Source organism: Talpa occidentalis, unplaced genomic scaffold (genome assembly GCF_014898055.3).
Source record: "Talpa occidentalis isolate TD23 unplaced genomic scaffold, MPIMG_talOcc4v2.1, whole genome shotgun sequence".
Lineage (NCBI taxonomy): Eukaryota > Metazoa > Chordata > Mammalia > Eulipotyphla > Talpidae > Talpa > Talpa occidentalis.
This window is the reverse complement of record NW_026555331.1, coordinates 95,522,408-95,766,200: the sequence shown is the minus strand read 5'-3', so window position 1 is coordinate 95,766,200 and position 243,793 is coordinate 95,522,408. Positions and strand designations below refer to the sequence as shown.

Sequence of the window (243,793 nt, the reverse complement as noted above, 5' to 3'; positions counted from 1 at the left end):
TCTCTGGTGGGTCTTCTTACCTCCCCTCCCCCCCCGCACCTCTGGTCTGTACCCCAGTTCTTGTATGCATAAATAAAATAAGTCTTAAAAACAAAAAGAATTCTACTTGGGAGATTAGTCTCTTTCCCCCCATTTATCATTTTATTCAATTGTTTCTATGTATTGCATAGACTCATGGTTATTTATTTTATAGTTTAGGTATAATCCAACACAGCTTTATTTAGTATGTGGCTCAAATTGTTCCAACTTTGTTCAGTGAGTACTCAATTGCCCCCTATACTCCTCTGACATCCCTTATTAATGTGAGCAATATATTTTAGCATTTGACAAAGAATAAGCATTTAATTTAGCATAAAGCAGCTTTCACTATGTCTTAATTAAAATCCCTACTCAATTATTTATGTACCTTGTGGAATATTCACAAATGATGTAGCAAGAACTGGGAAGAAACATTTTACATATTTGGGTCCATTGGCACCAACAACTCAGGGTAAATTCAAAACACAGTATGTCTTCTCTGGGTTTGTACCCATCAGCCTTTATAGAAAACAGGCAGTAAGTGTGGCCTATGATGAGATCAAAGGTTAAGAAGGTGATGAGAATATTCTGAATACTCACTTAAAGTCCACAGGAATTTGAAGTTCTTCAAGTTTTAGTAGCTCACAGGAGAATAATTAGGATGATAATAAAAACAAAGTTTTAAAACCCATGTAATAATCATAAAAAAGGAAAACTCAGTTATTGAATGCAATAGGATTTCTGTAGCTCCTTGGTGAACAGGTGGGCTTTGGAGTGATTGCAGTCCCCAGTCTTGTCTCCAGGCTACAAAGTTGCCTCTAGGGCTCCCGAAGTGAGTGAAATTTAGAGTATGCCCATGGTTCTGACAGATAATGAACAGAGTGGCATGTGTACTCACTGCTCCTCTTTGACACCTGATGGACGCAATAGGTGTTCTGCCACCTGGACATGTATCACAGTGAAACTACATAGGGTGACATGCCCATTAGCACAAGTACCCCAGAGATGATCAGGGGGTCACATTGTAGTTCAAGTTTTTCTTGCTTCTGCCAAGGTTGCTAATAATACCTGATAGTCATGGCAATCTGAGATGGAGAATTTCTGGAACCAGAGCCTTCTCTTTGGAGCTGTGAGTAATCAAATTGCCTTTCACCCATATCTCAGACTAGGATCTTAGCGTGGTGTCCATTGTGAGTTATTGTTTAAGTGTGGGGGAGTCAGATGTCAAGTTCATAGCAGACATAGGCTCTCTTTTGCCATCTCTTAGATTTCTTTTCAGTTTAAGGGCAAATCGAACCCTACTTTAAATCATTAACAAAATCATGATAAATTGTTCTTAAACTTATTTTGGTGTGAAAGCTAAAGATTTTCTTTAAGATTTTTAATGGGATTAATAGAGTTTAGGGGCCTCGCTGGTGGTGCAAGGGGTTAAGACTCAGCTCTACGAAGCTATCTGCAGCCACTGGCGCTCGAGTTCCATCCCCAGCCAGGGAGCTACCCATATGGTGCAGCAGACAGATCTCTCCTGTCACCCGCTGCTCCCCTCAGCAGTGTATTTCAGTAGATTCACCTGTTCTGCTCCCCACTCTGTCTCTGGTGAATTCTCTCACCCCCGCACCTCTGAACTTGTATGCACCCCAGCTCTTGTATGCATAAATAAATAAATCTTCAAAAACAATAGCAGAGTTGAAAATGATTATTATCTAATGAACACTTATATAAGTGAAGAAGCATAGGTAATAGGGATTGTGTGGCTAGTCATGCAAGCTGGAATGGTGGACTGGTCAATGGATTCCTGAGAATTCATTGTTCAAGATTCTGCTTCTGTAGTGGCAGAGTAATTTCTACAAGACCAAACTTCCTATAGATAGCAAACATACAAACTCTACAAACAACTTAAGAAAAACAAAAGCTACTTAAAGGCAAAGTGAGGAAAAATCAGGGTAAACAAAGGAGGGGGAATTAACATTTAGAGAAAGAGAAGGGCTTTAGGTGAGAGTGTCTCCCCTAACTTGAAAATATAGATATCACTTTAAACCTGGCTTGTTTTGAAACAAAGATAGTGCCTCTGACCGCTCATCAAAAAAAAAAAAAAAAAAAAAAAAAAAAAAATGGAAGACTGAGTACAAGGGAACAAGATCTTTAAAGTATTGAAAGATGAAAGTTATAAACTCAGGACACTACATCCAGTGAAAACATGCTTTGATGATGAAAGCACACAAAAAAAAGACATTTTGAAATAAAAGCAACAATAGTTTCTCAGGAAATCTACACTACTGGAAATTCTAAAAGTAGGGCTTTTTGTTTTTGTTTCAGAATTAGGAGAAATGTTACCAAATGAAAACTCAGGTCTTGAGGAAGGGGAATACCAGAAATGGTAAAAAAAAAAAAAGGGACAGGCATAAAACAGTTTTTCTTTAATTAAGAAAAATTCACAGAACTGTTTAAGACAAAAAGTAATACTGTATTCTAAGGTGTCTAATGTTTATAGATGGAATATATATGGAAATTATTATATAAAAATGGAGCCAGGGGAGAGGGTAAATAGGCATATAGGGTTACATGCTGCTCATGTTTTATACACAGTATTACAATATTATCATTAACTAGACAAAGTATAAGATTATTCACTGTAATTTCTTAGAGAAATCATTGAAAAGATATATAACTGAAAACAATAGCTGAATTAAAATGGAATCCTGAAATTATGCAATTAATCCTAAAAGAAGGCAGGAAATGAGGGGCAGGCTGCATAAAAACCCAAGGAGACAAAAAGGAAAAAAAAAAGGTAGACTTAAATCCAACTACATCAATAAGAGACAAAACACACCACTTAAAAGCAGAAATTATCAGAATGGATTTTTTTTTTTTTTAGAAAGAATCAGCTATGCGCTCTTTACAGGAGTCATATGTTAAATAAAGACACAGGTTGAAAATACGTGGATGAAAAGAGATGTATCATACAAACCGTAGTTCTAAAAAGGGTGGAATGGCTGTACAATTCATATACCATACCATACTAAAAAGTGGACTTTGAGACAATGATTATTACTACAGTTAATAATAAAAAATCGGGGCCTCCTTGATGGCGCAAGGGGTTAAGCACCGCACTATGAAGCAATCTGCAGCCTCTCAGCACGAGTTCAATCCCCCACCCAGCCAGGGAGAAACCCACATAGCGCAGCAGACCTCTCCTGCCTCGCCCGCTGCTCCCCTCAGCAGTGTATTTCAGTCAGTTTGCCTGTTCTGTTCCCCACTCTGTCTCTGGTGGATCTTCTCATCCCCCGCATCTCTGGCCTGTACCCCAGCTCTTGCATGCATAACAAAATAAATCTTTAAAAAAATAATAAAAAATCGACCAATTCATGATAAAGACACGGCCCTTGTAAATATGCATAAATAAATCTTTAAAACTTTTTTTTTTAAAGATTTATTTATGCATACAAGAGCTGAGATATAGGCCAGAGGTGTCGGGGGTGAGAGGATTCACCAGAGACAGAGTGGGGAGCAGAACAGACAGATTGACCAAAGTACATTGCTGAAGGGAGCAGCGGGAGAGTCAGGAGAGGTCTGCTGTGCCTTATGCGTTGCTCCCAGGCTGGCCAGGGATCGAACTCACGCTACAGTGGCCACGGATCGCTTCATAGTTTGCATCTCAACCCCTGCACCACCAGGGAGGCCCCAGTGGAAAAACTTTTTTTTTTTTTTTTTTTTTTTATAGAGGCATGTTTATTTATTTGTTTGCTTGTTTGTTTATACATGCACTGGGTACGGTCAGAAGCGCGGGAGGGTGAGAGAGTTCACCAGAGCCAGAGCGGGGAACAGATTAACAGACTGATGAAATACACTGCTGAGGGGAGCAGCGGGCGGCAGGAGAGGTCTGCGCGCCATGTGGGACCCTCCTCCAGTGGCCGGGGAGCAGCCGGGGATCGAACCAGCACCGCAGAGGCTGCGGGCAGCTTCGCAACCCAGTGCTCAACCGCTGCGCCACCGGGGAGGCCCATGGAAAAACTTTTAACATTTGCCCCCCCATCCCATATTTCATCTGTTATGTTATCCCAGTCATTAAAACTACATAAAAATTTTAACTTTTGTTACAACCTAGCTACCTAAATAAATGTAAACCTCCTATCTAGCCTCCTATATGCATATACACATAAAATTCATCTTTCACCCCTAAGTTGCCCCATGTTCCTCTCTGTTTTCCAAAAGTTTTTCTTCACATTTGTTGAGAAGACTCATTTTCCAGATTCCACTGAATTAAGAAGAAAAGCTGCTATGTAACTTAGAGAACTGCTGTTGTGCTTGTTGCTGAACATACTGGAAAAGAGAAAAAAAAATACATTTGAATTTAGATGCTCATCCAGAAGATAAAAAATAGCAGTGGTTAGAAGATTTATTACTCTCAGAAGGTGTTCCATACTCTTAACAAGGAGCTCCTAATCAACTACCAGCTCCTTTTATAGCTTGATCTGAGTCATGTAACTACAGGGCATGAACATCTTCAATCCTCTTATATGAAGGAAAAAACTGCAGAAGAGTGCCAGTTCATCTTGCAACCACAGATGTTTCCCAGTCTCTGATTAGCCTTCCAAAAAAGTGAAATCTACTATCTCACTAATTCTTTATCCTGTACCTCTGTTCTCATTGTCCATCTCTTCAGGGATGTGTTCCAAGGATGGTCTGATACTGAAGTGGAGGTTAGGCCAGTGGTTCTTGAGCCTAAGCATCAGAGTCACTAGGAGAACTTGTTCCAGTGGATTGCCAGGTCAGTCCCAGAGGTCTTGATTTAGGAGTCTGGCCCTCATCTTGAGTATTTGCATTTCTAACTAGCTCCCTGCTGATGCTGATGGTCTGAGGTCTGCACTTTGAGGACGTTTGGATTGTCCTGTTAAAGGGGAAAGAGAATGCTAAGAAAGTACCAGGATTTTCTCAAAGCGTTTTTTTTCTGTTGTAAGAAACTTGTTAAAAATAAATCCTCAGGTCCCACCACCAGTATATTGAGAAACTCTGGGCTGTGGTCAGTAACCCATAATCCACAAACCCTCCAGGGGATTCTGATGCACACTGAAGAATGAGAACTAGTGCTCTAAGTGATATTCTAGCTTCCTAAGACCTATTCTAGGATGGGGGCACAGGGGCTCATAGTAGGTCAATATTCTGTGGTCAATACCCACAATTCGCTGTTAGAGTCCTGCTAGACAATCCTTACAAGCAAAATATTTGCTTCTTTTGGAGGCATGTAAGGTATGGTGCAGGAATCATTTTATAAACTATGGGCCCACATTTTATTGGTTCCGTTTCAAGAATGACACAATCAAAATGATGCATTCCTATTTAGTGCATGAATCCAAACTCTCAATAAGCAGCCATCAGGCTGTGGTCTCAATGATGAACTTTTTAAAGATATAGAAACACGTTAGGATGAATTTATGGTCAACCTTTGAAAAAGGTATTCTTTGTGCATATTTTCTTATTTATTTATTCGAACATTTTCAAACACTAGTTTCCTGCCAAGCTATGTTACATACCGAATGACAAACAGAGTTGAGCAAAACACAACCCACTTTCTTTACTGAAGCCATAAGGGCTGCAGAGAGTCAGCAAAAGAAGGGACCTTAGTAACCTTTGGACCACACAGTTGTATGGTCCTCAGCCAGAAGAATCAAATTTCACTGGAGAATTTGTCCTTGACCTACTGAGTCAAAAACTCAGGAACTTGTGTGGGGGCTGGGTAGGAGAGATGGCCAGCTATCAATTTTAAGTACTTTGGATGATCCCCATACATGCTGAAGTCAGAGAGACAGCAATCCAGTCTTTTTTTAGATCACAGTCTACTCTAAGAATCCAATGAAAACAGTGTTTTGCATGTAACTGTGATGTGAACTGTGAAGGATCATTTTAAGGACTGATCTTGCCAGGCCCTTATTTTACAATTAAGCAAAGTAAATACCAACAGCTAAATGATCCACTAATTAAACAGCTAATTAATGGCAGAATGGTGTATCCAGCTCAAGCCAATAAATTCTAAGTTCATCTCTCTGCTCCTCCGCTTGCACAGCAGAAGTACAATTTATGTCATAGTAACCGGATTGAATTTTTTTAAAGATTTATTTATTTATGCATACAAGAACTGGGGTACTGGCCAGAGGTGCGCGAGTGCGAGAGGATTCACCAGAGATCTGCCGCGCCAAGTGGTACCCTCTCCAGCCAGCTGGGATCCAACCGGCACTGCAGAGGCTGAGGACAGCTTCACAGCGCTGTGCTCAACCACCTGCGCCACCAGGGGAGGCCCTTTGCTCAGTTTCTATTCAAGCTGCAGACCACACATTCTCTTTATTATAAATCAATAAGTAGTTAAACACACACGTAAACAACCAAGGTGTAAAGATACTGAATATACACAAAGACAAGCTTTAAAAAGTGTTTTGCAAAGAAGAGACATTTTACTTTCATCTATAGCACAAGCAAAGGGACATAGCAATGTAGGGGATCTTCCCTTGAAGAGGCTCCTACCTTCCTCAGATGTACAGAGAGCAGAGCTGCTATCAGCTGAGAGAGTGAGGTCAGGGACCCTGACTTAGCTGAGCTGTGGACACCAACTCAAACCAGATGATTCTATAGCCATGTAGGAAACTGCCTTGTTTCCAAACTGCTGGCGCTATCTTGACTTGAAATAGGATTTTCATTACCCTCACCCCTACAATTACACAAATTGGATTTGCTTAATTCTATTACTTTAAACTTTCATCTTACTGAAAAATTACTGTGAACTATGCCCACAATGTGTGCAAAATGCATTCAAATGTATAAATGCAAATTCAGACAGACTGCATTGTAAGAATTAGTCAAATCCTTTGACCCAAATTTCTATTTTTCCTAAATCACCAAAGATTTATGTAAGAAAATTTTGAAGTTATTTTTTAAAAGCAAAAATTTACAAAATACCTCATATTGAATAATAGAGTAATAAATAATGCCCCATCCATACCAAGAACAATTGTATACATTGTAAACTCATGGTTTCGAAGACTAATTATTGATCTGGTATAATGTTAAAGAATACTATTTTAATAAAGAGTAGGATATAAAAATGATATTGAATGGATTGTAATCTTTAAAAGAATTAAGCAAAATCCTATTTGTAAAAATATAACATGAGTGCTTACCTATGACAGAATACTATATAATGCTTAGTTCCTTCCAAAAGCTTTTATATTTTCCCAAATAAACATGCATTAATTTAAAAAATTATAAGCTATTTCTAAAGAAATTCAAGTATGTTAGAAAGAGTAAAAAAAGAAAACTCTCCTCCCAGTCCTGCTCAAGGCTTAAACAGCAATAACAATTATTTACAATTAAAGACCTTACTCCAATGTATTTATAAAGCTATGTTATAGATGTATACACCTAACTTTCATTTTGGAAAAATACATTCCTTTTAACTTTCACTTCCGATCTTTTACATATTGTGAACAACTCTTTTATAATAGCATTTCCTGCCAAATTAACTCCTAGAACCATAGAAAAGGAAAACCCACTTTTTTTTTGCATCATCATTTGTTTTAGTAATTTTTCCCAACCCCATGAGTAAAACATTTTATCTAAATTTTTACACATTTTCAAATCGTAGAGTATCTTTACATGTTGATTGCTCATATGAAGTGAGTATATGCTTTGCATTCTTGAATTATTTTCCTTGTTGATTTACAGATTTTTTTTACATTATGTTGATGCTAATTCTTTATTATCTTTATCAAAAATATTTTCTCTTCATCTGTTGAGGCTCCACTGCTCCCCCGTGCATAGTGTTTACCTATGTAGCTTTTATTATTCTATTTTATTTTTTTTAATTGAAAGTCCTCTTTTTTTAAAAGATTTATTTATTTATTTTATACAAGCACTGGGTACAGTCAAAAAGCACGGGAGGGTGAGAAAATTCACTGGAGACAGAGCGGGAAACAGAACAGGCAGACTGATGAAACACACTGCTGAGGTGAGCAGCGGGCATGGCAGGAGAGGTCTGCGTGCCATGTGGGACCCTCGTCACGGCTGGGGATCGAACCATGGCTGTAGAGGCTGCGGACAGCCTCGCAGCCCAATGCTCAACTGCTGTGCCACGGGGGAGGCCCTTAAGTAGCTTTTATTAAGAAAAACATTTTAGCTTTTTATAGACAGGCCATTGAATTGGTTTTTTTTTTTTCTTTTGTTTGCTTTAGGTTTTGCGTCGTGCTTTCCCTCATGTCAAGGTTACAAGCACATTTTCTACATTTTCTTTTAGTACTTTTAATGTTTTAGTATTTGGTAAAGATTTTTAATCTATCCAGAAACAATTTTAATATTTATTTATGTGCTACTGTGGCGGCAGTTTTGAAGATGGTCCTGAGTAGTCTCTTCTCATGGTCTTCATACCTCACACAGCCCCTTCCCACACCCTATCAGTGCACAATAGCACATCAGGTCCGTGCCAATGTAATTATAATTTCAGGTTGATTTCTACTGTACTACAAAGATAACTGAAATGTATCACCTATGAGAGAAATAACAGAATTATTTCTACAAATGACAAGAAATACAACCATTCAAAATTCTTGATAGAAAAAAGGACATAAACCTGAATGCCATCTATGTAAGAAGTGATGTAAAGAAATAAAAGCTTGAGAACATAAGCCCAGATTTTTAAAAAGCCATTTATTTAAAAAAAACTGGTTTGTCAAATCACATAACGAGCAGTACACAACTACCAAAGTGGCCCTGTAATAGACACCAGTGGGGCGTTCACCACACAGTACCTGAAAAATACAGCTAAAAAAGAGGAGTCTGTTGAGTACTTAATTTCAGATTTCTATTTGACTCCTGTTGAATGGCTTTAAGTTAGCATATAGTGAGTGAGAGGTAGAGTCCCAAGTATAATAGCTGATGCCTCAGGGCTCCATATAAAAACAAAACAAAAACAAAACCATTTCCCTTCTGCACAAGGGAAGCCTATTCTATTCTTTATTTCCTTTGTGAAAACAGAAGCCAAGTTTCTCTTCTCAAATGATTCAGCATTCCAAAGTGTTGTGTGGTGACCTAGGTGTTGTGCTTCTGGCTTGAGCATCTAATTTTCCTCACCTTCTGATTCAGACTCTAGGAGAGAAAAGAAAAGTCAGGATTTTTTTTTATTCTTCTATGACTCCATCAAATAAGATGATGAAAGTGTTCCTTCCCCCACTCCAAGGACATTTTTGCCCTAGGTTTCCATTTACTACGCAAGAGAGTCAACATAGGAGGGCAAAGAAAATTTTTCCACCTTTTTGCCTTTAAATGAAATATGACTTTCTAAAACTACAAAATACTCATAAATATTATTAGAGAACACAGTTACTTTTATTCTTCTGATCATCTAAAATATACTTTTCAAGCTTAGTTGAAGTCAATCTCATTTATTATTTTTCTTTCACTTTGTGTTTCAAAGTGGTGTTTCATTACCAGTCAACTAGTAAAGATGCTATAAAAATTCATAGAATGTCACAATGTGCAATTAAATCAAATGTTTTTTTTTTTTCATTTCACATCTGGTGATTATTTGTTCCTCTTTGTCCTCCAACAGAGTGCATAATTTCAGAGGTTTGGTTTTGTTGTTTATCATATGGGAATTTTCATTGCCTATATTCCAAAAGGAAGGCTAAGATGTAGCAAAATGTTTGATGTGGAGGATACCTCAAGAATTTGAGTTTCAGGAAGGCAAGAAAAATCTGTATAAGGCAAGTTTATCTTGCATTATAATGAGGCAGTATTTGTTAACTGTTAAATGGAATCATACCTTCCTCAGCATTTTGTAACCACTCAACAAACTTCTTCATCTGGTCAAGAAAAACACTTTTGCCTTTGGCAACATGTGCTTCTTTGTACCACTTCAATATTGCTTCTTCACTTAGCACATCAGCTGAAATTTCAAACAGAAGATTACAAAGTTATTCCATAAATGTCATGTTTTAAAGCAACTTCATGTCTCATAGTTTAATGGATATCAATCATTTTAGATATCGGAAGCTTATTAGAAGACAGGAACCACACACTCATTCAATATAGAACACAGTGCCATATATCAGCAGTTAACTTAGTAAAAACTTAAATATGGTGATGATATACATCTCATCGGGCATAATATAATGCAAACCTATAAACAAGTCACTGATGGAAATTGGGAATCTCTGATAGTGCTATTTTGCTAACAGGAAATTGGGTTATTTTGTCATTTTGTAAATGAATCAGCAATTCCAGTGTTTCAGAACACTCTGTAACCTGCCAATTTCAAATGTGTCTTGATTAAACAGCAACCTTAAATGACTGTCTTTTAAGAGAAATTATCTTTTGTTAGCAAAAAAAGAAGGTAAATGAAAAAATGTACATAGGATACAATGTTAACAAGCAGATATAAAAATGAACTTCCTGGGTGTACCATGTAATCAATACACAAATAATCCAAAGTTCTACACTCACTCTATCATTGAAACACTAATTTATTTTCCTAGAGCCTAATATCTTAAATTACAAGAATAATATTTCCTTGTACTATATCCAAAGAAAAAAATATGACACTGTAGATTCCCTACAGGGTTCTAACAAAAAGTGTTATCCATTAACTATTATATAAAATTCTAAATTCCACAAATGTGCTTTGACACCCACAAATTACTATAAACTTAGAGTATTTAATAGGAAATCTAGTACAGGGAATATGAAAATAATAGCCCATGTACTCTGCCAATGTTCCAGTGGGAAGTCTTTTGGGATTTCAGAATAGGAAATGAGATGGAAAACAGATAAATAGGACCTATTATTGTCCCTACGCCTGCCCAGTACATTATAACTACTGATAAGTCACCCTATGACGTGTTTGCAGTTAAAATAATTTTGACTTATGAAAATAAAATGAGTTGGCACAGTTTTCATTTGAAACATCACTGACCTTTTTTCCTAATCAAAACCTTGTTTTTCTTCCTTTTTAAAAAATTAGTATTTGGTTCTTGGTTTCAACTAAAGAAATGGAATTAAAACATACACTGTTGGTTTTAGAAAACAGAAGGTTTAAAAATTTTATTTTTAACACTATGTTTTGTAAACAAAGGAAAATTTATTAATTTGTAAGGACTGGACATAGAAGTTATAATTAGGATTCTTTTTTTATAATTAGAATTCTTATAGAGTTACTCTTAGCTTCAATCTTTGCCATTTCTTCTTCCAGTGCCACATTTTTCCACTCAAAATTATAAAGCAACTTTACCACTCACTATCAAAGCCCAGTTTTTGCTGAGCTGAGGCCCAAGGAGTTATACAACCTGAGGAAGTGACTACAAGTCTACTTTGCAGAAAAATGCAAAAACACTAACTAAATATGGTTTTAGAAATTCCTTTTGTATAATTTTTCCTTAAGACACTTGTGATTTATAGTACTAATTTCCTACCTGTTTTGTAGTAAGACAATTCTGAGCATGTATACCCAACATATTATAGGTTTTGGCTTATAAATCATATGTATTGTACTAGAGAACTATGCTTATTACTATTAAACAAAAAGCAGAATTAAAAATATGAAAAATGTGGAAAGAAATTCTATTTTTCTCTTCAACTTAATAACATACATTAGTGGTAATATTTGTCTGAGGTATTCCTTCTGAAGGTTAAAAGCTTATTCTTGTGTTTTATTGCCCCACAGAGGCTGAAGGAGGAACTGCAACTACCGAAACTCTTGTCAGTGACCACACCTGTGAGAAGATACCTAGATGATAGGTAAAATGCATCCCATGCATTGCCTACTGAAAATCAGACACAAGTGCAAAGATAAGTTCTCAAAAGATCCTAATTTAGTAATAACTACTTGCTGCAAGATCAAGTTTCAAGTGCCAGAAAATAAATAATAAGAAGGGACCGGAACAACAGCATAGGGAAACTTTTAAAAAGTTTAAGACCTCAGGGGCCTCCCTGGTGGCGCAGTGGGTTGAGGTGCAACCTATGAAGCTGTCCGCGGCTACTGCAGCATGAGTTCAATTCCCAGCCAGCCAGGGAGCGGCCCACATGGCGCAGCGGACCTCTCCTGACTCACCCACTGCTCCCCTCAGCAGTGTTTTCAGTCCATCCGCCTGTTCTGTTCCCCACTCTGTCTCTGGTGTATCCTCTCACTCCCCACACCTCTGGCCTGTACCATAGTTCTTGTGTGCATAAATAAATAAATCTTAAAAAAAAAGTTTAAGACCTCAAATTTTGCTTGCTGACAAATCTAATCAATGAAGGAAGGAACTCCTTAAGGAACCAGAGAGGGAGAAATTTTTTTCCACTAAGGAAAAGGGAGAGGAGTTAATAAAAATTAAGAACCAATGAAGTACTTGTTGGAATTTTCTAAAAAAGCCTACTAGGTATATAGATTATCAGAAAAAGTACAGTAAGGAAGGAAAACACTCTACAATTGCACACAGACTTCCCTCAGATTAAAATATATTTTCTCATTTTTTAAAAAGTTTTATTTATTTATGCATATAAGAGCTAGGGTGCAGGCCAGAGGTGAGGGAGGTAAGAGGATTCACCAGAGACAATAGTGGGGAGCAGAACAGGTAGATTGACTGAAATACACTGATGAGAGGAACAGCAGGCAAGACAGGAGAGGTCTGCTGTGCCATGTGGGTAGCTTCCTGGCTGGCTGGGATCGAACTCGCACTGCAGTGGCTGTGGATAGCTTCATACTGCTGCTATTTAACCCCTGGCCCTATTTTTCTCATTTCTACCTGATCCACTTCCTCATCATCTCTGGTGAAACACTGGTGTCCTTTGAGAGCCTTCCCTTTCGCCTCTCCAAATTAGCTTCAGCTCTCAATCAGGTACCCTTCTGCTGTCATCCTACCCACTTCTTATCACCCTCTGAATGAAACTATTTTTTTTAAGCAATTGATATTACTGTAGTTCAGGAAGTCAAAGACTATTTTGATCATCTCATTTCCAGCACTTAACAAAAGACCTGCAATCTAGAATGCAGTCAATAAGTATATAGTGAACACATTCATTAACTTGATGAGGAAAATGAAACATATCTCAGTTTGCAGAGTAATAACAAAATTTGGGTTTGCATGAGGATCAAAGAGTCCATCTTGTAAAAGTGGTCTGATCAATACAAAGCTTTAGGTATTTAAGTTGAAAACCATGTTACTTGGAACATAGGAAATTCAGTAATTTTTACTAGGGAGGGAAGTCACATAGAGAGACAAACAAAAAATAACTTGCCTTGAGAATGCTGGACATATGATAGCTGTTCACCTTTTTATAGAATGAGAACAAGAAACTTTTTTAACCTGAGAAATTGAGACATTTCTACAAAGTAAAAACCCATGATAAAGATACTAACAGTACTTGGGACAGGTCACATTAAATTTTTTAAACATCGATGCTGAGACTATGATATTTATCTTCAGAAAGAGAAATTATTTTTGAAGTGAAAAATGTGGGCATCCCTGGTGGCGCAAGGGGTTAAGACGCAACCTAGGGAGCTGTCTGTAGCCACTGCAGCATGAGTTCGATGCCCGGCCGGGGAGCTGCCCACATGGAGCAGCAGACCTCTCCTGACTCACCCGCTGCTCCCCTCAGCAGTATGTTTTGGTGGATCTGCCTGTTCTGCACCCAAATCTGTCTCTGGTGAATCCTCTCACCCCCCCATACGTCTGGCCTGTACCCCAGTTCTCGTATGCATAAATAAATCTTTTAAAAAAAAGTGAAAATTAGTGATGGATTTGCAATTTTTCTTTCCTGCCTTAGAAATATAAAGACCTCAGTGGTTTATATATTTAAAAACTTTCAATAATGGTATTCAATTAAGTCATTAGGCTTGTCAAAGTTTTGTTTTCCTCAAATTCTGGAAATACGGGATGGTGTGGGTGTGATTAAAATGTGAAAGGTGAAACAATTTCCCTTACATTTTTAAAAACCTACTTTAGCGGCTCCTTGGCAGCGCAGGGGTTAAAGACACAGCACTATAGCCAGCCACTGCAGCACCAGTTCGATATCCATCCCCCCCCACCCGCCAGAGAGCTAACCCACATGGTGCAGCAGACCTCTCCTGACTTGCCTGCTGCTCCCCTCAATAGAGTATTTCAGTAGATCTGTCTGTTCTGTTCCTCACTCTGTCTCTGGTAAATCCTCTCATCCCCCACACTTCTGGCTTATACCCCAGTTCTTGTATGCATAAATAAATAAATCTTTAAAAATAAAAGCTACTTTAAAGCAAACTGTTCCTTATAATAAAGAAATGGTACTGTATCACTAGAAAAAAGAGCAAGATGCTTCGATATTTGTAAAATATGTAGTCTATATGGGATTAATGTTAAAGATAGCCATATATATATTTCACAGAATTTGTCACTTTTGGCATTTAATACCCTCAGACCAATGTTTTCAGACCAACAGTCACAGTATCACCTGAAAATCGGTTAAAATGTGAATTCCTGGATTCAACCGTGGTCTTAACTCAATCAGAATCCTTGGAGTTCTGTGTTTCAGCAAGTTCTCCAGGTGATTCCAATGTGTACTGAAGCTGGGAAAGGAGGGCTTTATATACTCAGTTCACCAAGTCTTTCTAGCTTACAAAGTGTAGAACAAGGGCATGCAAATCCTTATAAAGACAAATAAGGAAAGTCTCCTAGTACACAAGTGTTTGTTGATGAAATTAGGTCAAAGTAAAAGCCATAATTCAAAAAACACAAGAAAGTAAACAGTAGTTTTCCTAATAGTGGTATGGAACATTCATTTCTCAGGGGTTTCATGTTCTCAGGAGAAAATGTAATTATTTCATTCAGAAAAACAGACAACATGTACTATTTTGAAGAAAATTACAAAATTACATAGAAAATGACATTGAGTTTTAACATCTCAGTAATATATTTTAGGTTTCCATTTACAAAAAAAATGTTTCATGACTCCATGTCCAAAAATGAGTCAGAGTAAGATCGATGTTAATGCTTACCTTTCTTGGATCCCTTAGGCCTGGTCATATTTGTTGACGAAGACTTTACTAACTTAAGGGTATTTAAAAACTGATTGCTCAGTTAATTGCTGAATGAAGAGCTAATGCCTTTTTTTTTTCTTAATTTTATAATTTCAGGGAATTATTCCTTAGTATTTGGGCCTGAATAGGAAATAATTGTTGGTACCACTAAGTAGGTAAAAGGAGTATAATGGGGAAGGATGTCGGTTGACATTAATGGTAAAAATGAGAAATGTGAAGAAAGATTTTAACAGTTCATATGCTACATAGGCGCCATTACTGATAACAAAGGTTTTTATTCTTTGGTGAGTCAATTATAGTCATAAAATGCGGTGCTCCTGCAGATGAGGCGCAAACAATTATGTCTTAAAAAAGAATATGGCAAGAAACACTGGTTGGTAGGATGACAAAAAATTGTATGCTGAGGCTACTAGTCTACAAACAGTTTTCTGAAGTGGAAAATATCAATGACCCACAATAAAAATGTGGAACATGTCCGATAGGTTTTTCCTCTAGTTCATATTTGGAGGCAACTTGGACAGAATGGCTCAGTGGGGCCTGTCTCTCCTTCTTAACTGTTGGTATCATAGATGGGTTGGCAATATGTCCTGCAAGTCTGGTTCTGATGGGTCACATTGGGTGTCATTTAGTGAGCCCTACAGTTTTAGGACAATGCAATCTTATTACCACATCAAGAGGAACGAATTCAGATCTGGTCAGAGAAAAGCACCAACTACTAAACTTCAAGTAGAACTTGACAATCACTGCATTCTTTAACAGAAAGACAAACTTCTAAATAGTTTAGTGCCCAGAGAAAGTAAAATGTCCCCTAAACACTTGTGGGCAAAATGTATGTATCTGAAGAATTTGGATGGCCAATTAAAACTCTGTGAAATGCCATGAAACATTTTACAAAGTTATTAATTAATAACATAAAATTTTCACCCTCCAAATGCCCAAATTATCATTCAACAAAGACACATTTAATAACATATCAGAGAGAAAAGAAACATTAGTCTATTAATTTATACCCTGATTATGCCATTTATAATGTTGAAAATTTATAATTTCTTAAGTGCTTCTTTCCCCCTCTTAGAAAATTTTATAAATCCTAACCAAAAAATACTCAAGTATCTTTTTTTATATGAAGTTATAGAAATTGTGATCAGAGAAAACCTTAATAACATTCATTTATTAAAGGCAATGCCAGTTGTCATGGTAACCTAATCCTTACAAATATGACAAAAAGACAGTAAATGTGAAAATCTAAAAATAGCAACTTTCTTGAAAAAATAGGAGAATGGCTGTACCAAATAACTAAAATACAAAGTAAAAAGGCTACTTGTTTCTGCAATTTTAGAGTCAGCTATAAGCACCTGAAAAGGTCTGAATGTACTAATAAAGCATTTGGATAATCACTGTTATTAGAGTTAAGCCTCACAATTCAAAAGCAGACCTAATTACTTTATATAATTACATTCTTTTCACCATCCCCCTGACAAAAAAATAATAGCCAGCTCATCAAGATCTTTAGGCAACTGCCACTAATGACAAATGCCCAGGGGCCTAATCAAACTGGTTCCCAAGGCTGTGCATACAAGGTGTTGGTGTTGGCATATTCTGCATCTCCATAATATGGATGCCTCACTACAACTCGCCAGGATTAACATGAACCCATGTAATCATATGCTTCACCCTGCTCTGCCCCTTGAAGAGTTTCAACAAAACATAAAGGCATGGTAGAACAGCATAGATGGATACCTTTATAGAAGAGAACCACGATCTTCTGAAAGGCTTTCATGAAATGGATATTGTCGTAACAGTATTCCTGCACCTTCTGGAGAAGGATCAGCTCTGACTGGCCTTGGGAGCTGAACACAGCCAGTAGGGGAGCATATTGCTGGAAAAGAAGTGGGGAGGAAAACCGTCAACTTTCATGACAAATGCAGAGGCCATATCATGTCACTGGAATAATAGCAGTAGCCTGCCAGTTTGCTTAGAAACATTCACCTTTAGAATTGTCTTTTTATTATATAATATTGCAGCTAATCAAAATGAATGTTTTATTTGATTATTTTTCACTGTACCCATTGAGATACTAAATATGATTTTTTTTTTTAAAGATTTATTTATTTATGCATACTAGAACTAGGGTACAGAACAGAGGTGTGTGTGGGGGGGTGAGGATTTACCAGAGACAGACTGGGGAACAGAACAGGCAGATTGTCTGAAATACACTGCTGAGGGGAGCAGCGGGCAAGTCAGGATAGGTCTGCTGCACCATGTGGGTAGCTCCCTGGCCAGGGATAGAACTCATGCTGTAGTGGCTGTGGGTATCTTCATAGGTTGCCTCTTGACCCCTTGCGCCACCAGTGAGGACTCTAAATATGAAATTTTGACTGCATTAAAGATAACTGTTGTCAGGTTCTCTGGGACTACAGTGATGCTTCCTTTGTCAGTGGAGTATGGCTATACCATCACAAGAGAGGGGTTCTGCTTCCCCAGACATCCCAGGCCCCTTATTATGGGTCATCATTATGGTTATTTTCATATTATTCCTTTTGCTCCAAATGTCCTCGGCTTCTCATTACAGTCCCAACCTAAGATTCTAAGAGTCACTCAGTCCAACACTTAATCTCTTCCAATGAGCTTTCCCTGCATTATCTTTAACTTAGAGTCTACTTAGTTTACACTGGGTGGTCTTTGACTTCACAATTCAAGTATAAATTCTGAAGAGAGACTCTAAGTATTCCATTTATCTTAATGTAGTTTCATATGAAGATGAAAATCAACAAAAGCAAAAACATGTTTCCAGGCACAAAAATGTACAATTTGTACAACCAGCTGATTTCTCCCACCACTTACATAATTTTCAAATTCTAATGCCAATCTGCGGTTTCACTAAGAAATTTTGGTGTGTAGAAAAGAAAGAAAGCCAATAGTGAGATCACTACTTCTCTTTAACTTTTAATATTGGATACGACTATTCTGTGAATTTTCTGACATTATCTTTATCTTTTAAATCATTTATTTATTTATTTATTTATTTATTTATTTATTTATTTATTTATTTATACAAGCACTGGGTATAGTCAGAAGCACAGGAGGGTGAGAGAATTTACCAGAGCCAGGGCGGGAAACAGAACAGGCAGACTGACGAAATACACTGTTGAGGGGAGCAGCAGGCATGGCAGGAGAGGTTTGTCGCGCCATGTGGGACCCTCACCAGCGGCCGGAGATCGAACTGGCGCTGCAGAGGCTGCGGGCAGCTTCGCAGCCCACCACTTAACCGCTGCGCCACCAGGGGAGGCCCTCTGACATTATCTTTAAATAAGAACTTACCCTTGGATATTTTATAGGCTTTTACATCTGAAACATTTTAGGCAGTGACAAATTTGAAAAATAAAAATCAGGAAATATATGATTGGCCTGAGTCTGGGGAGGATTGTGGTTGGAAGTTATCTGTTACGCTGTTAAAAGTAGCAGCTGCAGGGCCACCCTGCAGGTGGTTGAGCAGGTGGTTGAGTGCTGTGCTGTGATGCTGTCTGTAGCCTCTGGGGTGCGAGTTCGACCCCAGCTGGCTGGGGAGATACCCACAAGGCACAGCAGACCTCTCCTAACTCGCCCACTGCTCCCCTCAGCAGTGTATTTCGGTCAATTTGCCTGTTCTGCTCCCTGCTCTGTCTCTGATGAATCCTCTCACCCTCCTGCACATCTGGCCTGTACCCCAGTTCTTGTATAAATAAATAAATCTCAAAAAAAAAAAAAAAAGGAGTAGCAGCTGCAGTTGACTGTGGCTGAGATTGCTCCTGGTTAAGATGCTGTACCTTCAGGTGCTTAAGAGCCTGCTCTGCAACAAGTTCTTCCTTCTTGTTCCATTCAACAGCATTCATTATACAGGTCCACAGAAGCCCAATAACTGCTGTTTCTGGAAGATCATTCCTCTTCATTTCTTCTTTAACATACAGCACCACCTAAATTTCATGGAAAAGGAAGTCAGAGAGTAACAGCATATGTGGGGTTTCCCTCTCTGTCTCAGGCACAGACACTAGTTTGGGGCATATGAAATATTCTGCTCAGTTCCCCTTTACCTGTATGGATTCTCAGATTACAAAATGAAGGAAAACACAAAGATTTCTTCTCAAAGTAGATTTATAATGTGTCTAAAAATTAAAAGGCTTGGTTGTGGCCAGGAATTGCTGAATAAGAAGAAAGAATCTCTGTTTCTTAGGAGTTACTCTTTTCCACACAACCCATTTGGGCCGGCATTGCAAGGATTACCTGTGCCATTTTGACTTTTGGGCTATGAAAAAAGCAAGAGTTTTTTTAAAGCAAGAGGGCAAGTGAATTTTTAACTCTGGCCTTCAACTTTATTATATCTCTTGAGGAATGATGTTTAACGGTTTGAACAAGTCCATTCTCAATAATTAATTTTTAAATTATTACTTCTGATGATCTTTAAGCTCCATTTCAGTGAAAGGTCAGTAAATAAACTGTAAAGGGACTGCAATTTTTCTTATTTAATACATAGCAATTCAGAAATACTCAATAAGTTACTTTCCCCTTAGAATTATGTTTAAATATGCAAATTTAACCTCAAACCTGATGGTATGGACTATAACTCTAAATTGTTGGACAATTTTTTTTAATTTTAAATTTCTTTGGGAAAATGTTTTTCCTTTTAAAATAAAATCACAAATGGAGGGTGATTAAAACCATAGGACATCTCAAATACACTATTTCATGGATAGTAAGATTCCCCCCCCCTTCCTTTCTACTTTATTGAAAATATATTGCTTTTTTTCCTGCCTCGCAGTGGTGTCAACAGTAGGTTAAGCAGCCTTTGAGAACATAAAGAGGCTTTGCAGCTGGGGATGCTGCAAAGAAGTATGTCCTTGTATCTGAAAACATCGTAATGGTTTTTGCCTTGCTTATTCCCCTATAGAAAATCATCTCAGGTTCTTGCTTGGAGAAAAGCTTTTGAATTTATTGCAGACCTTAATGCCATTAGACTTAAGGATATTTGTTGTTCTAATCGCTACCTGCTGGATAGCATCAGTCTGGAATTATCCAGTCTTAAACCAAATGTGGTGCCCTGCGGGATGTGGAGCATGAAGGGTGAGGAGGGTCAGCAATTCAATATCAGGTGGCAAAAAACTGACTGTTAATACAGTATTCACACCATGGGGTACACAGCTATTAAGTGTGGGATCAAACAAGTCACAGGTCCCCCTGTATTTTTTCTGTGATAGGAATTCAAAATCAACTTTTTCAAATTAAAGAAATAACCCTGCATATTAACACACACACAAAATACCCAGTGTTGATTTCAAATAACCACCAAATGTTTCACGGTATTATATAATCTGCAACAAGGTGGAAAAAAATATCACATAATAGGGTACACGTATAAAATGGTAAATCTATGACAGATGAAATATTTTGAGTATTGTAGCAGCCTGGTAAAGTAAATCATTTCTGTGGAAATAACCATTAATTTCTAGACTATCTTGCAGGATTCTAAATCAATATTATGGCATGGAATGAACTTAAATGGCATCAATAAGTGCATAAAGTTCACAGTAATAAAAAAAGGGAGGGTAAAGCTTATACAACACAGTCTGTGTTCTTCCTTCTTCCTCTCACTCTGCCTTTTGCAGGGATGTCAGCAGGTCATCTCTCACCTCCTTGATCGGGCATTCCTGAGAAAGACGTTCCTGCAGCTCCTTCTGCAATTCCTTCCTGGTGCCCAGGGACTGCTGGACTCGCAGGAAGTCGGACAGTTCTTTCAGACCTGCATCAGTGAAGTATTTAGCAAAATGATCCACACTCTGTCTGTTAACTGGAAAGAGTTCCTGAAATCAGAGAAAAGAAAAAGGAGACTTATGAGACAAACTTTTTAAATTTCAGCATGCGTAAAGGACAAAATTTTCATATTAAAATAGCACTTAGAATGTCTCATATTTGGAAGAACAGGGACTGATTTTCAAAAAAAAACAAAACATCTTGGGCATATTTCCTGAGTATTTGCGAAGCGCCTTCTAAAATTAGGCAGTTTTACACAAAAACTGCCTAATTTCTTTTACGAAAAACAACTAAGGAACATAGATAAATCACCATTACTCATTTTGAATGATATTTACCTTTTAAAAACTTTAATCAAATTCTAGCATGTGTAAATACCGAACAAAACTTGCTAAATTATATGCAAATAAGATAACTTTGAATGATATTTGGGTTGCTTTAAAATGACAAGAAAACACTGAAAATTATTGGAAAATCACACTGTTTCTTTAACTTCAAGTTAATATACAAAAGTCAGTTTGGATAATGCTGATATGATCTGAGATAATGATAGAAAAAACCACAGACAATTATCCTTTCAAGGACTTCCATTCACATTCTCAGAAAATGCTATTATTATTATTCTAAGTACTAGCTAAGGAACTACAGAGAATTTTGTTTTGGTTCATGACTGGGGCTCTCAATTAAGTTCATGACAACATCTAAGTCCACTCTACCAACTGTGCAGTGAATTATACAATTCTGCTGGAAATTTTAAAAAAGGGCAACACCAATATGATGGATGCTGTCATATTTTTACCTCATTTCCATTTTACTTTATACAGCTTGGCAGTCTCTGTAACACTTAGTCATGATTTAAACCTGTGAGACTTCAACACCCAACTATGAGATTAAGGCAATGTTCAAAGCTGTCATATTTTACAAACTGCTGTAGAATCTAAAAAATAGATCCAAACTTTCTTGCTTTCTTTGCATCTATGTGGTCTACGGCTATTTGGCTCCAATGAAAATCTCAGTAGAAATATCTGTAATGGGTTTGCCACCATGGAGAGGGACATGACCAAATTTGACTCAAATTTCAATATCCTCTATATATCATCAAATATATCATAAATATTACCATCCCAGAGTTTTCCTTGTTGAGTCATGAATTTCAAAATGTCAGAACAGAATTAGTGGGAGAAGCTATCAAACACATATTCATGTTAAAACAAACATTTCAGAATAAACTTTTTGAAGTTTATTTTGTGCTATGTTAAGAGGTCTTTTAAATTGGTGGTGGGGGACAGGGAACTAATTTAATTTTGAGTTTCTTTTATGAATCAAGATGTAGTAGACACTTTGCTCAGAACTGTGGAAAGTAGAACTATTTTTTTTTTTAAGATTTATTTATTTATACAAGAACCGGGGTATAGGCCAGATGCACGGGAGGGTGAGAGGATTCACCAGAGACAGAGTGGGGGACAGAACAGGCAGACTGACGAAATACACTGCTGAGGGGAGCAGTGGGCGCGACAGGAGAGGTCTGCTGCACCATGTGGGACCCTCGCCGACTGGCCGGGATCGAACTGGCGCTGCAGAGGCTGTGGACAGCTTTGCAGCGCAGTGCTCAACCGCCTGCACCAACAGGGGAGGCCCTATTTTTACTTTATTGTTATTGAAGTACCATTGTTCAAATCCTTGATAATGTTTTTTTGTTTGTTTTTTAAAGATTTACTATTTTTTGCATACAAGAGCTGGGGTACAGTCCAGAGATGTGAGGGGTGAGAGAATTCACCAGAGACACAGTAGGGGACAGAACAGGCAGACTGACTGAAATACACTGCTGAGGGGAGCAGCAGGTGAGTCAGGAGAGGTCTGCTTCGCCATGTGGTTTCTCCCTGGCTGGCCGGGGATCGAACTTGTGCTGCAGAGGCTGTGGATTGCTTGATAGTGAGATGCTTAACCCCTGGCGCCATCAAGGAGGCCCCTTGCTAATGTTTTAACAGTATAGGAATTTTCCCCTCTACTGAAGCACCCATGGTCCTCCTCCCAAGTCCATTGCGCTCTTCGACTGCATGTCCCTCACCACACTATCCTTCCTTCCCCTATTTCACCCCTCCCCCTCTGAAAGCAAAGATCCAAAGTCAGTTTTCAATGGTTGGTTTTAAAGTTTGTATTTGTCAGACCTTTTCTTTGGTTCTTCTATACTCCACATGTAAGTGTCACCATCTGGTATTTATTTTCTCTTTCTGGCTTATTTTATTTTTTTTAATTTATTTTATTTTTTAAATTTATTTTATTTATTTATACAAGCACTGGGTACAGTCAGAAGCGCGGGAGGGTGAGAGAATTCACCAGAGCCAGAGTGGGGAACAGAACAGGCAGAAGGACCAAAGTACACTCCTGAGGGGAGCAGTGGGTGGCAGGAGAGGTCTGTGCACCATGTGGGACCCTCGTCCGGCAGCCGGGGATCAAATCGGCACTGCAGAGGCTGCGGGAAGCTTCGCAAACAAGTGTTCAACCGCTGCGCCACCGGGGAGGCCCTCATTCTGGCTTATTTTACTTAGTGTCATCCCTTCCAGCTCTATCCATGTTGTACAAATGACATCAGTTTATCTTTTTTGATCTCTGAGTAATATTCCATTGTGTATTTATACCACATTTTTTGATCCACTCATCTGTTTGTGAGTACTGAGGTTGTTTCCGTGGCTTGGCTATTGTAAATAGTGCTATTTGGAAATTAGAAATTTATAAATGATAAACTGTCTTAACAATTTAAGGCAGCTTGACTCAAATTATGCAACCAGAAATATTTAAAAGTAGAGCTGTGTGGCCCCAAAGTCAATACTTACTCCATTATTCCATGCTGGCATTCAGCATTGAATTTAGGGAAAATGTAAAGTTTGATCTGAAGTCATGTTCCAAGCAGTATGTCCTCAAGCACATTATTTAGAAACTATATCCAAAGTCCTTATGAATGATTCATAATATATTAAAAACTATTCATCAAATTAAACTGAGCTGAAGTCCCTCTAAATCTTATCATGACATTTACTGGCTTGGATTGTGGTTTGCATTTGTTAGGAAATGCCTCCCTCTGGCACAAACCTCTATTATTCATCATAAGCTAAAGTCTCCCTCTTCTGTCTTTTTGTTCCTAAGTCTATTCCCAATACAACAGTCAGCGTGATCCCAGCATTGTACACAGTTCTGCAGAGAATTTCACCAAAGTTTCCCATCTTCCTTAGAATAAAAGCCATTCTCTAGACCATACAAGCCTTACTCTTACCAAATATTTTCTCTTGCTGTTCCCAACAAGTCATGCTTTAAACTCTTTGCCTGGAATATTTTCCCTATAGATGTCTACAGTGCTCAGTGCTCACTCCCTCACCTCTTAAATATCCCCACATGAATGTCGTATCATCAGTGGATAGGTCTGCCCTACCACTGAAAATTTTAACATTCATTCTGACATCCCTCAGCTATTTCCTACTTGTTTGCTTTGTAAAACTTTCACATTTTTTAAAGATTTTTTTTTTATTTATTTATGCATACAAGAATGGGGTGTAGGCTGCCAGAACTGTGTGTGGGGGTGAAAGGATTCACCAGAAACAGAGTGGGGAGCAGAACAGGTGGATTGAATGAAATATACTACTGAGGGGAGCAGCAGGTAAGACAGGAGAAGTCTGCTGCGCCATGTGGGTTAGCTCCCTGGCTGGGGATTGATCTCATGCTGTGGTGGCTGGTGATAGCTTGATAGTGCTGAGACTTTAAACCCTGTGCCACCAGGGAGGCCCAAACTTTTCATTTTTTGTATCACTATCTGAATTGCTTATTTAGTTTATTGCCTACTTTCCTGTACAATAAGGATCTGTTTGATTCCTTTCAATATCCCCAGTTCTAGAAAAGTTTCTGGCCAATATCTCTTTCATTGTTTCCTTTTCCAGCGATGAAGACATGATATCTCCCTTACCCCTTCTCCTCTCTTTCTTCTGTATTACAAAATGGGTAATTGCTAACTGCTGAGAATATGCTGTTTTTCCAAAAAATTCAGGAGAATTTTGTTGTATGCGTCATGAAATGAAAATTTTCTTACCGGCAGTGAAACTGACCCTCTAGTTCCCATTTATCTGCTGAGTCAAGTATCAGGCAGGCACAGTACCAGATGAGTCTGACTACCTTGTCTTCACAGAGCTTCCAGTGGAAACTGCCACCCATGCTTCTCATACCCTAAGTATATGCTGCTACAGAAACCTAGTAAGAACAGCTGAATGTGATTTTCCAAAAGGATATTAGTATGAAAAAAATTTATAGTGATCTAATTAAGTTAACCAGGCTTTGTTTATTGTCTTTAAGGAACCATGCTTTAAGAAATAGCAGTCTTTTGTGACAAGTTGTCTAAATTGCACCTTTGTCCTCCCAAACCATCCCTCCTTCTCTTTTAAAGGAAGATTAAGAGAGACCCCTTTCTATTTTGTCTGTCTGTAGGGGTAGAGAAGTAGACTGTGAGTGGCCTGAAATTTGGCATCCCACTGCCAGGCTTCTCAGCAACTTCTTTGGCCAATAGAAGATGAGTTTATAATGCATGGGGTGGGGGGGATTCCTTTAATCTCCTGTGTTCTGTGAGAATAGAATCATTCAGATGGAAGCTTCTCCCTCACCCTTTGTCCCAGAATGAAAAGTTAGGTAGAGCTCAGCTAGGACTTGCTAGAATACAGCTAATCCATAGCTAAGGACAAGCAATAAGTTAACTTCATAGGAACTTCCTCCCTCCTCAGCAACCTAATCACTTATCTTTTATGACTTTTGCTTCTATATACAGGATCACTCTATATCAAATTAAACTGACATCAAATTAAACTGACATCAAATTAAACTGTGTTGAAGTCCCTCTAAATCTTATCATGACATTGAAGGCAGGGAATTTTTCCATCCTGTTTTTTACTGACTGTAGCTACTAGGACCTTGCCTGACACAGAGCAGGCCCTCAATAAATACATGCTGGGTGGAAATTATTATTAGTCGCAAACTGATTAGAATCTAGAGTTCTTATTTTTCTTTTTTATCAAATTCTGAAGACTTTAAAGACATAAATTGGGCTTAAAGATAAATTTCAAGAGACAAAGGAATTTTAAGTGATTGAAAGTAGAAGTAATATAATTAAGATTATTTTCAGGTTTTCTAGCGGAAAAGAGACAGTTTGGAATTACGCCATGTAACAACATGCATACACACTGGAATATACTGGATGAGAAAAACATAAGAGACTAGCTGAAGAGACGATGGCAGAGGTATCTTATAATTTGAGATGCTGTCCTAGAATTGTAAAAACAATTTCATTTGGAGAAATCCCTGGCATCTACACAGCTGTTGACTTCTTCTAGCACAAAGAAATTGTAGGGAGCAGATAGGAATTATAAGGACAAAATATTTTTCTTCATTTTCTTTGAAAAGACAAGAATAGAAAAATAAAAAATATAATCAAGCAACGGTGATAATGACAGCTTCAAATTAACTACAATTAACTTGTTTGCTTTCTTACATAGCTAGGTATTTCTAAGGAATCTTGATATAAACAAGAAATCTTATTTAAATTCTTATTTTGTTAGCAAACTGACATGTCTTTGTGATTAGTAGTGTCCAATTCCAACTGAAGATATCACAAATGTCTAACTAGGTGGTAGAACTTTATTATATTAAAACTTTAAATTTCTATAGTTACTGGTTATAAAGAAAGTGTTAATTCTGATAAAATGCTAACATGTATTACTCTATCTATTTAAATGACAGATATTAAAATGGAATTAGTTTATCTGTCAATTATGCAGAAACAAAGGGGACCATTCTTCAATTCAACACAGACCCAGACAGTTTAGTCATGTATTTTATTATAGGCACTGCTGATGTCAATTCTACAGGTAGAACATTTTTCTTCCCTAGTAAGAAAATAACTCCTTTAAAGAGAAGATCATTAAATAGAAACATCAGAGAGCAGATTTGAAAAATGCTTATCAATTTGATGAGCAGCAATTAGAAAAGTGAGGCCTAGATCAGGACCAGCTCTCAAAGGATACTCTTCATTGTTAGTAAGCCCCATTTATGGTTAAATGATAAAGGCAACCTTTTCTACCTTTTTGCAATTTCTATACAACTTTCTCTTTTATTTATTTATTTATTTTAAAGATTTATTTATTTATGCATACAAGAGCTGGGGTACAGGCCAGAGATACGGGGGGTGAGAGGACCCACCAGAGACAGAGTGGGGAGCAGAACAGGCAGACTGACTGAAATACACTGCTGAGGGGAGGCGTGGGCAAGACAGGAGAGGTGGGTTGTTCCCTGGCTGGCCAGGGATTGAACTCGGGCTGCAGAGGCTGCAAACTGCTTCATAGTATGCTCATCATTAACTCCTTGTGCCACCAGGGAGGCCCCCACCTTTCTCTTTTAAACTAAGCTGAATCATTTCTTGAACAACTAAGCTTACTTACCAAAGCTGTGGGTCGAGAGGGGAGCAAGATAGGAGAGGGTGCAAGACTAGAACTTGGGGCGACAGTAGTGGGCAGAATTGTCTAAGATGTGGCACATTCATTTTCTTTTTTTTTCTACCTTCCTTTGACTACATATGAGCTACTTTCTTATAATTACTATGGGGATCATGTAAGTAAGGTGACAAAAAGAAGCTCTTACCAGAATAATATTTGTAAGTAAAATAAGGCACTTTCAAAATCAGCATAAAGGCAACTTTCACTTACATAACCTCTTCTCATCATGAATATGGAAATTTATTCATGTATCATGGATACTGACATCTTGACTTCACCCACTATCAATAAGAGGTATATTTTCTGATAAGGATTGAGAGGGGACAAAAGCATCACTATACAACTGGTCCAGACAACACTTACCAGCAGCCTCTTGTCTAAGTTGGCTTTTCTCAAAGAAGAGGTAACAGAGTTGGCATCTTTTTCTGCCATCCATGCTTTAAAAAGTTTTACAGCAAATGAGGCTGCAATGCCTGTTAAAAAAAAAAAAAAAGACATTGAGCTTCATTCCTTTCATAGGAATGAAACATGATGATGCAGTAGGTTTCCTGAAGTGAGTAAATGACTCAAAGATGTAATTTGCTACAAATTAGAAAGAAATGGATAGATTTGTAGGTACAATTCTGTTCTTTTCATTATTTAAAACAGAACATTTTCAAGGGAAAGGGAAAAAAAGGTGAAATATTTTTCAAAATTGGACTCCCTAATTCTAAGCTGGTATAATGGTAAATTTTTGTATTTATTTTTATCTCAGTCAAAACAGGTTCAAAGTCCAGAATTTTTAGTGTTTTTATCTCTATTTAACCCTGTTATTCACAATAATTCAGGTTTATAACAGGGATTCTGAGGTACGACAAATAAGTCATGAGACACAAAACTGAAATATCATTATGTCAACTGATTTACTGACAAATGATATGAGAAAGAATATTAACAGTGAGGTAGAAATAAAATTACAGATGAACATACAGCTGAATAAACTGAACAGTAAACATTACAAGTTATATATTTAGTATCTGCAACTGTTAATATTTAGCTGTATTTGCTTTAGCACTATGGCAATCTATTCTAATAAAATACATTCTTGATACATGTCAAAAGAAACAGCAAACATCACTTAGATTTTTAATGCAATTAGGAAAAATGCTATTTTCTATTAACATAATAAATATCTACTGTCTATATTTTACTTAGTTGTTTTAATTATAAAATAGCTAAAAATATAAATAAAATGCACTAAGTATGATGAAATCTTTTCAAGAAAGTACTTTAAAATGTCATGATATTAACAACACACTAGTCACTATTACACAGTATGAACTGTTCTAAATTTGGGGTATTTTAAGCTGAAAACGAACCCTTAAATATTACCACGTAACTCAATTTACTCTGCTCAGCTAAAAGAAAACTATAACCCATTTCACTGAAAACCTAAATAAGCTGGGACTTCACATTTGTAGGTGGAAAACGTCTAGTTCTTAGATTGCTTTATTTTATAGCCAAAGGATTATATGCATGCTTAATGAACTCAATGTCTTAAAATTTAAGTTAGATTCTAAAGCAGTTGTCTGATTTTCTTTTTAAAACTAAGAAAGTGAATAGCTTCAAAATGTGATCAAAATGAGTGTGTGATCAGTGTCTTGAGTGGTAACAGTTTAGAGCAATGGTCCTAGCCAGAGAAATAAATAACAGTTTTGGGGAGCAATGAGGAGCATGAAGGGGCATTTGTAGTTGCTCTATTAAATGCAGGTGGGTGCAGAAGCTGACATTTTCCATTTGAGGGCAAAAAGGTTAAATGTCTGACAGACCATAAAAAATCCTACACAAAGTATTTGTCCCCCAAATACCAGTGGCATCTCAGTGGAAAGAATGTTTTAGGCAAGACCATATTCAGTATATTTAATGTAGAAATTAGGTGTAACACCAAAAATTCTAGTTTTATTAGTCTTTACTTGTCTCTGTATAGGTGTGCCTAAGTTTCTTCTGACTTCCTAAAATAAATATAATTTTCCTATTGTTTGAAGACACAAACACACGCACATTCTGTTCCATGGAGGATGGGTAAGTCGTAGAGAATGCTAACAAAAGGTACTGGCATTTTCCGAGCTATCTGTGGCTTCGATTTTGTTTGACATGTAAGAAAACATGAGAGTCACTACCTTCTTTGACTAAGCTGTCGGTGAAGAGACTGGTGAGGATGGTGGCAGGAAGGGTGCCGTTGCCCAGCAGGATGCCTGAGAGCATTGCCAACTTTGTCTGCTCTGTTTCAGAAAAGGCTTTAAGGAAGAGGAGAAGCTGTGGGTCAAACAAAAGAAACCATGTCTATAAAGCAAAGGACTAACGTAGGAAAATAACAGGCTGCACACCCATGGCTAGAGGTCCATGACTAGTAAGTCATACACAAAGTATAATAATAGTCACTGAAAATACAGACATACACTCAATTATAAACTGGCAGGGATGGACAGTGACTTCGTCAGGAATAGTTCCTTTCCTCAAAGTTTATGATACATATTTATAGATAACATTCATGGGAAGGAAAAGAAACACTTGGACAACAGTGTGAATAGATTACATAATAATTTGCATTTGACTTTGCATATGACAAAGGATATTACATAATGAAAATAAAGTTTTCTGAAATACCTTATTGTCTTTCACATTTTTTCATTTCTTTGGATGTTCTCACACCTCTTCCTCCACAATACATCTACCCATTTTCTTTAGGTTTGTTACAACAAAACAAACTGGAGTCAATGATAAGCTTTGACATTCAGTATATACTTCTCTATCTTCACAGCATCCAAGACTCCTTAAAACAAGACTTTGGAGTATAAAAAGGGTTTCCTATGTTCTCATTGCTCTTTTTAAAATAGTGAGATTCAAACTTAGTATTTTTTGAATCACTCACTGTGACCATCAGCCCTGATGAGGATAATAGAGGATGAGATCAGGGAACAGCAGGATGGGGTAGAGTTAAAAAAACTTACAAAATCTGACCTTTAACTCTTATTGTAAAAATTATGTTACAAGTAAATAATAAAAAAGCCCGCAAAATAAAAATGTCAACACTACTTGTTTAAATATAGTATTATACTCTTAAAGATTATATCATTCTTTTAAAATATCCACATTGCTCACTTAAATTTATTTATTTATTTTAAAGATTGATTTATTTATGCATACAAGAACTGGGGTACAGGCCAGTTGGGGTAAGAGGTGTTGGGGGGTGAGAGGACCCACCAGAGTCAGAGCAGGGAACAGAACAGGAAGATCGAATGAAATACACTGCTGAGGGGAGCAGTGGGTAAGCCAGGAGAGGTCTGCCCTGCCATGTGGGTCAACGCCCTGGCCAGGGTTTGAACTCGTGCTGCAGCGGCTGCGGACAGTTCCATAGGTTGTGTCCCAACCCCGCCGCACCACCAGGGAGGCCCGCTCACTTAAATTTAAATAACTGGGCAACATCAAAATCAAATGATACATGTATCGCAGTTGCTTTCTTTTTAAAAATAGATATGGATATAATGTGAAAAATAAATCACTCTTGAAAGCATATTTATCACACAGATGAAACAGTTAAGGATGATTTCAAGGTTCAAATGAGCTGAGAAGTAAAAACATGAGTGATAATATTAGACAAAGTGATGTTTAACTTATCGAATGCTTTAACATCATTTGCTTTATAATATCTATTATCTATTTAATCAAGCACTTTTTTTCCTGAATACCTACCAATGTAATGGATTACATTTTTTTCCATTTAAAAATTTTCACATTATAAAAAGTAATATATGATAGTAGAAAAAAAAATCTGACAACACAAGATATTAGAAAAAAATCTCTAATCTTACTCTATAGAATAAATATTATTAATAGTTTGATGTATGTTCTTCCAGATTTTATTCTTCTTTTTAAAAATATTTATTTATTTATTTATTTATTTATGCATAGAAGAACTGGGGTGTAGGCCAGAGGTACAGGGGCTAAGAAGATTCACCAGAGATAGAGTGGGGAGCAGCAGGCAAGACAGGAGAGGTCTGCCACGCCATATGTGGGTTAGCTCCCTGGCTGGGTATTGTACTCAGGCCACCTCAGTGATAGCACTGTGACTTAACCCCTAGGCCACCAGGAAGGCCCCTCCTCCAGATTTTTAAATGCACTTAAATGTTTACACATTATAAATAACTACATGTGTATAAACCTATTGTTTTACAGAATTATACAATTAGTAATAACTAAAATTTGCTAAGTGAAGCAGATAATCTCCTGAACACTTTATTTGTAGTCACACTTAACAAAAGCCATGATCTCATTTTACAGAAAAGAAAACTGAGGTCCACAGAAATTAAATAAACTCCTTAAGGTTAAACTACCATAAAATGGTTGCTCTGCATCCTAATATTTCACTTAACAATTTATCATGAACATGAATCAATTCCGGTGGCTGTGCCTCATTCTTTAAAAGACTGCATAGTATTCCACTAGATGGCTACATCATTATTCAGTTATTCCATCTTCCACTAACATCTACTTAGATTATTTCTCTATACTCTGATGAGCAACATTATAGAGTTTTATGTACCCACGATGAATGACTGCTATAAATGGGAACGTTTGATGACGAGGAATATGAATTAAAAAAAAAATCCTATTGCCAAAATATTTATTATATATAGAATCACTTCTTTGAACGGGAGGAAAGTGAGAAAGTAAATAGCAAAGTAGATGTTATGTTGTTCATTTAGCCCTGTGATTTACAATTTAGTCAGATATCTAAAATTGGAAATAATGACAAAACAGCATATAGATATATACCATGTTGATGTACAGACTGCTTTATGAATCTACTGAAATCAAAAATTAGAAAAAGGAACATGTTGCAGTAACTGAAAAGTGAGCTTCTTTAATAAGTTGCTGTTTGCTTGGCTACTAGTTAGAGACCAGTTACTATAATAAAGACCTTATGTTACTTCATTTATTTGAAAAGAACCATAAGGTATATACTCTCATTGCAGCTATTTTACTGATGAGAAAAATCACTAAAATTTATACCTGTATACTCTAAAAAATGTGCTCTTATCCCCTTTACTAAAGTGTATCTGCTAAAATTATAAAATTTAACATGTATTAGCTGTTGTGCTATGTGCTTTCACTAATTAAATCTAATTATCTTGCATTCCTAATTATCTTGTATACTAATTATCTTGTATTCCTTCCTTGTTATATTTATTTTTACAAATTTGGACTCTCTAGCCTGAAGCTTCATGAGGTCAGAGATCATATTCTAAAAAACTGCATAAAACATACTATCGTAATTAAATATAAATTAAATAAGTTTAGACTAATCATACATTTCTTCTTTAAGCTATTAGCTAATACTCTGTCACCATTACTCATTCAATAAACATTTATTAAAAACTTGGTATGTCCATGGTATTTCAGGACTATCATTATTTATGAGAAATTTTGTCATTTTCCATCTCATCACTTTAAAAAGAGAAGGCATTACATTTGAATCTTTACCTTTTTCATTTCATCCTCAAATGCCTTTTCCAAATACTTATATCTCCTGATGAGTTTATTGAAGACCTAAACATAAAAAAAAAAAAAAATCAAATATTACATAATTTCAAAAGACAAAAAGAGTTGGAAAGACTCACCATAATTACAACATGAATCTATAGTAATAAAAATGTGTGGTAAAACACACTCATACTGATATAAGCGTTTCAAAAGTAATTATGATCTAGGAGAAAAGTAGGATCAAAATGCACATGTAGAATAAAATAAATTCAGTCAGGATATAAAAGGTGAGTAAACAAAAACTGATGAAACTAATTTTTAATCTGTGAAATGCAGAGATTAAAAATAAATGAAATGATGTGCCTCCCTGGTGGCGCAGCGGTTGAGCGCTGGGTTGCAAAGCTGCCCGCAGCCTCTGCAGCGCCGGTTCGATCCCCGTCTGCTCCCTGGCCACCGGAAGAGGGTCCCACATGGTGCTCAGACCTCTCCTGCCGCCCGCTGCTCCCCTCGGCAGTGTGCTTCGGTCCTTCTGCCTGCTCTGCTCCCTGCTCTGGCTCTGGTGAATTCTCTCACCCTCCCGCGCTTCTGACTGTACCCAGTGCTTATATGTATAAATAAAATAAAAATAAATCTTGAAAAAAAAATAAATGAAATGAAAGGGGTTACAGGTATCACATATATAACAAATATGATGGAGAGGATAGCTACAACTGGGTCAGTAAAATTTTAGGCTCTTTTCAGTGGGAAACATTTTACTATTCAGATGAATTAGATATTTCTGTTTTCCTAAGCATATTTTGAAGCCTTCACACCCAATATCACTGTTTGGAGACAGAGACTTTAGAAGATAATTCAGGTTCAATGAGATCCTCAGTGTCTGATATGACTGATTACCTTGTAAAAAGAGCCAGGAAGATAGTCTTAACCAGAAGTCAAAGTGGACAGCACTATGATCTTGAACTTCCCAGCTTCTCACACTGTGAGAAGTAAAATTCTGTTGTTTAAGCCACCCAGTCTGTGGTATTCAGGTATGGCAGCCCAAGTAAGCTAATACAATGTTCTCAAATATTATTTTAATAACTATAGAAATGCTTTTGGAACCTAGACCCTTTCTTTTGCATTCATGTGATGATATAATTTAAAACTCTAAGTGTGTTTGTTTATTCCTTAAAATAATCAAGATGTAGCCCAAGAGTAAAAATGATAGTGTTGCCCTTTATGGAAAAAGAATAATGAGCCAGGCAGGGAACTGATACAGAATAAGAAAAGACAATAACTTGTATTGAAAGCTTATACTATACATTTGATTTTTAAGGCACTCACATATTCCTCAACATGCTTATTTGCATGAGAAAGTAATCTAATCCAACAAGGATTATCTAGATCTTCACAGGTGAATGTCTATATATCAAAGCAAAAGTCATCAAATTATGAAAGTACTCTCTAAACTGATAACTTACAAAGTTATTGTCACTCAAATATTTCTTTCCACTTAATTTTTCTTTCCTTATCTATCCCATTGATCAAGTTTTTCTCTCAGTCTGTAAATAAACAATTTTTAAACTCAGAAAACAAAGTATCAAAGGATCTGTCCGTAAACATACATATGAAACATACATATGAAAAAAACATACATATGGAAAAAAAATCTGTAAAAAGAAACAATTCTATTTACAGATAATGAAGAGGCAAACTCTATATTTATCTTTTCAGGTTTATGAAAATAGTAGAGGAGTGATTTTTCTTCCAAGTCTTATTATTTTTCTTTTCTAGTTAAATACCTCTCATAAATAATATACCTGTAATTTCTCTGAGGAAGGTAAGGGAGGGATTAACATCATTATTTGGCAGATCTGGAAATTGCTACTGTGTATTAGAGCATGAATATAACTCAGAAGTCCTGATTCTCAGTGAACAAGGTCTAAATTTCCTAAAAAGTGAGTGGGACAGTTAAAACACCAGTTTTTGAGCTGGATATACATACTTCACCAAACTATTTAATTAGCACTCCTTTGATTTACATTCTTATCAGTCTTTGATAGTACTATAAACAATACAAAGACAGGAAGCATTATAAATGGAATTACTAGATCCAAGAGAATATGTAGTGTTAGTTTTGAAAGGTATTGAAAAACTTACTTTACTAAGCGTTGGAGTATTTATTGATAAATGCCCCTAGCAATTGTATGAGCATCTGGTACCCCAGTCCCTTAAAGGTGAGAGGTATTAAAAAAAAAATACTACCTTTGCAGATGCTGATTTAGTGACCATTGTTTTATAATGAATGTAACTGTATGTCTTTTCATATGTTTTAGATAATTAGCCTAGAGTTTTTTTTTTTTTTAAGATTTTATTTATTTTTGTGTAGAACTGGGGAGTAGGCCAGACGTGGGAGTGTGTGTGTGAGAGAGAGGATTCACCAAAGACAGAGCGGGGAGCAGAACAGGAGGATCTACTGAAATATACGGGTGAAACTGGAGAGGTCTTCTGTGCCATGTGGGTTAGCTCTCCGGCCAGGATCGAACTCAGGCCATCGTGGTGGGCCTTCATCTTGGTAGCACTGAGCCTTACTTAACCCCTAGGTCACCAGAGACACCCCTATAAAGTTTCTGAACCTAATGTTTCCCTTCTAAGGCAACAATCTCTCTCTGACAGGCTCTACCTGAGCATAGTTTCGGATGGTTTCATGATCTTCATTTGCTGAAAACACACAGTGGTTGGTCATCTTGGTCTTGTCACCATCATCTATGCGTGTTCCTCCAGGGGCTGAAAAGAGAAAAGTAATTACAGTTAGGACAATACTGAAATGCAGAACACATCAAGAAGAACATTAAGGAGAGACATAAAACCCAAGACCACACAAAAGTTCATAAAAAGATGGGAAGGTTTAGATGTTGTTATGTATTTTTTAATGTTTCTAATGTAGTGTAAATTGATAGCTCCATTTTATATCTCACCTTAATATGTAAGATTGTTCCATATCCTTGCCTGCACTAGATGCCATCATTATAAGTATAGTTCTTTCCAAAGAATGTGCTTAACAATGTAAGCCACAGAAAAACATTTACTCAGTAAATTTTATCTGATTATTTCTGATGCAGTTTTTGATGTTTGCCACATCAGGCATTGCTCATTTTTCACATTTCATAATACTTTGCTGGACGCCAGTTTATCAAGAGTAGGACTGTCCAGGCTGGTTTTTATAGTTGATCTTGCTGGTTTCTCCTTAAGTAGATATTAAACCTGTTTTGTTCTCCACTAACCCAATTACCCATGCAGAGTTGAGTAGGATATGCTTTGACTCCTTGCCATTTGCATTTTATTATCCAGTGGCTACACAGGCTAGGAAAATGAGTATTTTATTCTCTCAACTTTTCCCCCATAGTCTGAAAGTATTGTGGCATACATTTACCAGAACAAAAGAAAGCCTTTCTTCTATGACTTTCTTCTATGGCTTTCCACTCAAAGGCTTCTTCTGTAAGTTTCAATGGTGACCATTGCAAACATTGTTTGATTAGAAAAGCACATCAGAACTCCAGGTATTTTTGTTTTGTGATTCTACTTCATTGTATTTAGGGTAGAAGGCTAGAGCCGACCATGTTAGATTGAGATCTTTCATATATTCAACAAATATTTTTGAGTATATATTTGTACTGGTTACTGTGCTAGGCACTAAAAATACAATAGTCATCATAGGCAAATACTCTTTATTCAACTGTATGAATTTTTATTTGTCCATTTTAGTGTATGGCTAACTTGATTTAACTTGTGACTTCACATGTTTTGGTTAAAAAGCCTACATAAAGCCAACATTTTCGGTAGATATTGTCAAATAAAAATTCAGTTGAGTTATACTTTACTTATCTTATTATCTCTCTACAGGTTTTGGATTTCAGCATACAGCTTTATAAATAAACTTATTTTCACATAAGTCAGGTACCTCAGAAGTCTATTTTCATGCAGTTAATCTGTATACAAGAAGATGCTATGAAGGCATGATTTACCAAGCATACTGCCAGCCACCAGGATGTCGAAGAGTGTGTCTGCATAGCGACGATAATCTAATCTTGAGCCTGTAGAGTCTAGAAACTTGGCTACAGCTTCAAGGTCATCTCCAGCTTCATTAAGTCCCTGGACGAGTGTATCCCGGAAGACAGTGGGTTCGAATTTCTCTTTTTCATCTAAAATTTATAAATTATAAAATGATTCCTTTACTGATCCTTCATATTCCCCAATGCAATCATATATTTTCTTTATTCACTCTTCTATGATAGAATTATTATTTCAATGACAGAGTAAAATTTAAGTTTTTCTACCAAATTTCCATGTTATGAATCCCATTCTAACATTTCTTTTAGCCAATGATTGATTTCTATTTAACAGAAATCACAAATATTAACCTTATCTAAGACATAATAAAAATGACGATCACTCATCTGTGTCATTCACAGATAAGGCCAAGCAAACTAATAATCTTTGTTTAATAATAATAATCTCTAATAATTTGAGAAAAAAAACAAGGAATATAACAATCAAAGCTTAAAATTGTGTTTCACTGCCTTGAAAGCTGACTATAGATATGAGGCACCTAGGAAGGGAGGAGGGCGAGTAAAGGATGACAAGGCGTGGAAATAGCAATGGTGGAAGAGCACAAAGGAAAAGGATGATGGACTATGGGTGATTTGGTGGGGGGAGAACTATGTGACCCCATTTAATGGGAGAAATCATTTATTGTCAGAAAACAGATAATGACAGAAGAAAAAAGTACAGCATTTAAAAACTAAACAAAAATTGCTTCATTTAAAATAGAGAAAGAAAACAATTCAGGGCAAATCACATAAGAATAAAGGAGAATATATAAGGAAAGAATGAGGGGGAGAAAATAAGAAGGGAACATCTCCTTTACAATACAAATTATTCCATTATCTTTAGTAAGTGTAAAATAAAAAAAACAATTTTTTTAAAAGGAAAGAAAATTATCTAAAAATTTGAAGAAAGTTTTATAGAATTGAATTTCTTAGGTCCAAGGAACTTTCATTTTTTAAAAAAGATTTATTTTTATTTATACAAGAACTGGGGTACAGGCCAGAGGCATGGGATGGCAAGAGAATTCACCAGAGACAGAGAGGGGAGCTGAATAGGCAGATGACCAAAAACACTGCTGAGGGGAGCAGCCGGCAAGACAGGAGAGGTCTGCTGTGCCATGTGGGTATCTCCCTGTTGGCCTGCCGGAAATTGAACCTGCACTGCAGAGACTGCAGACAGCTTCACAGCACTGCACTCAACCCACTGTGCCACCAGGGAGGCCCAAGGAACTTTCATTTTTGTGGAATTTCAAAACACTGGGAATGAAGCAACTAAATTAAAGGAGCAAAAAACCCAATCACAAATAAAGTATCAATAAACAGAAAAACATTGAATTGCTCAACAGATATACTAGAAAGCAGGAGCCATTTCTTCAAAAGTCTAAGGGAAAATGATTTCTAGTCTAGAATTGAGTATTCAAGCTATTAATCAAAGATAAAAGCAAAATAAACATTTGAATCATTTAAGATCTTCAATTTTATATTTCTCTACACTCTTCTTTTTTGAAGCTTTCGAAGCTGATACTCCACCGAAACAAGAAAAAACTAGGAAAGTCTCAATCGTGAGCCCACAAAAAGAGAAAACACAGAAGAGACAGGAAAGGGCATTCTTTAGGACAGTAATGATGGGACATTTCAAGCATTTCAAGTCGACAGCTGCATAGCAACCCAACTGGTAGAGTTTTTCAATATGATAATATAATATGATATGAATATATAAGAATTCCTTGAATAGAATATCATTACTAGAATTCCCAGTGTTTATATTTAGAGATTTACATAACAATGGGGGAGGATGGAATTAACTGGTTTTAAGGCAAAGGAAACTGCAAAAAAGGATAATTATTAAATTTATTAAATCTAAAGATAAAATTATGTTAGAAATAGAAAAGCAATCAAGTAACAGTTTGAACAGTATGAATAGCATGTACAAAGTTGTAATACTATAAATGCTAAACACTGGTCTAGCTAAAATTGGGGTAATGCAAGGATAGAGAACAGGGATATGCAGGTGGGCAGAAGCACTTGTAAGGGTGAGACCCTCATCTTCCACAGTAGGAAATATATATATAACTCTATAGAAGAATCAAGAAATAGCTATGTAAGGACGTTCTTTGGCTACATGAATGTAAACATTAAATAATCTGTCTTGCAGAACTGTCTATTTAAATCATGTGCAAACACAATGTTGATAATTAAACCCTACATTTAAAAACCAGACAGCACTTGTCTGTCTTAAACACACTGGGAACTTGTAGTAGTTCAATAGAAGGAATGGGCTGAAAGAGGCATCCGGGGCCTCCCTGGTGGCGCAGCGGTTGAGTGCTGGGTTGCAAAGCTGCCCGCAGCCTCTGCAGCGCCGGTTCGATCCCCGGCTGCTCCCCGGCCACTGGAGGAGGGTCCCGCATGGTGCGCAGACCTCTCCTGCCGCCCGCTGCTCCCCTCAGCAGTGTACTTCGGTCCTTCTGCTTGCTCTGCTCCCCGCTCTGGCTCTGGTGAATTCTCTCACCCTCCCGCACTTCTGACTATACCCAGTGCTTGTATAAATAAATAAATAAATAAATAAATAAATAAATAAATAAATAAATAAATAAATAAATAAATCTTAAAAAAAAAAAAAAAAAGGTATCCGAACAGCACCACAGGAGAAGAATGGCGTTCCCAGTGCCAGTCAGAGTTGCCAGCACAAGATAACATAGAGACAGAAATTAACTTGAACACTTTCCGTCATGAACACAAGATAGAAGTCCTTTTGATGCCATAAGCAAAACATTATGTAGCCAAGAACATGCAAATATTCATTCTAGAAAAAAAAATACAATTAGGGTCTTGTTGTGTAAAGGGAGGGGTAGCAGAATGGGAAATCCACAGGAATAAGGTGATCAGGATCTAGCGAAGGGGTTGATTGTAACTGAATACACAGCAGAAAATGACAGGCAAGCAAAGGAAATTTTACCCCCTACTGAGGGTCTAGTCAAAGGGTAACTCTCCTTTCTCCTTGGATTTTTTTTTTCTCTTCTGTAATATGAAAACATAAGAAGTAAAAATACTACAAATTGTTTATTGCATTTTATGACCAGCCTCCAAGATGAATTGAGGCCATTGTCACCAAGGCACCACGAGGGATTTGGATACTGACTCAGGTGGTAAACAGCCTTGCATGATCCGAAAAGTATAAATTCGCGGCACTGGAAAATATTAGTTGATAATTAAGGTGAATCTCAGACTATGCTAAGAATTCAGGTAGAGGACTTTGTTTTCAATCTAAAGGACAACTTAAAAACTTGTTTTTACAAAAAGCCCTTTATCCTCTGGTTATACATTTCCAGCAGATTTACCAAGAAAGAGGAAAAGTCAAAGAAGGAAGATAGCTTATCACAATCAAGGCTATTTCAACAGTGAGTAATCATGCAATAGGTCAAAATGACCACTGAGAGCTTGGGAACCTGAAAAAGTCATGATGGTATGAAAGGATCAGTAACTCCTTTGTTGGATGAAAAAAAAAAACACTCCCACCTGCTAAGATCAAGAGTCTATCCAGGGGAATACAAAATCCTCATATAAGAAAACCGCAACAACACTGATGGAAGTCTGGGGACACAAGGCAACTTTTTTTATCTAAAGACTCTTTTCCATTAGAAACAATAGTATATGTAATTTGCACTTTGTTTAAGGACAGCCTAGCAGAAATCTTAACAAAATCCTGACAAAAAATATGCTATTACTTCCTTGAGTTTCCATCAGGTAGGGTAAGCTCCCCTGAAGATCGAAGTATATAATTAGGGTCTCAGATTTATACTGTGTGCATGCATCACAGTGTGACACTGAAGAGTTAGTCATAATAGCCTTTATACTGACATAAAAAACAGGCCTATTTCTGATACTCAAATATACTTGTAAATTATGTAAAATCATTGCTTTCTTTGGGAACTACGGTACTAGGCTAACAGCATTTTTTCCAATTTGTTAATTAAGTGAACAATAACAATCCACATGCCTTTCTGAAGGGTAATGTAGTAAGAAATAAGTTTTCTAACTACACACACATAAATATTTAAACATATATTTCAACAGTTAAAGATTTGAATGATTAGTTGCTAATACCACTTAATGTCAATCTAAATGTGTTTGAAAACCGGCAACACAGAATAAAGTCTCAGGAAGAAATATTGAGTATGTGGTCACTCTAGATGCTTGTAGTTTGGCCACTTTTTTCTCTCTTTTCACTAATTTTAATCCAGAAGGCAAGTTCAGTTATTAAATATTTCATGTAGCTAAACTTAACATGGCCACAGGGAGAAATTTTCATCCTTTTTAATTCCTACAAACCAGATTGGAGAACACAATTTTGAGGAAAACATATCATGAACATGCTATACATTTTTTGTGAAGGAAAAGAGTGTCTCAATGGAGTTTGGTAGGCTGTTCCTTACCATGATGTTTAATTTAAAGGTTAAGCAATAAGAAATATATTTTTATACTAACTTGGAAAGGGAGAGCATTAGCTCTGCTAGGAAATAGTTTCAAACTGAAGATAGCTCTTCAGAAGATAGCCTTTGCAAATTACCTTGGTGGATTTTTTTTTTTTTTAGTTGTACAAAACTGCAAATCATTTCTATGAAGCCAGTCCCATCATAAAAGCAAAAAAAAAAAAAAAAAAAAAGTATCAGCAGTTTGGCACAAAACAACTCAAGACTTGTTTAAATCCTCCAATGACCTGAGTTACGTAAATTCAGATCAACTGAAAAATAATATATAATATGTTTCTCAGTAGCTCTCTCTCTGAATACCCCAGCAGCAAATAGATGCAGGCACAATTTTGACCATCAGATGAATCAGAGGCAAACCAGTTCAGACTTAGAAAAAACCTTCTGCTTCAAAACTGAACACTGATTGTAAGGGCCAGTTTACTCGTTGAATCATGTCTGCTGTTGTGCAACACATTCTTGGCCCCGCTCTTGGCTTTTTGAGCTCAGATAAAGTGCATCAACGTCACACTAACAAAGCTGCTTGAGCTGGAGATCCAGGTCTGAGATTAACACGTTCCCTCGGCGGGCATGCATGGCAAACCTTTCCGCACCTTACTCTTGCCCATATTAACTATTATCACATTGCTAGGCTAAACAATACTTTAATTGTAATTAGGTTTCTGGACTATACTGTTTGTTACCGATTAAATCCTTTTGAAATCACCTACATTATTTTCCCTGCAAGATTGCTTTAAACAATGACACAATGAATGCATGCTGGTTGTAGTGCCTTGTATTCATTTCAGCTGCCAGGTTTCACCAGGGAAATGTAGGAAGAACACAATTTGCAAGAGGCCTAAATAGAGGGAGGTGGCTCAAACTATACTTGTACTTCATTTATGGGGAGGAGCCAGAGATGAAAAACAAAGAAAAAAGGAGTGCACAAGGTAGAAATACCATGCAAAACAACTATTTTCTGGTTATTCAAAAATTTTTGTTTCATTTTTTAGTGGGTACTGGAAGATTCCCAGCAGGTGCATATATAGTTAAATACAGCCTATTGCTATTTGGTGCCTTGCAAATTCTTTTAATCCAAAAGACCTATTGCATTGAGACTTACTTTTTTTGACATGACTAGACTTGTTACATACCCAACACTGCAAGAGAAAATCAGTTACAAGAGCTGCCTCTACAATGGAAATGCCAAAGATGTACGAGTATAATAATTCAATAAGCTAGCAATTGATTATTATGTGGCATTATGCTTCATAATCAGCATTGAGACCTTCAAAAAGATATCTGACTATCATCTGTCATTTATCTTTATATATGCTACTTCCTTAAATATTGTTCTGAGATTCTCCTCAGCATTACTCAAGTTAATAATTTCATATCATATTTTCTGTTTTAAAAACCTTCTCAAGTTTTGGCTCAAAACTGAGTCCAAGAGTATCCCTATTTAATTACACAAAACTAATTAAATATAAAAATATTTAGAATATTCTTTATATAATTACATAAAAAGAAATTACTCACACAAATACAAATTTTACCAATCTTCATCAAACTGGGTCAGCAGACACTATTCTACCCACAATTAAAAAATATCATGAGTTTTGAAATTGAGAACAATAAACCTAATCTCACTTCTTATATTCTGAAAAGGTAAAATTCCTTACTATCTGTCTGCCTAATTTTCTTTTAGTTTATCATCTTTGCCATCTTTCTCAAAAACAACAAGGAAACAAAATCTAAGTACAAATGTTGATTTAAAAACAATCAAGTTTATCATTTGCCTTCATAACTTACATGAGAGTAAGGCACTCTGAACATCTATCACTATCCTCATCTTGTTAATAAGGACATACAACTCAGACAAGTTAAAAGACTTGTAGGAAATCAAACACACTAAGTAAATAGCACTTCTGGGGTCTGATGGTAGGACTACAAATTCTTCATCCAGATCTCATAAAAGTAGAAGTAAATTAGGTAGAATCAAAGATCATTCTAAATTTTCTTCAACCTGAAAAACTTTGACTATAACTTTAAGCACACACCCATCTCCCACACAAACACACAAAACCTACCCCTTTTCCGAGTTTTGAACCGCTGGCCTGTTAGCACTGGCTTCTGATGCTTATTCATAAAATTTCTGAAACAAAGAAAATCAAGATTATTCATTACAAATAAGCAGTTCATATAAAAAGATATGGCTAATAGCACATATTGCACCTCAATTATAATGAATATACTTTTAAAAAGGAGATGGACTTTTAACTGCTGAACTAGCAAAACTTTTAAAGTGTGATAATACATAGTGTTGACAAAAGATACAGGGAAAACCACCACAGATATAAATTTTGGCATGGGAATAAACTCCACGCAGTATACTCTTGGGATACATTTGGTGAAGATCTGTTAACCTTGACATATGTATAACCTGTGGCCCAGCAATTTCTTTACTAGGAGTTTATTCTAGATTTGTACACATATATGTATATGCAAATGTGTGTGTAAAAGTTGTAACCTGCTGGATTCATAAAAAAATGGAGTTAAATGCCCATAAATGAGTCTGATAAAATAAGTTATGATATAGCCTGTATCATATGAAACATTGTGAAGTTTTACAAAAGAATAAATAAGATCTTAATATATAACATTTCTGGCCCTGGTTCCCTGTGTGATTGCTTTCTTTACATTCACCTCTTTCCATCACTCACTCGCTCTAGCCAGCCTGCCTTCTTCCCATTGCCAGATATGGTCACCCCTCTTCTAGGGAGGATCTTCCCCAGCCATTCATGTGGCTTACTCTCCCACTCTCATTCAAATGCCTCCTTTGCAAAGGTCTTTCTTGTTCATCTGGACTAAGGTGACTTCTTGTCACACACTCTCTCCTTACCTAACTTTATTTTTTTCCACAGTCTTTAGCAGTATCTGCCCTTTTGTTTTTATCTGTTTGCCTATGGTTTATTTCCTCCCTGAGTGTAACCTCCATGTGGGTAGGGGATTTTATAGGTTTTACTTAATACTGCTTATTGAGTACCTAAAACCATACCAAGTAAAGAAAAAGCATTTAATAAATAATTGTCAAATAAGTTGTTGCACCCATATGGAAAGATGTTCAACATATATTGTTAATGGAAAAGAAGCAAGTTGAATAAAAGAATGTAAAGTATAATTTTCTGACTAAAAGGGGGTATATAGAGTATTTCCTTTTCTATGCAAGGGAAATTTAAGAAGATACAAGAAACTTAATAGATTTCTCATTTGTTTGTTTACCTTAGGGACTAGAAAGTAGAGTAACGTATGTTCTTCTGGACTTGAGAGACAATTTAAAAACATAATAAATGGTCTCATAAAAATTATAGTCAGGAAATATGTCTAGATTGCCTAAATTATGAAGCTCAGTTAAGATAATCTGCATAATTCAAGCAAATTATTTAATTGCCTTTCAAAGATTTTTACATTGTGATTTGAAAATGTCTAAATTCTTTGTTATTTATACCACTAAGCAATCAAGAAAATTTCCAGTAGTCAAGTAGATACTTAATTACTTCTCTAAGTTTTAAGTCCTTAAGAATATGGAAAATTATTATTCAGTTTATGTAACACATTTTTCTTCCCATCCAATAGGAGAAACTTCTGTCTTCACATAAAACAATCTATCATTATATAAATCTAAACACAATTTAAAATGTGACACTAGTTGTGATTAGAACAGAGTAGAAATAAACATTAAAAAATAAAGCAATGAACACAAAAAAGCAATTCATTTCACGAACTCTTATCGATCCTATACATGAGCTTACCAAAATGAGCTTAACACATCTGCTTAACAAAGGTGACTTAGCATGTTACCATGCCCTGAAGAAACACAGAGCCTAGTGGGAGAGACAATCCCAATGTTCACAGAATAATAGGTTAAGCAACAGAAGTATAGATATAGAGCTAAGGTAGAAAGAGACAGACTGCTATGTGTTTCCAGGCAGCAGCTACAGACGGAAATAATCATAATGCAATAAACTTAATCAATGAAATTTCATTTCATTTGATAGATGCTAGAAATGAAACTTTCAATCCATTATTTATATTTGTAAAACTCATTCAGATATTTCCTTATTGGCATTTTCAATAGATTCACTCTAGATTAGCAAATACTTCATTGTGGCTTAAGGAATGAACATACATACATAAGTACATTTTTTTGGTAAATGTGTTCTCTTAAAATTTTCTTATCTCTAAAAATACAACAAATATTATATAAAATTTTTCTTGTGTTAGTAAAGAAAAATACTGGTTAAAATTTACATCTCGTAGTGAGACATAAAACCAAAATAGATGCAAAACTAAAGAAGTCTGAAACTTCACTATTAGGTGAATATGCACGAAAAGGAGTTACACGCTGCCAAAGATACTTTTGTTTTGTAATAAATTTAAATAAGATTCTAAAGTGTGAGTCCTAAGTTTTATCTTAGGATACAGAATAGAAATGTACAGAAATCCCTAATTAACTATCTGTTTCTGCTAATGGAGAATTACCACCAAACACAACCTACTTACAAGAGAATTCTATTTTAGAAATCTTCAGCTTTGTTTACATTTTCTTCAGTTCTAAACACAAAAGTCTATTTCTTCACAGTCCAGTTATATGAGCTTGTTTTTCAAACTTTCACTACATTCTAGGTGAAAAAAATAACATAATAACATGTAAATATAAAAATGTATGCAAAAATTGTGATATACAACACCACAAGTAAAAAGAAAGACTCACCTACTAGTACAGAAAGACTAAATGAAGATATTCTGTTTACCAAAAGTCTAGCTGTTACTATTTGGAGCAGAGGCCTGGCTTACCTCTAAATTTAGCTTCTCGTTCTACACTATAATCTGCTCCTGTGAGGGTCAGCCTTTATAAGGCACTCACTGAAGCCCTAGCTGAGGAGAAGCAAGGGCACTTTGAATTAGAAACTGTGCCAGTTTAACCCTCACAAAATAACAAAGACAATTCTTTTAGGCCAATGTTAAAACCTTACTTTTATTAGACTATATGACAATGTACAACTTGAAATCAACTAAAAATATGTAATTAAAAAAATCAGAGTTTAATGGATTCCTCAAAGTCAAATTTGTCTGGGGTACAACCATAATACATCATGAAGATCTGGCTACCATTCAGAAAACTATAAGCCAAACACACACACAAATGAAACAGCAACATGGGTTAGAACAGTTGAAAACATTAGGTGTAAAACGGTAAAACAAAATGAATTTAAGTATTTCACATGTCATTTAAGAGAGTACATTTCTTAAATATTCTACAAGATTAAAAAAAGACTATTAAATACCAATATGATCCAATCAAATATCAGAAATGAGGTACTCCATTAATAAACATCTTTGACTAATTTTATTTATATAAAAATAGAAAAGTTTAATTGAAAGATTTTCATGTAAAATACACTAGATGAATTTCACCCCACTTTACTTTATTAATCTTCTAACTGACCTTGTGTTGTCTGCAGAGTCCACCCTTAAGTCCCAAACAGCTCTGGACCCAAATGTGATATTGGGTCAGTATCATGGATGGGCCTCCTGGCAACTGTGTGCTAATTCTGACAGTTGCACAGCTCACTTTGAGTAGATTGACACCTTGCATATTGACTATTCTTTCTTTCAGGATATTGTTTAATTCATTCCACTTTGAAAATAATCTGATCTACCAGAGAAGAGCATACCTTTCAGTTCCCATAAAGAAAAGACTGTTCTTACCTCATAATCCATATGTTTGGCCTAATACTCTATTCTTGAACCAGACTCTTTGGGTATGGTTTATCTTTGAACTATGATAACCTGCCTTATATAACATGTTATGGTACTAATATAGGCTAGGATATAATAACTATGCTATTTAAACAGCCTCAACTTCATGAAAATGTATGTTCTGAAACAGGGATCATAATTTTTCTGTAAAGGGACAGAGAGAAAATGTCTTAGGATGGATGGGCCACATAGTCTCTGTTCCAACAACTCAAATCTGCTAGTACAACCTGAAAAAAATCATACATAGTATGTAAACAATGGTCATGTTTGTATTCTGATAAAACCTTATACGCAAAATTAGTTTTGTATATTGCTGTTTACCAACTCCTATTCTAGAATAGAGTATCCAATATAACTGTCTGTGATGATGGAAAAGTTCTAGAGCTACAATAATATGGTAGATGCTAGGCCCATGTACTGAGCCCTTGTAGTTTTCTAAATGGAAGCCCATGTGGCTTGTGTGACCGGGTAACTAAAGAATTAGTGGTTATTTATTTTGTTGGGCAAATTGGTCTAGGGTATTCCTAAGGCCAACAAACAAATATGATAAAAAAGTGAAAATGTATCTTAAAAAAGATTTTTTTAAGTTAATATTTTTCAAATAAAGTAGCTCTGAGGAACAATTATATGGCTACAGAAAGAAAAGGTACTATATACTTCTAGTGAAACTCTCTATATGCACTAATTACTGAAAGCAAGGAAAAAGACTTTTAATTTCAAGATAATAAAAATTGTAAGGCAGCAAGCTCCTCAAATTATAATGTTTTATAACAATACAGTAGCACTAGCACACAAGACTTGAGAGACAATTGAGTCACTTCACTGTAACAGTTTTTTGTAAATTTCTTTGTGTTTAGTAGCAAGTTTTAAGAATTGTTTTATTCTATATTCCAAATGAGTGAAATAATCTACCATAAAAAGAGGAAGCTAAAAATTTTCCATAACTATAAATTATTCTTCTCTCCATTAAAATACAAAGTGCAAGAACAAACATCACACAATTCTCTACAGAAAATTGTCATATCCAAAAACCACTTGGGTTGATAACACTGTAGTATCATCCTCTCAAAAGCAAGAATAATTAAATTGCTCTAAAAGTTTAAATTATTAACACTCTAAACCAATAAAACAAATATATGCCTCAATAACACCATACAAATGTTGCCCACAATCCTCTAATATCCTCATCAAGCTTTTTTTTTTTTTTAAAAAGATTTATTTATTCATGCATAGAAGAGCCAGGGTACAGGCCAGATGTGCTGGAGGGTGAGAGGAGTCACCAGAGACAGAACAGGGAACAGAACAGGCAGACTGATGAAATACACTGCTGAGGGGAGCAGCAGGCGAGACAGGAAAGGACTGCTGCGCCATGTGGGTATCTCGCAGGCTGGCTGGGATTGAACCTATGCTGCAGAGGCTGCGGACCACCTTACAGCACTGCGCTCAATCGCCTGTGCCACCAGGGGAGGCCCTCATCAAGCTTTTTTTAAAGTCTCTCCATAATCAAGATCACTTTGCCTCTACAAAAAGCTTCATTATACCCCCTAGCAAATTCTATGTAAATTTTAGTACTTATAATTGAAAAAGATTGAAACAATTTAAAATAGCTGTTTCTAAATAAAATCAAATATTCCTTTCTTTGAAATAAAAATATTACTATTTACTCATATCCCCTTCATTTTTATTTTGAATGACAGAAAGGGACAAACATATCTATCTTAAAAGGCATGAATCATTAATAATTCTCTACTCAAAAATTTACAAGTATAGTTTTCAATGAGGAACATTAATGGTGGAGTCTTAAGCTGCTAAACAGCTACCTTTTAAGGAAAAAAATCATCAAAGCTCAAAGGAATTGTGTTGAGAAAAAAGTCCTAAGCGTTAACTATATTAACCTAAATCTTTCTTAAGAAAAAGGCATGACAGGGCCTCCACGGTGGCGCAGCGGTTGAGCGCTGGGTTGTGAAGCTGCCCACGGCCTCTGCGGCGCCGGTTCGATCCCCGGCTGCTCCCCGGCCACCGGAGGAGGATCCCACATGGTGCGCAGACCTCTCCTGCCACCCGCTGCTCCCCTCAGCAGTGTACTTCAGTCCTTCTGCCTGCTCTGCTCCCCGCTCTGGCTCTGGTGAATTCTCTCACCCTCCCGCGCTTCTGACTGTACCCAGTGAATGTATAAACAAAACAAACAAACAAATATAATAAATAAATAAATAAAAACATGCCTCTATTAAAAAAAAAAAAAAAAAGAAAAAGGCATGATAAAATTTTCATAATAACATTTCTAAAACTATTTAGCATTTTAAACTTGTTATTATAGTAATCTAATTCTGAATGCTGGTTTTTCCTTTACAACCTTTTTATATAAATAAAGACAGTCATATGTTACTAATCTCAACAAAGTTATTTTAAAAAAAATTTTAAGTATAAATTAAGTCCTAAAAAAAATTTCACCCATTTATCAACTCATGCCTTCTACTTAAAGCAATCTCTAAAAAGTCTCCTTGGGCATATACATTCCCTTTTTTGCCCTTATACTTTCCCCAGATGGAATCTCTCCCACATTCTTCCTTGCCCCCACCAACTGACCAGGCTTATTCAAACTTCCAGATGGTCTAATCTTGATGTCATTTTTGTATCAACATTTTGAAAAACACAAACACACACACACTACACATATTGTAGCCTATTTTGGTTTTTAGAAAACTCATTCTTTCAAATATAAAAGAGTTTTTATAGTAAAATACCTGAAAACTTCACTCTAGATAAGTTAAGACCTTTAGAACCTTTGTGTACAAGACAACACGATTGCAGTAATGATTGTAAACATATAATTCCAGTTGTAAATTACAAAGATTTGGAGGAAATGTCCAATACTTAAATGTCTAGTTGTAGTTAAATATATTTATTAATTTATCAAGTATTCTGCAGAAAGCTTATTGTGTGTCAGCATTATACTACAGCAATGGTCACAAGGGTTATTTTGTTCCCCATCCTGCACCACCTCACCCGCATTCCAGGCCATTTGGCAATGTCTAGAGACATTTTTGTTTGTCAGGCTGCGGAGGCAAGGGGGGAGAATGAAGAAATTTTGCTACTGAATTCTACTAGGTAAAGGCTGGGATGCTGCTAAATAGTCTACAACGCACAGGAAGAAACCCCTCCCAACAAAGGATTATCTGATATAAAATTTCTGTAGTGCCAAGTTTGACAAGTACTACATGCAATGGTGGGTAGAACCAGAGATGGTCCTTGCTTTCAAGAGATGAAAACTGTGCATATAATTCTAAATATACCAGAGCAGTGAGCAGGTGGATACTTTACTGAATGACTTGATTCTATTTGCCAAACACTGATGTCAATTTAGAGAAAACAATTTATCACTGAGAGTCTTGCCATAACTAAATCAAAAGTACAATTAGTATGTACAAAATAAATACTCTTCCCAGTCTTTGATACTATTAGATGTATTGCTGTGTGGATATTTTCTGTGATATTCTGGGGGAAAGTGGAGGATGCAATAATGTGGAATTTGAGGAGGGAGGTAGGAGACAAATTTTTCCCTTTGCTTAAGACTGCAATAATGAGAATAAAAAGACAAGGAAAGGTGGAACCTTAAAATACAATGTTATTGAAAAATTAAATAGTGTAATTTTTATGACTTGTAGAAAACAATTACAGGCTAAGTAGAAACAGCAAAAACACAAATTCTGTATACATGACATAATTTTAGCTATATAAAATTCACTAATACGTAACACAGTCAACATAAGCAGTGGGTTCAAGCAGCATTTTACTCTTCCTAGCTTAAACTTATCATATTTTATATATGTATATGCATATGTTTTATATCTATATCTATATATTTATATATATAAATATCTATATAGCCAGTATAATTAGAAAATTGTATGCTTAAATGAAAAAATATTTAACCTCTTCTAGCCTTTTGGAATTAATTCCTAAGTTCAATCAAACTAAAAATAGTCACAAGAATTATTATTTGTTCATAAGAGAGACATACCACAGAAACTAAATACCACTCTCTACTCTTAATCAAATGACATAAAAATCACCTTGGAGACAATTTTGGCTGAACTTGAGATAATCTGAGCACCAAAATAATAAAAAAAAGCAACGGATAATATGCCATTGAATAAAAAACAATCTGTAGAACTATAAACATAACTTTCATTTTAGAGAAAGCAAATGTATCAGTGCACAAGGGAAAAGGGAGTAATTGGGCATAAGGGAAAGGTTTTCTTTCAGTGGAAAAATAAGGAAAGGAGTTGGAAAATCAATATTTTGCAATTATCATACCAAAAATTTGATTCTTATAAGACTTGCCAATGTGCTAAATCTTGTGTGTGTGTGTACGTGTGTACGTGTGTGTACACATGCGCATGCCCAGGTAATTGCCGGATATTAGCCTCAAAGCATCTTCACATAAATTGCACAAGGAAAATTCATAACTGCACAATGAGAAACAAGGTAACACCTTAACCAAAAGACAACCAGTACCACTAAGGACAAGATATCAAAAAAATGCATGACTTGAATCTAATCACCCAGAAACAAATGTGTATCTAGGGTACTTACCAAAACAACTGGTCTGTGTTCTTTTTTTTTTTTTTTAAAGATTGATTTATTTATAAATACAAGAGCTGGGTACAGGTCAGAGATGTGGAGGGGTGAGAGGATTCACCAGAGACAGAATGGGGAACAGAACAGGCAGATTGACTGAAGGGAGCAGCGGGTGAGTCAGGAGAGGTCAGCTGCACCATGTGGGTTGCTCCCTGGCTGGCCTGGAATTGAACTCACGCTGCAGAGGCTACAAATTGCTTCACAGTGCGGTGTTTAACCCCTTGCGTCACCTGGGAAGCCCTGGTCTGTGTTCTTTAAAAATGTCAAGGTATTAAATAAACAAAGAATAAAGAACTGTCAGATTAAAAAAAACCCAAAAGGACATTACTAAATGCAGTTTGCAATACTGGAGTGAGTTCTGTATTGGGGGAGATAATATAAAATACATTACTGGGATAATTGATGAAATTGGTGTATAGACTATAGTAGGAAGTATATAACTAAGCTAAATTCACTGAATTTTACTACTACATTGGTTCTGCATGAGAAGTATTTTATTCATAGGAAATACACACAAATCATATGGGATAAGTAATAAGAAGTAAAGAATATACAATCTACTCTCAACTGGCACAGAAATCAAAGCAAATCTCTATGTATAGGACCATGGAGCAAAGGCAAACATTGGTCTTCCTACATATTTTAGGAAATGAAGTTGGGCAAGAGGAACAACTTACGGAGGTAAAAAAGCCCACAAATCTGAACTGGGGTGGGGGGCTGAGGGTGGGGTGACTACATTTTCTGGGACTAACAGGAATAAAGCTTGCCACAAAGAAATATAAAACTTTCTATATTTTTCAGAATTTGGCCAGCTATGAAGTAGGAAATAACCTTGCTGTATTGAGCACACAATCTGGGTGGGGGAAGACTCAATTCTTGATTTGAAGATGTTTATAATACATTATTCTGGTTAATGTATTGCCTTGTGTTTGGATGTCCTGGGTACAAAATGACTTTTAATGCCCTTACTGCTACATCAGAGGAGGGGGTTCTTTATTCTTCACATTCATAAACTTCAAAAGTCCTTGGCATAAGTGAGCTATGAATTGCTTAGCCACATTCTACACTACCTACATTATTTCTGCCATGGGAATAGTCTTCTACATTACAGCCTTGATTGAAGAGAAATGCAGAAGTATGTAAAATGAGACTAAACATTACAAAAAATCACCATTATGGAAAGAATAAAGTTAACAGCTAAATTAAAAATATGTGCAGGCACACAAAATAAGACATGAGGTGTTTAAAAGTAAGTTCTAACCACTAATTTAAAACAAATACCTAAAAGAAAAAATTAAGTTCCTGAACAGAAAAGGTTTTTAATGTTTTAAAATAAGTCTTATTTTTCTATATAACCTAATTAATTAAAAATACATATTCCAGAAGTTACCCATCAAATTAATTTTTCTTCAATACAGGATAAGTATACATTAAACTAATATTGGTGTTATGCACCAAACTCCCTTTTGATTAATAAGTTTATAAACTCCTTTTAGAATTTTCTCCACTCTACAGGACATTCTTTCCATTATCTTCAGTGATGAGAAATGTAATTGTTTGGTGGAGGATTTAATTTTCGGAAACCACCAGAGGTAACTCAGTCTAATCTGCTGCAAAAAGACATTTTGAAGTTAGTCAGTATGTGTGTTTCAACATATAACATACCATAGACTCCTAATGTATGCTCTTTTTGTGCATATTTTTTAATAAAATATTGAATCCAAAATAAAAAGCTGAGTAGTAACAGTACTTTTAAAGGAGTAAGCCTGATTTTTGTGTAAAGCATTCTAAGGCGATAATGTACTTTTCAAAAAGCAACTTAAAATATTTATTGGTCAACTGAATTACCAATAGAGTAAATATATACCCTCATAAGGTGATGAATTCTAGGGTCCATACTTACCAAGTTATGGTTTTATATTATCATTGTTTATTTATCTCATTAATATGTGGTCACACAATTTATGTATTATAAAGCATACCACTTGACTATTTACTAAAGACATAAAAAATATTAATACCTGTCATAGAAAAAATGTTTTAACACAAGTCCTTAAAAATCAAAGATTATAAAACCAGTTCATTATGCACACTGTTGAAAAATTAGAGGAAAACATGGAGAAAAAGTTCCTGTATTTATGATTTTCACTAATGACCACTGAACACATATTAACATATAGTATAATCCTCCATTTTTTCTGGGGGGGGGCATACATACTTATAGAAAAAATCATCTTTTCTAAGATTACACCAATAGGCATATGTGCATTTCGAAAATGAGTTGAATATTTATGTTGAGTATCTAGTATGTGCCAGACCTCTATCAAACATTCCATGCAGCCTCACAAACATTCACTTGTAACACTGATGGAGGATGATAAAATGGGGAAAGGTATGGATATATGGGGGCAGACAGCACATGGGAAGTCTGTACTATTCTCTTAATTTTGCTGTGAACCTAAAACTGCTCTAAAAAAAAGTCTTTACAGACAGGGAATTGTGTTAAATGCTAGAAAATAAGTCAGTAATTTACTGAAGTGAGTTTTATTAGATAATACTGATGGGAGACTTTGACTACTAATTCAAATGGGAAGTTTGAAGATAAATGATTAAGGAAAGGGGCATTAAAATGTGTTCCTCTCTTCACAGTATTTTATTTTATTTTTATTTTTATTTTTTTTTGCTTGGAGCAACATCATGTCCAAACAGTAATCTATTTTCAGTTAATCAACAAAATAATCATCCAGTATTTACTGAATAACTACAAAATGCTGTGGGATGTACAATAGATCTATAAGATAAGGAGTTCAGAAACTGTCTTCACAGTACTTTAATCAAGGAGAGAAAAAAAGAATCTTCTAGGAAAAAAAACACCCTAGGTTGGCAATCAGCAGAGAACTTCGCTTTTTATCAACTATTTAAAAAACATGGTAATGGACCTTTAAGAAACAAAAGGTGGTGATGGGCAGGAGTTATAACATATCTCCTCAATGTTGAGTTCTTTCAACTAAGCTACTTCTGCCTCTATCCTCCCAGGAAGGAACCTTCTCAAGCTTATCAAGCCATGAAGTTCTATTTAAAGGTACACATACACACAGAGTTATATATGATACGCACACAGTTATGTATGATACATGTGTCTATTTCATGAGAGCCTAGGACTTATTTGGGACATTATGCTATGTGATGGAACAGTATACTATGACATGGAACTATATACTCCCCGTCACAATTCTATAGGAGTGAACCACATAAAAAGAGAAAATTAACAAAGACCACTGCAGAACTATAAACGCTCTCAATATACTTTTGAAAAAGGTTCAGCCATACAACGAATCATTCCTTTGTAGGGCCTCCCTGATGGCTCAATGGTTGAGCGCTGGGTTGTGAAGCTGCCCACAGCCTTTGTGGCGCCGGTTCGATCCCCGCTGCTCCCCGGCCACCAGAGGAGGGTCCCACATGGCGCGCAGAACTCTCCTGCCACTCGCTGCTCCCCTCAGCAGTGTACTTCGGTCCTTCTGCCTGCTCTGCTCCCCGCTCCTCAGGCTCTGGTGAATTCTCTCACCCTCCCGCACTTCTGACTGTACCCAGAGCTTGTATAAATAAATAAATAAATAAATCTTTAAAAAAAAAATCATTCATTTGTACTCACATGAATGTATCAAAGATACATCTGGAACTAGTCAATAGGAAGCAGCAGGGACCTATTAGACAAGTTGCATGATATTTACTTTCTAGCATAAGAAGCTTTGATCCACACAAAGCTGCATAAACATCTGGTATTGAGTTAAGAATTCAGTGTCCAGTATGTTAAAATACATTATATGATGCATTTGAGTTGCAGTTGTGTTTAGCAACATTTTAATAATTAAATGTGCTTTTACTTTTTAACTTATAGCTGGTATCTGTGATATCATGGAACACTTTGAAAATCACAGCTCTAAACCCAGACCCTCATCAAACACCCTGGTAAGCCTCAGAGATATCTCAACGGTTGCCTGAGGTCAAGCGTTCCATTCTCACATTGGTGATACAGCAGATATCAAAGGAGAAAAATTCCAGCCCATCTGGTAACTTACATACATGGGAAGTCAAGGCTAGAATCTGATCAACTCAGTCTTTACTGGATGTCCTTTCAACCAAAGTCACTGCATTCTGACTGCTAGCTTTTTCATTATTTGCCTCATAGATTTTATGGTTTACAATTAGAGGAAAGCATAAATATTAATTTTAAAGTCTAGTTCAGCACTTGGATAAACTGAATTAGCATATGTTATCTCCAAAATGCCAAACAGTTCTTGGAATTTTATTAAGGAAAAAAAACCCCTTAGTTAGAAGATTTAACAAAAATCCTGCCACTTAAGGACATAAATAGTAGGAAATTTATGGCACCATGGTTTCCAGTGCTACAGGAGTCTGTTGTCAAACTGTTTCCTGTGAAGGTTTAACTTGAATAAAAACACAATCTTCACACTCTTAAACACCAATGCTACATCCCTTTCCTCTAGCCAGCAGTTTCATCTGTACCATCAACTCGCGGTTCTCCTTCCTGTTTATAGTAACTTCATTCTATTATATATACCAAGAAAACATGTCATGTTCTTTTTTTCTTAGAAATGATCGTAAATCCAGCAAGCAATCGAGGTTAGTTTGAAAAAACTTAAAGTCCTTTGTGTTACTATACAAAGAAGAGGAATGCAATAGAATATCATAGTGGCTAATGATACATCCTTTAGGGTACTTGAGTTAGTATCCCTAATTATTACTCACCCCTGTGTAGTGGTTTTTTTTTGAAATTTATTTAGAAGTCCTCACAAAAAAGGACATCTAATAATTATTTTTAAAGTCCTCATCTAAGAAAAAATAATTTGAGACATGATGCAAAACCATAATTCTACATCTTACAGATTTAAATTGTTTTCCTATCAAAATACTCATATTTCTATAATTAAGAATTCAAGTCAAAGGATTATACCATCTTTAATGTTAATGTTGATTGCTATTTTTTGTATGTGTTACTGTATTTTTGTTCTTTTTTGATATAAATTAATAATAAAATCAAAGGATACACCTGACATTAAAAATTTATAAAGAATGAAAGCATTGTTATTTTGGCATTTGCCAAAAGAATGGTTCATTCAGTGAGTTTACTTAAACCTTTATTTTCAAAGTGATAGTTTGTAAGTAAGACTATCACAACATTTTTGGCTCTCTTCACTTAGCATATGCTAAATTTAGAACAGGTCAAATCATTCCACTTGGCACCCAACTGCCCTAAAGATCTTTAGCTAAGTCAAGAAACACAGAGCTTCAATACAGAAATCAGAGTGCGCTAAGAATGAAAAGCATTTTTGTACAGGCTTTGCTAATATAGGTAGATGTTTTATATATATATTTTTAATTTGGAACTTATTTTAAATTCATATTTTTTCCCTAATAGATTCAAAGGAAAAATGCTGTAGAAATGCCTAGTGACAACTACAAATCTGCATTAAAATAATACATGTAATTCTAACTATTAAATTCCTGAGGTAGATCTCTCAGGTTTGATTGTTTTAGCAGTGTCTTTATTTCAATTATCAATAAAAGTATCAAAAACACTAGAGCAGATCAATAGAAAAAAAATCAAATTGAGAGAATGATGAGTACTAAAATCCCTTTAAAATAAAATGTGGATCAGAGATTCAAAATAAATTTCACAAAGAATTTCCTACTCATTGTTGAGCTGTTTTGGATATTTATTCATATTCTAACTATACTGAATAAATAGGAAAACATTTTGTATTCAAAGACAATAAATACAAATTTTAAGTGTATTTTTTTTTTCTGATTTCTTATGTCCATTATCAACTTTCCCGCTACTACCAATACTGAAGATACTGGTTTATAATTTTTAATTTAAACATGGAGTACCACATTTTGTAAATTAGTGAGATAAAGAACACATCATCCAAGTGTATTTTAAAATATAACCTACTTTTAAGATTTTAAAAAGTTGGCATATTAAGGAAAACATACCTTAGAATGAATCAGTTTCAGTATGGTCAATACTTATTTTTCAAATATTTACAATATCTTATGATAGAGCTGTTTTCTTGAGGGTTGTTCTCACTGGGCAGCTATCCATTTTCTGGCTCAGCTGCCCATATATTCACCAATTCTTTCAGACTCATTTTCTCCACGAATCAACCTTGCCACTGAGTTCCACGCATTCTGGATCCACATTTGTGTTTGCAAGCTCTAACTGGGGACTGGAGAAGGTTTTGTGGAGAGGTCATTTGAGTTGAGAAGGATCTGAATAAAATTTGATGCAGTAAAAGATGGAAGAGGGTTTTCCAGGAGCAAGGGAGGTTGGGTGGATAACAACATTGTTTAAATAAAGCTGAATGATTGGCAACCAGACTGCAGGCTAGGAAAGTTGTGAAAGGTGCTTGCTCTGAAAGGCTGACAAGAGCAGGGTAGGGCTAGATGATTACTTTAGATCCTGTTGTTTTAGGGAATGCCCTCTTCTCCAGGAGCAGAGTATGAAACCTCAAAGACAAAGACTATGTCTTATCCTCTGCGATTCCTTGAACATAACAGATGCACACCAAGCTCTTTCTTATTTACATAAAAAACAATGCAAATCCTGAGATAAAAATTATTGGAATTATATCTTTTAGGAAAAAGTCTCTCTTTAAAAATAATTTTTATCTTCCAAAATGTAGGATGATGGCTTATGGGTACATATGCATGACTATACAATTTTCACTTTGAAATGATTTAACAAGGAAGCTTATAATTGTGTTATTCATATGCTTCCCAACTGTACAAATGTAACAGAATTGGTCCTAAAAATAATGCTTCATTTTTATATAACATTTTATAGTTCACAGGGTATCCTTAAAGATCCTCAAAATCACCCTGTAAGTTTGATTAGTATCTCTATTTTTCAAAAAATGAAGAAACTAAAAAGGCAAGGGAAATTGCCTTGAAAAATCACAGAGGCTGGAGGTTGCAACCAGGAGTCAGGTCTAGGGCCAGGCTTGGCTGTGTCTTGGGACCATCCACAATCATTATCTCCCAGATCAGAAGAGGCTGCTTAGCGGAGCAGAGCAGCTTTACTCCACAATCAACAGACCAGGAAGAGAGTTTACCCAGAGGCTGATGAGTGTAGTTTGAAGAGCAGCTTTGTCTGTTGGGTCTAACAAAATTTCACAATAGATAACAAAATGACAAGAGAGAATAATACCAATTTTCTAGCTTTGAAGTATTTATTGAGAAGGTAAATGATACCCTTTTCCTTCTGATGTAGAACTAGCTTTCTATTTTTAATTACTGGAACAGTTTTATTATACTCAGAAGCACCAACATAAAAGTTTTAAATTCCAGAGTGATATATCTAAAATAAATATGCAAACAAAACAAAAAATAAATAAAATAAATACGAGCTGAAGTTGGATATAAACTAATGTGTGCTTTGACATTATCTGGCATTGATAGTAGACTGGCTACATTGTCCTCAGACATTGTTAAGACTTGGTTTTAAAGCTTTATTACAAACTGAAAAAAAAAATAAGAAAAAAAAGAAAACTTCAAAGTCTAGAAGACATGTTGTAAATGAAACAAAAAAACTACACATTGGCCTTTGGGGAAACGTTAACATTTAATAAGTCCAAACTATATAAAATAAACAAACATAAGACATATATGTTATGAAGTTATAAGGTAAACAATTCTGAAAAGGAACCTTGCAGATACAACCTGCTACTGACTTTCCTACATTAGTGCACTTATCCTAATAATGTTGATACTATTTACAACACTTTTGGTATGCTTTTTGGAAATGACTTCTGGAATGAGGTAGTTTATGAAACATAGAAGAAAACCAGTATCTTCACTTCATTCACATCTTGATTTTCTCAGTTAAGCTAAATATATGTGCACCCCTTGTTCAGACTTGTCTACAGATTACCTTTTCAGTCTCTAAAAATGATGAAGGTTTGCTGCCAGTAAGATATTCATAAGCCTGTGACACAAGCACTGAGAAATGCCACCTACCTTTTAATTTTGTGGAGAAGATAAAATGTGATGTGAACAGTTTATGGAAGTGCATTGTTCATGAGACAATCTTTTGCAGATTTAGGCGCAACTGTTTTAACATTCAAATGAATTGCATAAACTAAATTCCAACTATAGAGAAAGATCTTTTGTATTCATGTTGATTTTCTTATATTTTGTTAAAAAAACAAGAATTTCTAAAACTGCAATACTTTCAAAATTTCCTTTTCAAAATTTCATTACAGAAAATTTCAAGCATCCAAAAGTAGAACAGAATGAAGAAATCAATGTACTTATCACCCAGTTTCAATCACTCACAACAGGCAACTTTGTCTCATTTATACTTTTACTCAGCCCCTGTCTCTCATTGTCACACATTATATTGAAGCAAATCTGATGTCATGATTATTCCCTCCTTTAATAATACATTTCTAAAGAGCAGGGATCTTTTAGAAATATAACCATAATTTTCACAGCTGAAAGGAAATATTCCTTAAAATTAAATCTCTTACTCAGGAAATGGTACTTAAGTCTAAGAAAAGACAAATATCAAGGAAAAAAAATTCCAATAGCTCTGAGTCCCCAAAATTAGCTATTCCCCTGCAATAAAAAGGAAACAGTATTCTCTTGAAGCAGAGAACTGGAGGTCAGGGGCTTTAATGGGGAATTCAGAAATGGCATTCAAATTCTGTAACATGCACAAGAGCCTTTTTTATTTTTTTGGTTGATAGCATTTATCAGAATGTGAAGCAGTTTGAGACCTAAAACATTTAAAGACCTTCTGCCCTTGGTTATGAATTTGTGTGCTTATTGTCACATCACCTCACACTGCCAGGAAGGATTAGTCAAGTAGGGAAACAAATCCACCTAAAATAATGTAGAGACCAAACTGAATTGAACTCCATCTGTACTGAGCATACCTGAGGTGCAAGGCCCTGGATTACAATCTGGAGAAACAAAGGTAAAATAGACCTAGTGAATTTATAATCTAGTCAAACTAACAAAATGAAAAAGATCTTGATTTAGATATTGTCGATTCAAAGCAAAGAAGCAATGATGCTAGTTTTGGGGAGGAGACAGTAGGCTCTTAAGGGAGGAGAGATATGGAGGATGTCCATAATTGTTCCAGCAACTCCTTGTAAATATTTTACTTATCCCCTTGCTGAGGGACATGAATAAATGAGTTTATTAGTGTCTGTGCTTCCCTCACCAGATGGGGTGGAAGAAGTAATCCTGAATGTTGGAGGGAAGAGGTTACATTTAAGCAGTATTGTGAGTGTCAAACAGTTCATCAGATCTGGGGTGGAGAAAGACTCAGTGAAGAGGGAAGGGAGGTCATTCCAGGAAGCAAAAAACAGGAACAAAGGGGTGGAAATTACTGGCAAGTTAGGGAAACAGCAGAGTGGTGCCTTAAAGCAGAGCCTGTGGGAGGGGCTGGCTGACTGGAAATGCTGGCTGGGACTAAAACTTGGAGCCTTCCAGGACCTGGGTCTCTATTCTGTAGCCAGTAGAAAGCCATTGACCTGTTGCAAGTCAATCAGTTTTGTGTTTATAGAGTATGCCTCACCCTTGCGTGGATGATAGTTGTTCAATGTTTACTGGACTGGCAATTCCTTGAGTTGGTTGGATGGTGTGAGGTGAGAGAAGCAGGCTAGTTAGGAATCCACTGCAGCAGGTCAGGAGAGGTCTAGGGTGGTGCAGCAGAAGAGAGATGAAAGGGCACAGAATTTCAGAAATTATTCTTTGAAAGAAGAAAAAAGAAACAAAAGAGACCAAAACATAACACAAATTCCATTACACAGAGGCAAAGTGTGTGTTAGGATGCTCTCATTTCTATTACAAAAACAAAGAAACAGTGGTAATATGCTTACAACACATAAAATAGTTCAGGGTGGATATGAGAGAAATAGAAGCCATGGTTTTAGGGCATGAAAAAGGGATTGGCAAAAGAAACACAAGGGAGATTTTTGTACCTCTGGCAAACTGAACCAAATGAAGTGTTATCTCTTGGCTGAGTAAAAGAATACATAATCCTCCCCTTTACTGCCAAGCACTGGGCAGAGAAAAGCAGAAAGAGAAAAACTTTTAGATACAAATCTAGGTTCCAAATTTGATAATGACTCTACCTAACTGCGGGGGCATAAGGCAAATTAAGTTCCTTTAGTTTCTTTCTTTTCATTTGCAGAAATAGGAATAACACTGGAAAATTGCTGGATCAATATAACAATTAAAATAATTCCATACAAAGCATCTAGTAGAATATCTAGCATACACTAAATACTCAATGAGTAGTGTCTATTTTATTATCTTTTTAATTTTTATTTTATTTTATTTTTTTTATAGAGGCATGTTTTATTTATTTATTTATTTATTTGTTTTGTTTATACATGCACTGGGTACAGTCAGAAGTACGGGAGGGTGAGAGAATTCACCAGAGCCAGAGCAGGGAGCAGAGCAGGCAGAAGGACCGAAGTACACTGCTGAGGGGAGCAGCGGGCGGCAGGAGAGGTCTGTGCGCCATGTGGGACTCTCCTTCAGTGGCCGGGGAGCAGCCGGGTATCGAACCGGCGCAGCAGAGGCTGCGGGCAGCTTCGCAACCCAGCGCTCAACTGCTGCGCCACCGGGGAGGCCCAGTGTCTATTTTATTATAGACAAACTTACTTGATTTGAATACATTCTAAGGATAAGAAAAGTCTAAAGGTATAGCTCATTAGCTAATCTTTTCCCTATATAACTATTTAAAATGTACAAAATGATTAATGTGATCCATCTTATGAATACTATTCATTATATATGTTTCTAGAAATTTAAGCTCATTTATCTGAATTTCTAAGGAGAGGTTAACTTTTGTCTTTAATGTCACTGACCACAAATTTATTAAAGTAATGTATTCACAGAGGACAGCAGGTGCCATAAGGCCTCAAGAAAATAGATAATAAGTTACCAGCCTTGAGGAACTGACAATCCCAGTGAGACAAACAGGTGTGACCTTCAAGTAACCATGGCCCCAATTTGGCAGAAGAGATGGAAATACTGGCAACGACACACCCAATTGTGGCCATGTATTTGGTGTAAGATGGTAAATCACACATGTTAAAGGAGGTTACTCTGTAAGCACTGCCTTAGGTTTCTTCTGTATAATACTGTTGTAAATCAGTTGTAACTGTGGCAGTAACAGCATTCTGTGTTACAAATGATTGTCCACTCTCAAAGCCATACTCTTGTCTGAACAGCCACACCATTATTAAATCGTCAAACAAAAGTTTCTTTGTTATACACTGAGATGAATAATTTCAAACCATTTTCATGCGAGATGTTCTAGCTCAGATCTGTCCCAGCCTCTAAAGATGAAGCATTAGAAATGAGAACAGCTGGAGTTTAGGAAAGATTTCTGTTAAAGGCAGGAATAATGATGAACATATTCCAAAATTTCAGAAGTGTTAGTGCTTCAGGGAAAAAAAACGAAGGCATAAGGCCAGGGGAAAATGCATTTCATTTCATATACAGCACTGTGGAGAGTGGTGGTGTGGATGCTTAACCAAAAACATCTAGATAATTATTCAAATATTTCTTTTTGATACACATGGGTCTTGGGAAAAACATCAGTATTAATCTGTACAAAAGCAAGTTAAAAACGTAAACACTAATTTCTAAGGAAGCTTTCAGTGACGCCGTAAATATGGATGCGCGCGCTGGAGGAATGACTGACTTCATATTAGCAAGGAAGTCTTGTTTCTAAGCCACAGGAGGATATACACTTGTTCTTACACCTTTAGCTACCTATGGTCGAAGCTCCAGGTCGCTCACAGAAGGTGAATAAAGACTGGATTAAGAGGCTAATCTAAGGCTATATATAGACAGTAAAACTAATTTAATCTCCGCCCTTTCCTCTCCCCTCCCAATTTCCATAAATCTCAACATCTGAGTTACAAAGAGACTGGCGAACTCTAGCAGAGTGAGGCGGCCCATTCTCCTCCCCTCTCCCAGGCCGTCTCATAAGCGGAGTATTAGTCCAAGTGTAAATTTCCTCCTTAACATCCCTAACAGGCTGCGCAGGGCGAGGAGATTCGGTCGTCTTCCACAGCTTCCACAGAGACCACTGGAGATGACAAGTAGTGATTTGGGGGGCAGGGGGAGTGAGAAGGGCTGAGGCTTGCCAAAGGAAAACTACCTTCCCCCGGGAGTATCCTCGTCACGCGGTCACCTAGCTCGTAAAGGGGAGCTCTTCTCGCCACCGCACCCCTAGCCCAGCGCCCCAGCCCCAGTCTCCCCGGGAGCCGAACCCGGCGGCGCCACGCACCAGATGTGCACCCGCCACTTCCCACCGCGTGGCCGGCCACGGCCCGCACACTGGCCGGGGTCCGCCCCGGCGGACCAACGTGGCGAGTGCTAGGTCTTCCCTCCGGGGCACGGATGCCGCGGCACAGGTACGGGGCGGCGAGGAGGCATCCCCACCGAGAGGCAGGAAGACGCCCGAGAAGGCACATGCTTCCTCGCCGCCAGCTTCGGCCCGGGTGGAAGCCCCCAGCAGGACGGCGACCGTGGCTCCCGCAGAACCCCCCGCTAGCCCTGCCCCACCTGGGTCGCGCCTCACCTGTCTGAGGAGGTAGCGGCGACGCGCGAGGCTGGAGGCTGCGGCGATTCCGGCAGCGGCTGGAGCGGCTGCAGCAGCGACGGCGGCAGACAATGGAGGAGTGAAGGACAGACACATTGACATCGACACACGGAGCCCGGCGCAGCCCCGCCTCCCGCGCCGCCCCCGCCTCCAGCCCGCCCCAGGCCCGGGCCGCGCCACTCTCGGGGAAAGGGGGGGGGATGCAGCGAGCGTCGGAGAAGTCGACACCCCCTCGACACCAGACCCAGACACATCCATTCCGCGGAGGGACTAGTGAATGTTTCCTGGGTCCAAATGTCTGAACGTGACAGGATACGGGTGGCGAACGTGCAAGAGGAATTTAATCCCCCCTCCGCGGGGCTCCAGGTGGTGGCGCCTCCTCGGGCAGTTCCAATGGGAGGCGCGGGCTGCCGCCTCCTGCAGCTCCTCCTCCCGCTGCCGCCAATGCCGCGCCGGGGGCGGGGCCTGCGGCCGGGCCTGCGGGGACGGCCCGAGGCTCGCCGGAGCTCGCCCGCTGCTCGCCGGCCCGGGAGGGAGAGGCGCCTTCAGCACTTCCGCGCCGGGCTCCTGGTGTCCAGGTCTCGAGGTGCCCCGGTGCGGCTGGCATTGCTCACGCTGACACGTCCTTTCTTTCCAGCACTTGCAGAGAAACAGAATAACCTTCAAGCTGGCGGGAGCAATGGTTCACATAAAGAAAGGCGAGCTGACCCAGGAGGAAAAGGAGCTGCTGGAAGTCATCGGGAAAGGTAGGGGTGCCGCACTGGCACCGGGGCTCTGCCAGTCTGACCGGGGGCGGAGAGGGGGGGTGTTGGGGGGGCGTGGCGCAGCCGGGGAGGCGCCCCTTGGCCTGACTGACCCCGGGCTGCAGTTCCGCGAGGTTAGAGCCTCCCCCGCCCCCCGCCCCCCACCTCCGGGAATGAGCGTTTCTCTCCGGTCTGGGACCCGAGGCGGGCGTAGAGGTGGGGAGGGCGAGGCTTTCAGGGGGATGAGCACAGGTTGCGGCGGTCCGTCCTCTGAATCAGCTCTTGGAAAGATACACATTTCCAGGTCCTGGCTCCGATTATAATTAGCCTCCCCCGGGTGTGGGCCCCAGAATATACATTCTTCAAAACGCCCCTGATGATTTTTACTACCATTCGTCTTGGCCACAGTGGCCTGGTAGTTTTAGGCTCTTAGACGGGTGTCTGAGGGCCGTTTCGACTTCCGGAGGCCGAAAGATCTGGATCCCTGGGATGTCCCCGCCTCCGATTGGGGGTGGAAGGAGCTCCTAAGGAGAACGGTTCTTTATAGGAGCGCAAAACTAGGTCTGAAGTGCGCTACGCTGAGCCCTCTGCGTCCTGGATCGCACCGGCTTCTTTTTGGGAGCCTCTAGAAGCCGCAGGATCCCGCAGAGATGCTAGGAGGTCGGCGTGGCGTCCACGCCCCTGGATGCACTGAGCACTGCTGGGATCGCCTTATCGCGCTCGTCCGCACTTTCCTTTTGACTCTCCCAGCTTTAGCCCCACTTCCGCCGTGGTTTTAGGGAGCGGGACACAGCCTTCTCGGGACGAACTAAAAACCAGTCCCCCCTCCTACCCTACCCCCCACCCCAGTCCCGGAGTGGAAGTCCCAGAGGAATTCTTTGCTAAGTCCCGTTACCTGGCAGGTGACATCAACGTGACTACGTGGCTTCTGCACCGTGACAGCGCGGGGAATGGGGTGCATAAGCTGCGGGCATAGTTAAATGTGGTTGTTTCAAGTTCCAGCATGAGCTGGCTCCGTGTGCTCTCGCATGGCCGAGAGGGCAATCACTGCGGCACAAAGGATTCCAAGTTTCCCGTCTTCTTTCTAAGTAGCCAGACTCAAATCTGGACTTCCAGCGAGTCAGGCAGTTTTATTCTTTATACTGACAAGGAAAAAAATAATGGAATTTGAACTCAACAAATGCTGGTGAACTGAGTCCTTGCCATTCTGATCTCAACACGTATAACTTGGTCACAGCTATTTATATAAAATCAGTGTCCTTTGCTTAGAATTGTGGAATTTTGAATTGATGTTTTTGTTTGTTCTGCACCGTTCTGGATAACCTATTTGGCATGGGTGTCTTTCTGTTCTGCCTGTCACTCTGGATAATTTCTCCCTGCCTTTCATGACTCTAGGATTGGGTTCAGCAAACATGTGAATCCCAGCTGTGTGCCAGGTACTGCGTTGGGCAAAAAACAGACAAATGATCAATTCACACTCCGCCAGAAATACAGATTGTTTTTATTCCGTCCAGAGCTATGCTGTTCTCTCAAAAGTCTAAGCTAGTGAACAACTTTATAAAATGGGTCTCTGAAAGGGTGAGAGAGTGTGTGTGTGTGAAATCCTTGGATATAATCTTAGGTGACCACCATATTTTATTTTGAAGATTAAATAAAACACTGAATTTATTCTGGTTAGTGCTGTACTATTTCTGGGCCCATAACATGCATCAAGTTGCACTTACTACATTTCACTGATTTAATTAGCCCAAGTCTATGAGAAAAGAATGCGATACATTCTTTTTAAATATTTATTTTATTTATTTATGCATACAAGAACTGGGGATAGGCCAGAGGTGGGGGTGGTGGTGAGAGGATTCACTAGAGACAGAGTGGGGAGCAGAACAGGTGGATCTACTGAAATACACTGCTGAGGGGAGCAGCAGGTAAGACAGGAGAGGTCTGCTTCACCATATGGGTTGGCTCCCTCCCTGGCCTGGGATTGAACTCAGGCAGAAAACTCAGGCCTCAGTGGCTGGTGATAGCTTGATAGTGCTGAGAATTTAACCCCTGTGCCACCAGGGAGGCTCTGATACATTCCTTTTAAATGAAGATCTGTGAGATATCACAGTACTTCTCAAAGAAAAGAAATGGGTAATATGAGGAAAGAACATAGCCAACATTTTTGAGTGTTATTATGAGCCAGTTATAATTTTAAGCTCTTTAGATGTATCCATTTCATCTCGATAAACTAGGAATCATGTTTAAGCAATAACATGAGAGAGCATGGGATGGTAGTTAACCCTAAAGATCTGGTTTGGAATCCTGCAGTCATTTGGTGATGTAGCCTTGGGCAAGTTACTGTTTCTGAGCTTCAGATTCTCCATGTGAAAACTGGTTCCCACATCACATCGCAACATTGTTATGAGGATGAAATGAGTTAGTATATGTAAAGCATTCATTTATTATGCATAAAGCATACTATTTATGTTGCCTGTTAATATGGTAATCTCCACTTTATAGACAAAGATACTGAGATATTGAGAAGTTAGGTAACTTGTCCAATGTCACTCAGGTAGTAAGTTGCAGGGCTGAGATATCAACTGGTCCATAATCCAAGAAATATACTGTACTTGAAAACAGGCTAACCAAGTGATGAAACCAGCCCCAGGTAGCAGTGAATCCTATATTCGCTTTGAAAGGCATTGTAATTTCAGCAAAACATGATCTGTCAAGTGATATTGATTTTAAGTTGAACTGTAATGATTGTGTACTTTTGTGTGCATTTAATTTGTAAAATTATTTGGTTTAGGGCCTCCCTGATGGCGCAGCGGTTGAGCGCTGGGTTGCGAAGCTACACGCAGCCTCTGCAGCGCCAGTTCAATCCCCCGCTGCTCCCCGGCCACCAGAGGAGGGTCCCACATGGCGCACAGACCTTTCCTGCCGCCCGCTGCTCCCCTCAGCAATGTACTTCGGTCCTTCTGCCTGCTCTGCTCCCCGCTCTGGCTCTGGTGAATTCTCTAACCCTCCCGTGCTTCTGACTGTACCCAGTGCTTGTATAAATAAATAAATAAATAAATAAATAAATAAATAAATAAATAAATCTTTAAAAAAATTATTCGGTTTATCGTTGAACAAATGTGATCAGCAAAATTTTAGATTTGTACTCAAAGCCATTTTTCAAAGCATGTTAGTGGATAGAGTTCTTATTATTTTTCCCCATTGGCACATTTCTCAACTTCGAGAAGTGCTACATGAGTAGTTTTAGTACTTGGAACTAACAATTTTCAGCCAAGTCTGACCTGTCATCTTATCTTATCTTATCTAAAATAAACTTATCAAATATTTGTGTGTCTCCCTTTTGCTAGTCACTGCCCTCCAGAAGTTAAGAAGACTATAGGTGGGAATTACAGACCAGAGCATACAGCTCATTGCTTTTGGGTACTTTTAGAACAGTTCCTCCTGAGAGAGTTCACTATTCTATTGATATGGTCTTGTAAATTCTTAGATAACTAATTTTTTTGCAGTGTTTCATAATCCCAACTTAAGGTCATTTTTGCTACAAAGTCTAAAAATAGTTTCAAGTAGAAGAACTTTCAGAAAACTCATGCTTAAATTAAGTTTCAAAACATGTTATAATTAGAAGTCATTAGTTTTAAAATATAGCTGTAACTTTATATCTGATTAAGCCAATATCGACATATTATTCTGTTAAAATTTAGAGATTTTAAATATTTTTACACATAAACATTACAGCAACTAATAAGCCAAACAGTTTTTAAATTCTTAACTTGCACATAGTCCTTAAAGTAATCTCTTTTAGGGGATTCCATTAAATAATTATTGAAACCCATTCATATCCAGATCGCATGGTATTCTGATGGAATACTGGGAGACACAGATTTGTTTCTCCCTTTTTGTTTATTTTGGCTACATTTACTGGTTTTCAACAGAGACTTAGAGTCCCAATCTGTATATTAGAAATGTCACAATGGATGATACTATGCTGTTCTGAATATAAAATATCTGAGCATCGAATATGTACTAAGGATTTCCTATATGCTCCACATTAGGACATGTTCTATGTACTCTCCAGAGTCCTCTGGAATGGGTACTACTATCTCTGCTTTCTACATGAAGAAAATGAGGGGTTTACAGTAATTGTTCTATTCATGGTGATTCTGAAAGGGCTACCATACAGATAGAAGAAAGGGTAATAACATCGTGAGAACATCTCTCTTAAAATTATGTCTTTGCTAAAATGCTGGTCCATCCAGTTAAGTTGATCAGTCCTACCCTAATCAGGTAGGTTAGGTTGTGTATATTCTTTGGTTTGAATAACTTGGAGAAATTCTCAAAAGGGAAAACAAATCATTAAACATTACTTTCATCATTTATAGGTCTGTTAATTTTTGTCTTCAATGAAGATTAATGGTGACTCATTTCATATTCCCTTTATAGTAGTGTATTTCTCCATCTTAAAGAGTTTGTTAAATCAGATTTAACTCCCTTCCCAGAGAAAAGCAATTTATCTCTTAATTGCAAAATATGGTTTGAGAGTCTGCAATAGACAGCAAGGAATAACAAAAAATAATAATCTTTCTGCATAAGCCATGTGTTTTATGTTGCTGGACTATTCCCAACCTCCTATAGTTTCCTACTAATGTCGTTAAGAGCACCAAATTAGAAATCACTGCAAGTTTTCTCTTGGGGCATTTTGCTCATTTATTATTCAAAATATTTTCATTTTCTAGAAACTCAAACCATTTCAGAAAAATTTTCTCATTCTGGTTTCTGCATTTCAAAAGACTGAGATTCAGTGTAGTGTGACTGCACACCACATCTTTTTTTTTTTTTTTTTTTTTTTTTTTAAGTTGCTCCCTTTCTGGACAGATTTAACTTACATTGTTGGCCAGAATCATTGACCTGTTCTCTAAAGTGAGCCAAATGTTTATGACTGTAATTCCCTTCCTTCTCCTAACATGTAGCAGGTTTTGACTTGCTCACAATCCCTATTGTATTCTCACTTTACTCATTAACATCTCCTGGTCAATGGAAAATAATTTCAGTTATTTCTCAGTGGATAATAAGATTCTGCTGAAGCAACTTCCTCAAGTGGATTCAGGGTGTGGATTGTTGTTTTTTTTTTTATTTTTTTTATTTTTTTTTTTTATTTATAATTTTTTTTTTTTTTTTTTTTATAGAGGCATGTTTTTATTTATTTATTTTATTTGTTTGTTTGTTTTGTTTATACATGCACTGGGTACAGACAGAAGCGCGGGAGGGTGAGAGAATTCACCAGAGCCAGAGTGGGGAGCAGAGCAGGCAGAAGGACTGAAGTACACTGCTGAGGGGAGCAGCGGGCGGCAGGAGAGGTCTGCGCACCATGTGGGATCCTCCTCTGGTGGCCGGGGAGCAGCCGGGGATCGAACCGGCGCCGCAGAGGCCGCAGGCAGCTTCGCAACCCAGCGCTCAACCGCTGCGCCACCGGGGAGGCCCTGTTTTTTTTTTTTTTTTTAAAGATTTATTTTATTTATTTATACAAGCACTGGATACAGTCAGAAGCGCGGGAGGGTGAGAGAATTCACCAGAGCCAGAGTAGGGAGCAGACAGGCACAAGGACCGCGAAGTACACTGCTGAGGGGAGCAGCGGGCATGGCAGGAGAGGTCTGCGCGCCATGTGGGACCCTCTTCAGGGCCGGGGATCAAACTGGCGCTTCAGAGGCTGTGGGCAGCTTCGTAGCCCAGCGCTCAACTGCTGCACACCCAGGGGAGGCCCTATTTTTTTGTTTGTTTGTTTGTTTGGTTTAATTCCTCTATAAAGATGTTTGAGAGTCTATGAGAAGTCACAGATATTTATGATTTTCTATGTAGAACTTTCTTCCATGGTCTCAGGCTTTCCCTTCTCATTCTGCAACCATCCAGCCAGTTATACCAATTGCTCTCTGTTGGAGTACAGGGTCAGAAAAATGCACTATTTACAAAGTAGTTGCTATCATAATTCAGGAATTTGTAGTTTATTTACTTGACATATCCCTAGTAGAGCTATTTCTTTCTTTTTTTTTTTTTAAGATTTATTTATTTATGCATACAAGAATGGGGAAACAGGCCAGAGGTGCGAGGGGTAAGAGGATTCACCAGAGACAGAGGGGAGCAGAACAGGCAGATTGACTGAAATACACTGCTGAGGGAGCAGCGGGCAAGTCAGGAGAGGTCTGCTGCGCCATGTGGGTTGCTCCCTGGCCGGGGATTGAACTCATGCTGCAGTGGCTGCGGTAAGCCCCATGGGTTGCGTCTTAACCCCTTGCGCCACCAGGGAGGCCCCATCTTTGTCAATAAAAGAGACATTTCTGTCTCCCCTCTATTGCTGAGGGTCATTGAGGTGACTTACCTAAGAAGCAGGTCAGGGAGAAGAGAAGCATGCTAATCTTTATTCTACATATCATCTTTAATTCCCGAAGACTAGCAGAATTCAGCACATTCTGCAACTGTAATTCTCAATTTGAGGAGAAGAAATAATTCCTAGTTGGGCATTTTTCTATTCTTTTATGTCTTTTGTAGGGAAGAGGCTTATCTCATCCTTTTGCCCTGAGAACATCCAATTTCATTGTTCACTTCCCAGTCAAATCAGAAAATTTTTGGCAGATTGTATGACTGGCTCTTATTAAAGATGATAATAGCAACATTCTCTTCTGCAACTCACTTGCCTCTGTCAGTATATGTAACAGAAGACCGGAAAAACCTGACAGTTATAGCCTAATTACAGCTTATTTCCAAAGTTATAGAGTGCTGACCCTAAGGTTTATATTAGCTGACTTTCAGTATGAGACTGAATATGAACCATAGGGCACTTTTATGTAGTACCAGACTTTAAAGATGTGTTTATCTATGCAGTTCTAAACCAAGCATTCTATTATAAGCATGCAATCAATTCACAGGGCCTAGTGGTGGCAACATATATAAATACTGACTGTATTTTGAACTCCAGTTATTACATTGACTGGAATTTACGTTTTAGATGGTGGGTTGGACTAGATGCCCTTTAAGATGTGTTTCAGTATTCTGTCTTGTCCTTTGTGGTAATTGTGTTACTGCCAAAAAAAAAAAAAGTGTGGACAATTTAATATACTTTAAGGCTAGTGAAAGTAAAAACAGTATGGAGCTCTTTTACTTTCTTTGAACCTATTGGTCTGGGTAAATATGTTATGGAGTACATAGTTTGTGATTAGATGCTTTATTTCTTAGTAAACTAACTAGTCTTGGTTTTGTAGATAACCCTTTAAAGTTTGTTTCCTTGATCTTAGATTTTTTCCATTTTAACGATAAATACCTAAATAACTTTATTTTATCTTTTTATTAAAGGTACTGTTCAAGAAGCTGGAACATTATTAGCCAGCAAGAATGTCCGTGTTAACTGTTTGGATGAGGTAAGATTTTTAAAAATTTTACTACATACAAGAATGGATAGTATATAAAATCTAATAGTAAGAGTTTGTTTTTGCTCAAGTTAAATTAATCTCAAAACCAAATGTAAGCAGACATGTAAGCAAAAGAAAAATAAGCATGTAAAAACCATGTTTAATTTTATTATTAATCAAATAAGTGCAAACTAAACAAAATATATTTCTTATGAAGTATGAGAAACAAAGTTCTGTGTGGTAATAGATTAGATGTATATTGGCATCACATTTTGGAGACAATTTTAGAATATGTGTCAACTTTAAGTGTACATATATTTGACCCCAAAATTCTACTTTTAGGGAATGTTAACTAAATCTAAACTCAATTTTCCTGAGCAGGTGCTATGCAAAATATCTTTCTGAAAGGATAGGAATGTCTATTCTCAGCCATCCAGTATGGCAGCCATTAGCCATGTGTAGTAGCTACCCTATTATACAGCATGGCTTTAGTACTAGAAAGTTAACTGAACTTAAGTTCCTCATGCAAAAGGGGAAGGGGTCTTGTTAATGTGTTATCCACACATGGGTAGTAAAATATCAGAAAAAAAAATTTAAAGCAAAAAAACTAATAGATGAAGTCTCCTTATTATAGATTAATAATCCAAAAACATGTATATCTTAAACCTCCACTGATAAGATAATACACCCTTGAGATTCATTTTGAAAAGGTAGAATTCAGGGGCCTCCCTGGTGGCGCAAGGGCTTAAGTTGCAGCGCTATGAAGCTATCCTGCAGTCATTGCAGCACAAGTTTGATCCCCAGCCAGGGAGCTAACTCACATGGCACAGCAGACCTCTCCTGTGCTCCCCTCAATAGTGTATTTCAATTAATCCACCTGTTCTGTTTCCCACTCTATCTCTGGTGAATCCTCTCACCCACCCCCCCGTACCCTTGGAATGTACCCCAGTTCTTATATGCATAAATAAATAATTTTTTTTTAAAAGGTAGAATTCAAAAGGAGAATTTAGTAAGGCCACAATAATATCTTTCAGAAATCAATGAGTAGAAAAAAATGACAGAAAATTTGGATAACCTAATTAACATTTTATGCACTATATGAAAGACAGAAAAAAATGGTACATCTCCTTTTTCCATGGATCGTTGATAAAAACATGTTTTATAAAGGGAATTTTAGTTAATTTCAACAAGTTCATTGAACTCAGAATAATACTTTGAAAATGAAACTATGCTCCAAATAATAAGACATATAACTTGATATATTATTTAATCCAAATCATCTTTGTATAAAAGAAGAAATAGAAGTAGAAGTTGCCAGTGATTTAGAATTGAAAATGCAACATTAATCAAAAGCTGTGTTACGTGTCTAAAGTGATAGAGAAAATTTTGTAGCTTTTGTTATACTTTCAATCTTTGTGGTATTTCTCAGGTTTTAACTCATGAAATTAGAATAAAAAGAGTAAGGAATACTCAGAAAATAGAAGAAAGGAATTAAAAAAAGTGTAACAGTAACAAAATTTTAAAAGCCATCAAGAATACAAGAAACAAAAGATAAATTGGAACTCCTCAAAATTAAAAACTTGTACTTCAAAGCATGCCATCAAGAAACTGGAAAAAGTTCGCACAAGTTTTGCTAATTATATCATATTAAGAACTCCTACAACTCAATAATAAAAAGAACAAATAACCCTAAAACAAATGAGAAAAGGATCTGAATAGACATTGCTTCATAAAAGACTGGAAATAACCAATATACACTTTAAAAATGCTCAACATTAGCTGCTAGGGAAAAGCAAATCAAAACAGCAATAAGATACTACTTCATATCTACTAAGATGCCTGTACTCAAAAATGTAGATGATAACAAGTATTGTTGAAGATGTGGAGAAATTGGAACCCTCAGGCATTGCTGATAGGAATGTAAAACATTGTAGCTTTTGTTATACAGTCTGGCAATTCTTCTGATGATTAAACATAAAGTTACCACATGAATAGCAATTTGAAGTATGTACCTAAGAAAAATGAAACCCATATCAGCTCAAAAAACTTGGCAATGAATATCTACCAGCTGATGAGTAGATAAACAAAATATCCATACAATGAAATATTATTTAGTCATAAAAAGGATATTTCTGCAGTTCAACAAAAATAAAATAGATGAATTTGTTAAATAGCTTCACTATATCCTATGGTAGAAATACACCATATAGAATTACACTAACCTTTTGATAGGCATTCTATTTATTTTGAGGGTTTTTTCCTTAGGGTTATTTTGTTGTTATTGTTTTGGTATGCATTTGTTCTCTTTTTCATTTGTTCTTGTTCCCCTGGGAGCTGATAATATGTGTAGAAATGAGCGCTTTGATAAACCTGGGATCCAATCCTTGCCCTGCCATTTTTTTAGTCACATGAGTTTGAACAAGTAATCTTTTTGCTAATCGTAGAAAAACCTCAGGTAATAACTCTTTTTTCTCAGTGGTGTATGAAAGAGCCAACAGAAGAAATAAACATAAAAATATAGAGTATGAAAGTTGTTTTAGTACCTTATATGTATTTTGTTTTTAATTGACTAGCAGGACTTGCCCATAGATGGGGGGAAAATTAAGTAATTGGTATATTTTTTCTCTCTATTAAAGAATGGAATGACTCCTCTCATGCATGCTGCATATAAAGGAAAGCTTGATATGTGCAAATTACTTTTGCGACATGGAGCCGATGTAAATTGTCATCAACATGAACATGGATACACAGCCCTCATGTTTTCTGCTCTTTCTGGTGAAGTTTTAGCATTTATTCTAAAATACTAATATTGGTCGCCCATACAGATTTGTTTTAAGTTCGTGTCTCTTAAAATGAAATGCATTTTTATTATAGTAATTTTAAGATCAATTCTTATGAAAAGGAATGGTGGAAATTGGTTTTTGAAAAGCTATAATGTATGCAATGTATTATAGATGTATGAAATATATGTTATATAATTAATTTGGTGATATGTTATTTAAATCAATTGAGTCCTGTTATTGTCAATTTTTTGTAAACAATTGAAGGGCTGGACCCTTTCAAGTTAGTTCCTATGTCTTCATATTTTGAGGAAATATGCAAATTCTTTGTTTTCTTGAGAAAATATCTGTTGTGTACATTTATTTAAAAAATTATTCTAAAAATTGTCAAGTTAAAATAAATAGCTATTGTAATAGAAGTGTCTGCTTTCACAGGCACTTAGGTATTAAATAAAATGATCCATTTAGGAATATAGTCTGATTCAAGATGCTTATTACTTGCTAAATAAAAACAATTGTGGGATACGTGAATTTACCTATATTTGTTGCAGTTTCTTAAGAAAATAATGATGTGATATGATATGATATAATACTTTAAAAGTGTAATAATCTGTGTTTTGATAATCCCAGAATAAGAAATCATTTCTAAACATGACATCATGCCTAGAGCAGTCCACATCGATCAGTTTGATTACCTCAAAATTTAACATTTCTGTATATTGAAGATACCATAGAGAGTAAAATACAAGCAAAAAACTAAGGAAAATATTTATTATATATATTAAAGGGTCATAGCATTATATATGAGGAATTTTTACAAATAAATTATTAAAAGACAAATACTGCATAGAAAATTGGACAGAAATTTGAACAGAGAACAAAAGAAATACAAGCTCATGAACCTACAGAACATTTTAATAATCAGAGAAATGCATATTAGAACATTAAAATGATCATTTTTCACTTACATTGGCAAAAAGAGAGAATGATAATGCCCAGCACTGCCTTAGGAACTTCTTTGCACCGATTTGGGTAGTACATGTCAGCCCCACCACTTGGGAAGGCAGCCTGGCAAAATGTATATAAAGTATGCATAACCTTTGATCCTGTAATATTTTACAGCAACTGTTTGTAAGGAAATCAGAATTCAAACTTGCAAACCAAATCAAACTAACAAAAATTAATTAAGAATAGATTAGAACAGCAAAATATCTGTAATGATTCCAATAGTGAAAGAATGCACTATGAATCCTAAGTCAGAAAAAAATATAGAGGTAGATTTCCCAACTGTTATTGATTATTCCAGGGCCTGTCATTGTGAGTGATAGGATAGGTTAGTAGCTTTCAAGAGGGACTTCTAATCATTTTAGCTCTTCTGTCTTATTTTGATACTTTTTGCTTTTTTTTTTTTTACTTTATACTAAGCGTGTCTTTAAGAAAAATATGATTTTTCCTTAAAAAGTGATTCTCAATTCCATGCTATTTTTGTATTTCCTGATATATTTTCCAGCAAATAAAGTTAAATCTGAGTGGGTTTTTATAGCATTTTACTCTTAATTATAGTGATGATTTATATTTTAGAAAATGAGATGGAAATGTAAAACTAAGGGGGCGGGGAAATAGCACAGACAATTTAGAAGTGGTTATTGGAATTGTGTGTGCCTTAATTTTAACAGATAAGTTTTCTTTTAACTCTAGGTAACAAAGATATCACGTGGGTGATATTGGAAGCTGGTGCTGAGACAGATGTTGTCAACTCGGTGGGAAGAACAGCTGCTCAGATGGCAGCCTTTGTGGGTGAGGTATTTTTTTTAAAGATTTATTTATTATGCATACAAGACCTGGAGTACAGGCCAGAGGTGTGGGGGGTGAGAGGATTCACCAGAGACAGAGTAGGGAAACAGAACAGGCAGACTGACTGAAATACACTGCTGAGGGGAGCAGCGGGTGAGACAAGAGAGGTCTGCTGCGCCATGTGGCTAGCTCGCTGGCCACCTGGGGATTGAACTCGTGCTGCAAAGGCTGTGGACAGCTTCACAGGCTGCGCCTCAACCCCTTGCGCTACCAGGGAGGCCCTGTGGGTGAGTTTTTAATGGCAGTTTTAATTTAGGTTTAACCCACAATTTCCTCCTGAAAAAGTGCCTCTTCACTTATGGTATAAACATTGTCTTGTCTTTTTTTTCTTTTAAAAATAAAAAACAAAGTGTTTACAGCCCACTGGGTTTTGTCTAACTTAATAAAATACCTGTTGGCACTTTGGAGGTAATGAATAGCTATTTTGAATTTTTACTTTGTGAGATACAGGGAATAGTGGATCCACTTTAGTTGTAACCAAATGCTTGAGTGAGTATGTTCTTATTTTGCTAAGGGAAGTAGTTTAACCTAACGTTTAAGAACAGGAATGGTGGAATCGGCAATCCTAGGTTGAAATTCTGACTTGTGCTAGTTAATAGCAAGTTACGAAATGATTCCGGCCTTTAGTTTCCTCACTGTAACAGGATTGTATAGTTGTTGAAAGGATTAAAATGAAATGAGAGGCTTAAAGAGCTTTATATGTAGCGCTAAATAAATGCCATCCTATACTATTGTAAATAAAAAGTACATGATGCAATTCTTTCATAGCAAGGAGCATAATAACAAACTAATATATAACTGTTTCATAATCTTCCTTATCATTTTGCCTGTTAACTTTTAAAATTTGAAACTTTCTGTAGTCTGTGAAAGTCCATTTACATACTGTGATTAGCCTGCTTAATTTAATTTATGTGTACTTGTATGGTGGCTGTGGAAGTGGTTGATGTCAGTACACATCCCACCAAAGAAACTATCATTGGAGGCTTTCCATAGGAGTCCAGTAAAGCTGACAGGTTCCAATAACAATGGAGGGCAGTGCCAACATCTCCATACCTGAAGGCCTAGGGTCAAGAAGCCAGCAGATAATTCATCATATATTGAGGTACAAGCTGGAAGCCGTTTTAGTCTTGAGTTCTTCAGCAACTTCGAGGGCAGCTGAGTCCTCAGCTAGCCTCAAGTACCAGGATCAGCCTGGTCCACAGTGTACTTCCTTTGCAGGTCACCTCTTGTCAACAGGATCAAGCAGATGCTTCTAGGACCCTGTACATGTGGGAAGGGGCCACGTCAGCCTCCCACAGCAGACCATTCTCAAAGAGCTCAGTGTCAGCCCCCTCCCTAAGACTCTCCACCACTAGTCTCTCAACCCTCATTAGGCAGAGAGGAGGAAGTCTCTTCTCCAGAGAGCTCAAAAAGCCTGGGCCTGCAAATGTGCCCTGCAAATTCTGACTTCATGCCAACAGAGACCATTTACTTGCTCCAGACAGTAAGTGGAGCAGTAATGGGGAGGGGGAAACAGCAGGACACACTTTCAAGCCACCAGCTTGACCAGGAAAGGCCTGTTTTCATAGAACCACATTTACCTCTTGAGATGACTTAGAGATGAGGCTCAGGGAGCTATGAGAAGCCATGTGTGGTAGGGAAGCAAAAAGCTTTTATTCTAGGTTTTACATAAAGACAAACCTTATCTCAAATTCAAGGGGAGAGATGAATTTTCAATATTAGTACTTATTTTAATAATAATAAAATAACTTTATATGGAATAAAATGCTATTGAAAGAAAAATCTGATATGGTTAGGAAAGTATGATCATCATTTGTGTAAGGGCAGAAAAGAGACATTTATATTACAGCTTTTATAAAATATTTAGGATCAATATTTTTTACTCTCCTCATCTTCCTCTAATCTCCTTCCCTGAAAAAAAATCGATACATGTCTGCTAGGAAACATGGCAATATAATTAATAAAAAATTAGAAAATGTCTTATATTTAATAATGAAATACTGAATTTCCTTTTTTTATTAAAAGGTCAACATGATTGTGTGACTATAATCAACAATTTCTTTCCTCGGGAGAGACTGGATTATTACACTAAACCCCAGGGACTGGATAAAGAGCCGAAATTACCCCCAAAATTGGCAGGCCCACTGCACAAAATTATCACCACCACAAATCTTCATCCTGTCAAGGTAGTGTGTTTATTATATTTGCTTTAAATTTAAATAATGCTTCAACCTTTAATAAGGGTTTAAACTGCTCTGATTATGTGGGATAAGTGTCTTGGGCTTTATAAATGTAGAGCTTGTGATGGGCTATCTTGTTGAGACAGTTAGAGATGGAAAGCATGATGGGCTCAGGAGGGAAAGGAAGGCAGAGGTGGGTTCAGCTGAAACCTAGTTTCCACCTCATCTCACGGGCAGTTGTGGACCACTAGTGACTCTGGAAGAGGCATCATCTGCCTTGGTGGAGGGCTTTTTCCAGAGGGAAAGGACAGTCTTCCAGAGAGGAAAGTGAGTGGCTCCTTTAGATGAAGACAGGAGAAGGAGGGAGCCCAGGCTGGGGCCAGATGCTGAGGTCTGGTAAAGGGGATCTGGGTGGGGCACTAATAGCACCTTCTGCAATAATTATCCTTCCAGGAAATGTTCTGAAACATAATCATGAACACATTTTTTAATGCAAATAGTTACTTGATGCATTTAGTAATATAGTTCTTTCATAGTTACTTAAATCACAGATTTTCAAAGTTCATAGACCAATCTGTAAATTCAAATGGCTTAACTAGGAAATTTGAAGAGCCATTCTGAACTATTTTTCATTGATTTTTTTTTTCATATTTTTAAAGAGCCATTTTGTTTGTTTACAAATGATTTTTTAAAAATCAGTCCAAATGAATATAATTTCTTCAGTGAGTCATCACAGAAAATTTCATGTATACAATACTGATACTGTCCTTTTTTCAAATGTCAGTGTCATGTATCTTCATTTGTGTTGTATAGATTTGATAGCATTTCAGAGCAATTTGGGTCAAATATTGAGGTTTTTCTCTTAATATAATATGTAACCATAATATAGTAAAATAGATTTTCTCAGAAATAACTCTTTTGAAGACTAAGAAGCTATAACTTCTTAGTACACAGTCTTATTTCTTTATTGCTACATCTTTTTGTATACAATTGTTGAAGCTTAAGGAGCAAACAAACCAATAAAAACATCTGTCATGTAGCCCTTTACTCAGATTAATAACCTGGGCCTTCACGAGAAATGATAAATTAGCAGATCCTTTCCCATAAGACAGACAAGTGGAATCTATTGTTTTTTGATTTTCTAAGTTACTCTATGATATCTAAATGTGGAGCTGGGAGGAAATGCATAATAATAGCACATCATTTGCTTTCATCTGCTCTTGTCAAAAAATCCCATAGACTGGGTGGGTTAAACAACAGAAGTTAATTTCCTCACCATTTTGAAGGCTGAGAAATCGAATCAAGCCGCTGTTGATTGGGTTTCTGGTGAGGGAAGGAAGCTTTCTGGCTGCTAGGAAGCTTTATTTTCTTTGTGACCTCAGATGGTAGAGTGAGAGAGTCAGTTCTCTTATGTCTTCTCTTTCTATCATATCAGGACCCCACCCTGATGATCTCATTTAACTTTAATTACCTCCTTACCTATCTCAGAATACATTCACATTAGAGGTTAGGGCTCAATATATGAGTTTTAGGAGGACACAGTTCAATTCACAGAAGCATTATATACCATTTCCACCATACAGCTGTAATACACGATCATAATGATAGTAGTAATGTAGAAGAATAATTAAGATGTGATGAGTTTTTAGTAGTTGTTACTTTTGTTTTGAATATACTCTAATTGTAAATTTCTATAATTTAATTTTTAATATGGGCTGTATTTAACAACTACTTCTCAAGATTCCTGCAGTTTTTGTGATTGGCTCTCTGGAGTTGATATTAGCTAGTTCCAGCACACCATAGCCATTGAAAATTAGTACCCAAGCTGGTATTAAAACCCATGTATGTGTCTGTCTGTCTTATCTATTTACCTACCTACCTACCTGCCCATACATATATATTAAATTGCAATATAATTGACATATCACATTTATTTGTTTAATGTGTACACTATATATTTGTATATAGTGTGAAATAATCACAATGTCTAGTTAACATTTATCACCATAGTTATAATTTTTTCCTTATAATGAGAACTTTTCAGATTTACTCTTATAATGTTTATATTTCAAAATACAGTTTTAAAAGGATTTACTTATAAAGCTTAAAAAAAGATCTACTCTCCTAGCAACATTCAAATATGCCTTATAGTATTAACTATAGCCCCTATACTGTTCCTACTGAAACTTACTATTTTATATGTATTTAAAAAAAAACAATTTGTACCTCTGTTTTAACTTTATAAAATTCAGTATTTTACTGAAAGAATCCTAAATGGGCAAACAAAAAAAAATAAGCCATAAATTGCATGTTTGCATTTCTGGTGGAGATTATAAAGAACTCATAATTAAACTTTTAAAAAATATCTCACCTCTTCTGTGTTACTGTTTCTCCCTCCCACATGCAGGAGAATTCCCCTAAGTAGTATCTCCCTCTCCATGGTGCTCTTTCTTTTACACTGGGTGGAGTAGAAAGTATTTTTCCCAAGGATATAATATTTCTCAATGGAGAATTTGTATGGTTTTGATGCCCTTGTTCTCTCTCCAGTCTGAACATTATATGAAATTAGAGCTTATATTAATTTGAAGAAGTTTCCCTATATTTTTCTTATTCACTGTCTTTGTGTCTGTGCTTATTTCCCTTGAGATTGCAACTATCACAATATAGTAATAATTGAGTCTGTAGAGTAATTTTTCATGTTTACATGGAACTTAGTCTCTCAGGATTAAATGCCCTAAGAAATATTATACTTCCAGTTATCTTTAAAGGTATATATTTTGAGTAAATTAGGCATATTTATACAGGTAAATTGTACAGATACGAAAACTGAAATAGCCTACCTTATATATTTTTAGAGCATCTGGTCTTATAATAGAGATTATTCTATGATTGTATTACCTTCTTTTAGACCAGACCTTGTTCTCTGAGGTATAGATGATCCAGTCAACTTGAAAGCCTTTCTATTTATCCATACTTAGGATAAAGCTTAGCCAGTTGCTTTTGTGGTGGTGCATTTTCTTTGCTCTACCCTGTTTCAAGCTGGCATGGGTCTTTATAGGGAAAATTATAAAAAATAACTGTAACAGCCACACTCTGAAGCCAAAGCCTTTTCAAATAAGCACAGAAAATTTTCTCAGTATGCAATTCACCTTTTGGCTACAGTACACCTAAGACAGCTGCGTCCAGGTTAAGTGGCTGCTATAGCAATAAGGTGCTTGTTTTCAAAAGGGACTTTGGGAATTGTGCTGATGCCCAGATTACGGAGGTTATAAAGGAGAAAAACAGAATGACAGGGAAAATGGTAACAGAGTTATGCAGATTCTATCAATCATCAGGAGGCAGAGTGTGTAAGTGATCCTGTCTTTGTTAACATGATTTTTCAGCCTCAGATTTTTGACTAAATGTTTTTTAAAATGGGATCTAAAAACATAAAAAATTCAAAATGCCACTGTATAATATTTTAAGGTAGCACTTCTTTAGGCCTTGAGACATATCAGGCTTTTTTTTTTTTTAAGATTTATTTTTATTTATTTATAGAAGCACTGGGTACAGTCAGAAGCGCGGGAGGGTGAGAGAATTCACCAGAGCCAGAGCGGGGAGCAGAGCAGGCAGACTGAAGTACACTGCTGAGGGGAGCAGCGAGGTGGCAGGAGAGGTCTGCGCACCATGTGGGACCCTCCTATGGTGGCAGGGGAGCAGCCGGGCATCGAACCGGCACTGTAGAGGCTGCGGGCAGCTTCACAACCCAGCGCTCAACTGCTGCGCCACCGGGGAGGCCCCATATCAGGCTTTTAAAGCATATAGGAATACATTCATTACTTCTTAAAATTAGTAATATATTTATCATAATGCTACAGAGATTTATATTAGTTCAAATGTTATTCTTTTAGGTGCAACTATGTAAAGTTTCAGTAAGCTCATTATAGAGCTATGATGGTTATTTATCATTTTTCTTTGTGTATGTTGCTGTGTATTATAAAAATAACTAAATTCTAGTATCTTTTAAACCAAAGAATTCACTGTCTGGATTTTGTTGAGATTTTTTTTTTAAAGAACTCCCAGTTGTACATTTAAGATGCTATGGTTTGATTGTAAATACTGTATATGAAAATGTTAAGCAAACAGCTTCATATAATTGCTGTTGACAGCAGAGGTATAAATAGGTAATTAATGAGTGTTCTCTGCCACAAGATAATATTTTATATGTGTTATTGTGGGGAAAGTTGACAGCAAATTTACCAGTATGGATTCTGATCATACTTCATGAAGTCTAATAATTTGTTTTTGAGTGCTGTATATTAAATAAATACTAGATTACTCATCAATCAAGAATAGCTCAAAATCACATTTTAATTTCACAGGACTACTTCATCTATGTTATATTTCTGAGTAGGAGGCAAAGTGTAGGTTTTATTTAAGTTAACAAATAATCTGTCTTCATGCGTAAAGTGAAGGATCTAATTCATCTGTTATTCCCAAATATTTACATTACCCTGAATAGGTATGTACTAGCTTAACCACCACTGATCACTTTTTGTTCTATGCGTGCATTTGTGCCCACCTTACATGTTTACTTTATTGTTGTCACTGTGGATTTTTATAGTTGTCTTATTCAGACCTCCTTAAGGTTATCTACCCTATAACAAAGCCATGAATTAACTATTCTGTTACACTATATTTGAGCTGAATTTGTGCATACATGGAAAGTGTGAACTCATGCATCAGATTAGATAATATGCTGATATTGCTTTAGAACCTCTTTATCCTTTCCTTTCTGAACTGTTCTCATTACTGTAGATTATTAGGAGCATATTAGGAAAATTTCCATAGAGAAATACAGTTAATTGGAAAGCAGTATATATCCTTTGTTTTAAACTTCTTTCTGTAAAAATCTCATTTCCTTATAATTAATAAGAATTAATGAGATTTGCGTTTCTTATAGCTCAGTAATATTAACTGAAAGTAGTGATCAGTGACTTGCTACTATATATAAAGAGAATGTAAATGGGCCATGTTTTGTCTTTAGTAAAAGTGCTTTTAGCAGTCAGTAAATCCTCGGCTCTGAGTGGAATACCAACATCTGCATGGTGTTGGTTTAGCTGCATGGCAGATCACATGAGAATTTTGATATTACAGAGTTCAAGAAATTTCATGATATCATCATCCTTATGTTTCAATTTTATAGCTTTGATCAATGGCAATTTGCATTCTGATTTGAAGTAACATAGTAAATATATGTTCCTTAGAAAGACTTAATATGGTAATCTCTTGAAGTCAACCAAAACTGACTACCTAATTTGTACATGGAAAAGTCTTGTGGAATTTCTGAGTTCACTGGAATTTCTTCTAGATTGTGATGCTTGTAAATGAGAATCCTCTGCTGGCAGAAGAAGCAGCTCTGAATAAATGCTACAAAGTAATGGATTTGATATGTGAGAAGTGTATGAAGCAAAGAGACATGAATGAAGTATTGGCTATGAAAATGCACTACATCAGCTGTATCTTTCAAAAATGTATTAGCTTCTTAAAAGACGGAGAGAATAAACTGGACAGTCTGATCAAAAGGTACTGTTTTTACAAAGTCACATATAAAATATACTCAAATTGTTAACATCTTAATATATGAAGCCTCATTATAAATTTAAAAATTAAACATTTTAGTGGCAACTGTTACTGTTGATTATATTTAGTCTGTAAAAAATGAGAGCCGTATTACTGCCTCTTGAGTGTCTTAGATTGAGATTATCTAGATTAGGTGATTATTTCTACACAAATGTTTTGTTACGCCCAAATTATAGGTGAGGAATCTGAGGTTTGGAGAAGTTAAATAGAGTGTACAAGATGGCACAGTTTAGAAGGGCCTCTCAGTGAGCGCTATCACCTTGATGGGTCACCATGATGGCAGCCTAACTTCAATCCCCAGCCAGGAAGCTAACCCATATGGCACAGCAGGCCTCTCCTGTCTTGCCCACTGCTCCCCTTAGCAGTGTATTTCAGTAGATCCGGCTCCTCTGCTCCCCACTCTTCTTCTCTGGTGAATCCTCTCACCCCTCCTTACCCCCCTCACCTCTGGCCTACACCCCAGTTCTTGTATGCATAAATAAGTTAAATAAATAAAAATCTTACAATAAAGGAATAATTCTTTAAAAAAAAATAGAAGGTCACCCAATTCAAATTGGAGGATAGGTGTGCTGTGCATTAGGCTGCTGCTCAGAAGTCAATATATCTGTTCCTGTACCTGGGAGTCATGTGTTAACCTTGTTCTCTGACCACCAGGGATCAAATTCTCTTTTAGTTTTACTGAGAAAAGTGAACTAAGTTAAAAGGGTGTGACTTGATGAGAGTTTTTATTGTACAAATAACTGACATGGTAATGAGTAACTAGCTAATTCAATAAACTTTTAATGTTTTAGGGCAGGGATCACTTTTGTAAATACACCATGGGCCCCTAAACTTGGTAAGGCTTAGCCTTACATGCAGGTAAACAGCAATTAAACTAATTCAATAATGATTTGAAGAGACAATGAAAATCTTAGTAGCAAAGAAGAAACTACTAAAACGTTCATGGGTTCATCTGGGAGGAAATGCTTAATGATTCAACTGCAGTAACATTTTATAAAACATCTTTTCAGCTTATTAAAAGGCCGAGCTCCTGATGGCTTTCCAGTCTATCAAGAAAAGATCATTAGAGAAAGCATCAGAAAATTTCCTTATTGTGAAGCTACACTCCTCCAGCAGCTGGTGCGAAGCATTGCTCCTGTTGAAATTGTAAGGCTCCTTGTAACTAAGTTAACTCTTCTAGTAAGACATAATTGCCATATTTTGTACAATTAGAGGCAAGTTTTCTTTAACATTTATTTTTGAAAATTTTCAAGAATAAATGTAGAGATAGGTTTGCACATTAACTCTTTCCTATTTGTCTATTTCTGTTCCCGTGATCCTATTCTTACATTTATATAGCTTGTGACTTAATAAACAATATTTCCCTGTGTTGGAAAGTAATTGGATATAGTGGAGGTTTTTAAGTTCTTCTGTGAAACCTTTAAGGTTGGGTATACGTCCGCTATAATGCATAGAGATGTACCCTTGCAGGTTGTGAAAAATTGGCACAAAGTCCTACACTTGACTGAGTATGTTGATGATCATCAGGCAGAGAGAAATTAGAGATGAGCTATGGGAAGACTCATTATATGTCTTGATAAACAATCTCAAAGGGTATCCAGCTCCTTCTGTTCTACCTTAGTGGCTCTACTTAAATTCTCCATACTTAAAAAATCTCTTTGTACTGTCCAGCTATGGGAAATGAATTGGCTCATTTTATTACTGTTTAAATTACTGACCTTTTGCTACATATTTATTTAAACAGTATTTCACAAGACACTCCTTGCCTTCCCTATTTTTTATAAAAGATTTATTTATTTATTTATGCGAGCACTGGGTACAGTCAGAAGTGCGGGAGGGTGAGAGAATTCACCAGAGCCAGAGCGGGGAACAGAGCAGGCAGACTGACAAAGTACAATGCTGAGGAGAGCAGCGGGCAGCAGGAGAGGTCTGCGCGCCATGTGGGACCTTCGCCGGTGGCCAGGGATGGAACCGGTGCTACAGAGGCTGCCGGCAGCGGCAGCTTCGCAGCCCAGCGCTCAACCGCTGCGCCACCAGGGGAGGCCCTTGCCTTCCCTATTTGAATAGGTTTCTGTTCACCTAATCTACACCAGTCATACTTTAACACATTGCAATCTAATCCTTTATCAGCTTTTGTCTATTAGGCAAAAAATCCATCCTGACATTGCTTCCTCCCTCCCTCTGGCAATTCTTGTTCTTCTCTGCCTTCTCCATACTGTTACACACATCTACACATTCTAATTGAGAAAAATCAGGACTAGACAGGAGTTCTAGGTGCCCCCTTTTACATTAAGATTTCATCTATTCAGAACATGAGATAAAGAAAAAAGACCAGAGCAGATAAGATGATCTCATGAAGTTCATGCATTAATTTATGCATGAAAGTGCCCCAGGATTTCACATAGGGATTCTTTACCCTTACTTTGTAATAAACTTGGTTATTGGGAGTTTAAGTTTGGGAAAAAGCAAAGTTAGAAAATTAGGAGGGTGGCTTTTCAATTATGAATCAGTTTTGGCTATACATATCAAACTCTAGTCAGCCATGAATTAAATAAATAAGGGTCTATTTATTCATATATACTCAGGCCCAAAGAGAGGCAGACTGGATGTGACTCAGTGCCTCAAAAATGGAGTGGGGACCCAAATATTGTCCCATTTTCTGAATTCCCATTTTTAGTTATATAGATGCTCATATTCATGTTTGTTACCTCATGATTGCAAGACATCAAGATTTTTCCTCTGGGCTCACATTCATGTCCCTGGGAGGCAAAAAGAGGAAAGCATATACTCTCTCAGAAACCTGTCATCTGAGCCATTTCACCGCTCTGAGCTGCACATACCTCTGTGAAAATGCATGTTTTGGGCTGCTGCTTTGATAAAAAAAAAATCATGCTTTTATTGGAAAGGAAGTTGGAAAGTTGGAGGAATCATTATCAGAGAAGCAACTAGCAGTGCCTGCTGTGGAGTATGTCCAGCACTAAAGTGGTGGCTTATTTCCTACTTCAAGGGGAAAACAGTAAAACTAAAAATAACAGCCCAGAGTACTAAAAAAATATAGAGAAAGCAGGTTGGTATAGGGATCAACAATTCTTCTTAATCTGTGCCATAAAATAATGTATAGTTATAAACATTCATGTTTATCTAGTGATCAGAATCATTGAGAAAAGGTTTCTTAATAAAGAGAAGATAGTATGGAATGCATTTTAGGAAAATTTCTTTCAAAAATTTTTTGGTAAGAGTTATACTTTATTCTCTGAAAAACTTTATCTGAAATGCTTATAGTTGTGAATGTCCCAGATAGCCACTATTTACTGCTAATAGGTTTCATTATACCTCAGGTTCGTAGGTGTCTGAAACAATGCCAACCTTTCCTGTAATGTGGTGGTTCTCAAGGCTGGCTGCCATGAGGAGCTCCAGTGGTGCCTCTTGTCAATGCTTATGCCTGTGCCCTCCTGCAGAGCATTTGATTTGCTCTGCCTATCACAGAGCTCAGCAGGTAGTATGAGGCATGACTTTTTACGAAATGTTGCTCCAGCATTACAACAGATTATAGTACTAAAGATGTTAAAGATGTTTGCTTTATCAGTTAACAGTATATAACTTAACTTCTACATGGTTACTTAATACCTCTGATTTCATAGAAGACCTTGAATAAACTATCCTGTTTTGTTTCCATCTGAATATCTTGCTATGGAAGGCGCTCGGGTGCTAATTAGATCTTTTTTTAAATTTAATTTTTATTTATGCATACAAGAACTAAGGTGTAGGCCAGAGGTATGGGGTGGGAGTATGTGAGAAGATTCACCAGAGACAGAAATGGGGAGCAGAACAGGCGGATCTACTGAAATATACTGCTGAGGTAAGCAGTGAGCAAGACAGGAGAGGTCTGCTGCACCTGTGGGTCAGCTCCCTGGCTAGGGATAGAACTCATGCTGCAGTGGCTGGTGATAGATTGCTAGAGCTGAGACTTTAACCCCTGCACCACCAGGGAGGCCCTTATTAGATCTTTATTTAACAAAGTAAATGACAAAATTTTATGTACAACATTGCTGTTACCTAACAGTGACAAGAAAGTTTCCCTATGGGTACTCAGCTAAACCATCAATTTTTTTCTGAAGCAGTAGTTCATATTAATAGTCATGGGCCTAGCAAAATGTCCTTTGGCTTTACTTTGGGTTGAGAATGTGAGTGTGTGTTCTGACTCCTACAAAAGTCTCAGTTTAGGCACTTTTGTGAAAAAATATTTGAATATGAAAGTGTAATTGTTGTAGAGTCCTTTGAATATATCATTGTTTGCTGATTTGTGAATCAGACTGTACGTGACTGAGTACTCTAGAAATTATATAGATTAACTAGTGTCTAATGTGATATTAATTCTAGTAGTTCTCAAACATTTAGTATCTCAGACTTACCTGAGGATGATGATAATAATAATGCAGGTATGTAGACCACATCCTTAGAGTTTCTTATTTGGTAGGTATGTGATGGTTCATGCCAGACAGACAAATATTTACCACTGTAATTTTCTATGTAAAAATATTTCATAAGTCCTCTTTAGCAACCCATTCTAATCTTCAGTGGCCCGATAATAATAATTTTCAGGCTTTCAGTTTTTCTGAATACCCTGATGGTATTGTAGCTATCTCTTTAATTAGTTTGAAACAGCTCAAAGATAAAAGTGATAAATTAATTGCAACCCATATCAAGAAAGTAGTTTCAAATACTCTTTAAAATGCTTAAATTGGGGCCTCCCCTGGTGGCGCAGGCGGTTGAGCGCTGTGCTGTGAAGCTGTCCGAAGCCTCTGCAGCACCCATTTGATCCCGGCCAGCCAGCGAGGGTCCCACATGGCACGACAGACCTCTCCTGTCTTGCCTGCTGCTCCCCTCAACAGTGTATTTCTTCAGTCTGCCTGTTCTGTTCCCCGCTCTGTCTCTCAACCTCTGGCCCGTACCCCAATTCCTGTATAAATAAATACATCTTAAAAAATAAAATGCTTATTTCACCAAAATTTTAAGAAATTAGAATAAACATTTGTGATGTGCCCTGTGTTCCACTGGATTGTATATTGTCTTCATGTCAGTTCTCAGAAGAAAATCTCACTGAGTTCACTGTCCTGTGTCTGAATCTTTATGGGTTTCTTAAATAATCCTAAATGAAAAACATTTTTATTCCAGAATGGAACTAATTTTTTCTCTTCGAATTTTGAATCCCGGACTTATCTTCCTTATACTTTGTGTAGAAAATGTATACTTGAAGAGTATTTGTCATGTTGTCATAGATCAAATGTGTGTCATCATCTTTAGCCTGGATGAGCTGTTCTCATGTATCGGTTTCTAAATAGCATTGTTCCTAGGGTGTCATTTTTGTAGTTTTTCCATGGTGACTTCAGAGTATTTTTTCTCTTCTTCATATCCACTCTAGGGTTCTGATCCCACTGCATTCTCTGTGCTTACCCAAGCAATCACTGGTCAGGTGGGTTTTGTCGATGTTGAATTTTGCACTACCTGTGGAGAAAAAGGAGCAAGTAAAAGATGCTCAGTGTGCAAAACGGTAAGAATGAAGTTCTTTCAGTTCATTGCCATCTAGTTTAGATTTCATCAGGTTGATCAATGAGTTAACATTCTGTAAATATAACTGTTGGCATTAGTTTTCTAATAATTCTGATACATTAGATATGAAGTATTACATCTAACAAGTTAAAAGTTATTTCAGAAGAAAACTATAGGATAAGTGTGGTTCTGCCAGACTCCCAAACTGCCCCAGCTTCTTTGTTAAGCACCATAAAGAAAGAAAGAATAAGAACAAATGCATGAATGAATGAATATGACAAAATTATCCATATGGGACTAAACTGCTACGGATATGACAACCTAGAATAGGAAAAGTCATACAATACTAAATCTTGTAATGTTGACTTTATTTGTAATCTCTTCATCAACTTTTCCCTGAGAAACTACAACTCCCTTCTGACTGTCACCAATCTTTCATCTCTCTGGACTGCACCACCCACTTCTGTCAGAATTATCTTTGTAATGGGCATATCTGATTGTGTTCTTCTCTTGTTGAGATATAACCCACATTCCCACATGCACGCATATTTACTTTAACTTTGCTTTATAGGTGATGCTAATTTCCTATTTTTGATTTGAAAATTCTTCGGCATATTAATAAGCTCATCACAGTCTGCTGTAACTTTCTTCTCCAGTTTTATCTCCTTTAATGACTTCTCTGAACCTGAGTTTCATAGGATGTGAAATGGGAGGCTAACATTTTGAGAATTAAATGAGGCCATCTATATCAATTAATTATGGCTACATTATCAAACACATTCCAAACTACAGTTTTTAAAACTGCAGTTATTTGTTGTTCCTCCCATGTTTGTGATTGGCTGGGCTCAGTAACCAGGCTGATCCCGTTCTCATGGTAATGGCAGAGGAGAAAGTGGGCAAGTCAAAACACATGAGGCCTCTTGAGGTGTAGCTTTGAAATTGCCATGCTGACACATGTGTTGGCCAAAACCAGTCACATGGCCAAGTTGTAATTCTCCTTCCCTGAATGTAGTAAAAATAATTGAAATCACATACGAAAATATATGGATGAAGGGGAGAGTGGGAAATTGGGTGCAGTAGTATAGTCAGCAATATTATTTATGTTTAAGGGCTTGCCTAGCACAGTTCATGGCATATGTCAAAATCTAAGTTCCATTTATACAAACTTGCCATCCTTGTACATGACATTCACTTTCCTACTCTTACATTTTTGTACAAGATATTCCTTCCACTTGATAACATCATTTCTGTTTCATCTGTTGACTCCCTACAGCTCTAGTGAGTCACTGCTTCCTCTGTGTGTCCATTGATGTTAATGTCCTGTGCTAGGTTTAAGTTATGGTGTCGGGTACCTCCCTCCTTACCTACTGTCACTTCTTGATCTTTCTCAACCCTGTCTTCCTCTGGGACAACTCTATCTTCTTTGTCATTGTACTGTACAAAGTTCTGGTACAGAGCACGTTCCTAAATCATTTGTCGAGTCTTTGCCAGACCATTTGTTATATATCCATTATTAATTTTAAGTATATGCTAAAAATTTCAAATATAAATCAGTAAATATTTATACATTGTGGTTTTAAACTAAAGTGTAGAAAACTTAGCATTTTTCTAGCAGAGTTCTTAGTTTAATACCATAGTTGGAAAGTCATGGAATCACAGCCCTTGAAATAAAAATAAGCCTATAATTGCTTTCAGGTAATGTATTGTGATCAAAACTGCCAGAAAACACACTGGTTTGCACATAAGAAAATCTGTAAGAATCTCAAGGACATTTATGAAAAGCAACAACTGGAGGCTGCCAGAGAAAAACGTGAAGAGGAGAACAGTATGTACTTGAAAACCAAGTTCATGTCACTTCTTAGTGGGGAAAGGATGGGTGATGATATTAACACAGGACACACAGGGACTGAGTTTTCTCTGGGGACCAAGGAAACTTGGAGGCAATCAACATAAAGATCACACAGAAACACAAATATCTCCCTAATTGGCATTTTTGGTCACCTTAAATATCACTGAAAACAGAGATAAAATTCTAAGAAATATAGTTTGTTTTACAAGACTACCCAGGAACAATGGAATTCTTAATAACTATTCACTTATGTTTTGCTCACAGAGGATTTTAAAGTATTTGAAATAAGGAAATAATTAAATTTTCCTTAATAGCTACTTAAATTTTTAAGGTTGGAAGCTTTTTAAATTTCTTAATTCAATTACTAAATTGCAGTTACTAAAATTCTAGAGTAAATTTATATAGTACAGATTAAATTGCAGCTCTAAGATACAGGTTACATTTCTACAAGTGTCAGGGCAGTGAGTTCCATATTATTTTTTTTAACTCCTTCCCTCATAAGGTACATGAATCATTTTCATCAGAAACAGTGAGTTGCTTCAGCAATAATACACATATTGGAAAAGTGAGCCATCCTCACTCCAATACTCAACCCCAGAGAAAATCATACATTTTAGGAAAGTGTGTGTCATTTGAAAATGTTGCCCAGGTAATTGTAACATGAACTACTTTTGTTATAGTACAGCCCTGATATTGAATGGATTCCTGGCTGTGGGTCCTCACCCGTGTGCTTAAAAGGGACTTATTAATACTCCACTACAGACACACACAAAAGGTTAATAAAAGGTTTATTTACAAGGGAAAAGGAAATAAGGAAAATGTACAACTCAGGGAAAAAATAGGGAAATAAAGTCTTTAATGCGTCCTACCCGATTCGCCGACCTGGAAACCCAAAGTCACTCTCAGAGCTGGCCGGATGCTGCGAGCTGGCGGAGAGCCAAAATGGGGGACCCCCCCAAAGCCCACGTGTCTGCCTTTATACTAACTTGGCTGCTTAAACCCACCCTCAGGTCCCAGCCACCTTCCCTTTGGTGGTGATGGGATTTGGAGTTCCCAGTGTCTTTGGCTTTGGCCTGGGATGCGGGTGGAGTCCACAAAGCCTGTATGAAATTAGCTTTAGGACATCCTTTTTCCCCTAACACTTTCACTGCCATCTCAAGGAGCCATATCCCCTTTATTACTTGGATGAGAAGTACTACTAATTAGATCAACTGATTTATACAAAATTAAATTTTTACAGTTTACTATGTATGAATAAAATGTTTAAATAGTAAGGCTTTTTGATTGCCACACCTTTTCCTATCTTCTTGACCAGGTTTATATCCTGTGTGTTGAATAGGGAATTACAACTGATCATTAAACATTGAGAAAACTGGATTGTCTGTAGAATGAGAACTTCTCGTGGTTAACCATCTGCAGTTGCCACACGCTATTTTAAATGTTACAAACAAGTGGAAGACAGGCTTCCTTCCACAAATGGAAGATGGGCTCCCCGCCCCCAACTTCATAGATCAGGAAACACCCTTGTATAGGCAATTACCTACCCAAGTTCAGCAAGCTAAACTTGGATAAAGTTGTATTCAAATGCAGATCTTGTCAGATCCCAGACAGCAATCCTGATTTTAAGACCTGATTTGGAGGCAGGGGTCTGAATTCAAATGCCTATTCTGCTACATTACTAACTGTGAAGCTTTTAGCAAGTCATCAAGCCTTTCTCTTCTCAGTTTCCCTGTTTTCAAAATCACAGTAAGATGATCTACCTGATGGTGTTTTTGAAGGTTAAATAATTTAATACACATAAAGCTCTTAGAAGAATATCTGGTACATGGTGGAAACAAAATGTGTTTTCTTTTTATCAGGTGGCAAACTTGATGTCAATTCTAACTGTGTTGATGAGGAGCAGTCAGAGGCTGAAACAGCAGTCTCCCAAGAGGATTCCCATTGCAAAGATTCTCTGGAAGGGGAGCAAGAATCTCTTCAGGGTGCTGCTGTGCTGGAAGGTCTGCAGGATGCTCCTGCAGGTCCACAGGCACCTGAGGAATAAAAGCAAGCGCAAGCGCCAGCAGATGGTCCTCACCTTGTCAGTAGCTGGAGAACTCATGTGACTCATTGCCTAGTGACACTGCATGGCACTGTGGCAGAATTCCACATTTCACAGAATAAATGCTTTCAAGCAAAGCTCTGTATAAAACACCCTAATTTCCTAGTGATTTCTGTCCTGTAATTGGATAGATATTCCTAGGGAACATTTTTTATTTCAAAATACAGAAGAAACATTTCATTGCCTTTCAGAGACCAGATTCCCAGCAGTTGTTCTCAAAAAAAAAAAATCTCCTTTAAAAGGAAATGCATCTAAGGAGCTAAAGGGCAAGCAGAATAGGTGTAGGAGAGGAGCTTTTTTGGCAAAAAAAATTTCTAGCCACAGAAATGGGCAGTTAAAAGAATTCTGACTTACATGTGAGTAAAATGCATTATAAATATCATTCACAGTAGTGAAGTTCTATTTAGTAGGAAGCAATGAAATGAAGAAAAGCTGTATGTTAAAGGTAAAGCATCTTTGCCATAGTCCAGCTGTAATTTTCTGTAACAATTATCCTGAACATTCTGAATTCTGTGTAGTTCCTGCAATGATGTTTTATCTAAAGTATGTATACCTTCAGAAATGCTAAATCTCTCAGAAGGAACTAAGACATAACCAGAATTATTGCAGCATGTGCATTAAGATGATGTTTCATGAAATTTTTGATTAAATAGTGGCTGAACATACTGTGTCTACAATTCCTGTAAATCTAATTCATGTGCCATATTCCACTTGAAAGGCTCACTTTTATCTCCTGTAAGCTTTTTGGTAACTCTTCCTGTCAAGATACTGAGTTATAACTATCATTTATAGATGTTCAGGCATCCAGTTTTAATGTCCACAGTATTTAAACAGAAGAGTATGATATCTAAAGAATGCTGTGTTCCAAAGTAACTTGTCTTGATTGTAAAATAAATTGTGCCTATGCTATAACCAGCTCATATCTTGTTTAATAGTTTATTGCTGTCAGTGGGTTGCAAATACTAGAGAGGTATTAGAGAACTTAAAAAATCATCAGAAACTTAACAAATACTGATGAACAAAGTAACAATTTTATAATTATTTTAATACATACAATTACAAATCAAAATGACTGGAGTTCTTACCATACTTTATCAAATTCACATCTTGCTGGTTTACCTCTTCCTTTCACTCAGTTCCCTCTCAGCACCAATACATACATCTTCTGCAGATCCTTTATCATGCTGCTTTATGAAGACTTCATTTGAGTAAATTCGATATTAAGGGTTATTAACTGGATAAGGAATTCAGTGGACAGGTTTTGTCCAAAGTTATAAATCACAACAAGCATTCATCAAGGTTCCTCATTTATCTTTGTGCAATGAAATCATCCTCCCAGGCTGCTCTCTCCCACAAATATGTTTTTTATCAGAGTTCCCTGAATTTTAATTATTTTTTTGTTTTTGTTATTCTGTATTCTTTGTGTTATTCTGTAGTATTATAATGTGTTTGAATACCATGGAGGGTTGTGAAAAAGCAGCAGAAAATAGGAAAATCAAGATATATGATCTGTAGAGGAAATTTTCCCCTTCATTGAAGTGAATGCTAATATGAATCAGAACTCTAACACAACAATAACTGGCATAAATAGCAACTTCTAAATGAGACAACAAAGCCTACAGATATAAACCAGGTCAATATCAAAGTGTTCCACAGATATATATCAGGGAGGCGAGGGTGGGCATAAAATGGGGTTTAAGAGAAAATGAGGCTCGTTCTCATTATGATCCCTTCCTTTGTCATAGTTTAAAATTTAGACATTTTTTTTCCATTGTAATATTACCAAAATTATCTAAATCCCAATTATTTTCTTTTCTGCCATGTTGAATTATTTTCCATATGCTATCAAAATTTTTTTCTCAAACAAAAATAAGACCTAAAGGATTAGAATAGTCTTACTTTCCATATTATATATATTATACCTAGTGCTGATGAAACAGAATATTAAATTGGTCAGTGAGTTTATTAGGAAATTGGATTCATGCATTTAGATTCAGTAGATGATAAAATTGGAATTTCTTTTATCTCTGAGTTATTTAGTATTCACAGCAACCCTATGAATTACTTTATTTTTATTCCCATAGCACAGATGAGGAAGTTATAGTTTAAAGAGGTCAACTAACTTACCCAAAAGTACAGTACTGGGACTCAGTGAGGGCTGGAATTTTAACTACTACATTGTATGTAGTATATTGCCATCACCGTACCATCTCTGCAGACATAAGATAGTTCTTAGAGCTCTGATTAAAATCACTATTTTACAGGATGTCGTGGATATTCTCAGGCCTTAAAAAGGTGACTGATTTTAGTCACCCCTCACGTATATGAGTTTAACTAGCACTGGACACTAAAGTAGATATTTACAGTGTTTTTATCTTTTCAGGATCCCATCTCCACTGATACTAAAGCAAATCACTGCCCCTCTTAAGTGGGAATCTCCACCTCTTCCAGTTCAGGTAGTTTTATGTTTGTTGCCGGTAGTAATGATCTGCTTTTGTGGCACTAGGCCAATCAAAGTGCTTCCCAGAGCCTGAAGAGGGGAGATTTTATATTTCTCCCTTGAGAAACAAATCCATTCAAAAAATAAATACATCTAAATAAAGCTCAGTGGAAAATGAAGGCATATCATTTAAATTTTTGAGATTCAAATGCTCAGAAAAATATAAAATGGAAGTTTTGAATTAGATTGTAGTTATTTTGGTTATAAAGGAAACCACCAACACTAGGTGTTTTTGCATCTCTACCATATTTATTTGGGAAAAACACATATGCTTGAAATTATAGGGATTATCACATATGGATGTAAACTCTGATAATAAATTTTCCTTTGATAGATGAGAGAAACCCAAGATCTTATTTTAGTAAAAAACTAATTCCTTCTTCACATAATTATTTCAGGAGATATTTTTCCCCAAAAAAGGTAGCTGTAACCTAGTTCAGAGAACTTGTTTTCTATATCATTCGAGAACAAAATTCTGGGTTTACAAGTAGATTAAGGCATCTTTTTAAATGGTGACATAATTTTTCTAGAATAAATCTGGTAGCTATGTAGTTGACCAATTACTCGCCCACTCATAAACTCATACAAAACTTAACTCAAGATGATGAAATGTGAATAAAATGATCACTGTCAGAAGAAACCATGAGAGAAATTTTTTTTTTTTAAGATTTATTTATTTATACAAGAACCGGGATACAGACCAGATGCGCGGGAGGGTGAGAGGATTCACCAGAGACAGAGCAGGGAACTGACTGAAATACACTGCTGAGGGGAGCAGTGGGCGAGACAGGAGAGGTCTGCCGCACCATGTGGGACCCTCGCTGGCCGGCTGGAATCGAACTGGGGCTGCAGCGGCTGCAGACAGCCTCACATCGCTGCGCTCAGCCGCCTGCGCCAATAGGGGAGGCCCCATGAGAAAATTCTTAATGATTTTGTCATGAAGGAGGCCTTCCTAAATATACTAAACCCAGAAGCCATAAAAGGGGCCACATCTAGCTAAGTTTAAAAAAGAATCAGAAAAAACAAAAATTATGTGACTACTTTTTTTTTTAATATATTTTTTTTAATAGAGGCATTATTTATTTATTTGTTTGTTGTTTTTTTTTTTTTTTAAAGTCTTTTTTTTTTTATAGAGGCATGTTTATTTATTTATTTATTTGTTTTGTTTGTTTGTTCTGTTTACACATGCACTGGGTACAGTCAGAAGCGCGGGAGGGTGAGAGAATTCACCAGAGCCAGAGTGGGGAGCAGAGCAGGCAGAAGGACCGAAGTACACTGCTGAGGGGAGCAGCGGGCGGCAGGAGAGGTCTAGCAGCCCGGGATCGAACCGGCACCACAGAGGCCGCGGGCAGCTTCGTAACCCAGCGCTCAACCGCTGCGCCACCCGGGAGGCCCCGTGACTACTTCTTCTGGGAAGATGGAGTAGACATAATGTTTCCCTATTCCTTCCACTAAGTAAAAATAAAAATCCTGGACATTACATATTAAACATCAGAAGACTAAGACAGAGGAAAAAGGCAGACTATGGGATCTAGGGAATGATACATGGGTTCTTCTCTAGGTTTTCATTTTGCCTCATATCTGGGAGTTGGAGCTGAAAAAGTTGGCAACATGCAAACATTAAAGCTACAGAAAAAAAAAAAAAAGGTCCAACAAAACCCTGCCAGTCTGCTGGCTTCCCTCTGAATTTTAGACTCAAGACTGCAACATCAACTCATATCTGAACTTCTAGCCTTCCCCAGCATACCCTACACATTCTGGTCTCCCCAGCTTTCACAATTGCATAAGCCAATTCCTTAAAGTAAATCTCTCTCTCTCTAGCTCTCTCTCTTGGTCTCTTCATATCTATATATCCACTTGGTTCTGTTTCTCTGGAGTCCTGACTCCATGTGCCTTAGTTTGGGCTGCCGTAAGAAATTAGCATGAACTCGGGTGGCTTAAACAATAAACATTTGTTTCTCACCCTATGGATGTTAGAAGTTGGAGACCAGGGTGACAGCATGGTAGAGTTCTTGGTGTGCTCGCTGCCTAATTTGTCCTCATATGGCAGAAAGAGGACAAACTACCTCTTCGACCACTTATCGGGGTACTAATCCCCTTCATGAGGGTTCTACCCTCAGGATCTAATTAACTCCCCAAAGCTTCACCTCCAAATACCATCACATTGGAATTAGATTTCACATTCAGTCTATAACTCCAGGTTTTGTACTTCAGAGGCACAAAAGCTCTTAGGATGAGAGTAACTATTAGCCAACTTACACTGAGCACCTACTTTGAGAAAGCTACTCTGCCTAACACTTTACAACAGAATCCTTCAGACTGGGATAGCCATGATTATTTTTTTAAATAAGAGGAAATAAAAGTGTGAGGAGGTTAACTCTTTTTCCAAGTAAAACAACTAGTAAGTGGAAGAGGTAAGATAGGTATTTGATTCCAGAGCCCTAGCTTTTAGCACCTCCCTGTATACCAACTTTAAGTTTCCTTGTCACAAGATCTCCTGACTGATGCTGAAATAAATGTGTTTCTCTTGAACCAATGTGAATAGGTCTCTTGTTTAAAACAAAGAACTTATAAAAACACCCTCTCAGTTTTGTGTTCCATTTTGGTGAAGTTTTAGGTTGCTTAAGTAAGGATCATGTCTTATATTCTTTGTTTCTCCAAAAATGATTTCTAGTCACAGCTTACTCAGTATGCCTTCATTTAAATAAAAATAACCAGTATTGAGTAGTATCTTTTAAAGTAAGTTTTTCCTTATACAGATGAGACTTACTTCCATTCATTTTCTTAAAAAGAGAATAAGTAAAATTTGCTAACCATATTTTGGTAATTAGAATGTCTTTCATTCCTTTTGGTGATTATGGGATTAAAATTAAAATGTGGTGTCATATTTTAATGGTTAGTGTTTAACCTGGAGATTACTATATCCCATCCTTAACATACGCAATCTAATAAAAATTAACACCGCTTATGCAAGTTACAGGCCACCTTAAACTTGATCCAAACTATACCATTTCCATCATGAATTGTTGCCGTGCCCACCCAACATTATTGCTTGATGGGTTTGACAATACCCAGCTCTCATCGAATAGCTTCAGTCAATGGTTAATTGATGGTCAGACTCTCAGTACTAGGCTGGATCAGCAGGTGTCTAGAACTGCTATTTGGATGATGACTAGTTCCATCATGCAGAAGGTATGGCTATTCAAGAACCCTTGGAGATGTGCTATGACTCCCCTTTCAGAGCTTGTCACTTTACAAGGCATCCTTACCTACCACAAATTCTTCTAGCACTGTGGAATATGAAGGCTTATAGTATTATTTATCTATTGCTGTGCCCCCAAATTTATCAGCTTTAAGTATCAATAAGTATTATCTTACATAGCTCTGTAGGCCAGAATTCCAGTAGAGGCTTAATTGGGTGGTTCTGGTGTTGGATTTCTGACAAGTGTATGGAAAACTTTCAGCAGGGCTGCAGTCATTTGAAGGTTTAAGTGCATCTGGAGAATCTGCTTGCAGCATGAGTCACTCACATGATTGTTGGCAGAAGGCCTTAGTTCTTCCGTGACTTTTGGAAGGAGGTCTCAGTTCACCACAGTTCACCTCTAGGACCTCTCTAGAGGGCTGCCTAAGTGACAACATGGCAAGGCAATGGATTCCTGCAGAATACATGATCCAGGAGACAGTGAGAGAACATTTCGATTCTTTCAGTGATCTAATCGTGAAAGCAACACACCATCCCTTTTGCCCTGATACCAACCACTTACCCACATCAATGTCAAACTCTCTGCTTTTTATTTGCTCCAGCCACAGACTTCTCCCAAGGGCTGTATATGAATTTTCACACTCAGTACTGCACAGAATCACAAGTTCCCACAGGTGAAAGGAGGCTATAGATTCCCAGTGAATTTTCACGCCTCCCTGGACACTCATATCTTGCTTGTTTTGATTTTAGTTCTACTTGTACAGTGTGTCTCTGTCATGCATCTGTGTTAGAGTGTGATCCTGTCTTAAGTATTATCAGATAGAGGAAAACATCACTCTGCTTTTTGATCTAGTTCTTGAGCTTAATTGGGAAAATTAGCAATGCATTTGAGTGTCTAGTTTTGTCTTGGCAACTACTAAAAACTTTCTGCTTCCTCATTCCTTAGCAGCAGGCTTCTGGTTAAGTGAAGCTCAGATCACTAGCCCACACAATGGCCTCCAATGGCAAGAATAAAAAACAGTAGACTGGATAAACCTTGGAAGAGTCACACAATCACTTAGGATGGGGATATATTCTAAGAAATGGGTTATTAGGTAATTTTGTCATATGAACATCAGGTGCACTTACACGAACCTAGGAGGTATAGCCTACTACCTATCTAAGGGACCACTGTCCTACAAGTGGTCCATTGTTGACCAAAATCATCTTTAAGAGATCCATGACTATAGTCACATAGTGGAATACTATGCAGTAATGACAGTCATAGAATTTTTGCTACTAGCTACAACATGAGTAAATTTTACAATGTTGAGTAAAAGAAAAAAGACAAAATAATTCTACTTCCATGATTCCATTTATAAAACACACAATTTATGGTTTTCAGGACAGTGATTACTTTTGAAGGGCAGTTACTGGTAACAGGGCTGGTAACAGGAATGAAGAGGCTGTTACAGTGCTGGAGACGCTGTTTCTAGCTCTAGGATGTCAGTTACACAAACATCTTAATTTTTTGAAAATTTGTTGAGCTGAACAATTAAGATTTCTGTACATTTCTGGATGTTTTACTTGAACAAAAACTTCACATAAAATATAGGGATTATTTTTCATTATTGGTGTTTCTGTTTCAATTCAAATAATACAATAAATATATAACATGCTAAATTACAGGGACTTTTAATTTACTGCTGAAAACCACTAGGATTTCTAAAAATACCAGAGGTTATCTCAGTGTAATTGTGAGCATTTGAGTACGTTTTGTTTCTTCTTCTTCAAGGTATTTTTCCTCTCTTGTTGGAACCGTGTCCCAATTCAGAGAGGTAATTGTCATCATTGATCTCTTCATAGACCTTACAAAAACAGCATCTTCTGGGTCATCAAACAAAGTTCTGCAAAAAATGCAAATAAAGTCAAGAAAAATCAGTTAGACCAAAACGAATTTTTAATTTAAATGGATCACAGCCAAATATTTTTATGCTATCTGTAGTATAAAACCCACTAACTGATAAGTTTTGGGCTCTAATGACAAATGGCTTTTAGAATTAAGTAACTCAATTTTTATTGTATGTATTGTTTATTTGAAAAATAAAGTACTTAAACATTTGGGATTGACTATTACACTTTAGGTCTCATACATTCAAACACTCATGTTTTGAAAGCATTGTTAAATGTTAAATGAGATGTTTAAAATATTTATTATGTTAAAATATTTATATATTATGCATATTAGTAACTTAAGCACATTGTATTGGAAAGTTATTATTTCTCTACATTGTGTTATATTTTATAAAAGTGCTTGGGAATGATATTTATCAATGCTGAATTCAAAGAAAAAATTCATAAGTGCAAAATTAAAAAAAAATGATGATTTTCAAATTCATCAATATTCATGATTTGAAATGTTTTTCATTAACTTAGTGAAGTATTTGCTTCTGAAAATGTAAATTCCAGTGAGCATAAAATGTTAATTTACATAGTAATTACTCTCACTGAAATATTTATGGGAACAGAAAATAAGGACCCTCATTTGTAATGGCTAATAATGCATAAATTTTATTTTTTATGCATTAAATCACCCGTTCATTTATTTTAGGTTATAGTATAATTTTAAGGACCTAAAAATGTCAAATTTGAATTTGACATAGAATAAGAATAAGCTTCTATTCACTTATCACAGAAAGACAGCAATTTTTACCATCTATTGAAGAGCTAGTCATATTTTAACTCATTAAAATGTATTTTGGGAAATAGGCATAACTTAGGGGTCAACACAATTATGAAGTAATTGGATTAAAAAAGTTTAAAAATCACTTACTTATCTACATTATTCGCAAATGTAAAATCTGAAAAAAAAGTATTTCTAAGTTAGTATTTCAAATGTTTTAAATAAGGGAAGAGTGCTATAGAGGAAAATCCTAGAACCTGAACTGTTTTACATATATTAGTTCAATCCATCAAAACTACCTTGAGAACTATAACCCTGAACTGTAAACTTTCTTTAAACATAGTGCCTTAGATTTTGAGGCAAATTCTGATGTACTGAGAATATATCTCTCAAAACTGAGAACAGAAAATTTAATCAATGCAGTTACTAGTGGAATCCAAATGGGAATTTTTATAATTAAGATACTGAGTTTCATATGCAAAAACTGATCCGTTTTTCTTCCAGATAGTCACTTGCATCTATAAAAGGGCTAATAGGAGAAATATTTAGCGCCATTTAGACCATTTGCATTCTTGGCATTAACTTCAAAGAAATAGAATAAACAAGTGCTAGATCATAAGAATCTACATCTTCCTTAGTTTTGGAGCTCAAAGGCTAGCCCTCAAAGCCTGGATTTCTTATGGTATCTTCCAGAGACTGTCACTGCTTTGTTTATTCCCTTCCAGAAGGCCTAAAGCCAGACAAGAGATGAAATGTACCAGCACCTGTTGGGCCACCAAAGCCCACAATATAAGCTCTTGCCAATCCACGAGCAGCAGGGAGCACACAGCCTCTGCCTCAGGAGAGGAGTTCATGGATTCCTTCCCTTTACAGAAGGCTGACCCAAGTCTCCCATGACCCTAGTGATCACTCCACACTTTCTTTTTCTACACTTTCTAACTAAAACAACATTCATACTGCTTATAAAGAACATAAATAAGTTGTAAAAAGTGAAATCGCCCTTTCACCTTTCCAATTCCTTTTATTGCTATTAATGAGTTTTGTGTTTGCTTTTAGTCTCCTATGTGCCTACAACTGTGCACTCAAATATACACAGATTTGCTGGCAAAGTTCTAATATTGTCGTTACTTAGCATTATATTACTCTGATTTTTTTAACATTTAAAATTATAGATTTTATATGCAGTAATTCATACTGTATGAATGTGCCATAACAATATTTTCCTAAGAATGACTTTAGATTATATCCCTTTCAATATTTCAATGAGCAACATTATGCATATATCTTTGTTAATGTGTGCAAATGCTTCTGAAGATGAGAAACTTCAATTGTTAAATTGAATGGTATGCACATTTTCTTGGTTAATGGATATTGCCATATGGTTTTCCAAGAAAGTTTGAGCCAAATAAGATTCTGAGGAATCAATATATGAGTTGTATTCTTTCTTCCCTCTCTCATCATCACCAACCTTATTTTGATTTCTGCTTTTCTGCTGAATGAAAGTGTTATCTCATTATTTTAATTTGCATTTATTTGCTCACTGGTGAGGCTGATCTTTAGGCATCACATTTAGTTCCTTCTACAAAGGTTTTGTCCATAGCCTTTGTCAGGTTTTCTATTTGGGGTTTTCCCAGTTGATTTGTGGGAATACTTTTCTTTTTCCTTCCCAAGCATTATTTTTCTTTAATTTTTTTTAAATTGGGTAACAGTGGTTTGCAACATTATTTGTATTTTGGAAGAATAGGATCCCATCCCCTTCAGGTGTAACTTCAGGTGTCACCAAAGCACCCACTGTCCTCCACCATAGTGACACCATCCAGTATTTGCCTTTCTCCTTCTAGTTTATTTCACTTAGCATAATCCCTTCCATCTCCATCCATGTTGCCACAAATGACAGTTTATCTTTTTTGATTACTCAGTAATATTCTATTATGTAGATATACACCACATATTCTTGATCCACTCATCTATTTTTGGGTACTTAGTTTATTTCCTTAGCTTGCTATTATACATAGAGCTACAATGAACATGGGAATGTAAGTTTCCTTTCAAATCGACTTTTTGTATTCTTTGGGTAGATATCTAGGAGTCGTATTGCTTTTGTTTCTACATCATATTTTTTTATTTTTATGTAGATAAATCTATCAACATTTTCTCCAACTGAGGTTTGTGGAAGACTTTGATTAGCTTTCTTCACCTCAGAATTACAAAAGTTTTTTTTTTTTTCAGTACTCTTCAGTTTATATACATTTAGATAGTCTCTTTGGAATTGATGTCTCCCTGAGAAAACAATCGTAGATTATCTCTTTGGCAAAACTCCAGGGGCACCCAGTCATTGTTTTCTGTGTAAATGGTATCCACTGGAGTCATACAACATGGTAGCTCTTCTGACTGCTGATTTTTGCCTTTACAAATCCTTCTGAATGCACAGCTTTCTCAAATGTGAGCCCTTCTCCAGACCTCACATTGAGTTTTGGGTCCTATCTGAGTCTTCATACACAAGTACACTTGACATTTGCTTTCCTGGGCATGCCTGGTGCCATTGCTCCTACAGTCAGAGATGTCTTCAACGTCAAGCTTCCAAAGTCTTTGATTTCCCAGGTCAAAACTTTGAATGTTCGGTTTTCTCTGGATTATGTCCTGTTGCCTTTCACCTGGATTGACTGTGGTGAACTGCCATTTGTTGACTTGTCTGCCTGCTTTTCCTTTTCGGTTTTTCTCTCCTCTCTTCTTTAGTGGCATGTATCTCAGTTACCAGGCTCAGGTTTTGCAGTGTTTGTTGTGAGAGAACAATAAAGGATTACAGAAGCAAAATGTAATATTATAATATTCTTATAATACTACAGTAGTCTTACAGGCATTCTCAAGTAGGGTTTTTTTTTTCAATAAGATAATTGAGAGCCCTAAATGTGCATGCCACAATTAGATTTATAACAAAACAAGTACAGAAACTATCAAACCATAATGGACAAGCTTTAAAAACTTACGTGGTGAGTTTTATTGGTTTCATTATAGATGGTTAGCTAGTTAAGATAATCTAAAGTAAGTCAGACAATAGGCTAAAAATACTTTCTAGTTGCTATGATCTAGTGGCATTTTGTAGAAAATGAGTATATTGATAACAGTCATGCTGCCAGTTTTAGGAAGGGATATATGGAATATATTTATGAATTAAGAACAACTTTGAAATGCAATAAAATATTGTCTATTGTTTCTGCCTCTGATTTTATTTTTGGAGGTTTGACAAGGAAAGCAATAAAGAGAATTAAAAGGATAACAGTAAAAGGATTCTTTCAGTAATTTGGTTACACAAAAGAAATGTAAAGCACTAAAGATAACGATCAGCTATCCTCATACACCAGTAACACTTATAGTCCTGAAAAACAGATTCAGAGTCGGAGTGGCCTTATGTTGCTTGTAAATCGGTACATTAGCTTCTTTTGAGAGTAGAGATTTTCTAGCCAATGATTCCTACCAGTGTCACTTATTCCAGTAATCCTATAATATTCAGTTTGGGCATCAACTCTTACATGAAGTAAAAGGAAAACTAAGGAAGTGGCTGACTAGTAGAACTATTGTATGTATCATGCACATGTTTGTATCGGATCAAGTCTTGGAATGTTTTATATACTAAGCTCATAATAGCCAGCAGAAGATATTGTCTCCATTTTGAAAATCAGAATGCTGAAGCAAATTATACCCAAAATAAAACTTCTAATTACTAGAAGAGCTGGTGGTGTTCAAACCTGGGGAAATCTAGTCCCATTCTATGCTCTTGTCTCTGCACTGGTTATCCTCTAACTGGAGTGTTTGTTAAAATCACCTGAAAAATTTGTTAATTTTTCATATTCCTAGTCCCTACCCTTGAATTTCTAGTTTCAAAGATCTTGTTTGGGCAGGAATTTTCATTTGTAATAAGCTCCTAAGTGATACTGTTGCTGCTGCTTGTTTGGGGACCATACTTTGAAAACCACTGCCTTACACAGTACTCTTGCATCTAAAACTTGTCCTACAGACATTATTTGCATTCTATGGGACACACAGGGGATAAAAGAAGTTAGATGAGTCTTGTGGAAACAATCATTCAAATAGAGGAATTAAAAAAGTCACGAAACAAATTTGGGTTACTATACTAAATTAAAAAAAAAAAAAAAAACAACTACAGAGCCAAAACAGCCAAATGTAAATATCAACCTTGACTACATTCTGGTTTGGAGAAGCAGCAATAGAAGTCATCTTGAAACAACTAAGGAAATTTGAAAAACATAAATTATTTTTATTAGACATGATAATGGCACTGTGGTTATATAGGGGAATGTCCTTATTTTCAATAATCTAATCTTGTAGAAGTGAAGTGTTTTATGTCTCCTATTGAAACATTTAAGTGGTCAGCAATATTTTGATATTTTTGAGTTACATCATGGTTGGAGATGACCAGTGAGAGGTAACTAGAAGATTCTAAGGATGCCTGCCTTTCTGGAATAGACGGAAAGCTTTCTATATGGAGGATGATGACTAAGGCAGTATATTTTTAAATTTAAAAAGGAACATATAAATATTTATTATTATATTTCTGCTTTCTATGTAAGAAAAATTTCATAATAAAAAATGGAGGAAAAGTATTTTGTCCTCATTTTTCTTCTTTTGCTCATTTTTGAATAATTCTTGAATAAGCACTGCCTCCTGATAGCCATAATTGCAGTTGCGAAGTTTGCTGTAAACCTATAAGGTATTCTTTTGTGGGTAATCTACATTTACTCTCTGCTTCAAGACCATTTTACTTTGGTGTGTATTTTGTTATTATGTGTCTTTTATGTTTCAGATTAATTGTGGTGAATCTAAGGTTCATTTTCAAATGAATGTTGTTTCTTTGGCAAAAACGTTAGTAGGAAAAGACTTATTTTGTCTTTGCATCTTTTCCATCCTCCCTTGTCCTTGTGATGCCTAGTGGCACAGCTGCTTTCATTGTAACCTTAAAGCACACTAGGAATAGCAGAACAAAAGACAGATGTATGGAACTGATGATGTCATTGAACTTTACACCCTATCACTGTACTGTTTGTTGTGTGAGAACAATAAACCACTATTTACATAAGCCACTATGGCTGGATTTCTGTTTCAGACAAGGAATTAAATTCTAACTAGTGAAACATCACTGAAGGTATTTAAGTTATGCTTATATATAACTACCATGTATGTGAGCACAACCAAAATATTAGTAGTGCTTATTTCTGGGTGAAGAAATTGCAGATGATCCCTAATATTCTCAATATTTTTCCATACAGTAAAAAACTTAAAGCCTTATTTCATGAAGTTGTCCTGTGATAGTGGCAGAAATAAAAACTGCAGTTTATTTACTGAGCCCTTTATACTAAGATAAGGACTTAAATGTATGATCTCATTATTCTCACATTACCTCACTTTACACAAATATGAGGATTTCATATTCACTTTAGTTTAATTAGAAAATATTAATTTCATGGTAAAAGTACTTAGTTTATTGTAAATAGCAGTTACTATTATTATAACCAAATTGCTCAAAAGTTTGAGGCATTTTCATTTAATTTTTTTTCTTTTCAAAATACCTGAAGGTACCCTCTGGGCTGTTTTTTTCTTAAATGGTGATTTAGGATTCCACGATGCATCTACTTTTCCTCTGAATGCTATTGATTGCATAACATGAGCCTTTCTATGGTTAAAAATAGTAATCATTGATCTTCTTTCTTTTTCTGTAACTTCTGATAAATGCAAAAAGTGATGTTATTGAATAGTATTATCAATAGATGTACAGAATGATTCAAAATAGGATTAAACACTTTAAAAACACCTCTAATTGTGTTGTATGTGAACATTTGTCAAAACTAATTTGTAAAGATACTATCACAGTTATTTCCATAATCCTACAAGTGCTCAATATATGCTCCCCATGTCACAAGGCATAGACCAATCCTAATGCATCCCAGACACCTTCTAACATGACCATGGATGATTGAAATCATAACTCTGATACAGCTCTTCATTTCCTCAAGGTTATGAGAAGCGGTATGAGCATACGGTTTTGATATATCCTCATAAGAAGTTACTCAGTAACACATTTTTAAGAATGTTCAAACCTGTAGAGATAGAAAGGTAAGAAGATAGAGGTACTAAAGCACCTCAAAAAAAAGACAATGTAATGCATGAGGGTTTTTTAAAGACTTATATATCAATATGGTAGTTTATCTTGATTGACTAAAGATGCATTCATAATTATGTTATCATTGATTATACAAGTTTTTATATATTTACAGAATTTCAAAGAATATGACTTTCAAAACTCAAATAGCACTAAAATGATTTAGTCCAATTTTTTTCATTTTTGAATTAAGAAACAAAGGTGCCAAAGGGTAAGTGATTTGGCATCCAACACATGCATGTAAAAACCAGGACCAGAAGGATACTTTCCTCATGGTCAGTTGGAAGCTCTTTCCAATAAAGTGGTTAAGAGATATGAATTCCTGAACTAGGGCAGATTTTGAATAGCAAAACTTTTAAGAATGAATAATTTTAAAACTTTCATTTGCAAAGACAATTATTTTCAAAGATATCCAGCATTTTTAAACCACAGAGTTAGAAGACTGTCTCTCAAATACTTCTTTGCAAGAAAGAGAGATCCTTACGATTTCGATCAAGCAACTCTATCCCTGGAAGGTGGTAGATTACATATAAACGGTACAGGTTATATTGGCACAAAGGGTTCTGATAGAGACCTGCAAAGGAAGAATCCCAATTAAAATGTCATATTTCAAAATTAGTTTCATTTGTCACTTAATAAAATATGGGAAACTGCAAGATTTATATAAAACAAGAAAATGCAAAGCTCTATTTCACTGACCAACTGTTGGCCTCACTAAAGCCTTACTAATTTGGAGAAACACTAAATTTTTCCTATTGGTTAAATTCATTCATTCAATAAATGTTTTCTGGGCACTTTCTATCTACTAGGAACTGTGTTAGGTGTTGGGGACATATAGTTGATACAAATTTGCCACAACTGAGAACAATTTCCACATGTCCATATCAAAGTATTTGTTTACTTGGGTTCAGTTCTTCTCATCTCACAAGTCACCAGGGTGATTATGTGGAGATGGACAGAGATGCCACACACTGCTCTAATGCTGTCTGCTTACTCCACTGCACACCATTGCATGTAGTTCAGAATATGTAGCTAACAGTAGCAGCTTCAGATGTCAGCAGGAGCAAAGCAGGCAGATACAGATCTTCTATCTTGCCTATTTCTGGTCAGAAACTTGTGGCTCCGACTTCCTTGTGCACAGATGCTAAGATGACTGAACACTGCTCTCTCCTCCATGGCTGGAGGTGGGAAAAATGTTAATGAAGTAGAGTTCCTGGCTTCTCATCCACATCCCTTCGGCAACAGCATGCAGTCACTTTTTAAAACCTTCAACCAGAAGTTGTGAGGGCTTTCTTTTCAAGGAAAAGGTATTTTCCTTTATTCTGGTTAGATAATATTAAACAAGGTTTATAAAAATATTATTGTAACTAAAATTTTGATGATTTTCAGTTGGCTATCTTTAGCTATTGGATTCTGCCTCCGCCTAATTTCTGGAAAATACTTCTGGAAAATTCATTTAGAGAGAATAACCACTAGATGGCAGTAGCAGAAAGAGCTCCAGCTATTGTGCAAAAACACTACCCTTCCAACAAAATGAGGTTCATTTAATGTACGTATTAAATTTAGTACTGCTGTAGCATTTGAATATTTGTAAAATACAAAGAGGTTTCATAAAAGCATGAAAATAGTAAGCATTAGAAACCCAGTAGAAATTGATTAATATTTATAAAGAACAGTTTGCAACATAAAGAAGATGGGGGTGAAGGGGAGCAGATAAAAACTGAAAAAGTTAATCATCTGGACGTTTTCTCTGTAGGTAATAAAACATTCTGATATTTGTTATATAAACACAATTTTTTCTGGCTAATAAAATTTTTATATATAGCTATTCCCTGAGGAAAACATAAGCTTTAGAGAGACTTAAAGCAGGCAATGGAAGACACCTGGTACATAATAAACAAAAGTTATAAGAGTGAGGAAAAGCATAAAGGAAATGTAGAGCTGGAAGCAACAAAGAAACTTAAAAGAAAGGAAATATGTATGTATTAGGGGAAATGAGGGGAGAAATGAAACGGAAATTTTTCAAAATTCCTTAAGGGACAAAAAAGGTTTGAATTTAAATCTTAAAAGAGAAGTTATTTAGGGGAGGGGAAAAAAAAGAGAAGTTATTTAAAGTGGTAACAAGTAATTATAACTACAGGACAGGGAATAGAACGGATGTATACTAAAGCAGTAATAAGGGCAGATTTAAAATGATCCACAGGGATCATACATTGTTGTTTGCGCCAGAAAGAGAAGAGAAAAGGACACCCTTCAAGGATATAAAAGCAAAGCACAATTGTTTTTAATGAGAGTTTGGGAGGGAGAAAAAGTCTCAAATGCTTTAGTCAAGAAGTCTGCTCTGCGGTTACTGTCTTGGAGAATCACATCTGACACCTCATAACACTGTAACACATTATAGCAGCTGGGAGTAGACTCTGCCTGTACATATGATGTCAATGGAAAACCTACCAACATCTTCCAATGACCTTTACTCCTGTAGACTCTCTGTTTTCCCTCTGAGAATACTACTATTTCTTTTCTAGTCGTTTTTTTCTAGTTCTTAAGTAACTTCTTTATGTAAATTTAAAAACCTCTAGCCTCAGCTAAACGAAACACCAAATTTGGATTTACTATTATTACTTTACTTACTAAGGTGTCCCAATATTACAAATTCAATGTGCTTATTGTGATTCAACTTTCATCTCATCATAAAGTAAAATCAAAGTGACAGCAAGTCAGAAAATTGGGCTATTAGCCTAGCCTCTGTTTGAATTAACTTAAAAAAATCAAATTAAACAATTTTAGGCTTAGCTTTTTTACTCTTCACTTTTCCCCTCACTCTGAAATTAGAAGGAAGCAAACTTATTTTCAACTTTTTATTTTCCTTCCATACTATTAAACATTTAACATTTAGGATTTATGAGTTTTGGATTGATGCTACCAAAATTACCATAAATTAAGTTTCTAAGATATGAAATTGGTTTCCTGTGTGTCTGAAAGTTCTGAAAATCTTCTATGATGTATGGGCACATTCCTTTAGAAACTATGAAGTAAAATTGCTTACACTTTCACTTTCAATAGGTTAATACTATTTAATCCACCTTCCCTCTAGGCTACTTATCGAGTACACCTCAGTGGCGCCAGCACTGTCTTGCTTATCTTAATTTGGGATTCTGAGTCTAAGCAATTTACATCTACCCAATAATATATCAAAATGTCTCTACTACCTTACTGCACAAGCTTGAATTACATGAGTCACATGTGTGAAGCTACTTATTATTGAAACAGAAGAAGAGGAAAAAAATGCAGTCATTTAAATAATTGGCTTCAGTTAATTTTTTTCAACTTTTAAAGCAAAGTTAGAAATCATCATTTTAAGACCACCTTTGAAGAACATTGATATAATTAATGTAACCAACATATCCATTTTATAAGGGGGGGAAATATAGAGAGGTTAAAGGCAGTTATAGTCTGTGCTATATAGAATAGCGTGTGGAAGGAAGTTCATTTGGCAATGATCACACACTAAGATTTTGAGTTTCTAGTTCAAGGTGACTTAGGACAGTCAGCATCTCCATTGTCATCACCATCTATTTTAACTAAAATGTGTGGGTAACTGCACAACACATGCTTGTATTGAGTAAGGAAATCAATCATTCCTGATTTTTAAAAGGCACACTGGACTAAGCAGAGGATGAAGAGAACAGAAGGATCAGAACATTCTTTACTTCTGGACAAGCAGGCAGTTGGTTCATTTTATTGGGTGAATTGTTTTGTTTTGTTCTTGGGAGGGTGGTCCCATCTTGGCCATTTCAAGTAAAGATTCTCAAAAGATGAAGCTATAGGGATGACAGTCCCACATTCAGCTCTCTCGGCATCCTTCTTCACTCCCTGGCTGTCAGCAGAGCCAGGGCCAATGAGGAATGACAGAAAACCTTCAAGAGCTTAACCTGAGAAAACAGAGCCCCTCTCTCGAAGGGGCACTGCTTCTCTTCAATAATAAGTCATTAAAGGTCTACTAGGAAGCAAATCTTAAAAATGATGGAATGTAGGAGTCAAAGTATACTTTCCAGTAGGGGGGTTAATGAAACTCAGAATATTTGAGAGAAGTGAGTCCAAGGGACTGGAGAATGGGTTACATATTTTGTTGCTATTGGTTGTGGTAGAGGTAGGACCTCAGAAGTTTTCGTGAAAGTATTAGCTATGAAGTGGGTCTTCAATGTATAAAGATTGGATTTAGAAAGAGTTTGGAAGAGGAAAGGGAAGAGGAAAATTGAGCTAGGGAGGGAGGGTGTAGAAAGGTAGACCGCCTGAAGGGACAAGGTGGGGCCTTCCTGACTCAGCCTGGAAGTTAGGAATTCCAGTTTCCAGACCTCACACTCAGCAGCTGGTTTTAGGCCTCCCTGAAGCTCCCAGCCATGTGTCTCCTGGGCAATCTCTTGGCGTTTCTCCTCATAAATGCCAGTGGAGGGTGCAATGTTGAAGGGGATTAGAGGTTTACCCTCCAGGCGATTTTCTCACCCTCTGAAGAACTTGTAATTGAAGTGGAATAATAATGACATTTTAGCATTTTATATAGTTTTACAACTGGAAAAGACAAAAATTTTAATATTTGAAAATACATGGACTTCTCATTTTAGTTAATGAGCTGAATCTAATCTGTGATTGTTAATGAGGCTCACAAACTTAATCTGAAGACATTACTGCATGAATAAAAAGTGTAGTCTAGTAAGTGCAAAAAATTTTTTCCATATAATGTCTTTAACCAGAAACAGGGCAAGTGTTCAAAATGTGCATATTTGTTACCAAATTTTCAGAAAGTTTTTTTTTTTTTGGTAATTGGATACAGCATTTCCTCCATTTCAAAAAAATGATCCCACTACAAGATTTTCAGTTGGAACAATTATAGTTATGTTACTTGAATTGTATCTTCGTCATTTTAAGTAGAGGTCACTTAAATTGTTGGGACAGATAATAATATGGACATTGTATTATCAGGCTGCCTTCAAAGAATTTCAGAGAACTAGAAAAGGTATCTAGCATCTCAGAGCTGACACATTTCTGTGCTAATATACACATCTGAGAGCTAGATTTTGGGCTCCACTCACTTCCAGGACAGGCACCCTTGTTTAGGACATAAGCTTCTGGACTTTGATCAGCGCAACCCTTGTTTACTAACTCCAAATACTGTATTGTAACCTCCAAATACTGTATTAACTCTTTTCTTTTAGTGAATTGCCATTGTTTCTCTTCAAGTTCTTTTAGCTATCTAATAAATACTTAGACTGGGTTGTTAAACTAATCTCCAAAAAGGTGCAGACAGGGCCTCCCCGGTGGCGCAGCGGTTGAGCACTGGGTTGCAAAGCTGCCCGCAGCCTCAGCCTCTGCAGCACCGGTTCGATCCCCGGCTGCTCCCCGGCCACCGGAGGAGGGTCCCACATGGTGCGCAGACCTCTCCTGCCACCCGCTGCTCCCCTCAGCAGTGTTCTTCGGTCCTTCTGCCTGCTCTGCTCCCCACTGGCCCTGGTGAATTCTCTCACCCTCCTGCACTTCTGACTGTACCCAGCGCTGGTATAAATAAATAAATAAATAAATCTAAAAAAAAAAAAAAGGTGCAGACAGGATTTATCTTTTTCACTTTCATGTCTGCATTATCTAGTAGAGTATCACATAATGAATGCATTATAAATATTTATTGAAGGAATGAATAAAGTATGTATTGAGCAAATGGATGAATAAATGATAAATAAAAAGAAACAAGTCATGAGTTTAAGTTTGAACATGCCTTAGTAGTTTGGTTAAAGTTCTGAGCCTTGCATTTTCTGCCATTAGACAAGGAATAATTCTAATCATGCCATAGGGTTGCAGTGATAATTGAAATGAGAATATGATATAAAAAAAAGCACTTCTCAGCAGGAAAGACATTCAAACACGTTATTATAATAATTATTCATTAAAAAGTCAGTTATATATTTTTTAAATCTATTTACTACTAAGCAGAATTTGTAGACTGTGCATATTAATTCATTATTTAATTTAGATGATCCACAATAAAACAATTTTATTTTTATTGCTGCTGCAAAAAAACAATGTTGAGAAATAATGTTTCTAAAAAATGCTTCATATGTGAAGCAGTGCTGGAGGTAGCTATTTGCCCATTTTTTATGGAAAAGTGAGGATAATTGAGAGTTCCAGATCTAGTCTGACCAGACTTTTAATCATAGAAGCATTTGTTCAGTTCTGTATGCAAATAATTTAAACACGCAGGTCAAATCCTGATAGAAGAATTGATAAGATCCCTCTTATAGAAGACCAGAAAGTTGTAAAATCTCCTAGCAATAGGTTACCTCAATCACATCTGCAAAATAAGTATGGAATAAGCATGAATTTGGTTTGATTTTAATATTTAGGCTTAAAGAATCAACGTAGAAGCACATTAATCATTTCTCCTCAATACAGTAGATCTAACTGAAAATACATGAAAACTTTAGCAACTATCTATGCATTGATCTGATCAGAACCTCCACTATTTACCATATTCAAAACACTGTCTCAGGCAGTTCTGAAAAATATGAATGAAATTTTTTTTAAAAAGATTATTTATTTATTTATACAGCACTGGGTACAGTTAGAGGCGCAGGAGGGTGAGAGAATTCATCAGAGCCAGAGCGGAGAGTTGAACAGGCAGAGTGACTAAGTACACTGCTGAGGGGTGCAGCCAGCGGCAGAAGAGGTCTGTGCGCCATTGTGGGGCCCTCGCCAGCCAGGGATCGAACCAGCACTGCAGAGGCTGAGGCTCTCCATATAGAATAGCTAGAGTCTGAGCTAGCAAGGAGAACCATGCACGATTACCTGTGTGCTCCTTCAGTTGCTGACTCAGGGGCACTATCAAAACTGGGGAATATACACAATGGAATACTATTTAGTGATCAAAAAAGATAAACTAATGCTATTTGCAGCAACATGGATGGAGCTAGAAGGAATTATGCTCAGTGAAATAAATCAGAAGGAGAAGGAAAAATATTGAATGGTTTCACTTATAGGAGGAATATAGGGAAACCAAATAAGATATCAGGGGAAAATAATAACAATACACAGCACAACACAACAAAACAAAAACAAAACTGGGGACTCTTAGAAGAAGGGGATACACAGAGTTGGCACCCAACACCGAGCGTGTGCTGTAGGAGAGCTCCAGGATCAGGGATGCACAGTGAGAATTACTGATTTAAGCCTGAGGCTCTCCATATAGAATAGCTAGAGTCTGAGCTAGCAAGGAGAACCATGGACGATTACCTGTGTCTCCTCATGGAAGAGGGTACTACTTCAAGGTGAGATCGTGGTATTAAAAACACCTGCTGCCCCACTCCTCAGGGCTAAAATCAAGACAACAAGTGAACACTTGCAAAAGCCAGAGTTTAAGCACCTGTTGCTAAGAGGTGCTTAAAATCTAGGATAAGGTTCTGTGCTGGAAAAGAAAAGAGAACAACTTCTGGCCTGTGACCCCATATCAAATACTATCCCTGCCTGGTGATATAGCTAGTACTTAAAAACAACCTATGTGAGACTATACAAGACACTCAGACCAAGGCAGTTGAGAAGACATTACTGTTCATCCCCACCACACAACTCTAGTACCCAAAGCACAATAGGAAATAGAATCCTCATTTGTAGGTGATCCTTGGTGCTCTACTGCCTAACTCCTTTTTCATTTACTACCCCTTGCCAGGAGTAAATAACAATGTGGTCCATCAGAATGAGTCAGATACCAGAAAAGTGTCATACACGTAGCTCATTACATACTAACATCAACAGAACTTTCAAACCAAAACTAATAGAAGTAACACAAGGGACTTAAAACACAAAAGGAAGACCTCCAAAAGTAAAACAGACAAACCAACAAAAACGAAACATCACTCAGCACTTATGTCTCAATAATCACTGTAAATGTTACTGGCCTGAATTCACCAGTCAAGAGGTATAGAGTGGTTGAACATATTTCAAAACAACGTCCAACCTTCTGCTGTTTACAGGAAACTCATCTTACCAACAAATACAAGCACAGGCTTAAAGTTGAAAGCTGGAAGACAATTCCACAAGCAAATGGCTATCAAAAAATATATAAAAATCGGCAGCACTCCCACTGCCCACCTGTGACTATGTAGGTGCCTCTTTTCACCAACTCTCTCCCTGCCTGCGCATGACCTGTCAAGACTGGCCGCCTGCAACCATGCAGGCCGCTCTTTGCAAACCTGTCCCTTCTGGGGCAGCTCTTCCTGCCTGCTTGTGTCTATGCAAGTGTCTTTGACTGTTTTATCCTTTCCCTAATAAACCTGCCCTTTAAATATAAAAAATAAATAAATAAAAATCACAAACAGCTATACTTACATCAGATAAAGCAGTCTTCCAAATCAAAAAGGTAATTAAGAGATAGAGATGGATACCATGTTATGATTAAGGGTCTAATACAACAATAAGAAATAACACTTATACTAGGGCTAGAGTTCAATCCCCTGCCAGGGAGCTACCCAGATGGTGCAGCAGACCTCTCCTGTCTCACCCGCTGCTCCCCTCAGCAGTGTATTTCAGTAGATCCACCTTTTCTGCTCCCCACTCCGTCTCTGGTGAATCCTCTCACCAACCCCTCACACCTCTGGCCTGCACCCCAGCTCTTGCATGCAGAAATAAATAAATCTTAAAAAAAAAAAGTAAAGAAATGAAACAATCATATGACCCAGCAATTCTACTCTTGGGTGTCTATGCAAAGAATATAAAACCATATGTTTCACAATGTTCAGTGAAGCACTGTTTACAATAGCTAGGATGTGGAAGCAGTTTAAATGTGTTGGTTCAAGAAGATGTGATAGGTCTACTCTATGGAATATTATTCACCCGTAGGAAAGATGAAATGTATCCATTTTCAACAAAATGGAGGGAGCTCGAGAGAATTATGTGAAATAAAGCAAGTCAGAACGATAAAAAAAATAGGGAAATTTACACGGGAATTAATTCAATAAAGTAAAATATTTACAAATATGAGTAGACTTCAATAGACACTGCGAAGGCTTGATGTTAAGAGGAAGGGGGAAGGAAAAGGATAAGCAAGGTAAGGCTTAGTGGTTGGGAATATTTTTTGAAAATTTGAAAAAAAAGAACAAATATTCTATGTTATTACTAGTTTAACTTATGCCTATAGAAAAATGTAAATGGATACTTAGGGTCTTCAGGTTTAGCATCCCCTTTAATTCCTTCACAGTTGCATCGATGCTTGTTAACTCGTTGTGGTGTAGCAGGAGGATATGCAATGAAGGCAAATAGTGGAGGCCTTTAAAACATTTTTACAAGAGATTTAAACATTTTTAATTCTACTTGAACGTGCTAACTAAACAAGAGCAAAGACTACCCAACAGCTGGTGAAGGGAGGATTTATTGTTAAAAATATTGTGAATTATCATTATTATTAAGATTACAACAGAGCATCAGAATTCAAATAATTTATTGTGATGTGATGTTTGAATATAGTTAATTTTTTCCCATTGCAGTGTTTCACTTTTTTTCCCCCCGGTAGCAGATATGTTTTTGTTTGTTTGTTTGATTTTGGTGTTATTTTCTTTGTTCTTTTTGTATTGTTTTGCTAAATGTCACTTAGATTTTTAATGCCAATCAAAGAAATAATTAATTTCTCATTCAGGGGCCTCTCTGGTGGCATAGGGGTTAGATCCCTGCCAGGGAGCTAACCCACATGGTGCAGCAGACCTCTCCTGTCTTGCCTGTTGCTCCCCTCAGCAGTGTATTTCAGTAAATCCACCTGTTTTTCTCCCCACTCTACCTGTGGTGAACCCTCTTACTCCCCACTTCCTTTGTGTCTGGCCTACACCTATTTCTTATATGCAAGAATAAATTTAAAAATTAAAAGGAATAATTTCTCATTCAATATTTCTGCCCAAACTGCTCAAATTAATATTTTCTTTACATAATAGGAAGTCAAATATTCATATCATTTTTGTTGATTCTAAATTGCACATTTTTCTCTATTTTTAACTCAAATCAAAGTGTGTTGTGTCTCTGAGATAGCCACATAATAGCTAATTGGCAAGATTTTCTTTCTTCATGGTATGTGAAATCATATTGGAGCTTAAAATTTACAGTACATTGCTTCTGCGAATGATGTTAAAAAAAGATGTTTTATACTGTACTTTGTAATTCATGTACAATTTACATCATAGACCTGACTTGAAATTCTCAGCTTAGAGATTGTGACTCGTTTAAAATAAACTTATAGGGAAAATAGAAACTTGATTGGTAAAAATATTAGCAGTAATTTGTTCTGAACATATAAAGTTGTTACATTTATTAGTACTCCTAAGTATTGCTAAAATTTGTTTACACAATAACAGTTTCTGTCCAGCAAGATGACAAAATTTCTGTGTTTAAAAAACAGGTCTGTTTTAAGTACAAAACACAACAAAGCAAAATCAGACAATTATAAATCAGAGCCATACTGCAGGGGAGGAGGAGGGAGAGGGATCAGAGGGAGGGAGGGAGGCGCACAGGGGACTGAGGTGATAGTGCAGGGGTGCACTGGTGAAGGAAACTCTATGGGGACTACACCTGAGGGGGTGGGGGAAGCAAATATTGTTAACAAATGAACAATGATGTAAAAACTAAAAAAAATTAATGAAAAATTAAAAAACAATACTGTTTTACCTTTTGAAAAAATTGAATTATATATTGAATTCTAAATATATTGAATTAAGCCCATAATCAACTAGTGCATTTTTAAGAAATGAGATATACATAAGAACATTAAAAAGTAATAGATTCCATCTCATATTTTTAAAAAAAATGTTAGAAGATTTTTAGTATGTCATTAGCAAATACCATAGTTGAAAGTTATTTAATGGAAAATCAATTCAATCAACTGAGAAAATTTAAGTAATACCTTCTATCTCAAAGATTGCATTGTTGTTTAGATACAGTTCTGTCAGACAATAGTTTCTAGTTAGAAATGTTATTCCCTGGAGCTGAAAATGAGAGAGAATATACATTTTACAATAATTATATACATAAACAATCATATAAATATTTTTATGTAAGACCATTTACCATTTTATGTAATCACCATTTGCTGTTATTATTATTTGTAACTTTTAGTCTGAGCTATCAGTTTACAACTGGATTGTTTTTGAGGATGGTATGATAAAAAGAAGCTAATTTATTTTATTTTTATTTTTAAAGATTTATTTATTTATGCATACAAGAGCTGGGGTACAGGCCAGAGATATGGGGGGAGAGAGGACCCACCAGAGACAGAGTGGGAAACAGAACAGGCAGACTGACTAAAATACACAGCTGACGGGAGCGTGGGCGAGACAGGAGAGGTCTGTCTTGCCATATGGGTTGCTCCCTGGCTGGCGGGGGATCAAACTTGTGCTGCAGAGGCTGCGGATTGCTTCATAGTGCAGTGCTTAACCCCTTGCACCACCAGGGAGGCCCCAAAAGAAGCTAATTTAAAGTAAACCTCTCAACACATCTCAACCAAACCCCTTGCAAGGTTTCAAAACTTCTGCAATTCTCCTAACAATATTTCTCACAATTCTACTCCAATAGTCTCAGCAAATCTGGCTTGGCATATCTACTAATTCATCATCACATATTAGAAACTGCCTATCATGTGCCAAGGGCTCTTAGATAATGCTGGGGCCATTTCTGCCTCTGTGTATGAGTCATGATATCCTTTGCCTGCATGACTCTTCTTCCTGGTACATTTCCGATTATTCTTAAGGATCAGCCCTAGGCCAGCAAGACATATCAAACCATGCCTGAGCAAGCTGCCACAGGAGGTATCCATTGCTCCAGAGACTTGTTGAGACTATCCTTTGATCTCCTTGTATGGGGACTATAACCAAGATGAAAATGCATACATTGTGCAAAAATGAAAAATGATGTAAAAATATATAAAATAAAAATAAATAAATAAAACAGGATTGTTTCTTGACCATCTCCTTATTCTCTTAACAATATGGTGAAGTTGCTTCTTACTTTCAATATTAGAAATCCAGTGCCAGGGCCTCCCTGGTGGAGTAAGGGGTTAAGCACAGCGCTGTGAAGCTAGCCACAGCTTCGACAGCACAAGTTCAATGCCAGGCTTGCCAGAGAGCTACCCACATGGCACAGCATACCTCTGCTGTATTGCCAGCTGTTCCCCTCAGTCAATCCACCTGTTCTGTTCCTCACTCTGTCTCTGGTGACTCCTCTTGCCCTCTGCACCTCTGGCCTGTACCCCATTTCTTGTATGCATAAATAAATAAATCTTTAAAAAAATAGAAATCCAGTGAAAATGAGCAGGAAATAACCAAAAGCACTCTTGAAAATTCCTCTCATCACCTGTTAGTACTGTACACATGATATGGGTTATTCAACTCTAAATTCAAACTAATTCTAAACTAAATGTTAGAAATGTTTCTGTTATAGACCTCTCCTGTCTCACCCGCTGCTCTCCTCGGCAGTGTGTTTCGTCAGTCTGTCTGCCTGTTCTGTTTCTCGCTCTGTCTCTGGTGAATCCTCTCACCCTTCAGCGCATCTGGACTATATCCCTGTTCTTGTATAAATAAAATAAATCTTATAAAAAAAGAAATGTTTCTGCTATCTTGCAAAGAGAACCTCATTTTTAAAACATTTTAAAACATTCATTTTTAAAACATTGACTCTATAATCTTGATATAACTTAATAATTTGTTTGATTTATGAGAATGAGACATGACAGAATCATAAAGATTGGGCAGGTATGTTCTAAAAGCAGCAGGTAAACTGAATATAAGAATGCTATCTTTCACACAAAATCTAGGAGGGAGAAGATTCTCATGAAATAGGTACTGATCAATTGCTTACTACTTTATATATACAAAAATATATGGCCATGATTATAATTTTGCTTTGCATGTTTATGAAAGTTTATCATAGAAATGATTGTTGTCAGTTAAATAGAACTGTTTTGAACTTGGATGGATTGATTCAGACTGACAGAAGGGAGCCTATTTGATTTAGTAAGGATTTATTGGAAATTTTATTAATGTTCTCCTATAGCTTAGAAAAGCTATTTTAGATTTGTACCCAACGTTTGAAATTGATCTCTTTAATGAATTAAGTACATTTCCTCCCTAACATGTGAAACATTCACAAATGAATAAATAAAACTATCAAAGGCATGCATGCCACCCATTTCATCATTTCACTGAATCATCTGCACCACATTATGTCAGATCTCATACAGGAGGAGCAACAATATTTTCACCTCAGTTGTTTTAAGTCATGAGAGGAACTATGTTTCCCCATATCAGAGACCATGTAAAGCAGTGAGGGATGAGTTCCAGGAATATTCTACCCTTTTCTGTTTTTCCTTCTTGCTTTCTTAGTGTAACTTGCTGTCTTCTGTCCTCCTCACTGTTCTCTAATCTAATCAAAGCCACAACTACTGCATAGAAAAAGAACACCAGTAGAAACCATGACTTTTTTTTTTTAAATATTAAATTTTATTTTTATATTCCCCCATACAATTGCAAACGCCCCATTCTGACCCCAATCCTTCCCCTCCCGCCCCCCACCCCCCAAAAAATGTCTCTGGTTCATAGTTTTTTGTTGATTTTGATTTTCACTTTCTTATATTCATTTTCCTGGTCCCTTATTTAAGTTTTCTAGATTCCTGCTATGAGTGAGACCATCCGGTATTTTTCTTTTTCTTTTTGGCTTATTTCGCTGAGCATGATCCCTTCCAGTGCCATCCATGTTGCTGCAAATTGCATGTGTTTATCTTTTTTGAATGCTGAGTAATATTCCATGGTATATATGTACCACATCTTCTTGATCCAGTCATCTATTTTTGGGCATTTGGGTTGTTTCCAAAGCTTAGCTATTGTAAACAGTGCTGCTATAAACATAGGAGTGCAGGTGCTCTTTGGAATTGATGTTTCTGTGTCCTTTGGGTAAATACCTAGGAGTGGAATTGCTGGATCATATGGAAGCTCTATGTTTAGTAGGTCCAGAAATCTCCACACAGCTCTCCATAGTGGTTGGACCAGTTTGCACTCCCACCAACAGTGCACAAGAGTTCCTTTTTCTCCACATCCTCGCCAACATTTGTTGTTGCTAGTTTTTTTAATATGTGCCATTCTCACTGGTGTGAGATGGTATCTCATGGTAGTTTTGATTTGCATTTCCCTGATTACAAGTGATGTTGAACATTTTTTCATATGTCTGTTGGTCATTTGCATTTCCTCTTCAGAGAAGTTTCTTTTTAGCTCTTCTGCCCATTTTTTGACTGGATTATTTTCTTTGTTGTTGCTGAGTCTCATCAGCTCTTTGCAGATTTTTGTGATCAGTCCTTTATCATTAGTGTTGGGTGCAAAAATGTTCTCCCAGTTGGTGGGGTTTCTCTTTGTTTTTGTTATTGTCTCTTTTGCTGTGCAGAAGCTCTTTAATTTGATGTAGTCCCAGCTGTTTATCTTTGTCTTCACTATCACTGCTTTGGGTGATGTGTCTGTAAAGATGTCTTTGATGTGCAAATCCCGTAGTGTTTCGCCTATATTTCCTTCTATGTATTTTATGGTTTCAGGTCTTATGTCTAGTTCTTTAATCCATTTTGAGTTGGCTTTTGTGCATGGTGTGAGGTAGTGGTCAAGCTTCATTCTTTTGCATGTAGCGACCCAGTTTTCCCAGCACCATTTATTGAACAAACTTTCTTTGCTCCAATGCATAGTCTTCGCTCCTTTGTCAAAGATTAGTTGACCATAAATCTGTGGGTTTATTTCTGGATTTTCTATTCGATTCCATTGGTCTGTATGTCTGTTCTTGTTCCAATACCATGCAGTTTTGATGATTATGGCTTTGTAGTATAGTTTGAAGTCTGGGAGTGTGATGCCTCCATTTCCTTCTTTTTTTTTCAGTAGAGCTTTGGCTATTCGGGGTTTTTGGTGATTCCATATGAATTTCATCAATAATTGTTCTATTTCTTTGAAGAATGCCATTGAGATTTTGATTGGAATAGCATTGAATCTGTATATTGCTTTTGGTAGGATGGCCATTTTAATAATGTTTATTCTTCCAATCCATGAGCAGGGGATGTCTTTCCATTTCTTTGTGTCTTCTTCTATTTCTTTTAACAGTGTTTTATAGTTTTCTTTGTATAGGTCCTTTACCTCTTTTGTTAGATTTATTCCCAAATATTTGATTTTTTTTGTTTCGATAATAAAAGGGGTGGAAACCATGACTTTTTCTTCTCTCCTTTCCCAGTTACCTGTCTGACCACACATTAGCAGCACATTAGTTGAATCTTTATTTTTGCTTCCATTACTCATTAACAAAGAGGAATATTAATTTAAATTAAAGTTTCATCTTGATTAAATAATCATAATTTCCCTACCCAAGAGTATTAACATCCTTGAGCCATGATTATTGGATTTTAAGATTGTGCTATCTGTTGGAGTAAGAGGGATAGTAAGGTGGGAGCTGGAGGAGTTGAGGGGAAAGACAGCCAGAACATGAGGACCTTGGGGAGCTATTAAAATATTTTGTAGAGATGTTACTGTACAATTTTAACTGAGAAAATGAAGGGCTTATAAGTAGGATGACAGGAGATGAATAAGAAGAGTGCAGGCCCACAGTACGGTAATGTCAGTGGCAGAAAAAAGAAGTAGAGGTAATTGAAAGCTTCAAGGCAGAATTCACAGGACTTAATAGACTTTACAATGTGGCAAGTTGTTGAAGTCAAGACCTAGCAACAGGAATTGGAAGACATGTGTAGTTGTCCTGGTAATCAAGTCATTATTAAATTAAAATGCTATTCTTAGCTAAGCTTTGGAAACAGCCCAAATGCCCAAAAATAGATGACTGGATCAAGAAGATGTGGTACATATACACTATGGAATATTACTCAGCATTCAAAAAAGATAAACACATGCAATTTGCAGCAACATGGATGGCGCTGGAAGGGATCATGCTCAGCGAAATAAGCCAAAAAGAAAAAGAAAAATACCGGATGGTCTCACTCATAGGAGGAATCTAGAAAACTTAAATAAGGGACCAGGAAAATGAATAACTATAAGAAAGTGAAAATCAGAATCAACAAAAAACTATGAAACAGAGACACTTTTTAGGGGGTGGGGGCCGGGAGGGGAGGGATTGGGGTCAGAATGGGGCATTTGCAATTGTATGGGGGAATATAAAAATAAAATTTATTATTAAAAAAAATTAAAATGCTATTCTTATTATTCATTTAGAAAAGTCTACTGATGCTAAGGATTCATAAGCAATATATTTAATATGACATTTCACAAATTATCTGCCTTAGCTCAAGTCTTAACACATAGCACATGCTAATAAATGATAGTTATAATTATTTATTATTTAATCATTATTACTTTTTATAGAGTGGGGTGTTGTTCCATTACATTTTGTGTAAAGCCCTTACAAATAACCACTGAAGTATTAGTGGGGGGAAATGTATATCAGCATAAATCTAAAATTAAGAAGGCACTTTTTAGGGCAGGTTTTCTCAACCTCTATAAATATTGACATTTTGGGCCAGATGACTCTTTGTGGGGTTGGGTGGACTGTCCTGTGCACAGTACTATATTTAGTGGCATCTTAGTCTCTACCCATTAGATGCCAGTAGCCCATGCATCCACCCAATTTTTGGCAATCAAAATCTTTCCAGATATTGCCAAATGTCACCTCTGGGGTGTGTGTGGGGAGGGCACAAGTGTTCCTACTTGAGAATTACTGATTGAGAGTCAAGGAAAGAGGGGGAGTCATATATATTAGTAACTTATTATGAACTGGGCACTAGGCTAGATGTTTTTATAGACATTATCTAATACAATCATTACAATAGTCCCATGTTATTTGTTTGGCATATATTACATCATAATTGGGTGCTTTAATTTGGAGGAATTAACTTGAAGTAATGGAAAATATTATAGGCTTAAGTAATGGGAAATATTATTAGTTTACATACTGGAAAATTTTAGATTGAGTAGTGGAAAATAATCCATAAATTAATTTTATCTAGTATTCCAGCAATAACCCCCAAACAAGTCTAAAATACACCCAAGAATACTTGCAAAAAACAAACAGAATAGAGACATGCAATAATCTCTCCACCCCCACACCCATATACACATTTTATATATAAACTTAAATATAGACACATATATATTATACACACAACTTGTATGTGAGGCATGTAATAAGGCCACATTCTGTTTATTGTTATTTGAAAGTGTTTAGACATGTTTCTGGTTATTGCTGAAATACTAGAAAAAATAATTTATGGAATATTTTCCATTGCTCAACCTAATATTTTCACTACTCAAATGATTATTTTCCATCATTTCAAAATATATGTAAATGAGTATCTTCTGGATGGTATAGATAATACATTTATCAACTTATTTAATCTACGACAAACTCATGAGGTAAGATTATTGCTATTACTTTATTTTAAGCGATGAAACTAAGTCACAGAGAGGTTGAATAACTTGCCCAAGATTATGTAGCTAATATATGGTAAAATGAGGTTTGACCAAGGTTCCAGAGTCCATACTGGAAAACCACTGCACTTCATTACAACTCAGGGTAATGAGCTGCAATCAGCTTGAGCATCTAGCTTGCCTCGGCCTATCCATCTGATCTAATTTAATCTCTCAAGTGATTTGGGTTTCTCTGTAAAAATTGCTCCAGCTGGCTTAGGGTCCCAGGCACTGTCTTATCTTGTCCTTAGCCCACAGGAAGTTTTTCTCATTAACTTCTAGCAGAACCTACATGCATATGGGTGCCAATCAATCCAAGCCTGAAGAACTACCCAACCCTGACACTACACATCATCATATACAAGTACACTTATTCTTGTTTTCTTCAACCTTGCCCTTCAGCTTTTTTTCCTCTTCCTGTATCCTCTCGATCTTGAACATCCCACTATTCCTTTTTCCTTTCCATGTCCTCTCCTTTCAACATGATCTAAAGTCCCATTTCTGCAGATCCATAGAGGTAATCTAAATTGTTGATAAAGCTTAAGATATTATCACCCCAAGGGTATTTCTTTTAAATGAGAATATTATGATCCATGACTGTCTAATTATTGAATTTCTGGTCAGTTTGAACAAAAATTTTATCTGAGAAAACTTATAATTGTCCCTCAAAATATGCTCTATAATAGCTCCTTAAGATACCAGCTTGTACTATTTACAATAGGTAAGCTATGGAATCAACCCAAATGCCCAAAAATAGATGACTAGATCAAGAAGATGTGGTACATATACACAATGGAATATTACTTAGCAATCAAAAAAGCAATTTGCAGCTACATGGATGGAGCTGGAAGAGATCATGCTCAGTGAAGTAAGCCAGAAAGAAAAAGAAAAATACTGGATGATCTCACTCATATCAGGAATTTAGAAAACCTAAATAAGGGACCAGGAAAAAAACTGATTATAATAAAGTGAAAATCAAAATCAACAAGCAACTATAAACCAGAGACAACTACAGGGGAGAGAAGGGAGTAAGGATCAAAACAAGGGTGGTGGGAATTGTATGGGGAATATAACCAAGATGAAAATGCATACATTGTGCAAAAATGAAAAATGATATAAAATACATAAAATAAAATAAAAGTTAAAAAAAAGATACCCGCTTGTAAAACCAGATTTAGGGACTATGTTCACTAAACCCAATATGTAGGATGACTTACGAGTACAAAGGATGACTTACAAACATTTCTATTAATGCAAAGCAAGACCATAATCTGTAGGCTTGGGAGGGAACTTCAAAACTATACACATGGCATTGTGTAGGTAAGGAAAATTTCTTCTGTATAAAGGCTTAGAGTACACACACACATCTAATTTTGTTATGTCCAAAAATTCATCAAACTGATAATAAAAGAGTAGTTTAAAAGATGTGTATCTATAAGGAAAGAACAGGAACAGAGAGAACAGGAAGTGAGACAACAGCAATACAGTTTTGGAAGCTATAAAGCATATGGTCAAATGGTAATAAAATTAACAGAAATAAGAAAGTCAAATTTTAAACCAGGTAACAACCTGATACATGTGCATCACAACACTCTAAAAACGACTCAATCACTGGAAGTGAGGGTAAAGAGGAGGGGATGAAGTGAGCACTATTAACTTAAGAAGCAATTCTGTACCGCAAGAATGTTCCCAGTATACTTTTTGGCAACTGGGCCTCTATTAGTTGGGGAGAATTTTAATAATATGCATTGATTTATATATGAGAAAAAGAAAAAAAAATCTAATATAATGCCAGAATTCCTAAATTCATTGAATGGTGTTTCTGTTCATCAAGTGAAAAGATTTGTATCTTAAAGTACACACAAGAACTTGAAAATAAAACCTACACTTTAAAAATTTTCAGAAATAACTGCTTTATCCCAACAAGCATTCAGTCTCATGTTTTTCTCCTTTATTCCAGGTTACTGAAATTTTTGTATATGCTCTTTTTCAAAAATAGGTTACTTTTCTTGTATAAATCATTTTAAGTTATAAGTAGACATATGGTATACATATCTATGAATTTCACAACCATACAGTGAAGCCTTATTTAGGTTATTCACGCCGATTTATTTTTTTGAGGATGTTTTAAATATTTGACAAAATATAATTCTTTCAACAAAGTTGATATAAAGTATATAATTAATGTTGCCCTCAGGTAACAGAAACATGTAACAGTCCAAGTTATACGGGATACATGCTAGTTTATTTTATTCTTTATTAACTCTTATGTTCTAACAAGGGGAGATGTAATGCTCTCAGTCATTTTTTGAGCAAGGTATGGTATGTATAAATAAACAAATACATATATATGTACATATATGTATGTACAGCTACATATCCAAACCTGATTGAAGGAGCCAATTAAAATTCCATGATACAAAGAATATTGTACAGTTACCTGGACAAAAGTACTGCCATTGAAAGAATTCTTTACAGTATAAGAAACAGCACATTAAAATAATTATTTAAATTTTCAAATCAAATTTTCAAATAAAAAATTTGCTAATTTTATACATCAATATTCCTTCTTAAAGTATATAAATTTGTGCTGTTAAACAAATCCGCATGTGTCCAGAAGGTAAGAAACAATAACATACCTTAATGACTTAGAAGAACAAACCTAGGATCTTTCTTAAAGAAATTTTGTTTATTTTAAACTAACCATTCACTGGTCAGTAATTCTGGAAAAAATAATTTAAAATAATTATTCAAATTCTTCAGATGACGTTTATAAAAAGTGACAATGTCAGGAGAGGTATTTTTATTTAAATTTAATTTGTAAAATATGTCAATTCTCATGAGAGAAAACTCAGACTCCATTTCTGAAAAGTTGTTTGGTGAGGAATTATACAGGTTTTTCTTCAAATGCTTATTCTAACCTGAGACAAATGAAATATATCAAAATACTGCTAGTATTTCCAGAAATAGAAAGATACAAATATTGTGAGTTCACCATTAAACATCTTTAAGGGTTTTTGAGGCAATGCACCCAAACTCAGAGATCAAATGTATGCACCATTTGAAATTGTACTATAAAAGGCAAGTCAGTTAAATTGCCAATCTGAGCAGACTCAACTCTTTTTTCTTTTTTTTTTTTTTAATATTTATTTATGCATACAAGAACTGGGGTATAGGCCAGAGGTGTGGGGGTGAGAGGATTCACCAGAGAAAGAGGGGAACAGAACAGGCAGATGTACTAAAATACACTGCTGAGGGGAGCAGTAGGTGAGACAGAAGAGGTCTGCTGTGCCATGTGGGTCACCTCCCTGGCTGGGGATCGAACTTGTGCTGCAATCGCTGCAGATAGCTTCTTAGGTTGTGTCTTAACCCCTTGCACCACCAGGGAGGCCCAGATTCTCCTCTTCATGAAAGATTGAAAAGGATGAGGTGTGAACCTGAAATTCTCTCAGCTAGGTTCACTGCATAGTGAGGCAAAGAAGAAAGACTTTAAAGGCCTCAGTTAATATGCAACTAAGAACAGCTATTTTCCACTAATTATATCAGGAGAGAGTAGAAAAAGAAGACCATGAAAAAGGAGGAGACACAGAACTAGTGAATACCTATGTTTTATGAGGAGAAGACATGCTCGCAGAAAACACTGAAAATGGGAGTATTGGAGGTCCTTAGAAACAGGTCTTTATACCTATTTGATTTGCTAGTGCAAGGTAAGACCAGAAGTTCCAGTTTTATCATCCACCGGATAATAATTGGGAGAAGTATATACCCTTCTAGCATGCTCAAATCCAGACACACCAAACTATATTCATTGCCTCCAAAGTCTATCACTCTCTCTTTCATTACATTCCACACAATTAGCAAATGCAGCATCCTCACCATGAGCACAGCCACTCCTCTGCCCTTCCTAATTTTATTACCAGAGCTTCATATTTATTATTATAATCTGCCAGGAGACTAATGTAAGTACAGAATATGCCATATCAGATAAAAAGCTTTTGGCTCCAAGCAACTTCTAAACTCAATTCAAATTGGCACATAAATAGAATGTTTGTCTCACTACCAAGAAACACAGTAGTTATAAGAGACTCAGTCTTAGCATCTCAATCATTGTCTGAACTCTACCTTTCTCTAACTGTTGGATACATCCACAGGTTGGTACTATGGGTCTCAGTTTCACAGCCAGGAGAATAGACATCCCATAGGAATCAAGGCAGCTCTCTTCTAGAACTCTCTTTTAGGAATAAGGAGACCTCTCCAAAAGAAGTCTCCTAGCAGATGTCCTTTTATGTCTCTATCACCACAATTGGGTTATATGCCCATTTTGAATAACCAGTAACTAGAAGGATGAGATTATTTTGATTGACTTAGATCAGCATCCACCTCCTGGCTGGAGATGGGACTACCTAAGTGAAAAAGGAGAATTATATACATAAACCCAAACCCAGATTTTGCTGCCTAGGTCAAAAGAGAGAATGGAGATTGATAGGACAACAAAAATGTCTACTACTTATGCATCAACAAATATAATGGAATAAATGGATAACCAAAAAAATACATTCATTTTCTTTCACTATTTGTGCCTTAGCTTTTCCTAAATAAAGGATAATCTAAGATATTCAGTAATATAAAAACAATGTTTGTCACAAATTCAGATCAAGGCTAGCAAAAATGTTATAATTCTAAATATTTCTACGTCCATGTCATTGTGATATTTTTCACTACAAATCTCTATATAGTTTCTATATTGGTAAGGTAGCTTCTTAGTGGGATACCTAATGTAAACTAGATTTTGAAGAAAGCCAATCAAAGTTTCATAATTTTATTGATACTATCATAATCAATATGCCCATTAGCATTCCAGATCCTGAGTAATATTTTAATTCTTCATAAAGTAAAAATACTCAAGTAACTTAGTACCAGCCAATTGTTTATTATCAGCAAAATGCACATAGTTTATTCACTTATCCCATGACCAGTAAAACTTATTTTGGTTATAATATCCTTTAAGTCTTATATATGCTAAATACATCTATAAAGGACAAAGTTAAATGTTGGTGATATTGTTGAACATAAATAATCCAGTCCCTGGTGTATTCCTTTCCCACCAACCACCTTCAAGAACAATAGAAATTGAAATCGCTGATAACACGAAATCTCTTCCTACATGGATAATATATCTGTAAATCAACTATGCAAATATTCAATGACTGACTGGAGGGGTTCACTAACCAGAAAACAAAACACAACAAAAATTACAAAATCCTTAATTTTACCTCTCCCTTTAGACATATTGCCAACATTTGTACATGTTTTTCCTTCAAAACTGAAAACCACACAGAGCACACATGAAAAACAAAGATTAGTCACTTTTGCCATGCTTGATGATTTCCATCCTTTTCTAATGAGAGGGCGTCCACTGTGACCCAGGATAATTTTTGGCAGAGTGTTTAAAAGAGTTTTGAACTTGTATGCCCTCAAGTGGTGCATGCACTTTCCATTCCAGTTGTTAGCTGTCTGGTCCTCAGAGGTATTAGTGTTTGTTCTCTCAGAAATTATTTTAAGCTTATGAGACTTATGCTTACATTTAACACTAGAAGCACTTTCATTTTCCATTTTCCACTCAGCTTGTTTTAAAAAAAGACTGACAATGCAATGGAATATTGAATTATTTTCATAAACATAGGTATTTAAAGATTCAACCCTGTGAGTATGGACCACTACTTGACAAGCAGACTACTGCTACAAGTTCAAATTATATTTTTAAACAGCTTGTATGGAAAATAGAAAGTTGAAATTCAAAATGTCAAGATTAGATTACAGTTTATAATGAACAAATACAGACAGCTGGAAAGGCAAAACCTTGAAAGCTGGGAATAACTTAACTGCGGAGCTAATTCCAATGATTGTTTGGGTCTGAATTTTAGTTTGGTCCTATTCAGAGAGCTGGGAGCCACACTCAGTTCCCAGCAATGGAGGAGGTATTGGGAAGGTACTGGTACTACTGCCTCCTAAAACCTAGTCTTTTTTTTTTTTTTTAATGAATCAGTTTTATTAAAATGCCTTTATTTCCTTTTAGTCAGTTTAATTATCACAAACTTGTTTAGATAACGAGCTCATAAATTGGTCAAGAATGTGTAGTAGAATTTTTAATATGCCATTAAAATAGTACAATGACAAATATTTTAAGTAAAGGAATAAACCTTTATATAAATTAGGGGCTTTGAGCATATAACAATTCTATTTGAGACTACATATAATGAATTGATTGATAAGGTGCTTGAATATTGCTAAATTAAAATATTTCCTACAAAACTTTAAAAAGGATATAAACTGTTAATAATTTTAAAGATTGGCACTGTTAAAATATGAATATAAGATAGCAATTTAATTATAGTCATTCAAAAATAAAACAATATTTAAAAATAAAATATAATACTACCTTGTTATGATGTAGCCATAAGTACTTTAATTTTTTAAACCTAGAAAGATCAATGACCTCTGTCAGTTCCCTAAAAAGAAAAAAAAAAAGATATTAGCAACAGTGAATTCACCCATGGTTAGGCTGGTCATATAGTTAGTATGACTTTGGAGTAACTGGAAAAATCTCTATCTTCATCCTTTCAAAATTGTTGGCACACTTACATACCAATTTCTAAATTTCCATCATTGTAGCCTGGTTTATCCACTTAAAGCAAATACTTAAAGGAAAGTATTTTATCATATTGGTAGAAATTTATACGTTTTGTCTGAATTTCTTGGGACCTCATTTAATAAGATTTTACTGTTAAGAGTCTGCAGGAAAAAAAAAGTACAGAAGACACTGGACTTTCAAGTAAATATGAAAACACCACTGGTTTCTGATTCAACAGTGTCTATAGGATTCTTCCTTTGGTGTTGTCCTCCATCTTTTCCAGTCTGGATTTAAGACATGGAAATTGTCTTACCAAAACACAGAGACTGAGTAAAGTGTTTTATTGTCCCTTTGTCGCTTATTACATCCTTCTTGAAGGATGTGGGTTTGTGGAAATGGGTTTGTTAACAGGGGGCTGAAGCCAAAGACTGTTACAGGTAGCACCCCCTGAGGGGGTTCCTGGTGAAGATAAATAGCCCCAAGCAAAAATGAATAAAGTACAGTGGGACAGACACTCTAATAAGAAACATAAGGGACTGCAGAAGCAGCCCCCAGCATTGAGCATTGGGGATCTTAGCGGTTTGGGATGATCAGCGATTCTGGGGTCAGCCATTTCTGCCCCCACCATGCTAATTTTTCAGAAGGCTGTTATGGGCCTCTGAGATATGTGAAGAGCCTTCCAGCAGCCAATCTCAGAGAAGAAATGTTCAGAGGTTTTTCAGGTAGCTGAGCAACTGAAACTGTTCCCTGCTGCTATAGCCTGGAAGGAAAAGGCAAAGACCCAGAGCCAGGCGCCTCTCTGACTCATGAGTGTGGGCCGTTTGTCAGGTCGTTTGGCTGCTGGAGCTGCTGTTTTGAGTGTAGCTTGTCTGGTGCTGTGCTGGGGCATCTTGGCAACTCCAGTGAGCATGTCCCATTGTGCCTTCTGCTATCTTTGTGAATCCAGGCCCTCAGTGGTGGGGAAACTTAATCTTGGGGGTGTGTGGCCTTTTGTTTGGCAGAGAAGCTCTGTGTCCTCACTGGCAGGAAGTCTCCATCTTGGGAGCCTTCATGTTCAGAACTTTAAAACACTGGGCAGTGCTTCGAGTGAGGTAAACAGCCATTTATGGCTTCAGTGACTCTTTGTTTTCCTTTGTTTGTTAAGTAATTTCCATTATTGTTGTTCTCTGAACCTGAGGAGTCTTGCAATTGTGCACGTGGATGAAGAACTCTGAAAGTGACTGATAAACTATTTGGGCAGGGTTCTTGGCCAGTTTTAGTGCCCCTTGTTGCCCTGGATCAGTTTAGGCTTTGTTGCTGATGCAGGTCACACAGCAAATGGGCAGACATGGTGTGGAAAGAGGACAAAACCTCTGAGAATAACTGACCGTTTGCTGTGGCTGGAGTTTTCAGATTTCTTTCTCAGGGTAGAAATTATGGGTCCCAGGTGTCTATTTGTCAGGCACTTATACACACAAAATGCCAGGAACTTTTCTAAGTATTTTAAAAACACTAATGCTGATGAATATTACATGTATGAACTCATGTAAGGTAATATCTTCTTATAATTATCCTAACTATGGAACACTGAGGCACTAAAATTTACAAATTTTTAATGAAAATAAACATACTTTTAAAAGCAGGCAAGCAGTTTTTTAAAAAAGGAATCTTTCTTACCAACTTATATTGAAAAATTTGAAACCTAAAATTAATTAATAGTACAACAAATACTTGTATAACGTTTATCATTTTTAATATTTGCCACACTTTTGCTCATTCTATGTATTTATTTATTGACTGATAACTTTCTTGGTGAATGGTTTGAAAGCAATTGCAGACATATTGCAGGTCTCTAAATCCTAAACTCTTCAGCATGCTATTATCCCCAAATCATGACATTCTCCTGCATAACTACAACATCATTACCATACCTTAGAAAATTAAAATTAATTCAATGATACCATCTAATATATCATTCACATTTAAATTGCATTGGTTGCCCCTACACTTCTTTTATAGTTGTTTAAATTCAGAACACCATCAATGTTCATGAGATGCATTTGCAGTTAGGATAAGATTTAGTCTTCTTAAATTTAGAATATTCACCTTCCTCCCTTCTACCCCCTCCCCCTTAACACTGACTTTTTGAAGAGACCAGGACAATTGTCTGATAGAATGTCTCACGTTCTTGATTGTTCTGATTGCTCCCTCATCACTAAAATCAAAGGAAGTTTTCAGTTACAAAGGAGGTAACTACTGAATCACATCAGAAGGCAAATGATGTCACTTTATCTTACTCTTGGTGAAGCCAAAATCAGTCTTTTGATCAAAGCCAGGTCTCTTCATTGTAAAAGTACAAATTTTGTCATTGAAAAGAAATGTTGAGCAAAAAATTGTTAAGCCTTGCTAAGGTCCAATTGCTCCCTCCCAGAAATGGGCTATATATCTGCTAAGAGAGAATGCATTATGTGTGTAAATTCCTACTGGGAGCTGTTTTGGATGGATCTGGAACGTTCTGTGCCTGAGACGTGCTCAAAGACGAATGGTGCATGTTTGTTTGGGATAATTTGAGAATTGAAAAAAAGAAAAGAGTGATAAGGGATTAAAAAAAAATTCCTATTCAGGGAAAAGAAGAAAATGAACGACAGAAAGAAAAGGGAGGGGCAGATTTTTACAGAATGACAGCCATTAAGTGTGAAATGAATGAAAGCATTTGGAAAAATCACCGTTTAATAATCCCAATTCTATTCACTCAGGTAAATATCATCAAAGCTAATACCATTAAATAAATAGTTATTGGGGCACAAGATGTGCAAAAGTATGTCCAATATTATGTTAACTTTCTGTTTCTATGAAAAATGAAACAATCATTATAGGGTAGCAGAGAAACTTAAACTCCACTTAAAGGATTTTCCCCAAAGAGTTCCCAGAAGTATTATCTTAAGACATTAATCTGTAAAATATCAACTGTGTCAAATTACTGCCATTAATTTTGTTGTGCTACTACTATCCATGCTGAATTTTCAGCTATCGGAGAATGTAAATAATCTACTTTTCTTTTACTCTATCACGAATTTCTTTTGTCCTAATGATGCTTTATGAAACTGGCCATATGTTGATTTTGTACATTGTATATGTAAACTCATTTCTGAGTAAGGAGGGAGCAGTACAAACTATTTTCGGTTAAGGGGACAGTGGACCTGATTTGAAAACCACCCATCATGTCAGATGTTTGGGACGCACCGTTCCTTAGAAAACGAGAGGTCACTTTGGCATTTCTATGCCCGCCCCGACTTTCTGTGAATATACTGTGTCCACGGACCACATTTTTGTACAGGGGTTCAAAAGTCATCAGGTTTCTCCCCTGTGAGGATTCTCTGCTAGCATAGAACACCGAGGCACCACGCAAGGCTCCACCACCCCATTAACATGCCCTGGGCTTTTGGCCCGCAGATCTCGTGGACGCCCAACCAGGCAGAGGCCCTGCGGGCAGGCGCGGCAACTGTAGCTCCGCCCCAGGGTTGCCTCCTGAGCTCTTGGGCCTGCAAGCAGAGCGAGGTCCAAGACTGGCAAAAGGCTGCAGCCACCGCGGTTCCGCTTCCAACGTGGGCCTGGTCTCGGTGAGTTTTCTGGCGTCGCATGACGTGAGAGCTGGAAGTAGCATTTTACGTACGATAAACCTTAAAGGTCCTGTCACTCGCGTGGACTCCTGTCCTCTAGACGCAAAGAAGGATGGGAGCCGGCGTTTCTGCCCCTCGTGCTGGGGCAGAGCTGAAGCCCCTCAGAGGACGCCGGCCAGGACTGCTCCCCCCGCGGCTGTGGTGGGTGCTGGGCCTGGGAGGAGCTGTCCCAGGACCCCGGCCAGGACTGTGGGCCTCTGCTCCGTGAGAGTCCTCAGAGGAAGGAACTGGCAAGTGAGCCAAGAAGGAACCCCCAGACTCCCTCCCTACTGTGGTATAGGGGATACATTCTGGCTGCAGGCCTTCCTGTGCTGCCCACTCTCAGGGACTTTCCCTCGGGTGTAAAATTTTTTTTTTTAAGATTTATTTATACAAGAACTGGGGTACAGTCAGAGGCACGGGAGGGTGAGAGGATTCACCAGAGACAGAGTGGGGGACAGAAACAGGCAGACAGACTGAAATACACTGCTGAGGGGAGCAGCGGGCGAGGCTGGAGAGGTCTGCCGCGCCATGGGGGAATCTTCCTGGCCGGGAATCGAACCCGCGCTACAAAGGCTGCGGACAGCTTCACAACGCGGCACTCAACCCGCTGTGCCACAGGCGAGGCCCTCGGGTGTAAAGTCTATGGTAGAAAGAGTTTCCACAGCATGAGCATTTTTAGGCCTTGTTGACCGCGCAGGTTTTTGGTGCTGCCACACGGGCGAGGTGGCCGAAGGCCTCCGCGCTCTTTCTCAGCTTGTTCCTCGGTCCTGTGCGCCTTCACTTACACGCAGGAAGCAGGGCAGCGCGCACTGGTTAAGCGTACACCGCCCCCTCTCCCACCGCCGCTCCAGACCCCGGTGGGGGTTTGTTGACTCTGTGTGAAAGCATCGCTATTATCGGGACAAAGTACCCACCACAGCTCATCCTCTACACAGCAGTGGCTGTTACCACCCACCATGGTGTGCGCCAGGCCTTCAGGGTATGACCTGGCGCAGGGATAGGCCTGTCCACTCAGGAATAGCCCTCAGCTCCCATGGAGAACAGGGAGGACAAAGTACCAAATTAAAGTGATTCACTTTTAAGGTTACTTTAATTCTTTCATGTCATATTCTGCACATAAACTTGTCCTTAACCAATAGGCTGTCAGTTGAGGCCAATGGTGGAGGAGAGGAAATTCTACTAATGATGGCAATGATTCTGTTGACAATATGTGAATCCTGTTGTATAGCATAAGTTCTCTGATTATTCAAGGTCATATGAATAACATGCTTTCCATTTTGCAAGGGCAGTAGAGACTTAGGCAAATATACCAGTTGACCTGGTTAATTGCTGTCTGGACAGTGAAACATTTTTTTGTTCCCATATGTTGTAATTGGTAAGACAGTATTTTTTTTACTTTTTATTTTATTTTTTTTTACCTAAAAACATTTAATTTTTTTAGTGGATCTTAATTATTTTATATATTTTTACATCATTTTTCATTTTTGCACAATGTATGCATTTTCATCTTGGTTATAGTCCCCATACAATTCCCACCACCCTTGTTTTGATCCTTACTCCCTTCTCCCCCCCTGTAGTGTGTCTCTGGTTTATAGTTGCTTGTTGATTTTGATTTTTACTTTATTATAATTAGTCTTTTTCCTGGTCCCTTATTTAGGTTTTCTAAATTCCTACTATGAGTGAGACCATCCAGTATTTTTCTTTTTCTTTCTGGTTTACTTCGCTGAGCATGATCCCTTCCAGCTCCATCTATGTTGCTGCAAATTGCATGAGTTTTCCTTTTTTGATTGCTGAATAATAGGTAATACAGTATTTTTAAGATATAAATTGTGCTGTCCTTTACTTGAGATGACCACTAATTACCAACTGGCAGAAGGTCAATATTTGTAATTTATTTCTAGTGATTTAAAGGTTTTCTTACTATAATCTACTTATCCTTGTGATTTATAGTACACAGTTGTTAAAATCAAAAGAAAAGCTTAGAGATGCAATATTTTGACCACTTGAAATTTGTTATTATTGTAAAACTAATCTATGGAAAGGTGCAAAGCATAACTAAGTGTGTTAGAACATTCCTATTCTAAAATTATATATTTTAAAAAACGTTAAATTGGTCAGGTACTTATTTCCTTACTACCAGGAGATTCATGGCCAATACAGATAAATATTTTTCTCTACTTTGATAAAAAAAATTATGTGTAACAAAATAATTGCTTAAAAAGAAAAGATTTCCTTTTCAGCTGGCCTCCAAAGATTACATAGGAACAGAAATATATCTCAATCTATTAAAACAATACATAGAATTCACAGAGATTAAAAATCAAGAACAGGGCCTCCCTGGTGGCACAGAGATTAAGACACTACCTATGAAGTTATCTGTAGCCTTTGCAGCACGAGTTCAATCCCTGGCCAGCCACAGATATACCCACATGGCATGGCAGACCTCTCCTGACTTGCCTGCTGCTCCCCTCAGCAGTGTATTTCAGTCAGTCTGCCTGTTCTGTTCCCCACTCTGTCTCTGGTGAATTCTCTCACCCCCCACACCTCTAGCCTGTACCCCAATTCTTATATGCATAAGTAAATAAATCTTTAAAAAAAAATCAAGAACAGGTAGGGAAAGAATAGGTTCATTGTTATTAAAGTGTAAACTGTGGCTACACCATGAAAACTATGGTATCAGAGTTCAAACCAACCCATAACTGCCTCTTCCTCTTCCACCTTCATAGTGCCTAGATTCTATCTTAGGCACCATGATTGCTCTGTAGAAGAAGGCCCTGCTTTGCTATCTACCACCTTGGTGAGTTAGAGTGGAATCAAAGAGGCTGCTACATAAGGAAAGGATTTTCCTACTTGTCAGTAAAATAAGTACAGGTCTTGTTACATAGGGGTTATAGTGTAATAGGGTTATTACTATAGTATAGGAGCATAGTGAGGTTATTTTTCTAATAACAGTAATATTAACTGTACTAATCCTCATTCAATACTTACTGTGTATACCTCTCCTATCTTTTACTAACTTACCTAATCTCCACAACAATCCCGTAATGCAGGTAGCATTATTATATATAGGAAATATGATCACCAGATAAAATACCTAGTCACCGAGAAATAGCAAATGTTCCAGTGTTGTGTGGGATATGCTTATACCTAAAAATGTTGTAATCATTTGTTTCTCAGCAATTCACATGTAACTGGACATTCTATTTTTTAATTTGCTAAACCTGACAACCTTAACAGGGAGGTTCTTGTAGAAGGCCCAGGATTACCCAGATGGAAGACAGAGAGCTAACTCCATGCCCTTTGCTTTTATTCATTTTGATATCTTGCCTCCCCAAGAGAGACTGTGTGCCCCAGTGAGTGGTAAAGTAATTAGAATGTGCTCCTTTTCTATACAGTCCGGAGGAGGGAAACAATGGAAAAGACTGAACCTATGAAATATTATAACATGATGCTCTTCCATTTCTTACATAAAATATACTTACTTTTGAGAAAGGAAGAGCTCAAATACATCAGCATCCCTTTTGTGGCCACATATCTTTAGTTGATCTTCAACTGCCTGATAACATATAATTAATCTGTCAAGCCACATTCCACTGAGCAAAAATACTGAGACATTTACAGTCAATAACAATAACGTCTACAAGAAGATCAAAAGAAAGGTGAATATGGAGGCAACCACTCTAAACTGATAAATTCCAACACTACAATTATATATTATTTAATCATTTTTGTGGTTGAATTTCATTATCCTTAATCCTGGGCACAGATGTGTAAATAATTTTTAATCAAAGAGAAAAAAATGTGTACGTGTACATTACACCAAAAACAAGTCTTCGATTTTCTATGAGGCAGGATAATTGGGTCTTTAGTAATTATTGGTAAATGTCCTTCAAACAAGAAAAATTCGTATTTGGTAGGTTTTCCATATTTACAGAAAACACCTAATATCACAGTTGGAGGTGGAAAGATTAGGAGATAAACTATACATTATCATAGGAGATTCTTTTTTGTATCCACCCCAATATACTTGACACCCTGAAAGTTCTCAATAAATGTCAAATGAGTGAATGAGCGAATAAGTCAAAAAACATACCTCCCTTGCTTTGCAAAGGAAAAGTGTCTTTGTTTTTCATAAGTTACTAACAGACTTTCACCGTGGGAATTTTTGGTGGAAAAGAAGCAATTTTTATTCCTATGGGCTTTTTTAGAAAATACAAAACCAGCAATAGCTATTTATTCTTCGTAAGGTTCTTTTCAAAATTACAAAATAACATTCATAGGCCACATGGCTTAAGATGATATGGAAAAATTAAAGCCCATGTATAATGTTCCATGAAGGAATAAAACTAACAAGACACAACAAAAGTGGAGAGTATAATCATTGCACTTCGGAAAGCTGACATACATTGTAATTATCAGACTCAAAACACTCACCAAATTTCAGCTTGGTTAGTGATGTATGAAATTTTGACAAAGATTTTGTTATTTATTAGAACTTTAAGAAGAGCTAGACAGAGTAGGGTGAGTAAATATCTAAACAAGTAAGGAAGGTAGCTATCCTAGGGATACAGAGCAGTTGCTAATTTATAGTCCCAAACTTTCTTTTTTACCCTGTTACACAAACTGAATCTTGGCACTTGGAGACTTCATTGGCTCAGCTGTGGGCATTTCCATCATAATATTTTGTGACCCTGATAAGCAAGGTGAATCTGGGACTTGGAAAAACCCATTGCAGTTTTAGGCATCTGGATATTTTTAAACCATATCAGCTTCTATACAGTCAATTACAACTTTACCAGATTGGCCAGGATGTTAATGATCAGTCAAAGTAGACTTAAAATTTGCAGTCATCTATTGAAGTTGCAAATGTGTTTATAACTTGATCCCACCATTCTACGTGTAGCACTCAAAAATAAACTGGAACACACACACGCAAACAAATGTGAATACTATTGCTCATCTCAGCAAGTCTCAAGATTGTCTGTAGTTGTGAAATACTCCCCACTAACTGGAATATGTGTTAAATTAAGATGAGACTTCACAATGGTACATTGTGTAGTAGCTTAAAAATATACAGAGATGGAGATCTAGACAAATAGAGGTCCAAAGGAATTTTTAATTAAAAAATGCCATTAGTGGTATAATACATGTAAGTGTAACAATATTTTTGTTACCAATAACATTTATATTCATACAAGATTCTCACACACTCCAAATTGTTAACAAAAGTAATCACTTGTGCTCCTGGGAAACTTTCACTTCCTGAGCAATACACTTTTTAATGATGTTTGAATATTTTACAATAGGCACATATGAATTTAATAATCAGAAATTAATAGGCATTTTGAACATTTTAGCCATAGGATAAATATTTAAAGATTTAAATCAAAATTTTAAAATGAAGACAGGAAAGGGGAAATTGGAACTATCAGTAAAATATGCAAATCACTATATGATTATTTATTTGCACAACATTTTATCACGATATGTTTCTTTCCAACCAAAAATTTTGTATAAATCTGGTAACAAGTATTAATGTCAAAGTGCCAAAGAATGCGAAAACGTGCCAAGAAGTTTTGAGTTTCAGTGAATCCTCAGTGGACCAGTTCCAGTTCCCAATCAACACACAACTTCACTAGCAGCAAACTCCTTTCATCTAAAGAAACACAAGCATTTTTACCCTGAACTTCTTTTATTGTGGCAAGATATACATAGCACAGAATTTACTACTTTAACTGTACAGTTCTGTGGCATTAAGCACATTCACATGGTTGTGCAACCATCACCACCATCTATTTCCAGGATTTTTTCATCCTCCCCAATTTAAGCCCTGTATCCACTAAACTCTTTACTTTCCTCTCTCCCCGATCCCTGGCCTTCTACTTTTTGTGTTATGATTTTGACTACTCTCTCTACTGCATGTACATGGAATCCACACAGTATTTGTCCTTATGTGACTGGCATAATGTCTTCAGTTTAAAATGGGTAATAGTATATTTATAATGAATAATATTCTATTTTATGTATATACCACTTTTTTCCTTTTATCTGTCAATAGACACTGGGTTGTTTTCACCTTTTTGTTTTTGTAAATAATGCTGATATGAACATGGCTGTACAAATACCTGCTGAAGTCCCTCTTTAATTTGAGTATGTTTTCAGAAGTGGAATTGCTGGATCATCTGGTCATTGTACAATTAATTTTTTGAGGAATCACCAATACCATTTTCCACAGCAGCTACACACAAACAAGCATTCTTTAAACATGAACATTTTTAAAATAGTAGGTCTAACTAGATTGTTCAGTCATTTATTAAACCATAAAATACTGAGTGCCTCCTTACTTCAGGACTGGCTATAACTAGCTCGTAAACATAGCAATGAATTAGGCAAGGTGCTAGCCATTTATGAGTATACCTTTTTGTAGGAGAAGGAAGGGCTATTCAATCCTATAACAGAAGGTTGCAAGTGTTAAGGGCCGTGAGAAAACGAAAATATGCTCTCAGAAATTCAGAGGAAGAAGTAACTGTCAGCCTGGTAACTCAGAAGTTTGCAGGGCAGGACTGAAAGTGGGCTGAGCCTGAAAGGGTGAAGGCAAATTAGAAACTGAATATTGATAAATGAGCAGTTTAGTCAGAGAAGGGTAAGTACACTAAAGTGAAGTGGGGAAGAAAGTTGAGGAGTGTACTGAGACAGGAACTGTAAGAAATAAATGAAGAAAGAGTTTGCACTTACTAGCACTAAAAGCTTTTATAGACCCTGAGAACTCTAAGTTAAAAACACATTATTATTTTTTGTCATCTGTAATTTAGAATTAATTTAATTTTAAATGATAGATATGCATATGTATATAGTATATGTGTTAACCACCTAGTGAAATTATTATGTCTGTAACAAAGTCCTGATTTCTTTCCCATAACAATTATCAATCCTTTTAAACAATATCCAATATCAAGTAATTTTTAAAAGATTTTTCTTTTTCTTTCAATGCATTTACTTTGTTGATACTCTAAAAGAATAAACAACTACTGGATAATTCAGCACTGAACTCAATTCTATCAGGGAAATATAAGATTTTTTAAACTGGAAAAAAAGATGTGATAAAGCTAGGCCTTATAAAGATGACTCTAGTAGCAACATGTGTATTGGCTGGGGTGCAGAAAGAGCTGCAGAGCGGGAGCAAGGCTGCCTCTGGAAATCCAAGGCAAGCCTCTCCAAGGCAAGCCTCTCCCATCCTCTGGATGAGCCTCTCCCAGGATAGCAGCAAGTGGGAATGAGCAGTGAACAGACAGGACATGGGTGTGCTCAAAGAATCCATGGGAACTGGCAAATCACTGGAGGCGGAGAACAAGGGCCAGGCCGTCACAAGTGATGATAATAATGTGATAATTATGAGAAAGATGTGACTAGGAGGGAAGATTAATTCAGCTAAGAAGTGCTGAAATGGAGGTGCTAGAGGCACATAGTGGTCACAGGGTCCATAAGAAGGTAGCAAGTGGGAGATGGATCGCACAAGCCATATCAAGGGTAACGTAAAGGTGATGAAGCAGGTCAGTGTAGAAAAGGGAGTGGGGAAGATCATTGTGGGATCATTTAGGAAGGGAGGAAGGAACCAAGCTGGGGAAGTAAACAAAAAAGAAAAGATTATAAAGTTGGCAGGAGAAACCAAAGAACAGTGGGAGGGTAAATTTCAAGAAGGAAGAATTTGAATCTGGAATATTATGTAGGATTGTAGAGGACATTACTCATAAAAGGTAGGGAATTTGGAGAGCAATTTCAGTAACCTGATAAGGGAGGAAAGTCAGATTTCAGATGAACTGACCAACAGGAAAATAAAAGCAATCCAGCCCAGTGCTGGGGTATGGACAATTCTAGCACAGGGAAGATAACATAGGCTTTCTCCCTGATCTGTGCCTTAGAATCAAAAACAGGAAAAGAAAAACAAACAAACACCAGTTTGAAAATTGTGGGATTATTAAATCCCAGAAGAATAAGATCTGCATTAAAATTTATAGATGAAGGGCCGCCCCTGGTGGCACAGCGGTTGAGCACTGGGCTGCGAAGCTGCCCGCAGCCTCTGCAGCGCCGGTTTGATCCCTGGCCGCCAGCGAGGGGCCCACATGGTGCGCAGACCTCTCCTGCCGCCCACTGCTCCCCTCAGCAGTGTATTTAATCGGTCTTCCTGTTCTGTTCCCCATTCTGGCTCTGGTGAATTCTCTCACCTTCCCGTGCTTCTGACTGTACCCAGTGCTTGTATAAATAAATAAAATTTAAAAAAAAACACCATTATAATAGGAAAAAATATAAAGTTAACAGCAATATTTAAAAAAAAAATTATAGATGAAAAGAGCCTTTTTGACTATTTACTCACTGTAATGGCAAATTCCTACATCTGCTTCTAACACACACCACTTGTTAAGATTTAGTATGAGTAGCTTTCACCTTATTGCAGAACTCTCAGCCCTGTGTCATGGTGGTAGCCTGAGCGTTTTCAGACAAATCTGAAACCTCTAACAAACCTTGCTAGCTCCTAGATCACACAATTCTGACATGTCACTCCGCCCCCCTCAAGCATTCTCTTAGCCTCTGTCTGAACTGCCCTCAACTCTGCTTGTATTGTTTATCAAAAAAACCTTTCCTTCTCAACCTGTCAATTCGCTCTTCAGGGGAACAACATTTCAGGGGTACATATCATCTATTGGAGAGTTGAAACTTTATATTTGCGGCCTTATTAGCTAATCTCTAAACTGCTTATAGTTATTTTTAGTTTCAGATGAAAAGTGGGGAAAGGTAAATATAAGTCTATTAGTGTGGATCGGGCGCTCCAAACCCTAGCCAGTAAGTTATGGGAACTGCAGTCCAGTGAAAGCTCTGGGGGGGGTCTACCATTGCTCCACCCGCTCTACTCAGGACCTTGGGGCAGTGTGGGGAGAGCTGGGGCATTGGGGCCTGAACCCAAGGGTCTGGGAGAGGGCGCGCCTTTTACCCTGCGGCTGTTTTCCATGTTAGCTTCCAGCAAAAGTCGCAAGGCGCTGGGGCAGATGGTTCTGGTGCCGGGTCATCAGGACACCCCGGAGGTGGGCAGCCCTTATAGTCAGCACAGCCTCGCCCACCGCTCATTGTTCTGTTAACCAACAGTTACGCCATTCTCATCGACTAAAAGCCAATCCAAAGTAGGGAAGGTTTTAAGCTAACCCCTGACTTCTGTGACGTTTACACATATGGTTCTGCAGCACCCACTGCGTCACACCTCAGACAGATTGTGTTTTCCCTGCGTGGGGTGATGCGTGCTGTGGATGCGGGGGGAGGGGCGGATGGGGGTGGGAGTGGGTTGGGGGCGAGCCAATGGTCAACTGTGTGGGAGAACAATTGAGGTCAGTGGGCCCCGACGTCAGTCACCAGTAATAATAATTTCAATAATTGGGATATGAATACGGTAAAATTTAGGTTTCGGAAAATTAGATGTGTCTGGTGACCACTGGCCACGTGTCAGGTGGGGGGAGGGGTTGTGTGTGATGAAGGGACTGGAGTTCTAGTGGCTTTTGAGGCAAAAAGAAAAAAATCAGTGCTGACCTTGTCTTTATCTACGATGTTGATATTTTGTTCATCACGGATATTTCTGTATTAATTTTCATTTTCTTAAAATATTGCATTCATACTTATTTTTATTGCTGATTTTTTTTGAGCCCTCTTACAGTTTTGTACTAAGGACCAGTGACCCATTGTCTTACCCAGTCCTGGTTTGGAGATGGGGTGGTAGCCCCCCAAGATTCCAGGTGAATGAAAATGGAACTCTGTTGATTTTATTGGTCAAGTGTAAGTAAGTGCGTCTCCCCTAGTTCTCCTGAAACTTACAGCAGGGACCATCTAGGAATCTTATGTTTGGTTTTTCTCTAACCTGGAGTCAGGATTCTATTTGTGTTACCACTGTTTTGTGCCAGAACCCAATACTTTGTGTTTAATAAATGTTGATTCACCTAAACGAGTGGTATTTTGGCTTCAAATTTGAACTTGAACTCTAGAAATTTAATGTAGCTTTCTGAATGGGTTAGGCTTCTTGCATTAAAAAATGCTGGTGTTTAAATACAACATTAAAAAATACTTCACTGGAGAATTCAACTGTGCACTATTTTAGTTCTTCTAAAAGTATTTGGGCCTATTGATATGAGTAATTAAAAGTCCTCCTAGTTATCATGGAGCAATAGTCATCTGAGAACTATTGTTTAAATGGTTTTATCCCAGAATTGAAAATCAGGTCAGAGTAATGGGCCACTGAAAAACAATGTATACAATAATTTACTGGTTTCTTGTTTTCCATTTTTCCCTTAATATGCAATAGAGCATTTCAGATATCATTCATGAGTATGCTGCATGGAAAAAAGGAAATGCTTACAGTGTATAATTTTGTACATTATGCAAGTATGAGCTTTAGAACCATATGCAAAATACTTTTAGACAACATCTTACAGAGGTGAAGTATTAACCAGTTAATTTGTACTAAAATAACATTTTAGTTGTAAAATCTAGCTCTGTTCATAGGGAAATTTTTTTTTTCAAAAAAAAACAAGGTCTTAACATGTTCCCTCTTCAAGAAAAATGTATAATTTAACTGACCATGATGATTAAAAAATGCAAATTTAATTATGGAATGTTAAAGATGGAAGTTAATGAAGGCACTTTTTGGATAAAAGGTCCTTCCATGACATTCTTACATTGGAGGTATAAAATTTTTACAAAAGTAATATTTTTAGAAGAATGAACAGAGAGAACTTTTACCTTTATGGGATGCGATTATAGCCTGAGGAATCCAGCCTGAAATTTTAAAAATTCATGTAAAATGTACATTCTCCTTTATAATCAATCTTGTCTTAGTAGAAAAATAAAGTGGTTCACTCTAACTCTTCTCAAATCTTTGAGTAATATTTACATTGAAGCAAGACACCCTGTGTTTATCCTGTGGCTTTACCTTCCTGGCACACTGCCATTGCCTGCAGGGGTATGCATACCCCAGTTTGAAAGCTCTATCATATCATGTATGTGGGTTTGGATAAGAAGAAAGAGTCCTGTGCTCCAAGTCAGGGCATGTGGGGTTTAGTCTCAGCTCTGACATTAACTATTTGTTGGCCACCTTCAAGTCACTTAATGTCTTTGGGTCTCACTTTCTGCAACAGCTAAATGAAGTTGGGAGCTTAGCTCAAAAAAAATTTATTATTTAAGTACACTCTCCTTAACAGATTATTGTTGTAATGTTTACATAAAAATTGTTTTTTAAGAACAATTTTTCAGTGAAAAAATGTCTCAAGAAAATTACGCTTGTGATGGCTACCATCAAAGCCACATAATAAAGTTTTTTTTTTCTTCCTGATTTTGTCTTTAATAAGGCCAGTGATCAGTTTGGATGCTATTTTTCTAGGTGAGTGAAAACAATGTTTATGAGATAAAATAATCATTATCTGTTGCTTTCTACTGTGTAGAATGGGCATAGAATGAGCAATGCATCATTCATAGTCAAAATATATTCTTACATATATAACAAATGAATCTTTTTGAGATAAGAGCAATCTTTTTGATAAGAGCATCAACATTTTCCTTGTAAGTTTAGGTAAAATAACGTATCGTAACTAACAGTTACAACTTGCTTGTATGTTTATGTAAAATGAGAATCATAATGGAATGTTAAATTTCATGGATATTTCCATGAATGTCATGTTACTACCCTTCTTATGAGAAGAAGTAGTAATTTGTTCTGTTCAGTTCTATATGTAAAGGATATTTGTATAGTGAACAATCTTGAAAGACAGAGATAGTATCTTCTTCCAAACCAAAGTGCAGGTGTCATGCATTTGGCCATTCCCATAAAGCTAGGGTGGGAATCTGCCCTCACCAATGGAGTGAAAAAGAGGTGATTAAAACAAGCTCTCATACCAACTGGGTGCTGCCACACAAGTTTCTAGCCTTGTGAAATTGCTATGCTATGAATACAAAGCCAGCCCACAGTGATTAGATAATTAGATGATAAAGAGAGGAAGACAAAGATTCCAGTCACCACTGAGGTTCTGCCTTTCCTGTAGTTTTTCTTCATATTTCTCTATTTGCTTCTATTAGTTTGATTAAAGTTTCTTTCAATGGCATCTTGTCGTTTAGGTGGGTACTGGCAGCAGGCAAGGAAGTGTCAAGGAGGGAAAAAAAAAAAGTTGCGCATAATTTGGAATAGAGAACCACTAACACAGGGTTAAACAATGAAAGCAATGATTTGGTTGCTTTTTTTTTTTTTAACTGAAAGAAAGTTTAACTGAAATAGCCTTTTATTTTCCAAGTATATAATTATGTAACTAGTGATAGTATAATCTCATGAAAAAGAAAAAAAAAACAGGATACATAAGACATATTCTCTAGTGGGATAAGGGAGATATCGTCTTCTTAAAAATCACCCCTCTGAAGTAAATCAAGTATTAGGAAATTAGAATATTGCCTATCAAGTAATATATTTCAAAGCTCTAAAATTCTTTCTTGGGCCTGCAGATTTTCTGTATAGAAAATGAGGTGTTTTTAAAGTTTATCCACTGATGATGTTTAAAAGAAAATTGAGATAAAATTCATATAATATAAAAATTATCCCTTCTGAAGTTTACAATTGGCATTTACTACATTTACAATGTTGTACAACCTTTGCGTCTATTGAGTTCCAAAATACCTTTCTTACTTCCAAAGGAGACCACATACGCATTTAGCAGTAGTTCCCTATTCCTCCCTTCTCCCAGTCCTCACAACCAGTGATCTACTACTTTCTGTCTTGGATTTGCCTGTTCTGGATATTTCATATAAATGGAAACTTACAGTATTTCATATAAATGGAAACTTCCATTTACAGTATATAAAGGGAAACTTACAGTATGTAGCCTTTTATGTCTAACTTCCTTAACATGGAAATTTTTTGAAGTTCATGCAAGTTTTTGCATGTGCTAGCAATCTTTTTCTTTTTAGGGCCAAATAATATTCCATTCTATATGTATACCACATTTTTATAACCATTCATCCATTGAATGACAAAGCTACTATGTGCATTTAAGTCTTTGTTTGAACACCTGTTTTCAGCTCTTTTAGGTATAGATCTAATGGTCCAATTGCAGGGCATCATGATTATTTAGTATTTAAGTTTTTGAGAAACTGACAACCTGTTTTCTACAGTGGCTGTACTATTTTACTTCCATCAGCAATGTATAAGGGTTTGAATTTCTCTATCCTTCAACACTCATGATGGTTTCAGATTACATTTCCCTAATAACTACTGATGTTGAACATCTTTTCATATGCTTGTTGGCCATCTGTGTCTCTTCCTTGGAGAGAATTTTTTAAATAAGTTTGACCATTTTTAATTGCTCTTGTTGAGTTTTAAGAGTTCATTATATATTCTATTTTTTTTTAACTTTTAGAGATTTATTCATGCACACAAGAGCTGGGGTACAGGCCAGAGATGCAGGGGGTGAGAGGACTCACCAGACACAGAATGGGAAACAGAATAGGCAGACTGACTGAAATACACTGCTGTGGGGAGCAGCAAGCGAGACAGGAGAGGTTTGCTGTGCCATGTGGGTCGCTCCCTGGCCGGCCAGGGATCGAACTCATGCTGCAGAGGCAGCGGATTGCTTCATAGCACAGTACTTAACCCCTTGTGCCACCGGGGAGGCCCCATTATTTATTCTAAATACTCTTAGACCCTTCTCAGGTATCTGATTTACAAATGTTTTCTCCTATTTTGGCGGTTGTCTTTATAACTAGATGATTTTCTACAGACTGTCTAATCCTTATATAATTAAGGCTAATTAGAATTTAACTTACACATATTATCATTGAGTATTCCTTTTTCTACCTTACCCATGTAATGAGAGATTTAAAGAGCCAATGAGTTAGAGAAGGATCTGCATGACCACAGTTTTTGATATAAAGGAGGGACCTAAGCTTAATTGGTTCTCACAACCTGAAAGCCACAGCTTTCGATGAACCACACAAAGTCCTTCCAGAGAATTTTTTCATTATCTAATAATTAAACTGTAGTGCTTGAGCCTAGAAGCTGTCATTAACCTTGTTTCTTTGTAGATAGAAAGTGGATCGATAATAGAAGAAATAAAGCTACATACAGCACAAGAGATGATAAAGCCTAGTGGTATTTGAGACCCTGGCCCTAGTCAGCTCCACAGAAAGCTCCACAGCTTTCCAGAAATTAATATACTTCTTTTTTGGTTTAAGCTTGTTTGCATTAGATTTCTCTATGTGAAATCAAGAGGCTAGCCATGTCAGTTGATGAGATACTATCTTGAATGTACCTCACAATGTCATGGTATTTTCACCTACGCATGTTGTTTCTTGTGTCTACATCCTGCCTACATTCACCTCATTTTTATTCAGATATAAATTGTGCATTTATTGATCTCCTTGCCCCCCACTATACTCCTTCCCTACCCAGAGCAGGAACTAGTAGGAAAATTAGAAATTATTTCTGGTAAAATTGTTTTCTCTAGCAAAATTTACACTAAAATTATTGGACAGTTGCCAAGAACTTGAAGTACAGCTGCATTTAGAGAATTAATTAAATATCACAACCCTGTTTGTAGCTTCTATCAGTAACTGGAATGAATGTTATAAAAAGACCATTTACTAAAAGGAATGCGTTGTGTAACTTAATGTATGCTACATGTAGGTGGTCTAAAAACTATTTTACTGCATTCCTTCTTTTACTCATAAACTTTTAAAATACTGTCACGAAAGTGTGAATACCATTTGACAAAAGGAAGTCAACTAAGCTCTTTATATGACATTATTTTAAATAATCTTTTCTATATTTTCTAAGTAAGATTGTATAGTTAGTTAATCCATCTACCTATTGTCATTTTTGGTGGTGAAAAATGTCATGCATCCTGTCTTTGGTGCAATTACCTACATTCCTTTACAATTTCCCTTTGTTGACTTTTGTTATATTTTGTATCATAGCTTTAGTAACTAGGATGTCTTTTGGGTGAAGAAAATCCCTTATTTCCGATCTTTGTCATTTACAAATTAATGACTCAAAGTATTACATGTGCATTCCCATAGCTGTTTATTTTGGTGTGGCCCATACTGAAGATGATTTCTACTATCAAAATTATTCTGTTCTTTGACATGATCTCTTGATATTTTTTGGTTCTGTTTTCTCTGAAAATTCAGGAATTTCCTGTCGGAAGTCCCCTGACAAGAAAATTTATCAAAAACATTATTGGATTGGTAAACTTGACAGTTTCTTTGCTAAAAAATTCTAGCTTTCCAAACTTAGCTTCTTACCCTACAGCTATTTTTTCTCTCCCACCTCATTTTTTTCATATACTATTTTTATTTGAACAAACTTTTTTATTAACTTCATTTTGATACTTAGACATGGATTGTGTCTAAACTGTATAGCTATGGTAACATAACAAGTTATGTTATAGCATTATTACTTTACCATAATGTTAATAAAGAACTTTTTAAGAAGTTTGACTTAAGTGATGGAATGACTTTTGTCTGGAGTTCCACATTAGAGGGATCCATTGGGAAATCATAAATTCCAGCTATGCCTTTTTCCTAGGGCAGTTTCTAAGCTCTGGACCCTATATTGTTTGCCTATAAATGATTTTGGTGTTTACTTCCAATATATGTACCAAACTATAAGTCCCTATGATTCATCATGTGCAGAGCTAACTAGCAAACTCACTGACAATGATATGTGTTAACTTGGAGGGAAAGGTTTTGTTATCACTTAGGATATTTATCGCAATAGCTGGATACTAAGCTTTCCTTGTTTAAACAGTAAAGAAATATCTTGCCTTCATTAACAAAAAGAAGTTATAGGCCCCATGAAGTCAGAGCTTGAACTCTAGATCTCTGCTAGTTTTAAATCCTATGCTTCTCTACGTTGACTTTCTTTTCCAGATGCTTACCCCATCACAAGACAGCTCTAGTTCCAGGTCTCACATACTAGCATGTCACTATTGAGAGGAAGAAGAGGGCCTTCTTTCCATTGTCACCTTCTTGGGAAAGGACATTTCTCGTGATCCCTTGCCCTGAATGCTTTATTTCATATAGTCTTGACCAGAATTGAGTCACACGCCCACATAAATTCAATCACTGGTAAGGACCATGATTATACAACAATTGGGAGACAATCACGATCCACTCTGATGTGCTGTCTAGGTTGCCTTCCAGGTGGGTGCTCCCCTCACTCACCATGGAGGCTGATAGTCCACACCCATTAGCTTATACCCCACCTGGATATTCTGCCCTCTGCTGGAGCTCCTATCACAACCACTGAGTTGCCCTAGTTTCAAAATGCATTCTCCTCATTTGGCTTGAACTTTGACACTGCACCCATTTCTCCTTCACCCCAGCCCATTAGGCTGCTCTCATAACATGCTGAGGTTCTGAATCCCTGGTATGAGTTCCTTCTGTGCATGGGTGCCTTCTTCACCCAGCTTGGCGTCTGACACCTCTGTCCTCCTCATGCAGACTGCTTACCCAGCAATAGTTTGTTCCATCAAGAGTTGAAGCCTTACTAAGATGTAATTTTTAAAAAAGATTTATTTATTTGTTTATACAAGCACTGGGTACAGTCAGAAGCATGGGAGGGTGAGAGAATTCACCAGAGCCAGAGCCAGGAGTGGAACAGGCAGAAGGACTGAAGTACACTGCTGAAGGGAGCAGTGGGCGTGGCAGGAGAGGTCTGCATGCCATGTGGGGCCCTCACTGGCGACCAGGGATCGAACCAGTGCTGCAGAGGCTGTGGGCAGCTTTGCAGTCCAGCACTCAACCACTGTGCCACTGGGTAGGCCCCTAAGATGTAATTTTTATAGCAGTCTAATTAAAGAAGCAAGTTGATACAGCAAATAGCTATGTGCAAACTAAAGAAAAAATCTATGAAATTTTCCCACTCACAGAAAAAATGGGAGTTGTCAGAATAGAAAGTGATGATGGTGCTTCATGCTGTTGCTATAGTACATGCTACTAATAAGTATGGCTTTATAAATTTTAAAAGACAGAATTATTACCCCATCAGTAATTTCTCAATTGACAGAAAACAGAGAATTGAGATTTAGTGGTACTTACCAATTAGAAATAGAAAAATAAGAACCTAGTCCCGTTTTATCAGAAATGAATTTTAAATAGAGTAGATTTTTAAATTCAGTGTCCCAATAGTCCTGATCAGACTTGCAGCAACCATAAGCCATTTCTGCTGTGTTACCTGCAAAATCTCCACAGAAGGCTCATTTTACAGATGAGAGCACTGAGGTACAGTTAAGTAACTGGCCCTTGGTCACTCAGTTGGTAAGAGGGCCAGGCAGGACCCACCTCCATGTGGCCTGGCTCCTGGGCCCTTATTCTCCATACGGTGTGATAATCTGGAATGGGTGGCAGGGGTACAGAAAACTGGGAAATGACCATAAAGGAGAGATGAATTCTGAATCCTCTGTCCGGGGCAAATTAAACAGCTATTTAAAGAATGATGCAATAGGCTCGCATTTACTGAAGAGAAGAGATTTTAGTTTATCACACTATGTTTGCTATAAAAATGGAGTCAGGCCTATTTTCACATTTTATAAACCTATAAATGCTTGAAACAAGACTGGAAAGATTTTAGACAATTGGTCACAGTGTCAGAATGATGAGGAAAGCAGAATTTGAGATTAAGAAGAGGAATGTCAGAAGATGGACCTAAGTTAACACAGTGTAGGGGAAAAAAGATCAAAGCAGCCAGCTGAAGGAGAGGAGTGGTAGCCAGAGGAAGGAGATGGAGCCTACCAACCGGCACTGGGGGGATTCCCAGATGTTAATTGCCTTCCTGTGAGTAATAGTGGGCTTCCCTGCTGGATTCACACTGCATAATGGCCAATACTGTGTCCATGCAGCCAGGAACCTGGGCCCATTATCAAAGGGAGGACTCAGCCTGGCCCCAATGGGCAACTCCAACTGGTCACAGAGTCAAATGGGTAGTTGGAAGGATCCTGGGGCCTAGTGAAGAGGGAAGGTGCCCGGCCTGGGGTTCTTGTTGCTGCACTCTGAGGATGGCCTAGGAAGTAGGAGAAGATAGCCCTGTTGCCCACCCAAGATGACATGGTGGTTCTCCTCATATGGTTTTATTTTTTGGCAAAACCATTACTGGGTTTCAGTGGTCCTGAGCATTTTCCTAAGTTAGTCTGTCTGTTTAGTAAATGTCAGAGACTTTTGGGGTGAAATTTGGTGACTTAAAGAAGTTACAAACATACTGAAATTAAAAAGCAAATAATGAAGCAAAAGGCCCTACTGGAATTTTTTTGCATTAAATGAATACATTAATTTAGAGAAAATTCAGAGCACCATAAATGATTGAGACCTCCCATCCATGAGGATGTTATTATTTTTTTATGCAGAAGCATAAATATTCTAATTAATTGAGATCAGTGTTGTAGAGGGCAAGGCAAACCTCTTTGCCCCTCCTTTTTATTCTTTTCTTTTTAATTGGAAGACTGACCTTGCTTATTTGTGGTTAAATATGTGATATTGGTCACAGTCTATGAAAAGATTTGCTCTTGACCTTAATTGGGGTAAGACTTCTGTAGTAATCTGAGGAAGTGGAGAGAATATCATGGTTCTACAACTAGTGAATCATTTCACTAGAGTTTCTTGATGATTTTTGCAATGATTAATAATAAGTTTGCTATAGGCATTTTAATAAGTGATATTATGCTTAGCTCTGTTCTTTATGCCTATTTGCGCTTCTCACAGAGTTTTATTTCCCCCCAAATATTTGTTAAACTGTATGTCATAGGCACTATTTTAAGCCCTAGGAACACATCAGAAAAAAACAAAAGGCAAAATTTCTTGCCTTCATATCTTTATCCCATAGAGGTTTCCATGAAAAGCAAGAATAAGTTGATTCTCAGTGACGGTGTAGCCCCATAAAACTGTCATATTTCCAATCATCTCCCCTGTAGCACATGGTTAGATTGCATGTTTTTGAACCTTATTGATTGAATGGGGCCAAGTGACTAGTTTTGTCAATGAATTGTGAATAAAAATAACTTGATCACTTCTGAACTGGGCCATTTAAATGCTAGTGCAACATCCTCCAGGACACTTGCTATGTTGTGAAGATGGACGACGTTTGAGATGGTGGCTGCTTTATCAGTTTGGGTTCCTTAATGAAGAAAAGAGACCACCTCTCCCTGATCTACTCCCAATCACATAAGCATAACTGAGACATTCTGTGGAACTGATCACCTGAGGTTTTGTGGGGGAGGCATCATTTGTTACTGCAGCATAACTCAACTTATGCTGACTACAACTTGTTTGGAGGAAAACAAAGTGACGCATTTTTTAATGAGAATGGGAAGGCAGGTTCCAAGTTATATTGCACAGAACAAGTAGGGAGACATTAATCTCTGTACAGTCTTTCTTCCACTAGAATGATTTAGACATGTTGCCTTTTCTTTTTTTTTTTTAAAGACAAAGTCTTTATTTTATTTATTTTTTAAGATTTATTTATTTATTTATACAAGCACTGGGTACAGTCAGAAGTGCAGGAGGGTGAAAGAATTCACCAGAACCAGAGCAGGGAGCAGAGCAGGCAGAAGGACCGAAGTACACTGCTGAGGGGAGCAGCGGGCGGCAGGAGAGGTCTGTGCGCCATGTGGGACCCACCTCCGGTGGCCTGGGAGCAGCCGGGGATCGAACCAGCGCCGCGGAGGCTTCGAGCAGCTTCACAACCCAGTGCTCAACCGCTGCGCCACTGGGGAGGCCCTCATGTTGCCTTTTCTAATTTCCTATAGGAACAAGATCTTTCACCCCACATTTCCTAGCTACAGCTATAATTCTTGTGTATTCAGTGCCTGGCACTTTCTCTTCATATACTCTATAACTGCTGTAAATTGGGTCTGATAATGATCTTTTACTAGGAAAATCATATATTTCTGGTTTCATTGTTCCTATTCTTCATATTGTATCAACTGCCTCATGAATATCTTCCTTGCAATCAGAAGAGGCATTTTAGTCTAAATGCCATATTAATTAATTCAAGTGGACTAAAGTAATTCTACATTGTTCCAAAGCATATTGCCAAATTATGCTGCATTTATCAATTTCAGTGTTATTGCTTTATTAGGACATGACATTTATCGGTATCCAATCCCATATCCTCCCCAATTTAAATGATTGGGGATGCTCAGATTGGTGTAGTTGCTACCCAGGCAACTAAAACTCTCATATATTTCTAGGGCAGTATTTTTTGGTGGTTGTTGTTAACTTGCACTGTGTGCAAAATTATATGAGAAGCTCTAAAAAAATCCCAGACCAACTGCAGTGGAATCACTGAGGACAGGACCTAAGCATTAGTATTTGGAGTACTTTCCCACAGTGGACCCTAATGCAGAGTTGAGAATCACTGTTTCAGATGTTAGTTCTGGGTCAGGTGAGGGCAAGTAACCAGAGTTACCAATAACAACAGGAGGACAGAATAAGGCTTAGGAGTTAAAGTTCATGTAGGACCTCCCAGCAAATATTATTGTTGACAAACATCATAGTTGTACTTAGCCAGATAGGAAGCCAGCACTGTAATTTGGGCCAGCATTTCCTCTCTACCACTCAAATCTGAGGATTAAAAGCTCTTCTCTGCTAGCAAATATTTAAAAGTCAAAATCAGATAGAATCATACTGTAAAATCCAGTAACAAACAGGCAAAGCCTAAAATATGAGAGATTGGGAAACCACTGGAATGGAGTAGGGACAAGAAGGACAGATTTGCACAGTGGTATAGCTCGGCTGGAGAGATACAGCTCCTCTGTTGGGGTGGCCCCCTATGTAGTGTACAGTGAGACTGCACAGGGAAGAAATAGGAGACAGCATGTGACATGTTGAAATTGAAAAAAGTAAATAATAAAACAAACTTTTAGCAAAATTGCTTATATATTTATTCTTCTGAAATAACAGATGTTGGCTTTATTATAATTCATCTAGACAAAGAACACTGTTCATTTATGAGAAAAAGAGCCAAGCAGTTGAATGCGCCATAAAAATGGCACATTTTAGGGAAAAGCTCATCTTGATATTTTATCTCGATAGTTTATTTCGCTATCTTTCCAGGATGTGTTAGATGTAAATGTGTCCAAACATTCAAAATACGTAAAATTAATATGTGGGTTGGGGTAGCACCCACTTCTAGGCTTGTTTGCTTTCCCTTCCTGCCCCTAATATCTTTTTTTTTAAACCCCCCACATTCTCTTTTTTCCTCACTTTTTTTGTTGCTTCTCCATTTCTTAAGTCTTCTGCCTGTCATGGTCACTTCCACCACTCTGTCGACATACTGGGCAATCCTTGCCCCAACCCTTGCTCATTTATTCCCCTTTATCAATACCATCCCTTCTTGCAACTCGTGTCTAGTCTCTCATCTTGAATTCTTGCCTTTGTTAGGAGGCTTTTCCTAAACTGTGTGACCTCATTTCTCTGTTGCCTCCACAAGACCCCCTGCGAAGCTTGAAGCTGCTGCCAAATTTCTTCAAGACTCCATGCAGTGACTTACCCAGTGAAGTTTTGTTTATCGTTCCCAAGAAATGAGTCACTTGAGCCTCTATGTTTAGGGAAAGCTCCCGCTTGCCTAAGGAGACTGACTGAGTGGTGGAATGCTCCCTGAACCCGAAGTCTGCAAATGCAATTGAGAGTTTCATTATTTCCTCTCCTTGATCTTACTGCTTTGGATCCAGTAGACCATCTCCTTGTCTGTCTGTTCCAGCAAAAGACAGACTGTGCCAGAAATCTGTCTGGGCATGATTCCCTTGATGCTTTGTTTTTATATCTTATAGTGGGGAAAATGGCAAGTTTTCAGGTAGTAGAGATTGGTGGTGGCTCCCACGTTCATTTTGCCTGTTTCTCACCCTTTGATGCCCTAGGACCTCCTGGTTTTCTGCCCTCTGTTTGCTATTCTTTTTTTCTCCCTTGTTAATAGAGATAATGATGGGGGTGGAGGTTGGAGAGAGTACAGAACATCTCAATCTCTGGAGGGGGAAAATCACTGAAAAACAATTTTTCACTGCTAGAAGGTTACTGTAATTTTTTAAACAAATGAAAGAGTTGCTTTTTTATGTTATGCACAAGAGATTTCATATTTGGTCAGCTGCAAAAAATATATTTTTTTAAATTTTCATTCAAGTTACTGGTTGAAAACACTATAGGTTTCAGGAACACAGCATTGTAATTTGACATCTGTATACTACATCATGAGAACCACCTAGTTCATGAGAACCAGTCTAGTTGTCATCCACCACCCTGCAGTTGATCCTCTTGACCCAGTCAACCCAAATTCTTCTCCTTTGTTCTGTAACAACCACCATTTTGATCTTATAATCTAAGATCAGCTGCAAAAAAATTTAAAGTTAATTTATTTTTCTCAAAACAGGGTTAATTATGTTACTGTTAAGTATAAAATTTCTTATTTGCATTTATTACATTATGACATCAAGATAACTTTTGGTACAAATTCCTATGTACCAACAATATTTCCGAGCATAGCATAGATTTTAAAGCTAATAAACGATTGTTAACGCCATTCATTCTCCCTCATATGCCTTTTTTTCTATCACCATACATACATGTTGAGAGAATATATTGCTAATTATATCTCTCCTTTTATTTCCTTGTATATTTTAAAATGTATCCCATCTAGTATTTATTCCCTGTTCAAATTGTATAAAAATGTCTTTTTGCAATTGATTTATTTCAATCAGGATCCAAACAAGGTCCACAATTAGTATTTAATTTGTTAATGTGTTTAGGTCTTTCAATCTTCTACTTACCCCCTACCCCATTTTAATATTTTTTATTATTGAATAAACCAGTTCATTAATCCTGTGTAATGTTCTATCTTCTGCATTTTTTTTCCTGCTTTCTCATGGGACTATTTATCTAGTGCTTCTATTACTGTATTTCCTATAAATTGGGAGTTACAGCTTGAGTTGAATTCAGATACTTGATTTAGATTTAATTTTTTAAAGTGAGGAATACTTTACAGATAGCATGGTGCATTCTTATTACATCATTGAGAGGATTCATAATATCTTCCATCTTAGTTTTAGTGGCACTAATATTCATCAGTGGAGTCAAGAATTTTCTCTATAATTATCCATTGTAAGATTCCCTGTCCACCTTTCACCTTAACAACCTGTGATACTTGTCTGGATCCTTTATTTTATTAAGTGATGTACAAAAATCTCTTTTCCTCTGTATTTATTGCCTGTAATTCTCTTATAAAAAGCTTTCTCTTGTCAATGATTTAGTTACCCAGAATTATCGTGTATACAGAGAAAACAAATGCTTTGCTTTTTTGAACATACTGATTTATTTTCAGAATTGTGGCTTGGTATTAAATATATCCAAGGATTACCAATGAATTTTTCAACTTTCATTATGAATTCTCTTGAGTTTCAATACATTGTTGTCATTTTTAATCTAAGTCACCTCACAGAATATGAGGTTCTTCCAAATTTTCTTCTCTGATGGGGATACATAGCTGACAGAACAGAAATTCCCTCCATCAAGATGACATGTTCGGATTATGGGAAATAGAGGATGATTGTTGTTTTATGTTAATTAAAATGAATCTGAGTTAGTAAAATACTAACATTAAGGTTATGGTAAAAGATGGTGGATATATGGGTGTTCAGTATAAAATTCTTTCAACTTTTCTGTAGGTTTCAAAATTTTCATAATTACAAAAATAAACAACCTGGGTCTTAAAAGTTATGGCTCACTGAAATAAACAAATACAACTATCTCAAACTAAAAACTCCTGTATAGCAAAGTCATCAACAAAATGGAAAGGCAACCTATTGAATGGGAGAAATATTTTCAAATCACATATCTAGTAAAGGGTTTAATATTGACAATATATAAAGAACTCATACACTCAGAAAAAAATGACAGCTATCTGATAAAAAATGAAAAAAGGAACTGATGGACACTTTTCTAAAGACATTCAAATGGCTGAGGTACATGAAAAGATATCCAACATCACTAAGTAATCAAGGGAATGCAAATCAAAACCATAGAGATATGCCACTTCAAGCCTGTAGGAATGGCTACCATCTATGGGAACTACACTTGAGAAAAGAAGGCAAACACTGTAAAAAAAAAAAAAGAAAAATGAACAATGATGTAAAATTAAAAAAAATAAAAAAATAAATTAGGTAATAAAACTTCTTCTCAAAAAAAAAAAGGCTACCAATGAAAAGAGATAACAAGTGTTGGTGAGGACTGGGAGGGGCGAAAAGAAGGAAAAGTTTGTAAATTGTAGGCAAATTTTGAAGCTACACTGAAGAACAGTACAAAGTTCCTCAAGAAATTAAAAATAGAACTGCCATACATTATCCCTAACTTGCCTGAAAACCTACAATTCCAGTATCAATATGATTCAGCAATTCTATTTCTGAGTATAATATATCCAAAGGAAATCAAAACAGGGTATTGACAGAATATCTGTACTCATGTTCATTGCCACATTATTCCCAATAGCAGAGATATGGAAGTAATCTATGTGTCTGTCAATGAATAAATGGACACAGGGTATGTTGCCTATATGTACAATGGAATATTATTTACCTGTGAGAATGAAGGAAATCCTTCTGTTTGTGACAACATGGGTGAACCTTGTGCACATCATGCTAAGTAAAATAAACCAGAGAAAGGGGAAACACCACATGATATTGTTGTCATTTTCAGAGTCTGTGGGTTTGGAGTGCGGGGTCCTTGGGTTCACTCTGGGAAAGGTTTCACCAGAGCTCCTGTTTCAGCGACACGCAGCTGGTTTCCCAGGCTAGTTTCTCCATGAGACAGAGACTTTGGTTATATTTGAAGGGCATGTTTATTAGAGAAGGAATAAAACAGTCAAAGACACCTTACATAGACACAAGCAGGCAGGAAGAGCTGCCACAAAGGAACAGGTTTGCTAAGGGAGGCCTGCATGGTTGCAGGCGGGCGACCTTGGCAGGTCACAGGCAGGCAGGAAGGCTGCTGCCCTGCAGAGGAGAGAGTTGGTGAAAAGAGGCACCTGCATAGGCAAGTGGGCAGAGGAGTTGCTGCCCAGAGTGCTGCCCCGAGCCTGTGCAGAGATTGAACTGATATAGTCTTCTGTTTGGGAGGGGCTCACTCCTTGTGAGCCATCAATTGGTTGCTAATGTTGCATAACTATGTAGAAATTGAAAGGGACCAGAGATTCTACAATGGGCTCAATCTCTATATCTTTACCTCTGGATGCGCCCTCGGATACCTGCTTGGATGTTATGCTTTGTAATCTAGGCATCCACGCCTAAGGATACTAGTCTGCGCCTAAGGATGTCAGTTTCCGCAACTGTGTGGTCTGTGCCTAAGGATCTTGGTTTCCATAGCTGTGTCAATGGCTATGTTAATCTCTTCTACCCCCATCTCCTTGTGAGCCAGGTTTCTGGTCTTGTGGTACACCTCCTTTTCAGTTTTTTTTTTTCTATTCTTGTCCTCTATCAATATCACTTACAGGTGGAGTCTGAAAACAAGAGCCAAGAAATAGAGAATTAAAAGGTCGTTACCAGGGATCAGGTAGTGGGGGGAATGGGGGGTTGGTGAAAGGGTACAAATTTTCAGCTATAAAGTGAGTAAATTCTGATGATCTAATGTAATGATAAAATATAGTGGTTATAGTTCCAAGCACTGTATTGTGTAACTGAAACTCCTAAGAGAGTAGAACTTAGATATTCTTACAAAAAAGAGGGGAGCATGGAATATGTGAGATGATGGGATTAATTAACTTTATGGGAAGAATACTTTCAAAATACATACCCATATCAAATATCGTGATGTATACTTTTAATATCTAACTTTTCTTTTCTCTAATCACACCACAATAAGGCTGAAAGAAAAAAAAAAGGATTCACTGAATGAATAACTTAAGAGTTATGGACCACACAGGTTAAAAAAGGAGGTAAGGCTTTCTAGATTTTTGAGTATAAAAGGTGATGTACAGTATATCTTTCCATTAGTAGTGCAATGAATTTTTTAACAGTGGCACTAAGCCTTCTAGTTTCTGTTGACCTCTGATACGTGAATTTTTTTCTCAAATTAAATCAAGACTATTTAGCTATGTGGGGATAAAAGAATCTTGATTTGTTTGAGAAACACATTTGGAAAAGTTATGATGAACTTTAATGGGAAACATACTTGTATAGAAGCCTGGGCATAAGGTTGAAATTGATCATCACATTGTTTGTTTAGAAAAGAAAACATAACATTCAAAGAATATGTTGGAAGCATTGGATTTCTTCACATGAGAACACACACATTGAAAATGATGAGGCTTGGATAAAGTATAAATTACAGACTACTTTCTTCTTAAAAGTGTTGAACTTTAAAAACATGCATATATTATTGGATGTACTACAAATCAGAATCTTTGTTTTTTTCCTTGGGGAATATTTATGGGAAAAAGATATGAAATAATAGAAACTTTGAAAACTAATAACACTTATGAACAGACTTTGAAAATAATTCTACAAACAGAAGAATAAAATGACAATTTACAGCAAGCCAAATACATAGACTTCGGGTGGCAGCCTATCATTGCTTGCCTGGGTGGTCTCCTGCTTCCCAGAAGAGGGAATCGTTGAACTTCATGATAGAGTCATGACGTACTCTGCACCTAAGGGCCTTTGTGTGTGGGGAGGGTGAAGGGAGGGCGGAACTTTTTAAAAAGTCATAGAAGGGGGTCAAAAAATCATGGAAGAAACTTTGTGCGTTATATAAACCAACCCATTTACCCCCAAGAAAAACCACACCTAAATTCTTCCAGACAGATTAAAATCTTTCCTATTTCTAAAGACCTCCTGAGAAGGAGTTTCCATTTCCTTACTTTGGTGTTTAACAGACTTCACTCTCAAGAACATTATTCTCCTGCCTATGTTAAATCTTTCATGATACTGCCAAGACTTTTATTTGTTCTTGTAATATCCTCTGCAGGAAAAGAGGACAGCTGAGTGAGCTTGCTTCAGGAACTCTTTGTCCTCTTTCCCCCTTTGGCTCTTTTGTCTCTACACTTGCAGTTTCTATTCCTTTAAGGCAGGGTTTAAGTGCCTTTGAGGGTCAGGCAGATAATACATACTTTGTAGGATTTAACTATGTAGTGAGTGTTGGCAAAGTGAAGAATCAATGCTATTGTAAAGGTATTTAATTGCATATTCATTATACACACTGACTAGGCCAAGCCAAATATGTCTTTGAGGTGAATTCTGCTTGAGAGTTGCCTAATTACCTGCTTGCTTTAGGCCTTTCCTAAAAGGGTAGGACATAGGAGTAAGGTTGCAGTTGCATGTATATACAAGTGAAAAATTAAGGCTTAAGTTAGGTTTGGTGAAAGACCATTCTTGTCTATGTTCTGTTGTGCTATAAGTATTGCTGATTATATGTGGTATAATCTCTTCTAAACAAATATACTCTGCAGGAAATTTTGATATGCACATGAGTTCCAAGATGGTTCCCAATAATCCTTATCTGCTGATGTTCATACCTTGTGTGCTAGCCCTGTGTGGTCAGCAGATTATGGTGGAAGTGAGGGTGTATGACTTGTGATGTTAGGTCATGTGCAGGCACTCAAATGACTCTATGCAGAGGACTTGAGGCCTCCATGCCACAGCCAGCACCAACTTACCATTCTCATGAATGAGTCGTGTTGGAAGTGGATCATCCAGATCCAATCAAACCTTCAGGTTATTGCAGAACCAGCCAGAATCAAATACAACTAAATGAGAGACTCCTAGTGAGAACTGCTCACAGAGCCCTCTTTGAGTTATTGACCAAAAAAACAAACAAAAAAAGCAAAAAATGTGCAATGTGATAAAAGTGCTTATTATTATTATTTTAAAAGATTTATTTCTTTATGCATACAAGAACTGGGGTGTAAGCCAGAGGTGTGGGGTTGAGAGGATTATCCAGAGAGAGTGGGGAACAGAATAGGCAGATCTACTGAAATACACTGCTGAGGGGAGCAGCGGGTGAGGCCGGAGAGGTCTGCTGTGCCATGTGGGTTGCTCCCGGCCCCACTGGGGATCGAACTCGTGTTGCAGTGGCTGGTGATAGCTTGATAGTGCTGTCATTAGCCCCTGTGCCACCAGGGAGGCCCCACTTATTATTATGTTAAATCACTAAGTTTTAGAGGTACTTTGCTAGGCAGCAAACAAATGACATGACAAATAGTGTTGATAGGTTAAGGGTTATGCATCTACAACTATAGGCATCTGTCACTTGAAATAAATAGAATAATCAATCTTGGTAACTCACAAGTTTTTTAGAATTTTTTCCAGTTTTATTGAGATACAGTTGACATATAATGTTGTCTAATATTAAAGAGTACAATGTGATGATTTGATATATGTGTGTATTGTGAAATGCTTACCACAATAAATTTAGTGGACACATCCATCACCTCACCTATTATTTCAGTTATTTTTGGCAATGGGAAGGGAGATGTGTTCTTCCTCAGGAATGTGGAATTAGGAATAATGTAGAAAGCAGGGTGATTGTACAGGTCACCTTTTTTCATGCTACATTGACATTAATGATCGTTTCCCATCAATAGCTAATATTAATTGAACTTTTACTCCTGTAAGCAATAGTGTAAACACTTGTAGTATAATAAGTAGCACTAGTAAGAGCTTACCTAAATTATCTTCATATAATCCTCACATAGCCGTAAGAAATAGCTACTATTACTAGATTTTGCAACTTTACTACAAGACAATTCCAAGGAGTTTATGAAATAAATTTACGTCTGAGTAGCTCTGATTTGAAAAAAAGCTATAGTCCCTCTGCTCCTAAATAGATGTAAAAATCAGCTGTCACAGTTATTTCAATTTCATGAATATAAATGTTAAGTATTTTTGAAAACTGTCTGCATGCAGGGTACTTGGTTCATGAGTGCTTGCTTAGCAGGTGGGGTGTTTTTTTCTTTATTCCCAAATCACAAACACTTCCTCAAACTGTACATGTCCAGCCCAGCAGTGAGAAGGTAACATCCCTTGGAACAACCCTTGACCAAGGGAGGACTAGTAGCTGGAAAAACTCTTGACACCTGCCCGTCCGAAGGAGAATGTGGGCATTCTTTTACCCAGTGTGCCCTGCAGTGTGGAGTCCCTATGTCCTCTGCGAGCTATTTTCATACCACACAGGCCCATACTGGCCTCTCCGTCCTTCCTCACTCTCCCTGTTCCTTCATTCCTGCTTCCTGTGGTAGCCCTTCAGTTACCATAACTCCATGTCTTGGGATCCACTCTAGAGGGAACCTAAATTAGGAAAATCTATGGATCGAGGTAAGTGTAAGCCTTCCCTTTCACCAAAAATTTCACCAAAAATAGCCAGAAATTTGAAAACAAAAAAATGATTCCCTAATTATTGTATATGAAAATATATTTTTAGAGTCTAAGCAAATAAAAAGTTAGGCAAGTTACATTTTAGAAAGGGATATTTTACTTATTTAACTATAAAAAAAGAAACCACTTGCTTATATTGGCTTATGGTAAATTTTTTTTCTCATGAACACCCACCAGTATGTATGAAGTGAGCAACTAAAAGTAATCAAATCTATTTTCTAGTGTATGTACTAGCTTTGTTTAAAGAAGTAATAAAAACATAGTTTATGTAAGGATATCTGTAGTAATTTGGGAAGTTTGTGATTATTAGATCTCAAGTACTTCTGGTCATCAGTATAAACATTGTGATACTATTTAAGAGTTACATTCATTTTTGGCAGTGTTTTGCATTTCGTCAACCGCAGATTTCAAGTAACTCAGACTGTGCGAGATTCTGCATAAAACAATCAATCATCCCCTTTGGGCTGCTTGGCAGAGACAACCAATGACTTGTTCTGTCATGAACTGAATTCATATATATTCATGAGACACAGAGAAACACTTCATTGTTTTAGATTGTTTTGTTATTTTAGAATAAATCATAAAGACACCATCCCACCCATAGCTGGTACAGAAATATTTGTCCTATGATCCTCACCTTTGTGGTGTGTAGTGTTTTAACTTGCACAGTGGATCCACATTGCATGCAGCCTTTTTTTTTTTTTTTACAGTAAGTTGCATACTTTCTTTAAGCACCATATCTCTGTTACCTTGCATCGGCAAAATTTGGAAATTTTAAAAAACTGATGTGTCCCAAAGTTAGAATAATTTAACTTTCACAGGCTAAAGGACTCATGACAGAATAGTACATTTCATAAGCACGTACTGTCCAAACGCCCAGATTCCATCAGTCTCAGACATTATCATCACTCTTTTATTTGTGCAGAACCTTTCAAGAAGCAGTTGTGATGGCAAAGCAGGGTTTCTTGCCAGGATATCTGGGCAACTTCAATAAGAGAAACAATAGACAAGCAGCATGAAAACAACTTGCTGAGAGAGCTATTCTAGCACCTCTGATAAACAAACAACAACATCAAAAATGAGGTGAATATTTACATTTAATTCTTCACTTGTCTGACTATCCTAATCAGTATCATCATGTGGTGGTGAAGTCTTGTAAAATTCAGGGAAATAAAATCTAGGGAAAATAAAAACCAGAAACAGAGCTTTGAACATTCTTATCATCACCAATGTAGCTCTCAACAAAGACAGTTTATTGGATTTTCCCTAAGAATTATGTTTTCAGCAACAAAACTAGATTCAAACATTTACTATCTTGGACTCAAACAATGACTATGTGTAGGTGGCACCGTGCCTATTTAGAACTTATTCAGATTCTTGCCAGTGGGATCACAGTGTTTAGAAGACAAGTGGAAATATAAATGTGGCTCCCCACAGGGTTAGAATCAGTCTACTTGGGTTTGATCCTGACTCTGCAAGAATTAGCTAGTGAACTCAGGCAACTTGATTTTTAACCTAAATCTTCCCATCTGTATACTATAGGTAATAGTACTTATCTCACCCTTACTGTTATTATTACTATTATCATTACTAAAATGTAAACTTAGCTACAAAGTATGGAACCACCCCAGCTAAATCAACCAGAAAGGAATGTATTCAAGGAGACCAGGTAGCTCATACACTGTGGAGTTAGGAGGGACAGAGAATCACACTTGGAAGTGACAGAAAGGACATTCTGTGGTGGGATTCAGAATGTAGTAAGACCTTTACTTTTACAATAGCAAAATAAAACAATTCTCTTTGCAGAGGCTGCTGAGGGACACAGGCTCTGAAGCTAACGCAGTTGCTACATTAATTTCAGGGTCCAGGGCAACATGAAAATATAGGGTCACTTGTTCAGAAAGTAGGAAAATATCCATTAAAAAACACTAAAATAAAGAGCTCTTTCTTTTTTTCTGCAATCTCTTTCACAACTTATTTTGGTGGTTTTTTACTTGTTTTCATGTTGTTTTAAGAAAAGGAAACTAAAATTCAAAAATTTTGGTATCATTTTTGTCACTCATCTTTATGTTGTGCGGTACATAAATCAGTTTCAAATGCCAATATATAGAAATTATTTGTGGAATTATCAAAATTCCCACAATCACGTCTCCTAGCTTGTATCATAGCTTAAGCACATATATTTCCCTCCCACCAGAAGAGTAGAAACATACACAAAATGAACTCAATTGGTTTTGATTCACTTCTTGATATGTAGGCATCTAACCAACAGTTTCTACTATTACCATACTGACAAGTAGGGAAGAACTGAAAAGAGAAGGACATATGGATCTCTCTTTCCCTTTCCTTCCGTGTCATTATTTTCACTCTATGTGGCTGGCTACTAGAGAGAAGTAACATGGCTAAGAAATACTATTGATAAGGTTCTTTGGTTATTAGCATTTTTAAGAACGACATTGCCTTTTTTTCTGTGTTGGAAATAAGTTCTGGTTCCAATGGGAAAAGGTGGCTTCCAGGGTGATCAGGGATTCCCACTCTATCCCTCCCAAGTGGACATGAACATGTTTACTTTGTCCTCTGAGCCTGACTGAACCCACATACATCTTGGGTCTACTGGAATGCTGTGCTCATTGGTCAGTCAGTAAATGCTATCTGCAAATGAACAGTAAGGAACTGGGGTGCAAATGACTATATTCAGAATAATCTGGGTGGGCTAAATCTTGGGAGATTTTATTTCTAACTCAGAAAGTTATCTACTTTGTCTTGGTAACCTTTTCTAAGAAGGTAAATGCTGGTGTCAGAAAATGTATTTATCTAGCTGTTTAAAGAAACACATACGGGCCACATGAGGCTAAGTAGAATTGTGTATATGAATTCATCACTGTCCTATTAGGCATAAGAAACCTAAGGACAAAAGTCATCTGACAAAGCATCTTGTATTCATAGGTCACATAATTAGAAAATCACCACTGGAAAATTTTTCAGAAGCTTAAGTAAGCCATCTTTGTTAACCTATAAACTCAATTTGATGAATAAAAATGTACATTGTCACTTAGTTCCCAGAAACTTTCTCTTGAAATCTGTAGTGAATTTTTACTCTCAATACACATTGAAGAGTCAAATTAGTATCAATAAAGTGCTTCCTCTCAAATAACTGGGACTGAATATATAAATTCACTTGATAGACAGTGTGTCTTATATTCTTGAAGTTCATTTTCAAACTCATTTTTTCATTTTATTTTAACCTCATTAGTCTTCCAAGTGAAAATTGTTCTTTAACTTTTAAGACAGGTTAATTTTGGTGTGTCACATATTTCTTTCTGTTAGATGTATTACTCAGATAAATTGTGTGAAGAATTTCTTGGCTATAAAATTGTTGGAATATTAATCTTCCTTTTTCTTTCATTTTGCTATTATAAAAGTAAAGGTCTTATTATGTTCTGAAGCCTATCACAAACTGCTAAACTTAGAAATACACAATTCTTTTGTCATGATAGAAATAACATTGGTAAATTGGCTTCTGTTCCTTAATATTTATCAATTTACACGATTTGCATAAAATTTTATGATATAGGTATACACGTACTGGGAGTCTATTTTGCTACTAAATTTCTGGTGTGTTTTTCAGAACTGACGTAAGGAACTTATTGCTTAACATGATTTTAAGAGTAACTTATGTTGACCATTCTAATAAAGATGTTGTGTTAATCACAAAAGCTCATAGATTTAACCCAAGAAATATAATACATCAGTTTTACCCAACATTTTCCATTTTGGGTTACTGGCATTTTCAGTTCAACCTTAGGAAGTTTTTAAAAAGGGATTGGGTCAACTATTTAAAAAAAAAAAGGTAAGAACCTTCCATGGAAAAGTAGTTCTTTGTGTGATTTTGTAAACCAAATCATGAGATTTTGAGCACAGCTTAGTGACAGCTTACTACTTCTCCCTTTCATCCTTAGTAATAATATATTCCACTGGACTCATGGTGGCCCAGGCTAAATTTCTAGAACTCTTACCAACAGATGTGGCCATGTGATTAAATTTAAAATGAATGGGATATGAGCAGAAGTGATGTGTGCAATTCAGATTGTGTTAAGGATGGGTGAATAAAGATCAATCTAATACAGGTCACTAACTTTGGATTTATAGTATATATAGTCCAGTTCCCTTTGAAATTCACGTAAATGTTTTATTTTATTTTATTTACTTATTTTAATTGAATAACAAACTATTATAACATTATGTGTTTCAGATGTGCATTATTAAAATATCAACATCTGTATATACTATATTGAAAGTCCAGTTCTATCCTTTACCATATAATTTGAAGTCTCTTTCACCTGGTTTGCACACTGCCTTTCCCCTTTCCCTTGTGGTAACCACAGGCTGATCTTACAGTGTAAAAGTTTATTTTTATCTTATTTAGTTCATCCATTTGATTGTTTTCTCTGTACACCACATACGAGTGAAATCATATGGGTTTTTTTTTCTGTGTTATTTATATCATTAAAAGTAATTCCTTCTTGGGCCTCCCTGGTGGCACAGGGGGGTAAGACACAACCTATGAAGCAAGCTGCAGCCACTGAAGCACGAGTTCAATCCCCAGCTAGGGAGATACCCCCATGGCACAGAAGACCTCTCCTGACTCGTCCGCTGCTCCCCTCAGCAGTGTACTCAGCAGTCAGTCTGCCTGTTCTGTTCCCCACTCTATCTATGGTGAATCCTCTCACCCCCCCATACCTCTGGCCTGTACCCCAGTTCTTGTATGCATAAACAAATAAATCTTTAAAAAAAACAGTAATTCCTTTTAGATTCATCTGTGTTGCTGCAAATGACAGGATTTCATCATTTTTAGAGCTGAGTTGTATTCCAGTGTGTGTGTGTGTGTGTGTGTGTATATATATATATATATATATATATATATATATATATATATATCATGTCTTCTGTATACGATCATCTGCTGATGGTTGTTTGGGCTATTCATTATTGTTTATTGCAAATAATGCTGCAATAAACATGTGGGGTGAGTATATCTCTTCAAATGGTGTTTTTGCCTTGTTTTTAAATACCCAGAAGTAGGATAAGTGGATTGCATAGAATTTCTATTTTTAATTTTTTAAAGATTTAATTAATTAATTAATTAATTAACTTTATTTATTCATACAATACACCTCTGATGTAGGCCAGAGGTGCAGAGAGGTGAGAGGATTCACCAGAGACAGAGTGGGGAACAGAACAGGCAGATCTACTGAAATACACGCTGAGGGGAGCAGGGCCAAAACAGGAGAGGTCTGCTGTGCCATGTGAGTTATCTCCCTGGCCGGGGATCGAACTCATGCTTCAGTGGTTGCTGACAGCTTCATAGTGCTATGTCTTAACCCCTTGTGTCACCAGAGAGGCTCTATTTTTACTTTTTTTTGAGGAGTCTCCACACTTCTTTCCATAATAATTTCACCATTTACATTCCCTCCCTTATAAGGATTCTTTTTTTCTCTACATCCTCTCCAACATTCATTTTTTTCTTATTTTCGGACAATAACCATTCTTATAGGTATGAGGTGATATCTCATTATTTGGATTTCATTTCCCTAATAATAAGAGATGAGACACATCTTTTCATATGCTTATTGTCCATCGATGTCTGGAGAAGTGTCTATTTAGGTACTTTGCCCATTTTTTATTCATCTTGTTTGTTTATTTTTGTTGTGGAGTTTTATGTGTCCTTTAGATCTTTTGGATATCAACCCTTTGTCAGATGTGGTTTGCAAATATCTTTTCCAAACTAATAGTATATGTTGTCATTTTTATGCAAGTTTGTTTCACTATGCAGGAACTTTTTATTTTGATGTAGTCTATTTGTTTATTTTAGTTTTTATTTCCCTTGCTGTTGGACATAAGTTTCCTAACACATCTTAAGGTTGATATCAAGGAGTGTATCACCAGTGTTTTCTTCTATGTATTTTACAACTTAAAATCCCACATTTAAGTCTCTAAGCTATTTTGAATTAATTTTGTGTATGGTGATAGATAGTGGTCTAGTTCCATTCTTTTGTATGTGGCTGTCCTGTTTTCTCAGCACCATTTATTGAAAAAAAATTTTCCTTACTCCATTGTAGCTCTTTGGCTCCTCTGTTGTAAATTACTTTTCTGTATATATGTTATTTCTGGGCTTTCTATCCTGTTCCACATATCAATGTGTCTGTTTTTATTGCAATACCACACATAAATTGCCTCAGTTCTTTACTTTGTTCTGGAGCTCCAATTTTCCTCATGTATCATGATGTTCCTACTAAGTCCGGTTTTGAACTTCAGGAGCACCTGTCTGGCATTCAAGCCCTCTGAAAGAAAATATCTGTACAGCATTGAGGCTTCTGCAGTTCTGTATATGGTACAAACTATAAACAATTGCAGTGAAATGAGGTAGAATAAGATAAAACAAAAGAGTGCGATATGTAGAATACATTCATTTCTCAGTCTTCTTATCATAAAGCAAAACTACACTTTCCAAGATGGTAAAAGAAATGAGATATGTTCTGTAGCACTGACCTTCCCAATCTGTTTGGATATTATTATAATAGCCTACCTTATTAGACCAGGACCAGACATTTCATTACTATTTGACATGTGTGTATGGGTGCACGCGCGTGTGTGTGTGAATTTACATGTCTACGGTTTAAATGGCATGACACCCCTAGATTTGCTAAGCATACAGCATGCACAACTGTACTAGGAAGCTTTGTGTATAACTACAAGTAGGAATTGTGAGTTAAGAAAAGTGATTTCTGCCTCTATCTGCATTGAAATAAAATATATAAAGAGGAGTGATTAAATTTGAGGCAATTTCTGACATAAAAGTTGTAGGAATATAAGTTCATCACCACTGAAACATCTTTTAGGTTTACAGAAGCAGTTTCAAGATATTGAAATATTTGTCAGTCCAACAAATTGCTCAAGTGTATGCAAAGATATGCTAGAAACTATACATAAGAAGAAATATTTCATTGGAGTGTGTGTGACAAATAATAGTTTGCAGTTCATTGAAATCAAGTGCAATATTATCAAAACAAATAAGTATGTTAATGTTTAAAACTGTTGAAATATCTGTAGAGAGATGTAAAAAAATAAAGAATTAGCAATATTAGCTTAAACACTCTACTCTGCTTAAACTTTTATGAACTGTAGAAGTGACATCACTGTTTTCTTCAGAAAGGAATTATAGTAGAGGGGGCGGAGCAACATGGCGGCGAGGAGACGCTGCGAGTAAGATCTCCCATTAAAAAAAGTGAATAGGGAGGAAAAGCGGCAGGTCCCAGTGAGAACCGGGACACGGAAGATAAACGGGTAACGCCAGCGAACTGCCCGAAGAAGAAAGTGGCCATAAAAGAGGACTAGAAGGGAGGGAAGCGCAGAACCCTGCTCCCCTCCCCCGCCCACAGAGGCGGCACTCTCCGACCGGCAGAGAGGAGGGAAACAACAAACCAAAACGGCCCACAAGAACAAACGACGCGGCAAGCGGGACTGTGAGTGGAAAGGAACTATTGCAGCCACCACACCCCGTGAACGGGAGCTGAGGCGAACCCTGCAGGATCCGCCGCGGCGGTGAGCGAACGGCTCCGGGCGCCATTAGAGAAGAACAAAGACCCCGGGAGACGCACACAGCCCGGGCTGCCGGTAAGCTGGCGCGGAAATGCGGCGCGCTCGGGGAGCTTGAAAAGCAAGTGCAGACCTGGATTGCGGCTGCCCAGGTCCCCGCGCCTGCGACCTAGGCTTGCGGGGAGACGACCTAGGCTTGCGGGGAGACGCACGGAGGTCCTCACGGAGGTGAAGGTCCCTCCCTGAGTGAGCAGGAACCAGGCGCCCAGGCACGGGAGCTGTGCAAAAGGCGCCATTCCCGCGCCACTGAACTGGGCTACAGCCCGCGTCCTGGAACTGAGGGCTTTGAACTGAGACCCGGGGCACGAAAATTCGGGGCGTGGGTTCTCCACGACGGTGGGGCACAAGGCAGACACAGCACCCCAAAGCTGTTGAGGTGTACCCTACCATTCCCGCTCTGTTCTCTGTCCCACGGGGTGGGGGGAGGCGAAAAACAGCCCCCCAAGGACAATAGGAGAGATCTCTGGCGCCACCTAGCGACCAGGAAAAAAACAGTCACTAACACCCTATAAAACAGGACATTTCTTAAGACTGCTTGAAAAGGGCAGAAGGTTTCTGGAGGACCCAGTGGCCAGCCGGGAAGTTATTCCACGCCAGGCCCCTTCCGACCAGCAGTCTGAGCCCACAGAGGGAGCAGGCACCCACGTCCGGGGCAGACCGGGTGCGCAGAAGAGTGTGCCTGAAACCGGAGGCGCAGGGACTGCATCCCGCTTCGCCATTTGAGAACAGGGACATTTCTTCAGTAAAAACTGCCTAAAACCAGCAGAAAGCTCCCCCAGAAGACAGAGATGGCTCCTGGAAGAGCCAGAGGGGAGCGGAGAAGTTCACCCAAGATGTCAGTCAGTCCGAGCAACACAGTGTCCCAACGCATACGACAAATTAGAAAACAGACAGTAGGGAGTAGAAGAACCACACGCAACCTAAAAACTCCTCAGGAAAGAAGCACACCACAAAAAGAAAACCACTCCCCAGATTGCAACGACAGCAACTTGGAAGAACTTCTGAGCCTTCCAGAAAGAGAATTTAAAATTGCCATGATTAAAAAAGTGATAGATCAGAAGAAGGAAATTGAGTCCCTAAAGAGGGAAGTAAGAGAAATGCAGGAGATCAAAGAATTAATGGAGGAACTAAAGAACTCTGGGAAAAGCAATGAAAGCAGAATAGATGAAATGGAAGAACGAATAAGTAATCTTGAAGACACAGAAATAAAAAGAACCAAAACAGAAAAGGAAAGAGAAGTACGAAGGAAAAAGAATGAAGAAAGACTTCGGGAAATATCTGACTCCATGAGGAAAGGAAATATAAGAGTTATAGGAATTCCAGAAGGAGAGGAGAGAGATGTAGGAACAGAGAAAATATTCATGGATATAATTGAAGAGAACTTCCCAAATGAGAAGAAGGAGCTGAAAATTGATATACAAGAAGCAAGAAGAACACCAAACTTCCACGACGAAAGGAAAAACACAGCAAGACACATAATAGTAAAGCTCCCAAGAATCCAGGACAAGGAAAAAATAATGAAGCTGACAAGAGGGAAGAAACAGATAACATTCAAAGGAAAACCAATCAGGCTGACATCAGACTTCTCTGAAGAAACACTACGGGCAAGGAGAGAGTGGAGGGACATAGTCAACAGACTCCAAGAAAACAGATGCCAACCAAGAATACTCTATCCCGCAAAGCTCTCTTTCCTCCATGAAGAAAGAATATGGACCTTCCCAGACAAAGAGAAACTCCGGAATTTCATTGCGACTAAACCCCCACTCCAAAAAATACTACAAGGAATCCTAAAGCCAGAACCTCAGAGGGACGAATAACAACGAAAGAAGACCAAAAAAAAAAAAAAAGTTATTAAAAGAATAAATAAATAAAATCAAAGGAAAGACAAACATAATGGCAAATACAGATGCTAACATATCAATATTAACTCTAAATATAAATGGACTAAACTCTTCAATAAAAAGACACAGAGTTGCAGCCTGGATTAAGAAACAAAACCCAACCTTTTGCTGTCTCCAGGAAACACATTTAGCTACAAAAGATAAAAATAGGCTCAAAGTCAAAGGATGGAAAACAATCCTACAAGCAAATGGGCCAAAAAAGAAAGCAGGAACAGCTATACTTATATCAGATAAAACAGACTTCAAACTCAAAAAAATAAAAAGAGACCCCAATGGTCACTACATTATGATTAAGGGGACAATACTTCAAGAAGAAATAACACTCATTAACATATACTCACCAAACGAAAGAGCACCAAAATATATCAGACAACTGTTGTCCTCTCTGAAAACAGACATCAGAGAAAACACATATGTAGTGGGAGACTTCAACACACCACTATCAACAATGGATAGATCAACAAGACAAAAAATAAGTAAAGAAACTAAAGCTCTAAATAAGGACCTAGAGCATTTGGGCTTAACAGACATCTATAGAACACTAAACCCAAAAAAAACGGAGTACACATTTTTCTCAAGCGCACACGGATCATTCTCCAGGATCGATCACATACTGGGGCACAAGACAAACATCAACAGATACACCAAGATTGAAATCATACCAACCATCTTTTCTGACCACGAAGGCATCAAACTAGAAATAAATCATAAAAAGAAGGCAAGGAACTATCCTACCTCATGGAGATTAAAAGCCACACTACTGGAAGACCACTGGACTAACGAGGAGATCAAAGAAGAAATTAAAAAATTCTTTGAATTGAATGACAAGGAGGACACCAATATCCTAAATGTATGGGATGCAGCAAAAGCAGTAATAAGAGGAAAATATATAGCAATAGAAGCTCACATCAAAAAACAAGAAAGAACTCAAAGAAACAACCTAATCTCGAAGCTCAAAGATCTAGAAAAAGAACAACAAAAAAACCCCAGAACCAGTAGAAGAAAAGAAATAATAAAAACCAAAGCAGAAATAAATGAAATTGAAACTAAAAAAACAATCCAAAAGATCAATGAAACCAAGAGCTGGTTCTTTGAAAAAATAAATAAAATAGACAAACCCCTAGCCAGGCTCACAAAGGAAAAAAGGGAGAAAGCACAAATACACAGAATCATAAATGAAAGAGGAGAAATCACAACGGACACAGCAGAAATCAAAAGAATAATCAGTAACTACTATGAACAGTTATATGGAAACAAGTTCAACAATCTAGAGGAGATGGACAAATTCCTACAACTCTACAATCACCCAAAGCTAGATAAAGAAGAAATAGAACACCTAAACAGACCAATTACAAGCAACGAAATTGAAATGGTAATTAAAAACCTCCCCAAAAACAAAAGCCCAGGACCTGATGGATTTACAAATGAATTCTACCAAACATTCAGAGACGAATTAGTGCCTATCCTTCACAAACTCTTCCAAAAAATTGAGAAGGAAGGGACAATACCAAACACGTTCTATGAAGCCAATATTACACTAATACCAAAACCGAATAAGGACAACACAAAAAAGGAAAACTATAGGCCAATCTCCCTAATGAACACTGATGCAAAAATCCTCAATAAAATTTTAGCTATCAGAATCCAACAATGTATCCATAAGATAATTCACCACGACCAAGTTGGATTCATTCCAGGGGCACAAGGATGGTTTAACATCCGAAAATCAATCAACGTTATACAACACATCAACAAAAAGAAATATAAAAACCATATGATAATATCAATAGATGCTGAGAAAGCTTTCGACAAAGTGCAACACCCATTCATGATAAAAGCCCTTGAAATTCTTGGGATACAAGGAACATACCTCAACATCATAAAGGCCATCTATGACAAGCCAACAGCCAGTATCATTCTCAATGGTGAAAAGCTGAAAGCAATTTCATTAAGATCTGGAACAAGACAAGGATGTCCACTCTCACCACTGCTTTTCAATATAATACTGGAAGTCCTAGCCAGAGCAATAAGACAAGAGAAAGACATCCAAGGAATCCAAATAGGAAAAGAAGAAGTCAAACTATCACTATTTGCAGATGATATGATAATATACATAGAGAACCCCAAAATCTCCACAGAAAAACTAATTCAACTCATCAATCAATTCAGTAAAGTGGCAGGATACAAAATCAACACGCAAAAGTCAGTAGCCTTCCTATACACAAACAATAAATCTGAAGAAGAAGAAATCAAAAAAACCACCCCTTTTATTATCGAAACAAAAAAAATCAAATATTTGGGAATAAATCTAACAAAAGAGGTAAAGGACCTATACAAAGAAAACTATAAAACACTGTTAAAAGAAATAGAAGAAGACACAAAGAAATGGAAAGACATCCCCTGCTCATGGATTGGAAGAATAAACATTATTAAAATGGCCATCCTACCAAAAGCAATATACAGATTCAATGCTATTCCAATCAAAATCTCAATGGCATTCTTCAAAGAAATAGAACAATTATTGATGAAATTCATATGGAATCACCAAAAACCCCGAATAGCCAAAGCTCTACTGAAAAAAAAAGAAGGAAATGGAGGCATCACACTCCCAGACTTCAAACTATACTACAAAGCCATAATCATCAAAACTGCATGGTATTGGAACAAGAACAGACATACAGACCAATGGAATCGAATAGAAAATCCAGAAATAAACCCACAGATTTATGGTCAACTAATCTTTGACAAAGGAGCAAAGACTATGCATTGGAGCAAAGAAAGTTTGTTCAATAAATGGTGCTGGGAAAACTGGGTCGCTACATGCAAAAGAATGAAGCTTGACCACTACCTCACACCATACACAAAAATCAACTCAAAATGGATTAAAGAACTAGACATAAGACCTGAAACCATAAAATACATAGAAGGAAATATAGGCGAAACACTACGTGATTTGCACATCAAAGACATCTTTACAGACACATCACCCAAAGCAGTGATAGTGAAGACAAAGATAAACAGCTGGGACTACATCAAATTAAAGAGCTTCTGCACAGCAAAAGAGACAATAACAAAAACAAAGAGAAACCCACCAACTGGGAGAACATTTTTGCACCCAACACTAATGATAAAGGACTGATCACAAAAATCTGCAAAGAGCTGATGAGACTCAACAACAACAAAGAAAATAATCCAGTCAAAAAATGGGCAGAAGAGCTAAAAAGAAACTTCTCTGAAGAGGAAATGCAAATGGCCAACAGACATATGAAAAAATGTTCAACATCACTTGTAATCAGGGAAATGCAAATCAAAACTACCATGAGATACCATCTCACACCAGTGAGAATGGCACATATTAAAAAAACTAGCAACAACAAATGCTGGCGAGGGTGTGGAGAAAAAGGAACTCTTGTGCACTGTTGGTGGGAGTGCAAACTGGTCCAACCACTATGGAGAGCTGTGTGGAGATTTCTGGACCTACTAAACATAGAGCTTCCATATGATCCAGCAATTCCACTCCTAGGTATTTACCCAAAGGACACAGAAACATCAATTCCAAAGAGCACCTGCACTCCTATGTTTATAGCAGCACTGTTTACAATAGCTAAGCTTTGGAAACAACCCAAATGCCCAAAAATAGATGACTGGATCAAGAAGATGTGGTACATATATACCATGGAATATTACTCAGCATTCAAAAAAGATAAACACATGCAATTTGCAGCAACATGGATGGCACTGGAAGGGATCACGCTCAGCGAAATAAGCCAAAAAGAAAAAGAAAAATACCGGATGGTCTCACTCATAGCAGGAATCTAGAAAACTTAAATAAGGGACCAGGAAAATGAATATAAGAAAGTGAAAATCAAAATCAACAAAAAACTATGAACCAGAGACACTTTTTGGGGGGTGGGGGGCGGGAGGGGAAGGATTGGGGTCAGAATGGGGCATTTGCAATTGTATGGGGGAATATAAAAATAAAATTTAATATTAAAAAAAAAAAAAAAGAAAGGAATTATAGTAGTGTTTCATTTCCCATGAAAAGTGATGTTGATAGGTGTAAAGTTCTCAAAGTATATTGTTATGTGAAAAAGGATATTAAAATATGAATAATATGTTCTTGCACAGGTTATGTAAATTATTCATATATTATGCATATGACATGTAACTAAACATAAACATTATTGAAAGATATATGGCACAAACAGCTCTTATGTCAAAGAGCTTTCCACATATGTTTTCTTCTATGTATTCTAGCAGTTTCTGAGTAGGACTACATCACACTAAAAAGCTTTTGCACAGAGAGAACTATAATCAAAATGAAAAGACAGTGTACTGAGTGGGAAAAGACATTTGAATAACATGCATCCAACAAGGGTTAATAGCCAAAATATGTAAAGAACTCTCATGACTCAACAACAATAAAAAATAAGCAGTTCTAATAAAAAATGGCCAGAGACTTGAGTAGACATTTCATTAAAGGAGACAAACAGGCGGCCAGCAGGAACATGTAAAGATGTTCATCACCATTTATTAATAGGGAAATGCAAATCAAAACCACAATGACATACCACCTGTTAGAATGGCTATTATCAAAAGATGAGAAACAGCAAGTTTTGAAGATGACGTGGAAAGAAGGGAAATCTCGTACTGTTGGTAGAAAGGAAATTGTTGCAACCATTATGGAAAGCAGTATGCAACTTCCTCAAAAAATTAAGAACAGAAATACCTTATAATCCAGCTATTCCACCTTTGGGTATTTATCTGAAGAGTGAGAAATACTAATTCTAAATGACATGCACCCCTATGCTCATCGCAGCATTATTTATAATAGCTTAGCTATGAAAATAACTTAAGTGCTCATAAATGGATGATTGGATAAACAAGATGTGATATGTATGCCAGTATATTTATATAAGATGGAATTACCAAAAAATAATGAAATCTTGTCATTTAAAACAACATTGATGGCCCTTGAGGGGATTATGCACTGAAATAAGTCAGAAAAAGAAAGACAAATACTGTATTATTTCACTCATATGGAAGGTAAACAAATTATAAGCCAATGTTACTTCAATAAAAATATAATAAAAAGGAAGAAAATATAATATTGTAAAATGAAGACATGCATTTCACTATGTAAATTTTAACTAAATAAAAAACTTAAATGGAAAAGTACTCAAGGGGAAAAAATGCTAGTTTGCACTCCTGGTTCAACAACTTAAAGCAGCTGATTGGTAAATTACATGCATTCTATTCAAAGCATAGTTTATAATATCAATGGTTAGGGTGGTTGTAGGGTGGCTGCTAAAACTGTAGGTCTTATCACCAGATCATTCATGTGCCATTGCCTGATCCATTAGAGATATTTCAGTAAGTTCTGTTACTAGTGAAGTTACTCTTAAATGTGGAAAATTGGGATAAAACCTTTTTGAAGTATCTTGGTTATAATTTCATTAAACCAGGTAAAAATTATGATAAAAGAGAAGAGGAAGCTTAACAACTAAAATGTAGATGTTTTAATTAAGCATACTTTATATGTGAATTCACTAAAAATACTATAAAATGAGTCATAATTTACAAGTTAATTTATGATCAAATTGAAGATAGAATGGAAAAGTTCTGTTCATAACAGAAAAAAATCAATAATAGCAATCAATAAAAGAGAACCAGGAAATTTTTACAAAGAAATTTGTAAACCCTATATAAAGTGGGCTTTGCTAAAAAATATATGACTTAAATACATTTAGAGATACCTCATACTCTGAAATGAATAACTGAGTATTAAAAGGAAGTCAGTTTTTTTCAATTAATTGTTAGATTTGGCACTATCCCATTTTAATTTGTTGTAGATTGAGTTCTACTGAGAAGGAAATTGAGATGGAATTTAGAGTATAAGACATTTATTGGGGACTGATGTCAGAGAAAAGAAGAGGAAAGTAGCAGGCTTGAGCAGAAGGAAAAATAGAACTTAGATGTGGACCAAAATAAGCCTCAGCCAAATAATGGGAAGTTGATTGTCCCTGGAAGTCATCGCAGGACAGCTGAAATGACAGATCTTTTTAGCACCACTTTGTCTGGTTACCCCATGAAAGTGGCCTCCAGAAGAAAGGGTGTGATCCGAAAGGAGCTGACAGCTGGAAGGTGTCCATGCATTCCTTACAGCTGGTCAACTAGCTCTTCCTTGGACAGGGGCAACTGGCCAGGTATTTGGAGTCTACCACATTTTTGGATAATTTGACTAAGTGATTTTACACTTCAGGTAAGTGATTTTATTTTTTTAAAAGATTTATTATTTATGCATATAAGAACTGGGGTACAGGCCAGAGGTGTGGGGAGGTGAGCAGATTCACCAGAGACAGAGTGGGGAATAGAACAGGCAGATTGCTGAAATACATTGCTGAGGGGAGAAGCAGGTGAGATAGGAGAGGTCTGCTGCGCCGTGTGGGTCACCTCCCTGGCTGGGGATCAAACTCATGCTGCAGTGACTGCTTCATAGTGCTGCGATAGCTTCATAGTGCTGCAACTTAAACCCTTGTGCCACCAGGGAGGCCCCAGCTAAGTGATTTTATTTATTATTTATTTATTTTTTTTTTAAAATTTATTTATTCATGCATACAAGAACCGGGGTACAGGCCAGATGTGTGGGAGGGTGAGAGGATTCACCAGAGACAGAGTGGGGAACAGAACAGGCAGACTGACTGAAATACACTGCTGAGAGGAGCAGCGTGCGAGACAGGAGAGGTCTGCTGCACCATGTGGGTATCTCTTCCACTGGCTGGGATCTAACCGGTGCTGCAGAGGCTGCGGACAGCTTCACAGTGCTGTGCTCAACCGCCTGCACCACCAGGGGAGGCCCAGATAAGTAATTTTAAAGTTCAATTGAAAGAAGACACAAACCCAGAAAGGTTAAATTTTTGAAAAAGGACAATCATGAGGGATTTGCTCTGTTAGGTATTAAACATATTTAAAATGTGTCAAAAATCCCTGCTAGACCTATCACCGGAATAGGCTGAAAGCTAATGACAAAGATCTGAATGCCAAAAACAGCCTCCACACATAAATATTTAGTGCATGATTGTGGGGCAACAGTTTATTTTTTGTTTTGTTTTGCTTTTTGAGATACTTGGAAGATTAAGTTAATGATATCATTCATTAATACTAGGGTATTGTTTGTTTCTAACAGACTACCCTCATAGCTGAGGCTTTGTTGATAATTAGATTTTTTTTTTAAACTGGATAATTTCGTGTTCATAAAAGTACCCATACATGGCAGCAATTAGATGGTTGATGAAAGTTATTTTGGATTGAAAATATAAACCCCAATTTTTTGAAGACTTATGGCAAAGCTACAGTTGGGTTGTTTACTCTGTGGTGACAAGCCTTTCTGTGGAGGTTCACCCGCAGCTGTGAGTCCAGTCAGGAAACCAAGAGAAAGGATGAAGAGATAATGCATCTGCTGCTGCTCTCTGGATCTTTATGTAACCTTGGCTAATATAAATTATTATTATAGTATATGTGAAAAAGAGTAGGAAATGAAGATTAGCCCCTTTTTGTTAATCTGAAATGGAAATGTTCAGAGACAAAATCAGTGTGAAAAAACTAAATGTTCAGTTGATTTTATTTGAAATTTTTATATTAAAATTATTTTTAAAATTATATTTATTGATATTAATTTTTCATTTCAATAATTACAAATTATTTTATAAATTAATTTTTTTGTAGCAACATTGGTTTACAGCACCAATGTATCACTGTATGTGATTATAGCTAATTTAATGAATAAAAATACTTAAAAATTATAAAAAGATTACTAACTTTTCCCTATTCTGAATAAACTTTATATAATAAGGAAAATGAGAAAATCAATCACAAAGAATAAAGTACACATATACGTTTATCTGACCCCAGTTATAGGGAAAGTTATAGTCAGAAGCCATAAAATAAAATAATTGTAAATATATATTATACATAACCAGGCCATATGCAGACAGAGAAACTTTATATGTAAAAAAGCATATATGATTTAGCCTGAAAGCAGAGTGTCTAAGACAAAGATCCATGTGTGGGATGTTTGTTTGGGTACCTAATTCCAGAAAGCAGGAGTGACAGGAGGAGAGAAATAAGTTAGTAGAAAAAGTAGATACAAGGATACATCATCAACTTGGTTACTCTGTGTGTAGGGAGTTACTCTGCCCTTGGTGACTTTTCTAGTAGATTCAGAATATACACTTGGTGGAATCTCCATTGGCCCCACTCATTGTAAGTCAAAGGTAGCAGTAACCAGAGTGTATTGACTTCTTCATGTTCTCAGCTTGCATAAAATGAATACAAGTAAGATCCTATATTCACAATCAATTCAGTATCATATGAGTAAGATTACCAAGGCTGTACCTACAGGATTATGTCTTGATGTATAAGAGTGATTTTTTAATTTACAGTTTTTCTTAAGTATTTCTGAGTTATTCCATCACACAGATGCCATTTGTTTGGAAAAGTTGCCATTTTTCAGTGGAACAAAATTGTCCCATTCCCATATTTTAAGTTATGGTTTAGTTTACCAACCTTTAGCCTAAAACTATTGATGAATAGCTATCATTTTTAATTCCATACCCAAGATGATTATCTCTAGGATTCACACAATGCTGGGATATTTATTTGCAAAGAGAAGGGACTGAGTTATTAAACTATTGTAAGTAATAATGCTTACTGTGTGCCACCTCAAGCAAAAAGAACTGCATTTCAAGGGTCAGTTATTCATTCATATGGTTATCAATTTAATGAGAAATATTGAACACCAAATTTGTCCCATATATATCCTAGGCATATGGGAACCAACAATCAATAAATAAAGTCCTTCCTCTCCAGCTTACATTCTGGTAATTGTTGGGAGGAGACAAAACAAAATAGACATGTGTAAATGGTGATGAGTGCTCATTTAAGATGATTGTGAAAACCCTTCAGTTAATGTTGTCTTTGAGCAAAAGACAGCAGGGGAGAATTCCAGATGGAGTGATGCCATTAATGCAAATGCCCTCAGATAACAGAATGTTTGAGGCAAAATAATAGTAAACAATAACAATAATAATAACAAAATAATAATAGAGTCTTGTATAAGTAGAACAGAATGAAAAGAGGGGAAGATAGAAAGAGATAAGGACAAGTAATTAGAAAGGGACCCGAGCTATCACAGATCATTGTAAGTGATGGAAAGCCACTGGAGAGTTAGGAGCAAGGTAGTGATGACCGCAGGGTGTTAGTAGGTGAGAGTTAGGAAGTTTTATAATTGCCCAGGTGAGAGATGATGGTGGCATGGACCAAGGCAGTAGTAGTAGTGGAGATAGTGAGAAGTGATTGGACTCTGGATATAATATGAAAGATAAGCTGTTAATATGTGTTGGTAGATTTGAAACACTTGCCATAGAGAGTCATTAGGCCCATTTTATCCAAATCAATTGGAAATTATATTCAATACATAATGAAAGATTTAAGGAAAGTCTATGAATATTTTGTGTTATTTTGGAAAAAAAGATAGATCAGCATGAACAAACTGATATAATGTCATTAGGATATTAATAAGAATTAGAAAATTTGTGAAAAAAACTAAAAGGGGTGGGAGGAAATTTTTCAAGGTGAGGATGTATTTGCTTCCAGTCTTGACTGGTAATGGTTTTCAGGGGTATGTACTTATCGTCAAAGTAATTACATTGTAAACATTAAATGTATACATCTTTTTAATATCAATCATACCTCAATACAGTGTTTTTATAAGAAAGAAAATAAAATTTGTCTATATTTTGAAAAACTAGGTTGTTATTGAAATCACCTAACTCTGTATTCCCTGCTCCCCTCCTTCTGTCCCTCCCTCCCTTTCATTTTTTTAATGAAGTATCATTGTTTTATGCCATTGTTAATATTTTGACATTATAGGATTTCTCTACTCAGGTGTGGTCACTGTAGCTCTCACCACCAAAGTCCCAAGTCCTCCACCATACTCCACTGTGATTTCCACCACCCTCCATCTTCATCCTCACCTCTCCTCCTCTGGATGGTCAGCTTTCAAGGGTTGGTTTTAATGTTTGTCTTTGTCTTACCCTTTGTTTGGTTTGTCTATATTCCACATATAAGTGACACCATCCAATACTTATCTTTCTCCAGCCTTATTTCACTTAGCAAAATCCCTTTCAGCTCCATCCATGTTTCCATGAGTTTATTTATTTATTTATTTAGATTGCTAAGTAGTATTCCATTGTGTATATATACCATATCTTTTTTTATGTCAATTATTCTTTATTTTTATATATTTTTTTCATTTTGTTTTTAATTTTTATTTTACATATTTTTAACATAATTTTTCATTTTTGCACAATGTATGCATTTTCATCTTGGTTATAGTCCCCATACAATTCCCACCACCTTTGTTTTGATCCTATATCCTTCTCCCCGCCTGTAGTTTATCTCTGGTTTATAGTTGCTTGTTGATTTTGATTTTTACTTTATTATAATTAGATTTTTTCCTGGTCCCTTATTTAGGTTTTCTAAATTCCTACTATGAGTGAGACCACCCAGTATTTTTCTTTTTCTTTCTGGCTTATTTTGCTGAGCATGATCCCTTCTCGCTTCATCTATGTTGCTGCAAATTGCATGAGTTTATCTTATTTGATTGCTGAATAATAGGTAATACAGTATTTTTAAGATATAAATTATGCTGTCCTTTACTTGAGAAGACCACTAATTACCAACTATAATTAAATGTGTTTCCTGGAGACAGCGAAAGGTAGGGTTTTGTTTCTTAATCCAGCCTGCAACTCGGTGTCTTTTTGTTGAAGAGTTTAGTCCGTTTACATTTAGAGTTAATATTGATATGTTAGCGTTTATATTGATATTTGCCATTTTGTTTGTCTTTTCTCTCGTTTTATTTATTTATTTATTTATTTATTTATTTATTTATTTATTTATTTATTTATTTGTCTTGTTTTGTCCTTTTTCATATCTCTGTTGGTCCTGGCTTTAGGATTCCTTGTAGTATTTTTTGGAGTGGGAGTTTACTTGTAATGAAATTATGGAGATTCTGTTTCTCTGGGAAGATCCTTATTCTTTCTTCATAGAGGAAGGAAAGCTTTGCAGGATAGAGTACTCTTGGTTGGCATTTGTTGTCTTGGAGTTGTTGACTATGTCCCTTCAGAGAAGTCTGTTGTCAGCCTGGTTGGTTTTCCTTTGTATGTTATCTGTTTCTTCCCTTTTGTCAGCTTCATTATGTTTTCCTGGTCTTGGATTCTTGGGAGCTTTACTATTATGTGTCTTGCTATATTTTTCCTTTTTTTTTTTTAAAAGATTTATTTATTTATTTATTTATTTATACAAGCACTGGGTACAGTCAGAAGCACGGGAGAGTGAGAGAATTCACCAGGGACAGAGCGGGGAGCAGAACAGGCAGACCGACGAAGCACACTGCTGAGGGGAGCAGCGAGTGGCAGGAGAGATCTGCGCGCCATGTGGGACCCTCACTGGTGGCTGGGGATCGAACCAGCGCTGCAGAGGCTGTGGGCAGCTTCGCAGCCCAGCGCTCAACCACTGTGCCACCGGGGAGGCCCTATATTTTTCCTTTCATCATGGAAGATTGGTGTTTTTCTTGCTTCTTGTATGTCTATTTTCAGCTCCTTCTTTATATTTGGGAAGTTCTCTTCAATTATTTCCTTAAATATTCTCTCTGTTCCTATGTCTCTCTCCTCTCCTTCTGGGATTCCTATAACTCTTATATTTCCTTTCCTCATGAAGTCCAATAGTTCCTGAAGACTTCTTTATTCTTTTTCCTTCGTACTTCTCTTTCCTTTTCTGTTTTGGTTCTTTTTATTTCTGAATCTTCAAGAATACTTACTCGTTCTTCCATTTCATCTATTCTGCTTTCATTGCTTTTCCCAGAGTTCGTTAGCTCCTCCATTAATCTTTGATCTCCTGAATTTCTTTCACTTCCCTCTTTAGGGACTCAATTTCATTCTTCTGATTGTTGATTAATTTTCCCATATCATTTTTGACTTCTTTCAGTTTTTTAATTATGGTGATTTTAAATTCTCTAGCAGGAAGACTCATAAGTTCCTCTAAGTCACTGGTGTTGCAGTCTGGTGTTTGATTGTCTTTTTGCGGTGTGTCTTTTCCCTGGGGACATGCTTGGTTGCTTGTAGCTTTTCTTCTCCCTGCTGCTTATTTTCTAATTTGTCCTATGCATTGGGACACTGTGTTGCTGGTACTGGCCGGCATCTCTTTGGTGTGCTCTTTCTGGGATGTCGGGAACTCGTGGTCCAATCAAGTCCAATAGCGTTATGCCAGAAGTCCAATAGGGCAATGGTATTATGGATATGTTAATGGTCACTGTCCCTGAAAATCTCCTCCTTCTGTATTTGTTTAATTCCAGTGGTGGGTCTTAAGGTCCCACAGACTGCCCTGGCAGTGGCTGGATAGCCCACTGGGCTCCAAATCGCTGGATCCCCCTGTGGGCTCTGACTCCCTGCCAGGCAGGGCCTGGCTTGTGGGGGCCCTCAGCTCACCTCTGACTGAGGGGACAGCCCTTTCTCAGTTCCACACAACAGCTTTTGGTGAGGTCCAGACACCATACCACATCTTCTTGATCCCCTCATCTGGTCCCTGCCCCTCTCTCACGCCCAATTAAAGATCTATGATTTAGGGATCAAATTTTGCTTCCAACTTACCTCCACTCTGCTTTTCCATTTTTTCTCTTCTTTACCCACTGGCTTTCCATTTCTTTATTTTCTTTTCTTCCCTTACTCTTTGTTTTTTTCCTCTTTAGTCTTTCTTTCCTTGCAATAGTCCTGCCACCCAGGAGTGATATTGCCCCTGTGCTAGTCTCAGGCAGAGTCTCTCCTCAGTCCTCCTTAATTTGATTTGATATGTGGTCATTCTATCCTATATTTTTCTGAATTTAACTTTTATCTATAATCCCTTAGAGTCACTTATCTAAAAATACCCAAACTGGTCATGCTACCTCTTTGCTCACCACTCATTTAGGGGTTCACATTGACTTTGGAAAAAAATTTTAACTCCTTAGGAAGGTGAAAAATGGTTGCTCAAACTCTTTCAGTGCTTTTTTTTCTCCCACTTTTTCTCTAGCTACTCCATAGGTGGCATTTCAAAACATTTTTAGTTCTTCAAATGCATGTGCTTTCTCTCACTGTCAGATCTTAGTACACATACTATCTCTTCTGTCTAGAGTGTTGCAACTGACTTTTATCATCTGCTGTCCTCTATTTATCCTCAATACTCTTCTCAGAATTCACCCCCACTGGGGCTTTGAGCCCTGCTTCTCTTCTCCTACTCTACCATGCCCTGACTTATAGCCCTATATTGTAATTATCTGTTTAACTGGCTGTCTCCAGCTGATGCAGTAAATTTAGGGGAGTTAGCTTAGTCTTATAACTGCAGGGCAACCACAATCGCTAGTACATGATAATCATTCAATATATGTTAGTTAAAACGGTGAATAAATGAACGGGAACAAAGAAAAACATATTATAAATCCCACAGGGAAAAGACTTATCCTTTGGCATTGATAAGGAAAAATCAGTTTTTAGGTTGAACATGGGGAGGTTGGGCGACGAAGATGAGGATTTAAGATGTGAATTCTTGAAAGGCTGTAGGCCTTGTTTTGAATCATATGATGATTTCACTGGATCAAAGAGTGGTTTGGCAAGCAGTTGTTAAAGAACCCTGAAACTGTGCCAACATTTCTGAGCTGATCTGCTTGAGAGTGAATAAATTTTAAGGAACTGTAATTATCATGTGCATTAGCCACCTTTATAATTGGAAAGGTAAAATTGCACTGAAACAGTGCTGTAAATGACAACATTTATGTGCTTAAGGGTTGTCTTTAAAGGCTCAATCTTATGAAGATTTGATCTGCAGGGATACAAGTCTTTCAAGTGCTTCAGTCTCTGACTTGTATGGTATTCGGAGACAGTCACCCTAGGGCGTGGCTGTGCACAGTTGTATTTTGTTTTGCTAAACTTCTGAAGCTAGCCAGATTCACGGGACTACCAAGTATGGCAACAAAACTAGCAGAACATTGAGCTGGTCACTGAACAACTTCGATGCCCTGGCAGGACTGGACTTTTCCCAGTCTGTTTCAAGTTCTTCCTTGGCTATTTGTCAGAGAAGCCTTGCCTCTCCAAGCACTAGCTCTCCAAACTGCTATATAAACATGCCAGAGAATTAGGCCTGAAGACAATATAAACTGTTAGTTGACATAATAAAATTCTAAGCCATAAGACATTTCAAGGATCCTCTCTGTCTTTCCTTGTTGAAAGCAATTTTAATCAATGCTTCTTAATCAGAGAATAATGGTTAAATTGTTTCCATGAGATAATTGACCTAATCTCTTGCCAATTATAAACCAGGATAAAGCCTTCAATAAATGTTGCAAAAGTACCACTTAAAGGTAAAATAAATGGCAAATAAAACATTAATGATCATAATGCAGGCATAGCTTTTCCATAAAGAAAGTGTTTTCTCTTCAAAATACACTATTAAATCTTGGTTGTTCATATTATATGTTCTAAACTCTGCTTGATGTCAGCGTGAAATTGAAGCAATATAATAAATCTTTAACAACTTGAGACTGCAATATTATATGCACATTTTGTTTTTGTTGGACTTGTATTTTAAAAGAACATATAGGCATCAGAAAATGACATGTAATTATGTCAAGATAAAATAGCACTATTTCAGTTGGGCATTTTCTTTTTAATCAGTGAAAAAGAATTATCCTCTTAAGGATCAACAATCTTCAAAATTAAAATGTGCCTTTAAATATATCAAGATATATGTAAGATACCTTGCTATCTTGGAGACTAGTTATGAAGACATTATGAATTCCAGTCTAGAAGCTTAGATATACAATATATATATAGCATTTCTTTTTATTTTTCAAATTAATTTAATTTAGAACCCTGGTCATGTTTTTCCCTTCCTTCCACCCTTGTCCCTCATCAGGGATGTGCATATTTTCTTCCAGTAGAGGCCAAGGCGCTGGGAATGTTTATCCTGGCCCAGGTTATCAGTCATCATTCCCCATTGGTTACTTGACTGAGCCCATTGGCCTAGTACATTTCCAGTCTATGTGCTCCCTTCAAGTCTTGAGACTTTCGAATTACACATCCTGCTGGAATATTTAATGACTGCGGTTACCATTCTCTTCTGAAGCCTAGTAACCTACCTGGGACCCTATTAGGGACTGGGGCATGGCTTCTGGTCTTCTGTGAGGCTCACATCCCACTTCTCCCCTCATCCTCCCACCTCCCCAACTACTTGGATGAAGGAAAGGGGTTCATAGGGGATAGAAAACATTCAAAATGGTTCTCCTGGGCCTCCCCAGTGGCGCAGCAGTTGAGCACTGGTTTGCAAAGCTGCCCGCAGCCTCTGCTCCCCGGTCACCGGAGGAGGGTCCCACATGGCGCGCAGACCTCTCCTGCCGCCCGCCGCTCCCCTCAGCGGTGTACTTCGTCCTTCTGCCTGTTCTGCTCCCCGCTCTGGCTCTGGTGAATTCTCTCACCATCCTGTGCTTCTGACTGTACCCAGTGTTTGTATAAATAAATAAATCTTTAAAAAAAATGGTTCTCCTGCCGTAATTATAATGAAGAGTATCAAGAAACAATATATGTAAGTATCCATCAGTAGAGTACTGGATGAATAGGTTATGTTACTTTCATTCAATACATCCAGTGCAAGGGTTAAAAAGAATAAGATAAATTCTTATCTTCTGATATAGGAAATTGTACAACATAGGTCATTAAGTAAATTACGTGTAATTTGAGAAATCATATTTATAGCATGATCCGAGCTGTATGAAAAAATTTAAATATTGTGTGTACACACACACACACAATATCTACCAAAATGTGCTTATAAATGCAGAAAATGTTGGAACACATCACAAGAAAGTATAAACTGTAGTTATCTCTGGAGAATGAGATTGGAAGAGGGGTGGGAGCAGATGAATTTTATTCTTTTATTTAATGAATTGTTGGCAGGATTTGCAACAGGAACATTTTCTTTTCATGTTATGGTCCCAATTTTTAAAAGGTAGAAATGTGATGATGTGAATGTTTTTCATAATACAATAATATATGTATCTGCTCAATAATTTTTAAATAAGCTTGTGTTTTAATAAGTAATGATTTTAATTTTCTTGTTAATGCCATGGGAGCATTAATAAGGACACTTGTTGGGTGGGTAGGAGTGGGAAAGAAGGGGGGAGGGGACCCAATGGCCAAGGGTAAAGGACTATGGGTGCTTTGATGGTGGGGGTGGGATAGTAATATAAATCTGATGATGTGTGATCCTAGTCCCCTAAATCATAAACAGTGTTGTAAACCAATATTAATTCAATTAATTGATAGATAAACACTTAGACCACATTAAAAAAAGATTATTTCAGAAAATTCAAAAATTTAAAGCAGTATTCTTTTTCAAGTCTCATATATTCTTGAGTGTCTGCATATATTCTTTCTTCTATTATTTTAATATTTTATAACTTTGTTATGTTTATAACATTATAATGTTAAAATGTTTATATTTTAAATTATTTTCCTTATCTCAAAATATTTTACTCTGTGTTGGAGTTAGAAATGTAAATCACTTGATTTTATAGAGATGAAAATCAGTGTCCTTATAGTATTTAAATGATGGGATGTAGCTCTTAGAGCGTCATCTCCCACATGTCCAGAAAAATTGCCTTTTGCCTCAGTCAGTCTCATCTTCCTTTCTCATTGTTTAATTAAGTCTGTATTTTATGCAAATCTTCAGAAAACAAAATGTTAAAATTTGAAAAGACTTATTTATAGGAACAAAAGGGATGAGAGCATTAAATTGAGTGGTGAGCACAAGAAACTACTACAGAAGCATCAACTATAAGAGAATGTAAAGAAATAGGATGGTTGGCTTGTAAGGTACGTGTTTGTTCTGCAATTAAAAGGAACAGCTGACAAGTTAAAATGAGATGTTCAGATAAGCATTTTAAAAAGATCATTCTGGATTTCAGTGTGGAGAGTGAATTTAGGGATGATGAGAATGCTAGGCAAGAAGATATCTATTAAGGTATGACAGTAGTTTAGGCAAATGATGATGAAAACTTGAAATAAGCTAGTAACTAGGGGTAATAAAAGAAGAAGCAAGGTTAAAAGACATTTATTGTTTATGGTTCTATATAAAATACAGGGCATGTATTTTACAAACTTATACAAATATCTTTACAATAGTTCATACTACTATACTACTTGGGAGCTACTGAAGTAGGGAGATTTTAAAAATCTAGGGGCATGATTAGATGACATTTGGTAACAGTGAAAGTCTTAGTGCTATTTGAGGGTCGAAACTAGGGGTTTCTACCATTTTAACATTACAGGAAAGCACCCTACTGGAATTGTTTTCAGATACTGGATTATTTCTTGAGCTCTCATTCCAGTCGTCTCTTTGACACTTTCTCTTGGAACCCAGTGGCACCCTAACTTCATCCTAACTCAGCCTAATCATTAAACTCTCAACTCTGCCAACCCGGATTAACCAGACACCTCATTCTCCTCAGTAACCCAGCTTTAAAATTTCATTTTCACTTTTGGCTTCATTTCCAATCACCTGCCAACCTAACTCCACAGTATTTGTCACAGTCCCTCTGTCCTAGTCTTTGCTCTCGCTTTCACGTTCAGGATCTTATTCTTTTTCACCAGGCCTCTTCCCTGTGTACCAGTAGAACCACATCCAAACTATTGGATACATTGCAGCCAGATTCAGTGTCCTGAAAAATAGTGTTGGTCTTGTTCTCCTATTTAAAACCTGTGAGGACCAAGGGAAATCACTTTGGAAAACTCTTTGGTATTATTGACTAAAATTGAACATATATAATTAACCATTTTACAACTAGTTATATCCAATAAAAAATTATGCCCATATGCATCAAAAGACAGGTACAGCAATGTTTATAGCAGCATTATTCATAAGAACCAAAAAATTGGAGTCAACCCAGTCTAGACTGGATATTTAAATTGTGGAGTATTCATGCAATGCAGTACTTCATAGTGATTTTAAAGGTCATGTTTTTTAAAATATCAGATTCTAAAACAGGCAAAACTCTTAACTTGTGTCAGAAAACCAGAGAGTGTTTTATTTTAGGGAGGAGGAAGGAAGAAGCTATCAGGAAAAGAAGGGAGCAGAACTTCTGGGTTCTAGAAATTTTCTATCACTTTACCTAGGTGCAAGCTACGGTGTTTTCACTTTGTGAAAATGAAAACAAACACACACATACACTCATCCTTCCATGGCTCTCCGTTGTTACCAGATAATGTCCAAATTTCTAAACCTACAAAGAGCATTGCAGTCTGTTGCAGTCTGCTCCTGTCTACCTTTCCAATCAATGTAGTCAAATTCATTTCCCACATTCCCTATCTCATTCCTTTTATCCCAGCTACACTGTTGCTGTGGGACCTACTTCAGAAGTGAATTTCTTCAATAAAAATGTTGAATTGAAACTAGAAATTTTTGCAACAAATATGTCTCCCAGAAAAGACTCTGGGGGTGTTGAGTCAAATCTGTTAAATCTTTTTTATTTTATACTTTACTGACAAACTAGAAAACTGCAAACTCCGAGCCCAAGTCTCTGAAGGTGATGATGCAAGGTCACAGCTGACCGAGGCTTGGTCATGAAGCCTGTGGGTACTAGGCTAAGGCACTCCTCAGAAAAGAGCAATTCACAAGAGCATGTTACCAAGGCGAGGATACTGACCTGGCTGTGAGATGCTCCTGGGGCTGGTGGATAACAGTCAAAACCGCAGTAATCAGGGCCTCCCCAGTGGCACAGAGGGTTGAGCGCAGCGCTGTGAAGCTGTCCGCAGCCTCTGCAGAGCTGGTTCGATTCCCGGCCAGCCAGGGAGATGTCCACATGGCAAGGTGGACCTCTCCTGCCTTGTCCGCTGCTCCCCTCACCAGTGTACTTCAGTCCTCTGCAGGTTCTGCTCCTTGCTCTGTCTCTGGTGAATTATCTCACCCTCCCACGCCTCTGGCCTGTACCCCAGCTCTTGTATAAATAAATAAAATCTAAAAAAAAAAAAAACCACAGTAATCAAAGTATTTTCAATCAGGATCAACACTAATATCTGAGAAATCAGATGACTGCCAAAATTTCTAGTGAGAGCTGATATCACTGTAAGGCAGCTATTTTTGTGATTCTAGGTGGTCATGTCTATGGAACCAAGAATTAGGCACTAGGGGACACTGAGCACATCTATTCCTTAGAGAGAAATAAATATAGAAGGAAATGGGTTTGGGTTTTGGTCAATTGGGCTGAACTTTCAGGCAGGCCTTCCATCTGATGGTACAAATTAGAAGAATCTAGAACAAAGACTTAGTTAAATAAACTAGGCAACTGTGATGGGGACTATAGAGGTAGCCCATAGTTAGGAGAGCAAATGTGTGTTCTAGAACAGTGAATATCAAACTTTCACATGCATAAGAAAAAGTTGGTGAGCTTGTTAAACACAGTTTCCTTGGTTCCACCCTAAGGGATTCTGATTCATGTCTGATGTCAGACTCAGAATGTGCACATTCAACAAGCTCTCAGATAAAACGTTGTTTTAGAACAACAATCAGACGTATAGAACAAAACTAATCCCAGCCCCCACCCACTACTGTGAACAGGATATTGCATATGCTGCCTGCCTTGGTCAGATTTAGCTTAGGGGCTTTGTGTGGGCTGAATGCTGAGAGTGAGGACATCAATTCCTACTACTCAAGGTAGTTTGTAGATGCTCCCTAGTTTATACAATCAGATAGAAGCTTTGTCCCCACTGTCCTAACCTGCATGTGAGGTTTTCCTTACCAGACAGTTTGCTGGGATTTTTTTTTTTAAGTTTACTGGAGAATTTGCCTAAACCAGTAGTTTATAACCAAGGGTAATTTTGTCCACTAGAGGACATTTGCCAATGTCTGCAGACAGTTTTGGTTTTAGCTGAGTGAGGGAGAGACTGTTCATTTAGTAGGTATAGTCCAGGGATATTGCTAAACATCATACAATGTACAGGACAACGCCACAATAAAGGATTATCTATTGATAGAGCAACATGACAAAAGTGCCGAGATTGAGCAGCTCTATCTAGAAATATATCCACTGGATTTGGAATTTCTACTTGGGATTTATGTCAGGCTACATGGGGCATTATGAGTAGTGTTATCTAAATTAATGTTACTTATTTTGAGCCAGGATATAGCAAAAGGAAAATTTATTTTGCAAATTAAACCAAAAATATTTCAACAAAAGAAAAATAAAAGGTAAATTATAAAGGTGGTGAGGGAGGTAGACAATCATACCAGAAGATCAGGTTAAGGTGAACTCTTCTAGTGGAATTCGACGCAGGAAATTTGTCTCATTTCCCTTTGTAATTTTGGGGTTATTTCATCTTTGAAAAATTCTGGGTTGAACATATCTTGATATGAAATGAATGAAAGATGTTAACCATCTTCTTTAATAATTTTTATGGATGAAGACTGTATGGCAGTTTTTATCCTAAACTAGTAACAGTCAGACACTTTTCCAGTTTTTAAGGCCTGTCTTATTACCTAAAATTCTCTGAAAATAGTTTAAATCCATGGAGGAGCAGATATAGTTCATCATTGCATTCAACCAATAAATTTTGTTTATATTTGTTCTTATTCTTCCCCATCAAAGGAAAAAAAATCTAATTTGTCATGCTAACTTTTAGCCAAATGACATTTACCCATTATTTCTTATCTTCAGGCTGAACTAATCTCCTTTTTCTTAACTTTTGTTCTCTACCTTAAATAGGGCAATTGCATTTATTTGAGAGTTCTCTAAACCTCATTTTTTAATTCAAAAATTTTAGTGAGAAACAGTATTCTTAGTCATTAAATCTTACTCAATGACTATTTTCCCCACATTTCTTCTTTGCCAAGTTTTACATTAAACACTTTAATATTTTTTTTCATTCCTCTGTGAGGCAGGTAAATTTGCTCATGCTTTACAGATGAAGAGTTGACTTTAAAGTTTCAGGAATTATGTCCAAGTTTATATAGATTGAAATGGTAGAAATAAGTTTCAAATTAAGATTTTCTGATTCATATGTCAGGAGTTATATGATAAACAAAAATATTTAGAGCATTAAAATTACTTTTTTTGTATATCTGACCAATACTCACAATTGTAATATCATTATTTGATTTTTATTTATTTATTTTTTAAAAGATTGATTGATTGATTGATTGATTGATTTATACATACATACATAGAAGCACTGGGTACAGTCAGAAGTGCGGGAGGGTGAGAGAATTCACCAGAGCCAGAGCAGGGAGCAGAGCAGGCAGAAGGACCGAAGTACACTGCTGAGGGGAGCAGCGGGCGGCAGGAGAGGTCTGCGCACCATGTGGGACCCTCCTCCAGTGGCCAGGGAGCAGCCCAGGATCGAACTGGCACTGCAGAGGCTGTGGGCAGCTTCGCAACCCAGCGCTCAACTGCTGTGCCACCGGGGAGGCCCAATTATTTGATTTTTAATAATGGCACCAGATGGCTGTTTCAGCTAAGGACTGGAAAAAAAAGCTTACCCAAAGAACAAAGGTCACTTTTTTTAATGGTTCCACATCTGATGATTTTATGGCCTAGTATTATTCATAGAATTAATGGCTTAATTACCATCTCTTCATTTCAAACACATATTTTTGGATTAATTATCTATGGCTATATAACAAATTATCCCAAAACTTAGTTAAAATAACATTTATTACCTCATAGTTTCTGTGGGTGCCAATGGTTCAGTCTCTTGTGAAGTTGCACTTAGGCTTTAAAGCTGGGCTGTAGTCTCATCTGGAGTATTGGCTGTAAGAGATTTGCTCCTATGTTCACTCATGTGGTTGCTGATAAAATTTAAGTTCTCATGTGTTGTTTGACTGAGACCCACAGTTCCTACTTGGTGAGATATATCAATTCCCCTATAAGAAAGCTTGTACCGTGGTAGTTGGCTTCCATCAAAGCAAATGAGAGAGCTAAAGCAGGCAAGTCAGATGGAAGTCATAGTCTTATGGAAACGTAATCATAGAAGTCACATCTCATCATTTTACTATATTATGTTCTTTGGAAGTTAGTCACTGAGTCTATCCCACAACCAAGGTGAGGGGATTACTTTGCGAATACTGTAAGGAGAGTGTTATTAAGGGCAATTTTAGCAATTGCCTACCACAAATATTAACTAATCCTTTTATATGTGAAAGGATAGTTTTTTTCTGTATTTCTGAGATAATTGATCCACTTGCTCAACAATATTCAAAACAAACAAAAAAAAATAGTTCTATCATGAAGCTTGTGAAGCCGTTAGGCAACTTGCTGCTCTGGGGCATAGAACTGGGTTGCTGAATCCAAATTTGAGGGGGTTGAGGGCAAGGGAAGTTTTCTTAGTCCTAGTGCATCGAAAGTGAGTTTTGATGGAAAAATAGGTATTAGCCAATGAAGAAGGAATTGAGGAACAGGGGAAAAAAGGACGTCCCAAGCAAGAGAAATGTATGCATACATAGGACTGGAGATGAGAAAAGACATACCTTGCTCAGGGGAATATATCCATAATCAATTGTGATATAAACATCTACACCTACCATCTTTTCAGATTATTACAGTTTGTGGTTCTTTTTTTTAAACACAAATCCTTGATTTTGCTAAGAATTTTTTGCTCTTTTTTTAAAAAAAGATTATGCATACAAGAACTGGGGTACAGGTCAGAGGTATGGGAGGTGAGAGGATTCACCAGAGACAGTGGGGAAAAGAACAGGCCGATTGACTGAAATACACTGCTGAGGGGAGCAGCGGGTGAGCCAGGAGAGGTCTGCTGCGCATGTAGCTCCCTACCCAGGGATCGAACTTGTGTTGCAGTGGCTGCAGATAGCTTTATAGATTGCATCTTAACCCCTTGCGCCACCAGGGAGGACTTGTGGTTCTTCATAATGAAGTAGTTTTTCAATGAGAATACTGTTAAATTTAAATTTATTATTTGTAGCCTATCAAAGCTGTTTTGTAATTTTGCCCTGCAATATATATTGTCCTTAGGAATTCTGTATTTTTCCTGTCCGCATGCACAAATTAAACTGCCTTCATTCTTAATTTTGCTTCTGCTCAGGTGAGTTCCTAAGGTTGAGCCTATAAAATACTTGGGTTAGAGCAGATTTTACTGTTATGAGTTAATTTGACTCATTTGATTAGCCAACCTAATAATTAAACTGAAAGTTAAAATATCTCCTCTTCCTGACACACATAAAAGAAATAATAATAGGAAATAAATTAGATTACATTGACCCTCTTAATTCCTTTAGGCATTGATGGTCAATATTAGCTTAGGTCATGTGATTAATATCAAATCACCTGATAAGCAAAATCATATTTTCTTTGTAGTTAGTATTTTAGAGGGATCTACTATTTAATTTCCAGGTGCATAGAATAAACTGAAACATTATTTTCTAGAAAGATTTTAGAATATATGAATACATACAATCTCAGAATAGGGACTTGATTATTATTAGGAAGTATGTACACAATAAATTGATTTTTGACTCTGGCTTTTATAATTTTGCTTATTAAAACTTTGAATATTAATATGAATAAATAAAATAGAATATATATTATATCTATATCTATAACTACATCTATACACACAGTCCCAATAGTCATCAACCCATTACCAATCTTACCCCACCCATACTCTCAAATACCCCTTTCCGTATGATTTTTTTGTTTTTTTTAAATATTTTTAGCTTTATTTTTATTTATTTAAAAGAAATGGGGTATAGGTCAGAGGTGCACGGTGTGAGAGGATTCACCAGAGTCAGAGTGGGGAGCAGAACTGGCAGATCTACTGGATAACACTGCTGAGGGGAGCAGCAGGTGGGTCAGAGAGGTCTGCTGCACCATGTGGGTCAGCTCCCTGCCTGGTAATGGTACTCGTGCTGCAATGGCTGGCAATAGTTTGATAGAGCTGACTTTAACCCCTGCACCACCAGGGAGGCCCTCGTGTTATTTTTGAAGTTTAATCCAGACATTATATCATTTCATCTAGGGATATTTTAGTCTATTTCTCTAAATAAAGAAACAGTTATTTGAAAAAACAAAACCACAGTACAAATCCCCCCCCAAATAAAGCCCCCAAATCCCTAGCATCATTAACTAATTAGCACTCTGTTCTTATTTTTGCTTTCTTTTTATAGTGAGATAGATAAATATATAGATAATCAGTGCTTTTTAATTGGCAGTGCTTTCAGCTCCCAGGAGATATTTGTCAATGTTAGGCAACATTTTTTTTTTTTTTTGGCTATAACTGGGGGTTACTACTGGCTTCCAGTGGGATCTAGAAATCAGGGATACTACTAAACACACAGAATAGCCTTCCCACCCCCATAATAAAATACCAAAGTGCCACTGTGAAAGAACTTAAACATTCACACACATACACATAAATAGAGATACATGAATAGCAGTTACAATGGGAAAAAGTTTATAAATAAGAGAGATACAAAATATTCATGCTCTAGAGATCATTTCAGTAACCACACAAAAGACAAAACAATTTATGATTGAAAAAGTGATGCAGAATATGTAATTATTCCAATCAAAATGTCGCATAAATCAGATGGAATTCCAGGATTTTTTTAAGGATAGAGATCAATGGCCTAATATCAAGTAATGGAACATCTGTTCCAGCCGTGGATAAAGAAGTTCAGAAAAGTACAATGTTTCTTACACAACAGAATCAAAGAAGTAATGAACAAAATATTTAGTAAATGCAGGGTAGAAACTATGCTCTGCAGCAAATGAAATACCTCGTAAAAATTATTTTCAATGTGCTAAATAGTGATCTGTCAGAAAAGACTTTCTTTTATGTAAAATGATGCAATGAATGTTAATGCTTGTGACATATTTTAAAGATGAAAATTGATATTAGTTACTTTAATGCAGACAGAGCTATGCTCATTATTCTCATCACAGAACCCCTGGCAATAATTTACCTAGCAGCTCAGCAGTTCAGGCAGATCAAAGTTGCATTATTTAAGTGTATCCAGGGGGCAGATTTTAGCTCCATGCCTTGTACTTTAAAGAAAGAAAATATTGGTTTGCTCCTTAAGAAACAAAGCATGTAACTAACTAGGGGTTTCCTGCAAATCCTACATTATTTAAACTTATGTGAACTCCTCTTATTATCTGGGAAGACCTCCTTCTTCCCACCTTAAATACTCTAAAATCTGACGAGAGTACAACAGTCAGAATGCAAATCAAATGAACAGCAGTGTATTTTCATTTAAATTAAACCCGAATGTGGACTAGATTCAGGAAATGAAGTGGCAGAGAGAGTGTGTAGTTGCTATAGAATGTGCCTGGCTGCTGCAGCTCAGAGACAACTGATGAAGTCCAACTCTGAAATTTCAGGCAATTTGTATACCAAGCTCCTCCTTTTCTGTAGTCTTCTCTTCCATTGGTAAAATTCTTTTGCAGGGTCATGTAGGGATCCCACCCCTTCTCTGTGTTTTCACTCTGCAGCTCTACACAACTTTACACCTGAATGAACGCCAAACCTCTGTGGATATATAAAGGGAACCTTGAGGAAGAATTTCACAGTTACAGTGCAGAAGCAGAGGGAAAGGAATTAACCAGCTCTCCAGCCAAGCAAATCCTCTATTCACCATGCTTCCTCCTGCCATTCATTTCTATCTCATTCCCCTTGCATGCATTCTAATGAAAAGCTGTTTGGCTTTTAAAAATGATGCCACAGAAATCCTTTATTCACATGTGGTTAAACCTGTTCCAGCACACCCCAGCAGCAACAGCACGATGAATCAAGCCAGAAATGGAGGCAGGCATTTCAGTAACACTGGACTGGATCGGAACAGTAAGTGTGCTTTACTTGTACGACTTTGTTTTTTCTCTTTTGGTAGCATTAGCTCACATTCCTGTAGAATTGTTTCGTTACTAACTAACCTGAACCATATATATTTTGCTAAACAATCTGGAAGTAATCTGCTGCATGTGTACATTGGCATTCTTCCCTGTAAAGTTAACATAACTGAAACAATGATTTGATAAGCAGGCACAGACTTAAGTTTTATCAAACATCTACAAAGAGAATGTTTTCAGGAGTTAAACAGTTGCTTCTTTAAAATCATAGAAAATGACAATTTTTTAAAAAAGTGTTGTCCTAGATAGTTTAAGTTCAAGATATGAATTTCTGGGAAAGTATTAAAGATAACTAGACAAATTATGTGTAGGAAATCACAAGGGGAAAAAAATATTCCTGGAGAAAAAAACATTGCTTATACAGATTTCTAAAATATATCTAGTGAAATTTTGGTGATCATCATGGTGAAAAAACAGGGATGTAGCTAAAATTGCTAGAGTTCGTATTGTTTTTGAAATAATTCTTTATTAACCAGATAAAAATTTAGGTAGTAATTGTATATTTCCATGAATGACTAGGGAAACTTCAGAGATTTAAAATAATAACACTAGAGGAATGTTTGTGTAGGGAGCACTTTTTTCCTTTTCTGTCTGATTGTGACACACTAATTGGCCACTCAGAGGGATACAAATTTCTTCTAACATTTGCTTCACTCCTTTCCTTTAGAACAGTTCACATGCTATAATCAGGTTCTAAGAGAGACAGAGAAAAGCAGTGCCCAGGAAATCTTACACAAATCTTTTGCCCCTCCTCCTAAACTCCACTCAACTAGGAAAAGTAGTTTTGACCTATGAAAAGTCAAAGCAAATATGACTATTGATGTCTTTCTAAGAAAATCAAGGGGTTTTAACTTTCGTGAAGATGGTTGCTTTTAAGCACGCAGGAAATATCTGATGACGATTAGATTACTGAGCAATGTGGTAGGTATTCATTGTCAATGAACTGTCACTGCAAAAATGCCGAATCTTGAATCTCCATACACACAGGAACAAAAAGCTAGACAAGTCAAAATCATCCGGCTGTTTCCAGGTGCATTCCTAAGGCAGCTGCAGGAAGGTGAGCTGGAATCAGAATCAGACAAGCAGAGCATACTCTGGCCAACCTGAGCTCCCTTTAGTTTAAATCTCACCCTCTACATCTGTACAGCGATGTATATGTGTAGGTATATACACATTTCCCACAACTAATGCATTCCTTTGGACTGTATTTCTTACCTCAGAAACAGTGGAACACAGAAATGAAAACTCCTAATTCAGTTTTAACTGCAAGTTAGCTTTCAGTAGTCTATGCAGACCATGTCAATGTCCCTCATAACTTTTATTTTTAAATTTTCATCACTCTATACTTTTGAACATTTTCCCCTAATTAACAAGCCTTAATTTCTGCTTAAGCTTGTTACAGGCAGTTCTCCTCAAGTTCAGATAACAAAGCAATGAAAGGGAAAACTCAAATATGTCAAGATTAATTTTTGCTTTAATTACACATGGCATGTAACAAGAAACAGCCAATTAGAGAACATACTTATTAAAGTCAAATAACAAGAATTTGCCACAAACAATATTCAGGAAACTAACAGTGTTGGATTATTATTATTTTTTTTTTGCAGTTATAAATCAGACATGTTAGGCATGTTTCTGCCATAAAATTCATGGAAATGTAGCCAAGTTGTTATGGCAACCATACGTTCCTGATTTAGGGGCTTTTATATTCTTTAAATTTTGAGTTGCAGTGATATTTTAGATTTCAAACATTTTAATATTTCTGCTTTTAAAAGATAGCTTGGGAATTTAAGTTTAAAATGTAGTTATTAAGTTTGATATGCAAAGTCTGATTATATATCAGACTTTGTACATATATGTGTGTGTGTATATATATATATATATATATATATATATATATATGATTCTCTGTAGCTCAATCCTATAATTGAAACAAAACATTACAGGGTACATATGCATTATACACAATATTAAATTCTTTCCACATATTCTCAATAGATTTTTTAGACCTAATTAAAAGCACTTGCAGACATTAACTAATGAACATTAAAGTACACTCTCTTTAGCTCACTAAAGAATGAATATTTTCAGATAAATGTAAGAGCTGCTTAACCCTTACTGGGAAGTGAGGCTAAGAAAATGGAATTTTCAAATACTACAGTAAGCAGTTACTTAACGTAATACGTGAAAAAAAAAACAGACTAGTTTTTTTTTTTTTTCCCAAAAAAAGTTATAGCCATGTAAACTGGCAATTTTCATGAAAATATCTCTGCAACTATCCAGTCAGATTTTTGCATTGTCAAAATAAAATATGTATTTACTTTCTATTGTCGATTTGTTGTCATTTGGATATTAATTTTGGTGATCACTGCAGATTACTTTTTAAAAAGCGTTTTGCCTCTGATGTACATTCTTTTCCCTGTTGTGCAGCTCGGGTTCAAGTGGGTTGTCGGGAACTGCGTTCCACCAAATACATCTCAGATGGCCAATGCACCAGCATCAGCCCCCTGAAGGAGCTGGTGTGTGCTGGTGAGTGCTTGCCCCTGCCGGTGCTCCCCAACTGGATCGGAGGAGGCTATGGAACAAAGTACTGGAGCAGGAGGAGCTCCCAGGAGTGGAGGTGTGTCAATGACAAAACTCGGACCCAGAGAATCCAGCTGCAGTGTCAAGATGGAAGCACGCGCACCTACAAGATCACGGTGGTCACTGCCTGCAAGTGCAAGAGGTACACTCGGCAGCACAATGAGTCCAGTCACAACTTTGAGAGCATGTCGCCTGCCAAGCCAGCCCAGCATCACAGAGAACGGAAAAGAGCCAGCAAATCCAGCAAGCACAGCATGAGTTAGAACTCAGACTCTCAGAACTGGACTCACTAGTAACCATCTGCTTTACAGATTTGATTGCTTGGAGGACTTAAGCCTGCCATTGCTATTTTCTCACTTGAAAATATATGCTTTCTGCTTTGATCAAACCCAGCAAGCTGTACTAAGTATCAGGACCTTCTTGGAAATAGTTTTCCTTTTCAATTTTTTCAAGATGTATACATATCCATGAGTGCAATTTGCATTTAAATTCCATGAATCCTGTAGCTTTATTTCCCTGTGGCTCTTAAAAGATTGGTGATACTATATACATCACTAAATCATGTTTCAAAAGAGAAAAAGGCTTCTCGGTTACCTGCCACTCCCCAGCCCACCCCCCAAACAAAACTTTTTCAAAAAGAATTTTTTTTTTAAGTTGTTGCCTTGAACAGTAAACACTTCAGTAAACACTTGTGAGGGTGGGAGGGTGGAAATCTTCATGGGGACAGTTTATCAGTCATAAGTAGTCTCCCTTTGAAAGAATGAAAGACCTCATGACATTTAACTTCAAAAAAAGTCCTGTAGTTTTTTTTACAGTCTCACCACATGAAATTATACCCTGCATGCTGACCCTCGCTTGGAATGGAATGCCAGAAATGCATGGCAGCAGCTAATAAGTAAAGCTGATTAACTATTTATTTGTCAATGTTATTATTTAATGAGCTTTCACATGTGATTTTTTTCAAAATGTTAATTTTTTATGTTTTGAAGCTTTTTCATGTATCTAAATATTTTCCCTTGTGAATTGTGGTTGATCTAGAAATATGAGAATACTTGTAGATATGTAAAATAAATATTTTAGTCTCCTTATTACATATATGTTTCACCATGAACTTTGCCAATAGTCTGGATCTTTTTAAATCAATGAGATGCTTTGTAAAGCTGAAGTATGTAATACTTTCTTGTTAAATCTGTGCAATCAGAAGGTGACTTGACCTTCAGTTCCATTGGTTTCTTTTAACAAAAATAAACACTGCAAAAAGTGGTTGTCTTTGCCTCTAACACATATAAAAAGGTACATATTTACAAAAATTACAGAATAAATATAACAGAGTAGTTGCTTTTTTTTTTTAATAAGGCACATTCAATTTTTGATAGCAATCTCTTTAGTAAGAGAGGAGAGAGAAAGGGAAACCATCTTTTCAGTAAATGGGAGTGGTGAAAGTTTGGATGGCAATCCAGCTTTGAGTGGTTTTGAGAATATCAGATTTATACACCTGTGGATGCCAAGTTGGTTGCACATTATTGTCACCTGGGGAAGATATTATAAGCCCCAGTGCCCAGACTGCCATCCCAGTTACATCAGAATTTCTGGAGTGGAACTCAAATATCAGCTGTTTTTAAAGTTTTCCAGGTGATTTCAAAGTGCAGCTAAGTTGGAAAAGGAAATTGTGAAGAAATAACTGACATGTTAAGAAGGAACTTGAATACAATTTCATGATCCCGGAGCCAAAAAAATAAAACAGGATAAAAACAAAATCTAATAGAAAACAAAAGCTAATTATCCAGTTTTCAATTCTGACATATTATGATAAGCAGCATTATCATATTCTTGAACCTGATTATAAAGTTAAATGATTGATGAGTCAATTCAATCAAATGGTTGATCCTATTACTCCAAAAGAAAATAAAAGGTGGCTTGGTTATGTAGTGAGAGAGTTTTCTTGGTTTTCCCTTTTTGGATCCTGAGCATGGAGGAGTCCTTAGAACTTTTTTTGGTAGTAGATTGTTCTTTTAGTAATTACATATGTAAGCATCATATGCATGTTATATACATGACACTAAACTAAAAAAAGATCCTTCCAGCCCTGTGAGAGGTTAGAGTCTCAACATATACAAAGACAAGAAAACATCTCTAGGTTTTATAATAATGCTACCGATTATATCATGAAATAATAATAGTCTTAATAACCAAGATCTTTTAAACCATTTCATATTATATCATCATATTACTACTTGGGAAATTCATAATAAGTATATCATAGGTGGAATATACCAAAACTTTATTGTTTGATGTGTCTATTTTACTTGTCTAGCCTCAATATGGGATATTTAACATAATATCGAAAGCTTAAGACACTGTAGTCATTTCTTCCTTTTCAAAAAGGTAGCACCTTCTGCAGAAGGTCTCAAAAATTAGTGTGTACTAAGCTCTCAGATGTAAAAAGGGCTTGCTCTAACAATGATTTTCCATAATAAAGAAGACATGTTGCTGTCTTTTACCAATAAAACAACGCAAAGGTCTTGATAATAATAAAATGTTAAAAATGACACATTTCAGTTTGATTTGGCAACTATTGCCAATAGTTGATAAGAAAAATGAAATCAACTATAAGAAGTTTTTAAAAAACACTTTTCTAGTCTCTGCTAAGTCAAAATTGGATCCTTTTCTCACAATGACATTCAAATTACTGATCGATTTCAGGCCATGTTACGTTGGTGATGCGTTTATTGCATGGTATTTAGGGCCTCCCCGGTGGCGCAGCGGTTGAGCGCTGGGTTGCGAAGCTGCCCGCGGCCTCTGCGGCACCGGTTCGATCCCCGGCTGCTCCCCGGCCACCGGAGGAGGGTCCCACATGGCGCGCAGACCTCTCCTGCCGCCCGCTGCTCCCCTCAGCAGTGTACTTCAGTCCTTCTGCCTGCTCTGCTCCCCGCTCTGGCTCTGGTGAATTCCCTCACCCTCCCGCGCTTCTGACTGTACCCAGTGCATGTATAAACAAAACAAACAAACAAATAAATAAATAAAACATGCCTTTATTAAAAAAAAAATTTAAAAAAAAATAAAATAAAATGCTAAAAAGGGGGCCTCCCTGGTGGCGCAGCGGTTGAGCGCTGGGCTACGAAGCCGCCCGCAGCCTCTGCAGCGCCAGTTCGATCCCTGGCCACTGGTGAGGGCCCCACATGGTGCACAGACCTCTCCAGCCTCGCCCACTGCTCCCCTCAGCAGTGTACTTCGTCAGTCTGCCTGGTCTGTTCCCCGCTCTGGCTCTGGTGAATTCTCTCACCCTCCCGCACTTCTGACTGTACCCAGTGCTTGTATAAATAAATAAATAAACCTTAAAATAAAATAAAATAAAATAAAATGCTAGAAAGGGCCTCCCTGGTGGCGCAAGGGGTAAATTACAACACTGTGAAGCTATCTGTAGACTCTGCAGCACGAGTTTGATCTCTGGCCAGGGAGCTACCCACATGGTGCAGCAGACCTTTCTTGTTTCTTCTGCTACTCCTCTCAGCAGTGTATTTCAGTCAGTCTGCCTGTTCTGTTCCCCACTCTGTGTCTGGTGAATCCTCTCACCCTCCCCGGACACCTCTGGCCTGTACCCCAGCTCTTGTATGAATAAATAAATAAATCTTCAAAATAAAATGCTATAAAAGCTCTTGTATCTAAATTGCTGACAATATTTCAGATGATTTTTTTTCATTTAAGTTACATCTTCCAATTTGATTAAATGCTGCATAAATATATTTTTGTATCATTTCAAAATAGTGAATTGTGATCATTTTAGCAGTATCTGACCTCTGGTTTATATTCATAATATCTCTCCATAAAGAATCACTTATCACATTTATTTTGGTTACTATGGATAAAGGACTTTTCCAAGTGGCTTGATAGAAATGTGTATATCAACAACTATATTAATAGGCATGTATTCATAAATCGCAAGAATGAAAGAAATATTAATAGCATATATACAAATAAATAATACATATTATGCTAGACCTAAGCTAAATAAAAGTTAAATGGAGCCTTTAGAAATATCTATTTGCAAAAAAATTAAGACCTTAATTAAAAATCTTTGTATTTATTCAATTATGCTAGCTACAAATAACCAGTAGTTGGCAATGCAGTGTCATGTTATTTTACTGTATATTTTTTAAAAATCAATGAAATCTAGGTTTTTCTATAAAAAAGACTAAATATTTATCCCTCCTGATTCTACATCAAATTAGTAAAGTTTTACCAAGAGTTCTTGCTTATTCACCCTATGTGCTACCAGAATAAATGACCTATCTATTTGGCATGATATTTACTTTGATACTGAGTGGAATATTTATACTAAGCAATTGTGAGTGGAAAGAATAATATCAGCAGCTGCAAAACCAGGAAATTTACAAATCACTGAATAAAATCAAAGCCTTAGCTTAAATTTAGTATGTTGCAATATATTTTTATTAACAATTACCAAGAAATTTAAGGTATCAGCATCTAATTCACTATATTTGGAATAAAGGCTTTTAGATTGAAATCTTGAAAATATTTTTTAGTTCTAAAGTACCAATTTACAGCCTAGCCCATATCAACATTTACATACTTCTTATAGTCATACAGTCATAATAAAAAATGAAATGCATAGCAAACCTTTGATGGAATTCTTGTGGAAACCTAGATGGAGTTCAACAGGATAATAACTTAGGATCCCCGGTCCTGGAGAGTAGCTTTTTCTTGTTGCACTGTTTCTCTCCCTCAAGGGCAGATAGAGATGACTTCAATTTGATTTCATTGGAACCTATTACAGTAGAACTTTATGTTGAATTGAAATGAATCTAGATTTGTGAACTAAGTAGATTAAGTTTGAACACTAGAAATCTTTATTACATATATAATGAGAGACCAGCTAGAATTAATATCCTAAAAGACATCCTCCTTGTCTGTGATTTTTTGATTCCTCATTTTGTCCATGATTCCTTACTTGATAGCAAATGCTGCATTGGATGTATTTGCCTCCATAATATAAAAATTGTCTCAAAGAACCAAAGGGCAAAGACTACCGCAGAAACCCCAGTTGGAAAATGTTTCAACTTCTAGTTTCAAGAACTGATTAAAATGAATTAATGCCAAGCTGACTGCATAATTATTTCCAGTGCAAATTAGACTGAGTGATAGTTTATGATCTGCATTAGCAAACCTGCTAAAGGATTTATTTCCTGTTACAAATGAAGAGCTAAAGAGTTGGAGTGGTTTATGAAGGAACTTGAATATTTTCCATTGAATTTTAGTAAGTGCAAAACTGAAAAGGTTACCTTGTATTATTGATTTTATTTGAAACAGTGGGATTGGGTGCTTGAATCTGAGACAAAATGTCTAAATTGAATGATATCATTAGTGATGCAGATATTCAAAGTTTATTGTCATTAAAAATGCTCAAGATTATGATTTAAGGCTAACTTACTATTAAAATATAAGTACCATTTTTCAATACTATTTCCAAAATAGTACCATTTTTTGGAAATTTATTTTGTTAAATTCACACAAATTTAAAAATCTTTTATGTTACAATATAGTTGAATTTCACTACAATTTTTGTTAAATAGCTGATAATTTTTACTAACCAGTGCATTAGATATGTTTGTTTGCCTTGATTTCTCTCTTAGTTTTTTTTTTTTTAAGATTTATTTGTATTTCTTTATGCATACAAGAACTGGGGTGTAGGCCAGATGTGGGGGTTGTAGACTTGAGAGGATTCACTAGAGATAGAGAGGGGAGTAGAAAGACAGGCAGACCTAATGAAATAAACTGCTGAGGGGAGGAGCAGGTGAGGCAGGAGAGTTCTGCTGCACCATGTGGGTTAGCTCCCTGAATGGAACTCATGCTGCAGTGGCTGGGGTAGCTTGAGAGCACTGACTTTAACCCCTGGGCCACCAGGGAGGCCCAATTTCTCTCTTAATTCTTATCTGTGGTTTATGTGTGATAAATATTGTTTAATATTTAATAATAAATAAATTTTTTTTACTTCCTCAGAGAGTTAAAGGAACAAAACAAAACTCTTGTTAGCTACAAATTTCTTTATTGCAAATCAAAATCTAAAATTGTCAAATGAACTTTGTAACTTAATGAAGGGTTGCCATCTTGCCTGTTTGTCGACCCTCTCGCTCCTAAGAGTAGAGTATTTTACATTTAATCTGTGTCTTAGTTTGACATTTTAAAAACTGATAAACAATAAAGTTTTTAATTTGAACTTGGAAATAGAAGACCAGAGCTGGGATATAGTTCAGACTGTGCTGCTACTAATTTACTGGGTGAATTTACACTTGTATCTTAAGCTTCCAAGACACAATTACTTTACCCATAATATCAGGGAGTTGAACTAGATAATTTCTAAAGTGTCTTCTAGTCTCAAGTATCCACATTCTGTTATGCTGAACAATATGATCATATTTTCAACCACACTGATAGGCTCAAAGGCATGTTTGCCTAATGCTATTCTCTAGTTCTGATGATGATGTCTTCAGGACACCAAATTATAAAATTTCAGCATAACATTCTGACCAAACTGCCTTTTGAAATTGACATTCCATCATAAACAACACTTTTTAAGGCAGGCAGTATAAAATGTAACTGGAGATCTAGCTCTTGGAGAGCTCAGGCCACAGCTTGGTACCAGGAATTTCCCATTTTTTTAATTTTATTTTATTTTTATATTCCCCATACAATTACAACTCCCTTATTTTGACCCTAAGCCCTCCTTTTCCTGTCCCCCACCCCCCATAGAGTGTCTCTGGTTCATAGTTGTTTGTTGATTTTGATATTTTCTTTCTTATAGTTATTCTTTTTCCTGGTCCCTTATTTAAGTTTTCTAGATTCCTGCTATGAGTGAGACCATCCGGTATTTTTCTGGCTTATTTTACTGAGCATGATCCCTTCCAGCTCTATCCATGTTGCTGCAAATTGCATGTGTTTATCTTTTTTGAATGCTGAGTAATATTCCATGGTGTATATGTACCACATCTTTTTTTTTTTTCATTGAGCATACTGTTCTTATTTTTACATTTTTAAATTACATTTTATTTTATTTAAATTTTATTTTTATTTTCCCCATACAATTACAACCCCCTTATTTTGACCCCAATCCCTCCTTTCCCCGCCCCCACTCCTCTATAGAGTGTCTGGTTCATAGTTGTTTGTTGATTTTGATATTTTCTTTCATCTTCTTGATCCAGTCATCTATTTTTTGGGCATTTAGGTTGTTTCCAAAGCTTAGCTATTGTAAATAGTGCTGCTATAAACATAGGGGTGCAGGTGCTCTTTGGAATTGATGTTTCTGTGTCCTTTGGGTAAATACCTAGGAGTGGAATTGCTGGATCATATGAAAGCTCTATATTTAGTAGGTCCAGAGATCGCCACACAGCTCTCCATAGTGGTTGGACCAATTTGCACTCCCATCATCAGTGCAGGAGAGTTCCTTTTTCTCCACAACCTCGCCAACATATGTTGTTGCTAGTTTTTTTTTAATATGTGCCATTCTCACTGGTGTAAGATGGCATCTCATTGTAGTTTTGATTTGCATTTCCCTGATTACAAGTGATGTTGAACATTTTTTTCATATGCCTGTTGGCCATTTGCATTTCCTCTTCAGAGAAGTTTCTTTTTAGCTCTTCTGCCCATTTTTTGACTGGATTATTGTCTTTGTTTTTGTTGAGTCTCATCAGCTCTTTGTAGATTTTTGCGATCAGTCCTTTATCATTAGTGTTGTGTGCAAAAATGTTCTCCCAGTTGGTGGGGTTTCTCTTTGTTTTTGTTATTGTCTCTTTTGCTGTGCAGAAGCTCTTTAATTTGATGTAGTCCCAGCTGTTTATCTTTGCCTTCACTATCACTGCTTTGGGTGATGTGTCTGTAAAGATGTCTTTGATGTGCATATCATGTAGTGTTTCGCCTATATTTCCTTCTATATATTTTATGGTTTCAGGTCTTATGTCTAGTTCTTTAATCCATTTTGAGTTGGTTTTTGTGCATGGTGTTAGGTATTAGTCAAGCTTCATTCTTTTGCATGTAGTGACCCAGTTTTCCCAGCCTATTTATTGAACAAACTTTCTTTGCTTCAATGCATATTCTTTGCTCCTTTGTCAAAGATTAGTTGACCATGAATCTGTGGGTTTATTTCTGGTTTTTCTATTTGATTCCATTGGTCTGTGTGTCTGTTCTTGTTCCAATACCATGCAGTTTTGATGATTATGGCTTTGTAGTATAGTTTGAAGTCTGGGAATGTGATGCCTCCATTCCCTTCTTTTTTTTTCAGAAGAGCTTTGGCTATGCGGGGATTTTGGTGGTTCCATATGAATTTCATCAATAATTGTTCTATTTCTTTGAAGAATGACATTGAAATTTTGATTGGAATAGCATTGAATCTGTATATTTCTTTTGGTAGGATGGCCAAAAGATAGCATTCTCAAAAGCTTTTCGCCATTGAGAATGATACTCGCTGTTGGCTTGTCATATATGGCCTTTATGATGTTGAGGTAGAATTTCCCAGTTTTTGGTCCAAATAAGAGCAAACAGCGAGAAAATGTTAAAGACTATGGAAAAGGTGATACAACTTTGTAGAGAAAATATTAGAATTTTTTCCTATAAAAACACGATTGTGGGCCTCCCCGTGGCGCAGCGGTTGAGCACTGGGTTGCGAAGCTTCTCTCAGCCTCTGTGGTGCCGGTTCAATCCCCGGCTGCTCCCCAGCCACCAGAGTAGGGTCCCACATGGTGCGCAGACCTCTCCTGCCCCCCACTGCTCCCCTCAGCAGTGTGCTTTGGTCCTTCTGCTTGCTCTGCTCCCCGCTCTGGCTCTGGTTTGAATTCTCTCACCCTCCCGTGCTTCTGACTGTAACCAGTGCTTGTATAAATAAATAAATAAATCTTTAAAAAAAAAATTAAAAAAAAAACTTTAAAAAAAAACAACACTATTGTTACTTCATTCTAATTCATGTCTAGAGAAAATAATAAGAACATTCATTATAACCTATTAGAATTAGGTTTTATTATAAAATAGTGATATTATTTTTTTGTTGAAAATTTTTATTTTGAAGATAATAACTATGCATATTGTGATATAAGCTGGATGGTGATATTTCCAGTCAAAGTATTTTATGATATTTGAAATTCATTCATTAAACTATTTATCATTTAATAGTTGGAAATCTAGTCTGTGTCTGTCAGTTTTCTAAGAACTCATTGGTGGACAAATGGAGATCCAATTAAGAAAATAATAAATGCCCTACAAAAGCAAATGTAATTATATATAATATAATTTTTGAACAAGACTCACAGGCTTCCATTTTTATGATCCATTACTTAAGTTGTATTATCTGCACTTAACACAGGAAGAAATTATTTCAGAAATGAATGTTAATATCTCTATGAACATTTGAGATAGATTATAGGAAACAATAAAAGCATACTGGGAAAAAAAAGCATATCTTTCTTTATGATTGTTAAGTCAGTCAAATAAAATAAACAGTCAAAGCCTTTATTTTTAAGCAGATATAATCTAGTTACTGAGTTCATGAAAAGAATCTACTTCCCTGAATAATGTTAGAAATTTCAGATTCTATAAATAGTATATTTTGCTATTTAATTATTGAAATAGTCTTGTATTCACAAGTTGCTGTTTGCAATCCATCTTCTTTTAAACATTGATATTAAACAAGAATAATTCTGTTTTCTGGTAGTTTCCACATCTTAGGTGAAGCTATTTTATTGCTGGCACAAGTTAAGGCAATATTAGTAGACAACTTCATCAAACACGGTATGTTGAGATTTGTTTATCCCAGACACAAATTTTGTATCTAATATTTGTGTAGATATTTTAAAACAATGATATATCTTTATAATAATATTATTGTAATCAATCTGCTCTAGAGTGGACATGTGATGATAGGATGGTCTGCCTGACTAGGATATGGTCAGGTTCTCGCAATCTCCAAAAATATGGAGAATTTTATGGATCCCACCAAATGATGGAGTGATATCATGCAAGCCATGCTGATGTTGTGTAAGTTAAATTCTCAGTCATTAACATATATTTGAGGATAACAATTTTTTAAAATACTTTAATTGTATTTCTGTAGATATATATTATATCCCCATCTTTAATCCATTTAATGGGGAAAATCCAAGCTAATGCCTCCAGCAGATTTTGGCAAAGAAACAAGGCTCTTTTTTGATCATTGTATTCATTCAGAGTTAAGACCTTTATGATTCTGTAATAGTGTTAAGCTAAAACAGGTATGGTTCCTGACATGCTGGGTAAAAAAAAAAAAAAAATATCCTATTGTATGTTATTATCTCATTTATTACCAGTAGTAATGATAAGCATATTCAATAGGAAGAAGAGAACAAAACCATAGCAGCTGTATGTTTAGCTCAATTGAAGAGCCAGAAAATGCTGATGACAGGAAGAAAAGGCTTGTAAGGACACACAATCAACACCATAGCATACCTCTGGAATGAGTTCTGAAAAGCCACAGTCTCTGATGACTGTTGCCCAGAATAGGAACCTTCAAACTGTGTAATTACAAGGCTATCAGAAGCCCTACTGCTCTCCTTCCCTGGTAAAAACAAAACAAACAAAAAAACACAAACACTCTCTCCAACTATTCTGTAACTACTGATAGCTAATATTCTGCCACGAGATCATTTCCATTAGTTCCTCTCTACAAACGTCTGTGAGAGGAAAATATATCAAGTTGGGCTTGCAAAATAAATGCATATTGGACCATTAAGTATAGAGTCAGGGGCTGCCCTGGTGGCACAAGGGGTTAAGACACAACTTATGAAGCTGTCCTGCAGCCTCTGCAGCCGAATTATGGCACAGCAGAACTCTTCTGACTCACCTGCTGCTCCACTCAGCAGTTTATTTCAGTCAGTCTGCCTGTTTTGTTCCCCACTCTGTCTCTGGTGAATCCTCTCACCCTCCCTGAACCTCTGGTCTGTACCCCAGTACTTGTATACATAAATAAATACATCTTAAAAAGAAAGTATAGAGTCAGGCAAAGGAAAATGGCCTGGGGGGGGTCTATTGAGAAAATCCCCACATAAAAGAGGGTAGCATCAAATCTGCCTGCACATGCAGCAGCAAAATTCCACCCCAAATCCAAATATTTTCTATGAATTTTCCTAATTTTTTAGTATTAACAGATTTTTTGAAAATCCTGTCCTGAAAAAGTGTACATATTTGCCCATTGGGGGCTAGTGTAAGATGTTCTAAGGGTGCATTGGGGCATTTAAATGCTGTCTGAGTTTGGAGTTAGAGCACCTGAATTCTAATCTCAAGTCAGCTACTTCTGAATCACCTTGGAAAATTCAGCTAAATGGAAACTTACTGATATCTGAGTTGACTTCTTTATATTAGCCAGCATTCCCATAGGAAATAGAAAACACACTCAAAATATATTAGGAAGGATTTACTTATAAGGGAACTAATTTTAAAAGTCTGAGTGGGGTGGAGAGAAAACACAAGGCAGAGCGCCAGATACCAAAGCCAGCAACAGCAAAGCTGTTACAACCCAGACACTAAGAAAAAAAGGGAAGAATGAGGTTCTGGGGGCCTTCAAGGGGAGGGCACACATGGCGAGGATCAGTGTTCTGTGCATTTGTCCAGTTATTCAAAGGAATTTGCAATGTCTGGGAGCCAGAGGTTCATACCCTTGCCACTCTCCTTTCTCCTCTCCTCTCTTATCTGACCTCCAGACATGGATCCATTGACTGATCTCACCCGGAGGCCATGGGCTTGGGAATTTGTCAATATAACCATCCTGGTGAACCTCAGGACAGAAGACAGGCTGGAAAAGTGTAGAGGGTGGATATGGAAAGCCATCCATAAATTGCCTTACACAATCCCCATGGGCATTTTTTCTTTACAACTTCGGGAACAATGTATTGCATTTAGTAGATATTGAATCATTACAGAATCTCTCATTTTTTCAGTTCTAAAATGTAGGGGTTAAGATCCATTTCAAGTTTCTTTTCAGCATTCATTTTCCCATTTCATTATTTTATACTTGAGATGAGAATCTGAAATGGCTATTTGGGGGAAATTCTGAGAATTTCAGATGCCCTACCTTAAGGTTAAAAATATTATACCTCAAGAAACAAATCGACCTACATGAAAGCCAAAAAGAAATGAACATTGCAGATAACATTTTTGAGCAATATCTCATGAAGCACAGAAAAAAGAGAGGCATGTTCACTAGTGACTTAGAGCCCATGAAAATTTATCACAGATTTACATTCTTGCATAATGCAGGAGATAGGTATTGGGTATTTTTGGTACTGCTGTTATTAGATGTTTAAATAACAATGTGTCATTAGACCCCGCAATCATAGGTGAACTACAAAGCAGTTCTATTTGGAAGTTTGTTTCATAAAAGTTTCTTCAAACTTTGAGATGTATGTTAGTTGAAAGAAGGAACAATACAGTCCATAAATCCATTACAAATTAACTTAGGACAACTCAGCCAATAAGATAATCATCTCCAAAAGGCATTATCCTATGTATACTATGTTAACCTTATAAAAGAAAGCATTTGAATCTGGCCACTCTTAAACTTGGCTGCTATTGTATTCTATGGTGAGAATAAAATTAGAGAACTAAACCCTGAGATTGACCACCTATGGGGTATCAAGGAAGAGGTAGATGCATAACTCCTATTTGTAACTCCTACCCATCATGTTGTGCCCTTCGGCAGTCATCAGTATAACCATGAACTACACACAGTTGTAGGAGGCGTCCTCATGATCCATTTGCAGCTGGTCTTTTCATTTGAGACAGTGGTGATCAGATCACAGTTTCATAGAGTGGGACGGATCCAGGGAATGATGACAGCAGGATGCCAGTCACTTTAAATACACATCAAAGCCAATCTTGAAACTTGGCTTAGGTGTGGAATGATGGGAAATGAAGTACTCAGCTTTCAGAATTTCAAAGACTCACTTTAAGGGGGACGCACTACATAGATTAAAGACCATGAGAAAGAATGAACAGCTGTTTCAGGCTTTTGCTTCATGGTTACACTGCAGAGCACAGCCTTAGATGTACAAAGGATCAGCAGTACTGACAACTTGGCAATTTCTTTCCCACCTACATATCAATGAATAAGAATGATATGTGTAGCTAGAATAGTTCCTTTTCCTCTTATTCCATTCCTTTACACTTAAAAGGCCATATGCTGGTTTAAGGCACTAGTGGTAATTTTGCATGACCCAAACTGAGGTTCTAAAATGTTGGGATCATAAGAATAGCAATACAATGAAAAAAGTAAAATGAGGTATCCATTCAAACTTTACTTTTATTTTCGCTGACATATTGTTAGACAGTTTTGCATAGTGAGTAGTCAAGAGCAGAATATCTAGGCTTGAATCCTGATCTTACCACCAGTAGTTGACTACTTTTAGCAATTTAGGTCTCAATTTCTTCCTCTGTAAAATGCTGTAGTTCTATCTAGCCTAGAAAAACTCTTTTATGTAAGCAACATAGTATTAGTTGTTACGCTACTAATAATGTAGATGAAGGCAGTGCACCATATAAGTTTGGAAAACTTGTGCAAGATTTTATACTTTTTATTTATACTATATGTCTTGGCATTTCTCATAGATTTCTCAATCCACTGTTGCTTCCTCCTAAAATGTTCTGTATAAGTAATTGTGCGTTATGAATTAGTCTCCTTTGTCATCACAACCTAAATAACCTTTTCCTTACTTATTAATTTGTCATATCTTTTTTTCCTATTTGCCGAGATGATATTATTGGGGTGAATAAGGTGGCAAGGGGGAAGCCTAGAAGGCAAACATAAATAGAAACTAAAATTAAAATATTTAACACCATTGTTGAAAAACAGTAGCAAAATTCTAGAGAAATATATCTGATGTATCTGGAAGAATATTTTATCCTTGGGCTCTCAAAAAGATATTTAAAGGCATACATTGAGGCTTTGTTGCTAAAGAATCTTTCAATACAGTTTAGTAGCATAAAGAGGAGCTGAAACTTTTATACCAGTATGCCCTTAAAATGCTTGGCAATTTTGTTTTATGTCTTTTACAAATTTTATATTACTAATTAATGCTTGCATTTAATACAGATAAGAACTTTCCTTTGTGGCTACTTTATATTAGAAAAGAAAGGTACACTAAAAACATTAGAATTTTTATTTCTGTCCATGAGAAATTTTCATGTCTTTTAATACTTTATAATAGAAATAAAGTATGGCAGTAATTTTGAAATAGTAGTTAGCTATTAGTCCTTTTCTTTTTTCCTTTTTTGGATTTACTTTCCATGGCAAATGTACGGTCAAACACAAAGAAAAGCAGCCTTGATTGGTGACTGATTATATTACAACAGCAGCATATAAACCTTCTATATGGAAATAGAAATAGAAATAATATTATTATTGCATGCCTATTTCATTTATTGCCTTTATAGCTTGGACCATATAATTGACCACCTAGTAGCACTAGTTACATATATTTTTTTTTTCTTTAATTTGAATTTTTTGCATGGGTCAGCCATATTTTTTTACTTTTTGTGTAGCTCCATTACATAATAGGTTGACCATCTCTTGACAAAGAATTACTCTGATTTTTCCAAAGCAGAGTATCCACTAGAGCATGAAGAAGTTGAGATTGGATGGTGCTATGAGACAAGTACAGGTGGTTGAGATCCTCAGATAACTACATGGCCAGAAATGCTACTCTAAATTTTCCTACCATGGAAATGTCTCCCGAGTCATGATAAGGGCCCATGGTTGGAGCTCTGTTTCCCATCAGTGGACCTTGCACAATCCTTCATCCCCACTGATGGGGATTGCACTGTAGCAAGTGAGCACTAAAGAGACACTTGTGAATCGATAGGAAAACAAGAACCTCCCTGCTGGTTAGGGATTCTCAGCCCTATCACCTCTGCAGTCTGAGTTTGATCCCCGGTCAGGGAGTTAACCCATGTATGGTACAGCAGACCTCTCCTGTCTCGCCCTCTGCTCTCCTCAGCAGTGTATTTCAGTAGATCCACCTGTCCTGCTCCCCACTCTGTTTTTGGTGAATACTCTCACTCCTTCTTCCATACCTCTGGCCTACACCCCAGTTCTTCTATGCATAAATAAATAAATAGATCTTATAATGGATAAATAAATAGAAAAACAAAAAGAGCTGGTGACGATTGCCTCACAGGCAGTTCAATAAAAAGATTGGATATATAGGAATATATCCATAAAGATATCCTTAACCATTTGGATGTATATATCCATACATGTAGGGATGTATAGAAAGTCTGTCTTGTTTACATGGTGTTGTAGATTTTTTTTCCTTTTTTCTGACAATTTTTTCAGGCTCATTGTTTTTACTCAATGCCACACTCTCAGGACTGTACTATATTTCTTGATTCTATAATTCAGTCCTTTACGGAAGTGAAATTAGCAGACCAAACAGGTTTTTGAACCTCAGACAGATGACTAGTTACAGGGTATACTATGCAGAAACTTCAGCTACTTGAAACTATCATTTGCCTTCCAGTAGATTGAGTACCTGTTCAAAAGGAAGAATCCCATCTCTATTAGAGGATATTGGCCCGTTGATCATAGTGATTTTTCAGTGATGTAAAATTATTCAATTCTCCTTGCATAATTTTGCTTTAAGGACTAAAACTATTCTACCCATTAAGCCTATTGCACTCCACCATTCTGATAGCGTCTGTTCTCTTTTATATACCCGCTACCCCAGAGGAAGTACTGTCAGCATTTTGAGGCCCTACAGTGGGTGATATTAAGAACATCTGGGAAACTGGTACTTTGACTTCATTATGGACAGGCATAACTTAGACGTACTAGTTAATTTTTGGTAGTTGAACTGTACATACTTCTTGAATCTTCCTTCAGTCTTCAAAAGTATTTATTTTTTTCTTGCCTATATTTTTAGGCATCTGGAAAATGTATTGCCTATATTTAATAACAAGAGTAGAATCTGTCACTTAAAAAAATTAAGTTCTACTTCAGCCCAGTTTTGTCATCTATCCAAAAGGCAGTTGCATTATGCCAATCTGTCTGTGAAATATCCCTGGTATCCTAGGATATAAACATGAGTCAATAACCAAACCGTCTCCATCACTTTTTTTCTGTAATTAATTTGTGAGCAAAAAAATCAATTTTTTTAAAATTACAACTTTAAAATCACAAAATGTGTTTAAAACATGCTGTTAATGTGTAAAGGGCTAAGCTACCCCTGAGAAATGCAATCCCAATTGATTAGAAAAAGATTGATTTCCACTCTGGGCTACCAAAATTCTTTGGCTTGGTCACCAGCCCCCTGCATGTTGCTGTCAGGTTACATCATCTACTTGAGAATCAACTGATCTTGACAAATTGAATTCTCCAGTCTGGTAAGGATACAGAAAATTGAAATACTCTTTGAAAAGGGCTATTTAAAATCAATTCTTGACTATCTGAGATCTAATTATATATATTTTTTCTTTTATACTCAGGACTGCCTGTCCCCATCCCTTCCTACTTGCCTCTTGGCCAATTACTCCCCATTCATTGACCCACCAAGAGGTGGACAGGGTGAGGAAAGAGAAGATAAGCTAGCTGGTCGCATGAGCAACTAGACACATGTAGGACCCCTCAGTATTCTTGCTCTATTAGACTTTGTAGAGATAACACTCCCTTCAGAAAAGTACTACTTAGGAGAATGAGAAAAACTGCATTTAAACCTTGAGCCTTAGAGAAAGCAAATTTAAATAATACAAAAAATGTGATTGTTTTCTAATCTTCAGATTCATGATTCAGTTTCTGAAACTAAATTTGACATCTTGAATAGTTAAATTAAAAAATTCACTCTATAACCATTTTGGTTTGTGTGTAAAACACTCTCTTGGCTATAGATTTGGAAAAATATATAATTAGTCCAAGGAAATGCATATCCTTGGGAATGGATGTATTTATGTTCAAACACAGTAATTGTTTTTTCTTTTCCTCAAATGTAAAATTATCATCTGCAGAAAAATAGAAGTATAGATAGAACTGGGTTTTAATTGAAAGAATTCTCATTATTTATATACATTTAAGGCAAATATGCATACATATAATCACAGGAAAGAAATTTGAATATGAGGAAAGTCAAAACACTGGGAAAGAATCAGCCCAAACTTCAGTGTTTTCACTCTTTTCTATAAAAAATAGAAATTGGGGAAAACTTAGTGGATTAAACAAATCAATGTTTGGGTGATACATTTCATTTTTAATTGAGGATACATATTCTTCCTATCCATCAGGTATTGAAAACATTCATCTCACAAGTATTTACTGAGCATCTGGATATAGTAGGCACTGTTATGGCACTGGGAAGATACACACTAACTCTATAGCCACAGAAATCTCCTTGTGGGACACAATGACTAAAGAGCACCATTATGATACAACCTCAAAGGATCATCAATAGAGAATAGAGCACAAAAACTGCTTTGCTGATTAACTGCCAAACTTCCAACACGTCTGTGGGTGGCAGGTTGATTGCCTAGACAGGCATAAATCAAGCCTTCCCTCCAGTACATGCTCTACCTTTTTACTGATAAAAAGTGCTTAGGGGGACACAAGTTGGTACTGGTTGGAACCCCTCAAATACCACTACCTTTTTTTTTCTCAAAAGCACAGGCAGGTTTGCAAACAGAGGTCCCCCAAGCTTAAAAAGGCTTTTTGCAAATAATAATCCATTATGCACACAGCACTTTGATAGACACAGAGGGCAGTGCAACAAGAGAGCTAGGCAAGGAGTTCAGTACAATTTATGAGGAAAAGATGATAGAACCACAGAAATAATCACCAGTGTTACCACAGAGCTTTCTTTAGAGTTCACTACAAACTTTCATATACAGAGTTCAGGAAGTTCAGAAAACAGCACTGTGTAGTAGGGCAGCAAATTTATATTACTAAGAGGAAGAAACTGAGCGCAGCAAAATGAATCAGAGATCCAGAGAGAAAGCAAAGGTTATCTTGGTTCTTCTTGTTTATGAGCACTTGTTTTTTCCAGCACATCCAGCTCTTCCATAAAAGAAAATGAAGGATGTGCAAACCCTCATTCATTCACTTATTCATACATTTACTAAATATATTCTATTTGTCACCAGCACCACGGTGAAAAGTCCTGGGAATACAAAAATGAGCTATTGTCTGTTTTCAAGGTGTTCACACATTGGAGACCTTCATTTCTTACAAAACTCTCATACCCCAAGTAATACAACCATCACTACAACTTTACAATTTATTATTATTAGTTCTATTTAGCAGATAGATAAAATTAATGATTCACCTAAGATCATAAAAATAGTAGAGCCCAGAAGATTCAGAATTATTGAAGTTAACTTTAAGGATTGTTGTACATTCATCACTATCTTGCATACTCTTGCAGGTACACATACCTTTCTTTGGACATTACTATTGTAATTGATGATGGGCTTAAACCAAGTACAAAGGTCAGTCAGTGTGACAGTGTACTGGGCAATACAGTAGAGATGATTCTTGGTTTAAATTCTGTTTGTTAAGTTATGGGTGAATAATCAGCAAACGAAAAGTGTAATCTTCTGACTCCAGTCATAAATGTTTCTATCAAACACTAAGGAGAGCATGTTGTTCCTACTCATTCTGTAGTTTATACTTTTCAGATTTTTGTTACACTTTTCAGATTTTTGACAATCTGACAATCAAAAGGTTTGAATGTTAATGACTCTAAATGGGAAAATTTTGAAGAAATGAATGTTTTTCATTCAAAGGGGAGAACTACTTGAATTTTATTTCATTCATGTGACAATCACATGAAACTCAATTAAAAGGGGAGCCTTTGAAACTTAGTCACACTTTATTTCAATTCCCAATTAGCTATTAACGTAATTTGTGCTGTTGCAATAACTACACCACTCTATGAAAACATTCAGTTTCCATTCATGAAAAAGAGATCACTTTCCCTCCCACAATAAACTTTTTAGTTGAGCTCCATTTTACTTACTTTCATATAATTCCACAAACTCCTCCTTCACATAAAAACATTTTCCACTTCAAATTTATGGTAATATTAAAATTAAATTTTTAAATGTTAGCTCAATGAATGGTTTTTACCAGGAAAAAAATAAGCAAATTTTAATTCACCCTTTCTTTGAAAGAGCTAAAACATGTAACTTAGGTATATACTATCATTTTATTAAAAATTCAAAACCAGCACATACACACGCAAATACATACACTCTTATAGTCTTCTAAAATTAGTTAAGAACAAACTGTGGAATAATAAATGATAGTTTCCATCTGAACCATTGTATTACCCAACTTCAAGAGACAGAGCTTACAATATATTTTTTGGGCTTGGTGTCTCTTAGACTTTTGCAACATGGGTTCCCTGGTCCCTAGGAAAAATTATTAGGGCACTGAAAAATGAAAATGTGGTTTTTGTAATGGTAATGATGTCTTTGTGTTATACTAGGGATCTTTGGGAAACCAATTGAACATATATTAGACTTTTAAAAAGGCTTTTCAAAGTTCAACAATAGAGACCATTAAAAATTGAGTCACTGCAATTTTGGGGAATATTTCATCATGTATGGAGGATCAGCTTCTATTTTATTTATTTATACTTCACTTCTATTCAAGAAGAATTGTCCTGGCTTAAGTCAGAAAACTTTTGAAATAAAAGTTTTGAAATAATAGAAAAGGTTGAAGTCAGATAATAAAATGAGGAAGTTCCAATATTTGGAGAAGAATTTAATTTATATTTAATATGCTGAAATAAAAAGAAATCTTAGTTTCTAAAGCATATTATAGTTTTCAATGCTTTCTTTACTTTTTCCATCTCATTTTATCCAGGAAAGATATAGGAAACATCATTCATGCTCATTAAAGAACAATTTATTGTGGTATTCTGTCAAGGTCAGCATTAAAGAACTCATAGTGTTCTGAATTTCTCTATGAGGACCATTGAATGCAAATGGAAAATACCGTCCTCTTCTGTGGGGGCCCATTTAGGCATTTAGTTTAGGCAGACCTGGCATCACAGCCCATTACTTCATTTGGCAAGTCATTAATTTCAGATTCCACATCAGTAAAGAAGGAGCAATAATAATAATCTCCAACTCACAAAAACAGTTGTGAGACTTGAAACAATTATTGATATAAGCACAATGATACTGCGCCTGACATGCAACACATGTAATTAGTTATAATTATTCAACAAATCTACATTTCCACAGAGTAAAAGTGGATCTATCCCTTGATTCAATGCTCAATCCCTTATGCAATATTACCCTCTATTCACCCTGATTAACTCCAAGTTGTTAAAAATAGGTGATATATATAGCTTGACTTATTATTATTTCCAGATCTAGGAATTTCCAGGGTTAAAATAATACATATTTAGAATATGATTCTGATATTTGCTAAAATGAAAATTTCTCAAACAACTATAATTAATTGTTATTTCCCAGGGTAAATAAGATGGTTGAATTTTCATTAACTTGAGAACCAGATTTAGTGAGGGCAGGAGGATCTTAGCAGCAGTGTTCAGTAGGGATGGGAAATTAAGTCAAGATCATACTACAGAACATCCTGAGGAAACCCAATCATTTGACAACATCTTGTTTTACATCATTATTGCTATCAGAACAGTCATCTCTTCAGAGATCAGCCCTCAAGTGGTTCAAACCTAATCAGTTAAAATGGAGCTGTGTTCCACCTTATTGCCAGTGAGATGCAGAATTCCAAGCAGGCGCCAATTCAAGACCTAGGTCAGTAGGAGTAGAGTTCTAGAAGACTGTTGGGAGTTAGGTACACAATAAGGCAGTGCTGTAAGGCCTCTTACAGGATGGGGTTTTTGGACCTGGCACAAAGACTGGCAGAGTTAAGCCCACAAGTTGAACATGTTCAGCAAAGTTGATAGTGAGACACCCAATTCAGGGGAAAGTAAGGAGAAAGGCAAAAAGGTCAAGAAGGAAAGATTCCAGGAGGGCCAAAGACAAGCATGATGGTAATTGAAAATTTGCCCAGAACCAGGGTTTTTTAGTTTCCATTTTATTTTTGTAATTTTATTGGTGGTGCCCAATAATCATAGATTTTCATGAAGATAAGAGAATAATTGCTATGCACGCAAGAGGGGAAACCATTTTCTTTTTTCTTTTGAATATTTTGCCAACATTTTGAACTCTTAAGAAATTAATGATAGGAGGGTAGACGAAATACAAAGTTGGATGAAGATGGGGAGAGCAGACTTCAAATCAAAACAATTTCCATCTTTTGGGAAGTTACAAGCAAATGTTTCTGAAGACTGAGTATTAACTACACTCCTGTGTTTAGGTTTACATTCACTGGCACATTTAAATTCTTTCATTTACTCATTCATTTTTTTCACTTAAATCTTAAGCCTATTACAGGTAGCTGTGGTCACAAATGGAAGTACTTAATTTCTTAACTTACTCATATTCACATACAACATTAATAACACGGTGACCTCATTTCTTTTTCTTTGCAACATGCCAGTTTTCTTTTACAGAAAACTTTGTCTTTCTTCTCATCCCAACCAGTTATGATTCGTTATTGTTCTCCTAACTGGATTAAGCAGCATCTGCCCAAACTTTGTTTCTCTTCCTCCTCCTTTTTCCCCTTCTGTTCTCCCTCCTACCCTCCTGCTTGTTCCTCCTTCTTCCCTCCTCTCCCTTTTCCTTTTTTACCTAGCCTAGTAAGTGCCTCATACTAGAACAATGAGGTGAACTTTTTAAATGCAAATGAAAAGCTTGTTTATATCCTAGAATCTTTGGGTATCACTGGAGAGACTATATTATCAGAGTCTCAGTCTTGTCTTTCTTTCTTAATTCATGTTACCCATTTTGCATCTCTGTTACTTCACCATAGCATAACTCCTTTTGACCAAGAATATGCACTCTCATGGGAAAGGAATTATAAGGCAATGATGCCCCACATTCAGGCTTTATTGGGCCTCTCATGCCTAAGTTGACTTTATGGTTGACAGGGGCCTAGGGATGGGGGTGATGGATGTGGTCATAATGCCACATTCACAAGTTTACACTTTTCTTATTCCTCAGGTAGCAGATATAATTTTGAATTCTCTGGGAGCATTTTCTTCTTAAAGCCTAGGTTCTCCCCCCGCCCCTTATAATCTTGTTCTAGTAATGAGTTGATGTTAAATTATATAGGAATCACAGCTGAGATCTTTCCTTGCAGAAATAGGAAAATCTTTCCTTTCTAGCTGTTGTTCTCTTTGGTGATTTCAAGTTATTCCTTTCCACAGATTATGAAAATTGGGCACCACCAATTTTAGGCTAGTCATTTGTTTCAGAGATATTCACCCACATTCCTTATTCATAGAGGTCATTTCCTCATTATAGTTTTTGGAGTTATGTAGCATTTCTCACTTGAATTGAGCTGAGAGCAACGTTCTGGGCAACAATTTCAATTCTGTTTAAATTATGGTCAAAGATCTGGCCATTGGTGGTTCTCAGAGTTGAGGTATTTTTAAATGACAAAACTGTAGGAAACCAAGGGAAAACAGGCATACCTCACACGTATTGGCACCATTTCCCAATAGTATGTGCTCATTTCCTGTCTCTGTGCCGCATTTAATTAAGGCAAGTACTTTTTTTTTTTTTTTTTTTTTAGGTATAACGCTGTTACACATCTAATAGACTAAAGTATAGTATAAGCATAACGATAGTCACTGGAAAACCAAAAAATTCATTTGACTTGCTTGATTGCAATTTACACTTTATTATGGTGGCCTGCAACCCAACCCACAATATCTCAGAGGTGGGCTTTGAATTTGATTCTCCATTTCTCTACCATGTTTTTTTTTTTTTTTGCTGGCAGTTAAACGTTTCCCCCCTTGTCTTTCTCTACTCATAAATTAACGAGGAAATAAAGCAGACCATTTTAATGGATTTCTTATGAATTTCTATATGACATATTTTACATATAACTTACATTTTGCTTTAAGTCTTGAAATTAAATGCATGGAATATAAAGTGATCTGAGGTGTAGATATTTTATTTAAGTTTGGTCCATACCAACTTTAGAATCACCTAAGGAAGTCTATTAAAATGCAGATTTCTAGACCTGCTCCAGAACTTCTGAGTTCAAAATTTCTCTCAGAAATTTCTTGGCATGAAGCTGTATTAGTCTCCACTTGTTATAACAATTATCACAACTTCTTTCTTTCAGAAAGCCAGTAATATATCTTCTAAAATTATTACATAATATGTAACTTATTATATATAAAATATACAACAATTTTGTATGTACTAACAATTGTCCCCAGGTGATTCTTTGAAAAGTTGAACTTTGGTGCCATTAATATTGTCTAAGTTATCATTAATTTGTAAGGCTAAATATTTACCCTTGTTTCCCTTTTTAGCTACAGAGGAAAAGCAAAGTGAATGGTTGAGACAGTTGATAATTAACTTTACAAGAAATATTGAGAAAGTGAAAGATAACAATCTTGTCATGTGTTTAGTTTGAATTATCCACAAAGAAACTTCGAATCTGAGTGTCACCTTTTTTTATGCATAAAATGAATTAAAGGACAAAGGTTAATAGACTGTACCATTTATTTACATAAGATACATAATGACAAAACAGGAATTAGAATTCACAGACTAAGAGAAATACTCGGCCTGGTCCATGGTAGAACTATAATTTATTTTCTTTGGCTCCTATTTCAACAAAATTAAAGGGTAAACCATTAAGCAGTTCATTAGCATTTGTGAGCAACACCCCAACTAACCTCTAGAAATGTTACTAAAACAATAAATGTGGTTAGGGAGGAGAGGAATGACTGACAATGCTAATTACTTGGGTTAATGTTAGAAAAGTTAACCCAAATTGATCTAATATTCTCTGAAATTAATTTTTAAATATGTCCAAGATATATCATGCAGTGTATATTGACATCTGTGCTGAGGGTCTAGTTAAGGGACATAGGAAAATAAAACTACAGACCAATATCCCTGATGAATATTGGTGCAAAAATCTTCAACAAAACACTAGCAGAGCAAATTCGATAATGTAAGTATTGTACATCATTATCAAGTGGAATTAATCAAGTGGGATTGATTTATATGTAAATCAATCAATGCAATATATTACATCAACAAGAGAAAATATTATAAGATAATCTCATTAGATGCAGAAGAAGCATTTGATAAGATTCATTATCCATTTTTGATAAGAATTCTAAATAAGATGGAAATAGAAAAAACTTACCTCACATAATAAAGGCCATACAGTCATACAAAAGGGATTTTTTAACCAAGACCAAAAAAAAAAAATGCTAATTAAACATTGACACTTTATGTTTATTAGTTAAGAATTTTTATTTCATATTTTAGAAAGTATTTTAGAGTTACTCAGATATAAATTTTATACTTAATGGTGAAATATATTTAATGTTGAAAAACTGAAATCTTTCCCTTTAAGATCAGGACCAAGACAAGGATGCCTAAAGCCATCATTCCTGTTTAATTAAGTATTAGCCGTTTTAGTTAGAGCAATCAATGACAAGAAATACAAGGAATCCAGATTGTAAAAGAAAAATTGAAACTATCTTTATTGGCTGCTGATGTGATACAATATGCAGAAAGCCCCAAAGACTCCATCAAAACTCTATTAGAAATATTAAATGAATACAGCCAAATGGTAGGAATATTATTCAGGCATAGGAAAGACAAAATGTGGTCATTTAAAGCAAAATGGATGTAGTTGCAGCGAATTATGTGTAGTAAGTCAGAATGACAAAGATTAATAATGGATGTTTACAAAGTGGACAATTTGACAATACTCATAAAAAGTAGAGGACACTAATAATGTGAGGGGGGAGGGAGAAAGGGTCAGTGGAATACAAGGGATGGTGGTGGGGCAAAAATACAAACTATGGTCGTTGCTTGAAATCCTTCCATTAACTTTTTTCTGGACAGTAAAGCTAGCAAAGAATGTTAATGTCAAAGAATTTGATGCCACTGACAATAGTGCAATAGTATTGGGGATATCCAGATTCACCAATCCTTTTGCTACACAGAGAAAAACATGGGAATTTTGTGGGAGAACATGTATATAAATGAGTACAAAAATACTCAGGAGTGCCAAATTCTGAATTTCAAGGTGTTTTGGGCATACCTTAATCAATATATTTTACTTCTATTTTCTTTTTTATGAGTGTATGAGTAACATGTGATTAAAACATCTATATCAAAGTCTAAAATACTTTCTAGAATATGAAATAAAAATTCTTAATAAATAGTGTTTAATTAACAGCATTTTTGGGGGGGTCTTGGTTAAAATAATTCCTTATGTCAGAATTTTAACTATTGATGGGTAAAGATGGGTAAGTATGAATTAGCAAATAATTACATATACCTTCAATTACCATTTATTTATTCAATCCATAATTCAGCGAATAAGTATCTGCTAAACTTCTGTTACATTCCAGGAGCAGGGCACACAATCCGAATCAAAAAAGTAGGAAAAGGATGGAAACTAGATTTGTGTTAGTGAACACAACAGAGTTGACTTACAATGTTGTACATCTGAAACTTACATAATAGTATAAGCCAATGTTAAGGCCCTGCTGTCATGGAGTTTACATTTTAGGGACCTAAAACAAAATGCTGACACTCCAATTTCTTCACAAACATTTTCATGGTAAACATTGCTAAGCAACGACAGTACTCAATAAGGGCAAGATATGCTTCAGTCTGTTGGTTCCAAAATGTTCCTGCTCACCAGAATCATCACCTGGGGATCTTCGAGAACATTCCAAAACCTAGGCCAAACACTAGACCAATTAAATCCTAATCTCTGAGGCCTCAGCCCTCTTAAGTCCCCCAAATGAATCCAATTTCAAAATAAATTTGAGAACTCCGGGTGTTTGGGTGTTGCTGTGTCATAATAACATCTCATCCACCTCCTAGGGAACTTAGTGAAAATCAGGGGGCCCATCTTCATGGCATCCTGTGACTTGAATGCGCATCTCTTCCAAATGTCTTCAAAACAGGACTGGGAGGTCGTTCCAGACCTCTACTGTATAGTCACTGTTTGTTAAGTTTAATGGAAGCCTTAGCTATACGACTGACCCATGCAGCCGAGGTGATTTCTAGTTCTGCAAGGGAGAAGCGAAAAGCCGAGAAAGTCAGCCCTCCCGGGGGCGCTGGCAGAGGCCTCAGACACGCCAGGAGGGAAGAGAGGCAGCCGGTTTGTCCCCTGGGGTCCCGCAGCCGCCGGGCCCGCGCCGCTCGAGTGGGCGCTACCCGCGCCCCTGCCCTTCCGCCCCTACACCCCGCGACCCCGGCAGAGGACACCCGCGGCCGCGGAGCCTGTAGCCCCACTCGCCGCTCGCCGCCATGGAGCGCGGGCTGCCGGGCGCCTGCGGGCCCGCGGAGCCGGGGCCTTGCTTGCGCAGCTTGCCCGGCGCGGCGCAGGCGGCCTCGGCTTCCTCGCCGAGCGCGGCCCGGGCCGAGCCAGGGCTCCGCGCGCCGGCCGTGGCCGCGGTGTTGCCCGCGGGGGGAGCGGGGAGAGGATGGGCGTCCCCACCCCGAAGCAGTTCTGCCCCATCCTGGAGAGGCCGCTCATCAGCTACACCCTGCAGGCCCTGGAGAGGTAATGCGGCGCCGCGCGCGCCCCGCGGTCCCGGGTTTCGGCCTCCCGCTCCCAGCCCAGCGCCCCTCAGGGCAGCCCGCGGCACTTGTTCCGCGGCACTCGCAGACTCAGCCAGACCCCACACGAGACTGCCAGCGCCATTGTAGCTCGGCTGGATTTCTGCCGGCCGCTCGGAGACAACGGCTTTGGCGCTGGAACAGAGGGACGAACAGCGGGGGCTGCCGCCACGGCTCCTGAAGCTCCCCAAGCCTTGCGCGAGCTGGGCTGAGCTGCGCGGAGCTGGGCTGAGGAGGACACGGTTGGAGCTAAGGGATGCTTAGTTCAGGGACCCCTGTGGGGTCTCATTTGGAGGCGCTGTTTTAGGAGCCTTTCGCCCCTGCTTGTGGGAGTTGTAACTTTTACGCCCACATCAAGTTTCATGGCCTTTGCTCATTTTATCCATTCTCTCACAAACCTTAATTGAACCCCTTCATCACAGGCAGACTGTGCTCATGGCTAGGTGCTGCAGGTGGGCCGAGGAGCACAAGTTAATCCAACTCTTTCACTTGGGAAGTAGATTTGAGGGTGCTAGATTTCTGGAATTGAGGCCCAATCGCGCTTTATTTTGTACGGAAATAGAGGACTCATTGAGGAAATGGAGGGTGGGAATGGGAGAAGGTGATCTAGGGGAGCAGTAGTGAGGAGCTCTGGGGGTGAAAGGGGGCGTGTTGTTACTTAGTTTTTTACATCTGGGTAAAGTCATGGAGCGTGGGTGAGGTTGGAGGGGTGGGAAGTGGGGAGTACAGAGGTCTACGTGCATGTTGTTAGAGTGTTTAAATTTCATGAAGCGAGAGGGGAGCTGTGGTAGCATGTTAAACCTTGGACTGAAGTGTGAGTTGTTTGTATTTCAAGATAGATGGTATCTGTTTAGCATAGTGTTCCTGGGCTATGCCAATCAGAGGAAGGCTCATACACGTCTGTAAGTATAGGCACATAATGGGAAATTGTAATGAATGACAAGGAAGCTAGTGAGGGTCCACTCAAAGGAGGGTAGCAAGTTATCAGGAAAAGAGACACCCCCCCCCTTCACTTCCCTTAATTTTTCACATGCCCCAGAAACCAGCCAAAGGGCCCAAGTCGCATCCCCAGTGGTTCTTTTACTTTCTAAATGTTGTCATTTGGAAAATACAAGTATAAAGAGACATAATGACCCTTGATTCTTGTAACCAGGCCAGTGGTAACATCTGAAATTCATGCAAGCACTGAAACAGTTCCAGGTCTTTCTCATCTCTGTAGTCTTCCATTTTTCTGGGTAATGGGAGGGGAGAGTGCCTTCAAACCATTGTGTATGAATCCTGCACGTATCACATGCCAGTGTCCTATTGTGACAGCATAGTTCCGACATGCAGGTAATCCTATGGAACCCGATGGGCTCTTGGCTAGTAGAATCTTTGAATACTTAGTAATTAGATGTAGGGAATTGTGCACTTTTTAAATTTCAATTTTCCTTTCTATGAAAAAAACCTCCTGCATTATTTTGCATTTTTTTGTGTCTTCTGAGGCAGCCTGAGATAGGTGAATATTAAAAAGAAACTCACTTTTAAAGTAAAAGAATGTTTGGGGCCTCCCCGGTGGCACAGCGGTTGAGCGCTGGGTTGCGAAGCTGCCCACAGCCTCTGCAGCGCCGGTTGGATCCCCGGCTGCTCCCCGGCCTCTGGAGGCGGGTCCTACATGGCGCGCAGACCTCCCCTGCTGCCCGCTGCTCCCCTCAGCAGTGTACTTTGGTCCTTCTGCCTGCTCTGCTCCCCGCTCTGGCTCTGGTGAATTCTCTCACCCTCCCTTGCTTCTGACTGTACCCAGTGCGTGTATAAATAAATAAATCTTTAAAAAAAAAAAAAAAGAATGTTCTGGAAAGCTTTGTTATTGAAAATAAAGCAGGACACTTGTTTTCTATTTACTTAATTGATACCAGCAGTCATAAAATTTTCATAGTAACCAAAACCTTTATTTTGAAATACTTCGTGACTCAGTTTTGTCTCCATTACAATTCGTGAAGAATGTATGGAATATAATTTATATTTTGGATATATCTCAGGAAATCCTTGGAAACCATGTTTCAGGGGTACATGATTGGTACTTCTTGGCCATTTGTCAAAGGAAAGCTCTTCTCTTGCTAAATAGATGGGCTTCATAGACTCTTGCTATTTGCCTATGTCATTCGGTCTTGAAAGACTATACAAGTTCAAATAAGGAAAGAGAAACAAAGTGTTTTATAAATTCCTATTTTTGGTCTTTGGAGGAATTATCTGTGCTTCTTATGAAGGGACAGCTCTCAGGGTTCCAAATAAGAAAAAAATGGGATGTCATGCAGGTGGGTCAGATATGTTATATTAAGAAAGTATCAATTCTCCTTGGCCTTCAGAACTGGAAGTATATGATGTTCAGAATTTGACTCCAAAGGCTCATTGTATTTGTCCTTCATAAGTTATAATTTTCCATGTTTAAACTTTTGCTGTCTCACTAATGGAGGGCTTAGAACTTTTGAGTAATTTTTATTCCTTTGTTATTATCTGACTGAGAAGTTAAAGATATTAGTTGAAAAATAACCTTATGCATTGATTTGTATTCTGTAACTTTGAACCAATATGCAACTAATTAGGACCTAGGAAAGAGAAGATCACGAAAGACCTAAAATGGAGTAGGGAAATATAAAGAAATAGAACCTTTCTTGTTTTGCGCCACTGTCATTTAAATGTGTTTATTTCTGCTTCTTCATTGATTCATCCAAAGTGACTAAAAATGCATAGTTACATGGAAATGAAAACATGAATGACAGGGAGGTAGAGCAGAAATAAGAAAGATCAACAAAACACTGGAAGGAGAGAGAAGAGTGGTGACCAAACAGATTTAACAACCCCAAGAAAGCCAAAACATAGCCTTCAGGTGGAACAGCTGCAGTGAAGAAGCAAGATGATTGAAGCCAAAGGAACTTAGAAAGGGTCAGGAATTAATGCACCATGTTACCTCTGAAGGTGGCGTAGAGATCGCCAAAAAGATGACAGTTGGTTACAGCATTTAAAAGGAGTAGTTTGACTCCCAGGTCTGTGTTAGAACAGCGGGGACTTACTGGATAGCTCAGAACCAGCACAGGTAATGGCTAAGTGAGTTGTTCCATGGCACAGTAAGAATTAAGAGCTAGACTGCATTTTGGAATGATGAGATTCTTAGCCTCTAAGGAAAACTCAAGGATTTTTTTTTTTTTTAAAGATTTATTTATTTATTTATACAAGCACTAGGTACAGTCAGAAGTGTGGGAGGGTAAGAGAATTCACCAGAGCCAGAGCGGGGAGCAGAGCAGGCATAAGGACCGAAGTACACTGCTGAGGGGAGCAGCCGGCAGCAGGAGAAGTCTGCGCGCCATGTGGGACCCTTGCCCAGGGGCTGGGGATCGAACCGGCGCTGCAGAGGCTGAGGGCAGCTTCGCAACCCAGCGCTCAACCGCTGTGCCACCGGGGAGGCCCTCAAGGATGTTTTAAAATTGTCAAACAGATTGCTTACTGAAGTGCCTGAGCTATCATTGAGAAGTTGGAAGAGACATTGATAGAAAATCTATTTTGTGAATTGACTTGGGTTTTTTTCCCTTCTGATAAAATTGGAAAAATACATTTTTTTAGTTTAGCCAAGTTCTGAGTGTCAGTGAATTTCTTAGAAAGCCAATTATTAGATTCAATGATACACAAAAATCTCTGAACTTTATATATCTGAGACATGTTGACTGAAGTCTCAGACGAATGGAGTTTAGAGTGTAAAACTGGTAGGTATGCTTATTATAATTAGCAATTGTGTGTGTGTGTGTATGTATATATATCAATTCATGTGATAAGTATTTAAGTGTATATGTACACATACTATGTTTAAGTTTATGTAACTGGTAGTTCAGATCTGTACATTATGGGTGTAAGTAAAAGGACACATGTATTAATAACTAATTTCTGGGTTGCATTAGGTTCAAGGGTCTTTCAAAGAAGTTGATTAAAAATATTTTTAGGGGTTTAAAAGTTTTCTTTTGACCTTTAAGAGGAATTTGAAATAAATGATTGAGCTACAGATTGTAGTTGAAGAGAATTTTTCTTATTTTACTGATAAGGAACTAAGATCAAAGGTATTAGTCCCTTATATAACTATTTAAGACCTGCATTTCTGAAAGGAAATGTGACTCCAAGTAAAGAAATGACGTGACGATGGTATTCATTAGTAGGGGCATAAAACTCTGGTAATTAAGTTGTAAAATCCAGTCACAGTTGATCAAGTCCTTTATCCAAATTTTGCTGTTTTAAAATATATTCCCAGGTCTGAAGTGGGAAGTAAAAATTCCTAACAGTAATTACTTTGTGGTTTCAAATATTTAAGGGAAGAGTTTCATTAATGAGGGTTAGTTATCCTGGACTAGCTTTTTAAAAAAGTGAGAACAACAAAAGCAAGTTAAAGACACAAACTTTAGCTATGCTTATAAGGATTCATAGTGATGGTGGGCTGGTGGTATAGGAAGAGCTATAGTGTTCCCCATAGCTTGTGAGATTTGAATTTTCTTAGGTGGAGGACACTACTTAAGAAGCTTGTTTCTAGATCTGAAACCTTATTATAAATTGACTTTTCATATAAATTTTTCATAAAAAGAAAATGCTGTCCCTCCAATACAAAGCAGTCCAGGCTTTGTGATAGTATTGTATATTTTTGCTTGTTAATATATTGGCATTCTAACTTGTGTTTCAGTTCCTTTTTAGTTTGGTTAATGTTAGTCTGCATGAGTGATGTAAGTCAGGAGGAACTGAAGGAAAAAAACCCATTTTGTACATTTGTAAGTTTATGTTTTTGGAAATCCTGAATTTTAAAATTGAGTTTCTTATCTTACTACTTATGTACTTAAAAAACAATTGTACTACTGTATTTCTGAAAAACCGTGACACATTCTGTTTGAACAAGATAGATTAGAAATTAATACAAAAATGTTAATACAAATGAGCAATATAATTACCTAAATTAAGCTAAGATACTAGAAATGGTATCGGGAAGGCATGAGAAATATTTGGGAGGAAGAATTGACAGATTTTAGGGATTCATTGTATTAGGGACTCAGAATAGAAAAGGTATTTAGGATGCTTTCAGTTGAGTGACACACACACATATTATATATACACACATATATATTTATATATAAATACCTATATTTGATTTTAAAAAATTTGTCTTCATGAATCATTAATACAGCATTGAATCCGAGTCAAGGGGAGGAATAGGCCTGTGGTTTGTACCAGAAATTACAATAGGACTGTATTTTGTAAAGGTCAGTTGATTAGATTTTTTTTTATGTTCCCTATGACCTCCACTGGCCTCCTGTAAGAAGACAGGAGCTAGGACCAGAACTAGTAAGTTGGAATTGACAACAGGAAGTCTTCCTGCTGATAGTAAGACTTGAAATTGTGAAGGCAATCAGGACTTAGCCTCTTGACACCATTTTAATACTTGGCTGCAGAAATACCAGGGTGGATATGGAGAGATGGAAATCTATAAATTATGACTCAGGGACAATTCAGAGACTTAATTTCCATGGAAGCTGTCAAGTCAGTGAGCAGAGCTGCCACCATCCCTTGGGGCCAAACTTCTTCAGCCTGGGTGAGAGAGATTTAGAGGAATTAACAGGGCTTGATTTTTCAAATTTTTTAAAAAAATGTGTTTATTTAGAAAAGCACTTTTAAAAAGTCAACTGACTTTCTTAAACTCAGAAGAGTATTCCTACAAGTAATGCTTGTTGTGGGAGAAAATATTTGAGATATTCCTTCCTCAAAATATATGTAAGAGTAATGGAACTTGAGGTTAGATTTATATTTATAAAACAAGGGGCGGGGGTGGGAATTGTATGGGGACTATAACCAAGATGAAAATGCATACATTGTGCAAAGATGAAAAATGATGTAAAAAAATATATAAAATTAAAAAAATAATAAAAAAATAAAAAATATGCTAGGAAGATATAATCCTGTTATAGAGCCTCTGGTGTGGACTTGCCTTGAGTTTAGGAGGGTGACCAAATGCACCGATTCAGCAAATATTCAGTAGCACTGTGTGAGGTACTTAAGGTCTTTTTCAATCCCATGAGTCTACCTATTTAAATCTTAATACTATAAAAGACTTTTAATTCTATAACTAGGAAAGAATGTGAGTAAATCCTTTGAAATACAAACAGTACTTATAAAGGCTTGTAAGTACTGGGTAATGCTTGGCTTTTGAACAAAATAGCATAGTAAACCCGTTATCTTTTAAGAGCGGTCTAAAACAGTATTTTCTACACTTTAATGTGACTTGGTCTAAGAAGTGCAGTCTATAGAATGACTAGGTGACAAACACATACTTACTTACATACATGCCTATATGAAAGGAAGTTTCTCAAAAACCTGTGCTTACTATTTTTGCTGTGCATTGTAACTTTCCTATTATGCCAGTTTCTATTTCATTTACCCAAAAATGTTAATCTAAATTTACTAACTTGATTCATGACACACTAATGAATTCTGAATTAAGCAGTTTGAGAAATATTGGTTTAAATCATTATTTTACGTTTAGAGTATCATACAATTGTGTGAAACATGCTGAGACCATAAATACATCTATTTGTTATTATTTTCATCTACCTTGGCTACTTTCTGTTTGATGGAACATAGAGAATTACTGTATAACTATTTCAAAACATTCTTATAAAAGTGGAATTTGCCTTTGGGACATCATTAATTTATTCATTGACTAGATACCTGAATGATTACACCATGTCAAAGTAATATCCCACCTTTTAATATATATTTCAACATTTAATTCAATGTAATTTTTCATCAAGAAATAGCAGAATGTCTTTAAATTGGCTTTTAACCTATTTTTTTATGGTGGAATTTGCTATGAAAAGTAAGAGACATGGCAAGCTTTGGGGACAAGTTAAGCCTTTGCCTTATGGAGCAATCCTGCCACTGATTTAGTTGAAAAGAGTTTTAATTAGCTGGCTGGTACAAAATACAGCCCTATTGTAATTAAAACCAAACATAGTGTGATGTTACCTTTAATTTTTTTCTACAAGAGCAGTTTATTTCCAATTTTTGAAGCTTCCTTTATTCACTTAACAGGTATTTATTGACATACCATATGTGAGGTCATGAATTCTATAAGTCTTCATTACTGTATCCCCAGTATCTAACATTTGCCTGGCAAAGGCTAAATGCTTGCTTGATATTTGTTGAATGAATAAATGAACAAATGGATGCCTACTTTTGAATTATAAGAAGTTAAAAGAAATGTGACCATTTTGACCACAAAAGCAGCAAAGTTATGTGGTTTATCACTGATAATAGAAATGAAATGTGGGAGATACAATGATCTAGACATGATCTTTTTGCTCTTGGATTTTATGACCTCCCTCTCTGACAGTGTTAGTGCATTTACGGTGGTTAACAGTGAGAGCTCCATAGTCATACTGGGGGGACCAGTCGGGTGTCTTCATTTCCTAGATGTGTGGTCATGAGCAGGCCAGTAGATCTGTAAATAGAGATAATAATAACCAACATCACAAAGCTGATATGTATTTAAGTGAGATATTGTAGGTAAAATGTTCTACAGTGCATGGCTGCTGGCAAAGACTTCAAGCCTCTTAGCTGTTCTTTCTCTTATTAATTTTACTAAAAGTTTAGCACACACCAAGCTCTGGGGTATAGTTTTTTCTTCTTATGAGTTGGCAATCTGTTGGGGGAGCTGGAATTGAAACAGTACAGTATCATGTCTGATGGGACTTTCTGGTGATAAGAAAGCCTAGAGCAGGGATATCCTACCCAACATAACAGGGAAGACTTCCTGAAAGAGGCCATATAAATTGAAAGTTGAAGAACAAGTATGAATGAACAAGGAGTGGTGGGGAAGGGGCATGATAAAGATGTGGGGTAGTGATAACAGGAAAGAGAAGCAGCATATGCAAAGACCTGGTTGAGAGAGAGAATGTGGTCAGTAGAGGAAGAAGAGACCCAGTGGTGTAAGAAGTAGACTGAGGTATTCAGGTATTGCAGGGCCTTGCTCAAGAGCCAGCAGGAGATGGCCCCAGGTTTGCATTTGAGAAAAATCAGGTGGAAGTGGTGAGGATGGATTGTGTTGGGATGAGATGCGAAGGAGGAGATCAGCTAAGAGATGGTGCAATTATGGAAGAGATGACTGCCTGTGTCACAGGTATGGTTGTGAGAACAGGACCTTGGGGATCCTATATTTAGAGAGGCATTGAGGAACTTTACTTGCTAAAGGCTTTTTTAAGTATAGTGTGTCAATTGTAAGTTCTTTTTTTTTTAAAGATGTATTTATTTATGCATACAAGAGTTGGGGTACAGGCCAGAGGTTGTTCTCTGGCTGGCTGGGAATCGAACCCGCGCTTCAGTGGCTGCAGATAGCTTCATAGGTTGCCTCTTAACCCCTTGCGCCACCAGGGAGGCCCAATTGTGAGTTCAATCAATTGTTGTATTTGCAGTGAAAGGAGTGGGGGTTCCAAAACAAAAAGCCACCTACACTTAGTCTTATTCCAGAATCCTTTTAATTGCTTCATAGATCACTATATATTTTATTCTTTGGTATTCTGTGAATATAACTGCAATGTTTCTTTACTTTTGATTAAAATTCCTCTAGGTGTCAGATAAAACATAAATAATCCAGGTCCACCAGGAGCTTTAAGATTTAGAAATCAGAGTGAAGAGTCAAATGCCTTTTAAACAAAATAATCAGCAACCTCACATTGCAAGGGGAAGATTATTTTTATTTTAAATCTTTGTAGCAAACCAGGTTAATGAACAGTACTTCCTGCATTTTTATAAACTGTGTTCTAAGATATTACACTGCTTTAGATAGATAAGATGGGCCAAAGTTACTTATTGAAAAAATTATTGATACCTACTAGAATTTAGGTATAAAGTAATGAGAGAAACAGATATTGTCCTTGTTACCATGGAGTCTATATTCTAGAAGATGAAATGGAATGTTGTATTTGTAACAATGTTTTTCCTGCTTCAAGTATTTTGGCATAAGATGGTAAAAATACAGTGTAATGTAGCTCTGTATCACCTAAGTTTCCCATATTATGAGAGACAGTATAGTGTTGTGAGGATTACATAAATTAGAATATGGATGATACTTAAACATAATAAATACTTAATTGATGTTAGCCATTTTATGGGATATTTATTTTGTCAGTCTTTCTTACTGACACCTGTAGCTTAATACCTCTACTTTATCTCTTAAATTCCCATCTGCAAGCTCCATCTGTTAGTCAGGCTGTCTTCATCATCTTGCCTAGACTCTTGCAGCAGCCTCCTACCCTGCCTTACTGCATTCTTTGTCTCCATCCTATTTTCTTTCTTGCAATCAGGTTAACATTTATGCCCTTAAATTGCTTCCTTATTGCTGTTGTTAAAATATTCCATGAACTGAGCAATACAAGTTTAGTATCTTACATCTTCCATAGATCAGAAGTCCAAAATCAGTTTCACTGGGCTAAAATTAAGGTGTTGACATTGCTGTATTCCTTCTGGAGATGGGAGACCATCCATTTCTTTGTCATTTCCATGTTCTGGAGGTTCCCTGCTTCTTGGACTTGAAGTCCTGTATCACCCTGACCTCTGCTTTTATTGTTATATTTTGATTCTCCTGTTTCAATTTCACATCAAAGGTCATGATTATATTGGATCCACCCAGATAATCATGGATGATCTTCCCATCTCAAAATCCTTAACTTAATCACATCTGCAGAGTTCCTTTTGGCATGTAAGGTAACGTTCATAAGCTTTGGGAATTAGGAAGTGAATGTCTTTTGGGTGCTATTCTGTTCTACCTCAGTTCCCATCTTGTCATAAAATAGTGCTTAGAATATTGGGGAAAGAGAGTGTTTTTTTTTTCCCAGTGTAAATGCCCTCTCATATGAAGATTTTCCATGGCTTCCTTTGTAGGATTATGGACTAAAACCCCAGGGAGGTACCCATGGTCTTGTCTAGCTAGCCCTTGGTTGAACTTCCAGCTTGTTTATGGGCTCTATTTCCCCTTGCTCTCTGAACTCCCACTACTTCCTCCTACCCCTCATCACCAGGCCATGGATTCTGTTTACACAAGCCCCCTCCTTCTCCCTCTAAATCCCTGTTCCTATTTTCCCAATGTTTGCCATTTGCATGGAAGCAACTCTGTTTCTTTAGGGAGCATGATATTGGCCTTCTGTGTGCTGGTCAGATACTCAACTTGCCTGGGGTTCTGGAACCTGCACTTCTTCACTTGATCACAACTTGCAGTTATTTATTGGTGTTCTTACTGGCTTCATCTCTAAACTCTTGAAAGCAGTGACTATTTCCATTGTATACGCAATACTAATTATTTATTCTCTGTTGAATACACATTAGCTAAAGGAATGAACTTAAAAGGAAGAGCCACTATATCCACAGAGTACCTTTTGGTTTTGAAGTGTGGCATCGTAACCACAGGCAGAATGAGATTTTCTGTTATAGGAATAGTTTGTTCAATAACAGAAAGTAGGATATTGTTAATTACTGAGTAAATCAATGAAGCATTGCTTAGTAATTTTTAGACCCCTTTTCTATCTCTTAGGCTTAGCTGCCTAGCAGTGAATATAGAGGATCTCACAGGCTAATAATTCCAGTGAATGTTAAAGTGACTTCAGGGAAAGTTTTCCTGGTTTGAGCCTGTTTACAGTACAACACTGAATCTGTATTGACATTAGCTGATGTTAGCACTGGTGTTTAAGAGAAGTCTGCCAAATTTCCTTAATGCAGACATCATTCAATTCTGTGTACTTCTGATAGTTGAGTTCACCAGTAGATCTTTAAGAAAAAGTCTTAGATACAACAGAAAAAAAAAAGCTTGATCTTTTTTGGTGTGTGCTTTGAAAGATTAATTCCGTTTGCTTTAAATTTCATTAAATGAGTTTGTCAATTTTGAGCTTGATTCATATTTATAGAAATTTAGTGTCCCCGTTTAAGCTATCGTATTCCACCTTGATGTTGACAAAGTTTACTTAGATTAGTTGTCCAACTTTGTTGCCAATTAATAACTACCTTGAAAGAGCACACATTTGGAAGTCAAAAATGCTTTGAACTGTTGCTATTGAAAAATAATTCAAAAAGCAATGTAAAAGCATTATCCTGTCACATTTTCTTTCAATCTACTGATATTCTCTTCACATTCAACTTCTGTCAGAAATCTTTGGTCTATAGGTATGTCTAAACTCCCAATATATTTTTCATTATATACAGTAATTTCACACTGTATACTGTGAAATTCCATGTGTCTGTTTGTAGTATGAAATACCCAGATTAATTTTTTTAACTCTTTCTACTAGATTTAATATAAATAAATAAAACTGACTTTGTTATTAATTTTGTTTTTAATCTTTATGAAGATATATAGTACTTATTAGATACTCACTTTTGTTATTAGCTTAACTTCAGTTTAAGAATCAATTTATATGAAATGTATGCATACTTTACTTTTAGAGTATGTTGGATAAAGGACATTGTCGTGGCAGTAACTAGAGAGAATATGGAAGCAATGAATACTATTATTCAGAAGTACCAGCATAAACGCATCTCAGTAGTGGAAGCTGGAGTGACTCGCCACAGGTCAATTTTTAATGGACTAAAAGCACTGGCCGAGGATCAGCCCAGCTCCAAGCTCTGTAAGCCAGAAGTTGTGATTATCCACGATGCTGTGAGACCATTTGTTGAGGAAGATGTTCTCCTTGATGTTGTCAGAGCTGCTCAGAAACATGGGGTAAGTAAGAATATTGCTACTTCCTAGATGGATAAAAGGGATAAGCACTATAATGTGATTGGTTCACTTGCTGATTTTTGATAGAATTATGCCTGTCAAGCTATTTATTAGGCATGATCATCTAGCTATGTCATGGTAATTTGTTTTAGGAAGTTGATTGTTTATAGACTGAGACTGTTCTGGAATTTCTTTGCCTATAGTCATTTATCATAATGGCATGTGAGCTATATGAAGAAAAATGTGTTAGTCTTTAGAGTATGGATAGGAATCACCTTAATTAACTGTTATCTAAAAAATCTAAGAAATCTTTCAAAAGTCTAAGGTACATAAAATTAACAAATAATGACTCATTGTATTCACATTAATGATTCATTGTATTTACATTTTGTCTTTTGAATTTTCAGAGGTTTATTTTCTAGAATAAAGAGCCAGGCAAAAATTTCACACTTCTTGAAGTAAATCATAAGATGACAGAGAATTCTGTTTTCATTATTTCATCAAAATTAACACAGGATAGCATAAGACTTATTATAATCTCTGAAGCATCTTTCTTTTTTATCTTATTTATAAAAAAATTACCTGGCAATATAAGGTACTAGATAATAAATTTAAATTTGTAGTCTAAATTTTAGACAATGTGAAAAATACATTGCATATATTTGGTTTAGTATAAAAGTAAAAAGTCTAGAGATAAACTATTCTTAGTTTTGCTAGTGTTATATGTAATGTGTTCAAATTTTTCAACTCTTTGAGCCCATATTCCTTATTTATAAAATGCAGGTGCTAATATTTTTTTTAAATTTTT

General features: G+C 36.9%; 5 protein-coding genes across 6 annotated transcripts in view; 3 read left to right on the top strand and 2 right to left on the bottom strand.

Moving 5' to 3' along the window:
- Positions 1 to 8,694: 8,694 nt before the first annotated feature.
- On the bottom strand, positions 8,695 to 64,672 carry BZW2 (basic leucine zipper and W2 domains 2). Of its 2 annotated transcripts, none has more exons than XM_037508453.2 (12): positions 64,530 to 64,672; positions 43,522 to 43,586; positions 36,885 to 37,061; positions 35,543 to 35,646; positions 32,881 to 32,946; positions 29,517 to 29,652; positions 27,721 to 27,830; positions 20,713 to 20,883; positions 18,856 to 19,002; positions 16,790 to 16,928; positions 9,824 to 9,946; positions 8,695 to 9,147 (listed from the first exon to the last, which is right to left on the bottom strand). In XM_037508453.2, the coding sequence occupies exons 2-12, from the start codon at positions 43,577 to 43,579 to the stop codon at positions 9,119 to 9,121; spliced, it is 1,260 nt and encodes a 419-aa protein (XP_037364350.1). In that variant the 5' UTR covers positions 43,580 to 43,586; positions 64,530 to 64,672; the 3' UTR covers positions 8,695 to 9,118. The 2 variants fall into 2 exon arrangements, with proteins under 2 accessions (XP_037364350.1, XP_037364358.1); XM_037508461.2 differs by lacking the exon at positions 64,530 to 64,672 and adding an exon at positions 45,995 to 46,016.
- Positions 64,673 to 65,023: 351 nt separating this feature from the next.
- On the top strand, positions 65,024 to 95,573 carry ANKMY2 (ankyrin repeat and MYND domain containing 2). Its single transcript, XM_037508440.2, has 10 exons — positions 65,024 to 65,296; positions 72,635 to 72,699; positions 75,327 to 75,465; positions 77,169 to 77,267; positions 79,350 to 79,510; positions 84,855 to 85,069; positions 86,137 to 86,272; positions 90,549 to 90,677; positions 92,372 to 92,501; positions 94,385 to 95,573. The coding sequence occupies exons 1-10, from the start codon at positions 65,230 to 65,232 to the stop codon at positions 94,567 to 94,569; spliced, it is 1,326 nt and encodes a 441-aa protein (XP_037364337.1). The 5' UTR covers positions 65,024 to 65,229; the 3' UTR covers positions 94,570 to 95,573.
- A 6,104-nt stretch (positions 95,574 to 101,677) lies between these two features.
- LRRC72 (leucine rich repeat containing 72) lies at positions 101,678 to 145,999 on the bottom strand. The gene is made up of 9 exons (XM_037508429.2): positions 145,931 to 145,999; positions 140,427 to 140,500; positions 133,112 to 133,181; positions 120,090 to 120,171; positions 118,362 to 118,472; positions 109,650 to 109,739; positions 108,576 to 108,728; positions 103,141 to 103,168; positions 101,678 to 102,214 (listed from the first exon to the last, which is right to left on the bottom strand). Exons 1-9 carry the CDS (start codon positions 145,946 to 145,948, stop codon positions 102,049 to 102,051), a joined length of 792 nt encoding a protein of 263 aa, XP_037364326.1. The 5' UTR covers positions 145,949 to 145,999; the 3' UTR covers positions 101,678 to 102,048.
- A 55,452-nt stretch (positions 146,000 to 201,451) lies between these two features.
- Positions 201,452 to 205,759, top strand: SOSTDC1 (sclerostin domain containing 1). The gene is made up of 2 exons (XM_037513823.2): positions 201,452 to 201,849; positions 204,345 to 205,759. Exons 1-2 carry the CDS (start codon positions 201,645 to 201,647, stop codon positions 204,758 to 204,760), a joined length of 621 nt encoding a protein of 206 aa, XP_037369720.1. The 5' UTR covers positions 201,452 to 201,644; the 3' UTR covers positions 204,761 to 205,759.
- Positions 205,760 to 230,909: 25,150 nt separating this feature from the next.
- The window catches only part of CRPPA (CDP-L-ribitol pyrophosphorylase A), a 268,036-nt gene continuing 255,152 nt past the window's right edge, over positions 230,910 to 243,793 (top strand). Inside the window, 3 exon segments of the mRNA XM_054692405.1 lie at positions 230,910 to 231,072; positions 231,075 to 231,165; positions 242,712 to 242,988. Coding sequence (XP_054548380.1) covers positions 230,910 to 231,072; positions 231,075 to 231,165; positions 242,712 to 242,988 — 531 coding nt within the window.

What these genes read in the sequence shown, in the direction of transcription:
- BZW2 (XM_037508453.2), bottom strand. Translation starts at nt 43,579, where the DNA reads ATGAATAAGCATCAGAAGCCAGTGCTAACAGGCCAGCGGTTCAAAACT. An exon ending in GGTGGCTGGCAGTATGCTTG is followed by an intron (nt 35,647 to 36,884) that starts GTAAATCATGCC and finishes TTCTCTTTTCAG; the next exon opens with CCCCTGGAGGAACACGCATA. An exon ending in AGGCTCTTAAGCACCTGAAG is followed by an intron (nt 16,929 to 18,855) that starts GTACAGCATCTT and finishes CTTCTTTTCCAG; the next exon opens with CAATATGCTCCCCTACTGGC.
- ANKMY2 (XM_037508440.2), top strand. Translation starts at nt 65,230, where the DNA reads ATGGTTCACATAAAGAAAGGCGAGCTGACCCAGGAGGAAAAGGAGCTG. An exon ending in GTGTTAACTGTTTGGATGAG is followed by an intron (nt 72,700 to 75,326) that starts GTAAGATTTTTA and finishes TCTCTATTAAAG; the next exon opens with AATGGAATGACTCCTCTCAT. An exon ending in CATGTTTTCTGCTCTTTCTG is followed by an intron (nt 75,466 to 77,168) that starts GTGAAGTTTTAG and finishes TTTTAACTCTAG; the next exon opens with GTAACAAAGATATCACGTGG.
- LRRC72 (XM_037508429.2), bottom strand. An exon ending in GAGCTCTTCCTTTCTCAAAA is followed by an intron (nt 133,182 to 140,426) that starts GTAAGTATATTT and finishes TTTTCTTTTTAG; the next exon opens with GGAACTGACAGAGGTCATTG. An exon ending in AGAGTTGCTTGATCGAAATC is followed by an intron (nt 108,729 to 109,649) that starts GTAAGGATCTCT and finishes TGCATTTATCAG; the next exon opens with AAGTTACAGAAAAAGAAAGA.
- SOSTDC1 (XM_037513823.2), top strand. Translation starts at nt 201,645, where the DNA reads ATGCTTCCTCCTGCCATTCATTTCTATCTCATTCCCCTTGCATGCATT. An exon ending in CACTGGACTGGATCGGAACA is followed by an intron (nt 201,850 to 204,344) that starts GTAAGTGTGCTT and finishes CCTGTTGTGCAG; the next exon opens with CTCGGGTTCAAGTGGGTTGT.